General features: G+C 35.4%; 17 protein-coding genes across 20 annotated transcripts in view; 7 read left to right on the top strand and 10 right to left on the bottom strand.

Moving 5' to 3' along the window:
- The first annotated feature begins 28,941 nt into the window (after positions 1-28,941).
- LOC144343166 (uncharacterized) lies at positions 28,942-31,723 on the top strand. The gene is made up of 2 exons (XM_078005879.2): positions 28,942-29,920; positions 31,114-31,723. Exons 1-2 carry the CDS (start codon positions 29,081-29,083, stop codon positions 31,435-31,437), a joined length of 1,164 nt encoding a protein of 387 aa, XP_077862005.2. The 5' UTR covers positions 28,942-29,080; the 3' UTR covers positions 31,438-31,723.
- Positions 31,724-32,901: 1,178 nt separating this feature from the next.
- On the bottom strand, positions 32,902-55,269 carry LOC100366994 (uncharacterized). Its single transcript, XM_078005881.2, has 30 exons — positions 55,203-55,269; positions 54,717-54,890; positions 53,500-53,760; positions 53,173-53,295; positions 52,626-52,763; positions 50,823-50,939; positions 49,634-49,753; positions 48,751-48,879; positions 48,487-48,609; positions 47,754-47,882; positions 46,376-46,503; positions 45,785-45,828; positions 44,787-45,262; positions 44,310-44,429; positions 43,954-44,094; positions 42,982-43,125; positions 42,480-42,596; positions 42,243-42,365; positions 41,244-41,363; positions 40,840-40,983; positions 40,050-40,353; positions 38,976-39,076; positions 38,716-38,879; positions 38,348-38,434; positions 38,089-38,191; positions 37,519-37,594; positions 36,985-37,042; positions 36,811-36,881; positions 36,465-36,540; positions 32,902-33,193 (listed from the first exon to the last, which is right to left on the bottom strand). Exons 1-30 carry the CDS (start codon positions 55,267-55,269, stop codon positions 33,020-33,022), a joined length of 4,152 nt encoding a protein of 1,383 aa, XP_077862007.2. The 3' UTR covers positions 32,902-33,019.
- A 6,461-nt stretch (positions 55,270-61,730) lies between these two features.
- Positions 61,731-64,249, top strand: LOC102805075 (uncharacterized). The gene is made up of 2 exons (XM_006825087.3): positions 61,731-62,299; positions 63,028-64,249. Exons 1-2 carry the CDS (start codon positions 61,850-61,852, stop codon positions 63,289-63,291), a joined length of 714 nt encoding a protein of 237 aa, XP_006825150.2. The 5' UTR covers positions 61,731-61,849; the 3' UTR covers positions 63,292-64,249.
- An 11,023-nt stretch (positions 64,250-75,272) lies between these two features.
- On the bottom strand, positions 75,273-81,614 carry LOC146739158 (galactosylceramide sulfotransferase-like). Its single transcript, XM_085503824.1, has 2 exons — positions 81,525-81,614; positions 75,273-76,498 (listed from the first exon to the last, which is right to left on the bottom strand). Exon 2 carries the CDS (start codon positions 76,198-76,200, stop codon positions 75,397-75,399), a length of 804 nt encoding a protein of 267 aa, XP_085359950.1. The 5' UTR covers positions 76,201-76,498; positions 81,525-81,614; the 3' UTR covers positions 75,273-75,396.
- Positions 81,615-90,131: 8,517 nt separating this feature from the next.
- LOC102805997 (uncharacterized) lies at positions 90,132-90,746 on the bottom strand. The gene has a single exon (XM_006825092.1). The coding sequence runs from the start codon at positions 90,744-90,746 to the stop codon at positions 90,132-90,134; it is 615 nt and encodes a 204-aa protein (XP_006825155.1).
- Positions 90,747-94,403: 3,657 nt separating this feature from the next.
- On the bottom strand, positions 94,404-131,792 carry LOC144343172 (ATP-binding cassette sub-family C member 9-like). 2 transcript variants are annotated; one of them, XM_085503414.1, is made up of 31 exons: positions 131,642-131,792; positions 130,171-130,401; positions 129,688-129,876; positions 119,983-120,135; positions 118,149-118,298; positions 117,604-117,738; positions 117,279-117,441; positions 117,005-117,045; positions 116,673-116,897; positions 116,394-116,549; positions 116,070-116,145; positions 115,483-115,588; positions 115,203-115,301; positions 114,340-114,505; positions 113,975-114,112; positions 112,954-113,173; positions 112,430-112,632; positions 111,251-111,490; positions 110,975-111,132; positions 109,972-110,064; positions 109,645-109,747; positions 109,432-109,545; positions 109,142-109,253; positions 106,924-107,054; positions 106,587-106,665; positions 105,914-106,022; positions 105,687-105,790; positions 104,041-104,174; positions 103,205-103,267; positions 102,981-103,119; positions 94,404-96,276 (listed from the first exon to the last, which is right to left on the bottom strand). In XM_085503414.1, the coding sequence occupies exons 1-30, from the start codon at positions 131,789-131,791 to the stop codon at positions 102,982-102,984; spliced, it is 4,179 nt and encodes a 1,392-aa protein (XP_085359540.1). In that variant the 5' UTR covers position 131,792; the 3' UTR covers positions 94,404-96,276; position 102,981. The 2 variants fall into 2 exon arrangements, with proteins under 2 accessions (XP_085359540.1, XP_085359539.1); XM_085503413.1 differs by lacking the exon at positions 94,404-96,276 and having other exon boundaries at positions 97,409-103,119.
- A 9,648-nt stretch (positions 131,793-141,440) lies between these two features.
- LOC144343174 (ATP-binding cassette sub-family C member 8-like) lies at positions 141,441-162,394 on the bottom strand. 2 transcript variants are annotated; one of them, XM_085503411.1, is made up of 31 exons: positions 162,333-162,394; positions 161,182-161,848; positions 160,643-160,876; positions 160,301-160,489; positions 159,856-160,008; positions 159,355-159,510; positions 158,917-159,051; positions 158,044-158,206; positions 157,804-157,844; positions 149,761-150,012; positions 149,523-149,672; positions 149,141-149,216; positions 148,918-149,023; positions 148,723-148,821; positions 148,319-148,484; positions 147,895-148,032; positions 147,329-147,560; positions 147,029-147,228; positions 146,310-146,549; positions 146,055-146,212; positions 145,753-145,845; positions 145,561-145,663; positions 145,345-145,458; positions 145,124-145,235; positions 144,834-144,964; positions 144,609-144,687; positions 143,854-143,962; positions 143,642-143,745; positions 143,018-143,151; positions 142,844-142,906; positions 141,441-142,230 (listed from the first exon to the last, which is right to left on the bottom strand). In XM_085503411.1, the coding sequence occupies exons 2-31, from the start codon at positions 161,737-161,739 to the stop codon at positions 142,093-142,095; spliced, it is 4,626 nt and encodes a 1,541-aa protein (XP_085359537.1). In that variant the 5' UTR covers positions 161,740-161,848; positions 162,333-162,394; the 3' UTR covers positions 141,441-142,092. The 2 variants fall into 2 exon arrangements, with proteins under 2 accessions (XP_085359537.1, XP_085359538.1); XM_085503412.1 differs by lacking the exons at positions 141,441-142,230; positions 142,844-142,906; positions 143,854-143,962 and having other exon boundaries at positions 143,019-143,151.
- A 2,753-nt stretch (positions 162,395-165,147) lies between these two features.
- On the top strand, positions 165,148-166,359 carry LOC102806120 (heparan sulfate glucosamine 3-O-sulfotransferase 3B1-like). Its single transcript, XM_006825093.1, has one exon. It carries the CDS (start codon positions 165,148-165,150, stop codon positions 166,357-166,359), a length of 1,212 nt encoding a protein of 403 aa, XP_006825156.1.
- Positions 166,360-168,036: 1,677 nt separating this feature from the next.
- On the top strand, positions 168,037-173,820 carry LOC100367293 (acetylcholinesterase-like). Its single transcript, XM_085503823.1, has 8 exons — positions 168,037-168,433; positions 169,163-169,322; positions 169,461-169,538; positions 170,006-170,124; positions 171,000-171,176; positions 171,585-172,219; positions 172,345-172,544; positions 173,459-173,820. The coding sequence occupies exons 1-8, from the start codon at positions 168,080-168,082 to the stop codon at positions 173,527-173,529; spliced, it is 1,794 nt and encodes a 597-aa protein (XP_085359949.1). The 5' UTR covers positions 168,037-168,079; the 3' UTR covers positions 173,530-173,820.
- Positions 173,821-175,423: 1,603 nt separating this feature from the next.
- LOC100367446 (rapamycin-insensitive companion of mTOR-like) lies at positions 175,424-215,171 on the bottom strand. Its single transcript, XM_002741609.3, has 30 exons — positions 215,125-215,171; positions 214,980-215,027; positions 212,308-212,405; positions 211,852-211,913; positions 210,308-210,503; positions 208,486-208,612; positions 207,308-207,477; positions 195,723-195,790; positions 195,112-195,179; positions 193,929-194,011; positions 193,135-193,222; positions 191,976-192,133; positions 191,799-191,879; positions 191,452-191,552; positions 190,846-191,020; positions 189,971-190,072; positions 189,309-189,355; positions 188,575-188,710; positions 188,263-188,471; positions 187,314-187,440; positions 186,590-186,831; positions 186,032-186,311; positions 185,549-185,638; positions 183,686-183,792; positions 181,762-183,015; positions 180,810-180,951; positions 179,361-179,664; positions 178,249-178,561; positions 177,761-177,899; positions 175,424-177,287 (listed from the first exon to the last, which is right to left on the bottom strand). Exons 1-30 carry the CDS (start codon positions 215,168-215,170, stop codon positions 177,210-177,212), a joined length of 5,139 nt encoding a protein of 1,712 aa, XP_002741655.1. The 5' UTR covers position 215,171; the 3' UTR covers positions 175,424-177,209.
- Positions 215,172-221,305: 6,134 nt separating this feature from the next.
- On the top strand, positions 221,306-229,393 carry LOC102806474 (monocarboxylate transporter 12-like). The gene is made up of 6 exons (XM_078005886.2): positions 221,306-221,775; positions 223,766-223,951; positions 225,102-225,772; positions 226,081-226,285; positions 226,667-226,831; positions 227,059-229,393. The coding sequence occupies exons 1-6, from the start codon at positions 221,517-221,519 to the stop codon at positions 227,283-227,285; spliced, it is 1,713 nt and encodes a 570-aa protein (XP_077862012.2). The 5' UTR covers positions 221,306-221,516; the 3' UTR covers positions 227,286-229,393.
- A 1,226-nt stretch (positions 229,394-230,619) lies between these two features.
- LOC102806582 (RING finger and CHY zinc finger domain-containing protein 1-like) lies at positions 230,620-239,541 on the bottom strand. The gene is made up of 10 exons (XM_006825096.3): positions 239,471-239,541; positions 238,653-238,772; positions 237,702-237,820; positions 237,471-237,549; positions 237,053-237,097; positions 236,602-236,660; positions 234,838-234,867; positions 233,445-233,565; positions 232,849-232,987; positions 230,620-231,913 (listed from the first exon to the last, which is right to left on the bottom strand). The coding sequence occupies exons 1-10, from the start codon at positions 239,537-239,539 to the stop codon at positions 231,813-231,815; spliced, it is 882 nt and encodes a 293-aa protein (XP_006825159.1). The 5' UTR covers positions 239,540-239,541; the 3' UTR covers positions 230,620-231,812.
- A 215-nt stretch (positions 239,542-239,756) lies between these two features.
- LOC100379040 (aldo-keto reductase family 1 member A1-like) lies at positions 239,757-252,065 on the top strand. The gene is made up of 7 exons (XM_002741602.3): positions 239,757-240,037; positions 247,130-247,281; positions 248,082-248,277; positions 248,761-248,960; positions 250,186-250,258; positions 251,238-251,330; positions 251,586-252,065. The coding sequence occupies exons 1-7, from the start codon at positions 239,843-239,845 to the stop codon at positions 251,649-251,651; spliced, it is 975 nt and encodes a 324-aa protein (XP_002741648.1). The 5' UTR covers positions 239,757-239,842; the 3' UTR covers positions 251,652-252,065.
- Positions 252,066-255,343: 3,278 nt separating this feature from the next.
- Positions 255,344-260,346, bottom strand: LOC100378147 (uncharacterized). Of its 2 annotated transcripts, XM_006825097.3 has the most exons (3): positions 259,700-260,346; positions 258,072-258,335; positions 255,344-257,957 (listed from the first exon to the last, which is right to left on the bottom strand). In XM_006825097.3, the coding sequence occupies exons 1-3, from the start codon at positions 260,210-260,212 to the stop codon at positions 255,861-255,863; spliced, it is 2,874 nt and encodes a 957-aa protein (XP_006825160.1). In that variant the 5' UTR covers positions 260,213-260,346; the 3' UTR covers positions 255,344-255,860. The 2 variants fall into 2 exon arrangements, with proteins under 2 accessions (XP_006825160.1, XP_085359536.1); XM_085503410.1 differs by having other exon boundaries at positions 255,344-258,335.
- A 3,936-nt stretch (positions 260,347-264,282) lies between these two features.
- Positions 264,283-273,835, bottom strand: LOC146739157 (uncharacterized). Its single transcript, XM_085504076.1, has 19 exons — positions 273,026-273,835; positions 272,758-272,914; positions 271,782-272,669; positions 271,491-271,672; positions 271,180-271,336; positions 271,025-271,095; positions 270,825-270,887; positions 270,469-270,555; positions 270,226-270,366; positions 269,911-270,105; positions 269,670-269,779; positions 269,372-269,528; positions 269,005-269,150; positions 268,562-268,847; positions 267,844-268,455; positions 267,526-267,654; positions 267,237-267,407; positions 266,190-266,367; positions 264,283-265,362 (listed from the first exon to the last, which is right to left on the bottom strand). The coding sequence occupies exons 1-19, from the start codon at positions 273,833-273,835 to the stop codon at positions 265,331-265,333; spliced, it is 4,572 nt and encodes a 1,523-aa protein (XP_085360202.1). The 3' UTR covers positions 264,283-265,330.
- Positions 273,836-273,869: 34 nt separating this feature from the next.
- Positions 273,870-278,919, bottom strand: LOC102806814 (uncharacterized). The gene is made up of 4 exons (XM_006825098.2): positions 278,721-278,919; positions 275,338-275,410; positions 274,273-274,740; positions 273,870-274,105 (listed from the first exon to the last, which is right to left on the bottom strand). The coding sequence occupies exons 2-4, from the start codon at positions 275,381-275,383 to the stop codon at positions 273,870-273,872; spliced, it is 750 nt and encodes a 249-aa protein (XP_006825161.2). The 5' UTR covers positions 275,384-275,410; positions 278,721-278,919.
- Positions 278,920-284,977: 6,058 nt separating this feature from the next.
- The window catches only part of LOC102806943 (uncharacterized), a 16,495-nt gene continuing 13,114 nt past the window's right edge, over positions 284,978-288,358 (top strand). The window contains exons 1-4 of the mRNA XM_085503409.1: positions 284,978-285,049; positions 286,605-286,708; positions 286,805-287,269; positions 287,533-287,739. Of these exons, the coding sequence (XP_085359535.1) occupies positions 286,642-286,708; positions 286,805-287,269; positions 287,533-287,739 (739 nt within the window). The 5' untranslated portion in view covers positions 284,978-285,049; positions 286,605-286,641. The remainder of the gene's footprint in view (positions 285,050-286,604; positions 286,709-286,804; positions 287,270-287,532; positions 287,740-288,358) is intronic.

The following is a 288,358-nucleotide window of genomic DNA, read 5'->3' as shown; positions in this document are numbered from 1 at the left end:
ACTGTTAACAAATCATCGTAACTCCCTTGATTTCCTGTCTACAATGTAAAGCATAAAGCCGTATACACATATACTAGTAGACTGGTGACAGTTTTTACAAACTTGTTCATGATATACATCAAATTAAAACGGCGAAAGCGTTTTTTTTAATGCTGAAAGCAAGTGTCGTTTGACGTTTTTATGTAAGATATCAGAAATTAGGCCCGAGAATCGCCGGCAGTCTGAGATACTAGCAACACGATTGTTTATTTACCTGTATGCCTGTTTTTGTTGACGGAAAGTTCGACCACGGACGAGTTTTGGACACACACGTTTTATATCTTGTCTATTATATTTATTTACCAATAATATGTAATACTAATAATTTCTAATAAGTTGCAAGTACGGCGTATTTATAATTATTTAGCTTTAATTCGTAGGTTTACTAGTAGTTGCAAGTACGGCGTTTATATGTTTATTTGTCACAGTATGCATGTATAATTTCTTAACAAATCGATGTTTAATTTGTATATGCATTTTACATTTTGTTATCGTATCAGTTGTCATTGTCATAATAAATAAAAATAAGTTTTCTGTATTTGAATCGTACGAGTCATAAGTAAATAAACATAAATACGTCGTGTTTGCAACGTGTGAGTTTTTAGTAAATAAATGTAAATACGTTAAAAGTAAAAATATATAAATACTCAAATAAATTTACAAACACTTTCTCGTGATCATTTCATAGGGGTATGGTCCTAATTGTGTATTGTTTTTTTCTTTCAATACTGTTATCCAAGCACACATGTGACACCACAAACACTGTATATTGGAGACTAATTGAATTGCCGGCATTGTATTGTCATTCCCCATCAACAGATCATTCTTATTTCCACCATCTGTTGACTCTGATGACCACTCAGATGCCAGCCTATCAACAACAACACAACTCGGGGAAACGGATATACACGGAAGTCAATATATGCAGCAATAAAGACAAACTCAAAAAAAAGTCCCCCATCACTGTACGTCCATATGCCCGGGTGCATTTCGTGCCACCCGTCGGTCTGACGCTACTAAAAATGACGAACATACAGTGTTTGGGAAATCATAGCAACATAAAAATTCACGCTTGGATTAAAAACACAGAAGAAACACAAATATACTGTTATAGTTACACGCCTTTGAAACAGTCCTTAGCCTTAAAATTAAGTGGACGAGTGGTACTAATTCGCCAGTTATGAAAGGCGCGTTGCCCTAACAATCATCTTTTTACGTAACACCCACAATCTTATACATTACATGTAACAGAGCCAATCGGAAGACAGCAATTGCAATACCGCATTTTGAATAATGGCTCAATCAAAATTAATGTTGTTTATGAGCATTTGTGATTATTGGCCCAAAATTTGGCATTATCGTTCGACTCTGTGATGTAACTCGATTACCGTTATCTCGATAAAAGTGACATATTTGGAGCTATCAGTCATCAACGGATAGCTATTATATGTGCTTAGTCACATTACTACAAGTAACGTGGGGAAACCAAATAATATAATACTACCTCCATGCTGTAACTTACGGCGTTACGGTGACAGATGCATAATAATAACTAATATATCGAACGCATTATGTCAGTTTTCACATACAGCTGTCTGAGCAGTACGTATTGAATCCCAGTTTACCTTGTTATTCGAACTCGCTATATTATTACTCGAACGCAAAATGACAGCCGTATTGCCCCTACCAGCTTGACAGTATCGCTTGCAGACATCGAGTCAATAGTCAGTTGTAACTCGATCTATACAGTAATACGCCCGGGGAAATAAAGGCAACAGAACAGTGCAAACAACCGCTTCATAATTCAATGTATGTCTTGTATTTTATGTTACGTCACACGCCCTCCAGCATGAGGTGTTCCACGCCTAATGCCTCTGAAAAATCTCGAGCTATGAGTATTTACTTGCGGCATTCAATACCACATGTGTGTATGTCACAATAGTGTAATGATCAGTAAAATCGTTCCCAAATATCTCACACCACTGGCAAGTATACATGTATATTCACTTTGTTTGTAGTTACGAGAGAATGGTCGTGAACTAACTAACTAACTCCGAACGTGTCGAACATTAGCTGACGCAATTGGACAGAGACATGCACACCTGCCAAGCACATGACCTAATGATGCAGACGGGTTTCACGGTCTCAGTGTCGAATAAGTTCGAATAAGTTCGGTTATGTGTTAGTTAAATCATGACTACGTGATGGAACTGCAAACAATATAAACCACGAGTAGTTTATGAGCCGTAACCAGCTAGTGATTCGACTTAATTTTCTGTTGCGAAATGGAGAGTCCATCCAATCGCCTTGTCGCTGTAAATACGCAGTGCTTAATTCTTGTGCACAATTTGTCGCATATTCAGAAGGCATATAACTACGGAAATTCTAGAACGCCCATTGGCCGGTTCAAGTCAGCCTTGAATGAATTCCATGTGGCCACAGTCAGTAGAGTGACTGTGATGTGGCCGGGTGAAAGACAGGAGAGTTGGTGGCATTCGTATGTGTTGGTTCGAGCACCTGTTTACATTAATTAGCTTAAGTACATCATCTGGCGTTCATTTAGTAAACTTAACACCTAAGGGAACACCAGATAATAATGACTTTGTATTCATAATTATATCCTGCCCAGTTCATTGGTGGAGCACTGCAACAGACATACGACCATCATTTCTTCAAACCTGTTTAATACTTCCCAACACCGTGCTGGCACAAACTAAATCATAACCAGTCGTAAATACTAAGAGCATGTCCCAGAATAGAAATATGCTTCACTATTCGTTTGAGAAGCTAATTATCATATAGAAATCGATGTATGTATTCAACACATTCAGTTATCGCGCAGTATTATGTGCGTTCTTTGATGAAATAATCAAATTGCCATCTACAATTTCTATTAACTTTTCGTTATGGCATTTCATACATTGTTTACACGCACGGACACACAGCGGATTCGCTACTGTCACAATACAACAAGCGCACATGTTACAATTATTAATTAAGTCTATTGTACGGGGCATACACTGGATACAAATTATATTATACCACTTCAGGGACAGCATTTTAGTCTACGGTGAACGTTTTTTAATATATGGTGCCGAAGTGTCCGGGTTAGTTTTATCTTTTTTTTACCGAATGACCCGGACCAACTTATTCAAACACACTCCTCCCGAAATGTATGCAGTTAATTGGTAACAAATGCGCAGTACATACACAGTTATTTGTTTCGTTTTATTTACATATTTTGAACGAAATAAAAATCGACATTATTATTATACGAAATTATCCCTCACAAATAGTATGCATTCATGCAAGTCCGACGACGTAGATTTGATTAAAATTTAATGTAATTCAGTGGAAACGAAACGTAATATATTATGACATGTACATTCCCATGTCAATATTTAATGTCAGTTAATTACGTACGGTCTAATGAATGCACGATAAAGGCGAGTGTATTTATTTGTAAGGAGGCGGCACACGTTTACAAAATTGAAATAAAACGTTGGCGATATAAACTTGCATTTGCTACCTGATAAAATGGTGTATGGCCATTGAAGTCACTACATTATTTTTAAATGTGAAAAATACTAGTATTCTCACATTTCTGTTCATTGGGCGTGTGGGATCAAATGTCCACACTATGCTTACGTGCGCGTTCGTTAAACATAATCTGTTTTGATAATATTGTTACACCAGAAGTCGCGCATAAAACGATCAAATCCAATTGCGTGTTTCGTAACATTTGAGCCTGGACTACAAAGCGAATAGCAGCTGTTGGCAGAAGACATCTCATGATTGTTATTGAACGCTGCAATGACGTCATACGGTCAATGGCATAATAGATTAGCAACAGACGTACAAAGGTTTCCGATTGACATTGGACGGACAATTGGAATGTATCGCCCGTTTTTTGTTGTCAGTGGATATGACATACCAGAAGAATCGAAAACGTAAAAAGTGAATTGTGTCGACAGCATCGCCACGCCCGTGCCATGCACTGCAGAACTGGTAGTAATTTTGCATAATGTGCATTGTACATAATATCATGTTTCCTTTTGTGGTTATGTGGAATTGTTCACACTTGTTGGGGATCCCCATGTCGCCATATTTATAGACAATCACGTGCATGTTGGCTATTCCACCGTGATTGTTATGGCATGTATAGTCAACAGCAAGCATGTCGTGGGCGTATACCCTACCGAATGGTATACACATAATATACTAACTATGTATATATATATATTTATACATATCTACATTTCTAATCGCGAAATCTAACTTGTAAAATAAATCTTACTCCAGGCCCATTGGGATTAGGGATTTTATTATTCCCACACATTTAATAATAGGGTAAATAATAAGCTGAGCTATATCATGCACAGTACAGCGCCTTTTTATTCTAAAGCTACAGGTTGTCGCGACGTGTCATTTTCAAATTGATTCCACGAGGAAATAAGAACGCTGTCCACACAACAAATGTGACGCAACAAAAGCAATGAAAATATAAATATATTCACCAGCCTAGTCGTTAACGGACAAACTACAGAATTGTATTATATATTTTTATGAATTTTACACGGATAACCATATCAATAGCTACACTACACTACACATCTGTTGTAATATTATTATATTGGGTAGAGGGCCGGTACATATACGATTTTTTCAGTATCGCAGTAGGGTGATGGACTCACAAATTGTAAATATGAATATCTTATAATTCCATAAATCATTATAATTATGCTATGGTGAAATCTACGCATTGTTTACTATTATCCATATGTGCATATGATTGATTCACTCGTGACATTTCTGATTATTGATTATAGATCTCCATGAACATGACAAACAATATTCTATCATTGGTCGTACAATTTAATTACACTCTTGAAATACCGCATCTATTATCGTGGCTGTGGAAATACGTACATCAAACACATGGGATCATATCTCATGTCTTGGCAATTAGTGACGATGTGACAACGTTTATCGGGAATATCAGATTGCGAGAATGTATCACGCTAAAGCTTGTGCTATTTTAGAACAAAATCGTATCAAGCAGAATGATTTACTGTTACTATTATCTCTAAATTTGTTAATATTACAATTACAATCAGACTGAATATAATGTCTTCGTACTTCGCCATTCACGTCGTGTTCGTTGGGTTAAGGTGTATTTCTAATATGATTTGATAGTAGAGAGAAACGTTATGTTTATGTTGCCAATAACGGTAGTCGGTTTATTGCATTTTGTGAAATAATCTTGATATTTTCAATTTATTTATTTATAAATCATTTTCTCATAATATGCACGCTGTGTGTTTTAGATCCCCCCACACCAGTGTTGAACTTGGTTCTCACGCACATATCGCCGACTGGGATTCAAGTTGAGTGGAATATACAGAACTACGAACATCTACCTAGCGTATATATTGTGTCTATAGTGCCAGACGATCATGGTAGATACCCTAAAAATATGACATCAGAGAGCAGGAATGTGGAATACTTGTTCGAAGATTTGGTACCATCTACGTATTACACCATTACGATTGATGCCTTGGACGAGGATGGGAATATTGTTATAACAAATTCCGTGACAAGAAAAACAGGTAATATCAGCCAATGGTTCATTATTACAAGTGTCTTTTTAGGTAACGATGATAAAGAAATTTAACATGTGCCGTTCATTTGTACGATATTATGTATAATAAACCGTACAGGTCGACCACTGCTGCTTTGAATGGACCTTAGACGCAAATGGCCGCCAAGAGCTATGGGATTTGTTTTGCCCCTCAAACCATGTTCCATTATCCCCGTCGTTGAGTCCAATGTTCCAAATGTCAACGTTTCATAGGCCAGGAGAACAGTGAATTCGATAATGGGGGAGAATGGAACAGTATTTGAGGGGTAAGACAAATCCAATTGGCTCTCGCTCTCAACGACATCTCACGGCCATTTGCATTTACGGTATTGGGATAGTATTAGACCAAATTAACTCACACGATGGGCTGCGTAAAAGTTTGAAAATATAAACAAATGAACTTGAACAATATTAGGTTTTAATTCTACGTGAGCTGGAATATGTTGCATCTGAATAACTGTGACTGTTTTATAATTCTTGGCGAAATACCAACGTAAATCGGGTAAATGAACAACGATCGATTAATAAGACCAATTGGCCAGATCTGTCAAGTTGTATGTAATGTTTCTAAGCTCTGCATCTGAATTAAATAATAGCCAAGACAAAAAAAAAGACTTTAATGCCCAATTCTCACTGCTGATGGTATCATGGCGGTTATACTAAACACTAAAAGCTACCGTAGACCGCGTGGGTCTCAATGAGATTGAATCCATATTATCTTTTTTTTTTCGCATTATAGTGGATAGCCCTTGTCTGGTTAACCCCTGTCATAATGGAGGAATTTGTCAAATTGTCATAAGTTTATACACGTCGTATACATGCAACTGTCCACCGTGTTATACAGGAGGACATTGCCACATAAGTAAGTTAATCTGTTATTAAATTCTTCACAATTTGTGTAAAATATTGTATGTTGATTGACTGACAGATTGAATTATGATTGGACCAGACGCATACGAATTATTTCCTTTACGAACTTCGCACGTGCAATGGGTTACTTCAAGTTGCGCGTATCATTGAATAAACTACGCGCGCAGCTATCGATTCGCTTGTTTATATCTAGACAAGTGCGCTTTCTCTTATATCATAAGCCCGTACATCGTGATTTGTTTTCTATTCATCACACGCTTTCCTTATTTCCCAATTTCCTCAGCGCTGAATGCATGTGACGAGAATCCTTGTCACAACAATGGTAAATGTATAGTGGCGTCTACGTGCTCTGATTACGTCTGTGAATGCGAAGGCTGCTACGGTGGTGCGACCTGTCAAATCGGTGAGTAGTAATAGCGTGTATGATTGGTTTGATGATAAACAACAACACTATTGATTTGGACTTGGTGACACATAATTGTCCTGGATAGATACCGTTAGGTTCATTAATCTGGGTTCATAAATAATGATCAAAACTGATGTGCAACGATTTGTTATGGGATCAAGAACGGAGTAGAGGGGGTCATCCGGATTCACATTAATCAGACCGCTTCGTGTTTGTTTCAGAAAACACTAAATGTGCTGCGCAATTCTAAAGACATTCGTTCATTATTGTCCCAAATATGAATTCGTAAACTTTAACATTGGTGTGAATATTTTATTCATAATCTCGATGACTAACGCGTCAATGGTGACAGTCGTCATGCAGAACACGTCTAACTTTACAATACACACAAGATAAAAACACTGCATGTCAATTTGCATCACAATGAATATATGCTTGGAAAAGTGATCCGGGTACTGTAACAATAGATGTCAAGAGACGACGCCTTCAGGCTTCCCTAATTACAGTAATAGAATAAAATACCACACCGTATAAAATGCCTGAGTGTCAATCTCTATTAAATAGTTTAGTTACTATAAAAATATCTTCATTATAGTAGAGTTGTAAATGTTGTTTAAAAAGTCAAAGTACAATGAAACTCCTCCATAAATTTGTACGATAGCAAGGTAATTTAAAAGAATACTAGGTGACTTCAGAAATAATGTAAGAGGGATAAAATATGATTTTTATATTATTAAGACATTTATGAATATAAACGACACCAGGAAGCTTTCTCCGGGACTCAGGTCACTGTTGTTTGCTTAAAATGATTGTATTAGGTCGAGTAAACAGTTGATGACATGAAGTGGAAATATAATGGTAGCATAGATATTTGACAAATTTCATTTTTACCCATTCGAACGTCTTGATTAGATGTGGCGACCACTGGCAGATTTAGGAATAATATTCCAGTTGCCCTCTATCGAGCGACTGAAACAAAGTAAATGTCTGTGTAAATATGCCGGCATTAGGAACAAAGGATATAGTAGTGAAGCATAAAACAATGTAGTATATGTAAATTACCGGTTCAACTTTGAGATCTAGCAGTGGGTTATGATTTTCGAAGATTGAAGTATAACACAAATTAATCAAAATGGGTTATAAGTACTACCGATGAATATCTACAATTTTACATTCTTTTATTCATTTATTTGTTCATTTCTCTTCAATAAAATAAAATCCGGGAGTATATAAATGGCGAAAACCAGGTTAAGAGACTGTATGCAAGTCTAATGGATATCTTTTAACAACAACTAACAATGCAACTTAACCCTAATTACACACGTAATGGTGTTGTAAAAAATTCACTGTGACACTGATTAGAACCTTTTTTTCCACGATTATGCTAGATATGGACCCATGTGACCCTGACCCTTGTAGCAATACAGGGTGGTCTGAACACCAATGTGTACGTCTGGATAACTCGTGCACGGAGTACACATGTCTTTGCCGTGATCCTATACGAGGATGCTACACAGGGCCGCAGTGTAACCGACGTAAGTGATGTTTGCATATATATTTTGCGATACGAGCCTGTTGATAGTAACATATACCTGTTACAGATATGTTCAGTTAAATATGATCCGAGGTGTTTTCAATCGACAGTTAAATTATTATGCTTGGTGTGGAAATAAATATTATGATTTATATTAATTATTTTTTTCTGAATTTCTAGGACATGATCCGTGTCTTCCCAATCCATGTGGTAGAGGTGTTTGCGTGCCAGACGCCCTCTCGTGTAATTATACATGTACATGTCTTGGGTGTTATACTGGCGATGACTGCGACATACGTGAGTGGAGTTTTTAATTATATTAACAAGGATGCATGCATTTAGCTCGATGGTATCATATGTTTGTAAATGTTTTACTAGACACAATAACCATTGACATTTCGTGATATTCGACTATATAGAAAACGATGATTTGAAATATTCGTCACTATGTTCAGCTGATTGATTTGACCGTCACTCGTGTACACGTGAAACACACATGACATTTAAGTTGAATCAAGTATTAAGTATCACCCATTTCTGGGATCGTATTAAAATGATTCAGCAACAGCAAGTGAGTGAAATCATGATCACGACAGACGGTGGCGAAAAAAAAATAGTTAAAATTCGCTCACTGCGGATTATTGCTCAAACATCGCCATTTCATCACATTTTAACACAGTAGTGCACATCCAAATTGCAATAAACCGTGAAACCACTGTAATTAAATACATCATACATCTTTTTTGTAATATTAACATTTGCAGTACAAAATCCATGCTCACCCAATCCATGCGAACACGGGGTGTGTTATCGTGATGAACGGTCTTGTTTTCATTACACATGTGTGTGCGAGGACTGCTATGCTGGAAGGGTATGCTCCACATGTAAGTTGCACAGTTTTACGTTTTCGAGTTGATATTGAGTCCCGAAGATATATATATATATATATGAATCAATCTATGCTAACGTGTAACAATACCCCGTCTCATTTCCTGACATTATATTATCGCTGTTCTATTATATTTTTACAGATTTTAACGACCCATGTTCGCAGTTCTCGCCTTGCCGAAATGGTGGAACGTGTATTGCCAGTAGCGATACATGTATGGACTACTCCTGTCATTGCCCGGATTGCTTTGAGGGCGAATTCTGTCAATTCGGTGAGTATGGATGAATTTAGAACAATTAATTGGTATATATTAAACATATATATGCAAATATTACATTATAACCAAATTATATTCTTTAAGGTTGTGCAGTTTTGTAGATCGAAACAAAAAAAAAGATACAAATCTGAAAGAAAGTTCAAATATGCCCCTATTACTCATTTTAGTAATACTATTTCAAACATACCTCACTTTCCCGCTCGGCATGTTACAACCGTCTAGCAAAACAGGATGTCCTGAAGTTGGGCACCGTCTTTGAAATACGTTCACCATTTTAACCATGTTTCCGTCTTTCAAGACTGCGTAATATCTCTACTTTCTTTCACTACATTCTTAAATTATTTTTCAGAGTTGGACCCATGTCAGCTTAAACCATGTCAGAACCGAGGAACGTGTATTCCTGTGACAAACTCGTGCACAGAACGCACGTGTAGTTGCAAGGACTGTTACATAGGAGAAAGCTGCACCATTCGTGAGTACATATCCGAATTTCACAACATATTTGTTGTCTTTATTTTTTACTAAATGGGTCACATAAATGATTGTTTTCGTGGAATATTATTTCTTTTATACACAAAAATCAATTTACTAATATATTACCATCGCACATAGGTGTGGGTGGTTGTACTGACAATCCCTGCCTGCATGACGGAATATGTACGGAGTCTGGTGACAACTGTAGCGACTACACGTGTCAGTGTCCCTGGACGTGGCTCGGAACAAATTGCTCCTGGCATATTGGTGAGTATAGAATGCTAACACAGAGATGATCAACATACATAATGGCCTTTTTTATAAGATACATGTACACGTGAATACTTTACTTAGTGGCATCAGTTGCCGAACAATAATAATATCTTAGAGTCAAATGGTCGCCAAGATCTCGCCGAGAGTGAGAGAACACGAGACCTGTGTTGCCCCTCATTCTCCCCATAATTGGGCACACTGTTCCACGCGTTTACCTACACCAGTGTATGTCATGGTGTCTAGTTCGTGAAAGACGTGCATGTGTGTTGAAACAAATGAAGCCAACAAGCTCAGTTAATTTTCAGTCAACCCTACTGTAAATGTGTTTTAATATTGTTCGTTGCAGCTCTGGTTATAGTACTATCTCAGGTTTGTGTGATACTGATTATGTGGGTCATTATCATGACTATCCTTTTATTTAGACATCGGCGATACGATAAGCAGATAAAGAAGTCTAAACAGGTAAATCAACGTCATTATTCTGTAATCCAATATATGAATATATGTATACACATGCCATTGTTAGCATTACATACACCCCCGGCATACTCAAGTAAATAAAAACTGTACCTATAATATTGTTTCTCGCCATTACAGAGACGGCTACCGCCGCCCGACGTTGTCCGTAGTGATATGGGAATCTCTATTGTTGAAGTGGTCAATGGCAGCACCACCATAAGGTACTTTTTTAATTTTTTGTATTTATGCTTATCCTAATATTTATTACACGTACACTGTGGAATTACTTCAGTCTAGACAAAATCTCAAATATTTTTGCGAATACAAATACGCGTAACTGAAAATTTGCTAAACTACGTTCAAGTGCTGTCTAGTAAAACGATATATATGCGAGCTATGCTTGCTGGCGTACATAAATCAGGGCCCGATCATATCTATAACACCTATTTTCTTTTTGAGTGCAGAAATGGAGAGAGGGATGTACGATCAGAAGAAGACGTTGGCGATGAACGATCTGCTGTGGTTGATGATGGGGACGATGGCTGCGTGTCTGATAGTATGGAGTTCTCTCATGTATCCGTCGCGAGCCATGATAAAAAACACGGAAGTCTATCCGCTGTAACTCATGAATTTTGTAGAGCTACAACGTGGCATGGTTTAGCGAGAGTCAGTCGCTCAACGAATCCACTGAATCGGCTCTTATGGACAGTCGTGGTTCTCGTGGCGTGTGGTTTCTTCATATCACAGGGAACGACTATGGTTCTACGCTATATGAGTTCCCCTGTAGCTGTCCGCATGGGAGAACATTCTAGATCTGAACTCACCTTTCCAGCAGTCACTATATGCAATACAAATACCGTAAGAGCATCGGCTCTAGCTGCGAGTAAATACTTCCCCTTTGTCGCCATAATGACGAATGCCAAATACAATCCATACTATGGTAAGTGTCATCACCGCGCGTCATACATATAACATACTAACAAGGTGACCATGCTGATGTCGTACATTGTCATGCCCTAATTACTAAATATGATCTTTCAAATTACAGTTCCTTGTTTGACGGGAGATTTTGTATGTAACAACGGCATACATTGTATCAAACCTTTTCTGGTTTGTGATGGTTCATGGCATTGTCCTGATACAAGCGATGAATTCGGATGCGATTATGGTGAGTCGTCTGAGGTACACTACACTACGCTACACTACACTACACTACACTACACTACACTACACTACACTACACTACACTACACTGCACTGCACTGCACTGCACTGCACTGCGGCGCACCGCACCACACCACACCACACCACACCACACCACACTACACTACACTACACTACACTACACTACACTACACTACACTACACTACACTACACTACACTACACTACACTACACTACACTACACTAAACTGCACCGCACTGCACTGCACTGCACTGCACTATACTACACTACACTACACCACACCACACCACACCACACCACACCACACCACACTACACTACACTACACTACAATTATGTTTTAAATTATTGTTTTTGGTACAAAATACAAAAAATGTGTTATCTAGTACATGATTTGTTCAACCCACTTCTGTGAAATAAAATGACCTCTTGAAATTTTCGCGACCTTATCATTGGTCGGACAATTTTTTATTGTGCGAAGCAACACCACTGAGATATAATACTTTCATTTTAATATAGATGGAGCGCTCATCAACATTACTGATATTATAGTGCAAACAAATAACATTCATCCATAATATGTGTTTAAAGTGGTAAACAACGATTGAAACTGCGCAACAAAGAATGGTCGATACGATAGTATCCTGCCATTGTCGACGAGTCGCGCCTTCATTTGCCTTGTGTAATCAGTATCGTCGTCTACAATCTATTCGCGTTGCCTCGTCAGTTACTCGATGTATTGCTTCATGAATTGCCTCGTGGAAATACAGCTCAAAATCTTTGTTAAATATAACGATAGCATTCACAAATTCAGCAAGGCTGTTAAAAATAAAACTATCACTAGAACTTGTCAATGGTAGCTTTTTAAAATGAGTCTTGTTTTTTGTAATCTCGGAATGCTCTTATGATAAAGTGAAATTGTATCGTTAAAACAGAGAACGTACACCTGACATTACTTGATGGTTACATTCTAGTAATGCACGTACTACTTTACCAATAGCCCTGTTATTACACTGAATACTAGTATTACTTTCTTGCATCTGAGGGTATATATAAGTATTCAATATCCTCAACTATGTGATGTTGATTTCATGAATGATATTTTTGACGAGTTCTAAATATGACTTAATTATGAATTAAATTTATTTATATGTGAGTATTTTATTATTCACAGTGTTTAGAATGGTAGCCATATATCATCAACATGTAATTTCATTTTTATTACTACAGTCATATGGGGATAACTTCCAAGCTCTGCTCTGGTGGCAATGTTGTATAATAAATTATAATACAGTACAATTTCAAAATAAATCTTGTTTTTGTTTTCATTTGTAGGTCATTACCAATGTAGTAGTGAACAATTCAGATGCGCATCGGGTAGCGGCAGTGGAATCTGCATCGATGGCAAACGTCAATGTGACGTAGTGGAAGACTGTTACGCTGGAGAGGACGAGCAAAACTGCGGTATGTACCTGAAACCGCAATGGTCTTCAATTTTCGGGCAAAATTTATGTCAAATCGATATCCTTCAATATGAATTTGCGTAACTCGAATTGTCATAACACTTTTTTGTTAGTAACAAACATGTACGTTAATGATGATATTATTGATAATTTATAACATTCGCCAATGGTCACACATATTGTAAACTACATTAATGAACAATAATTGTACTTTACTATCTCTGCAGATTACGAGTATGAACATAGCGCTGTCTGTACTGGTTTTTACTGTGACGATGGCATATGTCACCCGTTATCTAACAAGTGCAATTATATAACTGAATGTATGGATGGCAGTGATGAAGAGGATTGTAAATATCGTACGTATAGTCGTTATAAACTGTCACCGTAACACACCAATACACTTGCCTACGAGGACAATTTCAGTTCTACAATTAATTAGTATTAGTATGTTAATTTATTATAAATGAACCGATTGTTAAATGAAATTCAAACCAATAACGAAATGCGGAACAAATTGTAAGTGTTCTTATATATACCTACGATTTAACTTTAATTTTGCAGGCCACTGCCAACATTGGGAGTTCCATTGTGGGAATCAAAGATGTATAACTTCGGACAAATTATGTGACTGGAAAGACGATTGCGGCGACCAAAGTGACGAACAGGACTGCGAATATCGTAAGTCATTGTGCGCGACACATTGCCCCTTTTCTATGTAGTATTAGTACACACATTTACTTTGACGGCAACATTCATAGTCATCGTGCAGCGCGTGTTCGTGTAAACAATGTTTAAAACACGCGTCGTACAAGTCTCGTGAGACCAATATTAACCAGGAAGCGGCGAGACGACTGTGGCGCTATAATTATTACAGAAATGGTGTTGTTTCCCTCTATTAGGAGATTGCAACGAGGACGAGTTCAAATGTTCTAATGGGCAATGTATATATGCATGGCAGCGCTGTAATAGCTATATTGATTGCATCGATTTAAGTGACGAGGATCAGTGTCCAGGATTGGAATTATGTAAGTAATGATATAATTACTATATGGTGTACTTGCATGTATATCATTAGGTAACACAGTACGTGTGTGTGTGTGTGTGAGGGGGGGGGGCAGCATCTTGGTTGGATGTATTAACGTTGCATTCACACTGTAAATATGTGAACCTGCTATAGAACACGCTAAAAACGTTAAATGTGTAAATGATGTTTTTCAAAACAATATATGACCTAATTTAGAAGGGTCGCTTAAATTAATATTTTTTCATTTAATTTATTATTACCAATCCACAATCTCAGCATTGTATATCGAATCTCGTGATTTTTTTCTAATAATAACATGAAACCTCGTAATACGAAATGTCATGAAAATATCACATATCTAATAACACGTGGTCATGTGATATTGATATTGGTAAATTGATGATTTATTTATTTCAGACTGTTTAGACCGGAACGAAGAATGCAGGTACTGGGCCAGCAACGGAGAATGTCAACAGAATGAAGTTTTTATGAAAATTTCGTGTCCACTAAGTTGCGGCTGGTGTGTTGGAGAGCAAGGTGATTAATCGTTTTCCGTCGGTTCATTAAAGTCATCCTATTATAACTTCGTTAGACGGAATAAACATAAACAAAGAAATCGAAACAGAATCAATATCAGCATTTATGAATGTACTTTTTGTTTCAGCAACGGTTGATGAAACAGGACAGTGTCCCAAAGGATACTTCACGTGTAACAGTGGTTTTTGTATTGATGAGATCCATGCATGTAATGCTGTACCGGACTGTCATGATGCTGAAGACGAATTTTGGCCAAACTGTGTGTATCAATGTACGTAACATTTATTATTATACATCTGTCATCGTAACGCCATAAGTTACAGCGTGCTGTAATTTTGCGGGGTATTTTCATCCTACCATATAAGGAAATGCGAATTCCAAATACGGAATGATTACGCGCGTAAGCATGCTCTAATAATAAAAAAACAAACATGGCTGCCATCAGGGTTTGACCGGACTCCACACAAACAAGTTTTTGGTTTCGACATTCCCATGATATATTCTTGGAAGGAAAAGATGTATAATAATAAGGTTATTACGAGAATACCTCAACGTATGCACTCAGACAGTACGCCGCGCATTGACCTCCGCTGCGCGTCGGTCGATACTCCTGCCGTACTGTCTTCGTGCATACTTTGAGGAATTCTCGTAATAACCTCATATTATTTTCTACATAAATAATTCACAGCTTTACGTATTTCTACTTCGTGGTCAATCAATCAATTAATTAATTAGAATCGCAGTATCAATCCTCACATTTACTGAGAGTTTTCTTTTTAATTGATCAAAATAGCTAGCCGCCCAGAAGCTCTAGATGTATTCCATGGTAACTGGAGTGACATTTTCAGAGAAATCAGTACAGACGCCGATGTTTTTGACGAGTTCGAGTACACGGTTTACAAAGATCCAATGTTTGATCGCGTCAGGAGGGAGGAACCGCCGGATTGGAACGGATTTGTCACGTTCAGCTCCACGCCGGATTTCAGTGATCTTAGGTCTATCTTGAAACTGAAAAGAAACGAATTGAAGGAATACGGACATAAGCCAGAGGATTTCATATTACAATGTTCGTATGCCGGGGTTAAATGCTCTTACAGGTATGCTCTACAGACTATTTGGTGGCGTGGGGAATTGCTGCTTAGGGGAACTTGTTCTTATTTCACTCATGACGATAAATTCCATTATTTGGAACTCGCAGTCAACACTCACTAATTAGTTTGTATCAGTTTGCAAATCAAAAAATCTCTATACTGTTTATTCAAATGAGTGTAAACTAGCACACTTGATGTACTTTTGGGATTAGAGAGATTGGAAGGGTTGGTAACGATAAAGATCGAAACTATGATAGAAAAACTCGCAACACGTAACACGCAACGTTGACACTGTATGTATTATTGTCATTGCAGTGATTTTCAATGGCTGCCTAACAGGGAGTTTGGGAATTGCTATACATTCAATGTGGCGTCCAATGGTTCGGAACCCAGGAGTGCATTTAACGCTGGCGCCGAATTCGGTAAGTGTGAATACATGCCCACAAGTTTACCGTAATGTATAGAATTTGAATCTAGTTCTGTAAAAGAATATCAAGAAAAAAATACCGACGCAATTAGTTGGACGGTTTGAAGTACTGCGAGTACTGTTGCAAATTGTTCAAAACAAAACGTCAAATAATGGATATCATATCGGCACAGGGTAGTATTAAGGCATACACTATAATAATAATAATAATAATAATAATAATAATAATAATAATAATAATAATAATAATAATAATAATAATAATAATAATAATAATAATAATAATAATACAGTTTTATTACACCGTAATGAAATTACAAATTCATTTTTGCCTGAAAGTAATAAAAGGTAAAGTAAAAAGGTAAGTAAAAAAACAAAACGTTAAAATAACAAAAATTATATGTATGGAGTTGTATTGTTTGGTTTGTGATACTGTACATATTGCTACTACTACGCCCAAGTTCCGGGAAACACCTTATACTGGAAGCGATGGCTACAAAAAGTTGTGAAAACTGGGTAATACTGTGAATTTTAGAAAGACTACTAGTATAATTACGAGGTGCTGAATCTTATATTTTGGAGCACGTACAATAGATTACAGGTAGCACTATATGCGAGGGAGTGAACTTATATTTTGAAAAAAACTTGAATATAGTCTAGTCATAAATTCTCTGACAAATTTAGGCCATTTTTATTAGGTTTACCTCTCAGTACTTGTCCCACTTAAAGTGCCTGTGAAATGGCTGCTATTTTCACGCCTAAAATTATCAATTGGTACATAAATATTATTAATTTTTATGTTTCTAAGCATGAATTATTTTTTTTAAGTGAAAAAATGTGTTTTAAACTCAGTCTATGACAACTTTATTTTTGTGTATTTTGAAACGAGACTCCTCATTAACTTCTCATTTGCATACATAAATTCCCCTTGTGACGTCAGAAGGGGAAGTTGCATGGCAGCTTGCATTGCCGATACGTGTAAATAAGGCAAATTTCTTGTGCAGTTTTCTCGTCTTTGACTATATTGTCACTTATGTACTTGTTCGTCGAGGAAGAATGGACCATAATGAACACATAGTATCAATTGTTGTTGCATGAGGTTGAGTTAGATGCGAAATATGTCCGTTCTGGTGTAGCTGGTCACCGTGATCGTCACCGACACCGACACCGGTGCACATTTGTACACTGTTGCTGGACAAAATAGAATTTGACGTCGGAATTATCTCGTTATTTAGCAGGTTACTAGGCACGTCACTACACTGTTTTATTTCAACGATCGTCTGAGTAAAACTTTCAAAATTAAAATAAAAGAGAACATATTTTGACATTCTAAACATTAGACTATAGTGATTACTATAAAATAATTAAAAAAACGACAAATCACAGTTACTAAATAAATGACAGCCGCGTGGAAATATATTGACATTTTGTTGAAATAGGTGAACGCGTCGGGTCACGGCGAGGGCAAATGCGTTAAAAGCGGCGTTTAATTGGATAACAAAAATAATCGAGATCGACACACAGATAAATTCAGAGTGGATTCGAGTTAGCGTGATCCATGGCGTGATTATCATAATTATAACATAGTATTAAAACTTTATTTGGTGAAATACATTGACCATGCCCGGATTCTTATTTCATAAATTATTACGCAGTTCAAGCTGCAAGCATGGAGGTAAAAAAGAACAGAGGTGTGAATTCGACATTCAACACCAATCACCAAACAATTCAGAAACTTTTAGCCTTCGAAAATGAAAACAGTTAGCAGTGTGTAAGGGCTGTGTAATTTCCTGTTTGTCCGACGCTTCGTTTTCGTGTCACTGTCAAAATTATTGCTACCTTTTACTTAACAGGGACTAAATGGTCTCTATAAAACGATAACCAGGATCTAACTGCAGCTAACCAGGATCGCAAAAAAGTCAACTGATTTGAAATCCGCCTCGGTGATCATGGGCTGGTCCGGAATCTATTTCTTTCAAAAGTGTTGCGCCAGGTTTACGTTGTCGGCGTTTCTCTTTAAACCTACCCCGGTAGTCGTTTTTTTTATGGACGAGGACAGTTTTTCTCCAAAAAATGAATCTAAGGTTAAGTGATGTCGCACCTTCGGATCGATTAGAAACGTGTGAATACTTATACTACGACTATACGTTTCACTGCAACTGCCCACAACACAACATCTAAAAATAAAATAGACAAAAAAAAAGAAAAAACGCCGACCGAAAAATGTATATCGTTTAAAAGTATACTGAACGACCAGTGTTATTACGGCTAAGGGGTATGACTTCCTCTCACATTTTGTCATTTGGTGGCGCACTTTCGGCGAGAGTCGGAAATCCGGAAACAGTCGACCGTTTCACGATAGGTGGGCGTGGCTACAACATGAGAAATATCCCAATTTTACTTGGATAGGAGTAATCATTTTCAGCAAAAAAATCAATAACTACCCTTTTCAGTGGGACACAGATCTAAAATGGGAAATGTGAGGGTGGGCATTGCACAGGCACTTTAAACTGTTGTATTTGTTAACTCGCTATCTTTATTTTGTATAACTGGTTTTCGTTGTGGGTTCTCATGTCAATTACGTTAATAAATCTCATTATTCACCATATAATAATAACACTGTTATTGCATTTTTACTAAATAACATATAATTGACTTTGGTAACGTTCATGAGGAAAATTGCCGTAATTTTACAGATAATTTGATTACAAAACATGGCATACATGACATTATCTTAGTCATCCTGTTATAAGAAGTGAATCATGTTCGCTCAGTTCATGATTCAATAAACTTCATTGTTCCCAGACCTTTGTGGGGCCAATTAGGGGCGTGTTATCGGGCGAATATTGCCTATGTCAGTCTAGTAAATTATCAGGGGTAAATTCTTCTCTGAGGGGTTCTCCACACTGTCAGGGGGGAATATCGTCTCGTCTCTTTATCGCGTCCCCTTGAGGTACGGGATCGGGAAAGTCACTTAAACTTTACAGTCAAATGAGACACACACAACAAAATACGTTTCAACTCTTGTCTTAGTCGGTCAGTCGAGCACTCTATAAGACACACGCCCTGGAGAAAAAGTACTGAATACGTCATATCTTTTGATTAATCGTTCACTACATTAATAAATACGAATACTAAACTGTCAGAAATAGTAGTCCGAATAGCGACGGTTATCTCGTAATTAGTTCCAAATCACTGAGTCGAGTTCCGTCCAGAACCTCGCCTAAACGATGACAGACATAACACAACCATTCACTCTTAATCAACTAATTATGTCGATCAACAGATACGCGTAAACAATTTCATCTTACATCCCTTTACTCAAACTGAGTCATGCCTCCCGGTATTGCACGTTCATAAATCAAAGATACCGTCATATACTCATCGTCATAGGGTTAAATACAATACTAAGAAAAGGTACAAATCAAAAAAGTAAAACACACTCATTAATAAACTGATTAGTATAATTCGAAATACAATGGTTATAAAGTCACACAAAAAAAAACAAGAGAAAGGCTACCAATCAACTCGCTTTTCTCAAAACGGTTCGCTGAGGTAACCCTTCGCTGCACTGTCTCCGTTACTAATGTTACAAACTCTATATCAAAAGGTCAAAAAAAACTAAGGCGTAGCGGTGTAACCAAGCGATCGGCCAATCGCGGCCGTCGACAGCACGATCACGTGATTACCAGGGATGCGTCTCTCGGTTAAAGCATTGCAAGCGGTAACTAATAAACAACGAATAAACAAGCTATTAATCAAACTCCTGTCATGTACGCTTATAAACTTCAACTGAACTCACAGGTCATTAATCTAAACAAAAGTCATACGGCGTGGAAACGGAATGCAAAGACAATGTCGCTTTCATAACACATTACTCCTCTGGCAAAAAAGACGGGAAAAGACTAAAACGATAGACACTACTAAGTCACATACAATCCTGTCAATCATGAACAAAAGCTTGCGTTATCAAACAATACGTATATAAGCGCACCACTTCTCATTCCAAAAAGACATTAAAAAACGTTACAAAGGTGCTCTCAACTCGTATCAACTCAAAAAGCATCAGAAGTATTCCGAAAAAACACGTAAACAAAAAACACTCTTAAAACGTCGATATCTCTGTACATCGACAAATCTCAAAACTCTTAAAAACACGTGGGGGCATCATTCCTCCCATCATATTCCATACTCATAAACTCATTAAAACACCATAAAACTTCACAAAACTCAAAACACTGTGTTGCAATACTTGTCCACTGAAACGCGCTTAAATCGTTATAAAGGACCTTGAACGTTACTAAATATCACTTCAAAACAAAGATCTGGGCGCTCACATAACATACAATTCAACATCACAAAAAAACACGGTAAAAACGATAGGAAAAGCAAGCAAGAAATACGTTACATACTAAACAATAGTGTTGAGATTCTGGAAAAAAGTTCAACGTCTTGAGTTACAGTGTTCGTTACAGTGTCCAACGAGCGGTTCTCTAAGCAATACACAGATAGCTAAAGTTCTAATCAAAGTCTCTACAGCGTCTTCTCTCTTGTCGTCGCGTTAGTCCGGGTCGTTCTTTATCTTCATCTTGTCTCTGATGTCTTCCGCTACACAAGTCCTATTCGATACTCGTCCTTCCGAACGGGCTCCGGAGTCTTCATGTCTTCAGCGTTGTACATCGGTGTGATTCGGGTAAAGCCGTTAGTCGTCAAGCGCAGTTTTGTCTCTGCCATCGAGTTGCTAATTCGGTTCACAAGAAAGACACACCTTCGCCATTTTACTTTTCTTTACAGGATGTCAATGTGTGTTAAACACCTGCCCGGGATCTCCTCTAGGGTTCTCCACACGTGTCAGGGGGAATCTCGTCTCGTCTCTCTATCGCGTCCCCTTGAGGTACGGGATCGGGAAAGTCGTTTTAACTTTACAGTCAAATATGACACACAACAAAATACGTTTCAACTTTCGTCTTAGTCGATCAGTCGAGCGCTCTATAAGACACAGCGCCCTGGGGAAAAATCCCCAAGACTATCGCAAGGCTGACCCAAGACTCTGTCCAAGACTGCATCTCAAGACTCGCCCCAAGACTCTCCAAGACTGGACTGCCTCTGTCCTTGTGTACTCGCCAAGACCAACTAAAACTCTTTATTCATTTTCAAAACCTTAACCAATTACAAAACAGTATTAAAACTCTAAGGCGTAACCTTCAATCATAAAGCCAATCACACTAAGTACTGAATATGTCATATCTTTTGATCAATCGTTCACTACATTAATAACTACGAATACTAAACTGTCAGAAATAGCAGTCCGAATAGCGACGGTTATCTCTAATTAGTTCCAAATCACTGAGTTGAGTTCCGTCCAGAACCTCGCCTAAACAATGACAGACATAACACAACCATTCACTCTTAATCAACTCATTAAGTCGATCAACATATACGCGTAAACAATTTCATCATGAAATACTCTTGTTTCTCTTGGAATACCGTCCATGTATCTTTGTATTATGTATCGATCGCGTCGACTGGCTATTTGTGAATCGCTGGCAGGTTCTCATGATTAGTATTTAATGTCCCTATTATTAATTGGCTAGAATAAATGTGTATTCATTGATACTTTTTCCCAAGACACATATTGGCCAGCGTAAAATCCATGGTTCGAGAACTTATTATTTGGAAAGAGAACAAGCCGGCTTGAAACATCTGGGCGTTTTTGCCCAATCTATACTTGATGGAGTCGTTCCATTGACACGCCCACAACGCAAATCAATTCAATTTCCATGGGCGTTCATTTAGAATACATAAACAAGTTAATATTTTCTACAAGTGACTTAGGGGAGAATATTGAGCAGTTACCAACGTAACACGGGAAGTAATAAAATAAAACGTATTATTTTTTATTTTTAAGGTCTGAAACTGACTTTATTTATGGAACAGGATGAATATCTTGGCATATATGGACAGTCAGCAGGTGTCAGAGTCACTGTACACGGCAATAATGAAATGCCGTGGCCAGAGGATAGAGGTCTGACAGCCAAGACTGGTGCTGCAACATCTTTCGCCGTGCAGCAGGTAAATAATAGTGCAGTTTCGTTTAATATTAACATTTTGATCTTCAAAAACTTATGATAGAAGACTATTTCAGTCCAATGTGCCGAATGCCGAACATAAGGCAATAAAATATGCGTACTAATATATCATGTTGCATTTCAGAAAGTATTCAGTAGAATGCCTCACCCGTACGGAAACTGTGTGTCAAATGATACATATCTATTCAACGGGAAAATATACTCCAGTCTGGTAAGCTTGTTATGCATTTTATTCAAAATTTAAAATTATGTTAATATGAACTTTGAATTCAGATATAAAATGACATCAATATTCCATCACCCCGACATTAGCGTGATGCACCACTGGTACCTCCAACAAATGTGATGACGCCACATAATATATTGTAGCGATTTCTCTAGCGGTGTCGGCGCGTGCAATTAAGTGGGTTAGTTATATTTCACCGTGGCACGAAACTGGACGTATGTGACAGAAGTGGGAGTAAGCGCACATTCACATCCGCCGTTTTGATATGTAGCTCAATGTTCGTCAAAAATAAGCTGTCTTTAAAGTGGGGGAGTCGTTAACTACGCATGCGTCAGGTGGCCATAGCGTGTCATTGTTTACAAACCCATGAGCCTTTGCGTTTCAGCGTGTGTTGTTATCATCGCTTGGGACTCAATTCCGCCGCATACGCAGGTGACACCCCTTTACTGACATATAATATAGCAGCTATCACACATTATTATTTGCAGTCATGTAGAAAGATGTGCGTACAGGAAGCAATGATGAACTACTGTGGTTGTACAGACACCTATTATAAAGACCAGGTCAGATGCAATATACTAGACACTATGCAAGAGGCATGTCGACAGATAATCCATTATTTTTATCGGAAAGGTTTATTGGAATGCGAATGTCCACCGCAATGCTTGTAAGTATATTAAAACATAAATAAAAGAAGCGATGTTACACTTGGCATTAGATGAACTAAAATGGGGATGGGGGCTTCATGTTCCGTCGTATTCTACCAGGCAGTTTCTATTGATGGGATACCAAAAAAAAAGTCACAGAGTTGCCTGGTCGGTAGAGGGCGGTATTTATTAAAAAGATATATTGACACATTCTGATTTAATTTTCCAGTGAGGAATCGTATGACAACACGGTATCAATGTCAACTTGGCCGTCAGAGAGCTCACTAGTAAGTCTGCTTACATTATTTTCTGACTTTTAAATATATACATCTATTATGTTTTTATTAGTGCGGGGGTGCCGTGTTTTACTTTACTGAATATATCGAAAACGAGCTCGGTTTCCAAGGAAAATAGTTATGTATATGAATAACAATTATTGCTTATTGCGTTTCTGTACTCATAAAAACGGTCACTGTTTCTGATATGAAGAATAGTTTTAGAAAATGGTCAGTATAAGATAATGCACGAGTGGAGTAGATTCTTTTGCATAGTATTTCACCGACACGAGGGCGCACTTCTGGTATCGATTTCCTGGTAAATTGAATGACATTTGAGCTTGGAGCCCGGCGGAGCACTTGCATTGTTTATATAACAGTATGCGAGTCACAAACGTTTGGTAAAAATGGCGGTCCGGGAGACCAGATCAGTCAAAAACCCACGCCTTGAAACAATTTTTAGAGAAAAACCCACCCCTTGAATCAAATTTATAAGAAAACATATCCGTTATTAATATACACTAGTTCAAAATCATGGTAAAAATGAATCTATCATTGCTTTATTTGACATGTTCTGTCAACACAGCATAAATACGACCCCTTTAATTCCCAAAAATGTCGAAAAACGGAACCCTTGCCACTTGCAAATGTCAAAAAGGGGCCCCTTGGCCAGTGCAAATGTTAAAAGAAACCCTTTGACAACAATGCAAATGTCAAAAGGGACCTCTCACAATGTAATTTATACACTGACTCCTCTGGCATCGTTGGTAAGTGTCCACTATTGACCCCCCGAGTTGCGAGTTTGTACCCGAGCAGGGACTTTGCTTCAACTTAAAAATTTTGACTGTTGACTTTATATTCAAAATTATTGTGGAATCAGAATTGTAATTGCACATTACAGAGTATCATGGTGGGAGTGTGTACAAATCGTTAGTTTGTGTATATCTGGTAGCGTCGCATATGTGTGGGCTTCGAACACGACGAACACAACGTTCAGTACCACCAATGACGGTTGGTTGACAAACCTCATTGACGATGCTGAAAGTCACTTACATAAAACGTACATTGCAATTGACCTCACTGTAATGAAGTATTCGTTGTGGAAAATGGAAAAAAAGGAACATTTAACGAGGATATGACGGAGACACATCTAATGAATATTATTTGAAAGTGCAATTATAGTAGAAAACATTTATTATGAAACGCGGGAATCACGTATATTCGGTCTTGACCCACACTCTGTCTATTGTGGTAATTTGAAGACTACACGTTTTCTATCATACTAAACGTGTCACCAAATTAAAGTGTTTCTGGCCTTTACACTGCATAAAGTCTGAATGAGCGTAGGCAGGCCTAAATAGGTTTCAATTGTATACAGCGCCACCAGTGGCTATTCCCGGCTCCATGCGTATAGAAGACGGGCGGAATGTCTCACGAGAACGAAGAGTTAGATAGATCACGTGTTTAACTTAACATAATCATTTTCAGGTACACTTTAGTTTACTCGTCGTTTTGCTGGATCGATTTGGCATACTTCATATTATTTCATTTTTTTCGCACACAGGGACAATTGCTGAAAAGTCTGCACGCTATTAACCCAAAAGCAAAGAAAATTACAGACATGAACTCTGCTCAGTAAGTATGACGTGTCCACCCATAATGTGGTCAAATTATCTGTTTTTCATCGAGAAAGAAATAGCATTATACATGACTTCGATATGACTAAAATAACAAGCTCTATTTGCAGGAAGAATCTGGCAGCGATCTCAGTGTATTTTGAAAGTTTGAGTGTTGACATGGTGAAGGAATCAGAAGCGTACACGGTAAGTGGGTCACTATCTCTGGTTGACTGGCATGGACATACAGTAACTGACTTGAATACCATGTCTATCTAAATTCGATTTTAGAACTGTACAAAATCCAAAAAACTTACATAGCTTGAATAAAACAGTGAGATGATGCAGACACTAAAAGTGGGAATGCAAATTTCGAATAAATTATTCGATTTGCCCTATAAACTAAATACACGCAAGTGTGTAAACATCAGTTTTTATTTTGTTTCTATTTCAAACAGAAAGATGACTTGATGAGTGACGTTGGCGGATTACTTGGACTTTACATCGGGGTATCGGTCATCACAATCGTAGAATTCATTGTGTATTTGAAAAGCCTTCTAAGATTGATGTTTACCGGGTCTCCGGGCGACAACACGGTCACTGATGGCACCGATAGAGAAGCGGTTGGTGATGATGACGACATAGCGACATCAGCGCTCTGAGACATTTGTCGTAGAAAATTGATAGCGGCATTGCCAAAATTATGATCATTTGATTTCTACATGCTATCATTTGATATCTACATGTTATCATTTGATATTTGCATGTTATCATTTGATTTCTTCATGCTATCATTTGATATCTGCATGCTATCATTTGATATTTGCATGTTATCATTTGATTTCGACATGCTATCATTTGATATCTGCATGCTATCATTTGATATTTGCATGCTATCATTTGATACAAGCTACGAGTCCCCAGTGAAATAAAATGATTATATGCAGGACTCAAAATGATCGCTTGTTAAAACTGTTTTCAAGTGAATAAAATGCTGGCATGTAAAGAATCCCATGTTGAAATATTGAAATCAAATTATCGCATTTAGGAATTTAAATCATGAAATGTAATAATATATGGGAGGTTAATTTTGTATTGAATAGTGCGAAATACATGTACAGTATTATAATGTTTGTTTAAACGGAATTCGAACGCTGCGCGATAATTGTCCCGATTGTCTGTCCAGCGAACACAGTCAATGCGAAATGTCAATATTTGTTACACGATTGAATTGTGTATTCCTTTTTTATTTTATTTTATTTTGTTTGTGTTAACTATGAAAATAAAAGTTGTTTGCTATATATCCATGTTTACATCATGTTAATGTTCCTCACTTCAATTGAACGTGTTGTTCACTGATCATTCTGTAGTTATCTAATCTGGAAAATGTAAACGAACACATTGAATTAATCGGTATCGTATGTTTCGGTGTCAAAACCCCACCAACCCACTCGCTATTATGAAATAAAATCGATGATAATAATAATATGTGATCTTAGAAAGGATGAACGTTCGATCACGGCATTGTTAGTCGGCGCCGTGATTACAATGCGAATACGTTTTAGTTGTTCCGGTATTCCGGTACTATATATATGATATCATGAACTTATTCTTAAAGGGGGAGGGGTCGTCACCTGCGCACGCGCAGGAATTGAGTCCCAAGCGACGATAACAACGCACGCTAAAAACGCAAAGGCTCATGGGTAGACGTTTGTTTGAAACAACGACACGGTATGACCGTTTGCCGCAAGGCAGGTGACGACTTCAAGAAGTGGGTTTAGCTTCGCGTGTTATCATTGAAACTCGATCGGTACCAGATAATCCATATTTATGGTAATTTTTCATGGTGTGGGTGACGTAACAAAAACGCGATTTTTTATCTGAACAAGATGACAACAATGTTTTTTAACATTCTGTTTGTTTTTTTTAATTTGAAGTATGATAGCAACGAAACTATCTTATTAACATTCTTCGTAACACGCGGGAATATACATGCTTTTCATAATACTGGACCCCAGACCTAAATGACCGCCGAAATCTCGTTAAGATCTAGAGAGAATGGGTAAAATAAAGTGACTTGTTTTATTCTCTCCCTTCATCGCATCTACTGTTCCACATGTATCCATAATGATTATTTTGATCAGTGGACGGCGACTTGAGAGAATGAAACACTGTGATTGTTTTATGGCCAAAAACAAGTCTCGTGATTCAGCCTCTCGCTATCAACGAGATCTCAGCGGTCATTATTGTCTAAAGTTCATTTAGTAACTATGGTGCATAATATTCTATGTTTTGATTGAACAAAACCATCATCAGCCGATAATCTAACTATAGAAGGCCCCATGAAAGCGCAAACTTCCAATTACTCAAATTTCTCCATATTATTCCAAGCGGTCATTTGAAAATTGATAGTTCTGTGTCTGTGTGCCCCCAAAAAACATCAAGTCGCCTTGCTGCACATCCACCCAGCATTCACCAAAATGTATGCTTAATAATCGAAATTTGTCCACGCTCACGTTGTGCACCCAGACAAGGGCAATACAATACAAAAAACATTCCTACGTGGATATACGAGAAATATGTTTCATTATAAAAAGTTTGCTCATTATCGTGAGCATTATTGAATCTACACAGTGCAGTAGACTACAGCTTACACAAGCTGGATCACAAACTCCCACAAACTCCAGTGACAGTGTTTGTTTGTATTTTTTGTCTAAACCATTAAAGCGCGGTGGTCGTCGCGCAGCGCGTGTTCGAATTCATGTAAATAAACAATATATTTTACACGCGTTGTATACGTCGCCATGAGTCCCATATCGAACAGGACGCGGCACGACGACTGTCGCCCTTTAAGAATTAGATTACTTACAAGCTTTGGCTGAAAAGTATAGAAATCTTTAATTTTGTTTTGAAATGAACTTAAAAAAACACAATATTATACCAAAAAAATGTTGTCAACTATCATCAATTGTACAGCTTCAATGATTTGTCTGTCAAAGAAATAGTTTCATGATAAAGTGACTGATTTGTATATTCTGTGAATCACTACATGTGTTTATAGCCTGCACTCAGTGTTAAAGGAACCACGCTTTCCTCACGTATAAACTTTTATTTAGTTTACATTCAGAGTCAACGTGATTTTCAAAATTGTCATTCGGGTTAACATACCTCCAGTGACTCTCTTTGTTTCACATTTCTTAAACTACCATTTCAGTTATCTTTCCATTTATTAATTATGGAATTTGTTAGATGGTTCAATTAACTGGAATTATTCATCTGTTAAAAAAACTAATAAATATTATTCACTGCTGCTTACCATTGCAAGTTGCCCCATATTTTTCCAAGGCCAGGTTCCCGGATGTACTGAAATCAGCACGGTAAAATTTCCCCATATCCAGCTTTTAACACGTGTTCGTGCGTTGTTTTCCTGTTAGCCAATCACAGGTTTGGAATCAACGACACACCGAAATAAAATCCCAGGTGCAACGGTTACACGTCATCCAGATAATACCATTGCATTCGTTTTTCAACGTCATTTGAAACGTCTTCACTTCACTTAAAGCGAGCGTCTCAGTGTTTCCACAAAACCCTTTTAGAATTGCGATCAGGAGGTATTATTTTCTGATAAAATCACAATGTCACAGGCTAACTCTAGTGGCAGTGTATTTAATGTACCAGCAATCTTCATACCAATGGGCGATTTCAACGAGGGCAATGACAACACAGACGACGAACCAAAAGATGACCAGGGTACAGCTTCATTGGATTCAAGCCTAATGTTTCCTTTGATATTTGTCGCGATATTTCTAGTTCTGCTGCTGATTTTTCACTGTGTCGTAGTCTACAAATTCCGATTACGTGCTCGACGAGACAAAGCTATTATTGACCGTGTGCATGGGCAGCGGTTCATCAGCCGTGGTGTCGATGCACGAAGCTCTACTTGTTCTAATATATTATTGAGTGAGAAGACGGTCAAAAGCTCAACTAACAGTATTGACCGTCCCGTTAAATTATCCAATTTGTCTACATTTCCAGAAATTCCACGCTCGTTATTCATTGGCGGTGACGCATGCGTAGTTACCCACTCCGATCCAAATATCCATTCACGTACAAACCTACGGGACTTTACGTTCAAACCCCGCGTCGTGGAACGACTACGAAGCGCCTCTTTACACACAGGACGCCCATCGTACTCTGACCCGTCGATGACCAAGCACTCTGATCTACATACAAATAACAAGCCTTTCTGTGGACAGGAACTTTACAATCCCCACTCTCGTGCCCGTGCAAAATCATTGGAACTATTCGAAAATAGCCGGACACTATCGCCGAACACTACCAGTCGTTTTGGAACAAATAACACTAGCAGCGTGCCGACTATTTATTATATCGAAGACAGCTACAGTCAGAGTGGTAGTCTGACGAGTATTCCCAATATTCCATACCTACAGAATATCACATGGAAAAATAATGAGGTATGTACGCCTTGTATAAATTATCACGTGTTTAAGGAACTGATAAACCACAATCCTATGCGATTTGTACTTGAATATATTGATTTGTAAAGGTTTGGTTTGGATTCGCTTCATGCATCCCGAGAACATGCATTTTTTCCAAAAGTTTTTCTATTTGCTTGAACAGAGGCGGCGGCACGAAACTTTCTAGTTCAAGATGGGGGGGGGGATTTGCTCACCATCCCTTACCGCGACCTTACTAGGGGGTCTGGGGCATGCTCCCCCTTTAAACTTTTGAAATCTAGACCCTCTGTAACTCTATTTCCTGCATTTGAGGGGCAAATTTTGCTGACACAAATGGTTTCAGTTTGATTTTAAAAGGGGCCGCGATGCCTCCAACATTTTTTTCGAGGGGGCGACCGCCTCTCTGTCCCCCCATGTGCCACAGTCACTGATGAATCGTTTAATTTGATAAGAGAAAGTAGCAATTTTTGTCAAGAGTAAGCCAAACGTACACTTTTCAACCGTACAGAGCAATTCGTGGATAACTGAGCGAGTACCCATCACCTGGTTGTGTCTTCAACTCATGATTTCAAATACCTAGAATTTATTCATTTCCCAGTAAACTGTACTTCCGGAAAATATAAGGTTAGTGACTTAAAAAAAAAGGGGGGGTCACCAGCTTAATTTTTCGAGAAAATAATGGATGTATTTTAGTGGATATTGCATCAGTAGCAATGCAGTTCTTTTACTAGAGGTTTCTGTGGCAGAGACTATATATCTTAAATTAGGCATAGACATGATGTGTTTTGTTCTCGATTATTTAAAAAATCTGGGTTTTAAAAAGGAGCAAAAAATGCAATTTTTCTCTAACCTTGTGTTTTATATAGCGATAGCAATTTTTTGAAAAATATTAAGACAAGTTTCCTAAAATAATATACAAAACAGTGCTATTTTATAGTGCCATAATACAAAAGCTTTATTTTTAGATTTTTAGTCAATAAACCAATGAACATTGTCATTATGAGTAGGCTTCTACCTTAATCGACTTTTTTGCGCATTAGTTAGCTTGAACGACCATTGCTGTGAAATGACATTGTTACAATGTTTTATTTATTTATTTATTTTTATTTTTTGTTGCTTCCCAGAGTTCATATGTATGTGCTTCAAAATGAACCACTTATTATTAATCTGACCAATTTCTTCTTTTCTAGCTATATTCCCCCGCTGAGTTGACATCGGGAGTCAGGGCGCCTCACAACAGTCTAATGATATCGAGCGTGAATACCTCTACATCACTGGGACCTGGGCTCGATTCTGACTTCGGTGCCAGTGCTGGGTGCTCCCAACGAATCGTGTCCTCCAACAACAGCATTACGACATCGGAGGATAGCCGTCATAGAAAACCACAGAGCGACGTCGCTACTCTTACGCCCACTGATTGGCATAACGCGACACCTTATTACACAGACCACCAATATGGCTACGTTGACGGGCACTCTATCCCAGTACTCGAAAGAGCACAGCACTGGGTATGAATTCGGGTGCAATTTATTTATTCTTAAACGTCCATATTTTATAAAAATATAGTACACAGGATACAAGGTTTACTTTATAACCCATCCTGCAGTGTAGGGAAGCAATAGTATTTCAGAAGATTCGTCAAATTACTGTTTCTGCTACATGACCGTTCAATATAAAAATGTATTTATGTGTGTAAGCTTATGTATTCTGAGTGTCTTTGTATATAAATATATAATTTTATTTTTGTTGTAAATTTAAAAAAAAATGTGACGTGTGCGATGTAATAAAGAAAATACTTAACATTCTTTGTGTTTATATCTGTATACTTTCCGTAACAGTTGAGATGCGTTGATCTGTAGTGTGGCAATTGCACTTGGATAAGTTTGTTGTACATGCACTAGTTTTCAGTATCAATATCTCCCAATCCCCGCCATCAATCGGACGCATAAGAATTGTCATCTTCGGCGGCCATCTTGTATATATCGCGAGGCCACATACCTCGTCTATCATTCGCGCCCTCTAGTGACGTGAACATTACGTAGATATGCGTGAGCAACATATTTCAAAACTACAAATCTGTTGTAGTACATTAATTAGTCATTTTGCATATAGTACATCTTCCAAGGTAGAATAAGTGCCAGTGCGCATATTGCAGTGTCAACATTTGTATATAATCGTATTATTCAACAGATTTCTTTTTGACTTTTTCCGATTCACAGTCAACCCGTTTTTTTGAAAGTGTCAATGAATAAAGACGTATAGCAATTTAGAAGCATAAATCACAGTAAAAACTTCATTTTGTCATTGAAATATCACTGAAAATTATGTAAATGTCGGTAATACTTCTAGACATGAACAAAATATTTCAAGACACTATACCTTATTTTTTCAAAAATGACCTCAATTTTGAAATTGTGTGATATATTCTCTCCATAGAATACAATGGTTGCGAAATGCCCTCCAAAAACAGACAAATGTTAATCGTTTAATCTAATTGTTTACATTGATTTTCTCCGACAGTGACCCTAATTTTTATTTCATTTTTTACATCCTTGTAACATAAAATATCGTAAGTAAAAACAAAACAAAAATAAAACATGACACAATGTTTTAGTAATTATCTACAAATAAATTTGCTCTTTTTCTTGGTCTTACTCGTTGCAGTGGCTGGTAGATAGTCCCAGGTTGGTGCACGTTAGATGTTGCCCATGTCTATCTAATCATCCAGCATTAGATGAATCGCTAAACAACGGCACATATGACGAAATCAACGGCGAATTTGTGACGTGTGAACGCAAAGGTATTTTAAAACAGAACTAATCGAACAAATAGAATAACACAACAAATAACGGCCTATTTTTTACAGTGTGAACACAGCTTGCTATTCCAGTATTCTGCATTAGAAGATTAGATTGCTCCTTATGAATACCATGCATAATAAATTACAGGAATATTTAAATAAGGTCATTCCACATGCGTTATATATACACGTTTTTTTATGCCATGAATCAAACAAATGAGTTGGCAACTTTAATGAACACAAATAACTGTAAGATACATGTACGGATAAATACACACGTGAATACATTTATCTATCTAGTCTGAATGTGCAACTGGAGGCGGTCGACTTGCTCGCTTCCTGTATATTGTTTTATGCAGACACAATCTTATTACGTCGAAAAGAAAGTCGAACGATTCAAATATAGTTATCGTTGATATTCCGATGTACAGACCTAGAAGACCGCCGATGTCACTGGCCAGGTCTTCCTCCTAATAACCAGAATGCAAACAAGTATTGTAAATAAAAAAAAGAGGTTTCAGAAAGATTATGTAGTTGAATAAGGATTAATACGACGTGATTAGCTGAATCAAAACTAGAAATGGCGCATGTGATGCAGTCTGATCTGATTGTGTTTGTCAAGGGAAAGGCGTGCTTTCGTTAAACCACCACGGCAAATTACAGAGTTCCCTCAAACGTTCTATTCCGTTATATGATGGCGCTGTGTAAACGTCATTCACTGAGCGTTAGGCAAAAATGTCACCAGCAAGGATGAGTAATGATTTTTAAATTAAGATGATTTCTTGGCATAATAGTAATACTATACAGTTACTTTAATAAATATATATGGAGTGTACCTGTTATTACTCGATGGTGGCACTGGTTTTCACGGGCGACTAGATAAAATATTAATAATATCTATGTTGTAATTTGCATACACAATTCTGACTGTAGTATATATTTATTTTTTCTTCAACTTGAAAAGTATAATTACAGAAAGTTTTAAGTTATAAATTTGCGGCGTCAGAAGTATTGAACATCTTTGTCTCATTTTGGTGTTTTCATTCTCTTTCACGCTCGCGCACACATTTTTCATTTCTTTAGTTCACGCTATATAGGAGACATATTTAGCAAGCTATTTATATTGAAAAAGGAAGGACTTCTTTCCATATGCCTTGGCGCGTATAAAATAACTTTAGTACACTGCGCGTAGTGATTTAAAAGTAATAGCACCACGATGGCATGTAACCAATGGAAACTGGAGTTAATCATACATCTAGTAACGCTACGGAAGTGCGCCCTCACACAAGGACAGAAATTTCCCATATCGTGTCAGGTTCAGCGCGCCTAGCTTTCATCAATCAAATCAAGACGCGTCATTTTAAATTACGTCGTGAATTTGAGTTCACGTCATGGTAAAATTGTAATTACACCTAAACTGTATGATAAAACCTTTATGGACTAGATACAGTCCATAAAGAATAATGTTGCTATGGAGTTAATAAAAGGCACACTTTTCATATACAGTTATTTAAAGTGAAGTGTTCGGAAATTGAATATACTTTCTTCCTTTCAACTGTGCTGGTAGTTATGCTAATTAGTCCATGAGCCAAAGACGGAAACAATTGCTTATCGGTAACATCTCAGGGATGGGTGCTACTAAAGATTTTCTTGGAGCATTGTTGTGTACATTACGAATTTGTATGATTGGAAGCACAACATTTAGCTTCATCAACTCGTCCCTCAAAGTCCATACTTTGAATTGAAGGTTGTTTCAGATAATATGATGACACTAAACAAAACAGATGAATTCGAAAAAATGTGGAGAAAATTGGTAATTAGCATATATCGCTGCCAATGTACTACTGATCATACTATCAGTTCGCACTAATTGAATTATTAATTGCATGCTCAAAATTACTACTATATAATGTTTTTGAACGCTAGAAATCTTTCTGTTATGATTAGATAACTAATTCATTTGCAATTTTAATATGGTCTCCAAGTTGCACACAACTATTACAGTTCACTGTGATGATAGAGGTAAATAATATTGGGCCCACTTTTATTGAACCTTAATATTTTAAAATAACATGAGGGTGTAACCTATAACACATGGGACAGTATCTTTTCCGAACAGTTTTGCTTTAGTCATTGCATACGTACGGAGATAATTTATTGTTTTTTACCATATGATGTGCCCACTTCACACCCTGACTCGCATCCTAGGTAACAGTGTTTCATGGAATTGATATACTAGGGTGTTTTACCTGGTCATCTTATACTCTATGAGAGTTTGTCAATTAATTCTAGAAAGTGTTCCTCCAACCCACAGTATACCGTAATCCCTCACTGGCACCACAAGTTGCGTATTCATTTACAGGTAAATCCGTATAGCTCATCACAACACTCAGTGAAATTGACGTGTCAATATATCTATGCGATATTCTAATAAGGTGAAATTCGGTGGTCTCATTGAAATTATGCAAATTATAGTTATTTAATAACAAAAGCTATAGCTGCGTTTCAGAGCATACTATTCTTTAATATAGTATTTGAAATTGGCGTATGTTCAATAGTGCAGTAGTGCAGTGATGGCTTTCTTGGATTCCCTACACTTATGGAAAATGTTCAACACCCTCATAATACATAAGCATAACCCTCCAACCTTGATAGAAAATACACTCATGATATGATAGATAAGTTGATCACCTCATTTTGTATATTATATTATTTCAACAACTTGGTCACAATATAGTAACCCCAAAAATCGCAATGATAAATTATATATATGATAATATGATATAATATATTAAATTGAGTAGCCAAATTGAAATTATGCAAATGACTTAATTGTCTAATCATAATATGAGTTGTGTATGAAGCAATATGGTGTCATCAATTATTTAGGTAGTCCTAAACAATATTTGTGTGGAATTGTTGGCATATGCGCTATCATTAGATCTAAACTTTAAGTTGAGCCTATGAGTCTATGATTGGCTAGTGTTTATCATTAGCATGTAATTGTTTATTGTAACTTTTGAAGGTGCGGTTTATGCTAGAGACCTCCAAATGTATCATATCATATGCTTTTGCTTAGTGTTGTCAGTGACACGCGTAACGGGGACTTTGGCTCCCAACTCTGCCTACAGTAGAAATAAGACTGAATTTATTAGGTTGTGTGTAGTTGTTGTTATCTCAGAACTCAGCCCCAAAGTTTGACAATAGCGAATCAAATGATAAAATATTTTCGTCACAGTTCGAGTATTTTAGAACACGTTATTATGTAACATTCTAGTAGGAAATAACCAGAGCATGATTAGGAGCGTATTGGCGGCCATATTAGATGTATGTAAATTACCCATTTTTCTCACATTTTTGTTAAATTCACCTGGCTCATTTTATTTAATTATGCACAATTTTGTCAAATTATGCACACGAGTGTTGTCATTATTCTAGCGTTTAAATACTCTATAGCATTAATGTTGAGCATGCATATAATATGGAAATTACCAGAATAGGTAAGCCCAGTAGCGCATTGGCGACCATCTTGGATTTAAGCTAATTACCGATTTTCTCTAAAACGACCTTCAATCTGTGACCCCAGAAAAGAAAAGAAATACCCTACACAAATGAATTGACCAATGGGCGTTCTAGAATGTTCGTGGTGTTCGTAACTTAGTTATGGCGTGGTCTATGGTATAAAAGTTCACCAATTTACAACTAACGCCACACCACGTTAGCTATAATTAAAGTTCCTACCTGATAGGCCGGTACCTCCGATACACGTTGAACAGATAGACTTTCAAAATAAACAGCAATACTCGCAAGATTTTGTCTGTAATTGAAGATTTATTGAATTACCGCGTATCCAAGCAAAGGTGACGATCAAAAGGACCCCTTGTTGTGGAGTGAAAATAACGTAAAATAAGTAAGCGTTCGCTTGTGTAATTTCCGTTTGGAACGGGAGGAGGTGTTTTGACAACACATGTTGTGGATTCATCAGATAGTAATTAAAGCACAAAGTAATTAATTATCGTATTATACTTAATACGATGAAATTTGAATTGCATGTATTTGTATCACTGGAGTGCGTCGTTATACTTACGTAGCACTCTGGAGATTTGTTATACTTTTTGTTTTGGGGTTGATGGAATGAATATTTTTTAGTAGTTGGGCCTATGAAAGAAACAAAAAAAAATCATTCACAACACGTCGTGTGGCAACAAAGGTATAAATACGCATGCGTACATCTGCAAATAGACGAAATAGTCGTACATACCAGGTACATTTCAGACGGCCATGTTGAATGCGATATTGTTTTTGCGTAGGTAATTTCACTGTAATATCAAAACAAAGCAATAAATGCTCCTGTTAGTAATCGAACAGCTTTTCTTTTTATTTCTTTTCTTTTTTTTTAATTATATATTTCAATTTTCTGACTGTGAAAGACCAAAGGTCTAAACAAACTACATAGAGAATTCAAATAATAAGACTAGTCAACCAATCATTGAATGCCTTGCATACAGTAATTATTCCGATTGGTTATTGAAGTTTGGGCAAAACCAATAGAATTTAAACAGCAGAACGTTAATAAGGTGCTGACAACTACACTTCTGATAAACATGGATCTTACATGGATTAATATAGGGGTAAATGAAATTCAAATAGTGGCGAGAAAACGTATGCTTGAAGTTCATAAGACGTGGTTTTAGTTTCCAATGGCGCTCACGAAAGCTGAGAGTTTCATTAACATATTTGTTCTATGCATGACGGAAAGCATTACTCAAAACAAGTTGAATTTGCATGCACTTACTTGCACGATAGTTTGCATTCATCACATGGTAGTTGAGATGACTCGTGGAGGAAATGGATCAGTTGGCGACACATTTCTGTTGAGAAAATCACAACATATAAACAAGCGCGGGTCTTACTTTGCCAGGATTGGAGAAATGTAAACACTAGATGTGCTTTTTTTTTCTATCAATACAGTATAATATTTCATTATTACATATATATGTACCGCAGTTTACTTTGCAAACAAGCAAAGAAAAACAACAATAATAACAAAACTTAATCCAGTTTATTTGGTGTTTGTGTAGTTTTCCACGAGATAACTTCATACATACGTTGAAAATTCTTCATAATTAATATTATAGAACACCGGAAACAACAAAAATGGTTATATATAATATGAACGTTTGTGATAGCTATGACATGTCTGACGACCCATACTATCAATGGCGATATACAAAATAGTATGTTATTCAATGACAGATATGCAAATCACACGAGCCAAAAGCGCTCGTGAATTGTTTATATGCACATACTCAGATTCAATCAACGTGGTTTCCATTTCAAAGGGATTTGTAAACAGTTTACCTACCCTGAGTCTTATTCAACATAAGACAACGAGGCGATCCGGCGAATGTATCAAGACATCCACAGTAGATGTACATATATTTATGCAGACAATTTACTTGGCATTCCTGCAAAAAACCCCGCAATTTGATAATTCACAAGTTACACAAATGCACTTCAGCCGATCTGCGATTACTCTAACGTTAATAACGAAATGCCACATTGAATGTACGACCACCATTTGGTATCAGGTGTTTCACAACCCATTGTGATTGACCACTCACCTTTCTAGAATAAAGAAACCCTTCATCGTCAGGAACATTGGGTTTGCAGTCTTGGCCATATGGTGTTTGCAAACGGTGTGCTACGGACTAAAACGTGTTATAAAATGTATAGTAATTGTATTATATCGTGTCGGTTCATTGCAAGTATTACGTCGTAATCCCAATGTTCTAACTATTTTCAACAACCACTTGAAGCGAATGGGGCATCGCCCGCGCACGCGCGAGAATTGAGTCTCGAGCCACGATAACAACGCACGCTAAAAACGCAAAGGCTCATCGGTAGTTTGTTTGTAAACAACGAAACGCTATGGCAGACTGCCACATTTGCAGGTGACGACTCTCCCGCTTAAATATTTAACTGTACCCACTTTTTTAATGGCAAATGATGTCACCGAACCCGTCTTTGCCGTCATGCCCTCCTCTTCAGGTGATGGAACTTCCATGGGCTGGTGGATAACGATACGCACACCAGACTCTTGTCCATACATGCCCAGGTATTCTTCTTGTTCCGTGAACACTGTTAATAACAGTCCTGCGTAGAAATATTGCAAACATTTGATTCTGGATGTTAATAAACAATCTTCAATAATTGTAATAAGAACAATATACATTGACGAGTTGAACTCACCAGAACCGCCACCAGATCGAGTTGATTTTTTCTGCTCGTGTAGATCAGCGTTGAAAATAAAGCAGTTACCGTAATGTTCATTCGGTATTGTAACAAAGTCTCTGCAAGAATTAAAGGAAATTAAATATATCTAAACGTAGAATATGTGGGAAATGTTAACGACCTGGGTCAATTTGTATCTTTAGCTAGAAATATACGCTAAAATTGGATCTATATCGAGCCTTGCACATTTGTATGCTCCTACACATGTTAAAACAGACCTTGAAGGGAGAAAAATCGATTGTGTCGATAAACAAGCTTGAAAATCTTTGCTGTGACTTCATGGACAGTTTCTAGGAGTTAATTGTTTTCAAAATACAAGGTCTTTAACAAAAAATAACGTATACTTATTGTCGTAGGATTAACACAAAATTAACACAACTTTAAGGTGACAATGAGAGGAACTTGAATGTGTCCAGACATACTATTTCGTGGATTATTTACCAACGTGTTGTAGTTTGAGTTGGGGGCAATGTGACTAAAACGGAAATTAAAATTCAACACACTACTTTTTAAAACGCATTGCTTGAATAAAACTGACCAGACACATTCAATTTACCAGACTATTGAACAAACTAGGAAAAGTGAAAAACTAATTTCTTATCACCAGCATAAATGCGTAATTATTTTTTTTACAGAAAAAGTAATTTTTTACCTTTGATTGAGTAACGCGTCGTAGAATGCAGATACGGGCATGAAAAAATATACATTTGAAAAGCTTGAAGTCTGGCGATTCCAAAAATATATACTTTCCTGGATCTGTTTGTAGTCATTTAGTCATAATTAGAAGATGAAAACAAGTATGCAAATAATAGTCTCGCTACCTCAAATGTTTAGCACCAAAAGAGAAGAGCCAGCCAATGCCCAGTAAGCCAGTTTCATAATCATATTTCAAAATTAGATTACACTTTAACTTTAAAATCAGGTATACTATGTACATAAGTTTTAGTCGAAATAAAAACTACAATAAACATTAGTTTAGGTAAATAGTACTGTAGTTCTCTTAACTCGGAATATAATAAACCTATCGATTACCCCGGGTCACACGGTGCACCATTGAAAGTACATTGCAGAATGAAATCTTCAAATTGGTGCCCGTATTCGCGAATTTCTTCTGCTGTCAGTTTTAACACATTTCTAAGATCACTGTAGTCTGGAGTCGAGCTGAATGTTACGAAGTCCTTCCAATCTGCTGGATCTTCTCGCCCCACTCTATCGAAACCGGGATTTGTGTAGTAATATTCCTGGAACTCATCAAATAGCTGTTCAGAGTCTTCAGTAATATCCAAGTACTCATCCTGCCAACCTTCATGAAATGGACTAGCAATCTCTGCCGATTCTATAAAATGAGCATGTGAAATAACTGATGCTATTTTTATTTAATTAAACATCGCTATCATTTTGTCAAACGAGTCTCGTCTCCCATTACTAACAGAACGTATTCAAATACAATAATCTCTGACAATTTGAAGAAAACAAACATAATCAGTTTGTCAACGGCCCAAAAAAGAGAAAACAGCTGGTGAACAGATATTTTTAACAAACATGTATTGACAATTACTATTGTTTTACCTAAACATGTTAATTTAGAGGAAACAAATATCAACAACATTGTTTCCATTTTGTGTGTTCTAAATAAATATTAGATTGTTTTTTTGACAACAGAAAGCGATCGATATATATTATTATATGTATATTTTGAACTAAAATTTGAGAACTTATTTCTCAAAAAATATATTTAAAACGTTACAGACTTCGCCGTCAACAAAATCGCATCTCAGAAGTTGGTTCAGTCCTATTGTATATGTATTTAAAAGTTACCTACCAGTATGTACACATAATGGCCAATACTCATCTTCGCCTTGGTTACACTCTTGTTCATTGTTACAGTATCGAATACTTTCAATGCAATATCCACTGCGACATTTAAAAAAGCCACTGGGACATTCGCCATCACTGCCAACAACCACTAGAATCAAACCAGATATTTCACGGTTATTTGTAGTTTTCTTACAAAAAAACATCAGGCCAATGTGACAGAATCTATTAGAAGATATTTACAATTTTATCTAGGAAAATCGTTGTTGGCTGTATATTCGGGACGGGGAATTATGTATATTCATGAGCAAGAATGGCATATTATGGTTCAATACTTTTTTATATAATTGATTTCAATCAATTTGATCACAAGAATGTTATGGTCATAAACACGTGAGCATCGTCTCCTACCTTGTTTTCCAACACAGATCCCACAGCTTAATTGGCACCTTGATTTCATAAACAAAGAATTCTGGGAACATTCACCTTGTGCTGCCCAATAGGGACATGCCTCATAATTATCGACACAATCTAGAAAATATAAAATGTATGATGATAAAATGTATTATGATATGTATTGGCATTATCAGTCTGAACGCCGACCGCCATTTGTATATGCGTCATTCGAACGTTTAACACATGGTGGCGTTGTCCTTGGCAACCGTTAATGACGTTTATCGAATTATTATTTTGCAGAATTGCACCGTGTTGACAGTTTTATAAGTTCCCACCAGACATAAACACGAAGCAGTCACAAATTCTACAACATTATTTGTACCATTTTTTGTCTTTTGTTTTGTTATAATTATATTTCGTTGTGACAGAGTAAAAGAAAACACGTGTTTTCAACTAGGCCGCAATAATGTTGTTATTAACCACTTAGGTCATTATAATGTTTATGTAGTGGAGCAGCATTCTGATATTGTGTACCCTGTACGGGATGAATTGTATTTCGCGTAATAAAAGAAGAGGTGTTCAGTCGCCGCAGATCTATACAACATCGCCCAAAAATAGGACCACCGTGAAAAAAAAGATTTTCTAAACCATGAAAACGAAATATTTTCTTACGTGAGAATTCCTTAAGTCTGTTCAAATCATACTTCAGTGTTTCTCAATATATTTTTTGTTAAAAACTATTTAAGTTAAAAAAAATACAAATATCGTTTAAGAGGTAGCAGTTTAGTTAGTACATATTCCTATTTACATGTCTTTCGGCATTTCATTTTACTATCAGTTAAAAATATAGAAACGGTAATTTCCTGGAAAACACCTGCCATTATTTAAATATAAAAATGCAACCATCATCACACCAAAAAATCCAACACCAGAAAACATATGATAAGCACAGATACACAATGCAGTTTTTTTTTAACACACACTTTTCTGCATCTAGTTTAAAATTTTACTTACGGACATCGGTGCAGTTTGCTTCCTCGTCGCTTTTATCTATACAGTCAGTGTATCCATTGCACACCTTCCAATTGTCAATACATTGACCATTATTACACGAAAATTCCGCATTTTTACAGTGATCTGGAGAAAACAACACATCAGTGATATTGTCTGTAGAGACGATCATTCAACTTAACATGTAAATAAACTTCAATTTATATCGTTTTCGAGCAGACACAGAACAACAACGCTTACTATGGATACACTGTACTTCGTCACTTCCGTCACCACAGTCATCTACCCAATCACAGACCTTCTTTTTGATGATGCATTTTTTGTTATCACACGCATATTCCCATTCCTGGCATTTCCCTGAATACACCGATTGAAATATAAAAGCACGAACATGAGACGAAATAACGTAATGCAATAAATCAATTACTGTCAATAATTGGCGCAATAACTACAGAGTGGAAACCGATATTGTTTTAATTGACTAATCTCTAGGCACTCTAGTAGCTTGTTGAACTCCTTGTTTTTGTTACTTCTTGATTGGTGAATCGCTTGCCATATAACAGGTTAACAAATAAAGAACAAGGCTAATTGAAATTTAGAATTCGGAAACTACTATTAATAGTTATTTATGGCATTTCGTGAAGGTGTGTAATGGGTATCATTACGATATGAGAGTTATAATAACGAGATTTCCATGACAGAAGTGAGGTGGTAATAAATGCTGCACAAAATATTATCTCACGATATCGACAGCCGACTTCATCCATCTTGTCCTTGCAGTCTGTCTTGTAATCACACCTGTGGATATTAGGATGACAGATTCCCATGTCACATCGAAATCCTTGTTGACAAGCATCATCATTGATATCACGTCGCTGTGTATTCCCTGTAGTAAAAAAAACCCATACATTTACGTCACTGATAGTGTTTGCTGCGTGAAATCACACTGGTGAATATTAATATGGTCAACTGTAACAGTAGCCATATGCTCTTTTTCTGTGAGGTATTTAATTTTCCATTACAATTAACGTACATTTGCTAAAATGTGTCTAGTCAGCAAGTAGTTATGAATAGAACAGACTGACAATCAAACTGAAGGATAGAGAAAGAATAGTCAAGGCCTCAGCTTGGATTTATTTTTTACACAGTTTAGTGAGTTTTTTGTTAACAGTAGGGAACACGTGTTTTCTGACATTAATATTTATTATTATACATCTGTCACTGTAACGCTATAGGTTACAGCATGCCGTAATGCCGTAATTCTGCGGTATTTCACGAGGTATTATCATCCTACCATATAAAGAAATGCGAATTCCAAATATTGAATGATTACGCGCGTAAGCGTTCTCTAATAATAAACAAAAAACATGGCTGCCACCTGGGTTTGATCGGACTCCGCACAAAGAAGTTCGCTTATTCTGTTCCAAACTTTTTTAGATTTCGGCATTACCATGATGTATCCTTGGTAGGAAAAGATGTATAATAATAAGGTTAATACGAAGATACCTCAAAGTATGAACTCAGATAGTACGCTGTTGCATCCGACCTCCGCTGCGCGTCAGTCGATATTTCTGTTGTACTGTCTACAATGCATACTTTGAGGTGTTCTCGTAATAACTTCATATTATAGAAACAGTTCACAAGGTAACAGATACTATTTTACCCAGGCCAATTTAACATTACTGAAAACTAAATGTGAATATTCAAAACATACCGCACATTTCAGGATTTTCATCTTCCCTCTGTGCGTCAATGCAGTCGTCAATACCATCGCATACCTTGCTAGCATCTACACATATTCCATAGAATCCCCCTTTGCTGCACTTAAACTCTCCTTCGCTGCATATAAAGAGACCTACGCGAACAATAGACAGAAATGATTTACAGAGTCGTATTGCCCAGACTTCAGAACACAAAGAGCGTTTGCTTGTGATACTGTACCATACTAAATTAAACTCCGATCTTAAAAGACGCAACTAATGTGTAACATCGCTGATATGTTTTGAAGTCGCAATTCCACCTTGGTTAATATGTTTTTGAAAAAATGGATATATAACCATCCACACTTACTGTAGTCACAGCCGAACTCGTCACTAGCATCCGGGCAACTGATTTCGCCGTCACACACACCATAGGATTTGATACAGTTGATCTGATCGTTGCACAGAAAGTCACCATGTAAACACGGAACTGAAACATACAACGCCATCACACTCACTGAAATTAAATTGATTATCTCCTACCTTTTGTACTTTTTACTTATTACATTCTGTGTTAGATAATTTATGAAACCGCAGTACACAATCATCAACAAGTCTTGAAATATGAATACATGTTGTAGCGTATCAGACGATTAAATATATTAAAAAGTTACAGTCGTCGCACAGCTCGTTCTGATTTTGTGTAAGCAAACAATGTATTTCCCAAGCATTGGGTCGAAATCTAACACGACAGGGAACAAGAACTGCAGGGTTTTAAGCAGTTTCAAAAATAATTTGTCTGCCACTAATATAGTTCTTTGAATCGAGAATATATAACCAAACTTACCATAATATGGAAAGACCTGAGCTTCTTTCATTATCGCCACCAACGGTGAATATTTGCTTCGTGCCAATGCCGATGACCGCACTTTGTTCGTATTGCACACTGTAACTGCTGGAAAAAGCAATACTGACTCGGACAACTCTTCTACTTTGATGAGTATTGGATAATTAAAGAAACGCTTTATAACCAGCGACAGCTGTGCAGTTACGAGGATAATCGCGATGACAAGGAGCACTGTCCAGAATATTTGGGAACATGCTTGATTGGCACGGGCTATCTGAGGCAGTCCGTGCCAAGATGTTTGAGTGAAGAAATTGCGAGTAATATCCGAGCATGTCGGGGAGTCATCGGTGTTTTCTAGAGTACGTGCTTCTAAGTTAGGATCGTTATCATATCCGATTGGCAATACGCTGCCGTCATTCCCGAAACGTTCAATGGACCAGTCAATGGATGACACGACATCATGACCTGTCATCTCCCTGTTGGATAGATGACAAAACAGTAAATGAAATATTTAGTTTTGTCTTAAGATGCAATTGCCAAAATAAACTGTGAGTATGAATAACTGAGCCGTATGTTAACAACAGAGAAACGTGATCACAAATAATAGTACCTAGACGAGAATCATTGATACAAGTTCTTTGCGAAATTCCGAGAACACAAATCGAGTGTCAACAAACAAATTACATTTTAACCTCAATATAACACCGTTATAATGAACTTCCTGATATAATGAACACATAACGTGTCTCCCGCTCACAACAAACCCAATGTATTATGTGCTTCATTATAGTGAACATTTCACTATAACAAACTAATTGTATGTCCCCCAAAGAGTTTGTTATAACGAGGCTACAGTGTACTAACAATCTTATCACAACAATCAGTCAAATCAGAGAGAAAAAAGATACATGGACCTTAACACAACGCATTTGTAAAAACTATTGTTTAAATGAGACTATGGCGGAAAGAAAGATATTTTAATATTGCGCTGTACTCACCGCATACACAAATCATCACTATCCCCGCTTTTAACGGTAGTACACTGTAGAATAAATAAATAAATAAATAAATAAATAAATAAATAAATAAATAAATATGATGATGACAATGATGATGGAAAAATTTGATTTTAGGTCAACACTTGATTTTGTAAATATGTTATAATCGTCAAATTATCTTAATTTCAATTCTGGTTATGTATATGCCCAAAAACATATGGGACTTGCTGTCGTTTTGATATATAATTCGAATTTTGTATTGACGATTAATGAAATAATACGAAAGTTCCTGGACCATGATGTTATAAGCTCATTTTCATTTTGTACTGCACAATATTTCAGCACCAATTAGTTGTAACATCAGAGGATACATATCATTGCAATTGGATAGTGAATATGATGAAATTAGCATATCATGCATGACTAGCAACGTGGAATTGAGTTTAACAACATGCATTTTAAACAGTGTTTTTTTAATTTATTGTTATCTTTGGATCTTTTTTTTATATAAGTATGAACAGGAATATCAGAGTTGGCAACTTTGAGCATGTTCGGGAAAGAACGGTTAATTATACGAACATCGATTATTACCGTTCGGATTTTCTCGGGTTTCCACAGTGTACAAAGCCTCTGTCGGACAAACTGTCTTCTTTTGTACACGACAATTACAAAACAAACAAAAACAAAAATAAAAACCTCCCCCGCAATTATGGCTGATCCTGAAAAAAATAAACAAAACTGTTAAAAGTTCCAAGACGACATTAGCCTGATTACGTATGACAACAACATCAACAGATATTGTGTAGTCCTAACTCCTATGTGATTTAGTTTCACCTATTGTATTATCAATAATCTATGCACAAAAATGTATCCCGGATGTCGACCAATTTATGATTATGATTACTGTTCGAAATGAATATCCAACTTATTGGGAGTGCATTTTAGTTATAGCTGTATTTTCGCAATTTGTGCAAAATATGATATATAATTAAATACATTATGTATTAATACACATGTTATTTACCATATGTATAACTGTGGATTTATAATAACCACTATCATAAACAAAATACAAATACAGAATACAAACGATCGGTATTATTGTTTGGTCTAGTGATATATATATATAAGCCGTATTTAAAGTAAAATGTATTACTTATGTGCAATATTGCCTAAATATTACATGAAAATTATTACAAGCGTGGAATAAATATTAATGAAGGAAATTGTATGTTGTGTCAGAATTCCCACAACAGTTTATTGTTTTTAATTGGTTTCGTTCGCATATAGATATGTTCGCGCAATCATTTTGTCGATGAGAGAGAGAGAATAATCCCCTATTATTTCCCTAAATATTACCACGGTATTCGTTCGTATTATTGAATCAATATTGTTCAATTGTGATTCAGTGCTTTCTTGAATTTCACATATTGTTATTGTGTTTACTCAATTATTTGTCTTTATTACATGTTCAACTTTTCTCTTATTAACCAATCATGGTTCATAGCAAATGAACCAATCAGCACCAAGCCAGCTAAAATTGTTTGCGGTTGCTGATCTTACCAAGGCTATAAAAGGCCTGAATACTAGTTTTAGCGCGCGAGTACTTGTAGTGACGAGTTAATAAAAGAAGTTATTTGATATCGTTTATTTGTTTACTATTTCCTTGATTAACAGTCCCTTGTCCCACGCACCATAAAGTTTACGCTCGTTATGGTTGAGATAAGTGTGAAACGCCTATTTCCAGGTTCTCCTTACACATTTAAACATGGTAATATATGCCATACATTTCAGCCATTATGTGTTATATTCGCTTGACTTGACCAAAACAATAACATTTCCAACGATCATCTCTTAAGCCACTTATTCGTGTTCGATATCCATTGGAACATCATGAAACACAATTAAGTTATTATTATTATTCATTGTATGTTTAGAAAATCTACTGACTTAACAAAAAATAATTTACCGATATTCCATGCACAGTTTGTCCAAAACCAAAGACCTTGACAATTGCAAATATAAGCTGTACAGTCCGTATCATCAGGAATACATGTTCCACCATTTAAACAGGGCGCAAAGTCACATAGAGAGGTATCTGTCGATCAAAATGAGAATATAGATAAACCATATTGTACCACATATTCCATCAAACGAAAATATTTAAAAAAATTTTCGGGTACGGAATAAAACACACAATATGAATACATGGATATGGTGTTGTGAACGTTTGGTCAAGCTCTATGTGTTTTTTGCGGATTCTTCTAGACTATACATTGTCCAATAGTATATATCAGCCTATCACAATTGGTTTTCAATTAGCGATATGTAACATGTGTCTTTCCTGCTAATTTAGAGGATATTTATATGGTATTGGTTATGTATGTTCGCTTTCGTATTACGAATATACATCGTCTTGATTCGAGTTGCTGTTCCGCCTTGTCGTTGCTGTCCCCTGTCTTTACAAGAACCAGTACCTCACATATAAGTAAGAACTTGAGATCGTTATTCTACACACTATTATATGTTCATTGCCAAAGCAATGCTGGCACGAATATGTAACCAGTTATATGGAATATATGAAAAGAAACATTAGAACCTGATCTGTTTTTGTATTTGTAATCGAAGTGTTTTTAAGATTGCCTAAGCTATTATGGTATGTGTATTAGTATATATACACATCAAGATGATCGTAAACTTACAATTGCCGCAGTGTTCTCCAGCATAACATTGCCCACACTGACATGTGTAATCAACACAGGAGTCGTTCATTGCAACACACTTCCCATCGTTAAGACATGGGTTTGGGCTGCAAGGGTTAACCTCTGTAAAAAAATATAATTGTGTAATTATATATGTCTATATCAAATGTCACAAAGTTTATATTTTATGAAACATTACTTTAAATTATGTATTTATAGTATTATGTAGAAGTTTGACCTGAAAGATCGAATAAAAAGACCTACCTTGGTGGCACACATCTCCTGTAATACACTCTGGACATTCACACGTGTATTCTGAACATGAGTTATTGGTTGGATGACACGTTCCGTTATTGCGACAAGGATTGTCTAATTGGCATACGTCTTCAATGTCTGATAAAACAAAAGGAAAAAAACGATCAAAGTCGGCTTTATTCGTTTTAAAGACTAACAACTATGCAATTAAATAAAAAAAATATGTGTTATAATTGAAATGTATACTTTAATGTTTGTATATATTTATTTGTATGTGAATGTTTTAAATACTAGTGGCAGCAGCTGTCCACGACTTTTATAGCTTTATACGTCATAATCAATGTTGCACCTAATATATTATACGTGTTTATCTGTTTATGTGTTAAAACAGGTTGAACGTAATTTATAACTGAATCTCATTCATTGTACGTGATTTCAGTGTTATGTGTTATATCTTTCACTCACATATTATTCTGCAAACAGTATTAGTAGCAATTGCTTTAAACTACCATCGACAAGATATTTCTTATTTGTAATTTGTTATATTGTATATAATGGTCTTGTTGTAAGCTCGTGAATAAAAAACACACACACTATACTACAATTTAGATTATAATGTGTTTGATATTCGATCTTCCATGAAATCGTCATTATATTTAAGCATTGGTATGGTCACTGCAAGACTATGTAGTACATAAGTAGAACCGACTTAGTCTGACAAACTAATTGTTCTGAATCAGAATTTGTTTGATGTGGCAAGCTTAGTTGGATTTGTGTTTATTTGTGTTTGTTAGTTGGTTTTTCATTCATGTCAAATGATTTCATCACATGTTTCAAACCTAAACATTGTGGTTGAATTTTGTTGTCAGTATTGTACAGGAAGTAAACTTACAAGTTTCACAGTTTCTGCCATTGTAACATTCGGGACATATGCATGTATACTGGAAACAGGAGCGTCCTTGTTGTGCGCATATTCCACCATTGCACGGATTTGGGTCACATGGTTTCAACACTACAATTGAAACAATATTATTTCTCATAACACGACCATGGTGCATATCATTGACAGTTGTGACGTTTAGCGTGACATATCACTGCTAATACAATAAACGTACGTCACGATGTTCACATTACGTCATCATTTTATGAGTGTTCGGACAATAGGCGGAAAAAACGTGCGACGTTACCGTATTTATCGCTGCGATATAAAACGCTTCAGAACTGGATAACAACTCACATGGTGCAATAAAAGTGAATCATTAATAATAATGGCGACTGACAATTTTATTTTGATAAACAATATTGCTGCCGATTTAAAAAAAAACAAACGTCGACGACCTTACTTGCCAATGCATAATTATTATAAGTAAGAATATGATTCATTTTTGTCGTTCCGTAATACTACGATTTCTCTGTCTTTTTGACACTCGCAGTTGTTCATGTGGTAAAAGATTAGCATCTGCTATCTCTTAATCGTAAAACTGGTTGATACTCGTATCGCAATCGACTGTATTATCTACCCCATCAGGGGAGTGGATAAGACTAGCCCTTGATTTCACTCGATTAACAAGTGACATCAGGTGAAACTCTTATAATGTTACACGAAATGTCATGTACTGAAATATAATGTATATACAAGTTATTGAGTAGATTTGTCTGTTCTATTATATAAACAGGACTTCAGACAGACAGCTTGCATTGTTATCATTAATATTATTCATAAAGTAATAAACTTGATCATTTTGTCTGTGTATCATCGGTATCAGTTAGAACTATCTATTTAGGGCGCAGTTCGGAAGCAGTCCAATGTGAACACAGTGTAACTTGTCAATATTTAATGAAAGCCATGATTAAACCTTGACTACTTATGGCATTATATACCAATAGACTACTGTTATTGCTATATGTCACAACCTGCGATTTAAAATATACAATCAACTTAATTAAATTCTTTAATTTAATTGTCATACAATGCGCGTTCGCATTTAGTGTAAATAACAATGTACTTACACGGATTCCATACACACATCGAACACGACACAGTGAGACGATTGTGGCGGGTTTAATGTGCCTCAACTTACATTGCTCACAGTAGCGGCCAGTATAACAGTCCGGACAGATGCACGTCTCACTGCAAAACAGGTCATCTCTCTCGCACGTACCAGGCCAGCAAGGGTTAGGATTGCAGGGATCATAACCTGTTCGAATGTTAAAATATGAGCCATTTAAATCTGTTTAGCGTTTCAACCAAACCTTACAAACTAATGCTAATATGAACAGAATATAATCTACAAATCACCCTACCAGTCTTCATATCATATTTGGTCAAGACAAACACATATTCAGCAGTTTCGTCAACTTCAAACATTTTAACGAAAAAGTTATCTATTCAAAGGGAATTATCATTAACGACTACATTTGCCTATTATATATCATGTTACCAGTTGAAAACAGCACCAATCTCTTATGCTTTATTGTAAAGTCTTTCTCTGGCGACCATATTTTTATATTACTTAAATTTGTCAAATGAAAGTCATTAGAACCGTTGATATTCTTTCCATATTTTTGAGAGATTTGAGTGATGAGCGAATACAAAATAACTCTACAGGTGTCGATTACAGCAATATCTCTTCCATTTATTTACCGGTATGTCATGTTGACGTCATAGAAGCTCTTCCTTGCTAGAGGGCGCGACTTGTCGTGTTTTGTCACGCATGTTAATAGGTTGGTTATTATATGAGTATTGACGACTGTTTTGTGTCTTTGACTGGGTATGTACCTCCAAGGAATATGAATTAATATTCTAATTGGCGCGGTGTTATTTTTATTTCACTTCACATTAAGTTGATTGCATGTTTAAACCTATAGAGTGTGTGTATGTACTGTGTAATAAGTTAATGATCAATTAGTTGATTACTGCATGACAGTCATGCACAGAAACACATGTACGATCTGATCGTTTGTCATGCTTGAAACGTTAGCCACAGGTAGTGAGTGACCTTGTTTACAGGCACTTAGAGTGTAAAAAATGTCGTATCTTCGAAAGTTCTGCGCAATTATCAAAAATGTGATTAACGGGACAACCATATACCGGCAAATTAATCGGTTATATAAGCGAATATAACATTTACACTTGGTACATTACTTATCCTACTTTTGTTTTACAGTTGATAAGGAATATCAAACTTCCATAGTTCGTATTGTAGTATTGGTTCGTTGCTTGTGAATATTTCATACTATATTGGCTCACCGTTTACCTGCAGAAAAACATCTGGCGCGTTTCAAAGTACGCTTTATTATTCTAGATTGTCATACGCCAAACAGGTATTTAACACTTATTCAACAAGTATTGTTCAAATAAACACGCCACTTACATCGTTTGATCATTTCAAATCAAACAGCGGAAGAACCGAAACGCAGATAAAAACTTTTTAAATCGCTTAAAATGTTCCACCTGGATTATAACCAAAATTTCAGGAGCGTGAAGCCAGCAGCACTGTCTAAACAATGAAATGAGACGAACACATAATGCTAAGGTACGAGTGATCACGGACATGTATCTACATCTTTATCTTAGCATGTGTGTGTGCAATTGATGTAGTTGAAGTAGGAACGAAAGGAAACACGAAATATGTTCTCGTTTGAGGTTATTTCACTTCATCCACGCGCAGCAGTTTCAACACAAGCTCTATTGAGCTTCCTATCTCATCGTTTTCAAATAAATAATTATATTATTTTACAGAAAGTTGAGTACACACTTTAATATCAAAGGCCTAAATAATCTGCGACATGTTAAACTCAACATATGGAATGGTCAAATAATCATGAATGAAAGTGTAGCAAAAACATTGCAATCACGCTATATAAAATTATGCAATACTCACGTCTGTCACAATCTTCTCCTACAAAGCAACCATTCACTGGATCTTCACAGAAACACTCGTAAAGAAAACAGGATTCGGACGCTGCAGTACACGTAGCCGTTGCATTCTTACATGGGTTAGAAAAACATGGATCACGATCTTAATGAAGAAAATAACAGAACATCAATTACTTCAGAAACTCAGTCACTTTAAAGGTCCCTCTTTCCCCAAGATAATGTGTTCTTACAACTGACGGAATTTTCGAATATCAATTCATCAATAATGACAGGTGTATGTATGACAAAATACAAGTACCAATTTTCCTATCACGCGGAAGCAGGGCTTGTAGTACCCGAGTTGTATCATATACTGAAACAACATACATCGGTAGCTGTTAAAACGTGAGACATAAACAAAAACAACTCAGGCTTAGATTGTCATTTGTTTTTTGTAACTACTGAGAAATCACTACTATTTGTAACGGCATTATGCGTATCTTATGAACAATATTGGTGAACAATATCGGTTTTCAAGGCACTAAAGAGTTTTAAAAGAACAATTTAGGTACCAAGTTCACAGTGCGGTCCCTCATAGCATGGTTGACATTGACATGTGAAAGCATTGATCTGTCCAACCACAGTAAAACAAGTTCCACCATTTAAGCAGGGGTTCTCAGCACACGGGTCAGCGTCTATAGTTAACGAATGTTACACGTTAAGTATGGTATGGTATGTCACAATAATGTAAATATGCACCGTTATATCAACAGTGTGATTTAAATAACAGTCATTTAAATATCGAACAGTTTTATAAGGCGGAAACTAATATATATATATATATATAATAATATATTTTTTACGGAAAAAAATACACTAATAAAAAAAAACTAATGTACCTGTCTTTTGCAATACAGCAGCAATGCGCGGTGGGTTCGTTGGTACATGTATAGTAATATTGTATTCTGTATTTGGTACTAAGTTTTCATAAACAAATTCTGTGATGTTTGCTTGAATAGTCAAAGGAAATTCCATGCTGCCATCAAGAGGCTCAATATCTAAGGTGATGTTATACAATGGATCAATCAGTTCTTGTGGCGATATCCAAGCTATTGCGATGACTGTTGGCGTTACCATGGTTACCGTAATTCGATCTAAGCCTACATATTGAAATAAAAGTTAGATGAACGATATAAATAAAATATATTTGACCAAAAATTGAACATATTTTCATTTTCATCATTGTATCGTACAGTGAACCATCGGCTTAGTTTAGTAGTCAAATCTAAGATACCATTACTAATTAAGAAGACTTTTATCATAAATAGTAAACTAATCCACATCCCTAGCACAACTCTAAATGATTTAACACACAAATTTGATTAAAATAATTATTACTGTGACATTGAATTTTCATAAAAAATTGTAAACATTTGCAGGCAGTACTGGATCGCACCGACCTTCGCTACGAGTCGATCGATAAAATCGCCGTTACGTACTGCATTCGTGAATACTTTGCGATGTACTCGTGATAACTCATAGTAACAAGTAACATCTAATCCAGGTTAATGAAGCATACATGTATATATTATACAGCTTGTAGACGATTTTCGTAAAAAAAATACATTGCAACTAGTATTGAAGCTACTTGATTTAGCAAATTCGACATATTCTATGGACATATCTGTCACACAATTACTAACGAGAAAGATTATTCGACCTTATTCGAAAATGGTCGCCAAGATCTCGTTGTGAGCGAGAGAGCCGCGAGAACCTGTCTCTCCATTGTTTACCCCCATTGCGTCCACTCTTCCAAATACTAGTGTTTCCATGGCCAGGAAAACAATAAATGCGATGACGTTAGCAAATTAAAAACTATATACGAGACGAAACCAAGTCTTGTGGGTCTCTCGCTCTCAGTGAGATCTCAGCGGCTATTTGCGAAAAAAAGAATATTACACTATGTAGTATATGGGGCAATTATGATAGTATGCAAGGTGTGCTTCTTCGTACAGAACACCTGGTGACGTCAGCGACTCATGATGTCCCCTCTTTATTAGGCGAAACTATCTTGTTTTAGAGATCTAGACATGTGCTGCTAGTATTATTGACTTACGTTTTCTATAATCGTTGCACATTGCACAATGACAATGTGATTGTGTTGAGCCGCACCACCCATACGGAGAACAGCATGGAGTATTGCTGTATGGATCACATTCACTGGTGGTGTTCAACTCAGTGATTTGGAACTCAGGACCACATCTAAGATCGTCTCTCCATCGTGCTACCACTGCAAAAGTATTACCCACGTTAACATACATGTATTTAATGATCTATTGTTGAAACAAAATTGAAAGCAGGCCATAATGTTTAAAATAGTTGAACGAATTTTGTTGTTTTATATGGTAATCTAACCCCTGCCACAAACAAATATACAAAACTGTTAAAAGTTGTTTCTGGGAACCGCCGCGGCTGTTGTGTTATGTGACATCTTGCATTGGCATTTTCTTTAACTTTATATGAAATAGGATTTTGCAAAAGTCAGAAGGACCATTGTAAGCGTGAGAATAAACGCACAGGAAAACATGCAATAACATCTTACCTGGCATATCACCGTACACGGAATATATAACGGAGATCACCACAACATAGCGTATACCATATGTCATTATTACAAAAACACCGTGACAGCATAAGCGCGAAACTGCTACAACCGTAGACACTCTCTGTAACGTTACCTGTTATGTCAGCATTCGGGAAAATCATCAAATCGAAGTATAGATTTGTGAAATATACACTATACACCGATCGCGACTCACATTATATACATTCATTAGACATATTATTATATTACTGCGTCTAACCTGTACAATACAATTGTCAACACAGCAAGAGTTAACCTTTCACCCGAGTCATGACATCATTCATCAGCGAATGGCAATGTCTCGTGATCCATAACATTAATATGTAGTCGTCTGTCCCAGGAGATTCAATTAAAGCGGGGGAGTCGTCACCTGCGCATGCGTCAGATGGGTATAGCGTGTCATTGTTTACAAACAAGCGACTACCCAAAAGCCTTTGCGTTTTTAGCGTGTGTTGTTATCGTCGCTTGGGACTCAATTCCCGCGCGTGCGCAGGTGACGACCCTCCGCTTTAACAACATCAGCTATCAAAAAAAAAACAATGATTCAATTATAGTTGCTTAGTGGTATAATTATAATGAGATAGTTATGAATTATTACAAAATACGAAGTGACAGGTTACTATTTTGTCGCTAAATAACTAAATAACTTTTTAGTTAGTTAATTTATTGCTATTCTGGGCATTCTTGTCGTCACATGTATCCAACATGATGGTGCATTGTATGTCATGTGACCTAATCAGTCTATTTATGTGTTTATATTTATACTTTTAATGGTACCATTCTATATGCGTATTCGTTCAAGGGCAGCAACTATCGAGCCAGAGATTTTAATTACACATATTATTGAAATAATGAATAAACATAAATATATAAATAAATATTTAGAGCCGCGAATTTACGCTAATTCTTGTAATTTTTAGCCCATCCAACAGGGAAGTATAAATAACAATAGATCGTACGCACCATTAATTACAGCCAATGTAATTATCATGTATAGTTTAGTGAACACAGTCAATGCGGTGTGAATCGTGATCGCGCTCTGCCTATTGTGGAACCTTCGCAAACTCGGCGAGCGTTTTCACAACACCCTATGGTATACACAGCTCGTCCCAATTTTGTTCTAACAGCGCAACCCCTAAGTTGTACGCGAATTTTATTTATAGCAGTCGTAAAGGAGGTCGAACACTAATTAAATTGTCCTTCATCGTTCAGCAGAACAAGATTACATGGTTATTTTTTCCACAGACATAAATCAATATTTCCATCGACATGTTGAAAACATTGCTTGATCGAGCCTGTTGCCTAAACTTGTAAACTATTCTCTGGGCGTTGGATGTTCGAAGCATAAGTCCGGCGTATAAGTTGAGTGGACTAAATTTAACACTGCAACGACGAGAAACGGTGCTTTGAATACATAGAGTGATTACACAGCAGAAAGTTAAGATGAACAAATAAACAAAAACGTTAATTAATGCCGGTGTTTTAATTTTATTTTGTATTTTGCTTGCAACCCATAACACACTCTCATTCCAAATAAATCGTATATATATATATATATAGCAAACCAGCATCAAGTCGATGACATTGGTGGTCGTCGATGTACAGAGAAATCACTTCATACGTGTCCCACCCCAGAAAATGGTTAATATTTGCGCTAATATTTGATTTGATCGTGGTTGTGGTTTTAATGTGTCGACAATATACTTTAACCAGCTTGTGCGTGTTTTGTTAATCTGCATATAACTGCCTAAGAGGCGCGACGAAGCGAGACGAGGCGAGACGAGACAAGGCTTATCGTGATCGTGAGTTCCAGGGTTGTACATTATTTATGCATATTTATGCTATAATTACACAGTGATCGTCACTGTTGGTTGAAAAAAAAATCCCCAGGGGCGATATTAACTGTGTTCGTATTCATTAAACCATTGAAGCAACTAGTGTCTATCGAGCCCGATATTAATGAACACGTGCGACAGAACAGTACGCGTACGAAATTAATTCTCTAAATTAATCCATCTCTCTGTAGCTAACAAGCCAACCGTTTATTTATGGTGATGTATGGTCATACAGTGTTTAAATCCCCAGTAGTGCATGCAGTTCTGATGACAGTTTTTCTTACAATTATGCGAACCATTGATCTTCTCGTGAAGAACTGTAAAGTGTGCATAGTTAAGTTTTCGTGGAATTGTTTGTCAGGTCAGGGAGACAGAATTTACTCGCCGAATAAGTGTTTTGTTTGGTAGTACTACTTTTGTCTCGTCGCTATTGTTCGGCGAAGTGTACTCGTTCTCAGTTCCAGTTTTGTTGTTGTCAACAAATCCCGTTTACAAGGAAAGTACTAAAAATAGGTTTCTCTCACATGACTTACGTAAGACGAAGATCTGCTGTGTCGGAGATTGGGAATATCCGGAATTTCTGTATAACATAACTTGTATTTGATATGACCAAAATATGTAGTTTCGCGCGAGACCACTTCATTGCTTGGTAACACAGCTATATTCTGTAAGTTTAGTTTTAAACGAGCGCTTTGTTTATTATATATGCTTTTGATTTCTCGGTTACAATACCCTGGAATCAAAACAAATATTTGCAGATCGCCAACTTTTCGGTTCTAAAAACCGAGTAAAATAAATGTTCTAGAGAAGAAGATTTGTGAATGTTTTATTACATTTTCCCCATATATTGCAATGCATCATGGGAAATGAGGCAGTTTATTCTGAACGGGCAATACCTAATACACTAAGATAAATGGTTGCAAATCGAATTTTTGTTTTTAATTGGATAAATAGTAGCCGACATTAATTGTGGTGATATGAGTGTGTGTCATGTGATATTATTATTAGACATATTTGTAATATATCAAGCATTGTTGCAGATATGAACACGTAACTAGTTCCATAATGATTGCATTGTACAAGAGGTATGACTAATATATCAGAAGACCATATATGATTATGTGACCTCTTAATATGCAAATCTGTAATATCTCAGGCGCTGTATGAACATGCAACCATTGTCATAATGATTGAAAAGGTGAGATGACGAGTATGTCAGAAGACCATATAGGGTTATGTGACCTCATAACTATGTGTAACAAGTTTCTCATAGTGTGTCAGCAACAGCAGGTCCAGTTGCCAATAAATACTTAGGGCAGCGTCAGCGACTATGGTGGCTAATAATCAATACACTAAGTGCCATCTGATGTAATGATTTTAATGGCTAATGAGGTAATCAATACACTTACTGGTAACTTATGTAGTGACTATAATGGTTAATGACGTAATCAATTCACTTACTGCAAACTAATGCAGTCACTACAATTACTAATAGCGTAGTCAATACACTTACTGCTAACTGATGTAATCACAGTAATGGCAAATAACGTCATCGATACACTAACTGCCATCTGGTGTAATGATTATAATGGCTAATGACGTAATTAATACACTTACTGATAACCGATGTAGTCACTATGAGGGAAAATGACGCAATCAATAACCGAATGGCGTAACCAATACACTGTCTGTTGACATATTCACTCTAATGGCTAAAGACGTAATCAATACTCTAAAGATTTGATCACTACAATAGTTTATGGTGAAATCTATATTTTGCCAACGTTTACAATCAAAGCTTTGAATCGGTAAGACTGAATTACTAAATACAACCTAATAATCTATATACCATATATTGTGTTAATCCAACATGATCTCACAGTGAATGGATCCTTGCGTAAACCACCATTAATAACAGAAGGTTGGTATAAGTGTTAATTACCACAAACATAACACTCCCTGCCACGAATTCTTAATTAGTTTGACGAATGTATTGACCAGCTGTCGGTCAAGGGCAAATCTTGTATTCTCCTCGTCGATTTTAACATTGACACATCTAATAACATTTTTGAATTTATATAACTTTACATAGTTAATTAACAGCTCCATCAGAGTGACGGACACACCTAATACTACCAATGATCTCCGACTCTTTTATTGAGTGTAGGTGATTGAAAGCGACATTACTGATCACTATCCAATATTTGGCACCATGAGGAACCTACATCACGTATTCAATTTGAAATCAAAAATCTGACATAAGATTTTCACAATTACAGCTCGCAAGCATTTTTGAGCGATTTAGTCAAAGTCTCTTGGCAGCGCACACATAACTGTAAGTTTGGACCTATAATATTTTCTACAATATTTTCTCTGAGCACCTGAAAGAAAAAACGGCTCACATTAACACGTTAATAAGCCATGGCTATCGAAGGGTTTGCTAAAATCGAACAAAACCTAATATACGCTTTAGACTTCAAAACATCTGTTGGTTACGAACACATTCATCTTTCATTATCTCAGCTGTTCACATATTAACTGCTCATTTATTAAATGTATTTCCCCGATAAGCTGAAATATCCAGAATTTTCAGTATTTAAAAAAAGACTAAGTACATATATGGGAAATTGCAAACCTATTTCGATTCTTCCTGTCATTACCATAGTTTTTGAGTCAATTGTCGGCAAACGAAAAACTAATTATATAGAAAAAAATGTGAAATACTCCAAAAAATAGTTTTCGGAAAAAAACAACAACACAATACTAAACTGTCCCTTGCTGACCTAGTCAAAGATTTAACTACAAATCTGGACAGTGGACAAATCAATTTTTGTATATTTATTGATTTGCAAAATAAAATAAAATGATATCATTGGTTTTATCCAGTAAAGTCGAAAATTGTGGATTTAGGGGTACAGTATTATAGTGGTTTAAAACTGCCCCTCCAATCAAAAGCAGTATGTTGTAATTGACAAGAGCCATTCGTCTATCAGGGGGAAATTCTGAGGGTCTCCACACGTGTCAGGGGGGAATATCGTCCAGTCTCTCTATCGCGTCCCCTTGAGGTACGGGATCGGGAAAGTCACTTAAGCTTTACAGTCAAATAGACGCACACAACAAAATACGTTTCAACTCTCGTCTTTAGTCAGTCAGTCGAGTACTCTATAAGACACAGCGCCCTGGGGAAAAGTCCCCGAGACTATCGCATGGCTGACCCAAAACTAGCCCAAGACTGCGTCTCAAGACTGCCCCAATACTGCGTCTGTCGTGGTGTTCTCGACAAGACCAACTAAAACAGCTTTATTCACTTTCAAAACCTTAACCAATTACAAAGAAGTATAAAGACTCTAGGGCGTAACCTTAAATCATACAGCCAATCACACTAAGTACTGAACACGTCATATCTTTTGATTAATCGTTCACTACATTAGTAACTGCGAATACCAACTGTCAGAAATAGTAGTTCGAATAGCGACGGTTATATCGTAATTAGTTCCAAATCACTGAGTCGAGTTCCGTCCAGGACCTCGCATGGGCCTAAACGATGACAGACATAACACAGCCATTCGCTAGTAATCAACTAAATAAGTCGATCAACAGATACGTGCAAAAAATTTCATCATACGTCCCCCAAAATATTCATTGTGGTGTTCCACAGGAATCGATTCTCGGTGAAATTTTGTTGTACGTCGATGATATTGCTAACTCTACCAGCCTTTTTGATTTCATGATTTTTTACGGACGAAACCAATCTTTTTCAAAGTACTTAGTAATATCGCTATTGAACTCAGCACCATCAACATCGAATTACAGAAGGTTTGCAACTGTAGAAATGCAACTAAATTAAATACCAACAGAGACAACTGTAATTACATATTAATTAAAACACCTCAGAGAGCAATCAATAATTGTTGTAACGTTACTGTCCAAAATAAAACTGTAAAGTATAAAGTACTTGGGTGTGACACTTGAGAATATATTTAATAAGAAAGAACACATTTTAAAACTATTTCCCCTAAAATTAATATTTTGTCTAAAATATGCATTACACCAGAACGATAAATGGCCTTCCGTAACCTTAATTTTTGCTATTGAAAATTTGCAGTCCTTTCAATTCAATTATAATGGTACAAACGAAAGTATATATTTCCAATGCCGTGGTGGCGCAAACATGCAAACTACCGATTTGACCGGACTAATGCAACTGGGCATGCATTCAATAAGAGTCCGTTGAATACTATGAATAATTTATTTTCGGTAGCCAATTATAACCTTCCTACCATGGGCATATTCCTTGACACTCACGCGTAATCAATAATGAACACTGATTTCTATCAGCTGTCCATTGGAGGAAAGAAAAATTCGTACCTTTCAATTTTATCAACCAGGCAAGGCTTCTCTTGTATTGCAAAAATACTGGAGAAGCCCGTGCGCTGCTGCACTTTATGCTTGAAAAGGTGTTTTGCAACGATGTCACCACACTTCAACGGAAGCTTCATATTCCGTACTTCATACGGCAACAACAGCAATTTCATCGATGACGAGCAAGCTACGGAACAGGCATCTTCATCGTCCGATTCCACATTCACATTGCCTCTCATAGTTGTGGGGATATTTGTCACGGCAGTTCTCATTGTTCACTTCATTGTGAGTTACATATACCGGTCACGTCTCCGACTAGACGAAGACAATGTTCTTCGGTTGAAACACCAGCAATCCGGTGACATCCCTCGCGGCGTCGAATCCAGAAACACCACTTGCTCGAATACTATGTTGACTAATGTAATAACGCACGTGGAAATACGAGATCAAATAATTGGCGAGGACGTTAATCTATCAAACGGGCATTTGTGGTCAAAATGTGCCCAACCAGCTGTTTTGCCTAGAGATGTTATCGATTCCGATCCGACCATTCGTTGTCACGGAGATTTTATCATCGGATCACCTGCTGTGCAATCACTACGAAGTACGTGTTTACACTTGAGGCGTCCAACCCCACCCGACTCAACGAAAATAAAAGCAAAACCTAATTTATTTTGTGAAAAACAACCTTACAAGAAAAACAATTCTTTTGAATTTAGTCGGACCTCGTTAGCAAACGTATCAAGTCCCCCAGGTAATAACACGCGCAGTACGCCAACTATGTATTACATTGAAGGCAGCGGCAGTCCTCCGACATTTCCTTACATATGTAATGACAGTAGACAGAACGATAAAGAGGTACGTGTAGATATTTCTCTCGAACTTTTGATAAAAATGACATAAAAGTTGGAACCTAGATTAAAAATATTTTTGACAGTTTTTATGGTAAAATAATTTAACGTAAATTATTAGAACAATTGACAAAAAAAAATTACGCTAACCTGAGAACGTCTCAAGATTTGATTCAAGTTTGCATAATACCAATTTAATCGCTTGCAATGTGATGTTACATGACCTAGAACAATAACATTTTCCCCATATGTAAACAAGTTCAAAGTTTCAATAGTTGCAAGTCGACAATAGTTTGCTCACCAACTTAGGTTTTCCCTGTGTTAAACAGTGAACAAAAGTTTCTCCAGAAACAGATTATAGCTTCACCTTTTAAAATGAAGAAGAACCGTTTCACGTACACCTAACCGTTTCACGTACACCTGTATCTAAAACTGTTTGTTTACTTTTTTATAATAGTGGTAGATGCATTTTAATACCACGTTTTAAAAAACACACCGAATTTTATATATACATATTGAATAGTAGGTGACTTGTTTGTCCACTTACCAACGGCAGTTAAAACTATGTGACCTTGTATGTTTTAAAGTTGTACATATGTTACGATACAACGCATATATAAATAAGTAACACACACTCGTTGTACATGTTCAACGACACAGGACAAGTAGATATGCTATGATATGCCATGGACGATGATTTTTAACATATATATTTTGCTCTAACATTCATTGCAGCTCTATTCTTCATCTGTGCTGACGTCATTGGTTCAGTCACCTCACAACAGTCGAATGATATCTAGAGACGGTGCATGTTCATTTCTGGGCTCTGGGCTCGATTTCGATTTCGGTGCCAGTGTCGGCTTCTCTGGACAAATCGCCTCTTCTGATCACTGCACCTCGTTTCAAGAAGAATGCGTGGAAGACGATACTGAATCTGACGATTTTGGCGCTTCTCAATTATCCTTTTCGTGGGATTGGGATAGCATTACAGCAGATTAGCTGTCACATAACTTTGAATATGTTGACAAAAACCTTATTCCCACACTTGCAACAAAGAAGACTAGATGCAGTCTATGAGTCCAATATTTTGAAGTATCTACAAATAAGACTCGTACTCGGAATGTCTGGATTCCAGGCTAGCCACAAAAAACAGAGTATAGAGCTCTGTGGCAATACACTGAGGTACATTTTTATTGATTTTTAATATAATTAAATAAGCATGTATTAGTTTACTCTTCCTTATACAAATAAAAAATGACACATCACTGTTTTATTCAGTCCACAAATATGCATTTCGAAAATTGAATTGCGTACGCTTAAGTAGACATACATGTCTCAACGTACCCAGATTTTTATATTTGTTTTGTAATATTAAGGTATGATTGCATAGGGTATCATTTTTTAAAAGCATTTCTATTTATTGAAACAGTTCTTAGACTTTTCAAAATAAGAGAACGATTATCTTTTCTCTCACAGGTATACTTGCAGGCTCTTTGACAGTACACTCAGGTGTATTGCGCTTTTACATGTAATAAAGTAATCCCCGCGCTGTTCAATACGGCATACGAATTGTAACAATTGAATCGATAAATCTGAGCTAAATTTGGCAAACTCTGTTTTATACAATTTATATCAACAAACTGAAATTGAATTTATACAAATACAAAGCGGTCTATTGTATGTCCGTTCATGTGCTCGTCAATAATTAATTGTATACTATGTAGAATGCATCCATCAACATCTACAGTAGCTCTGAGAAGGTAGATGGAGGTTGTGTATGTTCTAATCACATCTTACGTCTTACTGTAGGTACATACGTGGAGAAAATTGCCGGCGATACATACTATTTCAAGCATTTACTAAAATAAACAAACCAACGGCCAGAACAATAGTTCACATGACAAAGAGTGGTATTAGTAGAAAATAATGTACATGGAACTATTATTGGTAACAACAATACGTATAGAAGGTTTGCTTTGTACATCCTGGTCAATTTCTGCTCCGACATAGAACGGCTGTCTACATAACAGTAATTTCCTCGGATATTGGCTGGGAAATGGGAGGTTTTATTATTAGATGGCACAGTCTTAATACACGTGGGTTAACTCTTAGTAATCTTTTACAAAAACATCAATAGTTATCTATATGCTAATTTATCTGTTTTTATGTTTAACTCCATATACACATGAATTGATACACATGTCATTGCACATACACATGGTGATTTAACAAACCGCGTGCACTACGTATAGCTTAAACATGGAGGTAACTTGTGACCGTGTTGTAATTGTCTGAACATTGGTGTCATATCATCATCGAATCCATCTGTAACATGGTTGCATAAGCTTATTATTCATGGGTCAGCCACTAATACCAGTGATATATAATACCTTTAATTAGTGAATGCATTTTATATATTTTTTTCTTTTACAAATCATCGTGTTGTCTAACCTTGAATACATCCTACCAGTCCAGTGCTGCTTTCTCTTAACCCGACACACATAATCATCGCATTTACGTCGACCAAGTGTTGCATCAACGTCTTCCTATTGTTTAATAAAGATATGGTATATACTATATGCTACCACCTGTTAAGAGATATTAAAAAAATATAACTGTGAAACAGAACTTACTTGCAACTGAAATTACAACGCAATTTGTCATGAGCAAACATTTGGCACTTCATTACACACTTATGAAATACTATGAACTATATAATAGTCACGCACTCACAAATGCGCAACAAGATGCTTTATTATTAGACCAAAACAAATTTCAGATAATCAGCGACTACAGCATAGCCCTTTTGTATTGCGTCAATATGACCAAACCATTTGAGCATAGGGGTGTCATGTACTGTCACTTGAATGAGTTTCAAAACAATTCCTTTGCTATAAGCAAAACATTTTTAATTCTGAATAAAAAAAAACTCAAACAAAAATTACAAAACAGATACTTTACAGGACATGCCTATCTATATGTTACTCTAACTTTATTTTATTCAATCATGCGCAGCTTTTCAAAAAAAAATATCCCATTACACTTGCCACAAATTGTCGACAGAGGGCGCATATCACGGAAAAACGAATACAGGGCCTGTTTTTTTCAATAATCGTACATATAAAGAGGTTTATAAAATGAAAACATACCACAAGGCTGACAAAAAATTAAGATTTTGAGCAACACAAGTCTGTTTAATAACTATAAATTGCATAAAACTTCACCTGAAATTGACTCACAAAACTGGATCACTTAGTACAGACGTCATAAGACAAATGAAAATGTAAGCATATGAGCAGATTAAGGAAATGATAAACAAAGTCAGTGACTTGAGCTTTAAAATTAGTCAACTACATGAAAGATATTCTGTCAAGTCGGCCAGCTCAAACTATGGTAAAACCGAGGTAAACAAGAGACGTCTGCTGTATTTGAACTGTACCCAAAAATATCACTGAAAATGACAAGATTAGAACAAACACGGTGTGTAGAAGGATGATTTCTGAACAAAAGTTTCGTTTTTGACCCAAGTGATGCACGCCCTCAAATGCCACTCAACAGAGAAAAATGATATAACATAAAAACATTTCACTGCCTTTGCTCATTCCAGCCACACAAGTCATGATTTGCCCGGGCAGTTAATAAATACAGATAAACAAAAGCAACTCAACAGGTGCAATAGAGGTCGCTTTGCCATCCACCTGATGGATGATATAAACAGGTAGAAATTTGGCGTTAAGCCAGGCCTGGCACCAGAAATTGTCTACATAATATTTCTCTGTTCTAAAAAATCACAGAATTTTTGAAAAAAAGAAATCATGTATACATGTATAATTTTAAAGAAGTTTCCCACAGAAATTCTTATTTATACCGATGACCACCTAAGTAAGTAACTAATTATCGATGTAAGACAACACAATGTTCAGCCTATAAAAGTAGGCATCTCGAATACAATTATATTTATATTCAAACAATTGTTGCAAATATTATTCATGCCCATATGATATTAAGTCATCCTATATAAATTTAGAAGTGATTACACACGAAAAAAATTGAGCTATTATATAAATGTTTTCTAGTAAATTATTTACAGTCTATCTAACTATTTTATGTAGAATTGCCTTAATAGTTCATAACAGCTACGGCGACCACCGTGACGATGTTGATTATGTTAAACTGGAATCAAATTCTACGAAACTTCCAATCTGTTAGATATATCTGCAGAAATCAAAACTAAATTGTATTGTTTACTGCTTTTGAACGCATTCAGCGTGTCGATGCTAAATCGCTCCGCCGAAGATATAGAGGTTTAGATTTAAACGTGTGTGGATGCGATATACATGTTTTGTCATATATATATATATTTTTTTTTTCAAATATTATAATGCCATTTTATTTCTATTTTATCACTGGTAGTTTAGTGTCAATAGACGGTAGAACCGATCTGAGTCATTGTCTGGCATCAAGTCCATCGAAACCATGATCTTTCCCTTTAGAGCAATATCCGGGAGCCTTGTGTTTTAAAAAAATGTGGTATTCCTACGACCACTATTATAGTCAATCACATATTTTCTTCATCTAAACATTCGACTTTCATCTTGTCTAACATACCCCGAAATTTCGCCAAGTCTTTATTAAACTTATCGCCGTAGTCCTCCACTTTACGCCAAAATGTTTTGTTGAAATGTAGATAAAGTTTGTCATCAGCACTGTTGATTCCTAATATTTGCTGTCGTTTCCATTCATCAATGCCAAATCGAAGACGATTATTTCTTTTATTCTGTTGCATGTACAGGATATCTTCAAATCCCAGCATAATAGTTTTTCAAAAGAAGAGTGATTCGTCAAAGTATTAAGAAATCATAATCAACACCAAATCAAATTGCTTAGATGCTTTTGGTATCGCAACAACTACAAGAGTTTCAATGTTATTGGCGATCCGCTCCGCTAGGATTGCCCTTATAATCACTTTTGTCGTTTTGTGTGTGTGTGTGTCTGTGTGTGTACATTTCCAGTGTTCACTATTATTTCTTCTGTGATTTTTTTGGCTTGGCCGATTTCGTTCAAACTTGGCAGGTAGGTCACACCTTAACCCTAGTTATAAGGAAAAATCTGAAAAATTTTTTTGGCCCACCGTTGCCATAGCAACAGCAAAATTTTTGGATAGCTTCACGCCAAATGTATCTCCTCCTACAAATTTGGGATAAAACACTTCAGACATAGCTCATTCTACTCAGCTTGAGTGTGGGCACAAAGTTACCATTTGAATTTTTGATATCTGTTTTCATTACCGAGAAATTTGACCCTAAAGTTGGGGTAACTTTTCACCAGCAACTCTGTGATTGTTTCGGCTCGGCCGGTTTTGTTCATACTTCACAGGTAGGTCGTGCCGTCACTAATTGGAAAACAATCCTGCCCCACCATTGCCATTGCAACATCCAAAAACTAATTTTTGAATACTTTCGCCCCAAATGTATTACCTCCTACCAGTTTTATCGGTGTCGCTGGGTGTATATGATAAAGGGAAGTTGTGCAACCAAATTTGCCGAGTTCGCAGTTTTTCGCCAATAAAAAAATAACTAAGGCAACAACTCACGGTTTTTCAGCATTTTTGTAATAAAGACATTATTCTCCATCAATAATCCGCCCAAAACAGGAACATTTCTACTAATTCTTGTGTTTTTTCGACGTTTTTCGAAAAACCTGAGATTAGGCTGTGAAAGTAGAACATTCCGGAGGGGGCGAAATGGAAGAGCCATATTTAACGCGTAAAAATAGAACGCGTATTTTGATCTCTATGCGGTCGTCGCCAAAGAGCCCCGCGTCCATCGCCTGGCAATGCTCTTCCGTTTCACCAGTTGCGTTTTTTTGGCTAAAATTTGGGCAGTACTGTCAGTCACGAAAATTGATGAATAAATTAATACACATAAAATATGAATCACGGGCTAATTCAATGGTCACCGAACACTCCACTGTGGCAAGATAGTAGCGTACTGTATATTTGACCCAGATTTGACAAGCGTGGTACAGTTTTTTGCGCGTGTCGGTAATAACGCGCACAAAGGATTGTGGGACAGAGTCCTTTATTTGCTGGCATTCTTGACTTTTGACTGCAGTTCTTTTTTATATTTTAGAGTAAATGCTTTTGATATGCTCTTAGGTTTCTTAATATCCGTCTGAAATTCTGGACTGTGGTCATATTTTTCGATTAGGAGTCGTATATTTAAATAACTCACCGTGACTAATGTTTTGCATTATGAAGTATATTTTTATGAAGGTCAACACACTGTACTTTAGGTAAATATTTACCATCTCGTTATTTCATTATTTCGCTTTCCAGCATTTACAGGAAACGCTTCATTCTAGAAAATGCTATCGCAAAACTGTTGGAAATAATAAATGTAACAGCAGAATACCTCCTGGCACAGTCACTCGACTAGGAGAGTGATTGTGGTCCTAGTAATAAACTAAGTGACTTCCAAAAACTGAATGGTGTTTGCGAACTTCGTATTAGTTATAAACCGACGTTAGCTTCACGTTTATGTCACACCATGGAAACAGCCAAAAACATGGTGCTTGTTTTTGAGCGGAGCGGATCGCCAACCAGCCTACCGGCTTGTCATTTTTAATATTAAGTCCAAAATCAAACATTTGCCTATTTCTCAGCAATGACTTAAGGTATCTTTACCTTTTAATTCGTTTGAAATATTTGTCAGTGTCGAAAAGAAATTAGTAGGTAAGGTGGTAAGGTATATGACGTGTTAAGTACATAGTGTGATTGGCTACTTGCAAGTGGAATATGTTGAGGCAACGCCTCGAACTCTTGAACTTCCATGTGATAGGTTAGAGTTTTGAAAGTGAATAAAGCGAATCTTAGTTTGTCTTAGCGAGATCTCCACGAAGCAGGCGGAGAGTCTTGTGGAGTTGTCAGAGAGACAAGCCAGCCTTGGTGAGCTCCCCACAGGGCGACTGAGATTAGAAGTTGACACGATTCCATTCTCTGTGTGTCTTTGTTCAGTCGAAGGTTGCAAACGTAACGATTCCCCTGGTACCTGAGATAAGGTTTAAGAACACGATAATTAAGCCGTCATACATTAACAAAAATAAATCTCAAAATGGTATAGTCTGTATTCTGATCATTATTGGATATATCTACACTGTAAATCTCGGAAGCACTTTCATGTTTTTCATTAAAACACACCGTTTTAATTGAAAACACACTGTTGTAATTAAAACATGTGTATTATATAATAAAACAATTGTATTTTCTACCAAAACACCAGTGTTTTAGTTATTAAAGCACTTTTTGATGAAAATTAAGCACATTGTAAACACACAAAAATACACTTTTTCGATATAAAACATTAGTTGTTTTACGGTGACATAAATGTGTAATTAAAAAGTTTATTTGTAGAACATTTAAGGAATAATGCATCCACCTTTTATACAAAATTGAGTGAAAAGTCTGGGGACTCGTGAGCAAACATTATGGTATATATGCCAACTAGACAATCACCGAAAGTGACGTAATTCAACGCATGATGAGATGGGTCATGATATTACCTCCAGAAAATAATTTTATGTCACGCACCAACCTATATGGTCTTACCAACCTAAGTACAACTAGAAATCGAGACACGTGGTGAATTAAGTATCTCTTATTAATTCTCATTTGGTGAACGGTAGTTGTAGTTCCAATCACATCTGAGCATTCTCACATGTGATTTTTCTCGAAGAATGCTCAATTTGAACCACTTCAGAAAGCAAAATGATGTTTCAACCCGAAACACCAAACTATAAATGTTCTGCACAGTGTTAATGTATAATATACATTTGTGTTCATGTGAGTAAAACACTAAAACACTTTTCTTTCAAATTGTTAAATTGTTTTCTCATGAAACACTTTCTAAAATAAACACACATGTAATGTTTAAAGGTAAAACACTCGACTATGCATGTTTTATAAGTGTTTATGTACACGACATATACACAATTTCATCGGTGTAACTAAAACACTTTTCTTACAAATTGTTTTGTCTTGAAGCATTTTCTACAACAAACACACATGTAATGTTTCAAGGTAAAACACTTGACTATGCATGTTTTATAAGTGTTTATGTATATGACATATAGACAATTTCATCGGTGTAACTAAAACACTTTTCTTACAAATTGTTTTGTCTTGAAGCATTTTCTAAAATAAACACACATGTAATGTTTCAAGGTAAAAAACCAGACTATGCGTGTTTTATGAGTGTTTACGTATATGACATGTACAAACAGTCATAAGGGTAACTAAAGCATTTTTCTTTGAAACTGTTATATTTTGAGGCACTCAAACACACATGCAATGTTTCGAACTAAAACACCCGATTATATACAGAACACTTGTGTATGCCGTCTACGGTATGCATCTATAATAGACACAATACTTATTATCGACTGTATGCAGCATATTTATTTTGGAAGAAATGCTCACACACGTCAAATTTGGCAGTAAGTCATACGGTGCATGTAGCGATAAATTTACCGATTTTAGTATTTTGCGAGCGTGCATACCGTGTATCTGTCACAAGTTTAATAATCGATGGAATTAAACATGCACGGTGTTGTTATCAATGTTCGAGTTAGTAAGCTGGACGACGCTGCGCTAAACATGCATTAATTCTCTGTGATCTAATCATTAGAATCAATTTCTTTACATTTCTTATTCTATTGGCGGAGCCTCGGTGTTAAAACTCCAATATGGTGATTACCACGCATCTGTGCAAATTTACGCCTAATTTAAACGAGCTCCTCTAAGCCTCTAATAATACATAACCATTCAATTGTTTCAATTGTTATTTAGAAATTTAATTAATACAATAAATACAATATGAAAACAAATATTGAACACTAAATTAGTTTGCTACTTCTTTGCAAATATTTTGAGATACATTTCGTTAACGACCGTCACGGCTGACATTAGTGTATGTTGTGTGTTCAAGTAACTGGTAACTTGTGTCGTGCGCACGCTCATTCATGACTGAATTATACTATCGGGAGTGCGCAGACAGGTGGCATATTCGTTGAAGAAGCAATAACATCTTGAACCGAATGAAGCCTTTCCTTATTTTCTGATGGAAGAAGGGAGCCAGACGTTATCCTAAACAAACCTGAAGGTATGATGATATTGTTACTCCGTTACAAAGCGTGTGGAACGTGTAATTGATAAAGCCTGCGTCGGCAGTTGTGTACTACTGTGATAGGTATTTTTGATGTTTAAAAACCTTTCACTTAGGTAACCGGGATTTGATTGTTCTCCACGCTAGACTCACAAGAAACACACACAAGCTCCGTTCATGTTCAAAACGATTCTCTGCTATGTCCCTGGTTTCCACCCGAGACAGCATTAAATCACTATTTATTTCTTGTCACTCCTTAACCAATTACAATCAGTATAAGAGACACCAAGGCCTTGCCTTCAAACAAACAACCAATCACATGAAAGTTTTACACATCATAATCAATTGATTAATCGTCAAGCTATTAAGAAAACCACTATCATATTGTCAACGCCAACTAATATTTATGGGTCTAATAGTTTTGCAATAACATTCCACAAAGATACCACATGAGTTGGAATCGCAAACAAGATTGGTTTTGAATTACTATCCCCGTACCTCGTAATCTTTTAGAAAGTTGCCAACACATGAGATTTCTCAGCTGATTTTGACTAGCTCGCCATCTGGCCTTATCATTAACCTTTATCAGTAGATGTCATGGCAACCACTGTCAAGCTGACTGACCTCGTCATTTAACCCCTATCAGTAGACGCCATGGCAACCACCGTTAGGCTGAAATATAAATCATGACACTACATTGATATTCGCAGCGGCCTCCATTCATTTTTTAATGTGCGGGATAACTGATTAAACTCAAGTTCATGAATTTACAGGACCAGAGAATTCCATACCACATTACGTCCATGCCGACATCACCAAGATCAAGATCTGAGTTACCAAATAAAATCATAGAAATGTTACAGAATTTAACAGGAAATTGCAGTTCAATTCGCCTGTGGTCATATTTTCGTCTTCTCATTACATGTGCGTTAGTTTAAAACAACAATAATAATTTACATCGTATATCTGATTCAAATATCGCATTTTTTGAAACAATAATGATAATTATTTGAACATTACTCACTGCATTTTGATAATATTATACTTTTCAGATTTTAAGAAAAGCGATCGGAGCGAACAAGATGAAACTGCTAATGTTGGGAATTAATTTTGTCCTGAATGGGTTCAAAGATGTTATTGTTCGTTTTAGTTAATTACTCATCTGTTTTGAAGTGTCAATTTTCGCAAATATTGGGTATTGTATCCACAGTTTCACGAAAGGTTTGAATTTCAGTACTAGTAAACACACTTATTCGCGCGATTGATAATATTCTTTACAGCTATACATGTCTGTTTTTTTTCAATGTTACACTCGAACTTACCCCATTAATGTTTATATTTAGGAATACATTCTTACTTGATTATGTGATTTGTTTATCGTGTGTTATGATTACTTTACAATAGTGCAAAGTGTCTCATCCTGAAACGCATCATTTGATATATTTTGTTTTCAAAAATGATAATGTTAATGATTTTTTAACATGTTATCAGTGTAAATACATTTTAAAATGTGTCTCTGTTACGAGCACTTGTCAATATTCAGTTTGTGTTTTACTTTTCAAAGTGTTGCGATGATAAACACTTTTTCAATACATATTTCTGGTGGAAACTCTTTTCAATGTGTGGCGAGTGAAATCACTTTATTAAAACATGTCTTCGGTTGAGACATTTTTCTACGTGTCGTGATTATAAACACTTTACAAAATGTGTGTCTAATTAAAGCACTTTTAAAAGTGTTGTGACAATAAGCACTTGTTATACATGTTCCTGAAGGAAACACATTACAAATGTGTGCCTATTAAGAGCACTTTTAAAAAACACTTTAAAATAGTGTTTTGATAATAAACACGTTTTATACATGTTCCTGGTGGAAACGCTTTAGAAATGTGTGACCAGTAAAAACAATTTTAAAAGTGTTGTGATAATAAGCACATTTCATACATGTTCCTGGTAGAAACATTTTACAAAATGTGTGTCTAGAAAAACACTTTAAAAAGTGTTGTGATAATAAACACGTTTTATACATGTTCCTGGTGGAAACGCTTTAGAAATGTGTGACCAGTAAAAACAATTTTAAAAGTGTTGTGATAATAAGCACATTTCATACATGTTCCTGGTAGAAACATTTTACAAAATGTGTGTCTAGTAAAACACTTTAAAAAGTGTTGTGATAATAAACTCGTTTTATACATGTTCCTGGTTGAAACCTTTTTAAAAACGTGTTTCTAATGTGTTATGGGCAAAAACATTCCTAAAATGTTCCACCAAAAGTGTTTTCATAATATACATTTCTCGCAATTATGCAGATTATAAACACTTTAAGCGTTTTTAAAGTGGAGACAAGCTTGTAAACACTTTAAATGTTTTATCACAAAACAGTAAAATGTTTTATTTTAAAACAGTAATGTTGTAAAATAATAAAATAACGATTTTAAGAAAAACACTTTAATGTGTTTAATTATAAATCACTTAAAGTGATTTTAAATTGGGGACAAAAATATGTCATACTTCAAAACACCTAGATTTACAGTGTATTAACTGTCCTATTACCTCATCAGTAGAACAAAACTAACCTGTTCCGTGATGTAATATCATAATTAGTGCTATGAAATACTGTTACTGCTGGCCAATCATAGTAATACTGATTTAGTCATGGTTTTTAAATGCGAACCTATGCATGGTAGTGAAATTTTTCCTAAAACAATTACTGAGTGCAGGGTACGACAAGACTTTCCAAAGGCCTTATCTAGTATAATTTGAGTTTAGAGTTTGTGTGTGATATTACTTTACATTACGAATAGTCATGTAATTCAAGTGATCTTCAACGTTAACAACGTATATTTAGATGAATTTATGTACATGTATAGCATGAAAGGTTCATAAAACATATTATTATACCCCATAGCCCTTTTAACCAACCAGATTATGTTAGTCAGCCTATGTTAGTTGACAATACATAAGTTTGAATATTTTATTTTCTCGTAAGTAGAGAACAAAACATGTTTATGTTTTCAGTGACGTCTTCCAATTTTCAGACCATAAAGTCAACTTATTGATATATTTTTGTATAGCCAATAAATATGGATCAGTACATAACCAATAAATCATTCTCATATTACTCAACCAATGTGCAAGATGTATGTACAACTGTGTACTGGTACACATATACCGTGTGCGACTGGATAATTAAAACAAATATTTCCTGTAATCATTTCACTACTAGACAGTATAAATGATAGACCGTGAATAGAATAATAATAAGTCCATTGGAAGGACACAAATAAACTTGTCTCTATATGATGTAATGTCTATTTGTCATTGTCGTCAATGTCTATTTCAGATTCAGAGCTAACTGCAGCTATTGCCTGGCCGATCCCAGTAGTTTATTTCTGTTTTTTCTGACTCAATGTGAGATTTCATATTTAATAAATGTAAACACTTTATATATGTCATTAATTATATATGCCCAGTATTACTCGGTCTAAAAATGCACGGGAAAACATTACGATGTAGCATGGAAACAGTCTTTTGACTAATCTAAACTTCCATTGAAGATTCGTGCTGCTGTGGTGGAAATACTGAATCAAGCTCTGTGGCATCAACAATTAAGTGACCATCATTTAAAGACTGTCACTACATTGCTCAGAGAATCTCATTAGTATTTGACAACGAATTAATCATACGCATCAATGACATTGCAACAGCCTAACACGTTTGACGTATTGAAATTCACGGCTGCTCATGTTCAGGATATACCGACTGTCTAATTGGCATAATTTACAGTCGTGGTTACCGTGGATAAAGGAAACAACAGTAGTATACAGGGAGAATAGTGCTTTATTTGTTAAAAATCATTCTTATATAACTGGAATGACAATATATTATTTATTTCACCATTGTGTGGTGACGCAATTTTATATTATACGCAATTATCTTTTCTGGTTTATCGTAGCTTTTTTGATGTCTTTGCAGGAAGTATTGGCCTGGATTTCTGCCATGCATCGAGGAGTTCAAAACCTTCGTATTTCATCTTTTTACAATACACAGGGGCGGTTTTTTTCAAAAACGTGTTATTCCTGCGGTCTTGATAGTCAATCACAAATTTACTTTCATCTAAACATTCGGCTTTCATCTTGTTTAACATACCTCGAAATGTTGTCAAATCTGCAGTAAAGTTATCGCCGTATTCCTGCACCTTACGCCAGAGCGTTTTATTGAAATGTTGATAAAGTTTGTTATCAGCACTGTTGATTGTCAATATTCGCTGTCGTTTCCATTCATCAATGTCAAAGCGAAGATGGTCATTTCTTTTATTCTGTTGCATGTACAGGATATCTTTAAAATCCCAGCATAATAGTTTTTTCAGAAGAATGAGCGATTCGTCAAAGTATTCATTAATCATCACCAAATCAAACTCCTTAGTTGCTTGTTGTATCACACTATCTATGTAGGTTTCATTGTCAGAGTTTTCAATAGCAAGTCCAATATCAAACATTTGTCTATTTCTTAACAATGTCTTGTGGTAAGGATCCATAAGTCGTTTCAAATAATAATTTGCTTGCGAAAGAAACTTTTCAAATGCGTCTTGACTTTCATTGTATTTGATGCCAATGTAATTGGTAAATTTAAAAAATCCAAAGATTGACTCATATGTAGCCACAGGATGACGCAGTATTGTTACATAAGTGCCATTTGCAATCACTTTGTCAATGGCCGTTTTGTTGAAGGGCACATGGCTAACTAACATGTTCTATCTTGAGCCTGGCAGTGGTAGTCTCAATTGCTTTGCCATGTTATCATTAAAACGTTCAGTTCTTGAGAACCAGCCAGTATTATGATTTAATGGCAATACAAATGATAAATTGTGACTAATGCCATAACGTATTAACAAGGAAGAAATCGTCGTACTACCTGTCTTGTATGTCTTCACAAATGCCACATTTGTTTTTGGAACGTCACACATAGGTTCTTGCAACTTTTGTTTCTTTGTGATGCTGTTGTTATAGTAAAATAATTTCTTTATAGAAACGTTCCACGGGAGTCCACTGAAAAATATAAAAAGACTAAATATAGCTACAAGCAGCAATGATCAGCTTGGGCATATATGTTGTTATTAATATGTCAGTGGTTGCCAGGCTCATAGACCCACCAACAAACTGCTGTCCAAACAAAGAATGTGTAATCGTTTGTATTGAACTTATAGTTATATATCACTTTGAACTGATTTCTAAGAGTTGCTAGTATAGTGACACTTATTTTATATGATGTTTATTGATGCATACTTGTTGGTTGCTATGAGCGTTGGCTTTCGATGCTGGGAAAACGCAAGCTGCACTCATGTGAAAATTGTTGATTCTATCTATTTTGTAGCATACCTGCATCTACGTTTGATTATTTCTAATAACCTGTATGTCTATTAATGCCCATTAATGTGTTCACATGCCAATCATATCATTCCCAACGTATGTACACGACTTATTGAATAGGACATGTAATAAACATATGATATGCTATTCCTAATTTTGTTGTGGGAAGGTACCTTTGAAACATGGTTGCCACCAACTGGCCATAGTTGCTTAGTTGACATAAAAAGATTCCATTAATTAATGAGCAATGGGTTGGTGGTTCTTATATCAAAAATATCATTTTTTACTAACAATGTCAAACAATGTACCACCATGTCAATTATCAGAACATTCGGGCCGATAATTCTGAAAAAATACAAAACATTTCATAACTACATATAATATACATAATCACCAGACCATCAACTCCACCAAAATGCAACTAAACAGGTGATACACATGACATTTGTCAATAGTAACAAGCTTTTATAATTAGCACTGTTTTCGTGATTGCGTCGGGATTAGGACATTTGTTTCTGATTGGTTGATGTGATTGTGTACAGGGGATTTTTTTATTTAACCACAATCGTTGGGCTACCCACGACAGTAGATGTACAGCGACACCGGGAAGACTATTAAAATATCCGCTGTGTTTATGTCACTGTCGTTCAGCATGTTCTTATATGAGGGCGTAACCACTAAGTAACCGCTACAAGACCATTTCGGGTTTGTTCGGAAAACATCGGAGTAAAAAAAAAATGGAGACGCGTGGGTGAACGTAACTTTCTACCGGACGGTGAATTTCCTGCCATATATTGCTGGTAGACGGGCTGAACTTGTAGATACTTGAGCACTGGTGCGGAACTGAGTGAGTCCCACAAGGAAATCTCAGACCAAGAGGAGGCGAGAGAACGGGACGAAGGCAGCGGTTCGAAGGGACAAACAAACTTGCACGCTGTACAGGACGATTCCATCTCGATATTTCGAAGGTTTGGTATCGTTTCTCCAGATTTTGTGGTCAATATTTTTGTGAGGAAAATCATTTTTACATGCAAATTAAATTATTTGGTGTAAACACCAGATTCAACAGTAGCGCCGGATGTTTTTCTACTATCCATCCATCCATTAAAGAGAAACGGTTGTCATGTGCGGAAACATTCTAAATGTGTTTCACCCTACCATTATTTGCAATTGAAATGATTAGGTACGAGCAGTGTCAGTCTATGGACCAAAGTCGGTACGTGTTTAACTATGTATTATTTCTACATCGTTACAGTTATTTCGTGAATTTTGTGTCAGCGCCCTTTAGTGACATGTATTTGTACATTCTGTTGCATATTTGCAATCGGCATTGGAGTCGAATATGATGGAATACATTCGTAGAAAAAAAGCTTTCTGTAATGCAGGAAATGTTTTGATATATTGAATGTAAATTCTACGACGTCAGGGAGACTGAACGTCCTGCGTCTGGGGCTTCATACTTTGCTAGAGACTCAAAGCTGCCTGATATATTTCATTTTTTATAAATATTAAATACTTAAAATGCAATTTTCTTTGGAATATCGAACCTTTGAAATATCGAAACTTCGGAATATTGAACCTTTGGAATATCGAACATTCATTATCAAGCTGTCACTGTACAGTTCAAGGTCGTTAAGCGAAGGCCGGGATCCAAAGTAATTACTGCCAGCTTGCATGGAGTTCATAGACGAAATAAACGTTATTCGCTGAACGCAACCTTTAGTGTTATATACATGTATACTCCTTTGATGTCTAGATTCTATTTTGTATGTTTTCTATTTGACTTTCTATTCACACAAGTGGTTTCAGCGAGTTAATAGATGACATTTGACCCATATAAGGGCGTATTTACAGTTCATGCAGTTGTGAGTTATGGACGAGTGTACTATCAGGGGGAATTTCTTCTCCTCTGAGGTTCTTCACACGTGTAGGGGGGGATCTCGTATCGTCTCTCTATCGCGTCCCCTTGAGATACGGGATCGGGAAAGTCACTTAAAATTTACAGTCAAATAGACGCACACAAAAAAATACGTTTCAATTCTCGTCTTAGTCGGTCAGTCGAGCACTCTATAAGACACAGCGCCCTGGGGAAAAGTCCCAAAGACTATCGCAAGGCTGACCCAAGACTGCCTCTAGACTGCGTCAAGACTCGCCCCAAGACAGCCTCAAGACTGCTTTAGACTGTGTCTGTTGTGGTGTACAACTAAAAAACAACTTGCTATTCACTTTCAAAACCTTAACCAATTACAAAGAAGTATAAAGACTATAGGGCGTAACCTTCAATCATACAGCCAATCACACTAAGTACTGGACACGTCATATATTTTGATTAATCGTTCACTACATTAGTAACTGCGAATACCAACTGTCAGAAATAGTAGTCCAAATAGCGACGGTTATATCGTAATTAGTTCCAAATCACCGAGTCGAGTTCCGTCCAGGACCTCGCATGGGCCTAAACGATGACAGACATAACACAGCCATTCGATAGTAATCAGCTAATTAAGTCGATCAACAAATACGTGCAAACAATTGCATCATAGTACAGTGATATTTTTATTGTATCAGCACAGCTGGACATTTTTTTGGCTGTACTAAGGACTATTTAAAGCCAGTACTGTTTGGTCAACGGCTTTAGTTTTTCATTGTGAATTTGTCAATGTATGGATTACATGTTGTTTGATCCGCCTGGCATTTCCGTTGATTATAACGGTGTGGTTGTTTGAATAAATAATTCATTGCATTTGAATATTCTGACAAGTATCTTATTCACTGTGTTGGATGTGTGTATTATTTGATGTTATACGTTTACCCAACTTGTAGGGTAAACTGCTTTGATTCGACTGGTAACTTTACATGTAGTCTTGTATTTCAGAACGATTGCCCTGACAAGCTGCATCAATCCAGCCCACCCTGTGGAGCCCTGGAAAAAGAGCTCCTGTATTAGAGTCGCTGCCGGAAGGAGGGCTATTGTTTTTTTTGTTATTATTTAACCATTATTTATTTTTTCCCTTTTATGTTGCAAATCGCAGGTGTGACGAAGGCTTGAAAATTGGAATATTGGAGTCAAATGTAAATTATTCCAAACAGAAAACCCAACTTGCGAGATTTGATACAAGGTATCAACCGGACAGATACCCAAGACAGCTGAAAACTTAAAAAGTGTAATTGGTTAAACGATTGATTTGGAGTCACCTACATTGGGCGAAGAGTTAGTAGAATGTTGAAGAATCTATTGAAGGTCATAATAAGATCAAACTGAAAAGAAAAATTATGTAAACACAGTACTGATGTATTCAGGAGAATACTCCGCATTACGTCCACGAAATAAATTTGGAGGTGAAGAGTTTACTAGCAATAAACTGACAAGGTGACACGCCCTCTACCCCAATACCCATTTTGAAATGTTGTTGGTTGATCCCTAGCCCCTCAATATTTTGACTTTCACCGGATATGTCGTCCCTTTGCGTATGCGTCGAAACTAGGTCGATTTCAATATATTAATTCTCAATTGGCCGCCAGGTGGCACGGATTGTTGATAATTCTAATGACGTTGTTTTACTTTGTTGCCATTTTTATTTCCTATAAGCATATCACAACTGTTTGATTTTGATTTGACTTTGACATGATTTTGGGTTTTATCACACACCACTGCAATCATTTTAATAACTATTATTATTCTATGTTTATTGTATGCGAGTATTGTATGCAATATGGACAAGTTCACAAATTAATAAACTTGAACGACAACAGTGCACATTTATTACGTTTATGTATTATTTTGTCTAACTAGATGGTAGTATGTGTCGTTTTCTAGTTTATTTTCAAGTGATGTGTTTTTATTTAATATTTTTAATGGTTTTTGTAACTACTGTAGTTACTTGAGCAAGTTTTTATGTCAGTCATGTGGCAATTAAACACAAGCAGTCGCTTTGAAATTAGTTAATGATCTATAAATGTAAGACAATTTTCACGAAAGTTTAGATGTATGGCAGGTTATGATGACGTAGTGCATCTGGTAGTAAATGCAGGATGAAGGCCCAATTGTTAATTATAATTGTTAGCTTTGTTGCTATTATGTGTTTATGTTTATAATCAGATATTTTCTCCCGAATCAATCTGTTTCTTTGGCTGCCCTATTTACTTGTAATTCAGACAGTGACAAAAATGCAGATCTTATACGGAAGTTACGGTTAGAGCTCAAGTTGTCATATTGTATTGTAAGTGATAAGTACCCTCGGCCGCTCGAAAAAATGCTGAAGATGAAACCCTTTGTTTCAGAAACATTTGTATTGCTTTCATTTTGTCCTCAGCAATTGTTTGTATGAATGATTGTAGCGTAAATTATCGAATGTTTTCAATTTTATCAGTCAGTGATTTTGTGTTCCTTGTTTTTGCAAATGTTGTTATATTTTCATTATATGTTGTAAGTCTAAATTTGCAAACTTATTAGCTAAATACCAGCAATGTAAAATGATAGAACCGAAGTTGTTTGGACATTCATTGTTTTCATGATGATGCATTTGAAATATTAGTAATAATACAAGTGTATATCATAAGCATTTCACCTATATCTGATTTATGCACTGCGAGTTAGATTTACATTAATTTGCCTTAACAAACGGTTATGAATAATCGCTTATTGACAGTATGTGCCGTTGTTACCTAAAAATCAGAATATCATTAAATTGTGTTGTCGTCTTACCTGTATGCCTTGCGTGAACACCATATCTGGAGGATGGAGAACACCGTACATACGCTGAAAATAAGAACCAGTGTTGTTCGTGATATGGTCATTATCACGATGTAACGTTATATAGTGTAAGCTTGCATGGTACATTATGTGCATCAGCTGTTTAAGTATTGACTAGTATAAATTTCACAATGGTACAGTCTGTATTCAGTTCAATATTGGTTAAATCATGAAAGTATGGATGATAGACTGTCGCAAGTAAAGTAAATCTACCCCATTACCTTATCCGTAGAGCAAAACTAATCTGTCATGATAATTTAACGCAATTATAATTCGTATTAATGAAAGTTTGATAATACATTTTCCACATAATATCCAGGCCGTGTTTATTTAGGCCATTAACGCAGAATGCTATTCTAACGGCCCAGCTTTGTATATATGTACAGCTGCTACAAAGATTATCGAACAAACATCCGTATTAATAGATGCGATTAGTTAAATTAGTGTATAGCACCATGAAAACATTGATTTGACATATTTAATATTTTTTTTACATTCGATGTTACCAATTATAATTTTTAATACATCGTTTTGTTCGACCCCGTAACAATATGAGAAACCCGGTAGGCGATTTATAGATTTAGACTGATATATAGATTAAGAGCGTTGGACATTCCGAACAGGTTTTAAACAGATACCTGCACTTCGCTTTGCCGGAGTTGTTATTGATAACTCGTTTGTATTGATATAGTGCAGATATTTGCCGTTGTATTGTGGAACTTGCCTTGTTATAGGCAGATATTTATGACCAAAATCTGACCAAAGTATAATAGTCCAGTAGAAATTGACGAGAACCGATACATTTTCTATAACAAACATATTTTTTGTTTATTCTCTATATGTTGATGCTCTATAACCGTAAAAAAAATCAACCCGAATCAACCTTGGGGAAAGTTGTTTTTTAAGCACGTAAAAATCCAATTTTTGGTCAAAGGTGTAAAAAACACAATTTTGAGACTCAAAACTACAAATCTCATTGGTATCCATTATTATGATATATCAAATTAAAGGTTACATACATACTAAATGTTATCACACTGTTACCATGGAAACAAATAGTGATTTTACTTATTATTTATATATTTATTAAAAAACACAATTTTCACATTGTTTCAAGCACGACAACATTTGTTTTGTTTCTATTGATAATCTAAAGAGTAACAACAGTTAGTTTGGTATATATATATATATTGATGTCACAGAAATGTACACAACAATCAATCAAGGTAACTTTGGGAAACTGATGCTTTCTCGTGTATAAACAATGCACAAAATGTAGTATAGTGCACGTTTAGGTTTTTATTCATCTAATAATGTGCATGTGACATGTCATTCGAAAGATAATGAACTCAACAACATATGTGTTCACTTGAGTACTTTAGTCGCACATTTTGTAAAAGAAAATAACCTAATTTAATGACTACACAATTCCGAACATTTTCTGTACTGCAAAACAATGGAAAAATACAAACGCGATATCGGCTGTGCGTCGTCGTCGTCGTCGTCGTTATCATCATCATCATCATCATCATCATCATCATCATCATCATCATCATCATCATCATCATCTTCAAAGGGACATTTATTCGTAAAATGTACTAAATTACAAGTAAATATTTACAAAGTATAAAGTGATAAATGTACAAATATAAACAAACGAGTAAAACTGAAAATCATTATGTACAAGCAGTGATTACGTGTACGGGCGGGGAGGGCAAAGAGTAACGAGTAAAAAAAACAATAAAGTCGAAATGTATAGGAACGATGGCGTGTTCGCGTGGGGGGGGGGGTTAAAATCGAAAAAAAGGTGACTTGTATTTGTATTTATATATTTACATATTATATGTACAAACATAGAATTAGAAATTAACTTCAAGTTCATTGTTTGTTACTGTGCATAGTGAATTGTTGATGTCCCATATATCACAGAAAGTTTGTATATCTTGTTCAAGTTTGTAGTATTCATATTCCAGCTGTATTCTTGATCGCAGTCTGGTTTTAAATATTTCGAGTGGGTCTACAATTGTCTGGTGCTGCATTTTGTTTCTTCTGCTCAGGTGTATTGCCATCTTAACTGTACTGGTGATGTAAACGAATTGGTGAAGAGCATGTTTGTTAACAAATGTCCTGCACTGGTGGGTTAATAAAGTACCAGGATACTGGAATGATTTTGTCTGGCTTAATGAGGTGTGCCGTCAGTTGTGTCAGGAAAGTGAGTAAGGGTTGGATTGCCTGACATACAAAATAGATATGTAATAGGGAGTCGTCGTCCCCGCAAAGGGGGCAAGTGTCCATAGGGTGGAAGCCGGCGTTGTAGAGAAAAGTAGCTGTTGTATACGCACCGTGGATAATCCGCCACTGGAGGTCGCCTCTCGCTTAGTATTTGGGGGGTAGTAGCATGCTCTAAAATTGGGTGTTGTACAGTCCGGCAAGCTGAGCAAGTCTCTCCATACGGTGTCTAATCTTTCGGGTAGGCGATTTGCGTAGTTTACAAGGGTTATGTAACTATATATGGCTCCCTTTTCCAGTTTGTATAAGGGGAGGTTCAAGTCCGTTGAATGGTGTAGTTCGAATGTATACCGTGCACTTGGTGTATCGATTGGTTGTTCGCGTCTAAAGTGGTTATTAATAATTGCTTTTAAGCCCATGGGTATTGCATTGTGGGTGGTTTTGAGCGTAAGGTCGAGAATACGTAGGGATTTAATTCTTATTTTTTCTACGAAGTCCGCAGTGCCTAGCCATCTTTTTTCCTCCAGGTCTCCGATTTTGGTAATACCGGCGTCGGCTAGATGTGTTAGAGTAAAAGGGCAGCCACGTATTGGGTTTTGGAAGAGCGGTTCATTAAGGGCAGCTACGAGGTTAGTGGGTTTGTCTTTACGTATTTTTTCTAACGCGTTCCAGCATTGTAGTAATTCAAAATAATAGTCAGGTATTTTATTTTTGCAGTAGTCTATTCCTGTTGTAAGCAAGAGTTCTTTCTTGTAGTGTAAGTCTCGGACCAGGCTGAAGTAGTAGTCCGTGAAGTGAAAAATGGGATGATCAGAGTCCAGGTACAGGTATCGTTGAATAAAGCCTAAACGGAGTGACGTAATGCGTGATTGCAGGTGAACTAGTCCTTGGCCCCATTTGTCTAGCGGTAGGTAGAGTGTTTCTGCAGGCGTCCAGTGTCGGCCATGCCAGACAAAATTGTTAAACAGTGACTGTAGGTGCAGGATGATTGGCTTGGGTGGGGAGAAACATGCAAGACGGTGATGGAGTTTCGGGGCAATCAGTTGATTTATCACAAGAACACGCCCTCTATAGGATATGGATGGAGCAAACACGAACCAACTTTTTACTTTTTCCTCAATGTTTTGTGATAGTTGTGACCAGTTTTGTTGAGCAAAGGTGTCGTTGTTACCTAGGAAAACCCCTGGAACTTTGAGTCCTTCTGTACTCCAAGATATTCCCAGTGGGTTGTCTGTGCGTCTGCGCCAGCTACCAGACCACAAACCTTCTGATTTTTCGAGATTGACTTTCGCGTTTGATGCTTTTTCGTATACTTTGAGGCAGTCTTTTAACTTGTCAAAGTGGTCATTTTTGTCAGTAGAACTTCAACGTCGTCTGCGTACGCGGCTAAACTTGAGTTGGCTTTAGGCGAAGAGGGTATTGTTGGTGCGGAGATTTGTTTTCTTATATTGTTTAGAAGTGGTTCCAATGCGATGACGTATAGTTGGCCCGAGAGAGAGCATCCCTGGCGTATTCCTCGATGAATGCTAAGCGGCGATGTAAGTGAGCAATTAATGTGGATGAGCGATTCTATATCTGTATATAGTATCTTGATGAAATTAATAAAATTATGTCTGAAGCCAAAAGCTGCCAGGGTATTGAACAGGTAATGGTGGCACACGCGATCGAAAGCCTTTCTCTGATCCAAAGCTAGAATTGCGAGGGGTGTATTGTTGGTATTGGCGAAGTATATGTTGTCCCGTATGTAATGAATATTGTCGGTGATCTGTCGTCCTGGTATGCTGCATGTTTGACTTTCATGAATGATTGTTGCCAATACTGAACGGAGGCGTAGTGAAAGGGCTTTTGCAAGTAACTTGTAGTCGCTGCATAATAGACTAATTGGTCGCCAGTTTTTGACTAAAGTGTTGTCTCCTATCTTTGGGTGTAAGCAAATGACTGCTCGTCTGCTAGACAGTGGAAGTTTTCCGTTTTTAATTGACTGGATGAGAACTTTATGTAAGTCCGTGCCTATGATAGGCCAGAAGGTTCGGTAAAATTCACACGGTAAGCCGTCGATGCCGGGGGTGCGGTCTGTTGAGAGTTGGCTAAGGGCTTTGGTAAGTTCGTCATACGTAATTTCGCTTTCAAGATTTTCGCGGTCGGTTTGATCGAGTTGTGGTAATTGGTTCAAGAGTTGTGTCTGGCATGTGTCGTCAACGATATCTGGGGTGTACAAGGATTGATAAAAGTTGTATATTATATTGCGTATTTCATGTGGGTCTTCTGTTAGAGTGCCGTCGGATTTTTTTAGGTGAATGATAAGTTTTGATTTTGCTCTTATACGTTCGAGGTTGAAGAAAAATTTGTTGGAAATATCACTGTTCTCAAGTAGTTGATGGCGGGCCCGTACGGCCGCTCCTTTGCTTTCTGTTTGGATTATTTGTGTAAGAGTTTTTTTTTTCGTTGTATTCGTTAAGTATCTCATTATTCAGGTGAATGTTTTTTTCAAGCTCTTGGTTCTCTTCTTCGAGTTCGGTTTCTCCTTTAAGTCGGTGTGCTTAGATGTGCAGTATTGCTGGGTAAGCAGTTTAATTTTCCACTTTCCGATTTCCCACCACGTAATTAAATTATCATGGTTGCCCTCCACCTTGCGCCATTGTGCCCAGAAATGTTTAATAATATCTCTGTATTCTTTGTGTTTCAAGATATGTATATTCATGTACCAGATTGGGCTGCGGGTTTTTATTTGCTTTTGTGACAGTACTAGTTTAACAAGTGAGTGATCGGAGAATGCGAGTGACGAGTTTTTAATTGCCACTGTCTTAATGCGTGTTTTCATCCAGGTGTTTATGTAGATTCTGTCGAGGCGTGCTTTGCTATTGTCCCTATGCCAGGTATAGTTTCTGTTGTTGCCATGGTGATAGCGCCAGCTGTCCGTGAGTTTATGTTTACTTATGAGGTTGGATAAATATCGTGCTGTGCGAGGTGAGGGTTCGGTGCTGTGAATTCTGTCTTGGTCTGGTTTAATAGTGCAGTTGAAATCTCCGCCGATAATTATTGGATCTTCGTTCAAGCCAGAGAGGAGTGTAGGAAGTTTAGTGAAGCAAGCAATGCGTTCACCAGGGTCCGTCGGTGCGTATATGTTGATGATGTTAGTTTGGATATCGTTGATCCTTACATTAGCGTGTATTAAGTGTTCGGGGATTGGTTCAGATTTGCTGGTTATTTCTATGTTGGAATTGGGAGCGTATAAAATAGCTGCCCCCGCACTGTACGTAGTGGCGTGCGATAGAATGCATTTTCCCCTCCATATCAACAGCCAAGTTGCCTCATCTCTAGGATTCGTGTGAGTTTCTTGTAATAGGTAGACGTCTGCAGTGTTGTTATGTTTTAAAAACTCAAAGATTTGGAAACGTTTGAGTGAGTCCCTACATCAACGCACGTTTAGGGTTAAACACGACAGAGCCATGGACGTGACTAAAAAATATGATGTAAACTTTGTGTATTAACATGTTGGTTGTAAAGGTGGCGTGTTGTCCTTGACTGCGGTGGCTCTTCCGGTTGATTTCAGGTAGCTTCTTATTTTAGTGATCATTTTGTAGATTCGAGCTTGTTGTGATTTTATAAGTGGCTGTGATGATCGGTATTTCATTAGTTGTTTTGACAGTTCTCTGAGGTTTGGGTTGTATTCCATACACTTTTCTATGAACTTTTTTGAATGTTTGACGTCTTCCAGAAATTCCTTAATCAATGTGATAGATGCTTCGCAAGATTGTGATATTTCTGACAAATCGGACATTACTGATTCGTTGTCGTCTGTTTCCTGGGTTGTGTTCTCAGATAGAGTTGCAATGTTCTGTGTCGTAAGCGGCGAGTATGGAGTACTGCCGATACTGTCCGGTACAAACCCAGGCTCTACCAGTGGTGGCGTGGCAGGGGGTGGTGGTGATGGAGGCAATGGCGAATCGAAAAGGAACGGTGTAGAGGGGGTGTTGGAGTAGGGATTAGTACCCTATCTCTTTCGTCATCATCATCATCACGGTGGTTATTTTGGGTATCAGTATCGTTGCTAGTGGGTTGTTGTTTGTAGTCAGTGTTGTCGTTGTTGTTGGTTGCTCTTTCGGTGTCAATACTAGTATCCATTGGTTGTTGATCAGTTTCAGGTTGGTCGTTTTCGGTGTGTACGTCCGGGGTGTTGTTGTGTTCATTTGGCTCGTGTGTTATAATAGCCTGATCGGTTATGTCATTTGGTGTGCTTTCGTTGTTGTTGATTGGCTCAGTGTTTACTTTGTTGGTTATCTCATTGTTGCTCATAGGTTTCGAAGTTGGTACACAGTTGGTTGGCTGTTGATCTACGTGGGCAGATGTTTTGTTGTTCGGGTGCTCAGTGGCGTCAATGGTAGTATTGTTGTCAGGTATTTCAATTGACTGTCGTGAGTCTGGACAGTTTCGTTGTATGTGACCTGTTTGCTGGCATTTAAAACATCTCATTTGGTCTGCTGACAAATAAACTTTGTAGCATTTTTCTTTGAATTGTATATCCGTTTGTCCATATAGTTCACCCCGTAAGTCAGAAATCAGTAGTACAAATGGAAAGATTTTACATGTTTTAGGGCCTCGTTCTTACATCCCAGTGGTATAGATTGAATAGTGCTTATAACTTTACCAAATCGTGACAATTCATTATGAATAAGCGCGTCAGGTATAAACGGTGGTACACCGGAGACAACGATCTTTGTTGCAGGTTTAATTAGTGGTTCTACGTGTATTGAATATCCACTCACCTCCAAACCTCTAGTGCAGATGTCATTCACCCAGGTGACTGAGCTAAGAAAAACAATTATGGAACCGTTTACTCTTGATGCCGCTACAATATTTTTAGGTCCAGTAATAGCTTCTAAGTAAATTTCAATCCTAGTCCCATCAATTGATTCGCACTTAATGGCGTGTTTTCTTGTTAGGCCAGCAAGCGACTGGGTTGGTCTATCTTCGGCATCGGGTTGGGATGCCATCTTGCTTTTTTCCAGCACTGAGTTGGCACTCGGTAGCCAAAAAAGTTGATTTTTTTCTTTTGGAAATCAATAAAAATGTCAATGTAGCTCACCTATGCAGAGTAGTTGTATTCACAAGTATACTATCGCTGTGTTTTAGCGTGTACGAGTTCTACAAACTTCGGAAAGGCTTGTAAAGTGAGAGCAATGTGACGCCACTTCCTACTCGGGTGACATCATCATCATCATCATCATCATCATCATTCATCATCATCATCATCATCGTCATCATCATCATCATCATCATCATCATCATCATCATCATCATCATCATCATCATCATCATCATCATCATCACTTAAACCCATAATCTTCTTTATTTAACAAAGTTTCAAGATGCTTCCATGTAGTAACCTGGTTGTGCACACGTAGGCTGTGAAAGTAGCAGGCTCTGCTTGTAGGAGGCAAACGCTCAACAGGAGTATACTTTGAAGATATAACATGAAGATATCATCTATACCATTTATTGCTTTCATATTTCCACTGTATAATATTTTGACAATTGTCTCTCCAACATTACACAGCTCTTGGATTGGTGTTGATGTATCCCCAAATACCAGTACATCAGATCGTAGTTGTTGTGATGACTGGAGGAGTTTTATTATTTTTACCTTGCTATGACCATAGATAGATGATGTTGTGTCACAACCAGACATGGCGTGGGCAAACAAAAGACACATACAAAGTTCCAGTCCTATAACTTCTTTTGTAATCTTGATAGATATGGTATGTTGTTTCGTCTGCATGAAGATGTCAGCAGACATACTTGAATGATAAAGTAGCAGGATCAACACATCTATGTCATCAGCGATCACAACAACGTGATTGTTTGTTCTCGTAAGTTCAACAACATTGCGAACAATAACAACATCAGCATCCCCTTCATCACCTGCATGCTTTACAACAACTTCAGCATCTGTCAGATATAAAGAAAGTAGCTTTATAAGCTTTTGCTTGTTGAATTTATTAGAGAGAAAAGCTGTCTTATTCTGTGGAACAGGTGTCTTAACATTGACTGCAACATCTGGATATTATATGTGCTGAAGAGGATGACGCTTCTGCTCAGGATCCTTTGTTGTAGTGATTTCGTAACTATCAAAAATTATGTAGAGTGGAACCCCAACTGATCGTCTGCAGAAACAAAAGCTTCACATACTGAATCCAGTGCATCAACCTTTGGCCAGGGTATACAGTGTAGAAGAGCACATCCATCAAACACCTTCACAGTAGGTTCATCATTTCTTTGAACAAGGATATCATCATCCATCCGGAGTAGATAATTAGCCAGTTGTGACTTCTATGACTTCCTCATGCTACCATCATCTTGGAAAAAAGCTGGAGAAACAGTGGCAAGCTCGTGTGCAAATACACTTGGCTGCGGAAGTCCATTCAGATATGCAACTGACAACAGACGTTGGTAGAGTTCTGCTGATGACATGGCAATATCTTCCTTTTCAACCTTAATCAGCTTTCTCAATACCGCAAAAGTTTTAGCTTGGTCAACCTTCTTCATGATGACTTCTGCAACTGTTTTGCCTGTTAGCTTGGCATGGATATTCTGCCCTATTTGTAGTGAATCATCAACATTCACTCGGTAATCAGCAATCAAGCCTGTTGCAACATTTCTTAACTCATCTTCATCTTCAACAGTAAATGGATTGTGCTCAAGAAGGAAGGCCTCGAATTTTGCGAGATCTGCAGCATCACGTTGGATGTTTCCTGGATGAAATTCACGATGCTGCTCCGACCAAGTTCCAGTAAAAGTACCAGTCAGTGATCGAAGTGCTTCAGTGTACTGTGCCATTATATGTGCAGAAAGAAGCCATTTTGTTCTGGCTGATTCTTGGTGCGTAATGTTTATGAGTTCTCCTTGTGTCTTCCCAGACCTCATTAGGCTCTGTTCAATGGTCATGTCTGACCATGTGTCACTCCAGAAAAGCTACTTATTTCTACGCACAGTAAATAGGCCATCTTCCATTGGTTTCAACAGGCAAGGACATATATAATTCTTGACAATCTTGTAAATATAAACGAGAACTCTTTGTGTAGTTATTGTGTCCTGCTGCAGCAAAATAAGGAAGCATATCATGTGTAGATTTAAGGTGACGCTTTCAATGTCCAGTCCTTTCAGCCCTTATGAACATTCTAACAACAGATACAATATTCATGAACATAACCCATAACTTTCCTGTTCGAGACTTTTCCTTGTCCTTCTTCATATCACACACTTGTTTGTGAAGGTCCCATAACATATCAGAAGAAGCTATTTCACCAACTGGCAAGTCATGTGTTACATACATAGCTTTGTATAAATCTTACAGTGTTGACCATATGTTGTTATCAGTTATCATCCTACATCATTATTCATTGGTGCATTACCTTCAGTAACACCATTAGCAGTATCATCATTCACCACTTGCTCTTCAGGAAGTGAGACATTTGTTGTGTTGGCGCCAATCTCATTCTGTTCAAGAGAGCCTGATTTTTCTTCCAGTGGCATCAATAATATCAAGTGTAGAGCAGCATCTGTTAATAGATAAGCCCGCAATGTCTTAGCATAGACCTTTCCATCCATCATCTTTGGCAACGAATTTCTTGCATACACAGTTGCCCATAAATCATACCTTCCATCAATTTGCATCCAGCTCCTAGAAAGGACATCAGTTGGTGAAAACCACCAAGACGCAAATTGATATGACTGAACTCAGGTTTATTTTCCTGTTTGGTCTTGTAAGCCTTCAGGTATAGTGGCTGGTCAAATGTCAATGTTGCACAACACATGCCTGCTTTCATAGCTTGGGACTGTACAAATACCATTGTGCTATAAACAGCTTCATTTGATTGTGGCTTTAGAGGAATCATTGGGTTGTATAACACAGCTGAGCACTGGCAGTTACCATCTATCACTGGTGACATAAAGCCCTGCCAATTTGGTGGTTGTTGGTGTAGACGACTAGAAAACAGCCATAATGTGTCCACAAGTTCATATTCGATGACATTTACCTCTATAGGCTGGATAGGCCTGAACTTTACATCTGACATGTTAGATTTTGGTGGTGTTTTATATGGTCGTATTATTTCGTCAAAATTACCCGCCTTAACAATTTCATCTGCTGAAACATGTCTTCATTGAATTACATCTGAGTACTTGTTTACTACTGCATGGTGTTTTGCATGTAATGATACCCACGACATGTGTGGAGTTATGGCCAGTTACTGTGTCTTCATTATAATCGAAGTTATCTGCCACCCACTGGCAAAAGCCGCCACCCCTTTTTTGTTCAACAAGGCCTACAGGAAGCTTGTCAATGGAGTGACTGACGACTGCAGATTTTTCAAATGTCATTACTTGATCATATTATGCACTTAATCCAAGAGAAGAAAGCACATCAAGAAGAACTCGAGACCTTGTTGACTGGTGTATAAAAAGACCAACTGATAGAAGCAAGGGTGATAAGTATGTCTGTTTCCCAGCTACATGCATCATTATGTGACATAGTGATATTTGCAAGAGCTTCTTTTTACGTTTAGCTTGTTCTGTACGTGAATCAGTAAACATGCCTGTTATTAGGTGTTGGAGGGAATCAGGGATATCGCCTTCAAGCTTTCCAACATCTATCTCTATGGGCATGGGGTACACATCTGTTGGCTGATCAATGCTTTGCAAATCTTGATTTATGTTGGATGCAATCAATTTTGCAAGTCTAATGTGTTCTTCCTCTACACATTCAGGGATTTCTGAATCAGTATATGACTCGTGGAGAATTGATACAGCTCGTTCCGTGAGTGTAACGACATTTATTCTGCCTTCAACTTCAGCTATCGTTATATTCTGTCCAAACTGTTCATTAAGGCGTCGTTTGATGTGAGTAGTGCTGTATGCAGGAACATCTTGTGGCAGATACATTGCCAATTGTTCCCGAAGATCACCTAGTGTAAACTGGTGTACTTGTTGTTCAGAAGAAATCACACAAATCTCTAAACGCTTTATCAATCAATGCATCAAGATTGCGAACATTTGATTCAACCACTGTGTGACTGCTGGCAGTGTTTTTTTCTGACATTAAAGATTGCATACATGTCCGATGATACTTGGCATCCACTGCTCGAATATCTCCTGCAAATTGTATTCGTGCTTTTACATTCACAGCTATCATGTCATTTCTTCTTTCACTGGCCTTGAGAAGACTCTGCTGAATAATACTAGATTTCTTCTCTTTGCTCACCATTTTTACATTACTTATGTAAGAGTGACGTGTGGGATGGCGTGAAAGAGCCTGGAAGTCAAGTTCATCAGCACATATGAGGCAGTGTGTTGAATAGTCATAAGGTTTATTCACAGATCGCAAAGTCGGAATCGGGGATACTCTTCCCCTACACTCAAAGTTTGCTTTCTTGCTTGCTTTGATAATATTCTTAGGTGCAGTATACGATTTGTAGCACTTAGAATGTACGAAATATTCACTTTGGTGTGATAAATGTTCATGTAAGTTATCCCGTCGTCTTTTAGATAATTCAGTCAGTTTGGATAGACCTTGTTCACGCATGATTCTACCATCGCTGACATCCTCACTCTCCACAAACAACACAACTATTATAGGAGGAGGTTGCCATGTTTTGTACTTCAATATACTGTTTTATCTGCAATAGGAAGAGAAACATTGAGGATATAACATGCTTGGTATATTTCAATGCATATCTTGAAACACTAAATAGTACAAATCGTAAACATCGGATTTGAATTATGTGATAAAAGTATAATATTATACAAACCTGTATTCACACGTATCATTTATGAATAAGAGTTTCAACCTTGGTTGAAACTGATAATATTTCCCAACAGCATCGTCACATTTACGCTAGAAAAAAATAAAGAGACTTTCATTAGGTGATTATTGGCCTCCATGAAATGATCGACAAATTGTGTATGGACAGACTGTTGGTTATGTGAAATACTGCTTGTCGCAACCAAACAAGACATGGATGGACATGCAACTGCGGGTATCACATGCAAACGTAGTTTAATCCCATACATAATTCACATTGTAAATACTATTATTATATCCTATCCTGTTACATCAACTAAACGACAAATAACTTACAAAAATGCAGATAATTAAGGCAAGTCTGCACATGAAAATAAGAACACAAAACAAACAACTGACAACAACAAAACAAATCAACTGACAAGTATTGTCGTCAGAGGGTAAACTCACTAGTTCTCTGCGGTAATTTGGATTCATTGTACTGATACTGGCGATTATAATCAACGTCACACTCAGAATATTATCAGTTGTATTTCAAAAGCAGAAATAACATACCCAGCCGCAGATCATTAAGTAAACATTGCATAAGAAAATTCACAAGTCAAAGAACACAAAACAAACTCACTCACCAGTTCTATGCGGTAATTCGATTCACTGTACTGGATATTATAGCCCAAGTCACACTGAGGAAACGTTCTGTCGTCGTCAGAAGTTACGTATCGCCATATAATTTGTCTGCATGGGATTGTGGGTTTTACCTTTTTAACCAAAATTATTTTTATAGACAACACACACAGGTAATATACAAGTTTCAAAATAAACATTTATCAATACTGAATTACTTTTACTTATTATACTTAATTACACAATTCTTAAAACCTGAGTTCAGTGAAATGCTTGAAGCTAACAAAATATGCTTAAAAACAAGTATTTCGAAATTTTATGTCTAAAATTTTACCAGTTACCATGGTAACATAACTATTTTTATATATTTAAATGTTTGGTAAATCACTACATATATTTTGAAGACAAACATAAATATATACCAATGATTTTAACAAAAACATGGTTTTAATGAATTTTAACCAAAACCGCCAATTACGTCATTTTTTTGGTTGAAATATCATATTTCCTCAAGATTGATTTTGGTTGAATTTTTTTTACAGCTTTGAGAGACCTGTATAAAGAGTTTAAAACAAAAAAATGTTCGTTACACAAAATGTCTGGGTTTGACTATTTTCATGTCAATTTCTACAGGACTATAAGGAATTACGCGTTCTGGTCAGGATCCTAGCAGCGGTTCTAGTTCGAAAGAGTTGCAAGCGTGATCGAATTGTTAGAACGTTCGCGCGTCATATTGATAATGATATGGCGGCACAGAAATAACAATCTACACTGTGAACATTTGAAATTATATTTCCCCAGCAAGATAAGGGGTGCGCTCTGTAACACGGCTAAACATTAGACCCACTGTTTATAAAATACATTCAAATAAAATCCACAGTATGACAGGCTACTTTTCTGCAAAAACAGTTACAACACATAACATATTCTGGTATTTTTATTTTAAAGTTTTGGTAGTATTTCACAAGTTACCAGCAATTGTGAATTTAATTGGGTTGGGGCATAGAAATTCTGCCGATATGTCACTCATCACAAAACCATTGCTCGCACAAGATCTTAAATGGGCTAAACGTCACCATCGCCATTTGAAGACCAAAGACCAAGTTGCAGTGCTGTGAAATTATAGTTACCTAACGTCATACACTTGACCATTACTAAATATTTTGATGATTGGTATTGTTTTCCATAACTCTCAATCTCTAATGACGTTTTCAATTTCAGTGCTCTAAAATATAGTCAATGCTGCTAGTTCTTGAGATATTTTGCAAATATGTCTTCAAAAACACAATGTGATAATAGTAACACCTTATATCTGTCACAATGATAAGTATCTACTTTTACTCGGTCTACTCATGCACAAACTTTTGATACGTCTAATCTGAACCTCCGGAAAAGGTGAATCACTGTGTGCTTGTGCTTTTGTAGATAATATATCTGGTTGGTGTAGTCACTACCACTACATTGCTAGTGGGAATCTCATTAGTATTTGACAACAAACTAAATGTGCATATCAGTGACATTACAAGGGCATGACGCATTTGATGTATGCTGTCAATTTGCAGGATATCGTTAAATGTGATATTTAATGTGCCTTGCTTACATGTGATAAACGAGAGAAAACGAAAAGACAGTTTAATATAGAGAACAGTGCACATGTTATATAATGGAACTGACAAAATACTACTAAATTCATTCAAAACCATTGCAGGATGGTGTTTATATTATTTTATCAACGTTTTATCATTTGTTGTGTTTGTTTTACCAAAATCTTAGAAAAAAATAATATTCTGAACTATTTATTGGCAACCCAATTTCCATCCATGTCCGTCTAATGCAATTAGATAAGTAGGATGTGATGTACATTAAATTTACATTCTCCGCCACTTTGTCTTAACATTTGTATCATAGGCCCGTGGCCACCGTACTTAATAAACAGAATATATAAGTTGTGTTAGTGATGTGAATCCAGTTACCATGGACTTTCGGAATAACGTTTATTGACATCTCATCTCATAGTAATGAATGGTTTCTAAATTGTCAGGCGGCGTTTCCCTGGACATAGAGATAAATAGATAAGATTTATTAGATTTTGGTAGAAATACAGATATAGTTTCCTAGGAAACAGGGAATGGGAATGACTTTTTATTTATTCAGATTTCCCTTGGCACAGGGTCCGACCAGTTATCTGTTAGTAAATATGTGTGTCCGGTTTTCAAGAAAACATCAATTTGGGCAAATGAAATTTGTGTATGACATGAAATTGTCAGCAGGAATTGACACATCTACATCCAGTTGCGATTATTCACCTTCATCATTGCCATAGTTCATTATCATAAACTATTCAAAACTGAAAATTGTTTCTTTTCAGAAAGATATCAGAAGCATATGTAGACATGATAAAGGTAATTTCTCATAACAAGGGCACAACCAATAGATTAGAGGTTTTAGTGATGATAATTAACTTGTGAACTTTGATTGATGTGTGTGCTTTTGGATTGCCTTGTATATGTAATTAAACTGATAATACTTATCAAGTTGTATTCTTATTTTGTTTGCATCAAATTGATTGAATACATGGATGTTGATAATTTAGAACTGTTTCATATAATTTATTCTTTATCATAGCGATGGGTGGATGGAAACAATGCCCATGTATATTACTTTAGCGGTTACATATCTAAAAAATAGTCTATAATTATTACATATTAATTAGCTAATTTGCATACTAATTTGGTGTATTCACAATATCATTGTAATATTATAAGAATTAATTAAATAATTATAATATTGTTAATTAGTTAATTAACATATATGTCACCAGCTCGTGTTTTCAAGATGTGCTAGCATACAGTACAGTACCAGTGATTAATCATAATCATATATTATATATATATATATATATGATATAATATATATATTATATATTATATATATATTATAGCATATATTGTCTAGTTAAAATTTGGTAAATGTCACAACTACACGGCCATCTGTGGACATGCTTCTAGCATTCTGAAAGGTTCATTTTTTCAAAATAGATTACTTTTTTTAATGCTTAGATAACTAAGGAAGTCCCGATCACCTAATTGTGGCTTTGAAAGAATAAAACAAAGTAATATGCACATTAGTTGCCAGGTGATGAAGGTAGTATTTATGTTGATGAAGAAACTCCTGACAAAAGACAGAATCCTATAATTCTTTATATTTTGTCTTTTAAGATAAATGGTACATTCTGATCACACGATACAGAGAGTAAGTTCGACAAACAGATTTATCATATTTATGGAGTGGTTCAGAATGGTAAGCCACCAGTGACAGGTTTTAAAGAAATCAATATCAAATGGTACGATTTATAACACAAAACCTGTATCTCAAATGTATATAATGAATTGGAATACCAGCCACAAATTAAATAACTCTCTACCACAAACGTAATAAAATGTGATAGCAACAGAATAACCTACAACCACAAATGTAATATCTCCAAAGCACAAATGTAATAACCTACAACAACAAATGTAATAACCCCAAAGCACAAATGTAATAACCTACAACCACACATGTAATAACCTACAACCACAAATGTAATAACCCCAAAGCTCAAATGTAATAACCTACAACCACAAATGTAATAACCTACAACCACAAATGTAATAACCTACAACCACAAATGTAATAACCTACAACCACAAATGTAATAACCTACAACCACAAATGTAATAACATACAACCACAAATGTAATAACCCCAAAGCTCAAATGTAATAACCTACAACCACAAATGTAATAACCTACAACCACAAATGTAATAACCTACAACCACAAATGTAATAACCTACAGCCACACATGTAATAACCTACAACCACACATGTAATAATCTACAGCCACACATGTAATAACCTACAACCACAAATGTAATAACATACAACCACAAACGTAATAACCCCAAAGCACAAATGTAATAACCTACAACCACAAATGTAATAACCTACAACCACAAATGTAATAACCCCAAAGCACAAAAGTAATATACTACAACCACGCATGTAATATTCCCAAAGCACAAATGTAATAACCTACAACCACAAATGTAATAACGTACAACCATAAATGTAATAACCCTAAAGCACAAATGTAATAACCTACAACCACTTATGTAATATTCCCAAAGCACAAATGTAATAACCTACAACCACAAATGTAATAACCTACAACCACAAATGTAATAACCTACAACCATAAATGTAATAACCCCAAAGCACAAATGTAATAACCTACAACCACAAATGTAATAACCCCAAAGCGCAAATGTAATAACCTACAACCACAAATGTAATAACCCCAAAGCACAAATGTAATAACCTACAACCATAAATGTAATAACCCTGAAGTACAAATGTAATAATCTACAACCACACATGTAATATCCCCAAAACACAGATGTAATAACCCAAAGCACAAATGTAATAACCTACAACCATAAATGTAATAACCCTGAAGTACAAATGTAATAATCTACAACCACACATGTAATATCCCCAAAACACAAATGTAATAACCCCAAAGCACAAATGTAATAACCTACAACCATAAATGTAATAACCCACAACCACAAATGTAATAACCTACAACCACAAATGTAATATCCCCAAAGCACAAAAGTAATAATCTACAACCACACATGTAATATCCCCAAAACACAAATGTAATAACCCCCAAAGCACAAATGTAATAACCTACAACCATAAATGTAATAACCCACAACCACAACTGTAATAACCTACAACCACACATGTAATAACCCCAAAGCATAAATGTAATAACCTACAACCACAAATGTAATAACCCAAAAGCACAAAAGTAATAACCTACAACAACAAATGTAATAACACCGAAGTACAAATATAACGACCTACAATCACAGTTGTAATAACCCAAAAGCACAACTGTAATAACCTACAACCACAAATGTAATAACCCCAAAGCACAAATGTACTAACCCTGAAGTACAAATGTAATAACCTACAACCACAAATGTAATAAGCCTGAAATACAACGTAACAACCTACAACAAATGTAATAACCCAAAAAAACAAATGTAATAAACTACAACCACAAATGTACTAACCCTGAAGTACAAATGTAATAACCTACAACCACAAATGTAATAACCCTGAAGCACAAATGTAATAACCTACAACTACAAATGTAATATGCCCGAAGCACAAATGTAATAACCTACAACCACAAATGTAATATGCCCGAAGCACAAATGTAATAATCTACAACCACACATGTAATATGCCCGAAGCACAAATGTAATAACCTACAACCACAAATGTAATAACCTACAACCACAAATGTAATAACCCATAAGCACAAAAGTAATAACCTACAACAACAAATGTAATAACACCGAAGTACAAATATAACGACCTACAATCACAGATGTAATAACCCAAAAGCACAACTGTAATAACCTACAACCACAAATGTAATAACCCCAAAGCACAAATGTACTAACCCTGAAGTACAAATGTAATAACCTACAACCACAAATGTAATAAGCCTGAAGTACAACGTAACAACCTACAACAAATGTAATAACCCCAAAAAACAAATGTAATAAACTACAACCACAAATGTACTAACCCTGAAATACAAATGTAATAATCTACAACCACAAAGGTAATAAGCCTGAAGTACAACGTAACAACCTACAACAACAAATGTAATAACCCGGAACCACAAATGTAATAAACTACAACAACACATGTAATAACCCCAAAGCACAAATGTATTAACCTACAACCACAAATGTATTAACCTACAACCACAAATGTAATAACCTACAACCACAAATGTAATAACCCCGAAGCAAAAATGTAATAACCTACAACAACAAATGTAATATCCCCAAATCACAAATGTAATAATCTACAACCACACATGTAATATGCCCAAAGCACAAATGTAATAACCCCAAAAAAAACAAATGTAATAAACTACAACCACAAATGTACTAACCCTGAAGTACAAATGTAATAACCTACAACCACAAATGTAATAACCCTGAAGCACAAATGTAATAACCTACAACCACAAATGTAATAACCCCAAAGCACAAATGTATTAACCTACAACCACAAATGTAATAACCTACAACCACAAATGTAATAACCTACAACAACAAATGTAATATCCCCAAATCACAATGTAATAACCTACAACAACAAATGTAATATGCCCAAAGCACAAATGTAATAACCTACAACCACACATGTAATATCCCCAAATCACAAATGTATTAACCTACAACCACAAATGTATTAACCTACAACCACAAATGTAATAACCTACAGCAACAAATGTAATAACCTACAACCACAAATGTAATAACCTACAACCACACATGTAATATCCCCAAATCACAAATGTATTAACCTACAACCACAAATGTAATAACCTACCACACATGTAATATCCCCAAATCACAAATGTATTAACCTACAACCACAAATGTATTAACCTACAACCACAAATGTAATAACCTACAACCACAAATGTAATAACCTACAACCACAAATGTAATATCCCCAAATCACAAATGTATTAACCTACAACCACAAATGTATTAACCTACAACCACAAATGTAATAACCTACAACCACAAATGTAATAACCTACAACCACAAATGTAATAACCTACAACCACACATGTAATATCCCCAAATCACAAATGTATTAACCTACAACCACAAATGTATTAACCTACAACCACAAATGTAATGACCTACAACCACAAATGTAATAACCTACAACCACAAATGTAATAACCCACAACAACAAATGTAATATCCCCAAATCACAAATGTAATAACCTACAACAACAAATGTAATATGCCCAAAGCACAAATGTAATAACCTACAATCACAAATGTAATAACCTACAACCACACATGTAATATGCCCAAAGCACAAATGTAATAACCTACAACCACAAATGCAATAACCCCAAAGCACAAATGTAATAACTTACAACCATAAATGTAATAACCCCGAAGTATAAATGTAATAACCCACAACCACAAATGTAATATCCCCAAAGCACAATTATTGTAATAAAACGCGTTAACATATATCTGTCACCGTAATGCTATAAGTTACAGCGTGCCGTATTTTTGCAGTATTTTACAGGGTGTTTTCATTAGGAAATGAATATGTAATATATATGTAATGATTACGCGCGTCCTCTAATAATACAAAACAAACATGGCTGCCAAAGTGGGTTTGACCGGACTCCACACAAATAAGTTCGCTAATTCTGTTCTAAACGTTTTGGATTTCGGCATTCCCATGATATATCCTTGGAAGGAAAAGATGTATAATAAAAAGGTTGTTACGAGGATACCTCAAAGTATGCACTCAGTAGACCGTCGCATCGACTTCCGCTGTCCGTCGGTCGTTACTTCAGTTGTACTGTCTTCGTGCATATCCTCGTAATAACCTCATATTATCAACCACGAATGTAACAACATAAAATAACAACAGCAAAAGTAATACACCTTAACTATAAATGCAATGACCTGCAACCAAAAATATAATAAAATGTAATAACAAACACAAATGTAATGTTATTTAAATAAACTGAAAATGTAATGACCCCTAACTACAACTGTAATAAAATGGAATATAAACCAGAAATGTAATACAATGTAATATCATATAAATCGTCAACCACAAATGTAATAACCCTCAACCACAACTGTAATACAATGTAATAAAAACAACAAATGTAATACGCTTTGATGTACCCCATGTGTTCTATACACACTATTCACAGGCAGACACTTGATTGCCACATCAAGCCTTTCTCTGAGAAGACTTCGTGTGAAATAATTACCCTCATTATCCCTTATAGCTAAAACCGCCTATTGGTCGAAGTGTAGTTACGTAATATTCGTAAACAGTACAAACAACCAGTACAAACAATTCACACACATTGTTGCCACCTTCTTCGGGTATACACGTTATGTACAACGACGTTCAAGTAAATATTTGTATAATATTGACGTGATGCGGAGTTAGTTGTACTTGTGAATTAAATTCACTGCTAGCATTTTGAATGATCACAATGATCACAAATTTTGAACCAGTGCGACAGAATTTATTCTTACAGAACTATTTGACTGGCCAACCATTAGCACAAAGGACAGTCCTAATACATTACCATGAAACATTGAATAACGCTCAACAACACTGAATTAATGAGAAACCAACAAGCCAAATAAATAACGTGTTACCAACTCACATACCATGAACTGATTCACTAATCAACCGTCAAGGCAAGACTAGCATGACTATCAATACATGACTGAAAATAACTATTAGACCCGACAGGACAGCTTATGAAATATCAGTCCAACATTTTTGCTACAATATATTCAAATTCTATATAACAGAAACACAATTATTACTGGCGCCACGTCTAATCAAATTAAATGTTCACATCCGATATTGACGCGTACAGTGGCTTTCTGGAGATAAATTGTAACATATAAGTTCAAGTTTACTCTGATAAAACAAATTTTAAACTATCCAAAATAAAAATGCGATGTTTTGATTCCATTGTAATTAATATCCATTATTCATACAGCGCGTTCCAATTCAAACAAATAATGAATAATAGTTAACAAAATGAACATATTCCATGCTGTACTGTCGAATTAACAAAATTGAACCCATCATGATAAAACCTCAATTGCTGCCGTTCACCAATGATGAAAACATACTCCCATCTTTCTTCAGTAGATTTTGCGGTGTGTCATATTCCATAACTCTACCGTTGCTCAATACCAGCACAAGGTCGGAGTCCAGAATTGTAGATATACGATGCTAAAATACAAACAAGTAATTTGTAATCAACTTCATTTTGGTGAATAGTAAACGTATATACTAAGATAATATATCGAATACTTACGGCTATAGTAATTACAGTTTTGTCTGAAAATGCCACGGCAACAACTTCTTGCAAACGAGCATCCTTGAGTGTAGAGAGAAAACAAATTAGTGAAGCTTTGTTACACACCAATTCAACATTTAATGAACTGGCAGCGCTGTAGAAATAAACAATTCAAAACTTTTGTATATGTCATATTATTCTACCTCAGCCATTCAGAATTGCGCATTTGGCATATTGATCTTTCAGTGGTAACCATGTCATATTAGTTCCGGTGTTGTGTAAAGTTTGTTGACTCGATATGTTCTGATTTATTGTTAAATGTGACGCAGGTCTGTGGATATATCTAACAAATGTAACGTTTATCATTGTGCAAGACATCGGAGATTACTTTGACCGAGCTTTGATTGACTTTTGAACTAATTGGCGGTATGCCGCTGACCTCGTGAATTCTCAGACATGTTTCGAAATCTTCTGACGTTATTTCCACATTTTAGTTTGCACCTTAATGTAATCATCATCAATAAGCTTTAATTTCATGTGAAATGCTAACTCGCTACCAACTTGGAATAAACGGGATACTCCAGGACAGCAAATATACACACCCAATTATCAAGTCTTTACTCGATTACAGTAATTGTGGGCACCAATTTGACAGTTCCTGTATATGTACTGATGACACAAACCTTATATATTATTTACCCGATCCAGAACAACTGGCCGAATGGTACTTTATGAGAAGAAAACACATCTTCGACATGTGTGATACGGCTAAAATGAAATTCGTGACGATATGATAGGCGGCGATATTGCACGGTGTCCTTACTTTATTGAAGGAAAAATAATGAAGCACTTACAGTCTGTAAGTCAATTGATGCAGTTGCCTCATCCATAATCAGTATTTTGGTTTTACGCAGGAATGCTCTAGCAAGACAAAAAAGTTGTCTCTGTCCAGCACTGAAGTTATCACCACCTTCCTTCACATCGGCATCTGCGGGCAAATAGTATGATAAAATAGCAATAATAAAATTGAAAATCCCTTTGTCGCAGTGTAATATTTGATGTGATATTTTAGTTTAGTATCCGGTGCCTATATTTTTTAGGGAATTCAGAGTTTCTGGCCTATTACTTTTTACGGTACTATTTTGGTTCCTAGTCCTAGTACATTTTATTTGAAGATGTTCCTCGTGGGAGTGTTTCGGGGGCCATTGGTCATCTTTTTAATCATTCAAGTATACCAGGATCAGTTCCACTGGCCTACCAATTGTAATTCAAATTATATGATTAGAGTAACTAAACTGCTTCACATTTTCCAAATTCAAAATAACTGTGACACAATGTAACTTTGAAATAACATTATTTATGGTTTTGATTACGACTTTCAGATTGAAACACAAATTGCATGTTACAGTTTATTTTATTGAACCAGTCATAATTTGAATCAGTTGATGGTAATACATGTGTGTTATTAACAGATTAGTACAGTCTATAACCCGAGTGACAACTCTGTAATCACCCAGACTGAGTAGTCGCTTTTACTGCTTGTACAAATGGCAACTTCTCTTTCCTGATCACAGTCAGAATCAATGTAACTTGTACTACTATCTGAAGTCTCAGAGCTTACAGTAGGTTTTCTTCAACTGAAACGTGCAGAAAATCGTCTTTAGTTAAATTTAAAAAAATATGCAATAATAATAATCGTCAATAACTGTGTGAGTTATGAAAAAGAATGTTTGATATTAGTTCGTCTTGTAATTTTTGCCTCACACAAAAGAAATAAATCATATTCAGCGATTTTGAAGGGCACAGGATTTGCCTGGGACGACAAATACACTAATTTTAAGACACTATGTGTTGCACATGTACAACCATTTTACTATGCCTTCCTGCATGACACCACTCTTTAAACATAAGAAATAGTCAACGGTTCGTCTTAGATATTCCAGCTAAAGCTTACACGAGTTAAAATTGATAAATGTACAAGCCTTCTATATCGAATAAATATCCTTCATACTTACAGTACTAGAAATATTTAAAACAAATTTAAGATTACCCACAAAGTATAACACGTTTATTTTTTATATAAATGCACTAAAAATGGGAAAATGTACTACACCAACTAAATATGGTTACCCATATAGATTAATATTTGCAATATTTTAGGATAAAAAAGTGATAAATATTCATAGTGACCTGTATTTGCATGGTTCAATGAGTGTTTTATTATCATTTATCTATTTGTTTATGATACTGATAACTTAAAAAGGATTATGTTAACAAAACATATTAACAAATTAAAAGCTCAATGAACATGCAAGTAAATAACTTTAGCAAGTGAAAGAATTTGCATATTAGTGTATATCTAAATTGTGTGTGTCGTTACATTATTACTGTGAGCTGCTGAATTTGAAAAAAAACAGGGGAAAAAAGCTAAGTATCTGATACTAATTGGGTATCATCTCCTCCCATCGTTATTGGCAACTTTCTTTATTGTCAAGTTTACCTAGCTGTCCGTTCATCTGTTTAACATCGTCATTTAACTGTGCAATCTCCAAAGCATGCCATATTTCTTCGTTGCTATATCTTGCTTCTGGGTCCATGTTAAACCTGCATTGCACATATAATAACTTTTTATGAGTAAAAGTGGTATTGCTAGCGAGGGCATGCGTTCGCATTATATATAACAAACAACTGTACAGTACATTCACAAAATGAGTAGCCTTCCATTACCTGATTGTACCGCTAAACAGGACAGGGTCTTGGGGAATGATTGATATTCTGTTTCGAAGTGTTAATAAGGGCACCTTCGTGATGTCAATACCATCTACGAAAATACTGCCTATATAAAAAGAAATAATTTGATGATAATAATAATGCAGTTGTCATTCGCCAGTTGTAGTTTACTAACATGGGAAGTATTAAATGAAATATTTCGTTTTTTTTGGAACATTTGGTGAAAAAAGACGTGGAAAGAATACCGTATTGTATGCATGGGAATGTCTTTCCAACTTAGACTGTGCGTCATATTGTGGAGTAAACAATTAACTTACTAAATATCACCTATGGTATTGTGAGATTTATAGGTCGGTTTTCAGCCAGAAATAGTGATCGTAGCAATATCAAGCAAAATTCATTTACCCCGGGAATATATATATATTAGTACTACCAAACCCACAAAAAATATTAAATAATTAACATAACATATTAGGGAAATATTTTAGGACATGGAACTTCGTATAGACTCTGAAGTCGTCACAAAATAACAGAAAAGTTTGCATTCAGGTAGTACGGAGACACATCGACACCATTATGCGTCGGCGGAGGCAATCACGTACAAGTTTTGTGCGTACTTTGCGGTATACTAGGAATAACCTATTATCAAATACTATCAATGCAATGTTACCTTCAATGATATCGATAATGCGAAGTAACGCCAATGTGAGCGATGATTTCCCACTGCCAGTTCGACCACAAATTCCAACCTTAAAATAGAATTTAAATTTTATTGTCATTAAAACTATATTTTGATAGTATTAATTTTCATTCAACAGCACTTACCGAAACGTACAAGTAGACTCCATGGGCTGAAATGCATGCACATACTAGTTAAACAATTATTGCGCTTCCAGTTTTTCAACATTTTTATATTCTCTATCTATCATGAACGTCACTGTGAACGGTATATTTTACAATCACTACTCGACCATGTGCAATGATCGACACTGTTTCGTTGAGATTACCTTATGTCCAGGTTTGAAGTGTATGTTTATATTGTGTAGAACTGGATCTAAGTGTTCTGCATATCTCGCTGATAAATTATTTATGCGAATAGATCCCTTATTTGGCCAATCGACAGGCGGATCAATGTCCCCTGTGAAATAAAATAAAATATAAGTTATAATAGGTAGCGGGATGAATATATTCTAAGCATGTAACCATAATTGTGTAACCATAATTTTTGAGATAGTTGGTTACAAATCATTAGTGTATTGTATAAAATCATGGATGGAACTTTTGTCCACTATTGAAAATGTAATGTTTTTCAAACATTTCTGATTTTGGAAAAAATCAACACAAAAAAGTACCCGATCATTCAAAATATACATATCACCAGCCTAAAATTTGAGATAATAATAATAGTTTCCTAGAAACATATGGTGAAAGCGAGTAATAATCTGACAAGATGGCCACTATCCACTATTTTGCAAAATGAATAAATTCTGGGTATTTGTATTTATGAGTCCGCTTTAATCTCAATAATATGAATATCTTAAAAACTTCACAAGGAAATGTTCCATCGTGAAGGAGAACAAATATTTCATATCATCAAATGTGTTCCATACATACAGCAGTAAGTAGCAATGAGGGTTATGAACCACTTTACTATGTTAGCAGTTACTAGGGACACCATTAATCCAAAATTAATGTATTGGAATTCCAAGCTTTAGTAAACGGACTTTTTCAACTGCATGCTAGAAATTAGGTAAGCAAATAATTAATGCCACCTAATATTTCATCAAAGTCTTCATTCATGTGAAAGAATGAACCTTTTTCAACATTTATGGGGTACAATAAAGATATATTATTATTCATGTGCACAATAACCAGTTTGTAACTTGACAGATTAATTAAGAATATATAAGAGCTATTGTTATATGAAAGATAGTTGCTTCATCAGAAATGCTTCTATTATAGTATGCAGGTAACAAAGAATGCATTTCGTTTATTATTTATTTTGGTGCGAGGCACACTTCTGTTATTTACTAAACATAATACGCTGCTGATTATCAATCTTACTTAAAATACAATTACATGATAATTGTTAATAATCACAATCAGACTTAAATGTTTTCCATTGAACATACAATATAGATCCTCATTGAAATTCATGTCTATTAATTTTTGATAAAATTATTCTATGTCCAAATAACAGTCAAGTTTATATTAACGCATATGGAATTCCTGATTTATTTGTGGACACACAGATACATGATATCATCATACATGAGACGTGTGACCAATTTGATCTCACAGTAAAATATCGTTTATATATTTATTTTTTCATCAATACACACCTTAAGGGGCAATTTTGTTCTTATTGTTTGCAACAGTGATGCACATTCTGTATTATTGGCATGTTATAACTGGCGTTTCGCAGTCAACTGAAAACTATCAATCAAACAGTAACTAGCCGTTTATGACCAATTCAGCTTTGCGTGCCAACGAGTGGTCATTCACATAGGATTAAATTCGTTCTCGTTAGTTTCAGAATCAGATCAGAATCCAGGAGTTGACCATTGGAATATGATAGAACAAAAATTCTTTCCGTTACCCTTTTAAAGCTTTATATAATTTTTAATATTGCTTTATAGTTTTGTTTTCCCATACTCTGGTTAACAAGAATATTATTTTCTTATGGAAGTTGAAAACGATGATTAGTGCATATATGAACGAAAATAAGTTTATGAATTAATCGTTGCATTTTTCATTGTAAATGTTGTTTTTGTTTAATTACTCCTTGAGTAGGAGGTTAATCCATAGGGAAAAAATCAGTAAATAAAGGAATGGGGGTTATATATAGATGAAAACAATAGTTAGAGTAGAAGAGAGTGGCGAGATAAGAAGTAAATGCGGAGAAGAAAATGCCAAAATTCTCTAGTGTCTTCGTCAACAACTTCACCAAGTAGATTGGACATTGGGAAATAACTGTTATGCTGACGAGATAGTTTGATATAACATTCACCTTAATGCTTTGAAAACTCTGATAAAATGGAGTAACGAAACGATTGCGATAAAATGGATTACGCAAGTTAAATTTGAACCAAACTTGAAAAAATATGCAAGATAATTTTACATAATTAGATTAATGTAGTTCTGCTCGTTTTCCCGCATATACCTTAATGGATCAAAATACACAAATGAATAAAACTGTCAGTTTGAATATCAAAGTCATTTTACCTTTATATTCCTCAATCGTTAACTGGGTATATTCGATAACACGTTCAACACCATTCATATATGTTATTATTTCAATTACTTGCATAAACATAAAGCTTAGAACAATGCATACCTATAGAGAAAATATAGACTTTAATGAGATGCATGGTTTTATCTTACAAATATTACAGCATGTGTCGTGGTAGTATAGCAACTATTTTCACGGGACACACATGCAAATCATAATGAATGTTCTGAATCAAAATTCACATATTTTTATGTTAACAACATTATATAACATTCCAAATTACCATTAATGATGTTGTTACAGCAACTCCCACGAGGCTCGGCTCAATACCACCATAAACAGACATTATCAAAGTGCCAATTCCAGAAAGAAGAATTAAAATTACACCAAACATGGTCTGAGAAATAAATAAACATTTCAATGAGAATTAATTAATTATATGCATGTAGCTAGAAATTACAGAACTGATAAATTGACAAAGTAAATAAATAATTACCAAAATAATTAACACGAGCTGAAATGCAACAAACAAATATAGCTGGCTTAGATTATTCTGCTCCAATAATTCCTCCATACGTTGTCGGAATCTGTTTTGGGCTCTGAAAATATAATAACATTATGTTTATTCAAAAAAATACGTGAAGCGATTTTATTGAGCTTGAATGTATATGTCTTATGTCTATGCCCCAGAATTAAATACGCTTTCATAAAGACTTAACATAAACAAATCGGCGGCTACTTATTAAATTATAGTTTTTCGGAGTATTATATTTCCGAGCGATTCTACAGTTGTATATTATGTAACTCATTCTAAACGACTCACCGGTAAGCTCTTATCGTTGTTAGACCTCCTAGTGTTTCACTAAGTTGAGCTAAAACTGGTGACTTGGTTATGTTGTCCAGACGCCTCAATTCTCTGTGTAATAAATAGCGATATATTATTAGAATATTATACTAAGCTAGGCTTAGTTATAAAATATTATAAGCATAATTAAACGTAGGATCTGAGTTACCAAACAAGATGACAGAGACATTAAACATACCTCACCAGAAATGATTTTTTTTCACATGAAGGTATTTTGTGTCATTCTTTACTTTATAACACTTTTTAAAACTGTTAATTAATAATATTGTACGTCACATATGTCTAAGTGGAATGATAATTGATTTTAATAGTATTGTTCAATAATTCACGAATTCCGGTCATGCGATGAGTGAGATGCATTATTTGTAAAAGAATTTGATAAGTCGGTAGCTGTAGTAAATTCATAATATACTTTGTTTTTCTCCTATTGCTAAATTCGATAGGCATGAAGTGAGCATACAAGTTATTTCTGACGTAAGCAAAAAAACCTTTAAAACGCTATACACAATTTAAAAAAACGAATCAATTGTACTGTATTCGAGAAAACAATACAATTTTTTTTACAATTAAAAATATTATGAAAAGTTTTTGATCGCGAAACAAAGAATTTTATATATGCATTTTGAAAAATGGTTTGAATAATGTTTCTAGTTTATTGTTTATTTTTTAATACGTTGTCAGTGGAGTATTTTGATTGTCTCTGACATTTATCAATAATACTATTGTGTCTGCGTGGAAGCCTTATTTTACATGTATCTATTTTAAATGAAAAGGTGAGTAGAAAGTAATTTATTTTCAAAGGACATTATGCAATTTGAATGTTTTTTTCACAAACATTTAAATTCAGTCTTATGTACAGATATTACACATTTACAAGGCAATGTTTTGTTTTGTCATAGCTTACACGGGTTTTGTCAGGAAACAAAACAATTAAACAGTAAAATACTGGATGAATAATTACCTCGGGGCAGTTAACGTGTACTTTCCCATCATATAGAAAAAGATAATTCCAACTGTTATAACAATAAGGAAATATAGATTGGCAATACTGTTGACCACTGCTAGCGTCAGCAACGTAAGGAGTGCACTCAAAGTTACATTAAAGGTCATCCAGATTCTCTACAATTGACAAAACATTAATTCTTACGTGGTTAGGAACATGTACGATGCCCAGCGATGTGAGTAGTGTGTATTTGGTAAATTGTATTAATTATTTGTTTCTGCATGATATACCTACCAGATCAACAGCCATGGTGTCGTGTGCAAAGCGATTGAGAATTCTACCAACAGGTGTCGTTTCAAAAAATCTCATAGGCGCATATATGATACGATGTAACATCTTCTGGAACAACCTTTTCGATGCTGATATACAAAACATGGTTTGACATCCGTTTAATACCAAGGTCACAACTATAAATGCGCAGCATATTTCGGCGTATACGCCAAGGTACCATGACACATTATCAGTAGTTTGTGTCTGTAAATCAATCAATGAATTAATGAATTAGTCTATCATTGGAGTTATTGAAACAGGATGACCATTGTTTGCCTGTATCATTTATCATATATTTAGGTCACATAGACATCTGACTCAAGCAAGCAAAATATAATATACTTGCAATATGTGTTATTCCCAAAGCCCGCCCCGAAGAACATCAATAAATCAATATATTCCAATTGGGCCAAAATTTCACGGGACACAATTATCTCAGAATTGACACTGTGGAAAGAGAGCCAAAAAGCACCCTTTGTCACAAATAATGTGAATTCTAACTAAATGCATTTGACTGCATGGATCGGAACACTAATTCTTCCAGTGACAAATTATTTGGAAAAATGCATACATTTCCACAAAAATAAAGTATCTGTCCGCGCAGAACCCTGAGAAAGTAAATAATAGCAACAAAATTTAGATTGCAATGCAGTCAACACACACATTATATCCAGGCATTATACGGTAAACCATTAGCCTCTGTCAGTGGCGGATTCAGAGGGGGGGGGGCATGGCCCCTCCCAAACGCATGACGATTCATATCATCTGGATTACCCATAGCCTCTCTGCAATTTACGCTCCGTATATCTTAAGCGAAGCTTGGATCCCCCCAATACATTTTGCTGGATCCGCCACTGGCCTCTGTTACACATATATCTTATTGAAAGCGTTTTTTTTAATTCAAGAAGGTTTTTATTGGGAGGGGGGATATGGCTCACGCAGTGTCTATAAACCACTGAATGACAAGGATTAGACACTGACACAGATAGAGAGCGACATACACGCAAATTGGTCATTATTATCATACAGTTCACTGATATATACATATATATATATATATATATATATATATATATATATATATATATATATATATATATATATATATATATATATGTTCATTAGTAATACAACACCACGTACTGTGCTCTTGTTATACACAGCATCTTGTTCAGCTTGAGACCACGCAGCCAGCCACATATTACTTGCCACGCTAAGACCAACTTGTATCAAGAATATGCTTAGTAATAATACAGCCAAAGGCAACTTCATGGCTTTGGCGTAAGATAAGTAGACAAAGTTTGAAATAGCTCCAGACTGGCGTTCTTCTTCCATAATCAAAGTTGCTAAGAAGAACAAATAATAAACAAACATGTGCATTAGGATACCATATGTTCCGACGCATATGTTAATTTGTACAGCAATAACACAATTTAATATTTAATCATCGTATTACTCATATCGGATATTTAAAAATGATAAATTAACAAACTGTTTTATTTGTAACACGGCTCCTATGTTGACATTATTGTTTTCAATTTGTATGTTCCTATGACGGATTACTTGACAATATATGTTTCCAGTACAGCTGGTACATAACACGTTACTACTCCCATTTAATATTTTGACATTATAGAAATACTCGTGATACCCCCTGCATATATTACCTTGTTCCTCAATTTCTTTGCTATTGGCCATTGTTAATTGATTTTTATCACTACGAGATTTCTTTTTTGGTTCGTCTACGCGTTCATCGGTACTTTCGCTTTCGGATTCGGAAACTGAAGTTAGCAAACGCTTCCATTGACTATACAACTCGGGATCGTTTCGTCGTATGTCGACCAGGTTGCCTTGATGTAAAATATTACCACTTTCCATAACCACAACCTGATGTTTTTAAAATGATGTACATTTATTGAAATACATGTTGATGTTTGTCATACATGAAAAAAAACACCCGTGCGCCAGAAGAAATTAAATATTGGATATGCCATTTCTGCTGCGCTCTCAAGCTACGAAGCACTGCGATATGGCAACGATACTGCCATGTTCTATAATCTAAATTCAAACAATATTTTTTACTAATCGACTTATGTATTAGTTTAGCTGTTTTCTGAATTATACTTATTTATAGTTTAGTTTCAATATTTGAAGCGTAACCGAATTAAGTGAAAAATAACATTTTGAAATATTTGTATATATCAAGTACTGTTATAATATTTGTCATATCGCGCGATGCAATTTCTATATAATTCCTAATTCCAATTCCTAGATATAGATCATTGACACATGATTGTTATTAGCAATTGTCTATTATCTTGTAAAAAGTTGTATTCAGTTATTTTATTATCTGGTGTAATTTTGTATACAATGAAGTGCATATTCAGAATATTGCTGCATTTTGTTTTATATTGCCTTCGTAATATATGTGATATTGCCTAATCAATATGTGCACAGTTTAGTGAGATGTATTAAACCCGACCAGCAATAAGCCCGCCTAAAATTATTTAAGAGTTCATGCCTGCGTAACACATTCATCATACCGTAACACACTCGAGCATGATCGTAACACTTTTGCTGAATTACATTCATTTGCTGCCAGATTCGCGATAATGAAAAAATAGACACACTATTGTTAGTTTATATATATACAATTATATAAACTCGCCGTCAGTGTACTATAATCACCTTTTTCGCATACTCAGCATATTGTACATGATGTGTTACTAAAATAACAGTACGTTTCTCGACAAGTAGAAAGTCTAAGATTGCCTTTTCCATTACATGAGCACCTACATGTGCATCTAAAGCGGACAACGGGTCATCCTGTAAATAAATAACAAATAAATATTATCGCACATAGAACCCTACAAATTTCTTCTCTCTATACGAGTTGCAGTAGTGAATCGAACACTCATACAAAGACATATGTCTGTGTGTCTGTTTGTTTCTGCGCTTATCTCGCCGAATATTCACATGTATGTTATGTTGATAATTTAATTTATATGCACCTAAGATACTAATTATATATTGGACAACATGTGTATACAAACCATTACGACTATATCCGTTCTACTGTAAACAGCTCTCGCTAAGCTTATTCGTTGTTTCTGTCCTCCACTCAGATTTATGCCTTTTTCACCAATTTCTGTCAAATCGCCTCCGGGAAAGATGTCTAAATCTTGGTTCAATGCGCACACGTCAAGTACAGTCTGATATCTATGTGGAAAGATTTCATTAAACTAGAAGAATAATGTCTGTGCTTTAGGTGTACTGTAATTTGAGAAGTATTTGGTTAAACAAATAAGAAGCAACTGAAAAGAATGTACTCTCAAAATGTTGTGCTTGGGGATCTCAAATTAAACACTAACGTAAATTAACAACGATTATAATACAAGTTATATAATTGTTATAGTAGTTGAAGTATTCACGCGTTACTGTGGCATTCAAATTGAAAATACTAGTCACATGATATGTGTTCTTTTATATTTTCCCACTGAGCTCGGCACTGCTTTTAAGATTTAATGACATATTTACAAAGTCACGATCGCATTATATATCAATATTTCATGCCAAGAGTCATTTGAGGCAGGCCTTAGTTTACTTTTATCGCTTCATATGAGGTGTATATACGGCGTTATATCACTCGTTGTTATGCCGCAAGCGACCAGTGAGAATATCTAACATAAAAACGTCGCGTCATTTTCTTGTTGGTGGCGAATAACCACAGGAAACACGTTGATTATGTTAGTTTTAATTATTTCAATATATTTTTGAATTGTCCTGTTCTAATGCATCACTGTGAGACTTGCCTGATTAATATGTGGGATTAAAATCCATAGTCAATTCTAGTTGTAATAATCTACACTTACAACTTAAATCATTGCTACAAACAAATTTAACATAATTGTCTTACCTAGCATGGTCGAATTTTTCACCAAATATAATGTTTTCTCGCACTGTAGCATTTTGTAGCCAAGCTTTCTGTGCTACATACGATATGTTATTTTTCTTACTGTAGATATTACAAAGTATAAAGTATAGTTTATATATGGACATACACATTGCATCTGGTTAGCAAGACAAGATTGTAATTAAAATTATATAAACAATAATCTTGTTTGTATATGCATGAACTTCATGGATGTAGATTGGAATTCTTGTTATTTAAATAATAATTTGTTATTTGAACTTACCAATTGATATTAACCTCACCGGATATAGTCAATACCTCGCCTATAAGTGCTGAGATCAAAGTAGTCTTACCAGACCCAACCTTTCCTATCACAATGGTTAGCACACCTTAGAGGAGATGAGTACAAGGAATTAATAACACAGTAGGAATGTGCTGAGACATGTATATTTCGTCAGAATCTTTATACAATAGAATGTAATTTTTTTTTCTGAAATTCTTATTATTCAAACATGTTACGAGCACTTCAAATCAGTATACTGGTTGTTCAGACATTTGGATATTAAATATAATGACCACAACACGATAGACCACTCCTGTATTGCCAGATGCAGTTTGAGCCTAAATATTACGTAAAACAAATATGCGGTCTACCTGACATAGAATTATACAAATAATGTATGTGGGTTACACATATTTAATGAAGTTCAGAAATGCGTGATGTGATGGACAAAACTTCATATACATAATGTATTTCCAGCACAACACTTCCTGATATTCCTGATACAATAGTAAATTGAACATTGTTAAACAAGACAATTGATAAAAGGGACGTAGCTGAGTGCATTCATACATTTTGGCTCTACTTACCACTTGGAATCTGAATATGGATATTTGTTAAAACTGGGAGCTGTGACTTGTTCCATGAAAACTCACCGCTAATAATCTGGGGGATTGAAAACAAGTACATTTTGTAGTACACAATGACGTGCAAAATGATACTAATCGGAATTTATAAATAATATTTTAGTTGACTTGGAAATTATTATTAATGACAATAAGCTAATCATTCTTTGTTTAATGATGTTTAATGTGATGTCTTCATCGTCGAACATTTTTAGATGTTTATTCAAGGGGTCTATGTATATGAACATACATGGCACTTTCAATATTGAAATGTTTATTTAAACATACCTCAATCGCGATATCAGGGCCAATTGTTTGTGCTGCGCTTTCGACCACACCTATTTTAGATGTGTTACTCATCTGTATTGCCTGATAGTTCATTGTTTCGCCATTTTGCAATAGGCGTTTTGCGTCCTCATCCTGATCCAAAAATTGTCCAAGGTTCTGCGAAAAAATAAATAATAAAAAATAAAAAAAATATTAAATATAAATAAATAAATAAATAAATAAATAAATAAATAAATAAATAAATAAATAAATAAATAAATAAATAAATAAATAACTTACTTTGCATGTTACATCAATATCATCACTTTCGATAGATGATCCATCTGTGTCTGGAGATATAAATCTTTCGATTCTTTTGTTACTGGCCAGTGCTTCAACAAACATACCGATCATAGTGGCCGTTCTCAATAACATACCGACAGTTAAATTTGACAAGGCCAGCGTCGTGAATGCTATATCCGGTGTTAGAGGAGTTGAGCTGATTGCAGAATACACAGCAAATATCTGTGTTCAATGTAGATACATCATAGTTGTTAAACTGGATTTAGTCATCAATATAAATAAAATAAAAAAATATATGTTCGTCATTCTGACAAACTATGCATACTTACAATAAATGGAACTACGATTGGCAAAATTTGAGATACGAAAGCTGTAATAAATGAAAGAAGGTTAGTAAAGCATAATCTATTCGGCGTTATATTTCCAATATTCTAGTTCAAAAGCCAGTACATATATACAAGTAATTCTGAGAAAATAAATATGCTTCTGATATTGAAACATGAATGGCAATATGTACTGATTGCAAATGCGCTAAAATTGTAATCCTTGAACCAATCAAAGCTACATATTCCAATCTACATTTATAACATCTATAACGGTTACCTGAAACAGTGTAGAGTAATCCAATACGCCGCACTTGAGCGATCTCTTGGTTGCGTATTTCTGTAATGTGAGATGAAAATAATTCCTCCCATCCACACATCTTTATCAATTTAATACCATGGAACAACTCGTTACATTTCTTCAATCGTGCGTCAGCAAATCCCTAGTTTGCCATGCAAAAAAAAAAACATCACATGACCATCTTTTAAAAATTCATAATATAGACTTGACAAGCGTTTTGAGACAAATTAAATTATATGTAATGCATTTATTACCTGCAAGGATAAACACACACTCATAAATGTAGTTTTGCTGTAGCACTTACTAAGTTTTTTCGCTGAACACTTCTTTGTATTTTCATAATGGTTGACAATATCGGGATACACACAACAAAAGCGCAGAGGCCAATGACTCCGGCCATTCCAACTTTCCAAATTATCAGAACTGCTGTAGTTATGACCTGAAATGCAGTTAAAATTATCAAAATACTCTGACAACACGTCATTATATAGAGATACACATGTTGTAATCGCGGAGTTAAAAGAAGCTGATTGAATGGATATGAATATTGTGTTGTTTCTTTAATCAACTGTGCCGACGGCGAGTCAATGGTTGCTCGTCTCCTGGTATAGAAAATCGACTTTAATGTTATCGTCAGTTATCCTATCTCTATCCTAAACTCTTTGCCATGGTTCAATCATACCTATTGTGATTATCTACTGAAAATGCTTAATCAATATTGGTGGTCATTATGCACAATGAATTGCGCGGTCTACACATAAACGTCTACGGCAAGGCGGATTCTTCGCGTGCACGTACACATAACACGTGTAGCCGAACCCCTCTATTATTGCTGAGCAAAGTACTTACGGAAAAGGGCACGCTAATAGATATAGCTATGGTTTGCAAGAACCATTGTACGGCAATCGCATCAACTGATGAATTATTAATAATCATTCCCGCGGATGTCTCGTCATATGATGACGACCTTAATTGCAATGATTTCTCATAAATTAGCATCTGTTGATAAAACAATAGAATAGTATACTTTACATCTTGTTGAACATTAACTTGAAAATTTAAATGCAGATATGCAATTTCTGCTAAATGTATGTCAATAAATCAATGACGCTCTTTGGTTACGTGCATTACATGTTAAAGTATTAGAAATACACATTTTATCAAAACTTGGCAGTGTGAGTATGCCTTCACGAAGTAACAGTCCAAAAGCTCATAATGGATCCAATCAATTGACACTATATACAAGTCTTGTAAGGTGACACCCACATTTGAATTGTAGTATCGGTATTGATTTACAGAGAGTATTACATCTACAAACAGATGACAAATATAGGGGCCTATTCAAAGACTACTTGGGTGTACTTGGCATGTTAAAAAAGTATCGAAAGAACCACTTTCCAATAACATGTAAACGTCGTACGGAGACGGGCTCCCAATAACATAATAATCATATATTTGGTAAAACGTTTTAAATTGTTTTGAAACACCGATAATAATACTACACAGAAAAGCACAGTCATCTTAGAAATGACATTGAAAAAAATCAACGGAAATAAGCAGTCACCTGTATACAATCACAAAAAAAAACAAATTTATATCTCATTGAACTCGGGCAAAAACAAAATACAAAACTGAGTTGAACTAAACATTATAGAATGGGACCTGACTGAAATGTACTTGCAAACATACATAAAAATGTACATGGCTTATAAATATTGTTTACGCTAGCACTCTCCAAGGGAAAACTAATTATTGGGAACGAACAACAATACAAATTTTACACAGAAGGCCGCCATGTTTTAATGCTCGCTTTATCTGCTGAAATGTATTAATCTGACAAGATTCATAAAAAAATTGAAAAGCAATAAAGAACAGCTAGCTCTTGCTAAATATTGCAGTTATGTCAACCCTCACACTATATCCAGCCTGTATACAGCAAGCCAATGCCATCTGTCTGTGCAAATAGCAGTTTTATAATTACTATTTGAAATACAGACTGGATAGCGAGGTTTTGATGAAAAAAATGTGGCCAGTTTGAGTCACCACCCTACGAAAATAAATTATAAGATTAGTATGGCACTTCCTAATACCAGGTTTTACGTCTAGTATAAGATTGTTATAATACTTATAGCTATTCTAATACTATAACTATACTTATTTGAAGGTATTTTATAGAAATCGTATAGAATCGTAATCATATTTCAGAAAATTTATTTGTACACATATCAGGTTTTTTTAAATGGCCCATATACGATATAGATATATTATGGTTTATATAAACCGCGATAAACAATATACAAAATATCTTATATTCCATAAAATATATATCTTAGAAATTCTATTAAAGTTTTATGACACACTGTATAATGAAACCCTACTAACGATATTACGATATTTATCAAATATATTAAAACAAACTGTAAAATGTAATCAGGAATTTGTAAAATGTAAAAAAATATTGTTTACTGTAAGTGTAACTTTCATGTTATTTCCTGTAAAAACATAAAATGCCTTTTTTATTTTCTGTAACCCCCCCTCTGTATACCCACTTACATTTTTAGTGTGAAACATTAAACTTCACTAATAATGATATGCATCATGGTTATGTAATAAAGTACGTACAAAACAATATTATATATTAAGCAAATAAAGACATCGGGCATTGTAGTATAAAATAGCTTACCTGAATCGCTGTTTTTACTTTGACACTAACCGTCAATCCAACACGATAGGATGTCACGATGATTATACATGATACGATAAAGCACATAGCCATTAAAATAACAAGTACGAATCCATTAGCGAATATTTCTTGAACCGTAGCAAACGGTGTGGTCTGCATAAACAATAACAACAAAACCGATAACACACGTATATAACTGTTATCAATATGCACAATATTTGAATTATAACATTAATAATTGACATGTTACATGACATGTTACAGTTGAAATAAAAGTCAAAAGGATACGGCTATTAGTAGGAAGCCTACTGAACAAATGATTGCCATGAAATGTTTGAGATATTCATATTTAAATGATGTTGATGTGATGTGATGTTTTCATTTGTGTGTCCTGCAAACTCAAATTTTTTTGTCTATGGTAAATCATCACCGGATTAGACTTGCAGTATTGAGTATCAACAACAAAATTACAAAATACATGTTTTCATTGCATATTTGAATATAGTTACTATACATTCGATTCCCAGATAAACTCTAAAAGAGAACACAATGGGCCTCATTGTTATATGGTAGTTCAGGTAAATGATATAGTGTGATTCAAGTAAAGAAATATCATTGTTAATTAACAAACAGTGCTTTCATAGCCATAAAATTATATATACCCAAACGTAGATTCCATTAGAAAGTTTAAGTCCAAAATCACAAAAAAACGACTAAACAACGACAGAAAAAAACAATCCACAAGAACAAAACAAATATATATCAGATGTCAACTCCCCAAAGGTGCATTGCATCTTTTTTTTTAAATTATAGATTGTGAAATTACATGTTCTGTAAAAAGTTATAAAATATACAGTACAGAAATCAAACAAAACCTGAAAGTACATTCATGTAGTTACTATGTTAAATACACACGTTTATCTCACATATATTATTATAGAAACCCATTTTTTAAAGTGCAACCCCGATTCGTTATTATTTTCCGCTGATAAATTCGCCTAATAAAGTACAAGAAACCTATTAAATTTGGCTTTCCGCCATTCATCTTTGAGAAGTATACATGTTTCCTGATCAAAACGAATTAAGTTCACCATCAGTGATTTGTCTGGATCAGAAATAACCAGATAAAGCTTGCTGGGGATGCCCCAGTTATAAGGATTCTCCCAACAAAATAAAATAAGTCTTTCTAAAATGATATTGTATACAGACATTCACTGAGATGCTCATAGCTCTCTTGTTCACTTTGACAAAAAGTACACAGTGGATTTTATGCAGTTTTTTGTTGGTGTATGAAATATTGTGAAGAATTTTAAATTGGAATTCCATTGTTTAAGTGTACGTTGACATTTTTATCATAGGGCTATACATTTGTTTCAATCCATGTCATGTATTCTACCACAGTTCAACGATAAAGCTAACATAAACACAGTGATAGATGATATAAACAGTACAACTAGACTTAAATGCAATAACACTATGAACTGTTTATTTGTGGAACATAGAAAGCTAAGCAGTGCTAAGGATATGTATTCCAGTGATGGAATCCATATTAACATTAAAGGCACCAGTCTACTAGTAGCTGACATCAAACGCACAGCTGCTCATGTCCAGAGAAATACTCACCCTCAATACCAGAAAACGAGAAATTCTGGTAGTCATGATCAACAACAGTATCACAAATATGACAAACACAACCTTATCAACCAAGATCAGATTGCAATAATAATTCCAGAAACCAAAACCATGATCAGTATCAGTATACCCAGGCTTACATACAACACCATGATGAACAATACAATCGTCCCATTCAGTACCATAGCAGACACAACAATCGTGAAAACTACTATGACCATAATAGCCATTACGACAGTGCATATTACTATGATCATTCCAAGAAACATCATTCACATCGACGATATGATAATGATCATCAAGATTCTCACTACAGTCCTGCAGCTACTGACCAATTTTACTATCACAGTGGAGGTTATGAAGATGACCATGTAAACAAGAGCTATCAACATACAGACAACAAATACATTCAACGATCAGAGAGGCAGACAAACAATAGAATTATAAACCATGACTACTACAACTACTAATATTTAACTTCAATATTCCAGCAAATCATCATCATAACATTAAGTAATTATCAATGTCATTATATTTTACTTTAAATTTTTTTATTACTTTTCATTTAAAAAACAAAAATTTGTGGCCTGCAACCCCGTATCGTGGAGAATAGAATAATGATGAAAACAACAACTGTCAACAGTATTAGGCAGACTAATCTTAATGTAGGTAGTTGGAACATTCACGGCCTTGGTGCTAAGTGTGTAGAATCTGATTTTACTTCTATTTTAAAGAAATTTGATATTTTGTGCTTACAAGAGACGTGGTTAGGTAGTCTAGGTAGTAATAGTAGTTCATTAGATGTATTAGACAGTTATAGTTATTTTAAAACAGACAGAAAATGCAAATCAGCTAGAAGTAGGAGGAACTCTGGGGGAGTGGCAATTTTGTTTAAATCAGGGTTGAGGGGAGGGCTGAGGGAAATAAAGTCTGAAATTAACGACTTCCTTTGGTGTAAATTGGACAAGGAATTTTTCTCATTAGAAAATGATATTTATTTGGGTTGTATATACATTCCACCCGAAAATTCGGTTTATCACTTAGATGTTGACTACTTTGGCATTTTAGAAAAAGAAATAACAGTTTTCTCCAATCAGGGCCAGGTAATTATAACAGGTGATTTCAATAGTCGCACTGGAATGGAAATCTAATTGATTACATTGCATTTGGAGATAACATTCATGTACCCACTCCAAATAATTACACTTTAGAAAATTTTGAAAAAAGGCACACCCAAGATAAAACTAACAATAAGTTTGGCAAACAATTAGTCGATCTTTGTACTATAAATAATCTTTTAATAGCCAATGGTAGGAAGATAGGTGATTTAAATGGAAACTTTACCTGTCATAATCCGGTCGGTTCAAGTACAGTTGATTACTGCATTAGCACAAAGGATTTACACAGACATATTGATTATCTTAAAATTCATGATATTAATTACTTGTCAGATCATTGTCCTATTGGTTTCTCACTAACTGTAAATTACAATCACACCACGAACACAAAGCTTGTGAATAAATTGAAACCGCACTGTAAAAAATTCATTTGGGACGTTGAGGCAAAGCAAAAGTACAAAATCATGTTACAAAATTCAAATTTTGAAACAATGTTCAAAAACTACCTTGCCAATGATTTCAAAGACAGTGATGTCAATGAACCAACAGATCAATTCAACAAAATATTAATTAATGCAGCAGATAATTGCCTTAAAAAAGTAACCAATAAAAGAACAATAAATAATAAAAACTATAAACATCCAAAACAACAACAATGGTTTGATAAGTCGTGTTCTACACTAAAAAGGGAATTAATTAGTACCTCTAAGTTGCTAACAAAACAACCAACCAACCCGTATATCAAACACCAATATTATACTCTTAAAAAGCATTATACAAAACTTATAAAATATAAAAAAAGAGAATATAAAAACATGTTGGTGTCCAAACTTGAACATATGGACAGTGCCAACCAAAATGAGTACTGGTCTGTGCTGAAAAGCCTACGTAATCAAAAGACCAAAAATCAAGACACAACAATATCCGGAAAAAAATGGATTGATCATTTTTCAAAACTCTATAATAAAACAAACATTAAAAATCATGAGTTACAAAATAATCTTATAGAAAAAGAAATGCGACAAATTCCCAACCAATATCTAAACTCAACTATCACATACAAAGAAATTCTTAGCGCTGTTTGCAAACTAAAAAACAATAAATCAGCTGCTGATGACAGCATTGCCAATGAAATGTTGAAAACCAAAAATAAGTTAATGATAAGATGTTTACAGAAACTTTTCAACTGTATTCTAGATAGTGGAAAATTTCCTGCAACCTGGAAATCTACGATTCTTGTTCCACTACACAAATCAGGCGACAAATTAAATCTTGGTAATTATAGAGCTATTGCATTAACAAGTTGTCTCTCAAAACTATTTACTGGCATAATGAATCAAAGATTGACCACATACTTGGAAGAAAATAATTTATTTACCGACATGCAGTTTGGCTTTAGGAAAGACAGGAGAACGACAGACGCAATTTTCCTGTTAAAAACAGCAGTTGAAAAAACAATTTATAATAAAAATAAAAGCAGCAGTTCTGGAAGACGGTTATACACATGTTTTGTTGACTTTAGAAAGGCTTTCGACAGCATCTGGAGGGATGCACTCTTTCTGAAGTTACAAAACAGTGGTATCACAGGGAACTTTTATGAAATAATAAAATCTATGTATAAGGATATTAAATATAAAATTAAATTGTCATAGGGTATAACTGATGGATTTCAGTCTACCTGTGGAGTTAAGCAAGGCTGCAATTTATCACCAACTTTATTTAACATTTTTCTGAACGATCTGCCAGAATTATTTGGGGATCAAATTGATAAACCAGTTCTAATGGGCGAGAAACCTATAAATTGCATCCAATATGCAGATGACCTTGCACTTATTTCAGAAACGGAAGACGGCCTACAAAGCTGTCTGAACAAATTAAATGACTATTGTATAAATTGGAATTTAGAAGTAAACGTAAAGAAAACTAAAGTCATGGTATTTAATTGCAGCAACAGACTGATTAAAAACATGAATTTTAAAATCAACAACCAAGACATAACAGCTGTTAGCGAGTTTTGCTATTTAGGGGCAATATTTACTCCAAATGGGAAATTTAAAACAAACTTATCTATGTTAAAAAATAAATCAATGAAGGCTCTTTTCAGCATCAGACAAACAGTCTTAAACCACAAAATAATCTCACCAGCACTTAGTTTGAAAATTTTCGACCAATTAATTTCACCTATACTCATGTATGGTGCAGAAATCTGGGCCAATGAAATCACAACTGACAGTAACAGTTTAGAGCAAGTTTGCAGTCATTTTTACAGGTTTATCCTAGGAGTGAGTAAAATGACGCCAATTAGTGGTTTGAAAGCAGAACTTGGTAGGTTACCAGTAAAATTAAAAATTAATTTGGCTCAAATTAAATACTGCCATAGACTATATAGTCTGCCAGATAATCACATTTTAAAATTAGCCTTGGATGAAATGATAAAAATTAATTCAAACTGGGTAAGGACTATTAATGCTACACTGGGACATGATCTAATTAAAATAAAAAATGATCACAATATGGAAAATTGGAATCAAATACTAAAAAAAGTAAAACTCAGACTATCTGAGTTTTATATTCAAAGATGGAGAGAAAAACTAAATTTCAGTGAAACCAATGAAAATAGGGGAACAAAACTGAGAACATACAAACTATTCAAAGTAAGCTATAATATGGAAAATTATTTGCAAAACATTTCAAATTTCAGCCTCAGGAAAATGCTTTCAAAATTCCGTCTGAGTGACCACAACTTAGAAATAGAATTAGGTAGAAGAACAAAGCCCAAAATAGAATTAGAAAATAGACACTGTAATAAATGTAACACTAAAGCATTAGGAGATGAAAAACATTTCCTGCTATTTTGTACTGGCTATATAGAACAAAGAAAAAAACTGTTTGATGAGTGTTCAATAAATATTTACACAATGGATGTGAATTCCATATTTAAAAAGATTATGGAGAATAATATAGCTTTAGCAAAATACTTAAAGAGCACAATTTTTAAAACCACAGAAAGTAATTAATTTATTTTTTTATTTTATTTTACTAACATTTTATTTTTTATCTCTTATGTATTGTATGTATTTATGTTCCTTACCATACAAAAACCCTCTGAAGGTTTTTTAGTAGTGTATTAAAGTTATTATTATTCATTTTTAATTCACGTACCGGTGCGAAAAAAAGGGTGGGGGTAATTCTGTCTAGTTGAGTTCAATTCATTTTGAATGACTGACACCAGTCCTAGCCACTTAAGTTTTTGAAGCAAAGAGAGATTGTCTTGGCTTATAGTTTGCCAGGGAATCAGATTATATTCATCAAAAAGATCTGACACTCTCAATATATCTTTTTTCCTGAAGTCTTCAAAATATATCATCTTATTGCCCATCAACATTTTTTCGTTGTTCTATATTATTATATATTATTTTTGTATTCTTTCGGAGAGATTTTGTTTCCGCCTCCCAAGTATCAAAACACTCATTGACAGAGTCACTCAATCGTACCGGCAGCATACTTGTTTTACAATTACAGCTGAAGATGAGATTCTCAGCAACAGGTTTAAGTTGTTTATCTAGAAGCATTTTAGATTGGTGTTCAATATTAAGGCTTAAATAGCGTTTTATCCGGTTTTATCTTTTTCAGGATATACAAGTTTGGCACATTTAGGCATCCCTGCCCCCTCATTGAATTTCTTGCATTTTTGTCTATCCCATTCCAAAAAAAATTAAATTATTTTGTGAAATTCCTGGACTGTCTGCTTTTCAATCATCATTTGTATTACTTGTACTTTACTAAATAAATACCTCAAGCAATACCCATGTAGATTCTGTAAATGCAGCCACTTTGATTTCTGTCCTCAATGCGGTAATGCCAGAAATGATTTGTTTGTCCTGATTGCTATTTATAATAGCAATTTTAAGATTAACATAGCATTGGTGATAGGGGGGGGGTCACCTTGTCGCACTCCTTTTTGTAGTTTAAAATATCCAGTGCTAAAACCATTGTTCATTACACAGCCCTCGATATTGTTATAAAGTGTTTTAATCCAAGTTTGAAAATTATGCTCAAATTTAAATTTATTTAAAACCTTGAATAACTGATCATATCGAAAGCCTTCTCAAAATCAATGGCCAATAGCAAAACTTTTAGATTCGCTTTCTTGGTGAATTGGAAGATTTCGACTATTAGTCTAATATATATAATCATGAATACTACGGTTTTTTAAAAAGGCGGCCTGTATAAGGTCTATCAGTTTGGAGAGAACCTTTATCCGGACATTTTGAAGCAGGTTTACGTCTACATTCATTATAGGTTGTAACGTCCCGGTTTCTCAATTGCGGTAATCCTGATCTGTGATGTAGACAATTCGCCGCTCTCAAATGCACAGTTAAAAGAATCAACTACCATTTTCCCCACTATCGCCCAATATTTTTCATGGTTAATCCATCATTTCCCGGGCTTTTGTTTGCTTTCATACTTTTAAATACTTCTCATATAGACAATTTCCCTTCACACAAATTTTGGGATTGCTCTGACAGTTGTTGGGTATCCAAGTTTACCTAAAACACATCTTCTTTTGTTTCATTTAAATATTCTTGCATGTACAGATTAGAATATTGGTTGATTGTGAATTTGTTTATTCGTTTTTTCTGAATTGTTTAAAACATGATTGTTTCTTATTGGCCTTCTCCCATCGTCCGAAACGCACGGTTTCGCACAAGCCGGCCATTCATAACTGGCCAACGAACCCGTGCGTGATCGTGTTAGGAAAAGCTATGTATTTCGCTGCAGTTAAATTGAGTGGGCGCGCCAAGAACCTGGCGCTACCAATCAGCGTTGCTGTATCATAGGTTTGAAGATCCAGGGGTCATCACAGATTAAAACAATGGCGGCGTTTAGGCTCTGCGCTGATTCACAGGGAGTCAAGGCACGTTTCCAATTGAATAAAGACTATTGAATGTTCAAGTATTTGTGCAAACCGTGTTTTAGCAAACTGACAAAACTGTCGAAACAGATAACATAACCAATAATATGTCGTTTCTATCGTGAGTTCTAATTGGGTAAATCAAATGAGCCCAAGTGAATATTATAATCGTTTGAGGGCGTGCGACATACAATAAATCGTGGTGAAATCTTCCAAGGGTTAATGTTGAGGCTTCGACCGAATAAATGGTCTTTGGCTGGCGAAGATGATCCTTTTATCACGGGTTAATATCAATTTGCTTGTCCATTTGACCATTTTTTCTTTAGTGAGCCATTGTATTTTTCATCTCGCACCAAAGATGCATTAAACCTCCGATAAGCAGGACCAGAAACATAAGCAGATAAGCAGAAACGTTTTATGTTCTTCCTTATTAGGCGCATAAGTATTCATTAGTATGAGTGGAGAATCCTCAAACTCCATTTTGAGTACTATTAATTGGCCGTCATAGTCATGAAATATATTTTGAACATCGAGTGCTGTGTTCCTAACAACATCATTCCCTTTTTTCGTAAAACGCCATAAAAAAACACAAATAACAAACATGAACAAAGTCAATACAAAATCTGATGTTGAAGCAGGCTGCAAAATCGGACGGCATCTATATTGTACAATTCAACATTTTTCTGCCAAGCTCTACAAATAATTTTCCCTGAAGTTTCATGTTTAGCAAAATATTACTCACATATTCTTGTTATTTTTTTAAACTGTTATTAAGCTGCGTTCAAGTTTCGAAGAGTTCCTATAGAAATACTGGTTTCATACGTACAGTCTCATCTTCATTCATGCATGTTTCGGGTATTTGTCAAGCAATGTAGCTTTCCCTACTTGGATTGTCTTTTTTGTATTGCCTCACTTTGACCACTCGTTTGCTGACACAGTCCGTTACGAAGATTTCGTTTCCTGTGCACTTATTTTTCATGAGTGACTTAGGAGCGGCAAATAGTACCACTCGTGCTATGCTTACATCTACAAACGCAACTCTTATTGACCTTGCCTTTCCCGAACACAGCGGAAGTGACTGTACACGATGCGCTCTCTGTATAGCGAGGTACTTTTTGACCTTCCCATTGCTGTACGCCTTTTCTATTTCTTCAACTCTTTCGTAGATCTGATTCAAGGATGTTTCTATTTCCAATACCTTGCGATTTGTTTTGACAAGGAACTCTCTTATAGGCTCTAATTTGTCTACTAGTGCCTTAATTTGGAATAACAATTTAACAATCTTCTTTTCTTGGCAGCTTCATAACTTTCTGTAGGTCGCCATTTTGAATCGCTTGGTCCTGCAGCACCATTTTCATTGCTCGCTTCAATCATTTCATCGACTTTTCTCTCTTGTTTGTCGTCTCCCGTTGATCCCTCGGTTCCTTGGGCTACCATTACCACGAGGTTATCTAATTCGACACATGCGCAGTCCTCGTGTACATTGCATCTTTGTAAACTGATACAAATAACGCAAACATGGGCGCATTCATGGTCAACAGTCGCGACCCATTTGATGACCAAAGCTATGTCACTTGATTATAATTATCACCTAGTGTATTAATTATAAAAACTTTTATTCTAGCTCAAGTTACAGTGGAGATGCAACCATATGTTTATATTCATCATGAGCGACAATTATGCGAAACCTTTTTTTTAACAAACAATCACCTAATATGAAATATCTTTAACACTTATGGTATTCAATATTCATGTCTCGAACGTTTTATTGAATCCGAACTGTTGTATACTTTTGATGTAAATTTGCCTGATTGATTGCTGAAACAATTATAAAGAGTGTATTATACAATAGTTATTTGATACCTAGGTGAGTAGTGTTTTAAAATACGGGAAATATTACCAAAATCCAAACATTCATGCCAAAAGAAATTGTATAAACTTTTAAAATAAACTTTGATGTAACAATGGAAGTGCTGCTCAATATATATAATATAATTACGTATAGAAATAGACACAATGTGCTAGTTGAGTCATACTTACATACTGGACCACAGAGTCATAGTAATATTGGGATGCATATGTTACCACGCCCGAGACTGCGAGTGAAGGTAAAATCGTGAATATTGTGGTTCCTAAGCGTAAAACAACGGAGTAGGTCATTTGGAGACCATACACTCTGAAATATGTCCACCATAGGGAAACATCCCTGTTTTGTTCTCTGGCTTTTTTCTGTAGAAAGAAAGTTTAATTATTGACTGCAAACAGATCTCGACCAAAATTAAGATGACGACTTAAATAGTCATTATTTCTTACTAAGTCTGACTAACAGTACAGGAAATCTTAGCTGTGTCTAGATACTGTTGTTTATATAAACAAAATATATGACAAGTACATCGTCAAGAAATTATATTTGTTTTTGTTTTCTCGCGGGACGCATATAATTTATCCAAACAGTGTACTACATCAGGCAGTATAATTTGTCAATGTCTCTAACTAAAACTCTTATTAAATTGTCGTTCTTACCTTTTCAAAGGAGTATGCTTTATAAAATTCTGTCATTACATTTTTACATTCATATTCATCAGGTAAGCTCCCCAAATTATTTATTTCCAACGCACGTCTTTTGTCTAATAATATCCACCTTGCCCACCACAGAATAGAACTGGATAATAGATGGGTATATGTATCTGTGTAATACATATCTGTTTTTTTCAAGTCATTGGGAGGTTTTGTCTTTGGATGTCCATACGATATCTGTAATGAACGTGACATGACAGAAATAGTTGTTGTTTTTCTTTTGAAATTCGCAATTACAGAGGTAGTGAGTGATATATTCAACAATTGCACGTAGCCCGGGTTTCTGGATTGATGCTATTCTGTGTAACGTGTTTACTTTGTTGTGGCATCCCTGCTATAATTTACTGCAACTAATCTGTAAACAAGTGACATGATTTAAGTACATACAAATGCGTGTGACGCTCGACCATGTTATAGAGTACGATTGTTGGTCATAGCATAATCTGGAATTATCTTTGAAGCAGAGGATTATTATTAACTGTTAATGAAAAAGCTTGGAATATGAATCTCAGCAGGTCACAGTCATTTTATGAATGCTAGCGCTTGTTTTACAAAATCAAGGGTTGATAGCTAGGATCGTCAGCAAATCTATGATTTTCGAGTCAAATGTCAAAGTCATATTTAGTAGTTATATGTTCCCGTCATATAACTATAACCTCCAGTCCATTCAAACTTAACGCGTATGTTCTTCATGTAAATTCGAATACCTAGTTTCATGTTAAGGACGAAGACCTTAGTCACATTATATGTGTATGTGTATATAGCATTTGACCTACAAGACCTAATTAAATCTTAAGGGCAGAAGATCAAATTGTCATAGTTTACGTGTATGTATTTGACTTTAACTTGACACATGTGTTTTTTGTTATCCCAATATGTATGTGTTTTTTTGAAGGTCTTTAAGAACATATATACCACATTTACACTCGTTCCCCAGGCTACTAGTTAGATCTTCTTAAATTTTAACATACACAATTTGCGTATGAAATAATGATGGCTGTAGAGGGCGCAAAACAACTCGATACTGTAAGCCAATTCGTCGATAAAATGGCATGTTTATGTAATGTATATTTACACTGGCTAGACAAGAACTCCGCCAGCATCAAATCAATTCGCATTAGTTCCATATACGATACCATTGCATGTATATGCACCCAATGAAAAATATAAATTCACTTCACCTTGAAGTTTCAAATGTCACCGAAATATTCACTGTTGATACAGAGGTGATACCATTTGGCAAGATGTGCGTGTTTTTAGTCAGATAACTGTCACCCCACCCAATTCGTCACTTTACTGTTTCTATACTGGTTGTAGAGGTGACAAGTGCATGGTAAACAAGACACACGACTTGCGAACTGTTCAATAACATCACTCTATGAACATAATTATACACGACATTAGCAAGTGTACCTACCTTATTGACTATGATGTTAGTTTCAGCAGCAGTGCATAGTAGATATAACAAGATATTGATTATCCCGATATCAAAACGTAAAATATTCCAATCAAAACCAATGTACCGTGAAAGAGTGAATGCGGTTATAATCTCTCCAAAAATAGCCATAATCCAGTAAAGCAGCAACCACCATACAAGATGAGGTCGATTCCAACATTCCATATGGTGGTAATATACTAAACCTGTTATCACACCCAACAATGCCATTAGTTGGGGGATATACAAGTAAGGGTTAGATTCAATATTTCGTGATGTGTCAGTCACAACGCCTTCCATTAAACTTATTAACAGCACAGCGAACAACACCATGCATATTGTCCACTTGAAGTTATGCCATGGGTATTTGAGTAACAGTCTGTGACGACGATAACCTAGATTTGTACAATATCGCAAAATAACCAGTATGATTGAAGCGACGACCATAAATGTTGTATGAATCGCTATTTGTACTTGATAGACCGACTGGAGGTTGCATTCCGCGGAGGTACAGTCAAACATTTTCTATTTTATTTAAAAATCAAACGGTTTCTGAAAATATAGAATACAGTAGTCTATTTTTATCGTTATCGCTATATTTAAGTATTTTATATATCAGTGAACAACGATAAAAATCACACATGTCAATATGATAGTTGTTTGTTTGTGCAATCCGATATAATTTATATCATATGTTGATACACATCACATTTTTACTTTTATTTAGAATAAATTCGTTTATATTAGCTTAAATAAGCGCCATTTTGCTGTGCGTTTCTTTATACCAATGACACGCCGTTACTATCAAAACATCGCAATACAGAGTTAATGTGGAATGTATTTTTAAGAAAGTGAAAAAAACTGACTTACCAACTGAATAAAAAGAACGCAGCTGTAATTACAGTGTTGTTGATGATATTCTCTACGCTTACTAGGTAACGTCAGAGCGTTTTCTGCACACACGCGTAGCAGTGTATATTTTAAAATACTCAAACTACCAGTACATGTTTTCCACTGCGTAATAGCAATAGAGTTTTCACTGCTGCGTAAATCTATGAGACATAAATAGATTCCATATCGCAGTGTTACCTGTTTCGTAAAACTCGGTTCCAGTGTACGCATATGAATGTAACCTTGGGTGAAAGTTTTTGGACTACTTAGTCAAGAAAATTATGCTATGCTTACGGCACAGTTGGAGGCGAAGAACCAATCACAAGACTGGTTACGAACCAGTTGAGCAAAGCTAACCGAGTTGTAACCTAGATGTGGTTCATAACCAGTCTTATGATTGGTTGTTGACAAATTATGAATACGCCCCTAACTGTGCCGTGCGTTCGGGCCAACCGTTAATTGTTCATAAATGGAGTCAATTTGTGTAGTTTTCTTGATTTATTCTGCAGATATAGGTAAAATATAGGTAAGGTTTTGGCGAAATTTGAAAGATCGACTAATATTCTTCAACCTGGTATTTTCTATAGATTTTATCTTTCACTCTGTTCATCTGTTTTTCCCAGTTTAAAAAATGTGAGCTGGCTGGAGCCTTCGTCCCTTGTGTATTTCTTACACTAGATACCAACCGATACGCTCATAGGGAGTACGTACAGTTCATTATAGTTCCTGGGCTCCCTGTAGTTTTAAATAAACAGAAACATTGTCCGACTGTAAATATCACGCGGTGCTTATCGGGAAAACAATCATAATATTATTATTTTACACTCACTGTCAGCGTCTTTGTTGACTGCACCGTGTGGTTGTTTGGCTCCGCTCGGGTGTTACCGGTAGTATTTGGTTAAAGTGAAAAAATTGCTTGAATAAATGACAAAGTTATTAAACAATCTTTAATACGGTGTAACTTATGCAGTTATTTGAATAAAAAATAAATTTTGCCTGCAATATCTAACTACTCTAATTTGTTGAACAAATGTTCAAGTTAACGTCACTGTGTTTGGACCCAAAACATAGATGGGAGGGAGGGGGAAATGAGTATTATTCTAACAATTTACCACACTAAGAAAAATCACTTACATTCCAATGGTATATGTCCTGAAGAGGAGTGACGTCACATCAGGTGCATCGATGAGTGAACTCAGCACCGTTGATGGCGCACTATCACTTGTTCACGTCGATGTAGCAGCATCGCTGGCGAGGGTTTGCATTCACTTCATTTCTATTTTATTTTTTTTAAATCCATTTTCATTTTATTTTTTCAAATCCATTATGTTTTTTTCATCAAATTTCGTTTTAATTTCCAAAGTATTAGTTATTAGTATGTTGTTCTTAAATCGAATTTCATTTCCATTTTCAAATCTTTTTTGTTTTCGAATAAAATTTCATTTTTGTTTTTAAATTCATTTCAATTTCCATTTTTATTTAGAAGACCATTTTCATTCTCAAAATCATCTTCATTTTGAAGTTCATTTATATTTTGAAAAATCATTTTCGTTTTTATGACTCGATTTACGTTTTCAGCATCCTTTATTTTATGTTTTGTCATATTACCTCAAACCCTGCAAATAGAAGTTTGCATGGAATCATGGGAAGAAACAGTTTGCATTGCCATGTGACAACTGTCATAAAGGGGATTGACGAGTCACACTTGTTTACACCCTGGAAAGACAATTGAAATCTACTAGATGTGCTTGTGATTTACATAACAAAGAATGTTTACAACTCTGGAAGGTCAATTAGAATCTACCAGATGTGCTTGTGATTTACATAACAGAGGATTTTTACAACTCTGCAAGGACAATTGGAATCTACCAGATGTGCTTGTGATTTACATAACAAAGGATGTTTACAACTCTGGAAGGACAATTGGAATCTACCAGATGTGCTTGTGATTTACATAACAAAGGATGTTTACAACTCTGGAAGGACAATTGGAATCTACCAGATGTGCTTGTGATTTACATAACAAAGGATGTTTACGAATACTGACTTGCCTACGTCAGACAGCTGCTAGTCCGCATTCTTGCTAGTCTTGCTGCTAGTCCACATTCACATGATTGGCTCATGTGAAAACCCAGGTGGTGTACCGGAATCTTGGCTATTTATGTCTATGAATGGGCTAGACTGAGGACAGTAGTGGTCCACCATTTCAACTGAGTATCCTATGTGTTGCTGCTGCGATATTGTGAGACAAGCTTTAACACAGGATTCACTTATCATACTGTGAGACTTGTATGAGCTGCTCTGTCATCCCCTGCTATCAGCGGTGCCCTCCTGAATAACAGCGTTTCTCTGCAAGCAAGAATCCTGTATTTCATTGTTGGTGTGCAGCAGAAGCCATTGACTGTCATCAATTTCCACTACTTTGAACTGTGAGTTATCACCAATGCACACTTCTCTAGGCAATCTTCTTTATTAGTGTGTTTATTTATCGTATATTATTCTGCACTTTGTTTCTTTTGAGAGGTAATAAAGCTAAGAGCTTCAACTTGATATTTTGGTGTATGTGTATTTCATTTTCAGTAATATTGCATTGTCACCTTATTTTAGCAGTGAAAAGCCCCCCTGTCCAGTGTCAGTTTTGTGGGTCGCTCTCTCAATATCAATAAGCAGGCCTTACACTGTAATAATTTAGTGTCAGAAATGGAATTGTGATTTTCAGACCTGCTTGTACTTCTAGGTAGACATTAAATTGCTTTATTTAATACTACTGAAACTTGAGATAAACCTTTTCAGCATGGATATTGTTATGGGACTTAAACAGTTAGGTGTAGAATTGGGGTATGAGGGGGTTGGTCTGACCAATTTTGTGAGGCCAGAGCGTGAGAAGAGAGAAGAGAGAGAGAGCAGCCAAAAGTGAGGGTGAAAGATTGAAACGTGAAGAAAGAGACAGAGAACGTGAGGCAATAGAGAAAGAGAAAATAAGTAGCATTTTTTTTCTTCAAATTTTGCTAAGATATATTTCTATACTATTACTTAGTAGCTTATATAAGATTAATGTAATACATTATTCTATAAGGATCATTGGGTAGATGAATATTACCTAACTATATGGCTGATAACATAATTGTGAATATATTTAGTACCAGTAATTTGACAACTTTGATTAAATTCAATCACTGACGGATCACATTGACATTATATTCGGTGATTACAAGGTTATGAAATGTATTTCTTTCTCTAATACATTTTAATAATAGATAACTATCTATGGGGTTACCTTATTTTCTTGGTGACCTATTTTATGACAGTTTTTATACGTAGTTACCAATCAATTAGATTTGGATAGGAATGCAGATTTAGTTGCCATGAAAACAGTCAGCTGGGAATGACTTTATAACTAACAGTGCTAATAATTTTAAGTGACCGACATACTTTTGTTAGAGATTTTGGATATGTTTTAAAAACCAACAAAAAAGTTAAAATGTAATTTTATGAAATTCTCAAAATGAATTGTCCCATGACATAAAAACCAACCAATTTTACATTTTAGGATACATTTACATTCACTTGTAATTCTTGAACAATGCCAGAAAGTGTCGTAGCCATAAACTATTCAAGACTCAATTTGGTCTGTGTTTTTTTAAAAAGAGATCAGAGGCCTATGTAGGTATGCCGTAATTAAGGAACTTGAAACTGTGGTCGATGTTTGCGCGCTTGACTTGTACTTGTAATTGTCTGATTCCCCCTTCACAATCCTAAACTATGCAAACTTGACATAAATTCGATCAAGTATTAACATAAACGCAGACAATTATGGAAAAGGAAATTACAAATAGAGAATTCATAATATTGGTTCTACGCTTTTTCACATCACGGCCAAAATCACGAATTTGAATGAGAGTGCCACAGTAGTAGCATTCGCGCTTTAATTAAATAGTCGTGTACCTAAATGGAAAGGGGATTTTGAATGCGTCTCCCACCTATTCCTACAGAGCTATGATCGAAAACAATATTGAATTATGGAGGGACACCAAATTAACACAGATCAGCACGGCGATATTTGAGAAGGACGTCGCTGGAAAAATGAATGTCATAAATCCTAATGCGGACAATGCTGACGCTAGCAATTGACTCAAACTTCGATATGTGTCACGCAGTTAGACGGTCGACATGATCTGGCGAATACACTTTCAATCCAATTATTTACTGAACTACATGCAAATTAGACTGAAATTAGACCAATCAGTTCTGCTTGTTGAGTTCACCGGAAATCCGTACAACTGGGCTGGTATGATGTTGTTGAACGAAGATGTGATGTTCCTCGGTCAGTTGCCCAAAAGGGCCATTCTGGTTTACATTGCGTTTTCAATGGATCCTACAAAACCAATCCATTCCACTTCCAGAATTACAGTATCACATCACTAGTCCTCAACATTAGAGGTGATAGGTTTCCACAAAGTTGGACTTCACAGCGAATGGTAATATAAGTTGCATCATGGGCTATTATACTCTGTTTACCAGTGAAACTAAAAATGGTCAAGACCGAGTCAACGACCGAAGGGTACACAATCTTCGCATCTGACCCTATTCCTGACGAGTCGACCAGTGATTATCACCTCAATTTGATCGACAGAACAGTATTGACCAATTTCTAGCTGTGATGGACACAAATAGTATTCTAGATCGTATTCTGTCGACTAATTCATACACGATAAATGTGTTTTTACGCTAGAGACCAACTACCCAAGGCGAAAGTGTCGGAGTATCCCGTAGCATTCGTATAAAACACAGATGACCGTAATTGACTCTTTCACGCATGATAGACATCCTACGTTTTATCTGAACAGATATATCGAGAATTTCAGTGTACTCAATCTACCTCTTAATATTTTCCCCACAGTTTTACTAGGTAATTTATACTTCAAAATTTCAAACAAGAACAAACATATAACTTATATACACACTGTTCATATAACTATCAAATTTATATTATTTCTCTATTTTTTTCTTTTACGACAGGTAGGAAATTATGATTTTGATTCTGGAGAAGTGTGACGCAATAAAAAAGTGTACAGACTTATTTACTCATTGGAAGAAAGAAATATACAAAAAACAATTAACAAAATATTTGTATGCAAACATTATTTTTATATTTACCACTTTTCTATTTTCTATGTTATATTTAATCGATCATTTTTTACTTACTCATATTGTATATTTCGTCGTGTTAAAAAACACTCAATCACGCTATACATGTATACTTCATGTTACTTCTTTTATGTAATAACCTCCGACAGTGTGCAATTTTTTGTTTTTAAAAAATCGTATTTTTTAACTCAGTGTGAATGTATTCACAATGTGCGACTTCAACCGTTAATTTATAAAATTAATGTCGGGTGTGAAGTCGTAATTAATTCGCGACATCGTCGTTACTCGCTCGATTTAAAATTATTTATTTTATGACAATTTATTCACGCAAACCTATTGTGACGTCATCATTATTAATTTTTTTCATTTGTGCTGTTATGTTGATGTATGCTAATTTATTCACAAAAAAATATTGTATCGTTAGTTTTCAAACTCCCCTTTATGTTCATTATGATAATTTATGCAAGTTTTTCACAGGAACCTATTGTGACGCCATCATTATTCAAACTTCCCTTTATAATCATTATGATATTTTATGCTAATTTATTCACAAGAACCTATTGTGACTATAAACTACTATTTTATATATATATATATATATATATATATATATATATATATATATATATATATATATATATATATATATATATATATATATTAGCTTATTAGTTTGGTAAAACCTCTAGAATTTCACGATTTCACCTCTATTTTGTATGCAAGCATTTTGTATGAAATCAGTCATTAATTAATTAATTAATTAACTAAACTTAACTTAATTCTGGATTTTCTCTTCATGTACTGTATGGTGATAATTACTATACCATACCATCAAAATGTTGTATTTTACTTTAATAGTGACTGAGGTGTGTTCGTACGTCGTGTTATATAGTGTACATACGTAACTAGTTACTTTGTTTAGAGATAACGCACTAGAGCCATATAATTGGTTTTAATAGTGTTAAAAGCAACGTTGAAGGCTCAGTATTAAGGGTTAATGAGTGTTGAGCGTTAATAAAGTTCTCTGTGTGTATTTTTCATGCAGACTGATTTGGTAGACCACAACTAAGCCATGGCAGATTACTATGAATTAATTTACAAATGCAAATGCAATGTGCTGAATATAATATTTCTATTTTCAGGTAGATAACTGATTGTGGTGAGACAAATTTCCTGTAAGAACTGCCAGGACATGTGTTTTACGTTTGGACAGAAAAACATTTGCTGAAAAAATAAAATTGTTTGATGAATCTACTTGGAGGAAAGTTAAATATAGCAAGGAGATGATTGGAAACTGTGAAACTACAGATGCAGCTAAGGCCATATACGATGCAGCACTCGTGTTGAATGATGATTTTGAAAGAGGTGAAATATCACCACAGTTGCAACATTGTATATGCTCTTGAACAGCTAATTCTAGTAGCGTCCCAATGTTGATGATACGCTATAATCTGAATCTTTTGAATGCAGAACATATTCATTCTGGTATCATAGAAATATTAGAAGATAGGGCATTCTCAGTGAGAAGAACAAACAAATCTTTCTCCCGTACAGCAGTTGATACGACACTTGAACAGACGGTGAATGCTGATGCTGCATCACGGCATACAGACATGGGGTTTGAATATTCCTGAAGATATCACCAACGATTTGAAGAAACACAGAATATTGAGAGATCAAGAAGATCTTGAGAAAATAGTTAGTGGGATCCAGTCTACTATGAATCCCTTCTCTCCGGAACCAGAATCTACTGCCTCACCTCTGGTCAGAAGATACCTTCCTTGCGAATTTTGCAAAGTCAGCAGAGTCACTGTTCCAGCTCTATAGTTCTTCCACAAAGAAGCTGGCACCGGAATGGTGTTTCACCTTGACTTCATAGCTCAAGTGCAAAATGCAGTAAATATATCAATTATAAGTAATGATACAGATGTATTGATCATACTGCTAAACTACATTGCCAATATTGACACTGACATCAATGTGTTGTTAGATGCAGGACTCAATACTAACAACAACAGAAGATTCATCAGTGTCGTCAACAATCTTGTGGATAATCTTACAAAGAAAATTACATGTGCCTTTCCTGTATTACATGCACTGGCAAGGTGTGATATACCATCCTTTCTCGGCAAAGGTGAGGGGAAACCCTTTGAATTGATGAAGAAACATGTATATTATATAACATGTGTGGCTGCACTAGATTCCATCATAGGTGTTAACCCAACTTCAATGCCACCATGTTCCCAATTTCTGCTGAAGCAGTTGGGGAGGAGAAACTATATTACAGTAATGTGGAAAAAGACTGTATTCAAGAAATCCTGTGATCATTCACCTGATAGGCATGGTTGGCCCTGGCTGATGGTGTGTATCCAATCCAATGATATGATGGAGATCAGCTGCAAACTGATATCTACAGAGCTCTCAATATGTCAAATGAAACATCAATCATAGATGCACAGGAAGATGAAGATATCACTTATGGTGAAAACCTTTATCGAGCTGTTGACATGGACATGGAGGAAGATGTTGTTTAACAAGAATTGTCTAACATTCTTGCTATAAATGGTACAACTTGACAAACAGTGAATTGTATTCAGTTTTGTGATAACAAATTTTTCATACTGATCTACAGAAAGTATGGTATGGACTAAATACCATGTTGATATAATTCATAGATATGCAGAATATAATTTATAGATATGCAGAATATAATTCATATATATGCAGAATATAATTCATAGATATGCAGAATATAATTCATAGATATGCAGAATATAATTCATAGATATGCAGAATATAATTCATAGATATGCAGAATATAATTTATAGATATGCAGAATATAATTTATAGATATGCAGAATATAATTCATAGATATGCAGAATATAATTCATAGATATGCAGAATATAATTCATAGATATGCAGAATATAATTTATAGATATGCAGAATATAATTCATAGATATGCAGAATATAATTTATAGATATGCAGAATATAATTCATAGATATGCAGAATATAATTTATAGATATGCAGAATATAATTCATAGATATGCAGAATATAATTTATAGATATGCAGAATATAATTCATAGATATGCAGAATATAATTTATAGATATGCAGAATATAATTCATAGATATGCAGAATATAATTTATAGATATGCAGAATATAATTTATAGATATGCGGTATAATGACAGAAATTATTATGTATGATATGATAATGAATCTGGATGGAAATTAAATTATTTAGTTTTCCATACATAATGTGTCTAATTGTTTCATGGCGGTCATTGAAGAACAAATCATATCAACTACTAGTGTATATTTGCATAGGACAAACACTTAATTGTGTCACTACGCCCATTTAACCAGAATGTACAATGTTTGTAAAGAATGTTTTGATTGCATATATGATATGCAAATGTCTGTCAATATGGCAGCCATTTTGGATTGTAAACATCTGCACGAGAAACATCAAACATTGAAAATACATGTATCTTCATAATGCAGGTTCGTGGGCACTTGGGAGTGAATTTTTTTTTTGGCTTTTTATTATCCAAGCAGTCTTGGCTATAGACTGTAAAACTTTTGTAGAATTAAGAATAGTGGAACATACTCAAAAAACGATTTTAAAATATAGGTGCAAACATTCTCTCTTTTGAATGCTTAGCAAGATTTAGCAAGGCTGTACATAAATAATAAAAAAGAAACATGGTGAAAAAAAAGAAATGACTGGATGTCCATATTATGCACTATATTTAACTTTTTACAAAACGAAAATACATTTAAATTTGAAACTGTTACAGCCATTTTAATTATGAGCATTAGCAAACTTCTTACTGAGTGAATTGTTGCAAATTAGCAATTATCTCAGCTTCTTTTTAGTGCACATCCCAGAACTTAAAAAAAAATAGCTCCTAGACGCTTTGACCTTTTGTTTTGAAATTTGTACAAATGATTGACAATGTGTTCATCTTCAAAACGCCGTCGGGGCTTTGTTTTTGGTTGAACAGTGTTACAACAATCGTACAGACAAATGGCCTGGGTGTTAATTTATACATAAACTTGAAGTAGTGACATTTTATCTGCTGCCCTGCAAAATTGACAACTGGTAGACAGTTTTCAAGACGGCACTTTCTTCATAGTAAACAGATGTACCCATAAACCAATTTTGACAGGAAACAGAAGTATGGTTTAAAAGCTAATTTGTTTTAAATCACTTTTGTTTTAAATCACTCATCAGGGGGCTATTAGCTCCTAGCCTCTCTCATAATTTTGGTCAGATATATCGAAATACTTATTTTGCACCATTCTAAACGATTGCCTTGTTATAAATGTGTGTAATCATGTTATAAAGTGTAAAATATGTTCTATAAGTTTTAGAATATCATTCAATCATTGTGCCTCATTAAAAATGAGAATATAGTATCGTCCTTCTTCAGTAGATTTGTCGGCGTGTCATATTCAGCAACACTACCATTTCTCAATACCAATACAATGTCAGAATTAAGAATTGTTGATATACTACGCTGTGAATAAAAACAGAAATACAATACATTCATAAACAAAACAATATTGTATTATTCTGGGCCTTAGATTAATGTTCTTTCATTGAAATGTTAACATTTGTTTCCAATAATATCAGATGATATAACACATTATATGTGTTTTGCTTGTGGGTTCATTGTCATTATATTGCAACATAAAAAGATTTTAAAAAATAACTAATTGTAATGTTCTGCTGCTGCTGTTTTACAAAAATACTGATAATGACACTTCCAATAATGATTCTAGTAATAAATCAAAACTTTGGCAATACTTATTTACAAAATTAGTGGAAAGACTTAATCAATGAAAACAATATAGATAGATTATGAATTTGGAATCATAAAAATGAAACAATCTTGTTTCAATTGTTGTGAATATGATATTTTTTGAAATATCAACAAAACAGCATAATTGATTTATTCAAGTTTATTGCTTCAATGAACGTAGAAGATGTGTCTATTTCAATTGCATCGTCTAGTTTCACGAAAATCACAATGAAGAAAACATATTGTCTGTGTAATATGAACATCACTGGAAACTCAGAATGTGCCATTTGATTTATTACCATAGCTTGCATAATGTACTTAAACCTACCGCTATAGTGAGAACTGTTTTCCCTGCAAACACACTGGAAATGATTTTCTGTAGACACCCATCCTGGAAAGAATACAATAAACAAAATTATTTTTTGATTTGGCGTAAAATTTCACACTGGATGTAGTTACAAAAGCCCATGCGAACAAATGATTTTGAAAAAAAATATCTTACAGTCTGAATATCACTTGATGCAGCTGCTTCATCTATGACTAGTATATTTGATTTACGTAGGAATGTTCTTGCCAGATGAAACAATTTTCTCTGCCCAGCACCGAAGTTAAGACCGCCTTCAGTAACAATAGCATCTACAGACAAAACAGTATATATGATGTGACTATATCTATATCTGTAGCCATATGTTAATAACATATTGTCTAGTTACTTGATGTAATATACACACATCTACTGTGAGATTATACATACAGTGTGTGAGTAAAACTTGCATAATCACATTGCACTGTACCTGTACAAAACAACACACCCACATAGGCAATGCTAAACAAGCTGTAAATAGTTTAAGACAAGAATGAAGCTTGATGCGACCATACTGGTGATAACATGGTTTTAAGACAAATAGTTATTTACTTTTACTCCTGAATTCTATAAACACATCTGAATTAATCCTCAAATTCAAGGTACATGCTATTAAAGTCCAAAACAACAAATTTAGACTAAAATTGTACATGGGGATTATTAAGCACACATACAATTAAAGACAGTCGACTGAGCATGCGCAATGAGCACGATATATTGAGAAACGCAATTATTTTGAAAACGATCTTCACTACAAATTACCTAACTGTCCATCGATGTTCCTCACCATATCTTCCAATTCTACAATTTCCAAGGATCGCCACAACTCCTGATTAGTATGTCTACCCTCCGGATCCAAGTTGAATCTAAAATACACAAATATATTCATATATTCGTTGGAATGACAATACAAAAATGTTTTCTTTAATTCGATTGGTCCAACGGTGTTGAATAATGACAAGTGGTGAGGTTACCTGATAGTACCGGTAAATAGGACAGGGTATTGTGGAATGATTGATATTCTGTTACGAAGTGTCCATATAGAAACTTTCGAGATATCAATACCATCAATGATAACACTACCTATGTTAAATTGAGCGAAATGAGAAAATGTCATTATATGCCTTTCAACAGCAGTGTGGTTACAAACACGCACTACTCAATGTTTGTGAAAGATGCAAAGATATTATTATCACATTTTGTGTTTTCTATTATATATGGACAATTAGTACAGTACACATTTTCACTGGCAATAACTACAGATTAGTTTCAGGTATACGCCTCTATATATAAAGACAATAACACTTCGTCGTCGATAAATATGATCATAAGATCGGGTGGTTGTTATTGGCTCTCGGAGAACACAACGACTATTTGTTAATTTGAATCTAAGTTGTTTATATATGGCTGGTACAGGTTACGTAACTGTCGCGTCGCTAATAGTTTGAAAACCCTTAGTATACTGTTGCAAACTATGTCATTGTCTCTATTCTGAATGATAGCTAACGTGTTGGACTTTGGCGTATTCGCCAGTTGCTACAGAAAGCACTGATACATCATTGCTTTGCCATTTAAAGGTGATATTCCTACTACGTCGACGTATTTATCTAGGATTTGGAGATCAAAATTTGTAATTCTGAATATGTGTCTGAATATTGCCTCAAAGTTACAGATGTGAGCCTCATTGAATGTATTAACTAACTGGTCTTGCCATACAATCTGTATTTACCTTCAATGATGTCAATAATACGAAGTAATGTCAAAATAAGTGATGATTTTCCACTGCCAGTAAGTCCACACACTGCAATCTGAAAAAGAAATAATAATTGTGTGGATACTCATTAAACTGCCTTATGTATCCGATAACATGTATGCAATAACGACATGTTGGAATTGTCCTATATATGTGGTCCTTTAAACACAATAATAATATGATATACATTGATAGACTAACCTTTTGACCGGATTTGAGATGTATATTGATATTTCGTAGAACAGGGTCTACATTATCTGCATATCGAGATGATACGTTATTCATGTAGATAGATCCCTTATTTGGCCAATCAGATGGAGGGACAATATCACCTGTGAAATTGATAAATATATATTACGAACGGAGCCAGATGGACGACCGGACGGGCGGTAATGAGTGGATGTACGGGCGGCAATGCAGGCAGACATGTATGTAAGCAGACAGGCAGGCATTGACGGACAGACCTACCAATGAATAAATATTAATAATACCTGGATATATTTCTTTCTCATTCTTGGTGTAACTCATAACTCGGTCTACTGAATTCATATAACTTTTACTATCAATTGCTTGAAACATCACAAAACTAAGAAGACCACACACCTAACAAATGAAGCGGATAAAGGACTGTTCACTTTTTGTTGTGATTACATTTTCGAATAAAAGTGCTGTATTTGGCGAATTGGATGGACCACGATAACTGGCGACTTACTGATAATGATGTCGATACACTCACACCAACAAGGCTTGGTTCAAGGCTGCCATAAACTGATGCTACTAAAGTTCCAAAACCAGAAAAAAGTACCACTAAAATGGCTATCAAATTCTGAATCATTAAATAAATAAATAAATAAATAAATAAATAAATAAATAAATAAATAAATAAATAAATAAATAAATAAATAAACAGGCAAATAATAATTATTACCACACCACACATTAACCATTGAAATGAAACAAACATATACAACTGGCAAAGGCTATTTTGGTCTACATGGTGTTCCATACGTTTTCGAAATCTATTTTGAGCTCTGCAATAAAACAAAAATAAGTTTTTTACTAACTTTTAATGTTTCTGACGTTATATGCCAACATATACAATTATGAGATAAAAACTCACCTGTAAGCTCTAATTGTTGTTAAACCTCCAATTGTTTCAGTCAGTTGAAGATACACTGAAGACTTTGTTATAGTATCTAGATGTCGTAATTGTCTGTAAGCAAATATCAAAAAAATTGCTCTTACTTAGCATTCCCTTAATCAGTATTTGTCAACGGGATAAACATACCACTCACGGACAAAGTACGCTCCTTTTCGTGCGTTTTCACTCATTGTAAATTATATAAATTGTAGAGTGAAAGTACGTTATACAAGGGACACAGTCCATTAATACAATTCACATGTGAATTATTTCTTTCTTACCTTGGTATAGTTAGCCCAAAATGGCGCATTGCATACAGCAGGAGGAGACCAACAGGGACAACGATTAAGAAATATAGATTGGCAACACTATTGACAATAATCAGTGACACCAATGGCATGATTAAGCTCAGTGTAACATTAACGGTAATCCATAACTTCTGTGAATGCAGAACAATAGACAATTCCTTTACAGAGTGTTTTTTCTGAATACTGGAATAACACCAACAACGACACGATAATGTAAAGTGCACCTACCAAATCAACAGCTACTGTATCATGTGCAAAGCGATTAAGTATCCTACCAACAGGTGTTGTTTCATAAAATCTCATAGGTGCATATATGGTACGATGTAACATCTTCCGGAACAATCTTTTTGCCACTGATATTGAGCCTATAACTTGACATCCATTCATCATCATGGTGAATATCACAAAGACACCAACAATTGAACCATATATCATTAGGTATAACATCCTTATGTCTTCGTCTTTCGTCTATTGAGAAAATTGTTTAGTGTCTTTTTATCTGTCATTATGAAACGTGTGTATCGAATTATAAAACACGGCGTATGGGCAAAAATACACAAGGAACAAAGACTTGAATAGTTACCATGTCTGGATGTCAATTGTCTTGCACGAGGATGACCCAAAAATTCACGATTGTGACTCAGATAGATATATGGCGGGTGCCAAATGTGGAGCAGGATGTGCTCACCTTTTTCGAAACACTTGATATCACCTCTTGGTTTGTGCCTTGAGGTCCATGTATCTCTCTCACTGATTTGACAGTGTGTTGTTTGTTTTGTTTGTGTGTCCCCTATGTGTTCTCGGATTTGTAAATATTGCCTTTTGACATTGATTGTTTGGATTATAGTTGGGTATTGTTGCTTGGATTTGTTCCGAATATGTGTTATTGTAACAACATTTACCCGCCTCGCTTTGTGTTTATTTATTTTTATTCATAGTAGATTTACCACAATGTTGTGAGCACCATTCTGCTCATATTGAGCCCATTCGGATAGCCACAGATTACTTGACACGTTGGCTGCAATTTGCAGCAAAAATATAAGCATCAGTACCATGACCAATGGTATCTTCATAGCTTTGGCATAGGAAACGATAGAGTGATTGGACACGTGTACCAAATGATGTTCTTCTTCTGGAATTAAGGTGGCTACGGAATTACAAATCCAAAGTCATATTAGTCAAAGTGACTGCTACATTTTTTACCATCACAACTATGTCAATTGCTGTAACAATTATAAATAATGCACCTTCAAATTGTGTAATCATTTCTATGTGTGCTTCCATCAGGTCATTCTCTGTAGTTGAGAGTGAGGAATGAGTGTAACCTTTGTCGGCCGCTCGTTCACTAGAACTCTCATTTTCGGATTTTGATATCGCAGTTATCGAAGCCTGCCACTGTTTGTAAAGTTCGGTGTCGTTTCGCCGAATTTTTGACAAATTGCCTTGGTGTGTAATTCGTCGGTCCTCCATAATCACGACCTATTTAGAACAAAATCGAAAACATTCTAAATATATTGTTTCGAGAAAATCAAAATAACAAATGTGTTGTTTTAATGCGATCTACATAAATTAAACAATATGTATACGATGTATGTTCTAATTTATACGACTCTTTGGTCTACATATGCATCTCCATAAAGCTTTTATTCTACGTAGGAGAGAGACGAGCGTATGCCTCCAATGTATATTACGATTAGTTAGTTTTTAGTAGTACAACCATCGGCACGTTACGCAGTTGAATATATATTTTGTTAGATCATGCACAAAGCACATACAAGACAATATAACTACACATTGTGTTATCCATCATTACCTTCTTTGCATATTCCAGATGTTGTACGTCATGGGTCGCATAAATAATAGTACGATCTTCGTCAAGTGAAAAATCTATGATTGCCTTGACCATTACATTGGTATCAGCCTGGGGTTGCAAAGCCGAAAACGGCTCATTCTGAGAGAATTATGATCAAACATACTATTAAATATAGTTATTCAATCAGGTATGGTAAGAGAAATAGACAAGCGTAATGTAATCGTACGCGATTCGTACGTGAATCGAACGCGAATCGAACCGTACGCTGTCTTCACACTCGTAAAAAATCGTATTTCTGTATGCATGTATGTTTGTTCGTTTCTGTGCCTAACTCGCCGAGTATTCCCATGTATGTTATGTGAATATTTTAATTTATATGCACATAAGACACTAATTATATATTGGACAACATTTGTATACCAACCATGACAATTATGTCTGTTTTACTATAAACAGCTCTCGCTAAACTTATTCGTTGTTTTTGTCCTTGGCTTAAATGCGTTTCTTTTTCGCCTATTTCTGTCAAATCACCTTCGGTCATTATGTCTAGATCTTGGTTCAATGCACATAGACCCAAAACAGCATAGTATCTGAAACAAACGGCATTATGACATATACATTTTAATATACAATAGAATAACAAGAAATCTATGCGAATGGTAATTTAGGTGTCATTTATGCTTCAAAATTGTGCTGTTATCGATTGTTATCGATTAATGCAACTGTACGTATTGGTTGTTCCGCACCAAACACTAAAGTACAGATCATAACAATGTAAAATATAATTAATTTGCCGCATTTTGAATAGTCATTCTCGGTTTGACTTACCTTGCGGGGTCAAAAGCTTCACCAAATATGATGTTTTCACGAACTGTAGCATTTTGAATCCAAGCCTTCCGAGCAACATATGACATGCGACGTGTTTTTCTACAATGAGTGAAACAAACAATGATAGGCTTCATTCAATAAACAAATACACAAGTAAACTGTAGGATAAACACGCTATTTATTTTCTCAACTTACCCATTGAACACAACCAATCCGGTAAGTGTTGACAGCTCTCCCAAAACTGCAAATATCAAGGTTTCTTTGCCGGAACCGTCTTTACCAATAATTACAGTTAGGTCTCCTAGTAAATAAAATAACTCTTTCCATAACATTATTCTATTTCAAATTGAGTTTCGTTTATCATACTCAATAGTCTCTTTAGATTACAGATTACTGAAATTTAAAATGTGTATCTTACCTCTAGGAAACTCGAGATTTACATTTTTCAATACAGGTAACTGCGACTTGTTCCAAGTAAAATCGGCATTCACAATCTACATAAATTGATATTGATCATGAATTACATAAAAGATAAACGTACATTTTCGGGACATGTTGATCTAAATTTTCGGAAGATCCTTTAATTTGTCATGATAAAATGGAATGAATCTCATACAGTAATCGGATATATGTAGTAGTACATTATATGTAAGTTTATGTACATGAAAGTGTAATCTCCATAACAACAATATCACGTGAATACTGATCCCGCAAATATTATCAAACTCCGAAATAACGCGAATGTGGCATGTCTTAATGTCAAGACTAATTTTTTTGTCAGATTTTGTGTGTGCACTCACTTGAATTGCAACATTGGAATTCACATCTTCCGCTGAACTGCTGAACAAACTCGTTTTCATTGAGTCTGTCGTCTTGTAATTAAACGGTTTATTTTTATTTTTGAATGGACTCCGTTCACCCATATTCATGCCACCGGGTAATTCAATATTCTGTCAAATATATGTACACACCATTACACATTAAAGTTAAAAAACAGAAAAATTCAAACTAAATAAGACAGATTAAAGAATACCTTACCTCATAAGTGTCATCAATATCGCTGCTTTTCTCCACACTGCTGTCTGAAAATGACTGGTCATAACATTCGAGTTCATTCAATGATAAAAATAACGCCAGTCGCTTATTACTCGCCAATCCCTCCACGAATGTCCCAGCAGTGTACGTTATTACCAATAACGAGTAGACAATCAGATTTGACAAGGCAAGTGTTGAAAAAACTACATCGGGAGTTAGAGGTGTCAGGTAGAGTTTGGAATACACGGCAAATATCTGTTAGTTGTACAACAAGTATTCATTAGTTAAACTATAGTAATTTAAAGTATTTAAGGAGAATCATTCTGGCATTTGTATATGTTCAGGTACCACACCAGTATAGACCAATGACACGATTATTACATTGAACATCAACCATTAATATCATAAACCGACGGTTGTTTTGATCCAAGCAACAGCTGACTGTTTAAAATAGATTACAAACTACTATGGCGACGACAGAGATGTGATAGCGTTTAGCATGAAATATCACAACATACATACATACATACATACATACATACATACATACATACATTTCTAATTTTTATTCGCAGGTATAAAAAAGATATTTACATTTCTGTTATTACATAACTAAAAAAGATAAAAATATAGGTTTACATGAAAACCAAGATATCAAATTCGAATAAATACGACGAGTAAGTATTGTTCAGGTAGGTAGTAAAGATACTATTTAAGTATTAATCGTTATAAATAATACAGCTCTCATTGTTATTAACAAATACGATGATGATAATGTTCATAAGGGTGTTATTTCAAATAATCCGCGTAGACGAGTATATCTTCTGCAATGGATGCCAGCGCATTGTTGTTACACCACCGATACTTGAACTGGTCAACGGTATGGTTGAGATAGTGGTAGTTGTACTCGGTGTTAATTCTCCATTTTAGTCTCGCCTTAAAGGCTTGAGTGACGTCCGTTTTCGGTAGTCCTTTCATTTTCTTTACCCGTGTCACGTGGATAGCTGCTTTCAATGAGACGAGTATGTAGCATAGTAATCTATGGTTCTGTGTTATGCTCTTGCCTCTAGTGGCGCCTAGTAGATACTGTGATAGTGGTATTCTTTCTCCGTCAAATAGATTTTGTATGATGCTGTTGAACAATTTGAAGAGTGGTTCAAGTCTTGTACACTCTACAAAAATATGGACGAGATCGTCTTTATCCTGGCAAAATGGACAGTTATCTGTTTGTTGTAAACCAGACTTAACCAGAAAACCTCCAGTAGGGTATGCCCCATGAAGAAGTCGCCACTGTAAATCTCCATCTTTTTTCGTTAGCGGTGCAATGTAGCAATCTTGAAATATTGGTTTGTCGGGATCAAGAGATAACAGATCACACCAAAGTGTGCCTGGGTGGGTGGGATCTTTTATCAGTTTTCGGGTATAGATTAGAAATTTATAAATTGTGCCCTTTTCTAATTTATACAGTGGACAGTTTATTAATATGTCATTATCGTCATCTCTATAGATTAATTCAAGAGAATATGTGGTAGTCGTGACATTCGTATTTGGCGCATTGTTAGTTTTTTGTAATATTTCTTTAAATTGAGCTGGGATTGCTTTGTGTATTACATTCAATGCGATATTAAGAACACGTTTGGAGTACATATTAATATGAGGATGGAGCAGTTCAGCTGAGCGCCATTCATTACCATCGATGAGATCACCAATTTTTGTGAAGCCGGCCTCGATAAAGTGTGTGAGATTCAATGGCGTTTTATGTAGATGGTGTAGGATTAGTTTATTGTGAAACAACGGTTCTTGACATAGATTATGCATATTAGATGGCGTATCTTTACGAATATATGTGACTGACCGCCAGGTTTTTAGTAAGTTACGATAGAAATCAGGCATATTATACGAATGTTGTGGGAATTCAGTAATAAACAATTGTTTGTCATATTTCAGGTGTTGGAACTTTCTAAGAAAGAAGTCAGTAAACATGAAACAAGGGTGACCTGGACTGAAGTAAAGATATCGCTGTATAAATTGCAGACGGTATGAAGTAATGCGCGTTGGTAGATGCGTCAGTCCTTGTCCACCCTCATTTATTGGTAAGTAGACAACTTCTGCATTTACCCAGTGTTTACCTTGCCAAAAAAAGTCAAGGAGCTTTCGTTGGACAGACTCAACAATATGTGTGGGCGGGCACAGACATATCAACCCATGAAGCAATTTGGATACTACAAGGTTATTAATTACAATAGCACGCCCTCTATAGGACATGACAGGTGCATATTTGCTCCACTGACCTAGCTTTACCTCAACTTTTTCTAAGATACCGGACCAGTTTTTATCCACGAACGTGGGATTATTTCCGATATAGATACCAAGGATTTTCAACCCGTTATTGTTCCAACCTATATTAAGTGGTTTGTCAGTTCTAGTTTTCCACGCACCAACCCATAAGCCCTGCGATTTACCATAGTTGATGCGCGAGTTGCTAGCTTTCTCGTAAATTGAAAGCCACTCCTGCAGTTTGGCAAAATCGGAGTTTTCGGTGATGAAAAAACTGATATCATCAGCATATGCAGTTTGGTTTACTTTTTGTTCAGGCATGTTATCAATTATGATACCGCGAATGCCGCTTTGGGTACGAATTTTGTGCAGGAGCGGCTCGATAGCAATACTGTACAATTGTCCTGACAGTGAACATCCCTGTCGGATACCACGCATAAACTGCACGGGACTGGTCAAAGAGTCATTTATGCGAACAAGACTTTGTGTGTCGGTGTATAAAAGTCGTATATACTTAATCAGCTCTGGGCCAAACCCAAATGCTTTTAAGGTTTCTAAAAGGTATCCGTGGTGCACCCGATCAAAAGCTTTTTCTTGATCGAGGGATACAATACCCAATGTTATATTTAGTTCATTACCATATGTAACGACGTCTCTGACGAGGTGTATATTGTCGTATATCTGTCGACCAGGAATGGAATAACTTTGGTCAGAATGAATAATATCACCTAAGACGGTTTTTAAACGGAGGGATAGTGCCTTTGTTAAGATCTTATAATCAGCGCACATCAAGCTCACTGGTCGCCAATTTTTTAAAAGATTGGTGTTCCCTTTCTTTGGTAGAAGCGTTATGACCGCTCGCCTACAAGAAATAGGGAGCTGATTAACCTCGATCGAAGCTTCAAATACCTGGTGAAGATCAGTGCCCAAAATGGGCCAAAAGTGTTTGTAATATTCAACGGGCAGACCATCTATTCCCGGAGTTTTGTTGCTAGAGATTAATTTCATTGCATTTGTCAGTTCCTCGTGAGTGATAGGTGCGTCACAATTTTCACGCTTGATACTGTTCAGTTGGGGTAGATCCGCCAAGATTACATTTTGGCACTCTGGTGAGACATTGTCTGGAGAAAAAAGATCGCTGTAGAAGTCCCATGCTAGTTTTCGCATTCCACTTTGTAGTTCAGTAACTTCGCCGTTCGGTTGTTTTAGCTGCGACATCATTTTCCTATTTCCTTTGTATTTCTCAAGATCAAAGAAAAACGATGTTGGGGCGTCGTTTTCATTTAACATTTTATAGCGTGATCTAATAGCGGCTCCTTTAGATTCTGTCATCATTAATTTTTCAAGAAGTGACTTTGTTTCGTCCAGCTTGTTGCTAAGTGCAGGATTGTTAGCTATTTCCTGTTCAATAGATTTAATTTCATCATTTAATTTGATTTTATTCTGTTTGTATGTATTTGCAAGTCTAGCAGAGTATTGTTTAGTCAGCTGTTGAATTTTAAGTTTACCAATGTCCCACCATACAGATAGAGACTCAAAGCGAGCTTTTTCTCGACGCCATTTTAACCAGTACTCATTTATTATATTACAGTATTCTTGATCCTGGAGGAGGCTGAGATTGAGATGCCATACAGGATTCCGAGTACTCGTGTGATTAAAAGATACAAGTATTTTAACAGGACAGTGATCAGACATATTACAGTGTGGTTGAATTGATGATGATTTGACTCTTGATACAATAGATTTCGAGATATAAAATGTATCAATCCGCGATTTACTCTCATGCCTTGACCACGTGAATTGTTTAGCGGTAGCATGAAGAGTACGCCATGCGTCTGCGAGCTTGAAACGACGGATAATGTGTTGCAAAGATGTTGAAGAGTGAGCATGTGGTTCAGAGCTGTCAGCTCTGTCTACATTAGCATTGAGAGTACAGTTAAAGTCCCCTCCCATTATAATGGGGTCATTATTCAATCTATTAATGAGACTTTTTACGTGTTGAAAAAATTCTACACGTTCTGGGCCATTGGTGGGTGCATAAACATTTATTAAATGAACCGGGAGACCGTTGATATCAACATGAACATGCAATAGTCGTCCTGTGATCACATTGTCAACATTTAAAATAGTGAAATTTCTGTTTGGGTTTAATAATATTGCCACCCCAACTGAGTGTGTGTTTTCGTGACTAAAAATAATCGGTCCTCTCCAGACAACTTGCCAAGTAGATTCATCGGATTGGATGGTGTGTGTTTCTTGTAGAAAATGAAAATGAACTAGGATGATTAATTTTGAGAAACTCGAAAAGTTGGTATCGTTTAAATGCGTCACGACATCCATGGACGTTCCATGTCAGCGCAGATACATCAGCCATGTACGAAACAGAGAACAAGACCAGGAAAAACCAATTCAATATCTTGTACACTTGTTACACACTCAGGCATAACATAGAATAGTTGAAACCCAACTATGAGAACCAGTTTCAAGTTTGATTTTAAAATATTAAACAATGCCTGATATAGGAAAAACACAGATAACGACGTTGTTGTCATGGTGACAATAGCTTGTACACTTGTTACACATTCAGGTGTAACATGGAATGGTTGAAACCCAACTATGAGAACCAGTTTCAAGTTTGATTTTAAAATATTAAAAGATACGTTATATAGACATAGCCCAGATAACGACGTTGTTGCCATGGTGAACATGGTTTGTACACTTGTTACACATTCAGGTGTAACATGGAATAGTTGAAACCCAACTATGAGAACCAGTTTCAAGTTTGATTTTAAAATATTAAACAGTGCCTGATATAGGAAAAACACAGATAACGACGTTGTTGTCATGGTGACAATAGCTTGTACACTTGTTACACATTCAGGTGTAACATGGAATAGTTGAAACCCAACTATGAGAACCAGTTTCAAGTTTGATTTTAAAATATTAAAAGATGCGTGAGATAGACACAGCCCAGATAACGACGTTGTTGCCATGGTGAACATGGTTTGTACACTTGTTACACACTCGGGTGTAACATAGGATAGTTGAAATTCAACTATGAGAACCAGTTTCAATTTTGATTTTAAAATATTAAAAGATGCGTGAGATAGACACAGCCCAGATAACGACGTTGTTGCCATGGTGAACATGGTTTGTACACTTGTTACACACTCGGGTGTAACATAGGAGAGTTGAAATTCAACTATGAGAACCAGTTTCAATTTTGATTTTAAAATATTAAACGATGCGTGATATAGACACAGCCCAGATAACGACGTTGCTGTCATGGTGACAATAGCTTGTACACTCGTTACACACTCAGGTGTAACATAGAATAGTTGAAAGTCAGCTGTGAAACCAAAAACTGTGTATATAGTATTAAGCAATGAGCAATGTAAAAAATTGCCACAGAGTACAAACATTGCTGCTACGGTGATAGCTGACACACCAGTTACAATCTTTGATGTAACATAAAAGAGTTGAACATCAACTCCGGAATTAATTTCCAGGCATGGTTTTACATTATTAAACCATGAACAGAGTAGACAATACCCAAAGAGCTCGGACGTTATTGCTATGGTGAACATAGCTGGCAAAATTATCATACAAATAACGGAGGATAGTTGAATATCGACTGCAAGAGCAATCTGCATGTTTGATTTTATAATATCAACGACTGAGCAGTACAAATTATACCCAAGAAGCATTGTTGCCATAGTGACCATACCTGAAAGACTAGTAGCAGAGCAGAGTTTCATTTCAACTGTGAAAACACTCCCCAAAATCGATTTGATGATTGTGACAAATAAGGATATTAAATAGCACAATGTAGGCAAGAAGACAGATGTTAAAATCTGACAAGCAATGACTATGAAGAACATATATCCAGTTATTGGAACAATAAATAATATAATAAAACTAAGACTCATATATGGATGAATATGAGAACAACAAATAGACCATTGATACGTCACAAGTGGAGAATCCATTATTATAGTTGATACAATTACTGTTTATCTCGTTTTGACCTTCTACTACAGGTAGTAGAAATACCACGCTTTTTATCGAGGATTTCATTGCTCCGTTTGTTTTCAACTGGTGTTCTTGTGATCCCAATATTTTTAGCGATTCTGCAGGATAGTCGTTGGATGCGGACCTTTTCCTTGGAAGGCAGGTCATTGTTTTTGCGGAAATCAGTTAGCGATCTTATTAGTAAGCGGAGGTCAGGACAAAACTGGCTTGCTTGTTCCATAAGATGTTTTGAGTTGTAGGACTCGTCTAGAAATTTCTGCAAAGAGTCATGTGGAAGTAGAGAAACTTCTAAATCAGCTGCACTCTCCTCCTGGAGAAATTGGGACACATCTGACACGTCAGAAGCGACAGACTCCACATCATCCATGTCGTGAAAGGGAAAGGATGATGAGGTCTGCTTCCTGTCAAAGACATCAATGGGCGTTGCAGTGACAGCAGCGTAAGAGAGAGGAGAAGCGGAGAGGGTTTGTACCTCTGCCGCACCAGTGGTAGTTGTTGAGCCGTTTGGTTCAGATTCAGTTGAGCGAGTGGTTGTGTCAATTGTTTCAGTGGAATGCGGGTCTGTTTGAATGAGTGACGGTGTGGGTGTATTGTCATTGACACACTCATTTTGAGAGGCATCATTTGCATTAGAAAGGACTGAACGCGTGGCAGATTGTTTGTTTTGAGCTGGTTCAGATGACGTTGTGTCGATCGCTTCGTTCATATTTGTGTCTTTACTTATATTAACGTTTTGTATGGTATCGATTGTGTTGTTTTCACTATCTGTAACATTATCGATTTGCATATCATTTGGGGGAGTGCTATCGTCATGGTTTGGGTTTTGATTTACGTTATTATCGTTTTGAATACCAGTTTGTGGGTTTGTATTGTTAGTGACTGCGGGTGTAGGTACAGGTGTTATAGTCTGAATACAGTTACGTTGAGTGTGGCCTTTTTTGTGGCATTTATAACAAATAATTTCGTCCGTTGACAAATAAATACGATAAGTACGCTCCTCAAAAACGATATTAAGAACACCTTCTAGTTTATCCTGATCGCACAGCATGTATACTTGTCTGCGAAAACTTTTAACATGTCTCAAATTGGGACTTTTGCAGCCTAGTGGGATTGTATTTATTTTGCTCACTACTTTACCATACCGTAAAAGTTGTTCTTGTAGTAGGTAATCGGGTATAAACGGGGGTACACCAGATAGCACGACTTTCGTTGCGGGTTTCACGAGTGGTTGTACAGTAATAAATGTGTGCTCAATTCCACACCCAGATGCACACACAGATTCGGCAGACTCAAGTGAATTAAAGAAAACAATTACGCTGCCATTAGCACGAGAAGCTGCAACAATTTTTTCCGGACCACAAAGCTGTGAGAAAGCCTCAACATATTTTTCAATTTTAACGCCATTCAGTGACATGCATTTGACTCCATGTTTTCGTGTCAACCCGGCAAAGGGGTTGACACGTGTACTCGTCATAGAGGCGGCCATCTTGGCAGGCCTCTTGACGAGTAACACAAACAGAGAAAAGTAAAACAACTGAGAACAAGGCAGATTTTTGCCAAAACAACCAAGAGAAGCACCAACCAAAAACGGGAAGGTTACAAAAAAGGTGCAGTGAAATAAAGTGTAATAACTGACCTATAAAAGGATGAAAAATCGATTTACCAGGAAAGCGACGTGAAGGCGTGTGTATGCTCATTTACATACATACATACATACATACATACATACATACTTACAACAAAGGAAACTATTACTGGTAAACTTTGGGCGATGCAGGCTGTAATAAAAAAAAATGTGTCGAAGATTAAAGAAATCGCGCTAATCACATTAACATGACAATCGAACACGACAATAACGATCTAATAAAATAATTGAATACCGATTGTTTATCTATACAACGGTTTACACAACTACACTACAATCCAATAATTTAAATTCAACACATTATGTAATTGCATATAAGCATTCATATTTACCTGATACTATGTAAAGTAAACCAATCAACCATAGTTCTTCCATTTCTTGATTACGTATAGCCTCGATATCAGAGGAAATGAATATCTCCCACCCACACATCTTTATCAATTTAATATCTAAAAACAGTTCGTTTATTTTCTTCAACCTTGTATTGGCTAGTGTCTGATAGGAATGAGCAATGCCTTCATTAAACATGTTAATATCAATAGTAATGTAATTCAATTGTCCATGTAATTCAATGTTACTAAATTATAAAGTGCATTGTGTATTAAAATACAGACCAAATTTGTACAATTTTCAAGTTTTTCTTCAACTTCTAAGAAAGCATTTTAATAATTCATCTGCAAATAATAGCTTTATGTTCTTTTGTTTTAGATTAACAGGCACAAGTAGTCGTTTTGTATGCATATATGTGTCAAAGGCAAGGATTAATGCTAATCTGTCAATCTATTATGGTATTATATATTTATCATATGCAAATGTCCACAAACCCCAAAAGCGAAACGGCGGAGTATTGAAAGTGAAACTGCTGAATAAAAATATTGCGTGTACCTCGTGTGCTAATGACGACGTGGTGTTATATATCATGTGAACGCATTACATCACGTCTATATGTGGCATTTCTGCTATTCGTTAGATTTACTCGAATGCCCTGAGATTTGTTTTAATTTCAAGCGATTTTTAGATGGAACTAAAGAATAAAACTATGTGGCGTACATTTTCGGTATCTCCTGTACTACGTCACACTGTGGTGCTATGCAAGTTATGCTCATAATAATATTTCATATATATCAAATTTGGTCGCACAAACATTGTATATACATACTGTGACCGAGAAGTATATATGCAGAGTAAATTGAGTTTTGACATACCCAAATGTTCCGATGTTTTTCCCGTTGCTTTTTCATTATAGCAAACAATAATGGAGTGCTAATTATTAGAACGCAGATGCCAATCACTCCAGCTACCCCAACCTTCCATATAACCAGTCCACTGGCAACAATCGTCTGTAATAACAATTAAAATATCGGGTGTGTGACGGTCACCTACAGTATAGGTAATACATAAATTGATTCCGGACTCGTGTTTGAACACGGTAACATTTTGTATCGCTGCTGCTCTGATTATATGGAAACAGTCGCAGTTCTTTAATATGCGAGTTGCAATTAATTTCTATGAAATAACATTTTTAAGACATTATATTACATTTACAGGATATGTAATCAATTCTTTCTTAATATTCGTGTACTTCCGAATATACCATGCTTTAGTGTGTATCATTATTTGAGGGATTTTGGTATCTTACTTACTGTGATTGGCATGCAGATAATCATAGCAAATCTCTGCAGAAACAGTTGTACAGCAATTGTGCCCACTGATACGTGGTTAATAATTGCCTCGAATGTCGTATCATTACTTGATATGGAAGAGTGTGTTAATTGGAGAGATTTCTCATAAATAACCATCTGTTGAAAAGTTGCAGGTGATAGAGAATTGAAATCTACAATCCTTCAAAATCAAATGGTTAGTAAACAAGATAAATGTACAAAAGTATACGTCTATAATGCCTGTTTTAATGACTGGTTATTCTCATATTGTTAAATATGGGAGTGATACAAAAATAATCACCTTGATTATTAAAATAGTAAAAGAAAACACTACACTACACTACACTACATTACACTACACTACACTACACTACACTACACTACACTACACTACACTACATTACATTACATTACATTACACTACGGTACGGTACACTACACTACACTACACTACACTACACTACACTACACTACACTACATACCTGAATTGCACTTCTTGCCTTGACACTAGTATTCAGGCCTAAACGCCAGCTTTCCAAAAACAATAGGAAAGCAGCGAAATAGCACAGACCAATGGTGATTACAAGAATAAATCCGTTGCCAAAGAATTCATCTACAGTTACAAGCGTTGTGTTCTATATGTAAATAACAATAGTACTCTAGTAATGTAAAAAACATATGATTTCATCAGAAAAAAACATTATTTATATCCAAACTACACCAAAAGCAATTACATTACCCTTAATGATAGTTTTTCGCTGGGAAGTTTTACTAGGGTTGTATAATCCATATTAGCTCCCAAAATACACATAACACTAAACCCAGGTAAAACTAAACTGCTTTGAACTTTACTAAACAAATGTAAATTGCAATGATGAACAGCTGACCCTGTGCATAACAAAAAAATATTACACTTAGTTTACTTACATACTCAATCTTCATTTGATAGTAATATCGCGTAGCATAGATGACCACACCAGAGACTGCAAGTGGAGGTATCAAGGATATTGCCGAACTTAGTAGAAGTAAGACAATGCTGTATGCAATATGTCGACCAAACACTAAAAAAAGTGTTTTCCAAAGGGAAACTATGCGGTTGAATGCTTGAGCTCTTTCCTGTCAATACAATAATACGAATACACAACACGTCAATGCGTTTATATGCATCGAAAACAAAACTTATAATCGAAAAAAAGTACATGGCCTAGCATTTGAAGTATATCCTAAATACACCAGTTTGGTGTCAAAAAATAGTCAAATCGCGCTTACCTGTTCAACTGTATATATTTTATTAAATTGTTGGGTTACAGTCTCGCATTCATATTCATCCGGCAAACTCCCTAAATCGTTTACTTCTAATTGCCGTTTGTTACCTAGAAGTATTAACCAATTTGCCCACCATGCTGTAAGGTATGATGGCAGGTTCGTGTATGACTCTCTCAAATACATGTCAGGTTTCCGGAGGTCTGGAACAGGCGTTTTTATTGGATGGCGGTGAAATACCTGGGAAGCAAGGCGACATAAGTTAAAATAGAAAATAGTACTTCCAGATACCGAATCACCAGGGAACTATATTAATGTACCATTCAAAGCCGGGTATATTGTTATATACTATGAGTTATTCTTATTGAAGTGATACAACACAACACATGAAAGAATGATTATTGCAATGTTTTTTTTTCAAATGAACCAATCTTGTATTTACATTTTTTTTTTCATTTTTTTTAAATGTCTCAAACCATGAGACTAATTTTATAACCCCAATAGAGCATACAATCACACCATACACGTCATAATAATCAACTTACCTTGTTTCTCAAAATGTTAATTTCTGTAGCCACACAACTGAGATGTACAACCATAATAATGACAGCGATGTTATGACGTACAATATTTGAATTGAATGCATCATACTGTGATAACCGGACTTCAACGATAAGCTCCCCAATAAATGCCATAATCCAGTAAAGCAACAACCACCATACAAGATGAGGTCGATTCCAACATTCCATATGGTGGTAATATACTAAACTTGTTATCACACCCAACAATGCCATCACTTGGGGGATATACAAGTAAGGGTTAGATTCAATATTTCGTGACGTGTCAGTCACAACGCCTTCCATTAAACTGAATAATATCACGACAAACAGCGTCATGCATATTGTCCACTTGAAGTTATGCCATGGGTATTTGAATAAAAGCTTGTGATCACTGTAACGTAATTTCGTACAGAATCGTAAAATAATAAGTATAACCAAAGCCACCAGGATGAATGAAGCATGGATCGCTATTTTTAGATGAATGGCTGATGATAAATTCTCTAGTGACGTCACACCACAACTGGTGATATTACAGTCCTCCATTTTCTAGTTGACGTGTGGTCAAGACTGTTAACGTAACCGTTGGTTGACATAAATGTGCTATATAATGATTGCAATACGTAAATCGATGTCTATGACAACACGTCCATCACTGCGTATGGAAATAAATTATGATTAGCGAAACGGAAACATATATCAGTGTCCAGACGTAGTAGTACAGAACAATTTAATAAACAATTGAGTGTAGCTCTTTCGATAATAAAGATAATGTAATCACACACACACACACTATATATATATATATATATAGTTGTTTTACAGAAATGTAATATGGCAGCCGTTGGAGGACATACCTTGCCACATACAGAGAATGTCTATTTTGGGCTCATTGTTACCATGTTAAAATACATTATTTGGACTGCTTGTATCGTTGTCATTAGATATAAGAGCAATGTGATATTATTCTATATACATTCATATGTCTATCAAATTCATAAAACAGTATCAACCAGTCTAGGGATGATTCATAGAGCGAATAATATTTGAGTATGTTAATCACGGTGATTGAACAAATTTAAATTTGTCCTTCAGGTACTAGAATTCGTAATAGATATCTCAAGTAGAAATTAACTCACCATTTCAACCAGTCCATCGCTATTCGGGCTTGTCGGGTGTGCCGTATTGTGACTAATAATATCCACCAAATATTGTGCGTCATTTTCATACGCCTACACACCTTAGTTATTAAGGATTTGAATGATAAAAATTGTTCCACCTACCCGGATTTTTATCACCATATCTAGCAATTTCATGCGAAACAACTGTCAACAGAACACTAGGGGATGATGATCTATGACGTACAAATAGAAGTATTTGTATCTTCCAAAGCTTAAAGATTTAAGGATGTTAGCATTTTTTGCAAATATTGAAAAACAGATGAATGAAGCATAAAATGGCACATTCGGTGTATGTAATACCTGTATGATTGTTCTAGTCTTTTAAATTTATGACCAGAATAGAACCCTCGATTATTTCACCATCCATCCAACTGAGGGCGCGCTGCATATAGGTCTGAAGGTTTACTACATTATGTGGACTGGCAGTCATGAAATTATGCATAGTATATAAATGTATGGCTGTTTCCGATCATGAGGAATCACTGCTGGTGAATTTTATCTGTTTGTTGGTCAGGAAACGTGTACGTCTCAAAGATGAATTATGGAAAGCCAAATTTACCAAGGTTTTCACCCTTTATTAGGCGAATTTAGCAGTGTAAACATATCAGTGCTGTAAAGAATTGGGATTGTACTTCAAAATAATTGGGCTACTACAATAGCATATGTGCGATAAATCTTTGTATTAAAACCAAAAAAGAGTACTTAATATCACTTGACGCTTGATTGTCACGAATTACCTGTTTGTAAGAGTAGAGAAGTTTTATGCATTATACTGCATTGTGTATTGAAGATACAGATTCACTACTACCTGGATATTATGCACATAGACGTACGTAATAATTTGAATAAATCATTATTTATTTAGATACGATATTTATTAATATATGTTATCTGCAGATACGACTGATGTATGTTGTAATTATACACTTATTAATGTTTACTAAAATATGTCAATTAACATTAATCACATTTATACAGTGGGTGTATCCATAGTAACGGGTTGGTTTAACAACAACAACAAATGCAAGTTACGCAAGGATAGCATAAGCAAGTCACTATTTTTTGCTCAACTCAATGAACAGGCATATTTACAAACATATATGAGATTGAAAGCCGCGTCTCTTTAAAAGCTCCTTGCCACTCTAAGACGCGCTTCATGTTTGTTCACATCGCACCGTCCACAAAACAGCTTGGATTAGCGTGTACTGAATGCGCTCTTACAACTAAATGACTAGATGAACATGCACAATTAGAATATATGACGTCATAAATGTAATTCTCCGGACAAATAAAGCCAAGTATAATCGTATAACCTACCCGTTTACGGACTTCTTTTGGGACTATATTCCCACTGGCACTAGCAGTGAAGAACACCTGAGTGGAAGTGTCACAATTGCAGTCACATTTACGAACATAAATATTAAACGCGTGATTCAAACACGCAAGATATGTAGAACATTCAGAACCATTTCTACGCAATATAAACTGTAACACAAAGTCCAAAAATTTAGTACCCTACAATAAATATACTTATTCATCAATTGATGGGAAAAAAGGTCATAACGATGATATACAGCGCAATTTTAAAAATGGAAATACTGATTTGCAGTGGATAAGTCGTATGTTATAAGTAGTAATTCACTCTTAGGACGACAAGAGGATCTTACATTTGGCAAAATACACAAAACTCTTGTAACACAAAAAGTGTATTGTACCTGAAGTTTTCAAAGAGTCCAAAAAAAAACTCATTTGGAATTACATCAAGCGAAACTAAATTAGACTCAGTTGAAAAAGTTGTTGGTTCATTGTCCAGTTAGAAAGACTTTGAAGAGTAGACCTGAAGCTGATATCACGCAGTAAATTCACCGACGACGGTCACCGTACGCCAATCACTCGGGGCTTTACCCCTCGTCTTAATAATCTACTCGTATACAAAACTTTACCGTACTTGCATTATCATAAATACAATTGTTTTTTAGTAAAATGTTAAAGTGGCATAGCAACAGTACAGGTCTAAACTAAACGTTTTATTCCATAGTTCAAAGGATGCTCGTTTGCAAGGCGTTTTTGCATTGACCTTTTCAGACAGACCTGTAATTACAATAGCTGTAAGTATTCGATATACCAATTATCGTAGTATAATGGCTACCATCCACTAATATGGTGTTGATTGCGTATTACTTGTGAAACTTTGTAGTATTGTATTTCTACAATTCAGGACTCCGATCCTGTACTGGTATAAGGCAACTGTATTAATGAATACAACTAAATAAATCTATACACGTGGGATATTTTATGTAGAATATACTGCATTATGTTCAATACAGTGCATTTTTATTTATTGAAACAATTTGTTTCCAATCACATCGATATTATTCAAATGTTTACAGCGTTGTACATTTGATTTAATTGTACAAGAGGTGGTGGTCGTGATCATAATATTGATATTGAAAATATCAATCAGTTCATTTTGGTTATCATTGGGGCATCAATTCTTAACGACTTAATACTAATATTGTGAAAATATATTACTATGACAAAATAATTACGATGATCAGTTGGACGTCACATGACTTTCTATTTTTAAATAAAATAATCGATATTTATACTTATTGATTATATATTAAGCACACAGTCTAACTGTAACATCTGCGTAAAATCCCAACTAAATACACAAATGAAATCAATGTTACCATGTTTGAATTTGCAGTTTATATACGTTGACACGTGTAAAGGCATTTGACCACATTCCTCGGCACCTAATAGTCGTAACATGCATGATCGACTTATTCAGGAAGGTTCACATTTGAAAACAATTGGACAAGGTGATTCTCACGTGGGTTCTACACGGTGTCGGTTATACGTCTTGATATCGGAAACATATGAGAAGATGTATCGCTATTACAGAGATATTCGATGGCAGGCTATCCTGGACAACATCAAGATTTTCGTGAGTGTGAATGACAAATCTACTGATCGATTGAAAGGACGTAATACTAATATTCGTCCTGTGTACATAATGATGGTACTAGTTTTAGGCATTGTGTTATTTATGATATTAACTCGCTCGCACCTCGCCAGTTCGGAAATATCTTCAATGTCCACAGGAACCCTGGGAAAATTGGTTAAGTTCCCTCACTGCCAATTCACAGCAGGTGCAAAACGATGCATTCCGGACGTTATCATCATCGGTGCCATCAAATGCGGGGCACAGGCTCTCTTGGAGTTTCTAGACGTCCACCCGCAGATCGCTGCTGTGAGACTGGAAACGCATTTCTTTGATAAAGGTTTCGACAAAGGCTATAACTGGTACTTGAACTTGATGCCAATATCTTCCTCAAAAGATAAACGAACGATTGAGAAGACGTCCACCTATTATTTGTCGGAAGAAAACCCAATAAGAATACATGCATCTCTGTCTGAACACTGCAAGCTGATATTTGTAGTTTGTGACCCCATACAACGCGCACTGTCTCACTATGCTTATATGTTTAATTTCTATCGCAAGTCTGGTACCCTTGCTAAGATCATTGAAGACAACAGATATGATGGAATATTGAAAACATTTGGCAGCACGGTTTTAAATTTAGACCAACAATCAGTGAATGAGACTAGGCTGATAGTGAAAGCTGGAATGTATGCCCCAGTATTACACAAATGGTTAGACCAGTTTGATAAAAAACAAATTCTAATTGTTGATGGAAACACATTGGCCTCCAGTCCTGCCAAAGAATTGCAGTTGGTGGAGAATTTTATAGCTCTCAAACCGTTTTTCCGAGATGACAATTTCCAACTCAACCAGGCGAATAATTTATCGTGTATGGTGAAACCAGTTGAGCATTGCGTGACATTGCCATCGATTGCACCAACTGATATGCATGTCCCGGATGTAGAATATGAGGTTATACAAATGTTAAAATCATTTTATATGCCATTTAACAAAGAACTCCAAGAATTTTGCGGACGTCTGTTCTCATGGGCTTAGCTTTTACGAATTATTTATTTATTTCATCAACGTTCATGTCTTTGGCATTTATCTGTATTTTGTTCTATTATATGGTATGACTGCTGAACAAGTCGAAAACGGAGTTATGTTCAATATGAATCGGGAGATAATCATCGAAGAACGCAACTCTGTGTCAAATGTGGTGAAGTGTTTTATATTACACAGGCGTACATTTTGGATTCGTGTGATTGTTTGAATGGAGAGTTATGCCAGAGTGCAAAAAATGTACAGCGGTAAATGTTGTCAACTTAGATGGGAATTGGTTGATATTTTACATTACTGCTATTTTCTTAATTCTGCTAAAGAATGTATTGAAATATATATAACGTTGTCATATAGGAGCTATGGGAGACGTTTTTCATTTGTTTTGTTGTACGAAATAAAACACTTTATCCCTTAACAAAGTCGGAATAATTTGTGTAACAGATCTAAAACAAAACGGGTGATTTCTTGAGTCTTGAATAAAACGTTGGTTTGTCACGGTGAAAGTAGTGGGATTTTTATTTTGGTTTATTCACTAAATTATTACACTTAACTCATTTATCTAATCCGACCACATGATAATAATTTAGTCGTGTCATATATAGTTACAGATTAAAGGCTTGGTAAAATCTTTTGTTTTCAACTTCAGCAATTTGTGTTAATCAAATAAAGAGTAAACTGCATTTTACATTCTAAATAAAACATTAACTGTGCGCGATTGTTCGCCTACAATTACCACGTGACTACCCGATATATATCATTCCTCCACATAAACTCTTGTAATTATTAAAGGTTGTTCGTTTCTTGTATCAGAGATAACGCGCGGTGTACCAAGAAGCAGTGACGCAATATTATAAAATAATAATAGTTTTGTTTCAGGTAATACATACATGCATTATCTCTGTTATTAGCCGCGCATGTTTATCACATGTGTAACTGCTTCAGCAAGAAATCGCCGAGTAGACTACGATGGGCTTGAAAGGTAGCAGTCGAAACCAGTGTGAGCGGCGGAAAGCCCAGTGTGGGCACGAGAAGCGTTGTTGTGGAATACGCAGATATTTGGTATGGGGTATGCTGTGAAACTATTTGTTTTGCCTACCTCAAGATTATATATTCTGATCATTTGCTAATTATTGAGCTTGGGCTCTGTAACCTTAGATTTGAGTAAAGCTGTGAAGTGAACATTTGAGAATAATGTAAACAAAGTGGTAATATCATCGACTATGACTGAAAACTAGTAAAATATCACATAATCGGCATAGTTTCGTTCATTGTCAATGTGGATAATGATAGTCGATAGTGACCAAAACTTAATAACGGATTTATTTCTAGATTCAGGGGCTTGTGCTCGGTTTGCTTTTGTTATTTGTTGTTCCCGGGATATCACACTTTACGTCGCAGCTATTATAATTATATTGCCCATCATACATTTGCAATGGAAGTAAAATAACCCCATTTACATCAAGTTTGAAAGGGGGGTCAAGTGAAGACATCAACCTAGAATGGAATCGTCGTTGTTCTACCCAACGCATACCAGATATCAATGTATTTGGTCATCCGGAAACACAGTCCGACTACGTTATCAGTTCAGTATCGGGTCATCAGCTGTCCTTGATTTGAGTGTGTTTGTCTATATGTGTACTATTTGAAACGACATCTCTGTTGATCTCTCTGGGTTGCAGTGACGTGAGTCACACACTCTGCCTACTCGCACATCATGACTCGCGTAGTTGTAAGTCTGATATTATTATCCTCTATTTCTACATTGGTCAACTCTGACACGGTCACAGTCGAGAGCAAATCAGGCCGAATCGTGGGTGACGAAGTCCATTTTAGTCATAAAGATGTAGATATCAAAAATACGGTCAACGTATTTAAGGGGATCCCTTACGCCGTGCCGCCCGTTGGTAAGCTGAGATTCAAACCACCCCTACCGGTGATACCGTGGACTGGTGATTACAATGCCACGTACCTACGACCCGCATGTATACAAGCGGAGAGCACCATGATACCACTGAATGAGCCAACAGATGAAGACTGTTTACATCTCAATATATACGCACCCAAATCAGTAAGTCAATGTGAAGTATTTAAGTATGTATTTATGCCCTCAACTTTTGAATAATTTGAATAACATTAATGTAGCTGGTTGATAAATGTGAAATCTTGGGTTATGCCATGTCTCCTATGAATGTATATCGCTGGTCTTTGCTTGTCGTTAGTGTTTTTATCAGTTCAGAGGTCAGAACTGATAGTTCTGTGCCCCCTGTCTGACGACCTGTCTATACTATATACTATATACTATTCAGATGTAAAACCAGTAAACATAAGAGTATGATAAGGCTTATGTATATTGTTATCAATTGTCCTTACAATGTTAGGTGATTAGCTGAGATCGCTTGTGTGTAATGTAACTAACACTCCCCATTCCCGAAGCTGGCGGAACTGAAATGATGGATCATGTATTGCGTTTCAGAAATAAAGAAACTATGGTGCAAATGAACCCATTTGGTGCTATAAACTATTTAACTCAGTCAGGTAGTGGTATGAGACCACAACTACTTCTGATTATTATTGTTTCAACGTCTCTTTATGAAAGCACCATTTTCTTCTATCTCACGATATACTCCAATCCTTTCGATATGTTTTGTGATTTCAAGCAACTTCAAAGTGTCTTTGTTTACAAATGTAACATAGTGTCAATTCATAATTTACATTACTTATGTATCTGTGTTACAACACCTTGAAATGAGCTAATATACAGACAATTACATCATAGCCAATGTCTGTGTGTCTCCAGGCAAATAAGGCAGCCGTTATGGTATGGATTCATGGTGGTGGGTTCGTTCTTGGTTCCGGATCAAATGTCTACTACGACGGCTTTCCATTGGCTGCCATTAATGACGTAATTGTGGTGGGTATTAACTACCGATTAGGTGTACTGGGTTTTCTCAGCACTGGTGAGTAACGTGAGCGCATAGTAGTATATAGTATATTTATATTATACACTGTATACATCATATGCATCTGATTTTACACTGTGTTCAATAATAAGGAAAGCTAATACAGTTACATTCATCTGACTAATATTTATTTAGGTGATGACGTAATTTCTGGTAATTATGGTTTAATGGATCAATTAGAGGCTTTGAAGTGGATTAAAGCTAATATAGAATGTGAGTTGTATGCTATTATTTTGCAATTACATTTTAAAGTAAATTTTCAATTTCTCAAAACATTGGCTATGATGTCACACTTTACCTACAATTCACTGCTGGAGAAAAAAGCTGGTGGACTATTTAATGCTGATGTAAATTGCATTCCTCAAAGTTAAAGATTCAAACTCGTTTAGTACTTTAAAACAGATCAAAGAAAAAACGACATGTTCGACAGTAATCCGTTTTTCAAAGTTTCGGTTAGTTTCGTGATTTTCATTACTGATGCAGTTGCACATTTGATAAAGCGATCATACGCAGATAATAACAGAGATAACTTTGGGTATTTCTCGGAGAAATATTGATAATTTTATATTGCATGCGTCAAGAATCACCTACAACTATTATGACTGATGTATTTTTTTTCAAACAATGTAATGCTTCAATCGAATTAGTATAGCAAGACATCGTTCTTTTTTATATTGTAGACTTTGGAGGGGATCCTGACAGAATAACCATATTTGGAGAGAGTGCAGGGTCTATTAGTGTTAATTTGCATATATTTTCACCTATGAGCAAAGGTTTATTTAAAAGAGCAATAATGCAGGTGAGCAACACTGAACTACACTGTACTGCAGTACACTACACTATACGACACAACACTACAATGCACTGCAGTGCACTACACGACACAAAACTACACTACACTGCAATACACTACACGACACAACACTACACTACACTGCAATACACTACACTGCAATACACTACACGACACAACACGACAGTATAATAGAATAGAATAGAATAGAATAGAATAGAATAGAATAGAATAGAATACCATGGTACACGTGTCTTTTTAAAAATGGCTATTTTTAATTTCAAAACTCCGCCTCTGTCCACTATGTAAACTAATGCGCATATTTCCAGTCTCATTAATTTCCTAAAACAACAACAGCTGATGTAAACGTCGTTTGAAAGTATTACAATTACAAAGATGCATAAAGTGCTAGCGATAAACAAAACTTAAGTAATGATTGCAAACCTAAAGCTTTTTGTAATTACGGAGTTCACTTGGCATATAAACATCGTTAGGCAAAGCTTACACTAAATAAAACTAATTAGAGATATTGTCAATGTATAAGCTGCCATTTTAAAAACCTGTTTTAATGTGTCATTGTTCGTTTCGACCAAAAACTAAAGACAAGTGGAATGGTTGGCGCACATATTAATAGTTCATTCAAAACATCCTAACTGGCACGCCATAGTGCTACAGTCCTGGGTTGGATTAGCATGCTATTTTCGGCAGCTAGCTGCTGCCATTATGCACTGATCTGTAGTTAATGACATGGGTCGGACTAACATACTAATTGGGGATGCCATCCGACATCCATTTATACCCAACAACCTCATTTGACTTAAATCATTGTTTTCATTACATGTTATATATCAGTAAACTTATCGTCTTTCATATCCGTTCAGAGTGGTGTCTCAGCGGCAGCCTTCACATACAATAATGATAAAGAAATGATTACTAAGCTAGCACATGGTGTAGGAGAACTTGTTGGTTGCAAGAGCGACACGTCAGATGCCCTACTACAGTGCCTCCGTGACGTCACACCAGCTGATCGATTTCTTGATGTCCAGGACCTGACTACGGTAATTATTCAGATAATTGTCGTGTCATTTTTTGCATCAAGTTCCGAATAGCATACTAACCTTGTGCAACAGTTCGGATATTGAACCAAACGAGGTCGCTAGACCAAGTGGGGGGGGGGGTCAACTCTTTCAACGATTACCATATAGAGTTGGTACTGATAATCACGTTCCACTAGATTTGTCGGTGTCAGACAACCATTGACATATTCCACGCTCAATGTGAAGATAGTGTACCTTGCAATAAGTTGTTCATTAAAATTAAACAAATACACACTACTTTTAATTTTGATTGTAAATGCAACAGCCAAACTATATGTTTTACAAGCGAGGTGGGATCGTGTTGATTTCGCTACTATTCTCAGACTGCTTACAATACCTCATAACAAACTATGTTCATTATTTAATCAGGGTCGACTGGAAAAGGTTACTGGTTTAAAAGGTCTATATTTTCCATTTCTACCGTGCATAGATGGGCATTTCGTCACTGATGACCCAGTCGAAATGATAAACGATGAAAGAATCATTGCAATAGATGCCATGATGGGATCGATGGCTAATGAAAACATCGTGTCTCTTTTAGCCGTCTATCCCGAAGCGTCGAATTGGAGCTCAGTAACTATGAATCGACATGAATTTGAGAAACACCTTCCTACATTCTCTCCAGTTTCACTGTTGGCGAAAGGACCTTTGGTCGTTGAAGCAGTCAAACTTCTCTACACAGACTGGTACACCATCGACACACCGAAAGAAAATTACACCAGCGCATTTGTTAGCATATTCTCAGACGAGGCAATCGTTTGTCCAACTAATACACTGGCCCACGCAATGTCTAAATCTGGATCGAACGTATACCTTTACCAAATGTCTTATAGTGCTTCAAGGTCGATGTGGGGGTTTGACTGGACTAAGGCAGCACATGGGGACGATTTACAATTTGTATTTGGGTGGCACTTCCGCTCTCAAAATGATTGGCAGATGAGCCCAGAAGATGTCGACGTGTCATTACAGATGATGAAGTACTGGACAAATTTTGCGAAGACCGGGTAGGACACCAACTTTTTACCCCCTCTAGTGAATGATTACACAAGTAATGGATAATTCAGTACGTTTTTTTATTATCGTACTGTGTTATCTAAGTATTTTATCATGGCACTATTTTGCTTTTCAGTGATCCAAACCAGGCGAACGAATATGTGACATTGATGTATTCACCTGAAGATTTTCGTTCACACTGGCCTACATTTAATACAAACGACGCCGAGTACAAAGACATCACTCTTGAGATGAATATTAACAGAAGCGCCCTCAAAGCCCAGGAATGCGCTTTCTGGACTAAGTATGTGCCTAAACTTGTCGAGTATATCAGAGGTAAGCATAACTGCATTAATTTGCAATCCCGTCAGGTGTCGGATACGGTAATTTTGTTTCCTACTGTGGGAAAAAAAATCTTGTTCTGGAGGTTAATTGAAATGGGTGAATCATAATATCAAAAAGAATAAAATGAACTAATCTAATTAAAGTTGAAATAAAACACACAACCGTAGATTATTGAACAAAAGTGTTATAAGGAAACATAAAATGCAATCCATAAATACAAAACAAAACTTAGAAGTATACCATACATAATATGTTTAGTAAGAAAAATATGTATGGTAATACTAGATTACCATAGAAATGTTTCTCTGGCGTCTTGTATAACACAATGCAAGCAGATAATCTGATCTATTAATAATATTAACATATATGCTAATAACTGAAATATCAACTGAAATGTGTATCTTCCTTTCATTTCATTCGACTTATTTCTTAAAACACGCCATAACCTTACCAAAAGTACATTTTTCTAGCAAAAACACTGTTTTACTACCTCAGCTGGATATATCACTGGAATATATCCACTAAATTTAGGATGGATTTTTAATTTTTATTTAGAAATTCAGCATCATACAAATATATATAAATACCCCAGCCAGCAATTGAGCACACATTTCAGATACGTGTATGCTTCAGACTCGACAAATATATTGACAATGACAGACCTTATTTTTATGTTATCTAAATCCAAGGAACTATATATAAGTCTAAAATATAATGTTTCCCTCGTATCTTAATTTATATCAACAGCACTCATTCATTTTACACTGCATAGTATGCTGGTAGGAAAGTATGGAGTAACATTATCCACTTACTTACTTTGACACTAAACTGAACGAAGACATGCCTTATGTAGTTCAGTAAGAAAATGTCCTCAAATCGATGTAATATATATTTATCCTTTTCAGAAAATCCCGATTGCAAAGATGCCGAAGTCGACGCAAAAACGAAGTATACAAAGATGGAAAATATACCTTAACAAAGGGCTTAATTGGTGGATCTTTAATTTTTTGAAAAAAAAATACAATGACGCTACAAATATGTGTAAATCAAACGTTCGTCTATTAAACTTCCTTTAAAAATAATAACTGCTTACCACGTACAGTTACATGGTTTATATCAATTGCAATGGAGTACTGTCAGCACACTACCATTTAACATACGAACCACTAAGGTTACTCGGATACAATATGATGGTTTCATGAATTATGTGTGAACAGTTTTTCAATTTGAAGTATGTTGATTAAATAAGGTGATATTCATGTAATAATCGATTAATACTAATTCAGGCCTGTCAATTGTTTGCCGGTAAGAAGCAAGCGTCGACACAAGAGCCATTCACCGAAGCAGGGTCGTGTTCTGATCCTAACTGAGGTCAAAACTTACAAATAATTGGGCCTAGCTTATGTGAGTTTGCGTAACGCCGGCTAAAGGGGAGGCAATAGTCAAATTAATTCACCTAATATAAATGCGACTTTAGGAAACATTGTGTAAGGTTCGATTCTGTTGGTGCGATTCTGGTTGAAACCAGAATAGCGAATTAAATTACCATGTGATAGAGCAACTATCGCATTCATTCCCAAACATGAATAAGGTTTCTGTGTTCACATTTTTAGCAATAAAACAAGAGTCGGGAAAGATAAGTGACACATTGTCAACTAGGTCAATGTATGTATAAGGCTTCCAGTTACTTTTGTTTGTTATTTTGGGTACTTGCCTTAAAATTTGAATAATGGCTTTATATATCTACATCGGATTGTAATCCGATTGAACAACACTGGTCTGCAACATACACATTGCTGTAATGAACGGTGGCATCTAACATCTTGTTCCCATGAATGAGTTTCAAGATAGTTTGTCTAATTTTCTCAAGACTTTCAAGTTGTTCTTTGCAACCTCGACAACGGCGTGACAAGTTCTCCATTGCAATAGTGGTTGAAACGGGACACATTTGAATCAATTAGGTAACGTTGAAAAGTTTCATTTCTATAACATATTGACAACAAATTTCATTTCTGGTACCCAAAGAGATCTCATAGCATATTTGCAAAAGTATTTATCCCCCAAAACGGAAATATAATGTGCAAAATATGCTACAAAGGTGGTTGAAAACAAACCCTATTGAATAGATTAGATAACATAACATTTACTAACTAACTGACAGAGGATTTTTATTCAAAGACAGCATTTCCACTACACTACTGGAAAACACCACTACACAACTGGAAAATATTCTTGTCCAGATTTAACCAAAATCTCGCCACAAATGCCTAAAATTCGGCGAGGGTAACAGTTCATGGTTGTCAATCATTCGAATGTGCATTTGACTTGCACAACAATACAACTGATGCATTTCACTGAGGAAGCTATCACATGACCACAAAACATTCACTATCTCCAAGATTCTTCTATTGGCTAATCAAGCCTACTTCTCAAATCTGTATTAAAAAGACAAAGATAGTAGTATTTGATCAAAAATGCTGTGAACATATCTCTTGAACCACATTAAGTAAAATAAATTGTCAACCATTTTGAATCTGATCTGTTGAACAAAATGACATGTACAAAGAAAGGCCAAATGTTCATTTCTTCGATAGCCAATCATTCATGACTGAGAATTGTAGGAAAGGTTGATGTACTAAAATGACCAACAGTCATCTAACTAGAATTAGATCATCAAGAAATGATATATAAAATGAATATATGTGACGTTAAGGCACGTCTGAGCCCGAGTCTTCATAATCACACAAACTTTGGTTGAACACTCAAATTTACTGCATCAACTATAGGATAAGGTATTCCCAAAGTGACCCAAATATGACCATACACCCATCACATGCACCACAACACAAAATAAATGATTACAATAACGGTTAGCTTGTTTAGAGACAATATATTTATTTAAATTTCATTTCGGACAAATTGGTCCATGATTTTTTTTACATGTTTGACATTACATGCTTTTTTTACTTATTTGAATATATCGATCTTGTTGATGTCAGACTTTGAAAAAAATCAACAGCGGTAGAAAGTTTCTGCACGGATGTCATGTTGAATTAAAAACATATCCTGTTGTTGGTTTAATTAGCAAATAGATATTGTGTCATGATAAATCAGTCTTCATGAACTATTTACAACAGAAAGTTATAATACATAATAATAATAATTTTGTACAAGTAGTTATTCAAATACAATTCTTTTTACTCTCATTGTTTGTACCTAGGTACAATTTTTTTAATTAAATCATATGCCACAAAAATGCAATCTGAAATGACATGCATTTCTTGCCTCATCAGATTTTATAAATAACTTCCAGAATACACTAACCTAGAGATCACAAGATAAAGTAATTGGTGGTGGCGGCCTTCTTGACATCAGAAAGAGGCTAGTATGTTCTTTAGAGGCCATTTTGATTTCACAATGAAGCTCTAAGCTTGGTAGCCATTTCGATATCAGAATGAGGCTACCTGGTCATGGCAATCATTTTAATATGCGAAAAAGACGTTGTATTGGTGGATTTCATAGCAGAGTGAGGGGACAATCACAGGTCATTTTGATATCATAATCATGATCAATTGAGCTTGTGGGCCCCAATACCCATTTTCATAACAGAATAAAGCTTAAAAGCATTTTGATGAATCAAGTTATGAAAAGAATATAAACTAAAAATGCAGAAAGGGAGATCTGCCGAGCAATTATCAGTTTCAGACAGATTGACATTACTCAAGTACCTTAGCTACAGTATGATGCAGAATATTCATTAATTAAAAATTAAACATACTAATATGGGTGAAAATTATCAGAAGGTAAGCACACATACAAAATAATTTAAAATGTTAGAAATGACAATGTAGTTCTCCTTCAATTTTCTCAGTATAAATTAAAAATATAATAAATGTGCAGCCATACTTACATATCAGGAAACCATTCAATTGCAGAAAGTGACAGCAATCTCGAGATTTGTTGCAGTAATAAGAATTCTGGATTGTTCAAAATGAATTTAATTCAGTGATTGGCTTTGTTAATGTAAAAAAATGAGCCGATGATAAAGAGATTCACTCACCATGTATAGTTGTATTGAATTAACTTTCACAAGGAAAGAAACACGATGAGTCTACTAAAACATGCTGTTATTACATGTTGAACAAAGTGGATTATTTTTTCATTATTTCATTGAATACTTGTATTAATAATCAATTCAACAATTATGGTGTTATCTTTAAGCTGTAGACCAAAAGTTCATGCATTGCTACACTACACAGTTACGAAGTTGTTGTTGGTTCCCACAAATAAAAATGGATGATCTGGAGAGTTGTACATTACATCTCCATCCAGTTTTAACAGTGAGAAATGCTTCAAGCATTTCGATCAAGGTAGGAAATGTCTGACCTAAATATTTTGTGAATGGTGTGGATTTTACATTTGGTTTCAGTCACATTTTTGATGTCAAGATGCACCAGCTTTGGTCACAATTATTCCATATAAATGTAATTGTTCTACCAGTACATACTGCTTGATGTTGTCAAGCAAAAAATGATCATGGCTGCAGATCCATCTAATGAAAACATGCACACTGCATTCATAAAAAGCACCAGGCTCCAAAATACATTAACAGTGTATTTTGGGAATTTCATAATTGTCACAATATTGTCCATGTGTTCAAAGAATTGTTTCATTTTCCATTTTGGCCATCTCAGCTTCCGTTATTTGCAATATTGCTCTGGCGTCAGCATACATCTGTAAAAACAATTGTTTCCTGAGTGTCAAGATCAATAAACATTCTGATGAATTATTTGAATTAACAAAAGTTCGAATGACCAAATTGAAATGGCTATAATTTCTATGCACACATATAACTATAATTAGTCAGCTGAAAAATAAGGTATTTTTAAAGCTTTATAAATTACAGATATTCTAGAAAATTAGTTTTGCGCAATAATACACAGATTATTAATAATAATATAATGGATAGTTTTCAAGGGACATCATTCAAATCTTTTTTCAGCAAAACAACTTTAAAAAGTTCATTAGCGATTCTGAAATTTGTTTTAGAATATGTTAACTGTGGAAGATACTGTCCCTGTGTATCCTAATAAGACATAACAAAAAATGTCACATGCGACTGAGATGACATATCTTCGTAAAATGACAGGTATGATGCAACAAGAGGAATAGCTTGGAATTTATTTATCAGATACATTGTACATTACCTCACTAAATACCATATCTTGAAAAAGTTCTTGTACGAATCTCCGAGCACCTAGTCTAAACGAGTAGTTGCCCAGTATATCAGCAATGTCTGAATACAAACATACATCCTGAAAGGCATTTGGAAAACGCTCCTTCAAACTGAAATCAAACATGATAATGATATTAATAAGACATATAGAGTAAAGCATAGTCAAGTTAATTTATAGTTTTAAAATTAGGTAACATTTGCTATAAAATGGAATTAAGTGGTAACATGTGCTATAAAATGGCATAACGGGTCATTCTGTACTATAAAATGGCAGAAAGCAGCGTAATACTGGTAGAAGACAGAAAATTAATCAGAAGGTGTGCAATATATGGAGATCAAACATCATCACAGAAATAGTACAATAAGACTTTTTACAAGTCAGGATCTGTAGTACTAGAAAAGACATGGGCAAATAAAAAGGGAGGGATGGCTGTTAATAAATTGATAAAAGTAACAAACCTGAGAAGTCCTTGCTCCTGGGCTTTCATTGCCACTGAACTACTCAGATTAACAACTAGTCTCACAATCTCCTTCTTTATTAAAGATCTTCCGAGTGGACTGTCTTCTGTCAGCTTCTTGAACGCTGGTGTTGAATCATCACTACTTGCACTAGACGGGGTCATGTCGCTACTGCAAGGTGATTTCGTGAGAGACAACGATTTGACTAACGAGGACTGTGGTGTCGTTCCTGAGCTAGGTTCTGCATAATGTTCTGCTGAAGATGGTAAAACGCTATCATCAGCCTCACTTAATGCTCGCAGACGTCCAATATCTGAACAAGAAAAATAATTATTAAAAATAAGAAAAAGATAAAAAATTACATTTTGGTGTACTGAATAATGATAAAAGGTTGAAAAAATTTAATAAATTAATTAAATAATTTATTCAATATTTCATTAAATACTGTAAAATACTTTATTTTTGCTTGGAATTAATTTTTGCTATTTTCACTGAAGGAATGATTCAGTGAAAATAAAATCAAGCGAATATACTTCTCAAAAATCAGTGAAAATAAATTCCACACAAAACACACAGGAATTATTTCCAGCTAAAATGAAGTGTTCTATAGTAATACATAGCACACATAATGGATGAGGTATGTATTAAGGCCAATTAATATCTTGTATGCATTTTCGTAAGATATTCTAAGCAAAGTGCATATCAAATTGTATGAATATTTAATAAAACACAAACTGATCATTTTCACGACTTCTATGAAGTGTGCAATTTTTGATAAGGAATTAACTATTGGCTAAGTATACAGGTAGCAAATAACTAAAAGTCCAAAGAAACAATTTTTTTTGCATATCTAAACTAGTTTGCTGAATTATGTGTAACTGTTTTTTGTATTACGTATTTTGACAAATGTTCCATTCAAATGGGCACTAGAGTTGAGCTCAACAATATGGGAAAATCAATCTAGCCATAAAAATAAGTTTGTGCATCCATTCTTTTCTTTTCATTTTTACCACTTACTTAATGGAACATTGCAATCAGTAAAATTTTGAAAATTAGTGGTAGTATACATGTATCAGCATAGATAAATTGCAAAATGAATTGTCAGTTAGTACCTGCTGTGTATTCTTCTATCGTCACGGCAAAGCTCTTGATCCTGACCTTTGTACACAGTAAGCATTTGTCAATGGCATGAGCTTCAAAACCGCTTTCCATCCGTGAGATTTTTCGCTCTCTGACCTGTTGACGTAAAGTTTCTGCTGCTTGTGTGAGACTAAATTGTGGTGCCATTGATGTAGTTGTGGAAACTTGAGCATCAACAGATGTCAGGCATTTTTCTGATACAGGGGATAATACAGAGAGTGGTCCTCCATGTCGATGGATTCCTGATGAAGTGATTTTGCTTGGTGGATCATCAACCTATAACACATAAAGTTGAACTGAAGTCTTCAATTTAAAAATCAATGTCATCAAAAAAACTCATATACAGCTTATAATGGATCCTAAAAAAAAGTTCTTTGAAGTCAAGCTGTAGAAAAACAGCTCTCATTTTATGTTAGCTGTGAGTTCAGAGCTATTGTTGTGTTGGTTTTTAGTTTTTATGATAGTATTTTAGTCATTTCTGGTCCTTAAAGTTATTATTTTCAGTTATTGTGATTTTATCCACACAGAAGATCTATGGTTCTTCACATAGATGGTTACCGCAGGATTTATGTTCGAGGGGAGAAAAAACATCAAACCAATCATTTTTTTGTCAGTTTTTGCTCTGGTGACATTATCAATTAGTGACAGTATTGATGGTGTGATGTGATAAAAATGGTGTTACGATACTTTTTTCAAATTTAATTTGCGATACCACACATGTTTGCATTACGCAAATCAATATGAAAAACTATTATTATAGCAATTTTGTGCTAATAAATTTCTAACACAACAACTTTAAGTAACCAAATGTATCAGAAATTACTAAAATACCATAACACAGACTAAAGACCAACACAAGTAGAGCTATGGATCTACATCTAATTATGTTCAAGTTAATTCTTTTTTCATGGACTTCTAGGTGACTATGATTACAATGTATAAAATTATATTACTAGGCATGCTACAGCAAGAAATTGTAAATTGTGTTTGTGGGAAACTAACTAACTAACAACCCATGACTTGACATGGGGCTTTAAATTCAGTAAAAGGGATTTTTATGATTGTAATGGTTAGATGCTATAGGTTTTACACTAAAAAATAACTAGTCTCCAGGGAGGTTTAGATATCCTCAATGTTATCAACTCAATGTTTTTGCCACTGAGTTAATAAGAATCTAATCATCTGAACGTAATCCATAGCTCAATTGGTTAGACTCCTCATGGTATTACATTCATTGATAATATCAAGCCTCCTGACTAGAAACACGTCAGCTGGTCAACTTTTGTTGAGTGACACAGTTCTAGTAACTTCTCATTACTGTGGCAAGAAATTAATACCATACACATAACTGTAAGAAAACACTGTGACAATTAAAGCTCAAACCTCCAAAGACTGCATAACCCGCCCTGCTAGACACATACCTGAAATATCATATTGACATCTACTGGTAGACATAACCCTACATAATCACCCCCACCACCACTGGTTGAGTGAGGTTTCTGAGTCAATGACCGGGACTTCTTAGTACTGTCTACGCTTTCCAAAGATGTTGTGCTACCTTCCCTGATAAAAGAAACAAACATAACTTGGTTACATGCAATACCCCACATATTTATATTACCCAAAAACTTTCATTACATGTATTCACTGACTTATTTGTCATACTGTATTGGTAGCCATAGAAACAGACATACAAGCCATACAATATAACATGGCTACCCCTTCATTTATTCAAGTTTAACACATCAGGATTTCTATACTGTCCACCATCTGAGTATTTCTGTCGTATTCTTTGAGCTTCATATTGATCTTTTTGCCATTGTACTATAATACAATTATTACAATTTTAGCATCCAATCAATACTCTAAACAGAGAACAAAAATTGCATATCATAACCATATTATTTGCATATACAATGAGTCTCCTAAACAATTTGGCAATGGTGAGTTTCAGTATTTATTTATCTTATCACTTTTTACCAAAAATGACAAAAATTAGATAAGTGAAGATATCATCACAATATGAACAAATCTGAGAGAGGTCTACCTGAGGTACCTATATGTATAGTATCAAAGCAATCAGACTTGCGGTTTTTAACAAAAAGTCAAAAATATCACTTTTCACCAAAAATAACAAAAAATATTCACCAAAATTAGAGAATTAAAGGAAACATCATGAAATGAACAAATCTAAGAGAACCCAGGGTACATATACACCAAGTATCAAAGCATTCAGGCTTGTAGTTTTCAAGTTGAAAAAGTAACAAGTTGACTTAAAGGATGACAGAAAATCACTCATACGATAAGCTCCGCTCGACAATAAAAACAAAAGAGCTAAAAAGCTACATGTACCAGTAGTCAATTCAAACTTACCCCAATGAAGCTAATCTTCCGGTGTATGTATTGCTTCTACCAAATCCCGCTTTCGGTGGACTGCACAGAGGAAAACCAGACCAGGATATGACGTCAACATTATCACTCATTGACTCAGCTCGAATTTTTTTCAAATTCTTAAGAGCCGCATATCCTTGCGCATCCCGCGTTGTTGTATACACTGCGTTAGCTTCAACAATGGTACTTTTATTAGTATTAAGGTGAACGCCTGGTGGGAGAGTGAATGATTTCCCACCAGGGGGACTCAAACTTGTAATGGGGCTTGAAAAACGTCTCGTAAAACTGGGCGTTCGTTTCAAGTTCACCTGCTTCCTTGCAAAGTCTGAGGAATGAACAGTTTTAAAAGTTTGCAAACTACTTATTGTACTAACACTAGAGTTGCTTTCGGTTGTTAGTTCAAATGATGGGTTTGACTGAATAGAGTTTAACGAACTAATGCCACTCGTCACTGTCTCAGTGAAACTTTCACTACGACTCTTCGTATCGGTGCTGCCTCGTCCACTGCTTTCGTTGCTATTGCTACGATATTTGAAGCTTTGACTTCGCTGTTTAGGCAGAGTATTGCACTTGAAGTCAACACTACTACTACTACGCAATTTTCCAGACATTTCCTCTGATACCATTTGAGTCCTACTGTCACTATTGCTGCGCAATTTGACTTCCCGAGTCGGGCTTCCATGCATACTAGTACTTCGAAGAATCGGAGATGTTACATTGCGTTTCAATTTCCCTGCAGATTTAGATAGTTCTGAATCTCGCGGGATATCACGTTCCTTTGACATGGCTATGTACTTTCGTAACGCAGCATTATTTGTGCTTCTATTACGGTTATCTACATCAACTTGATAGAACGGGAAACCTAATTTATCCCTTATTGGTGATGTAGTACTCCCACCTGGAGATTTATCTGCTCCTTTCACTAAGTGATGCTCCCCATGTTCATTGATGTCAAGAAAGAATGTACTACTAGGACTGCCATCTGAAGTCCTATCACCACTCCCCAAAAAAGGCACAGCATCCGAGTAATGAGGGCTTTCAATGTTGCTATGGATACTAGACATAGAAGGATAATCAGGGAGGAAACTTCCTCCTTTATCCAATAAATCATCGTCTTCTTCCACAACTGGCCAGATATCTTTACGACTATGCCGGACACTTTCCCATCCCAAAGATCGTAACAGATCGGCTCCATTCTTTGTCTTGGCTATCATACCAAGCACATAGAAACATGTCCTAAAATGAAAAAAAATGAAAAAAGTCAGTTTTAAACATACTGGTACTTGACATTTACAATGAATATTATCATGGCAATCAATGCAAAAATTAATGGCAAATTATGGATTCTGAAACAAGAAATAAATGTATGGCCACTTTTTTTACAAATGGCATAATTACAAAAAAACATCATGTCATCATCTAAAAAAAGTAAATTATACATCAAAAAACATTATGTTATAGCATAGACATATTTCAATTTGCTACCAAATATTATTTTTCATTTTCATGTTATTTTCATGTTCTGAATGTGCAGACCTCAAAAATTGCACATCCTTGGGCTCATCTTCATGAATACATACATTTGCCTCTCAATCTGGGTGAATTCTTATGGAATTTTAGGGAAAAATGTCTTGCTGACATTATAACTCATATAGAGATGCAGCAAACTCATGAATACTTTTTTCATGCAGTTTTAAGAGGCCAAATAAAAATATTTCTGACTTTAGGTTTAGTATTTCAAACACCATACTGGTGACTTTTGAACTGTTTTCTAAACCTTTAACATGCAGAAAATCAAAAGGTGGATCACTAATGACAGCATATGCAGGGTACGTATGTTGTATCAGTCAATCAGACCAATCACATTGCTGAATTGGATATCACAGTAATAATATTATAACATTACCCTCTGATTGAGTATATTTCACATTCTTCTGCTAATCTGATAATATCAGCTATTATCTCTTCTTGCAACAGTAGCTTAAGTCCCCAAATGGAACTTCCTATATGACCCTATTCAGCAAGAGAAATATATTTCATTTTGGTCAATAATTCTCAATGGCCATTTACATCTCATTGAGAGTGTAGGAGACAGATGACAGTGTTCCATTTACTATCATTGTGTTTACTGTACGTTACACCAACCAATGTAACCATGGAAACAGTGAATGTGATGACAGCAGAGAATGAAACATTTCAAATAAATATTATTATTATAACTATGTTTGGGGATAAATACAAGTCACATGGCTCTCTTGCCCTCAATGAGGTATCGGCAGCCATTCACGAATAAGTTTTATCACTATCAATGATCACTTCAAATTTCTGTACTACAATGTTCACATTGTCTGGGGTTACCAAGACTCACAACATGATATATTTTGTTAATGATGCCAAAGTAGATGACCACAATAATCTTTAACAACATACATTTGTAATGTAAATGCACATGAAGGCTTGGTAACATAATGTCAATTCACATGAACCCTTGTTAATATGTCAATGCATATCAACGCTTGGTAACATAATGTCAATGCACATGAACTTTTGGTAACATAATGTCAATGCACATGAACTTTTGGTAACATAATATCAATGAACATAAACCCTTGGTAACATAATGTCAATGCACATGAACCCTTGGAAACAACATGTCAATGCACATGAACCATTGATAACATAATGTCAATGCACATGAACCCTTGGAAACAAAATGTCAATGCACATGAACCCTTGCAAACATAATGTCAATGCACATGAACCCTTGAAAACATAATGTCAATGCACATGAACCATTGGAAACATAATGTCAATGCACATGAACCATTGGAAACAAAATGTAAATGCACATGAACCCTTAGAAACATAATGTCAATGCACATGAACCCTTGGAAACATGTCAATGCACATGAACCATTGATAACATAATGTCAATGCACATGGACCCTTGGAAACAAAATGTCAATGCACATGAACCCTTGGAAACATAATGTCAATGCACATGAACCCATGGAAACATAATGTCAATGCACATGAACCATTGATAACATAATGTCAATGCACATGAACCCTTGGAAACAAAATGTCAATGACATGAACCCTTGTTAATTCAATGTCAATGCACATAAACCCTTGGAAACATAATGTCAATGCACATGAACCCTTGGAAACATAATGTCAATGCACATGAACCCTTGGAAACAAAATGTCAATGCACATGAACCCTTGGAAACATAATGTCAATGCACATGAACCCTTGGAAACATAATCTCAATGCACATGAACCCTTGGAAACATAATGTCAATGCACATGAACCCTTGGAAACATAATGTCAATGCACATGAACCCTTGGAAACAAAATGTCAATGCACATGAACCCTTGGAAACATAATGTCAATGTACATGAACCCTTGGAAACATAATGTCAATGCACATGAACCCTTGTTAATTTAATGTCAATGCACATGAACCCTTGGAAACATAATGTCAATGCACATGAACCCTTGGTAACATAATGTCAATGCACATGAACCCTTGGAAACATAATGTCAATGCACATGAACCCTTGTTAATTTAATGTCAATGCACATGAACCCTTGGTAACATAATGTCAATGCACATGAACCCTTGTTAATATAATGTCAATGCACAGAGATTGGAGCCAAACAATTACTGTCTCTACTTGTAATATTGTTTGTGGTTGAGAAAAGTCAACACCACTGTGCTAGTGTGGTAATCAAAAAATGCAGCTTTGTATCTCCTACTTACCAATCCCCATATAGCTGCCTTGAGATTCAAGATGCCTTCTTGATCTAGCTCAGGGTACCTCACAGATCGACTTAATTCAGGTACAGCATCCTGTTGTTTTAAATTGAAAATATTCACATTGTTCACTCATCCATGATAGAAGAAGACAAATGACTTATGAAATGGAGTTATGAAGAATTATAAATCCAATTGCAATGCTGAAAAATTAGTGGAAACCAAACAAAAACATGGTTGAGAAATGTTTTGGGTATTTGCATTTATATAGTTCATGATGAAGACATTGGAAAATGTAGCTATTCCTAAAATGAACTCATATGTATTACTTTATTTTTGGCTTCACAAACTTCAAAATTCAAAAACATGAATGATTTGAGAATTATCAAGTCAGAAAGTTTCAGAACCTAGTCCACAAACATTATTAATGCACACAAAATTATCAGTATTTTTTTATTAAAGTAATAAAACACCAGTAGTTTTCATTACCTGCTTGTCCAATAGATCAGAACCTGCTTTGTGTTGCACCAATTGACCATACAAATGTACAGGTACAAAGACATCCCGTTGCCTCTGTTTGGGTTCTGATGAACGCCTCATCACCTGACCATCACTCGGTGGTCTCTGATATGATGTAAATGATTCGTTGAGCTCAGCTTCGACTATAATTACATACTTTTTGTTGAATGTCTTCTTCCACTTCTCAAGTTCATGAGTGACAAAGTTTACATCAGAAAGGCACTTAAAACCCTTTGGAATGGAGAGGAACCTACAGAGGAAGTACAGATATCATGAAAACAAGACTGAAAACAGAGAACTTGTTGGGCCAAATATTTTTTATTTAAGGAATATGACATTATATTGATAGACGTTAATATTCATCATTTGCTTTTTTTCGATCTCAAGTATGATTTGAAATAACAATTTGAATATCGCATACAATTCAGGCAATTCACGATTTAAGTTCTATTTGATTCAGAAAAATAACTTTATTTGGTCACATCTTAAATATCACTATAAAAACTACATTTAAGAGGTGATTTGTACCTTATAAGAAGCAAAACTCCTTTGTCCCCCATATGAAGTAACGACGGTCGCATCTGAACTAAAGCATGTAAATTAGCCTCCACCTCACAGGCCTCATCTAAGATGTCAATGGCTTCTATAGCAATGGCACGGTTCTTATCATACAGTTGTGTCACAAGCAATTCCATTCCCCAGTTAGTGAAGAAGGGAGCCTGGGCTCGTAGTAACACTCTAAGATGACTGGTGGCATACTGTCTTACATTCTGAAAAAAATTAATGTATATCCCTCAGCCTACAGATGATTTTTACTCTGTTGCCACTGTGTTTGAGCAAACATCGAAAACTGAATACATGGTCATTTCAAACCATTTCAAATTATTATCAAAAAGCGATGGATATTTTCTGAATATCTCTACATATACTGCCATTTCACACATATGCAGAATTAACAAATACATGTAGAGATATAATGTAAGGTTTAATTTTAGTTGAACAAATATTGTCCCATCCATGGTCTCTATGGGGAAAACAGTAGTTGGGGATAATATAATCATACAAATCATGAACACGTGATGAGTCAACATTCAGAAAACTTAGGAATCACACTGACATACTTTACTTATTAGACAATCAAACAGTAACTGTACTTTGAAATTTGGTATACAATATTCTCAAAGACAATGTAAACTTAGGCGAGATAGATGGCAAATGATAATCATTAATTTAAACATTGTAAGTTTCTCACCTCTGGTGCTGATGACAGCACTTTGGATAGTATGATTCTTGACAGACTGTCCCTAGTATAGTCTAAACTGGTGATAACTAATTTGATGAGGTATTCATGAGACTGCGACGAACAGAGATCAAGTAAACTGCAAATAAAGACAAGAAGCGTCAATGCCAAATTCGGCATAACAAAATCCATCAAAATTTGACAAGGGTTGTCAATGTCACTTTATTCACATTGAATATTATTGTTTTAACTGTGAATAAAAAACAATTATGAGATGTTACTGTTTGTATTGCAGCATTATAGGAATTTTAGACTAGGTAACAATAATTTCATAGTGACGCGTGATGCTATTACTTCAATTCAAATCAATCAAATCATATGTGTGATCATTGACACATGTGTAATTAGCACAAATAAGCATAAGCTTCATAAATACTGCTCCAGAAAATTATAGTGTTTTGGGACATGATTACGTGATAAAAATGTCATCACCTGATAGCACTAATTTGTAGAATCTTATGGGGTCATGGTCTATTATCTACACATATTTCGGGAATAATACATCCCATAATATCACTCATACATGGATTATGGTAATTAATTAATAAATCAATAAAAAAGCGTCAAATAAATCAAGATGATTACCACAAATATGGCAATGACTATTCCTAATAATAAGAAAATTAATAATAATACAACACATAAGCAGAGTTTAATATACATCAACAGTTTGAATGACACTGGTAAATAAATATTCTTTTAACAATGAACCTCAAACTTAACACCAACGTCATTTTATTATATGGAACCCTAAACTACCCTGAATCACTATATAATCTTAAAATAAAATGGTCTTCCTAAGGTAAGGTTATTATAAAGACCTATTTCAAACCAATGACTGATTAATATTTATAAAAATTAATTGTTATTATTTTATGAATTACACCTCATATTAACTTACTGTTGAAATAATCCAGTCTTCTCCAAAATCTTTTCTCCTGATAAAGTAGTAGTTAATTTACCAATAAATAAAAAATAATGTTGACTCAGATTATGTGTAACTTTGTGAGAGCCAAAAATGGCGTCTGCTGATTGTGGTGTCCTCTTCAATGTGTCGGCTAAACAATCTACTATCTCTTGCATCAGCTCACTCAAGATTTTCTCTCCTTCCTGGTAATTTAAAACAGACGTAATGAGATAAAATATACTTGTCATACATGTATACCGCTCAGTGTAATTATAAGTTCACACAATGAATGCTTGCCATGCTTACCTCTTCACATGTCAGTAGGAAATCTACGAGTTGTATACCAGCCACTGAGTACTTGTCAGAATCCAACACAGACAACTCAATGTTGTCATACAGACAACTGCTGGGTTTGAAGAATTGGATTAATCTCCTGATAAATCTGCCCAAACAAAGAAAATAAAGATGAAGATTATTGATAATAATATACAAATATGAACAAAGGGAATCAAATTTTGTTGTTAATAGAAGATTTATAACTGTGCTCTCCATACAGAAGTTTAACACTGACAACACACACAAGTAAGCCAATACACTACAAGAAAATGCTCATATTCTGTACAGGTAAGTATAACAACAAACACCCTATTGGTCGGTATACCATACTCGTTCAACATAGAGCCCCCCCCCCTATTTTGGGGGAATTTCAGTTTCAGGGCCATGTTTAACTAAGTGTTCACCCCTTCAGATAAATAAAATATACTCACATCATATATGCTCTATTAGAAGCACATGTAAACCCAAAGTCACATTTGTTGTATACTGAATCAATAAAATATTACTTATTTTGACCATAGAAATACTTCTGTAATTTACATATTAGTGCATGCGCCGCTAATTGAGCTAATATGGTACAAGGTATACACATAGGGTAAAATAAAACATTATTTTCATACTTTTTGATCAATTTCGATCAAGACCTGAATCAATTAGGAAATTATATCCATTTATTGGGAAGAAACATCATGGAAATAAATTACCTGAGATTCACAGTATCATCTAGTCTTCTTAGTGAGGTACTTGGCCACTGTGAACAAAGGCAAAGACCAACAGATTGAGAATGTGAACTCAACAACAATTACAGAAGCTAGATCAACCAATCCCACACAAAAAGTTAATTTAAAATAGTTTCTCTCATCACCTGTGAAATGTTCCATAAACCTGTGACGAGAAACACTTGTTCAGTGACAACAAATTTGGTTTTGTGACCTTTGAAAAATATAGATACTATTTCTATATATACTATTCCTATAATATGCCATTTCCATTATTTTTTCATTAGTATGCCATCAAGATATACATATCAAAAAAAAAATATTTTTCAAAAGTTCAAAATGTCATGGAAAATTATCAAAAATTTCAAAAAATTAACAGTATGATAATAATTTTCCATTATACAACAGGAAGTTCTCTGCCATATTTAGAACTTGATTCCAACTAAATAATGAGAAATGGGCATCTTCTGAACTCAAGTCGTGGTTAGAAATGGAAGATGCAATTATAGTGAATTAGGTACTTCAACACATTACTTCACAGCTCATCAAAATACTAAGATCACTTGTACATGACAATAGGATGAAATAACCCAGAATGTGTGTATAAAACATCTCAACTATTATGCAGGGATATTTGTATATGATACCTTGAGTAAAGCTGTAATAATATTCCAGTTCCAAGCCTGATGTTGTGAAGTTGAAATCACCATAGAGTCTCTAATTGCCTGCCCAACTGGATCATCATAGTCCTGTGTGAAAAAAGGTTTACGTATACTTGATCAAAGAAGCTGAAGCTGAGTAGTATTTTAGACTGTATCTCTCACATGTACATGTGCATCCTCTGCTATTCTGTGATGTCCTTCATCAAATTACATTTGCTTTAAGTGTACACAGAACTTGTGGGATCATGAGATTTGTTGCAAATCAAATCATCCTACACAGATATCAAAGTTGCATACCCTGATCTTGGTATCAATCATAATGAACAGTACTCTGCAATAGTAGTAGCAATCATGCGTACACATTCATATAGTTTAGATTTATCAACTATCAGTGCAGGCCATGAATAAACCCAGTCTTACTAAAACCTGATATAGATAGAGGTTCTGGTTGCTTTCAATCTCACAACGCTGGTCACCTATTATGCAAACCACATTTCGCAGCTTTGCTCGACAAAATTTGACAACCAACTAGAGCCCACAGGCAATGGTAATACATTTTTTGATTTGTTGCTGTTCCTACAAGACATAATTTGTATAAGTAGGTACATGTAGTCACATGTAGGCCAGATTATAACCAGCCTATATGAGTTTGAAATCAGATTAGGATTGACCCAATGAGACATTATTGATCTATGATACATAATATTTGGTAATCTATGTCCTAAGTAAATTTGCTTAAGACAACAAAATTTTAAATATTACTTAAAAGAAAGATCACCAAATATTTTCTACTATATATTGGTCTGCACAGCATTTATTTATTTACTATTTATTATGGCATCAATGTTGGCGACACTCACCTTGTAAATAGCTTTAATTAGTTTTTCATGACTGAGTCTTTCAGTTAATTGCGTGTCAATTTTATGCTCCCTTGTATATTTCATGATCTGATCTAAAAATAAACTTGACGGCACTGGACCCCTCTTCTTCATTTCATGGAATCGGTTTAATCGATTGACAGCTATACTGGCTCGACTGAAAATAAATGAATTTAGGAATGTTAGAATTGTTAAACGCAGCACCTAAAACAATCTGTGACTAGATGAGGCTCGATTCTAAGCACTCTTAAATTCTGCTGTTTCAGATTATCATATTTTTTTCTCTTCTAGCATTTGAAACATGAGTAGATGATGTCATCAGTGTTCTCACTGACACTCATGTCAAATTGTCAATTTCAGTTTTACTTTATTTTTTTACATGTTTTGTGCATAACAACAACTTTTGTCAACTTTCAGAAAATAAACTTGTATAATATTTTCCATATATAATATTTTCCATATATCAAATTTTGTTTATTCAATTCAAAATTAAATCATTGAATAATACGTATATTGATTTATATATACATTTTTTCGTGGTTCAATTCATAACAGGAAACTACTGTAATGAACATCAAATAAACTTACACTCGTTCTATAGGTGGGACGTCAAATGAAGCTGCTATTGTCATCAGAGTTGGTAAACAATGAGAATGGTGACCACATTCATATGGTAATAGTGTATTCGCCTAGAAATCAGAACAGCAACATTAGAGGTAATAGGACAAGCTATTTAAACAAGCTAATGATGTATTACAGCTGTAGTTTTGAGAGTAAACACAAATGAAATATTGTACTTATAGCTGCATTAGTTGCAATGAAATAGAGTATATAACTTCAGAATGAATATATAAAGAACATAAAGCATTATACAGAACTGGTTGAGTTTGTCGTCAAATGATTGTGAATGACATGTTTAACATGATGCCCCTTACCATGTGTAATAACTCTCCTAATAATATTGTTGCTCTTATTGATAAGTGCTGCTCTCCTGTTGTGATGACTTCTACTAGACTCTGTCGAGACAATCAAAACAATCAATGTTTGCTTACAAAGATATTATAATAAGCAAATTAAAGATACTCACATACAAATACAATATAAACTAATACCTCTAATAATCCAGCACCGATGAAAGCTTGTAATATCAATGCTATGTGATTCTCCACTAGATTACTTCGCGTCATTGCCCGATGTGGCAACACCCGCTTTGCTTCCTCGACCACAAACCCAGCTGACAACTTCCATGATACATGCTCTTGAGAAGGATCTACCAATCAAAAAATTATCTAGATGAGATACTTGATTTCAAACTCTCCTTTACCAAACAATATATTATTAGTAAGTCTAATCACTTATCAAACATTATTTTCAGTAAAGTGTCTGTACTTATTTGTCTGTTACTGTAAAATCTGTATTAGAAGCCGCGGCTTCTATTGAAATGGTACAATGCTACAGAGGGGATTCGGCTTCTATTAGAGCATCTACACATATGAGAAATGATGAATTTTTGGTTCTCAATTATTCAAAAAGAATGGGTGGGACTTCTATTAGGGATGCGGCTTCTAATACAGATGTTAGGGTAGTGAGACTGGTGCATCCCATCTTGGAGTACAAAACAATCCCATTTCTTTAATGCAAGCATTACAAAAACTGTTTCTACAATTCATTCATGTTAAACACAGTTTTCATAAAAAGCAAGGCTCTTGGTGTGATTGGATTTGTACCGCCCTCTGTCAACTATACTGATTAAAAGACCTTGTATTCACGAAGACAGATATTTGATATGTTATTCTTGAAAAAACTGTGCTGTATGTATGTCATTATTTAACCTGAAAGTTAATAGGCTTAATACCAGGAGGAAGGATATCTCCCATGTTCCTTTACGTAGAGTGGAGGATTCAAAGGAGGGCTTCATGAATCATTTAGCTAGACTTTTTAATGATTTAATGTTTAATCAGTGTAGAAATTTAGGAAAATTTTAGTAACTCTATTCAATAGTTTATGAACTTCTGTGCCTGGTTTATTTTACTTAATCTAGTTATATTTATCATGTTATTATTTCTATTGTTTGTTTGTTTTTACCTCATCTGTAAGTGGCTGCTTAGTGCACTGTTGGTGGGTGAATAAATAAGCAAGTGCAACACAGAAAATAAGGCACGCTTAAGTTCAAGTTGGAAATACTTATTTATGTTAGATCACTGTGAGACATGTCACCTACGATGGTGCATACTGGACACAGTGATAGTGATAATAAATTATTATAATTACCTGAACTCAGTAAGGCTATATTAAAATTATCCGTCCATTCAGGAATTGGAAGACTAAATATTTCATAAAGGACGTCCATGACACCTTTCTGTAAAGTGAATGAGATTGAGTTAGAAACAGAAGGTGAACAGTGATGTGATACATGTTAACAAACCAAATTAATTTGGGTGATGTGAAACATAAGAATTCATGCACATGCTACAAGATACAAAATTACCTATGTGTAAGCAATTTGATAATAGTTGATAAGAGATTATTAAATGCTTTTACAATATCATCTCAGAGTGCAACTTGAAATAGATGAAGTTTTTTTAGCACTTAATATATTTACTGGACCATGAATTACTCGTTTCAGGTCATTCAAGATCATTCACATGGCCATATTTTCACAAAAGTCACTATGACCTCATGTTTTAATGACCCTAGTGAAATGTTTACTGCTGCATTATCTTGTGATTTACACAGACTTGCAAAATTCATGAAAATTTGGCACGAAATTGAAGCTGTTTTTCAGTTTCTTAAAGAGCCAAAATTACTGTGCGGTGTGTGATAAACATCTAACATGACATGAAAACTGTAATATATTGAACTAAAAACTATTTATATGATACTTGGACACACAACTGATTTAATAAACTATGGTACCGGTATATAAATTACCCAGTAAATCAAAGTGCATATGGGCAAACAATGCATAATCATGTATGGGTAATTTATTATAGTTGCTTTTCAATTTCACACATAGATGAGTAATATACTACAAATAATATGCAGCACAGTCAAGTAATTCTTACCCTCAAATCCTCATTAGGAACTGATAAAACACCAAGAAATGAACACAAACCACTGGCATCAGGTCTACAAAGACGTATCATTCCTGTAATATAAATTGTAAGATTATGCAACACCAACAGCAGTTTCAGAGAAGACACTTATAACCTTACTGCTAGAAGGCAGTATCTAACAAGAAATTGGTTTTCTAGACTACTGCTAGAGGGCAGTATACAACTAGAAATTAATTGACTAGACTAGTGCTAGAGGGCAGTATACAATTAGAAATTAGTTTACTATACTACTAGTAGAGGGCAGTATACAACTAGAAATTAGTTTACAAGACTACTGCTAGAGGGCAGTATACAAGTAGAAATTAGTTTACTAGACTATTGCTAGAGGGCAGTATACAACTATAAATTAGTTTACTAGACTATTGCTAGAGGGCAGTATACAACTAGAAATTAGTTTACTATACTACTAGTAGAGGGCAGTATACAACTAGAAATTAGTTTACTAGACTACTGCTAGAGGGCAGTATACAACTAGAAATTAGTTTACTAGACTACTGCTAGAGGGCAGTATATAAGTTATTTACTAGATTACAGTATACAACTACAAACACATTTATTTTATTACTTTCAAAGGGAGGCATAACTAAACTGTTTATTTGATTGCAACTAGAGGGTGGTGAAACGAGGTAAATTAAATTGTTCCCACTAGAAGGCAAATTAATTAGAAACACATTTATTCATTCACTGCTCACATTTCAGTCAATCTGGTGACTCAGTCACTGCATTAGAAAACAATTAATATATACATGTATGCTCTATTAAAAGCATATTTCCAATAGAAATGCACATATACCAACAATTGCACTGATTTTATGGTGGATTATTATTAAAATATAACTTATTTTGAAGATACCCCTAATCATGAGATAAGTGACCTTTTAAAGGGCAGTGGTCGTCACTCTGTGTTCTGTTCGATATAGGACTCATAGTGATAAACACAGTGCATGTGATAAGTGACCTTTTAAAGGGCAGTGGTCGTCACTCTGTGTTCTGTTCGATATAGGACTCATAGTGATAAACACAGTGCATGTGAAATACAATGTTTGATATCATGAAATTCCAACACATGCTGCGCTATGGCCGCAGCCTTTAAACCTTTTCAGTAAGTTACTGCGTCAAATTATATACATACCTGGCCATGATCTAAACATCGTTACTATCGCCATACGACTTGCTAAACAGCGTGCATGTCTATCATCACTATCCAAGGAAACAAATGAAAATGTGTGATTTTTTCTTAAATACAGCATCAATGTCATACAAAAATTATTATGCTAGTTGGCAAGAAAATTACTCAATAAATAAATATTGGCCTTAAATTTATCAAATTGATTTGGACATAACTTTTACAGAATTTTGGCAGTACAGAATATTTTTTGAGAAAAGCTGTCTGAAAATATGCAAAAATACATATTTTTGGAACAATTTTCATAAGAATCTTTTTTAAAAGTATAACATCTTTACCAATAATTTGTGGCAAATACACATCTTATAACTACTTATGATGGGTTACCCCCAAAAAAAGAGATTTTTTTAAAAAAAGAGATTTAATCTGTGTAAAAAGAGATTTTTTTACTAAAGAAAACAATGATATATTTGGCATACAAAAAATTCTGTTCAACACTATAATTCATACACCATATATCTTGGTTTAAGGCATAAAACCACATTATAAATGTCAAAAAAATGTAATGAAATATTTTTACAACAGGCAGCCACGATATAAACAGAAACCAATCTTACCTTATATGGGCATCCGGAATTTGGAAAGTATGATGATAGTGAATATCTGTGTAAGGAGCTAAAATTTTCTGAAAAAATAAAAATAAAAAGATATTTGCAAGAATCTCTATAGCAACTAAACAATAATACTGTATACTGCTTTAATTTTGTGAAACAAATTCAATGAGTCAGAGATTTTTACAAAATGTTATTCTCATGAATGCCACCCATTAAATTGAGAAATTTCCTTAAGCGAAAATTAAACAGTTTACAGTAACATATTTTCACTGTTACAAAGTACACTACTTGTAATAGTTTGTCTATATCAAAATTACAGTGATTTATAGTACATCAATCAGGCCTGAACAATTCTAACAACCACCGATATGCCTAACATTTATTTACATCATGGAAACATTTTTTACCTCATTGTCAATTTACAATATAGACAGTAGCAGGCAAAACCAATATATTCTTCATCAAGACAAACAATATTAATATTAATCAATTTAATTTTGTTAGAGGCTACAATTTCACAACATTTGTGTAATATAAAAAATGTCAAAATTCCACAGCAGTAAAAGGATTAGTGCAACAGGAAGTCACGTGACATTCTGTGAAATTTAGCCACCTAGTATACAACAAATTATCAAGTATTCAGTCATTTGTATTATTTCTACACTTGTATTCAGTAATAAAACATTTGACTCAACCTTTACCTGTACACAGGTATCATAAAACCTTGCCCGTTACAAATAAAGGTCTCTAAACCTATTTATCAAGCAATCTGCAGCTAATTTTAATATTGAACAGAAGCTACATCACATAATGAAACAAGCAGCTTCTCAGCTGAGATAGCTCCGCTGTTAGCAATGCACATTTCAATTAAAGAACTGAAGACATCATTGAAAATGAACAATATGAATAGTATCAAAGCAATCGGACTTACAGTTTTTAACAAGAAGTCGAAAATATCACTTTTTACCAAAAATTACAAAAATATTCACCAAAATAAATTAATTAGAGAATTGAAGATATCATCACAAAATGAACAAATCTGAGAGAGTTCCACATGTAGTACCTATATATGTAATATCAAAGCAATCGGACTTACAGTTTTCAACAAGAAGTCGAAAATATCACTTTTTACCAAAAATGGCAAAAATATTCACCAAAATTAGAGAACTGAAGATATCATCACAAAATGAACAAATCTGAGAAAGGTCTACATGTAGTATCTATATATGTAATATCAAAGCAATTGAACTATTGATTTTTAACAAGAAGTCGAAAATATCACTTTTTACCAAAAATTACAAAAATATTCACCAAAATTAGAGAATTGAAGATATCATCACGAAATGAACAAATCTGAGAGAGGTCCACATGTAGTACCTATATATGTAGTATCAAAGCAATTGCACTTGCGGTTTTTAACAAGAAGTCGAAAATATCACTTTTTACCAAAAATGATAAAAATATTCACCAAAATTAGAGAATTGAAGATATCAACATGAAATGAACAAACCTAGGAGAGGTCTACCCAAGGTACATATACACCAAGTATCAAAGCATTTAGGCTTGTAGTTTTCAAGAAGAAGTCGAACAAGTAAAACATTGACACGGACGACGACGACGGACAATCACTCATATGATAAGCTCCGCTCGACAAAGTCGACAGCGGAGCTAAAAACAGACATTCTCTTTAGTACAGATGACCCTGGGTCATATCATTGAGATATAATAAATTGGCACATCGTACTATATACATGTATATATAAAAGTCACCGTGACCGATTATATTCACAAGGGTCAAAGGTCAGTCCTACAAATCTATATTTAGGTATTTCTGATAAGACCTCTAGTGTCAGGTTGATAAAAACACAATTTTCCATATGAATGGACAACACTGACTGTCAGTTCAACAAATTGCATGATAACATGGCAAATATAAAATAACAGGAATTTCTTTGGACTAATTAACAAAAGCAGCCTATCGGCTGAGATAGCTCCGCTGTTAGCAATGCACATTTCAATTAAAGAACTGAAGACATCATTAGAAAATGAACAATATGAATAGTATCAAAGCAATCGGACTTACAGTTTTTAACAAGAAGTCGAAAATATCACTTTTTACCAAAAATTACAAAAATATTCACCAAAATAAATTAATTAGAGAATTGAAGACATCATCACAAAATGAACAAATCTGAGAGAGTTCCACATGTAGTACCTATATATGTAATACCAAAGCAATCGGACTTACAGTTTTCAACAAGAAGTCGAAAATATCACTTTTTACCAAAAATGGCAAAAATATTCACCAAAATTAGAGAACTGAAGATATCATCACAAAATGAACAAATCTGAGAAAGGTCTACATGTAGTATCTATATATGTAATATCAAAGCAATTGAACTATTGATTTTTAACAAGAAGTCGAAAATATCACTTTTTACCAAAAATTACAAAAATATTCACCAAAATTAGAGAATTGAAGATATCATCACAAAATGAACAAATCTGAGAAAGGTCCACGTGTAGTACCTATATATGTAATATCAAAGCAATCGGACTTGCGGTTTTTAACAAGAAGTCGAAAATATCACTTTTTACCAAAAATGACAAAAATATTCACCAAAATTAGAGAATTGAAGATATCATCACGAAATGAACAAATCTGAGAGAGGTCCACATGTAGTACCTATATATGTAGTATCAAAGCAATTGCACTTGCGGTTTTTAACAAGAAGTCGAAAATATCACTTTTTACCAAAAATGATAAAAATATTCACCAAAATTAGAGAATTGAAGATATCAACATGAAATGAACAAACCTAGGAGAGGTCTACCCAAGGTACATATACACCAAGTATCAAAGCATTCAGGCTTGTAGTTTTCAAGAAGAAGTCGAACAAGTAAAACATTGACACGGACGACGACGACGGACAATCACTCATATGATAAGCTCCGCTCGACAAAGTCGACAGCGGAGCTAAAAACGGACATTCTCTTTAGTACAGATGACCCTGGGTCATATCATTGAGATATAATAAATTGGCACATCGTACTATATACATGTATATATAAAAGTCACCGTGACCGATTATATTCACAAGGGTCAAAGGTCAATCCTACAAATCTATATTTAGGTATTTCTGATAAGACCTCTAGTGACAGGTTGATAAAAACACAATTTTCCATATGAATGGACAACACTGACTGTCAGTTCAACAAATTGCATGATAACATGGCAAATATAAAATAACAGGAATTTCTTTGGACTAATTAACAAGCAGCCTATCGGCTGAGATAGCTCCGCTGTTAGCAATGCACATTTCAATTAAAGAACTGAAGACATCATTAGAAAATGAACAATATGAATAGTATCAAAGCAATCAGACTTACAGTTTTTAACAAGAAGTCGAAAATATCACTTTTTACCAAAAATATTCACCAAAATTAGAGAACTGAAGATATCATCACAAAATGAACAAATCTGAGAAAGGTCTACATGTAGTATCTATATATGTAATATCAAAGCAATTGAACTATTGATTTTTAACAAGAAGTCGAAAATATTACATTTTACCAAAAATTACAAAAATATTCACCAAAATTAGAGAATTGAAGATATCATTACAAAATGAACAAATCTGAGAGAGGTCCACATGTAGTACCTATATATGTAATATCAAAGCAATCGGACTTGCGGTTTTTAACAAGAAGTCGAAAATATCACTTTTTACCAAAAATTACAAAAATATTCACCAAAATTAGAGAATTGAAGATATCATCACAAAATGAACAAATCTGAGAGAGGTCCACATGTAGTACCTATATATGTAATATCAAAGCAATCGGACTTGCGGTTTTTAACAAGAAGTCGAAAATATCACTTTTTACCAAAAATTACAAAAATATTCACCAAAATTAGAGAATTGAAGATATCATCACAAAATGAACAAATCTGAGAGAGGTCCACATGTAGTACCTATATATGTAATATCAAAGCAATCGGACTTGCGGTTTTTAACAAGAAGTCGAAAATATCACTTTTTACCAAAAATGACAAAAATATTCACCAAAATTAGAGAATTAAAGATATCATTACAAAATGAACAAATCTGAGAGAGGTCCACATGTAGTACCTATATATGTAATATCAAAGCAATCGGACTTGCGGTTTTTAACAAGAAGTCGAAAATATCACTTTTTACCAAAAATTACAAAAATATTCACCAAAATTAGAGAATTGAAGATATCATCACAAAATGAACAAATCTGAGAGAGGTCCACATGTAGTACCTATATATGTAATATCAAAGCAATCGGACTTGCGGTTTTTAACAAGAAGTCGAAAATATCACTTTTTACCAAAAATGACAAAAATATTCACCAAAATTAGAGAATTAAAGATATCATTACAAAATGAACAAATCTGAGAGAGGTCCACATGTAGTACCTATATATGTAATATCAAAGCAATCGGACTTGCGGTTTTTAACAAGAAGTCGAAAATATCACTTTTTACAAAAAATATTCACCAAAATTAGAGAACTGAAGATATCATCACAAAATGAACAAATCTGAGAAAGGTCTACATGTAGTATCTATATATGTAATATCAAAGCAATTGAACTATTGATTTTTAACAAGAAGTCGAAAATATCACATTTTACCAAAAATTACAAAAATATTCACCAAAATTAGAGAATTGAAGATATCATCACAAAATGAACAAATCTGAGAGAGGTCCACATGTAGTACCTATATATGTAATATCAAAGCAATCGGACTTGCGGTTTTTAACAAGAAGTCGAAAATATCACTTTTTACCAAAAATTACAAAAATATTCACCAAAATTAGAGAATTGAAGATATCATCACAAAATGAACAAATCTGAGAGAGGTCCACATGTAGTACCTATATATGTAATATCAAAGCAATCGGACTTGCGGTTTTTAACAAGAAGTCGAAAATATCACTTTTTACCAAAAATGACAAAAATATTCACCAAAATTAGAGAATTAAAGATATCATTACAAAATGAACAAATCTGAGAGAGGTCCACATGTAGTACCTATATATGTAATATCAAAGCAATCGGACTTGCGGTTTTTAACAAGAAGTCGAAAATATCACTTTTTACCAAAAATTACAAAAATATTCACCAAAATTAGAGAATTGAAGATATCATCACAAAATGAACAAATCTGAGAGAGGTCCACATGTAGTACCTATATATGTAATATCAAAGCAATCGGACTTGCGGTTTTTAACAAGAAGTCGAAAATATCACTTTTTACCAAAAATGACAAAATTATTCACCAAAATTAGAGAATTGAAGATATCATTACAAAATGAACAAATCTGAGAGAGGTCCACATGTAGTACCTATATATGTAATATCAAAGCAATTACACTTGCGGTTTTTAACAAGAAGTCGAAAATATCACTTTTTACAAAAAATATTCACCAAAATTAGAGAACTGAAGATATCATCACAAAATGAACAAATCTGAGAAAGGTCTACATGTAGTATCTATATATGTAATATCAAAGCAATTGAACTATTGATTTTTAACAAGAAGTCGAAAATATCACATTTTACCAAAAATTACAAAAATATTCACCAAAATTAGAGAATTGAAGATATCATCACAAAATGAACAAATCTGAGAGAGGTCCACATGTAGTACCTTATATATGTAATATCAAAGCAATCGGACTTGCGGTTTTTAACAAGAAGTCGAAAATATCACTTTTTACCAAAAATGACAAAAATATTCACCAAAATTAGAGAATTAAAGATATCATTACAAAATGAACAAATCTGAGAGAGGTCCACATGTAGTACCTATATATGTAATATCAAAGCAATCGGACTTGCAGTTTTTAACAAGAAGTCGAAAATATCACTTTTTACCAAAAATTACAAAAATATTCACCAAAATTAGAGAATTGAAGATATCATCACAAAATGAACAAATCTGAGAGAGGTCCACATGTAGTACCTATATATGTAATATCAAAACAATCGGACTTGCGGTTTTTAACAAGAAGTCGAAAATATCACTTTTTACCAAAAATGACAAAATTATTCACCAAAATTAGAGAATTGAAGATGTCATTACAAAATGAACAAATCTGAGAGAGGTCCACATGTAGTACCTATATATGTAATATCAAAGCAATTACACTTGCGGTTTTTAACAAGAAGTCGAAAATATCACTTTTTACCAAAAATGATAAAAATATTCACCAAAATTAGAGAATTAAAGATATCATTACAAAATGAACAAATCTGAGAGAGGTCCACATGTAGTACCTATATATGTAATATCAAAGCAATCGGACTTGCGGTTTTTAACAAGAAGTCGAAAATATCACTTTTTACCAAAAATTACAAAAATATTCACCAAAATTAGAGAATTGAAGATATCATCACAAAATGAACAAATCTGAGAGAGGTCCACATGTAGTACCTATATATGTAATATCAAAGCAATCGGACTTGCGGTTTTTAACAAGAAGTCGAAAATATCACTTTTTACCAAAAATGACAAAAATATTCACCAAAATTAGAGAATTAAAGATATCATTACAAAATGAACAAATCTGAGAGAGGTCCACATGTAGTACCTATATATGTAATATCAAAGCAATCGGACTTGCGGTTTTTAACAAGAAGTCGAAAATATCACTTTTTACAAAAAATATTCACCAAAATTAGAGAACTGAAGATATCATCACAAAATGAACAAATCTGAGAAAGGTCTACATGTAGTATCTATATATGTAATATCAAAGCAATTGAACTATTGATTTTTAACAAGAAGTCGAAAATATCACATTTTACCAAAAATTACAAAAATATTCACCAAAATTAGAGAATTGAAGATATCATCACAAAATGAACAAATCTGAGAGAGGTCCACATGTAGTACCTATATATGTAATATCAAAGCAATCGGACTTGCGGTTTTTAACAAGAAGTCGAAAATATCACTTTTTACCAAAAATTACAAAAATATTCACCAAAATTAGAGAATTGAAGATATCATCACAAAATGAACAAATCTGAGAGAGGTCCACATGTAGTACCTATATATGTAATATCAAAGCAATCGGACTTGCGGTTTTTAACAAGAAGTCGAAAATATCACTTTTTACCAAAAATGACAAAAATATTCACCAAAATTAGAGAATTAAAGATATCATTACAAAATGAACAAATCTGAGAGAGGTCCACATGTAGTACCTATATATGTAATATCAAAGCAATCGGACTTGCGGTTTTTAACAAGAAGTCGAAAATATCACTTTTTACCAAAAATTACAAAAATATTCACCAAAATTAGAGAATTGAAGATATCATCACAAAATGAACAAATCTGAGAGAGGTCCACATGTAGTACCTATATATGTAATATCAAAGCAATCGGACTTGCGGTTTTTAACAAGAAGTCGAAAATATCACTTTTTACAAAAAATATTCACCAAAATTAGAGAACTGAAGATATCATCACAAAATGAACAAATCTGAGAAAGGTCTACATGTAGTATCTATATATGTAATATCAAAGCAATTGAACTATTGATTTTTAACAAGAAGTCGAAAATATCACATTTTACCAAAAATTACAAAAATATTCACCAAAATTAGAGAATTGAAGATATCATCACAAAATGAACAAATCTGAGAGAGGTCCACATGTAGTACCTATATATGTAATATCAAAGCAATCGGACTTGCGGTTTTTAACAAGAAGTCGAAAATATCACTTTTTACCAAAAATTACAAAAATATTCACCAAAATTAGAGAATTGAAGATATCATCACAAAATGAACAAATCTGAGAGAGGTCCACATGTAGTACCTATATATGTAATATCAAAGCAATCGGACTTGCGGTTTTTAACAAGAAGTCGAAAATATCACTTTTTACCAAAAATGACAAAAATATTCACCAAAATTAGAGAATTAAAGATATCATTACAAAATGAACAAATCTGAGAGAGGTCCACATGTAGTACCTATATATGTAATATCAAAGCAATCGGACTTGCGGTTTTTAACAAGAAGTCGAAAATATCACTTTTTACCAAAAATTACAAAAATATTCACCAAAATTAGAGAATTGAAGATATCATCACAAAATGAACAAATCTGAGAGAGGTCCACATGTAGTACCTATATATGTAATATCAAAGCAATCGGACTTGCGGTTTTTAACAAGAAGTCGAAAATATCACTTTTTACCAAAAATGACAAAATTATTCACCAAAATTAGAGAATTGAAGATATCATTACAAAATGAACAAATCTGAGAGAGGTCCACATGTAGTACCTATATATGTAATATCAAAGCAATTACACTTGCGGTTTTTAACAAGAAGTCGAAAATATCACTTTTTACAAAAAATATTCACCAAAATTAGAGAACTGAAGATATCATCACAAAATGAACAAATCTGAGAAAGGTCTACATGTAGTATCTATATATGTAATATCAAAGCAATTGAACTATTGATTTTTAACAAGAAGTCGAAAATATCACATTTTACCAAAAATTACAAAAATATTCACCAAAATTAGAGAATTGAAGATATCATCACAAAATGAACAAATCTGAGAGAGGTCCACATGTAGTACCTTATATATGTAATATCAAAGCAATCGGACTTGCGGTTTTTAACAAGAAGTCGAAAATATCACTTTTTACCAAAAATGACAAAAATATTCACCAAAATTAGAGAATTAAAGATATCATTACAAAATGAACAAATCTGAGAGAGGTCCACATGTAGTACCTATATATGTAATATCAAAGCAATCGGACTTGCAGTTTTTAACAAGAAGTCGAAAATATCACTTTTTACCAAAAATTACAAAAATATTCACCAAAATTAGAGAATTGAAGATATCATCACAAAATGAACAAATCTGAGAGAGGTCCACATGTAGTACCTATATATGTAATATCAAAGCAATCGGACTTGCAGTTTTTAACAAGAAGTCGAAAATATCACTTTTTACCAAAAATTACAAAAATATTCACCAAAATTAGAGAATTGAAGATATCAACATGAAATGAACAAACCTAAGAGAGGTCTACCCAAGGTACATATACACCAAGTATCAAAGCATTCAGGCTTGTAGTTTTCAAGAAGAAGTCGAAAAAGTAAAACATTGACATGGACGACGACGGACGACGACGACGGACAATCACTCATATGATAAGCTCCGCTCGACAAAGTCGACAGCGGAGCTAAAAATTTGAAACATTCAGTTGTAAAATCAAATAATACTGTAAAACTCTTAATTTTTCACTACTTGGAATTTTAGGAACTTGAATTTGATTTTATGGCATTTGTAAAACAAAACTTTCACTTGTATAAAATCTGATTTTCACCGACTTAGTTAGATGTTACATAACTATTATCATTTTGTGTATTTTTAACAACTGTCACCAATATTTGCCATTTTTATTTATTTTATTTTTTTAAATTTTGTTTTGTGTCAGGCGACAGTTCCAGACATTGAGTGTCACTGATGTTTCTCCTGAATTTAATTAATTTAAGTAATTCAAGTAATTTGCATCAGTACAACACAGCATTCTGATTAGTCAATAACATACTTGACCTGTCAGGTCAGAGGGCAATGTTGCAGGTCAGAGGGCAATGTTGCAGGTCAAATCGTGCAGAAAAACATCATGGCGGAAATTGCTTTGCATCGAGAGTTTGCATACAATCAAAAAACAATCAACGAAGATCATGATGAATCTCTGGACTTTGAGCATTTCCCCTCAGACTTAATAATTTTACATCAGAAATTCTGATGGTGCGAACTTAATATTGTAATGCGCATATTTTTTTGTGATCATTTCTGTTTCGTTATTGTAAAATGTTATGCAAATCAATTGACTTTTGAGTAATTTTACGAGTTGGCTGCTCGACTAAAAAACATGATTTTGTGAGCTGAGTATCCTGGATGCTAAGTCAGACAAGTACGGGCCCATCAATCCCTCCCAATGCTTACTAATTTATACTAATTTATAACAAGCAGCCTGTCGGCTGAGATAGCTCCGCTGTTAGCAATGCACATGGCAATTAAAGAACAGAAGATATCATTAGAAAATGAACAAATTTGAGAGAGGTCCACATGTAGTACCTATATGTATAATATATCAAAGCAATTGGACTTGCGGTTTTTAACAAGAAGTCGAAAATATCACTTTTTACCAAAAATTACAAAAATATTCATCAAAATTAGAGAATTAAAGATATCATCATGAAATGAACAAATCTGAGAGAGGTCCACATGTAGTACCTATATATGTAATATCAAAGCAATTGGACTTGCGGTTTTCAACAAGAAGTCGAAAATATCACTTTTTACCAAAAATTACAAAAATATTCACCGAAATTAGAGAATTAAAGATATCATTACAAAATGAACAAATCTGAGAGAGGTCCACATGTAGTACCTATATATGTAATATCAAAGCAATTGGACTTGCGGTTTTCAACAAGAAGTCGAAAATATCACTTTTTACCAAAAATTACAAAAATATTCACCAAAATTAGAGAATTAAAGATATCATTACAAAATTAACAAATCTGAGAGAGGTCCACATGTAGTACCTATATATGTAATATCAAAGCAATTGGACTTGCGGTTTTCAACAAGAGGTCGAAAATATCACTTTTTACCAAAAATTACAAAAATATTCACCAAAATTAGAGAATTGAAGATATCATTACAAAATGAACAAATCTGAGAGAGGTCGACATGTAGTACCTATATATGTAAATATCAAAGCAATTGGACTTGCGGTTTTCAACAAGAAGTCGCAAATATCACTTTTTACCAAAAATGACAAAAATATTCACCAAAATTAGAGAATTAAAGATATCATTACAAAATGAACAAATCTGAGAGAGGTCCAAATGTAGTACCTATATATGTAATATCAAAGCAATTGCACTTGCGGTTTTCAACAAGAAGTCGAAAATGTCACTTTTTACTAAAAATGACAAAAATATTCACCAAAATTAGAGAATTGAAGATATCATTACAAAATGAACAAATCTGAGAGAGGTCGACATGTAGTACCTATATATGTAAATATCAAAGCAATTGGACTTGCGGTTTTCAACAAGAAGTCGAAAATATCACTTTTTACCAAAAATGACAAAAATATTCACCAAAATTAGAGAATTAAAGATATCATTACAAAATGAACAAATCTGAGAGAGGTCCAAATGTAGTACCTATATATGTAATATCAAAGCAATTGCACTTGCGGTTTTCAACAAGAAGTCGAAAATGTCACTTTTTACTAAAAATGACAAAAATATTCACCAAAATTAGAGAATTGAAGATATCATCATGAAATGAACAAATCTGAGAGAGGTCTACCCAAGGTACATATACACCAAGTATCAAAGCATTCAGGCTTGTAGTTTTCAAGAAGAAGTCGAAAAAGTAAAACATTGACACGGACGACGACGACGACGACGACGGACAATCACTCATATGATAAGCTCCGCTCGACAAAGTCGACAGCGGAGCTAATGAAAACTGATCAATACTCACCTCTAAGTCGACATCTGATTTGATATATTTTCTTGTTTGTGGTTGATTTAATAAATATAATATTGTAAATACCAACGATTCATTCACCCGAGATAACTGACTGTCTAATATGTTGTGTAGTATTGTATTAATTCCACCACACTCTGAAATAATTTCTATATTTTTTAAAGCTGCAAGAAGAAAGCATAACACAACATCATTGGCAATCAGTCAGTTCGTATATAACTATTTTATTTTACACTTCATTCATTTACATTACTGTAAACTACTTTCAAAATCGCAGTCAAAATCGCCAAATTTTATAGCTGTAAAAATGTTTGTGGGGTCACATGACACAAATTGTCAGGGAGTTTTATACAATTTTTCCAAAATTACACGGTTTACAGTATACGTAAGGAACACACTGCACATATTTATGTGTCGTAACAGCATTTTATCACATATTACGATTTATCTAATTTGTACCACGGCAAATTAAAGACATTTTAACCAATCAAAATATGTTGAGGAGCAGACACACAAGTTTTTGGAATTTTGATCTAAAAATACTATGCCAGAACATATTACCATGGTAATTGTGATTCATATCTCTTGGCACTATAACCCTTTGAAGCCCAAAATCAATCATTGTTCACACATTCACAAAAAAATTACTCATAGCCAGTGAAAAATTATGTCAATTTGGTTCAAAATTAAACAGGAAATTATAGAAAAATACGTAAAAATTTGTAAAATGTTGCATAAAAATGTAGACGGAAATCATTTACAGCATTTAAAGGGTCAACAAACTCATCATTTTTTAAACTATTCAATATTAACTGTTTATTTTTATTCCTATTGCATTACCCAAATTCTACTTCCCACAAAAAAGTGTTCAATTTGTGATAACAATTTAGATACACAGAACAAATGTTCAATTCCTCTGCAGTTTTTTTTTAGATCATTTATACTTAGTTAGCTAGTTAGCTGTAGGAACAGAAAAAAATATATATGTAATTTCTATTCATAGCATGCATCAATTAAAAATAGGTGCACCACAGCATTTCTGTGATTTTTTTGTCAGAATTTTAGAAGAGATTGTATGACAATTTTAAAATAAAACAAATTGACTAGATACCTCAAATTTAACTATAAAAGATAATATTAGGCTACTGCACAGTACATATGACACTACTTACCTAATTCACATATTGTGGCTACAGAGGATCTCAGTAACCTGTCCCTCTCATGTCCACCATCGTTACCAATGGCAACTATTGTATTGGCAAGAGATCTGGGAAACAATTCTGGGCACACTGTAATAATCTGAAAACAAGACATATCAATTTTACTTACTACTCCTGACAACAAACTGAGAGGATGGTGCTTGTCACGTCATGTTGGATATAAGTCAAACACCTCTATACAACAGTCAGGTAGACTAGATGCAGTTTATTATTTCAAGACTTTGACAAATCTATGAACAATAGACTAAAAAATTGGTCTTGAGGACTGTTGGTCTGCACATGCAAGTTCCCATGGTAATGTACTGACTCCATGGAGACAGCCAATCAGTGATGAAACAGAATTCTGTGCCATCCAAATATTTAAGTAGCGATTCACCAAGCCATTTTGAGTGCACTTAGACGGGCACACTGAATGAATGGATTCCAGGCTAACAGTCAGAAGAAATAAGTGACAATAATAATCTCAATAGACCAGTGGTTTGAATAGTTTGACATTACAAAGACTCATTCTATGGAGAATCATTTTCAGTTTAACTGATGCAACATTTCTCTGTATATTTTTGTACCAGTAATGTCTTTGTTAATTTTGGACCAAATGAGTGTAATTTTCCAATTGCTCCTGGAATCAATTTTGTTTTTAAATACATAGAAATATAAACAGGTTTAATTTGTGAAAAAGTGACAATTTGACTTTTGGCAATGAAAGTTCTAAAAGTGGAACTGATAATTTGTTATTTAGTTATTACTAGTCTGTGGATCCACAGGCAATGTGTCTGTCCATTTCACAAATTTTTTTTGAGAGGGTTGATATGAGGAAAAAGAACCTGATTTCACATGCACTGCAGTCAGACTGGAATGAGCAGTTTATATCATTTCCATCCAATAGAATGAACCTACTATCAACTATTCATACTCCTGTGGCTGATCACTGGCAGCATAGTGGTTGTTGATTTGATTCATAACAGGTAGACCCAAGTTCAAATCTCGAACTGAACAAAAAAAATGGGTGGACTCTAGTCTGGGCGAATGAACCACAATATTAAAGTGGAAGCCAAAATTACTTTGGGAAAACCTTCAAGATACTATATGAACGAAAACGGGTATATTTTAATATTGTTGTTTCATACTCCAAACTGAAGACCAAATTGGATTATCATTCATCATAAACTGAAAATGGAATGGGAAATCAAATCTACTAAACAACTAGTGCATATGCATATTAGAAATTTTCATTGTCTTATCAAACAAATACTCCAATGTGTGCTACAATAATAGCGTTTTCTTGTCATGATCAATCATAGTACAATGTATGTATCAAAATGCAGTATCAAACAATACCAAGAATTACACATTCTCTATTCTCATCCACATTGTGTCTTTGAGGAACTTGAGTGTAGGTGCCTTGTCACAAAAACATGGAATTCTGTGGGAAAATGCACTTTACCCCCACAGAGTTTTAGTTGTCCCAAAGTTAGCTTAGCACATTTTGTCCATATTGGCAAACAGCGTCATAGGACATTTCTAATTATTTTCCATATTTTGGGTGTAAATCTAAAAACAGTGAATTTAACAGAAAAAACACACTCGTTGTCTGAAATGACTGAACAAAATTAGGAAATTTTGAAAAAAGTACCAGCAAATTGCTGATGTCTGGGGAATATCTGAATCACGGCCCTCATCAAATGCACTTGCAAGCCTGGAGAGTTTACAGTGTTATTTAATTTCAACAATTGGCACAAAAATTTATCAAAAAAAAATGTAATATACAACAAACCTTTCTCATAAACCGAAGCGCTTGTGCCCGTTCCACTTCATTATTCTGGTTTATGTCAATGCATCTTGCAACAAGAATATCAATGTGATATTTCAATAACACTTGTAGCGTTTCTACATTTGTTATCAAATATCGTAGTGCTCGCAATCCACCAGCCCGTACTTCTTTCGCCTCATGTAGAAGAGAAAGTCTCAAACTGTCCATAAACAAAATGAAATTAGTGTAGCTAATGATGTGCGTGTTAGTGGATTGAATTCCTGAATTTCATGTTAGACGCTGTGTTTGCTGTACTAAAAAAGCACATGTCTGATGGAAGTGTCTATAAACCTAAAATTGCATCTACTGTATGCAGGATCATAGAAATATGTCTTTACTTGTCCATAGATATATGTTTGGTATTTATATAAGTGCATGTGCTACTAAAAAACTTTGTATAATATTCAAGTTACTTAACCTTACTTAAGGTAGAGATGCAGTTTACCTGACAGGTATTTTAATTAGTTAATTAGGAAACCAAGATTACCTCCCTTGTCCACAAAACTATATATTTTTGGAAAGCTAATATTGTATGAATTTTAAAATTTTGTAAGTATTTTTTTTTTATGGACACTAGTTTGAAATATGCATAAAAATGTGTTTTTTTGGTCAAAAGTGATTTAAAAAAAAATAGCTTCTAAACCATGCCTCTGTTTCCTGTCAAAATTGGTTTAAGGGTACATCTGTTTACTATGAAGAAAGTGCCGTCTTGAAAACTGTTAATTGCTAAATCTTGCTAAGCATTCAAAAGAGAGAATGTTTGCACCTATTATCTATATTTTAAAATCGTTTTTGAGTATGTTCCACTATTCACAATTCTACAAAATTTTAACAGTCTATAGCGAAGAAAGCACAAAAAAAAATTTACTCCCAAGTGCCCACAAACCTGCCATTCTACCTTAACCCTATTTAGTAAACAGTAACAAATGTTGACCTTGACAATGAATGGGTTATTAGCCACAAAGAAACAAAATCTGTCAGGATCTGACAAAACCTCACAAATAATGTTACTGTTTAATTTTTTTTCAGATTCATGTCATTATGTTTCCTGGACTTTCGATAAAATGTTGCAAACAATACAAATGTAAAAACATTCTATATGAAAAACACTGACTTGTTTTTAAGGACACCAGTCAGTAAATTTTTTTCAACTTTTCAACAAATTTGTCTTGTTTCCAGTAGTACCTGAAGTCATGTCAATCATGCAGAGATTATGAGGTGTACATTTTTGTAAAAGCAAAACATTGCATTATTGATTTCAAAAGGGTTTAAATTTCGCTGATTTACATTTCAGGCATATTCAGTGGGTTATAAATTCACGGTTTTATAATTTAGATAATGTGTTCTATGCTAAATTTTACATATTCACTGGGTTTTAATTTAGCTCATTTTTCAGTCAGCAAAATAAGAAAAATTAAAACCCAGTGAATAATTAAACTTTTTACAGTACAAGGTGCATCTTATTTTTAATAGTATTTAAGAAGAAGTAATAATACAATAACACTTACCAACATATAAGTTCAGGTAACTTAATTCCCAAATCTGTTTCTGAAGAAACATTTTTTAAAATCTGCAGAAAGTGCAAATAACATCACAAAAACAATTACAATTACAAAGGAATAAAACTACAGTAAACATTTGATCACTAGAAAGTTGTATGACAATGATGATATGTGACATGAACAAATCAGAACCCCCCACAAATTCCTAGTGATAAATTTTTCAAAAATTATGTAGTGATCAATTATTTGTTTTCATTGAGGTGATAAATACAAACACTTGGCATGATATTTCTGATTTAACAGAAATTCATGGATGCAGGGATGGAATAAGAAAACCAATAACAAGTTTGATGTGCTGCAAGTTTCTCCCATGAATGGAACTCATAATCACACATCATCCAATAATGTTATAATTCATATACCGCTAGGTATCAAGTTTGAAAAAATTATGAAAATACTCACTTTAACAAAATTATTGAGATGGCCAAGCTTTCTCCCTCTTGAACTACCAGACGTCTTAACTATATTGACTAATATATCACGTACATTCTCCTCAGGAGCTGTAGGTCCAAACAAAGAATAAAACAATTTGGGAAATATCTGGAACTCGTTTTACCCATAATAAATTCTGGCTTTTAGAAAAATATTTTAACACAACACCCGTTGAATATCATGCGTGATCTATCCTCCAAATTACTGTAAACCAATTGCAATTTGAATGGCATTCATGAGAACAAAATTTGGGGACCTCAAATAAATTGTCACAGTGACAAAATTTTGCAACTTTTTGATACTCACAAAATTTACGAACATTGAAGCAGTTTACAGTAAACCAACTGACCTCCTTTTATGCCAATACAATACAAAGGTACACCAACCCTTTGAGTATATACTGTTCTCCTAGTTGTAGTTCATTGCCAATTTAATATACACATGTTCGTGCATATTTGCACAGTATGTACTGAGATTTTCTGCATTCCTTAATAGAATTTCAAGTCTGATAAACTCACTCAACACAACTGAACCTTCCCAAGCCATTTCCAGACATTTTTTTGTCTTTGCTGCTAGTTACAAGTGCACATGCAAAAGATTTTGCCAAACCTAATACCACATGATTGTGGGCAGACTGTAGTCCGATTTATACTACTGGGTAAACAGTATATCAACTCCTGGTACCAAACCTACAACTGATGCAAATGAACATGCTAATTATCGGTACTTTACCATTGTTTGTTGGTAAACTTTCAACTGTTTACCAACAAGCATCCATTCTGTGACGCTATTGGACAGAACAAGTTTAATTGACAGGCTTGTTGAAATATAAATCCAACACCCTCATGAAGTACTGTAAAATACTTTATTTTAGCTGGAATTAAGTTTCGCTGAAAATACTTTTTTGGTGTTTTGTATGGAATTTATTGTCACTGATTTTTGATGAGTTGAACGTAAAATATAGGAAAAAAAGTATATTCGCTGGATTTTATTTTCACTGAATCATTCCTTCAGTGAAAATAGCGAAAATTATTTCCAAGCAAAAATAAAGTATTTTACAGTATGTGATTCCCTTAATGAGCAATTTCAGTGAAACCTTCCCTGTATATATAAACCAATCATAGCCATGAAAGACGGAAAACATTTTATCTAACTTTGGTTGCGTTTATGTTATCTAGAGATGAAAACAACGATTTTGTATTCACTACTACTTTATGAATTTGATACGATCATCACTCATGCTATAATAGATAATTTATTTTGTTATTAATTTGTTTATTGAGAAGGTGAGGTAATGAACAACAGAAACCTGGTGTCGATATAATTGTTTCATAAATATAATTTTTATAAACCAAAATGGCTGTCAGAATTTAAATTAACCTATCGAGAAATAGTATTGTGATATGACTATTAGTTTTAATTAATATTATTGAGTTAGTTCGACATCATACAATCATCAAATGCTTTATTTTTAATATGTGAACAGTCCCATAGGTGGTCGCAATTAAAAAAAAAAAACTTATGTTGCCCTCAAGTCGAAAAATTGGGTCGGTCGGTCGGTTTTCTAAATTAGTGAAAACTAAGAGTATCGTAAATAGCCAAGGTATATGGACTTCATAGTATTCGGAACATGTCAGACAAATACAGATCAACCCAAGGTTCAAAGTCGCCACTTACGGAGACTCTGGGGATCAAACAACGGTCTGGGATCCTTAATTTTTAGAGGAAACACTTTTTTACTGCTTAAAATGGTGAGTTTTTAATATTTGGGTCTATTAAATGAAAAACGCGACCCGATATTTCATATTTTTGGGTCGGTCGCTGAGGGCAACAAAACAATTTTTTTTTTTTTTTGGCCTTATGTTACGAGAAGGCATTATGTGCGTTAAGGGCATAGACATTTGTTGAGCTCTTGAGCTAATCACCATTAAATATTTAAACTTTAATGAAAACTGATGATTTTTATAAATAAGTTAATAAACTAATGTACTGCTGTCTTACTTTCCCTCCACTTCTTATAATAAATATACAATCATATGGATACAGCATGCCTACTAGAAAGCCATGTGTACGCTGCACAATAATATAGTACAATATGTTGAACTATGCTACCTGACCGCTGTATGTGACTTATGTAAATATATAACTTACAAATTTGATTCGGAAATTGTAAGAAGGTCACAGCACACGCTTCAATTCAATTTAATTGTCAAACAAAAAATGAAAATAAATGTAGTCACTGTGTGACTGCGATAGGGGAAATTGTGTGGGATTTAACCGCCAAATAAGCAGACTATATACTTGAACCAGTTAATTGGATCGCATACTTGAACCAGTTAATTTCCCGAATTCAGCCGCGCATACGTAACACAGATGAACGCGATGCATGAAATACGTACACCCACCCAATGTCCAAACACGGATACCGTAGTATCTCGACAATGTAGACAGTTGTCAGACATGTTTTACAAAACCACAAGTAGACGACGAGTACGATATATTCCCCCATGAAAAACACACTAATGACCATAATCAATGATTTCAGTAGCATATTTCACGTGATCGCTACGCGAATACAAATGGACAATCACTTTGAAATCAGGCGACTCGACGAGCGATCGAGCCTCAGTCTCGGAGCTTACCTCGGCCGAGATCCAACGGGACATCCGTATCTCCACTATCATGACGTCCTATAAAATAAAAACATTATGATGGTCATACTAGTCACTTCAACAGTAATCGAAAATTCACAGATCCGCAAGTGGCGAGACAAAAGAAAAACATTACCTCTTGTCCGTCTGGAGCTATGACGGGGCCGGAACATGGCAGCCATTTTGGGCCGGCCCTCTTGCATTCTCGTCGTTTCTCGCGAGAATTCAACTCTCTTGTGTTCTGAACTTGATTCACCCCATTAACAAGGACGGCGGTAAAAATAATAGGATTAGATTTTCAGGTAGTTGGCTTTCATTAAAACTAGCGTTTCCTTAACATTAACTATATGGCTTTATGCTGTTGTTACCGATAGAATTATTGTCAACGAACCATTTACTATTGCTTCTTAGTCAAAATGATTCGCCATAAATTTCGTTGGGGTACTACTTACCCGGGGGATGTACAATACATAAAACTTGCCTGATGGGGACGTGCCCATGAAATGGGTCTCGTTTTTTTGGATTTTAGGTATAAGTATCGGTCTCATTTCTGGTCAAGATAGGTATAAATATCCGTAATTAATTTGCTCTTATGTAAGTGACAGCGATGTTTTTATGGTCAAAATACATATTTTAATAAATTAATATACAATACAACTGATGGCTTACATGTGCTTCTATTGTAGATGCTCTTCTAGTAGAGCAAATACGGTAACTGTTTTATTTGAATAAAAAGTGATGACAGAAATGGTACTTTGGTATCAATATGGGTATAGATTTTGCCACTATCCAGGTATACAAATGGTCACACTTTCATTTGAGTACTCAGGGGCACCTCCCTACCCAGCTATGTATTCACTGCCCCCACGGGACTACATAATGGTAGTCGCATGTAGTCATGAGACGGGTACGTATATACTTGTCCCAGATTATCGGCATATTCTGAAGGGTACTATTTACTTTGTTATAAAAATCATGCTTTAACACGAACTCCGATGGTGATAGTTCCAAAAAGGCCAATTTTTGCATGTTTTCAAATATATTTTTTTCAGAAAAAACAGGGAATATATATAAATATTTTCAATGTGCATACCAATATTTGACCTTCACTAAAGAAAATTACATAAACATTATATACAAAAAGTTTATGCAATTATGCAGAAAGAAAATATCTCAATTTCAGCTCACCCAAGTCACTACCAAATTATATTCACAAAATTATTGCTGCGCTGAATCTAAGGCTTAGTCACAGCCCTTTAAAGGATGACAGAACCGTGCCGGCTGTAAATCTGCGCAAAATGTACATGTCTGACTGTTGAATACTAGACCAATCGTACATAAATCATGAAAAACGCCGGGGGATCTGTGAATTCAACGTAATATACTAGTACTAACGTAACTGTTATTAATTGCCACACGTGATACCGCCTCCCCATATGCATTACTCACGTATTGTGTTTCAATTTCTGAATAACTGACCTGAAGCACTTAGATTGTTATATACAGAGAAAGAGTACAGAGAACGCTTTATTTTCTGAGGTTGCGAACCCACGATGTAGCGCCCTCACATCCAGATACGGGCACATTTAATTTTCCTTACGCGTTGTTCATATGACAGTTACATAACAGCTATTCCGTCTGTTAAATAATCCTTTGTCTCACAATTTAAAACAACTCTCGTGCATATGTTTTGCATTTTTTTAACATTTTCCTGTGTACTGTTAGTCCAAACACAAGTGTCACCGTAGAATTAGTGAAGGTTTGCAACATATTTTGAGATAAATAAGCCAAAGCCTGTATGCCTAACACAGCAATTCCACTAGCTATTTTTCATCACCGTGACGTTTTATTTTACACGGATATCACATTTGAATTCTTCAAACCATACGGGCAGTTAAAATATAAATTATCAAATATAAAGTGTGGTGTGTTACAGTTTTTTCTCAAATATATATACGGAATAAATGATAGACAACGACTATGCAGACACGTGAGGGGGCTTTGCAAGTGAACGCCAATTTGATTGGCTTAACAATGTTAACATTTTAAATTTCAAGTCAATGTAAACAAATAAGTAGAATTATTGTAAGGGCGTGGGTTCATATACAACACATTCTTATTCCATTCCGTTTATATTAAGTTAAATTCCAATTTAATTTAACTAGTCATATTTAACCACAGTACTGTGATTTAATTTAAGAGTGACTCAATATAATTTCATCAAAGTCTTTGGATTGTTGATTGTTGTGTCTATATATATATATATATATATATATATAGGTCACTGTGCAAAGATGGAGGTACGGACCTAATTGTTTAGATGAGCGTGATATTCGTACTGCGTGTGTATTTCGGGTGTCACATGTGACACTATGGAAAGAAATGTGAAACACGACCCGTTCAATTAAAAAAAAAAATTGTTGCGATTTTGCAATTTCCCTATGTTAACACATGGGCGATAGAAGGTGTTCTCACGATAAAACGTTTGCCTGCATGCGTGTCCACGAACCCTACACTGTAGTGAGCAACTTGCATTGATATTTTTGTGACGACCTATTTCAATTTTAATTTATTTGCTTATTTGTTTTTTTTCAAATTGTTAAATAAGCTTCCCTTTTTTAAATCATCGATATTAGCTTGTGTGCATAATTGTGACATGAATCAAACTCAAATTGCTTGCCTGACTCAATGTGTTAGAAAGCTCCCTCGTCCCCATGGAGATATAAACCATTTTTCAGGTTAAGTGAACAATCTTTCAATAGATAAAGAGATTACCTTTCACCATGTCACCCACTGTCATGTAACCTACATTCGGGGTCAATTCGTGACAGTGTATGAGGGCACTCGATGGTTGTCGTACAAATCTGGTCAGTGTCAACGTTTTTATTTGTAGAATACAAAATGTTTATTTAATGATTAAAATTGATGCGGCAACTTGAGGGATATGAAGCAGAGGATGTTGCTTACACATTTATGTTTAGCAACAGTCGTACTCCATTAGTTGAACTTTTAATAAATGCTCTTGTGACATTTTCCGTCCATGTGAGCGCCTGTCACACACTGTGACGCAATTGTTTTTAATGGTGCACCCGATGTGTTGAACTCAAACATTCATTGTCTTTTCCTGTTTGTGATTGGTCCTGGCAACGTTTGGGGGACCGTGACGTAGCTCCGACTGTGAGAATAGTAGCATACAAGGGACACAGCGTGATACACAACGTACTGAGATAAAATATTTCTAAATATGGTGAAGACAATCGTCGAAGTCACGTGCGTTCAGAAGAATGTCGTTCCCATGTGGGTCCCATACTACGCCTGACAATATTATGTGCTAATGTATGCATGCGGATCAAATTTGTTGTTTATCTACAGAACATTCGCCGGGATCCGGAACGCACGTACGCATGCACACAGTCGCGACCATCACCGGCCCAAATGACAAACTACGACGAAAAGACAAAAACAAATGGTTAATAATTGTAATGTAAATCAAATATAATTACAGTGGTGTCAATTTCATTAGGGACTGTGATTTGTCATAAACTGGCTCTTGTTGTTTTGAACTACTTGAAGTGGGTCAGTTGTATTTTGTAGTTGAAACATTTTGAATAGTTGTACGACTATTGAATATCATGTTATCAGGGGCGGTATGTCAAAGCTCAATATAACCATCCATGGCGATCAATCCATCTGCGATGATTGTTGTCATTGTTATCTGAGCTAAAGGCAAGAACGATCAACAAGTTCGCTTCATTAAACACACATCTAACACGTGACGTTTACGTACCATGGATGCGGTCAAGTGAACATTTTGTCATGTGACGGTGTTTACACGCACGTCACGTGCATTTGAATACGCCAGCACCGTGTGAACATTGCGCACAGTCAAGCGCGGAGGGTCTATTGGTGTTATCAGAGTGACCGGCTGTGACCCCGTGAACATATTAAAGGGTATTGTGGGAATGGTTTGGGTATGAAATTTGTTTGGTTGTATAATAGTTCAGACTAAGATAACAGTATGGGAAACGTCCTGGAACAAATCTGAAGAATGTGTTTTATTTCTGTGAATATGATACTTCAGATTGTTGAAAATCATGTGTTAATGAATGATACAATCCCAAGACAAATACGACTGGAAAAGGTATATAAATACACGGTTACTTCTTCTAGTAACCGTGATTAATGTGATTAAAGGAAACATGAGTACGAATGGAATTCCATTTCCTTTGAAGGCTAAGACGTCGTCATATTTTCTGTTCTTGATTGTCGACTCTACGTTAGAATTATTTTGCCGAGTTTGACAACATTATCAACATAATGAATGCATACAGGCTATATGATATTGTTTTCGCTATACAGGTTTCTGAAACTGAAATAATAAACTAATTTTCACGATTACGTATTACGTGAGTGCTGCCCTCTGTCGACAGCTCCAACCCATGCTTCAACTTCAAAGGTTCATGCGTCTTGAAAACTTATTCACCTTAATGAAGGGCCATTGCCCGGAATGTCTGGTTATATTGACTAATTAACAAGAACTACGATTAACAAATACCCCTTTAGCATACGAGCGTCCGAATAGTAAGTATATGAGACAAATTAGCAAACGAACCCAGCATCTCCCATTAGAGACAATGGCCCAATCTAAGTAACGAATGCAAAGTGTCGTGTACAGTTATGATGACCATTAACTAAAAGTTCATTGATGACTACGTGTCTGCTCCCATGTGACTAGGTTTAGTACGATTTGATATATATAATATATGATTTCAATAAATGACACTCGTGGCAACTTAGTACTTAAATATTCCATAAAAAATGCACGTACAATCGCGACGAGGGGCTTTGTTACCTAGGAAACTCTACAAATAATAACATTTTTTTCTAGTGGGATTAATCCAACCAGGAGATCCTGGTTTTCAACAATTATGTTGATACATGTTGCATATTTCACTAACTTAGTATCATATGACATTTGAGTGAGCAGTATTACATGTACTGCGCAAATTTGTTTTGAATAATCCGAATATGGACATATTGAGTAACTTCCTGAACTAAAAACGACTGGGCGTCAGAAACATTCGATGACGTACGACATGTTGAATCATACATTTATTATTATACAGTTAATATAGATCATAATTGAAAACAAATATTATAATGCATATATCAGTATTTAAGCCCACATGGCAACAGTACGTTATCATCTGATCCATTGTGAAACTCAGATCACAGCCTTGAATGTACTACCATTTATCAATATTATTTATCAGAACACAAAACAACACATCGACGCTGATAAAAGTTGTAAAATAATGGCTTATGATATGATGTTATTTACTAACAATAGTAATGTATGGTTGTCAATGTGCCACTTGCTGATTGGTTCAGTCACATTGACGTCACATACGCGTAGGCACGTGGGATTTGCTTATTTCATTCATATTTTACTGCGCATGACTAAATTCATCACCGGAATAGCTTCGTGTACGACATGCGTTTTCCTCTAACACGCCGCATTACTCTTCTCTGTGTGTTTCTTTTGAATTTATCGGGTTGGCTAGAATACAATCTTGCTCATATATTAATCAACATTAATTGAACCGTTCGGCAGTTGGCGAACACAAAACATTAACTCCTGAACCAACTGTGCGTGGTGTAAAACGATCTAACAGTGCGAATGAATATTAATAATTTAATTTGTCGCATATTATATTACGATATATTTAATTACATCTAGCACCATGTATGTACAGAATTAATAGTCCTAAGCTAAACGTCGTACATTGCGAACATCATGTTTTCAAGTGAAGATATGGTATATTTGTTTCGATCATAGTACCATGCAGTGATGAAACCACGTCGACCTCTGCTGGGTGTTACCGGTGTGGCCAGAGTGCGTGCTTGTATACACGTTTTAACGACCGAAAGCGGGTCAAGAACGAGACACGGGGAACACGTGCGCGTTTATTGTTTTGAGTGTACGCATCACACATTCTCCTTCCCAGAGTTCCTTGCGAAGATCACCGAAAGTATAAGATCGCGTGGTGGCAGAGATGTATTCGTAATAGAACTCTGCCTGGGGAGATTGCGCATCACATTGAGAAGTGACGTACAATAGACGGAGATATCGCTACCGTTATCATTACTGCTTCTTGAGTCGGGTTGAATTGATCTATTGTATCTCGCTAGCTTAGGGTGACCTCCTTTGGTGACCGCCGAATCTAGCCGGAAATTGCGAAACCGATTCAAACTAGTCTGTATTAAGCGAGGGGTCACCACACTCGGGGAATGTCTCACGCATGACGTGGGCGATCGAGTATGCTGCCGGCAAACACATGCATGTACTGTAAATCCGTAATACACAATCCAGTCAATACGTGTACGGTTCACACGAACATATGTCGATACTTCTACTCTATAAAAGTAGTAGTCAGTTTGGAATTGTTCTGATTGACGCGATAGTAATTCAAGTTATTTGCTACAACTACCGAAGGAATTTGTCTGGCGGAGAATATTATATATAATATGCCGGACGACGTGGTAATATCAAACCATTCTGATATTGAAAGTACGGTACATTGCGAAGTCATGCCGGCAAGTACGCAACAAAACGTGTCATCTGCTCTACGACTACCACCCATCGACCCTCCAGACGGAGGGTATGGATGGGTTATTGTATTGGCCAGCTTCCTCCTCTTCACAGTTGTTGGCGGGGGATTTTTTTCATTTGGTGTGCTGTATGTTGCATTTTTAAAGGCCTTCAACGCATCCAAAGCAGATACAGGTAGGTATAGGTCGGCTGCCGACAATACGCGTCCGACAAACGTATTTTTTGTTCTCGTAGAACACGTCACGTTGGAACAGTATAGTAAATTTATAGTTACGGCTATCCAGATTCACGGTCATTTACGCAACATGACGTCACGAATTAAACTAGCTGGGAACTAAACCTGGGTTGAGTGTAGCGAAGATTACAAAGAAACGGTTTCGTGTATTTGTTTCTTGATGTACGCTGACGGAAACACATTCATACTCGCACCCGTGGATCGTGAATGGTTTCTGTGGAATTGACCGTAATAGAAAGCAGGCACCTCGAAAACGGTCACCAGGCGCGTGAATACAAATATTTATTGGTATAAAATTAATATATTGGATTCGTATTTAACCGTGTAATGAATATAATTATTATGAAATCCCGATAACCGAAAAACATGCAAGATCGTTACAGACTACTAGATTACGACACGCTTAGTTTACGGGTCACTAAAATCGTAAAATAAATCGTAAACAATTCTAGTTGAATACAGTTAAGTGAAAGATATATGCAATATAGGAGAAGCTTAGAAGTTGACGTGGTGCACATGGTGGCGCTTACAGTATAAATAGCTTGAGTGGCCGACGCCCTGTCCGATACATATTTCATCACGACCACACGTACGAAACGTAGCTTCACTGTATATGATGTAAATTGTCCATCAATCTGCCAGAATTCAGGATAAAGGGTCGACCATTTGAATTCATGTGGGTGACCGGAGGATTTGCTGTAAAACACCGAGAGAAAAATTGTACTGGTCACATTTTTCTAGGCACCCTTATAATTACGAATTGTTGCCCCCTAAATTTAAATATTTAGTAAATCTACCCATTATCGTAATTTTATTGGGTGTAGTTTTATTAATAGTTTCACGTAAAATTGGTGTAAGTAGGATCCATATTACGACGGCATCGGTCACCCGGCGTCATGGATATAAGCGAAGTTAACGTCGCTATAGTTTAGTGCCCACTATATAATTTATTACATAGCCCATAGCCTGAATTCATTCATTGTCATTTTGGGCGTCACGTTGTTAAGTACTTATTTTCAGACGTGCCACTTAAGTCGATGATGATGGCCGCGTCGCCGCACGCGTGACGTAGGTGTGACTTTCACAAATTAAGTGCCTACGTGCTTACTGGGGTTCAAATTCAGAGCCAACGGACTGTGCAGAACTTAGTACGTGCTTGACGGGGCAGATAAGTCACGACAACTTGAGCGTGACTTCCTTGCAGGACGGGCTAGGACGTGTTACGGTCCATTTCCCTCGCACGTCACAAGTGGCATACCTGATAACGGAGTTGCTCACATTGGCATAAATATGATTAACACTAATTTTATGTTTTTCATTGATTTTTATCGATAACATAATTGTTGTCATTGTATTCTATTATTTGTTGTGCGACGGCACTATACTTAGAGCAATCGCGTTCGAGTGCGACCTTTCTGCGAACTTCACGTTGTGGCGACGGTTGTCACTGATATTATAATATTACAAGAATTCATGTTCGTCTAATACAGTGCCAAGATTGAGTGTCAGTGGCGAAAAAGAGAACAGAATGATAGAATGGCCATAAAAGGCGGTAATTTAAAATGTTAACTTTGACGAGGAATTCTAGTTCGAAGGAGAAACAGAAACCAGCGGCTGTAGATCGAAAAAATACTAAATTAAAATCGAAACATGAAAAAAGTGATGAAAAGCTCGCAATAAAAGAAGCACAATGACGAGAATAATCACACTAGAGCTAAGAGTGAATTCACAGTTGAACGTAAATCATAATTTGATTTTTTCAGAAAAACGCGAGCAAGGCGTCCCCTCCCACGTCACGATCACTACCTGCCATGTGATTTTCACCAGTCGTGTGAATGCATGCAACTAAATACTAGTACTCTGTCTCATAATACATAGCGGAATAATTATTTTGTATTTATTCACATTTGACCATTAATCATATTACAGCATGGATTGGATCTTTGTTTTTTGGTGTTGGAATCATCAGCAACGCAATATCCCTAGCGCTGAGTAACAAGTTTGGACACCGACCAGTGGTCATCACGGGTGGCGTACTATCAGCATGTGGGCTGGTGCTTTCTGCCTTTACTACCACCATACACCAACTATATTTTACATATGGAGTTTTTACAAGTAAGTATCAGTAGAAGTATCAGTACAACCATTATCGTCGCTCGTGTTAGTTACTACCAGCTGTCTACGTTTACATTGAATTTATTAGGAGGATAAGTGATATATTACAGAGCGCGTGACAACCGACTCATACGTACAGTATTAATGGAACAATGAAATATAAATACATCTACTCACTGCGCATGATTAATGGCGCACGTCATACCTGCCGTTCCGGAATGTTCCGAGTTACTATGCACCAGTACTGGCATTTTGAACTACAGACTTGCGTCACAAGAATGTGTTTCTACTGGCTTTATACAAATACTTCAAGCACTGAGACTTGCTATTTATATTGATCAGTTTCGAGATTTTTTTTCCTCCGGGAAATATAAAATAAATTAATACTATTTTTATGCAGGTGGTTCAAATAATACATGCGTCGAATGCGAAATTGCTATAAATAAATCAATCCACACGCGATACCCAGAAATCTTAAACAATCGTATAGACAACGTCGTTTTACTTTACCTCGATAGGTCTATCAAAATAAAGACTTTTTTAGGAAAATAGTTTCACTGATAATTTAAAATATTTATTTTGAGCACGCGAGTTCAAGTTAAAGCCGGGATGTATTACCTAGCTATTTGTGATCACCTATCACCCGTCATGATCGACGTGACGGGTGTCTGCAGGTTGTTGAATTGTCGCAACCCAGACCTTCATTTCATTTCTCGGCTCAGACATTGTCAAATGACGGTAAACATTGTGTATGCACATTTAGACACGTTATAAAACACCGATACAAATACCAATGGATTCATATACAAATACCAATGTATTCATCAGATATTCCACAGATAACTGAACAAATTTTGTAAAGAATCAGCCTTGTCTTAGCTATATATAACTGTAAGATATTTTGTAAATCGCTATAATAATTGTAAATCAGACTTTGGTCTAACCGACCAAAAGTGTGGCGTTATATCCAATAATCCACGCTTCATCGTGGCATTTCATTAAACTTGAATAACTAAATAATAGACGGGGGACAACCACATGCGATTCATTTCCAGTTTCTTGCCGCTGCGCTGCAATCGCTTGTTTCATTTCATATACATATTTCTCACCATACGAAATACTTATGAAACTATAATTATTTTATTTGTAGGTTTAGCTTTTTGGCTTCTTCCCGTGCCCTCTCTGGCATTAGTTGGAAAATACTTCAAAAAGAGGTTATCTATGGCAGTTGGACTTGCACTGGCTGGTACGGGTGCGGGACAGTTCTTGTTTTCCCTTGTAATCCAGATATTATTAGACACTTACGGATGGCGGGGGACTATGATCGTTCTCGGTGGGTTATCGCTAAATATCTGCGTGGCGGGTGCACTGTTCAGACCGCTGGAAGGATACCAGACGAAAGTAACCCTGGAAGACAGAGGGTACAAAGAAATAAACAGGCCGCGCGTACGTATTAATTCATCGGATAGCCACTCGAGAAAAAATATCGCCGCTCGGTACGCAGTGATACAAGAGGTTTCGGAGGAAAGCGACGCCGACAGTGTGGATGGCATTGTGTTTACGACCAAAGGGTGTTCCAGTGACTCTGTGCCCCATAATTTAAACGTGGAACACGAAATTTCCTATAGAGACGTAGAACTCGATGAACATACCAAGACAAAGAAATCGTGTTGTTGTCGTTGTAAGTTCCTTTGGAACAAATTTGGTGCTATTTTCCGATCCATGTATGACGTCACATTGTTTAAGAGCCCAGTATTTCTGTTGGTGATGCTGACTGTATTTGGATATTCTTCTTCACAGTACGCCATCATCGCACACGTGGTGGGTGCCTTTTGTTTTTATTTGACCACCACTGTTTAAGCATCGCATGTGAAACGCGTAGACTGCCTCTGTAAACGCATGACTGTTTGCACGAGCAATCCTTCTGTCTACAGCATGCATCGTGCTTTTTCTGCAAGAACCTAATATAGAATTGAATAACAACGTGTTATATTTCAGTTGAAAATTACCGATGCCTGCATACAATTGTCGTAGTGTAGTTTACATGTATTAAGATTGTTATTCAATTTACCCTGCAGTATCAGTGTTATCCTGACCTGGAAGTAATGCATATGCAATGTCATCAACAGGTTAAACGTGGCCGAGATTTTGGTATTCCCAGCCTGAAGAGTTCAAGTTTGCCCGCTATGATGGGACTGACACAGTGCTTTGGTAGAATATTTTGGGGAGTAGGAGGAGCCTTGTTGAAAGTCAAACCGTATATACTTTACGGGGCTGGTATGGGTATCGGCGGTCTTGCTGCAATTGTCAGTGTCTACATAAGAAATTACGAAGGTAAGTGAGCAATACAATCTTAATTACCTGATTATCTTAAAGCTCATCTCAATTTTGTGTTCACGAATATTTGTCCAAAATCAACGGGTTACGTTTAAGCAACTTTTCTCTCAATAATAGACTGTCAACAGTCGGCCGTACCTAATTTAATCTATTTTTATTAAAAAATATTGTGTATAAACGTAATATACCTTCGGCGTTTGAATGACTAGAATACACAATTACAATAGGCCTAAGATCTCAATAACGGATATATTGTTGCTTTTGAACTTTTGTATGGAGTATGTTTAATTGTTTTAAAAGTTATATATTATATTTTGATTGGACCATTTTTTATTGAATACGCTTTCTTCGGTGTAATGCGATTCATTCATTTGACAGGACAGCTAGCGTTCGTTCTTATATTTGGTCTTTGTATGGCGTGCTACATCCCAATGCTTCCAGTGGTGTTACATTACTTCCTCGGCGCCGACAAACTCGACCACTCGTTGTCTATGACGATGCAGATGCAAGGATTGGCTGCTATGCTAGGATCCCCGTTTGCAGGTGAGTACGTGCCTAGGTTAACGACGAGTGTAAATATAGTGACTTCTGAATCGTGTAAAACTACGCATTTGCCGCGAAGGGGATAATTGACAGGATGCGACACCCAGTGGATCCTCTTAAAATTGGATTGAATAAAATCCAATATATCATGTATAATTTATTCAAGCAATAGGATTGTGAGATTTTATGAAAAAACATCTAACCATTTGTCACTTCTTTCCACGCAGGGTGGATGCGAGATATACAGGGTGATTATGACGGGGCGTTTTATTCTGTTGGTTCGCTTCTCATTGTCTCGTCAATACTGGCTTTCATTACACCATACGTTAACAAACATCTTGTCTCCGAGCAAAAGAAGAGTACGGTTGCCGTGATTACCGTGGAAGAGGAACGTACAAGGACTCTCTCTATGTCTGAATCGCTTGCAACTCTAGATCACCTAACGGCGATGTAGCATTTTGATTGTTGGCCACAGTTGGCTGGTTTGTGTGTCCGGGTCAGGACTACGTGCAATTGAATCAAAGTGAAATATTGCCCAGGCGATATCACCAGGAGTACCAGTGGCTCAAAATAAGTTCATTTATTGACGCAATAGGACTGTGTGTATATATACAATTGCTCGACAAACTATGCCGTCTGCATCATCAATGGACGTAAGAAAACATAGAGTCGTTACATGTTGTATCTTCTTTTCGCTGTTTGGAGGCTCGACCAAACGCCAGCACTATCAACATTACCGGTTTGATTTTTCATCTACAATTATGGGGGCGCACTCTGACTCAGAGACCGCGTCACACGATCGAGCTGAATGGATAACTTGACATGATTCTCCATCTACGTAGGTGTTCTAAACATACATGTCAACTTTACTGTACGTATGTGTTCTAAACATACAGGTTAACTTTACTGTACGTATGTGTTCTAAACATACAGGTCAACTTTACTGTACGTATGTGTTCAAAACATACAGGTCAACTTTACTGTACGTATGTGTTCAAATCATACAGGTCAACTTTACTGTACGTATGTGTTCTAAACATACAGGTAAACTTTACTGTACGTATGTGTTCAAAACATACAGGTCAACTTTACTGTACGTATGTGTTCAAATCATACAGGTCAACTTTACTGTACGTATGTGTTCTAAACATACAGGTCAACTTTACTGTACGTATGTGTTCAAATCGTACAGGTCAACTTTACTGTACGTATGTGTTCAAAACGTACAGGTCAACTTTACTGTACGTATGTGTTCAAAACGTACAGGTCAACTTTACTGTACGTATGTGTTCAAAATGTACAGGTCAACTTTACTGTACGTATGTGTTCAAAACGTACAGGTCAACTTTACTGTACGTATGTGTTCAAAACGTACAGGTGAACTTTACTGTACGTATGTGTTCAAATCATACACGTCAACCATGTGTTCAAAACGTACAGGTGAACTTTACTGTACGTATGTGTTCAAATCATTTCGTAAGAAAACAGAGTCGTTACATGTTGTATCTTCTTTTCGCGGTTTGGAGGCTTGACCAAACGCCAGCACTATCAACATTACCGGTTTGATTTTTCATCTACACTTATGGGGGCGCACTCTGACTCAGAGACCGCGTCACACGATCGAGCTAAATGGATAACTTGACATGATTCTCCATCTACGTATGTGTTCTAAACATACATGTCAACTTTACTGTACGTATGTGTTCTAAACATACAGGTTAACTTTACTGTACGTATGTGTTCTAAACATACAGGTCAACTTTACTGTACGTATGTGTTCAAAACGTACAGGTCAACTTTACTGTACGTATGTGTTCAAAACGTACAGGTCAACTTTACTGTACGTATGTGTTCAAAACGTACAGGTCAACTTTACTGTACGTATGTGTTCAAATCATACACGTCAACCATGTGTTCAAAACGTACAGGTGAACTTTACTGTACGTATGTGTTCAAAACGTACAGGTGAACTTTACTGTACGTATGTGTTCAAATCATACACGTCAACCATGTGTTCAAAACGTACAGGTGAACTTTACTCTACGTATGTGTTCAAATCATTTCGTAAGAAAACATAGAGTCGTTACATGTTGTATCTTCTTTTCGCGGTTTGGAGGCTTGACCAAACGCCAGCACTATCAACATTACCGGTTTGATTTTTCATCTACACTTATGAGGGCGCACTCTGACTCAGAGACCGCGTCACACGAGCTGAATGGATAACTTGACAGTAACTTAAACGTGTACATAATTCTCCATCTTGAACACTGTTTTAAGTTTACTGCAACTGGAATATGTTTCTCACGTATTCGAAATTGTCGTGTGAATTTTCATTTTTTATTTATTTAGAACTTTAAGACTACATGTTGTTAGAATAATAGTACAAATAGGTATTATTATATTATGTATATATCACTATCAAGTAAATATTTATCACATAGCTAACAATGAATTGTTCTCAGTATTATTTATATATAATAAATTATTTCAATAAGCTTTAAACGATGTATTGAACAAGAGTTTTGGAAAATAAAATGGAACTCATGTTCTGTTGTGTTAACAGTTGGTTGTCTTTTTTATCGTCAACGTACTAGATGAAGGCGATGAGTTTTTATTTTATTGGTGAAGACGTTTGACTTCTAGTATTCTAAGTATTTTTTAAAACGTAAACGAAAGGAAATCATAAAGCACCATAGTGGTCGTACAGCACGAGTTGTAGTTTTGTGTAAACAAAAATACATTTGTATTTGACACGTGTTGTATGTCACGTGGCACCCATATCCGAACACAGCACATCGCGACAACTGTTGTGCTTTTAATACATATTCAGTCTTAGTTTTATAAGCATACCACATTTTTTTTGGAGGGCCAGCAAGTGACAAAAAAAGGACTAGTGATAGTACACTCGTACGTACCACGCCTTCTTAACATTCTCTGACACTGAACCAGTAAAATATGACAAATGGTTGCGTAGTGAATTATTCGTTTAGTATACAACATGGTGATGTCAGTGAAGTATGCCACCAATGCATGAAACAAAAATAAACTTGTTCCAACTAATGAGTTATAGGTTATCATGATAGAGGGACTGTGGTTGACTGAACTCCTGAGCTTGTAGACCAGAAATTAACACCTAATTTTATGACCAATACATGAGGGGGGGGGGGCATTGAGAGAAAAACAACATCTGAAATATTTCCTAATCTGTTAATTTTTGGACAACAAAAATGTCAAAACAAAAATGTTGCAATTCATTTCATTTCAATTCAAAACAAACAAAATTAAATTTCACTGAAGGAGTTTTTTTATATATATATATTGTTTTTTTACATTTATTTATGCTTACACTTATGCAGATGGTACTTTAGCGTGTCATTATAGGCTTTGGTAACTCGCCAATACATAATTTCATCTTTTATTTTGGCAGTCAAAAATAGTTGTCAGATCTTTCTCATGTTTGTAAAACAGAACAAAACATTACAAACACTTGCATTACATTTCAATAAATTAGTTTCAAGAAAAAATCTAGTGTTGCAAAAAACAAATGTTTCAATTATTGAAAAATCACACAAGATATTGCAGATATCTCAATAAGTAGATGAATGTAGTAGTTTCCAACTATTTTACAGAAAAAATACTAATGATATTAAAAAAAAAAACTAAACAGACACGCATGATCACCAGAAACAAATATTTTTTTTTTGCTTTCAGATTACTCAAATGCTCAATTTGTGCAGATATTCAAATCTCAATGGGCTACATATCAGGCACAACAGAACAAATAAATATTGATTGATTTACATATTTTTATTTATTCTTGGTAGTATACACAAATATATTTCATTGAATGTTGTTGCACAAAGATATAGTACAATGAACATATGGGTAGCAAGACACACTTAAATTAACTTTTGCTTTAATAGTGTGTATAAATAAAATAATACATTTCTCAGTTTTTATGAACAAATTGTAAACTTTTAAAAGTAACCTGGATGCCTGCAAAACAAAATCTACATGAACAAAACTGTAACTGGTATAGTAAAATATCAGAATAAAACTACAATGGGCCCTCACCAAGTCGCATGTGTTGGGTTCCAAGCAAAAACCGCGGGGGTCACAACTTGCTGAGGGGTCTTGTGAAACAGGGGTTTGTGCATTGAAAATAGATAAAAAGCACATATTCACACATGGATTTATTCAGAGCATGTTTTCTTCATTGAACAACATCACAGTGTCCATATCCGCATGGATTCAACGCATTGTAGGTAGTTTTATAAAGTCATACCAGCCATGAAGTATGTAAAATTATGACTTGATACCCCGTTGACACCTCGAGTCAGGCCGTCACCCTTCGTATCACGGCTAATTAACTAACTTCAAAACTGCTAGCAAAACTCAACAGGCTTTTTTGGAGCCATCCAACTACCCACGACTTAGCCAAAACCGCAACGTACTGAAGCGTGACTTAGCAAGGGGTCACTGTATATATTCCAAATGAACTAAAGTGTGACATTGCATGACACTGTCACATGCATGGAATGGCAGTCTTGCAGACTATTGTTTCATCTCACACTTACAACTGACAGCAGGGTGGGTGCTTTATTGTAAGCCTGACTGTCGATTTTAGCTGGAGTTAAAACATGGAGCTGGAGCTATATTAATCAACACACCATTAACGTGAAATAAACATCAACAAAATTAGAATAAACATTGCACCTGGCAAGCGCTGTAATTTTTGGTCAAGTCAGCAAGTTCATGACATGTGTAAAAGATAGAACACCATGGCCTTGCCTGGCACCATGGCCTGATGTTTGTTGGGTATGGAAGTTATTTTCACAGGTAATGAATTAGGAATGACCTTGTAGTTGAAAATGAAGTTACTACCCATACATGAGCTCTATAATAAAGGATCTATAATTCAAAGTAAATGTTTCATTCACCAATCACATTTTATCATCTACAGTGTTGTGGTGATCAGAAACTACTTAGTATTAGAATCAGCTGTATCAGTATTGCTGTCTACCTGTTCACCATCACGCATGTTACCGTTACTCGCTTCCATCTCATCTGGATTTGCAGCATCTAGAATAAAACAGACTTGCAGTTTTATTCATCACAACCCTGATTACTGGTTCTAGCTAATCATTCAATCAATGGAAAATCAAGCCTATAGTTGAATTGAAACAAATTTGTCCAGTAACACCAAGAAAAGCCATCTATTTTTAACTATGATAGCATATACCATTTGTGCTCTTTTAATAAAGTTTATATTATTCTGTAAATCACCTTGGTGTATGCGTCTATTAGAGATGTGCTTTTAATGAGAGCAAAACCAAGGTATATGCATTAGTGTGGGTTTACAGATATAAACCCACTGTTTTGGCCAGAGTCAAGTTAATTGCGTGAGGGTGCCAGAAATCAGTTGCACAACCAGTGCACAATTTAACACTCAACTTATTTTAACTGACATAAATAATAAATACAAAAGATGCATCTTATGTTTTGTTATTTGCTCATGACCTTTTTAATACTCATTTTGTCCCAGAAACCCAAAATGCAATAGCTCAGTCATTAGAGGCTCTACCTGCTGTGGTTGATGTTGTGGGTTTGAACCCCTTATTTGGCCAACAATCTCAATGTCATCTCCAGATATTTACCCTGACTGAAGTGTCTCAGTCATAAACAAGTTACAAGGTACAAGGTACATGTGTTGAATTACAAGCCTGAAGAATGGGTCACATAACCAAAAGTGGTACAAGTAATTTTTGGTTCAAGTGCGAATCTACTGGAAATGTGCTTCTAATGGAAGAAATAAAGTTGACCTTTCGCATGACACCAACATTTTATACACCTTGGCTCGCTAAGGCGATTACAATCATTCATTACCATTTTGAGTTTTCATACTACGAGGGCATATAGCGAGAATATATGCTGTTTTCCTATCCTTTATGAAATCTCAAATTTCAATCAGAAATTGGTTGAATGATGGACAGACCGATGATGGCCAATGCACCTACCTGTAGATGGCTCCACAGCATGCAGAGTATGATCATCGTTCGCTGTTCTACATGTATTATAAGAACCACAGTGTTTACATTTCATTCCAATTACATGAAACAACACGCGACATTCTTTGTGACAGTCACGGCAAAGAATCTGATAATAAATAAACTTGGGCATAAGAAACAGTTGCTTACGTGAAGCCATGGACAAAACAGGTTAAACCCATTCAACGTTTGCTTTGCAGCTGTTGATTTGTTGCACGAAATCAAAACAAGATTTTTCTTTTAATTTACTAAAAATGAAGAGAAAATTAGTATATGGGGAAACTGGTTGCCATTTCTCGTTTTCTGTTCTCAATTATTATTTACTATAACAAAAATCTTGTTTAATATGGTTTATGATTCTACTCAATAACTAATGCTTTCTGATAGCCAACAAAGAAGTTCCAGAGAAACCATTGTTAAATATTGAAAAACAAATAATGTTCTTTTTTTCATCATGCAGGCACACCAATGCATACAAAGTGAGATCAAGTGCAAGGCAGAAGGAGAAAACTAATGATGATGTATCCTTACAATTGGTTGTATACCATCACTTGATCAACACTCACCTGTACATTGTAATTTGCATATTCATGAGGCATTGGAGTGTTTCGAATCTCATTATCAAGCAACTCCCAAACACTCTTCATAGAAAGCATGGACTGATTGCACATGGGACAACTGTAACCTCTGAAATCAAGAGACAATCATTTGTAGTCACAGCATATATTCTTAAAATATACTGCTACATACAATGTATAGCTTATACACAGCCAGTGTGTACATGTATTCCCAAAATAAACTACTAATGAGATGTTGAATTGTTCGAGTTATGGACATTGAGTTACAAAAACATCAAGTTACAGAAATGACCATGCCCATATTTTTTAAACCACGCCCACTTTTGTGAAACCATGCCCAAATTGTAACTCAATTAACAGAACTTAGAGTTACAGGCAACATATATTTTGGTTTTTGTTGAACGTCAACATTCTGTAACTCAAAGTTTAAATAACTGTTAACCAAACTTCAAGTTATGGCCTACATATATTTTTGTTTTGATTTTTCTTAGTTTTCAAACATCCATATATCGTCTTTCCTTTTTGACCACACAATAAGCTTGTTTGGGCTTAGTCACCTGTACATCTTCACTTCTTGTCGACGCCTTGCTGGAGCCTGAAAATCACCACAGACCACATACAGAGGCCGGAGTCGTGATACTTCCTCGTTGGCGTTGTTCCATCTTTTCATCATCTCCAACACGCTCTTTTATCATATATCAATTCATTGTAAATTGAACAATGCACGACTTTCGTCTATGTCACTGGTTCAATGCGAGATTCAGGCAAACAGATTCTCAAATCTTTACATTAGTCAATTCTGGCACGGCTTTGTGTTGCAATAATAACTGTAACATTGTTGCAACATTACAAACACACACGAATAAGTCCAAAAGTTGAAACAAGCAACCTTATTGCATGGTCAAAAATGAAAGGCGATATGTGAATGTTTGAACAATAACAATCTACATTGGGTCTGTGGCTAATGACAGCAAAGTAAATTTCTAATATTTTCTAGAATCTAACATTTTGGTTTTTGATGTGATTCAAATTCATGAATTTGTAGTATATAATCACAATTTAGATTTTAGCTGCGAAAATCCTATTTTTAATTTGGGATGTTTCATTTTTCATTTCTTTTATTTGTACATAAATGATAATTTAATTGACAAAAATATCGGTGAATATTGTTTCATTTCAATTATACAATGTATATTATATTACCAATTGAAAAAACCTAATATCTAATTCAGGAAGAAAAAGGTAAATTTAAAATGATTATCAGTGTGTAATGTAACAATTTTGACAAAAGTGGGGACCTTTCTGAAATGCACCAAATTTCCCAAATTCAATCTGGACTAAATTTTTTGTTGTGATGAGTACTAGCATGCATCAGACTTACCCGGATTTTATAAGCTCCTTAAAACAAGTCCTGCAATAAATGACAACATTATGTTAAAGTAACTACTTCGGTATATATAAACCAGGAATTAAAAACAGTTAAGTCCATAATGAATAAACAGCAGTTATTTTTAAAAGCCAAACAAACTGTATATATTAAATAAATTAATATAATTGATATTTATAATTACCATAATCACTCCATGAAAGTACAATTATTTTGGGGAATGAATTGTTAAAAATTTTAATTTTTGAATTGCAGAATCATTATAGGCAGGTATTATCTGATCTCAAAAAACACATAAAGTGTGATATATGAAAACAAAACACAGCAAACACAAAGATGTAACATTTTGTATTCCTTCTCAATATTATTAAAGAAACGTAACATTAGACTACTAACATGTGCAATGTTGTCATTCTTTGTAGAGGTTATATATTGTTTCAACTCCATCAAAAAAACAAACAAACATGATGATAACAATCTCATCATATAGTATTTGCTTCTTGTTTTATGTTAACTAATTTCTCTGAAAAAGCATGGAAATATTTATAATTTTAATAGCACCAGTGCAGCTTGTTGATTCATTAATGAAATGATATATTCAAAACCAAGCCATCATGTCTCATTATTAATATCATAATAGTGATAATTAACTTGCATTCACAGATGATTAAAATCATTTTGTGATTTTGTGACTGAATATGAAGTTTATTTTAAGACTGCGCTCAACTTGTTCATCTACTTGAAAAATTCAAAGAATAGAATGATGTATGTTTGTAGTTCATATATTGCACCCTGCTTCAGAATAGCATGAATAACCCACCAAGTTATGCCTGCTGCAATCTAATCAATTGCATATCAATTTTTTAAATGTTTTTTTTAAAATATTAACATTTTGATTGAGTAATAATGCAACTTTTCTTATCTCATATCACCAAATACAATTTCAAAATATGGAAAAAATTGTTTCATTGCTGAAAATAATTATTAAGACATTTTGGCAGTTTTGGGGTATTGTATTCGTAATAGGACTAAATGCATTATAATGAAAGCATGAAGAGGATGACATACACTAGATTTTTGTGACTATCTGTAGAGGCTTTCAGCAGCCAATACGTTAAGTAGAGCAGCAAGCGTTCAAATCGCCTCGTATAGCAGTAAGGCTCTATATTTTATGCTTCCTCTAGATACCGTACTTCCCCTACCATAAGCTCAGGTTCCCGAACATGTAAAATCAAGAAAAGTAAGGAGTAGGGTTGCACTCAAAGACCATAGTCTCAATGGACATGATTATTCGGAAAAGAAAAATGTTCTATGACTTGACGATCCCATTTTTGGCGTTTCGAAAACTACTACTCAAAAGAAATATTAATTACTTCAGTATTGCAACATTGGGGTTCATCCTGAGTAAATAACAGAATAGAATAGGTGCAAACCATGTTGTGTACATTTGCCATGCAAGTTTTCTCATTAAAGCAGGAACCAAACTACCAAACCAATCATGATTTTTATGCAATGAAACACGCTTTTTACATGCATATTTTAATAAATGTCATGGACGCCCAGTAAAAACACCCTGGGCTTATACCCGGGGATGCCCTCAACTTATTACATGTCTAAAAATAAAAATAAAATTATACTCAGGGAGGGGCTGATGATCGGGGAAGTACAGTAATAGTTTTCACTTATAAACTTCTCACATAATACATTGCATATATATATACACAGCACAACAAAAACCAACATTGTATGTATATTTACTCATGTATGAGATGTCCACAGCGCGGTACATGAGATGCCGTCCTAGAGGTATGAAGATCCTGTGATACAAAGCAAACAACCAATGTTACCTCAATGATAGTTAGAATAAAGATAGAAATAGAGGTCAGTGTCAGGACTTATTTTGGAAAATCATTTGATATTCAGAATATTTCATTTATTTTTTCATTTATTAAATCAACAAGAGAAAAATATTCTGCAGCTCACTGCTAAAATACTTCGGTCAAACATTCGGCCCCCAAAAAGGTTTATTTACTTTTTTAGAATTTATTTCCCAGTTAAATTAATATAAACACTTATGTTCATATGAATAACATAATGAATGCCATAAAATGCTGAACAATGAGGAACCCAGACAGTTTAGACTTTTCACACACATGAAAATATTGTGCAATGAATAATAAGCTTGTATGTATATACAATGCTACTATACCTCCAAACAAACTGGACAGTTTGCTCTTGATACCTTCTCAACACACTGAAAAAAATTATATCAGTATTAATATATTCAAAAATAGCATGACATCCATGTGATGAACTCTTGTACACAACATTTAATTCACTGCAACGAATCAGTGAAAGTCAGAGCATATGTGAGTGAATAAGTGTGAGATGTTGATTGATTGAAGGTTAAATGATTGACTGATGAATGAATGAATGGATGAATGATTGACTGGAGAATGAATGAATGAATGAATGAATGAATGAATGAATGTAATGTATGTTTAGTAACCGTCTCATATACATGTATAACTACACACTTGATGGTTTGAAAACTAAGTATTTTTAAACATACAATAAATAAATATGAATGAACACACATCACTGACAAGTATGAATGCAATACAAACCTTGTGTTTCTCTTTAAGGCTTTTATTTAGGCACATATCACACTTAGTGCAATGAAAAAAATTTTCTTTACCACCAACCCTGTAATCCAGAAAATAACGTATCTTATTGATCCACCATCCAACAAAGCTAGTTTTAGACCACAGGTTGTAATATTATAAAGATGACATTGTTACATGTACCTGCAACAATATATATTGGCATAAAATTAATTGCTAAAGCAAGGCACCCACCTGCAGATTCCACAGTCATCACAATGATATTGTCCTTTGTCAGCGTTGTCATAGAGTCGGCATACAGAGCAAAAATAATTTGCAAAATCTACGCCACAATTACAGCATTTTTTGAGCACCTGTAAGAAAACAATAATTTTGTTCAGCACTGTATCCATCTAATTTAAATCTAATGTAGAAAAAGGCTTTCACAGAACAGCATGTTCAGTCTTCCTTGCACCAATCAGAAATAGTACAAAAATGTAGTAAAGTTGCTTCATTGTAAACCACTCTCTAATTGGTTGGCAAATTTCATCAGAGTGGAACTACCTGAACAAGGAGGTATGTACGATACCCTCTAGAAGGCATTTGAGACCAGTTTTGAGACTCTCCCACAGAACAAGATATGCATACATAGTCATTTGATCAGATATACTGTAAACCATTTAATTTACTGCTGCTATAAATTTTCACGATTGCCAATGCACGAACAAAAAATGAATGACTGTCTCTCATTTCTGCTCGGTATGAAAAAAGGCCACGCATAAGTGAAAAAAATACTAAAATTGATTTTTGTTTCCACAACTCTTTTTGAAACTCTCCATTTGTCAACATTGCTAATTGGTGTATTATTTAATGGATCTGCTTAATACATACTCCCTGACCACATGTCATATCTCATTAAACTTATTGGCAGAGTAGTACATAAGCAGGTATTATTCATTTGCATCTTCAGAACTATAGCACAACTTAATTATATATAAATAATCTAAATATGTCTTATATTATTAATATAGGTAAATGCTATAAAGCATAAGTTGAAATTAGAGATGAGAATGATACTGAATTTAAAAGTTTTTATGAAAAGGCAAAGTTAGGAGATAGCAAGCTTGGAGGGTAAGTTACCCAGGACTGTACTGTATATATATCAGCGAATAATAAATATTGTGAAGCAATTAAAATAAACAATACCTCCTGTACATGTTGACACTTCAAGCACTTAATCTTCTGTACATTAGTACGACATAGAGTATGTTCTTCTACTTCATCATGGCAAATTCGACAGGTGTAAAATTTGTTGCAGCATGGTGCCTACAGCCAAATGACAATGGTAGAATGAATATGCTACTCAGTGCAGTGTTTTCCAAACCTTGTGAGTAAGCGACCGGTTTACACAGATAGGACAGGTTACTAAGCATGCTGCATATGAAAGCTTAGATACAAGAAAATATAACAAGTGTAGCACAAAACATCCCTAAACTGGGGATGTTACAAGCATTTTATAAATATAATTTTTTATGAAATGACATGAAATGGAATTCAAATTAACCAATTAAAAAACGATATGCTGACATCATGGCAGTTATTATTATTCATATTAATAAAAGCTAGTTCAACATAATCCATATAGTGATATAAATGAATTAATTGTTAAAATTAAGGTAGTCTATTGGGGAAAGAAAATTAAAATATCCAGCCTGTTACGAGAAACGCAGATTTGTTTTTTTTCTTCGCGCTTATTATATACTAAACTAGCAACGCCTTTCACAGTCAGCTGACATGTGTATCGCTGCATGTACACATGCCATTTGACTGTGGCTACAGTGTGTAGGTGTCTGACAACTTGAAAAAAACAGTATTTCAGTCAAAAAGTCAACATGTTCAACTTTTGTACGTTAACGGTTTTCATGTACACCAATCATGATTACGTAAATTAAGTTACAGCGTTACTTCAATAACTGGACAACTGTGAATGTTACACGCCACTTCGACAGTTACAACAACCTTACCAGGAGACAGCAACTTCTTTTATAATGTTGGCAACCCAACTGCTTTTCTGCCACAGAATCGCCGGCCATGATCAAAATGATTTGACCCTTTTACGGCAACAATGCGTCGTCTGCAATATTTAAATTAGACAATTAGACTTAGAATTAGTATTTGTTCTAATAATCTATTAAATTACAGTCGAGACTTGCTTGTGAAAAAAATACGCAACTTTTAGAAAAGTAAAGTAACATCTTAGTATTAATATTACTTCAAAGGTCAAAGTTCAATGTTTTACGACTTGCCGTTAAAGTTCATATGGTTAGGTCAGGTGGTAATTCATAAATTGTCATTTGTTCTACAAATTCTTTTCTACCATCATCCTGACTTCCACCATGGCAAAATGTGTAAAACTGTTTTCAGGCGTTGAATTACCATTGGTTGGACTCGGCACGTGGAAAAGTAAGCCGGGGGAGGTTCAAAATGCGGTCAAATCGGCATTCAGCTGCGGTTACCGTCATATAGACTGTGCGGCATGTTATGGAAATGAAAAAGAAGTTGGAGATGCTTTCAAGGAGACGATTGGTTCCGTAAGTTGTCGCTATATCTTGTCTTATTTTGTTATTCGATTGGTTGGCACCGATAACTGGGAAGTCCCTTCCTGTAAACATTTCCCGTTATATATTCAGGCCAATCAAAGGAAAAGAAATCCAAGCGTGCAACATTTTGTTTTGTTTGGCGATTTACTAGGAGTTCCTTGAGGACCCCGTCCCTCAACGCCCCCACCCGCCCCCACCCGCCCCCACCCTCAATCCTGAAATTTAATGAAACATTAATTGGCAGCTTATCAATGGAAAAGTTATACAAATGCAGACGGACTGTGACGAATGTAATAAACTGCACGCCTAGTCTGTATGGGAGAGGGTCATGGTATGGAGGTAAATTGGACTGTCGACAGTCCTCGGGCCTAATATAATTGTGTATTCTAGAGATGGGAAATGCGACTTTAGTCCCGAGAGGCCGTCCCCCTCTGCAAGTTTCTAGTTGATATGAATAATCATAATTGATGCTTATGTCATGAAATAAATTATATTAACACGAGTAGCTTTGCGGTGAGTGGCTTTCGCGGTAATTGGGTTTGTATCTGTAGGGTTTCGCGTGGAGAGGGCTTTGTTTCAGTAACTGGTCCTTTCATTCTTGCTGAGAATTAAAGTTATATGTTTCTTTAACAACTGGCACTATTCTGGGAATACCATCCTAGCAGGAGTTCCAAAATAAGACACATGCTCTGATATTGCCTCTAGTTTCAAAGACCAATAAACATTACCATTATGATCTTATTGGTGTTGCAAAGGATAGTTGAATATTGTTTATTGATATTAATAATCCCCATAACCGCTTTCCAATATAGATAAATTGTAGTACGTAACAAACTATATAAAGTCTCAACAATGAAATAAAGGAATGTATATATTTACATTATTTATACTTATTTATTACCGGTATACTGTTATTGCTACTGTACTGTATTTTATAAACTTGCTTGGCATTACCAACCCCAATTTTTCCTTGCTACAATGATGTGTAACTTCATACGGGAATCCTGATAAAGTTCACAACTTAGCAGTATTAGGGATTGTCAACTTGAATCTGCAAGTTGCAGAGCACGTACCTAAGCGCCCCACCCCCCCCAGCAAGCCAAGGCGGTTTTGATATCGAAATCAAGAAACTCTCCGGTTTGACACAATCTGGGAAGTTCGAATTACTAAACGAAGTACAGGACGACGAAGCTGAAATATCCAAGAACCAACACATACCAAAAATCTCAAAAGTGAATATTCGTGGTGTATTTTAATTCTAATCAGACCGAAAGTGGGAATTTGTTAGTACTAATAACATATTGGCAATCCACCATGATTTCCTTTATAATCACTTTTTGGCGATCCGCTCCGCTAGGATTGCCCTTATAATCATTTTTGTAGGTTTATATATGTGTGTGTGTGTAATTTCCAGTGTTTTCACATATTATTTCTTCAGTGATTTTTTTGGCTTGGCCGATTTCACTCAAAATTGGCAGGTAGGTCACACTTTCACCCTAGTTATTGGAAACAATTTGTCCCACCGTTGCCATAGAAACAGCCAAAGAAATGCATTTCCTGCAAATTTGGGATAAAACACCCCTGACATAGCTCATTCTACTCAGCTTGAGTGTGGGCACAAAGTTACTATTTGAATTTTTTTTCATTATGGTACCGTGAAATTTGACTCCAAAGTTGGGGTAACTGTTCACCAGGAATGGCTTTTAACTCTTCTGTGATTTTTTGGGGTTAGCCGAATCAGTTCAAAATTGCAGGCAAATCACACCTTCACTGTAGTTACCGGTAGGTTGTAAAATCTGAACACAAATTCTGGCCCACCGTATGTTTGGCAACAGCCAAAAAACTGATTTTGTTAATACATTCGCGCCAAATGTATCTCACCCTACATTTCTACAATTAAAAAGCATGGAGCTCATTATACTTCGCTTGGGTTTAGGCAAAAATATGCTGTTTGTTTTTCTTATGTCTATTTTCATTACCGAGAAAATTTACCTCATCAATTTTTCATCAGCAACAACTTTTAACTCCTCTGTGATTTTTTTGGCTTGGCTGATTTTGTTCAAACTTAACAGGTAGGTCGTACCGTCACTAATTGAAAAAAAAAACCTGGCCCATCACTGTTATTGCAACAGTCAAAAAGTGAATACTTTCGCCTCAAATTTATTATCTCCTACCAGTTTTGTAATCATAGCCGTGTTCAAATGATCATGCTTTTTATTTTGGCTACTATTTTGCCTTCAATCTAGAAAATACTATCGCAAAACAGTTGGAAATAATAAATTTAACAGCAGAATACGCCCTAGCAATAAAATATATTGACTTCTAAAGACTGAGTGTTTTTTTGACGAACTTCGTATATGGTGCCCGGTGCCTACCGTGGCACCGTGAGTGGAGCCGATCGCCAACCAGCCTACCGGCTTGTTTAAGTTAGTAAAAACTTGTTAATAATTATGGAATGATTTGTAGGCATAAGATTGTTATGTGAACTTCGTTCAGTAATGGAATACTGTGCGATGACGCTATTTTCAGGGCCAAACTGATTCAGACTCCTATATTGGCTATGTCCAGGGCCGTTTACTAGTACCAACCTACTTACTTGTCAGTGTCTGACTGTTATATACAGCCCAGAACACGTCAGAATAGTAAAAAAAAGTCAGCTAATGTCAGTTGCCCGTGCCATGAGGGCCGGCCACAGAACCAAAATAATCTGTCAGCCTTCGCCGCCCACAGCTTCAATATGATTTTATATTGCATAGAAATGAACACTAAATGCAGCTATCCCGGTCAGCAATCGAATCATCAATCTTAGTGTTTTTTAATGTACAGCGACGTTATTGCTACAATTTTGGGCTTGAACATGTTCTATATTCACCCAAAACAACAACGAACCTGAAACAAAAGTAACCGTCCGATCCAAATGACCTGCGTCTATGAAAATCAAGTCTTATCTCCCTTGTGTTTATGATCGACAGAAAGTCGGGCCAATCTACCATGATTGTTTGCTTATCAATTCACAAAGGTCAAACACGTTTTTAAACACAAATTTAACGACGAACATTTTTGAAACGAATCAATGTTCTGGTTATCTCTGGTGCAACTGCAGTCTTTGGAAGAAACTTGTAGCCTGTAAAATGCAATTTATGGTACGCGACTTAAAAACGCAATTTACAAATGAATTTCCCAACAAAAGTTTAAATGTTTTAGTTGTATGTGCTGTGGCACTGGTGTGGAAAGCTGTCGAACAAAATGGCAACAACCTTCGAACGCGTTGTTATGCTAATTTTATTTCCGGCATGTTAGTTGACAAAGAAATGAAAGATTTCTTGAATTTTCGGCGATAGCTACATGGATTTGAACCAAAATGTTATCGGCAAAACTCAGAATGCGACAGTGACAGCCACTGAAACGTAATTGAAGGCAAATTAACACGTCAAGCAAAAAGACTTTTTCTAGTCGTAGCGTAAAATGGAGGCACATACCATTTTGAGGGGAATGGAAATCAATTGATTTGAGGGTGTTACAATAAGCGAGGGAGTAAATTGTTTTTATGCTACGAAAAAAATGAAGACCTTGAACATACTCCTTGGACTTTAGTACAACGTAATTTTTTTGATTACCTAACGATTTTTGGTTCATGTGCTGTAATTACAGATCACATAACTAAGCGGCCGTCCCTCAGCAAATAATGAAGCAAAGGTATTTTCAATGTCAAAATCGTGAAACTCTCCCTTTTTACGCAAACTGGGAAGTTCGAATTACTAAACGAAGTACAGGACGACGAAGCTTAGATATCCAAGAACCAACACATACCAAAATGATCTCTCAAAAGTGAATATTCGTGGTGTATTTTAAGTCTAACCGGGCCATAAGTTGGAATTCGTTAGTACTCTAAATATCCAAATATATTTTAGTATAAGGTAGTAATAATGTATTTATTCTGTATCAAGTTTGTTATCCCCGATATAAACAGCAGCCAGTTCCTTCTCCATGAGGTTATTTACTTATTTATTCATAAGAACAAATAATGGCAATTATCGACTTGGGGGTGCAGTCCAATCTCTCCAAAAAGTTGAAAATCTAGACAAAAAGGTTTGACTTCATAGGTCAATGACTTGCCGCTCCTGGTAGGTTTGCTCAAGAACACATCTCTCCCCTCTATATAGTTTGCAATAGTGTCTCACTGGTATTCTTTGCAAAAAATATCATGGTAGTCTAAATGTTCCAGCACTTTTATAATGCATTTGTCAAGATTTTTTGTGTCATATGATATCAAAAACTACTATTATAATTGAATAGTTCATCTATTGTCGAAAGTTTTGTGATTGTGCATTAAACAGTCAAACAAACTTTGTGTAAGTCATGTGCAACCCCACTATAGCAACATCTGACCCTTTTCACTATTGGTCACGATAAAATGATAGACATCTCTGCATCTATTTCATTTGCATATGAAAGTACCCAGACCTGGTAAGAAATCTTACCAGTGAATTGCAGCCCAGACAGTCAGCTGCGCCTAACAGTACTCCAAACTTGCTAGATTATTAATACTGTCTGTTGACAGTCTATATGTAACCGATTGAAATAATTAGCAGTTAATGATTTCATACGATTAAGAGTAGGTTCTAATTGAGCATGTGATGTAAGTCAATTGTGTACGATAGCTAGTACATATTCATGTCAATGTACGATAGCTAGTACATATTCATGTCAATGTACGTATACCAGCTGTTACTTTTGTTTGATACCTGAGAACTCACTATCAGTGAGAGTAACTGGTACTTAGTGGCTATTGTGTGTGAACTTCAGTTAAAACTGCAGGGAAAGTAAGAAGTAGGTCAAAGCCAACTACATGTATGTGTTAATGAGTACAATTAGAAAAGATTTATTAGCATTGCTAATTCAGAATTACAGTGTTTGAAGTGAATTTCCTATACAGAGCTTTCTTGGTAGCTATAGGGGTAACCATGGAGACCAACTTGAAGATGAAATCACCTATAAATGTACAAGCAAGTTAATGGCTACATAGTGCTAATTAGGGCAGAAACTAAATAGAATAGCTTAATAAAGAATTGAGGTGATTAATATTAATTAGTTAAGTTAAATAATTAGACATGTAATTATAGTGTTTTGGATGCAGGCTCCTTTCAGATTTTAATTTTACACTATTGATAATCATGCACAGTTATACCTTGTTATCCAGATTTCAAAAGCTGTAAGCACATTCCAGGCAATTCCCCACTTTTTCAGAATCAATTGGCAGAGCTGTGTTTCACTCCATATAGGGATCAGAGAATTTTAAAATCATTTAAATAATGCCTGTCAAAATGAACACCACCATCTTTGTCCGATGATGGAATCCTTGACCCATGGCTGGCTGGAATAACCCCCCAGTAAAGATATAAGTTTAAAGCTTGCACATTTGAATTAGTTAGCAGATAGTTCCCGGATGTTCCACAGTGTTTTGGGACAACTCTGTGGAAAGCAGTTGTATTCGTGCTTAAAACAAGATTTAGTTGGGATGTAGTGCTCGTATTCAGCTTGTTTATGAGAAGAGGAACCAGAATCAACATTTCCAGCTGTATTTCAAGATTTCCTATACAACAGGAGTGGGTGAATCTCACCCTGAACTTTCGGTGACTCTGTGGTGACATCAATTCATCACAAGAAAAGCTGACTGGTGACATCTGATGGCGGCTGTAACTATGCTGGGTATAGTAATTCTTCTTCTCAACTTTTCTACATTCCAACTGTCCGCTGAATAAGGCTTGTACTGTGAGTTGGGATCTGTAGTCAATGTGTGTCTCACTGTACAGAGAACAGTACAACTATTTCTGAATTACTACGATTGATTATGGCTATTGTTCTGAATTTCTACAAATTAACTTTTGATAACACTGTATTGCACAGTGCCCTCAGCACTGTACCTGGGTAGTCCGTGGACATGCACACCCTGGCCATGCCCAAGTTGTTGAACAGCGCCCTTAATGCTCTACCTGAGTAATCTGTGGACACACCCAAGCCACGTCCAATTTTGCTGAGCAACGTCCTCAACAGCGGATTGTATAAAATCTCGGGATCCGTGCACAGAAGCTGACTGTGAGTGAACTGTGACCTGATGTGAACATTGATGCTGAACTGTTGAAATATTCATGTGTTCGTTCCATGTTCACATCTGTGTTTTTTGATTGATTGATGGTTATTTTTTCATTTATTGTTGATAACATTGGCTCTGTTAGGGACAAATTAGCTGATTTTATTATTCATTGAGGGACTGATTAGCACATTTATACTCAATCTCTAATTAGTTAAGATTAGGTTTTCTTTCTTTGATATATTTTAGGGATATATTACCTCACATATTTATACGCATATGCTAATCTTTGTACCTTTGATTATGTTACTGAAGTAGATTGCATTAAAGATTGTGAAGTTGAAGTGTCTGTGTGTGCCGCCTGGTTTTGTCACCCCTGCTTCCAGTCTTAGTGACTATATCGATGAACTACATGTATTTTTCCTGTGCCAAGCCCCAACATTTATCTTTCCTCTACACATTTGTCCCACTGTATCAATGATCTGTGAGGCTTAGTGAACAATGACTATGTGTTACATATAGAAATAAAAGACAATTGATGAAGGCCCCAGTAATCCAACATGTTTTAAACTGGAAAAATAAAAAGAAAAGTAAAATTTAATTTAAATTGTAAAAAATACTAGTTAGGAAAATATCGGTTGCTTTTTCAAATTTCACCAAAGCAAGGTTTAATGCTCACATCATTTGCCTGTGTTGTAGTTTACTAGCGTCATTAGGATTGATGATTTTAGGCTCATGAATATGCATGAGTATTTGTTGGAGCAGGTAATGAGTGTGGGGAGGGAAGGTGAATAAACATGTCTAGATTCTATTCTGTTTGTAGTAGGTTTAATCCAGTACCATGTCCTATAATAATATATTGTGTGCAGATACTGCATGAACGCGTGTCATCAAAATAGGCTCAACCTTTAATAATTAATCAAAGTGAACTTGACACAAAACCAAAACGATTCAATAATTTCTAGTGACAATAATTTCTATTTATTTTTTAGGTGGTTGAACGGAAAGATGTGTTCATTACGTCTAAACTCTGGAATACTAAACATGCTGCTGTTGATGTGAAACCAGCATGCATAGAGAGTTTGAAAGATTTACAACTGGATTACTTGGACTTGTATTTAATACACTGGCCATATGGATTTGTGTAAGTTTAAATAACTGTAATAATTTCCAATTGTAGAAACAACTTAAAATGTCTGTGTTTGTTTTTAATAACACATTTGGTTCACAGTAGGTACAATGACAAGTCATACATGTAGTATAGGAATGCATCGTGCTGAAAAAGAAAAGGCCAGCTTATATAACACTGTAACTGTACTGTAACTAATTTGACACTAGCTTTTTACTTGACTCACTGCACTTCAGTTGTACTTTGGGCTCAGTTGGTGTTTACCACAATTTAAAAACTTCATTAGAAATCCCAGCCCACTTACTATTCTTATTTTAAAAATCTACAATATACATTATTCATGAAACATGATATTTTGTATCAGAATAGTTATATGTACATACATATTAGCCAGTAACAAACCAATTAATCTTTTCTCTCATTCTTCTAAATCATATCTTGGGTAAATTCAAGCTCACTGACTGACGCATATGTCTATAAAATCGTCGCCAGTTAATAGACAAGTTTTGAGTACCGACGTTTCTCTAAATCTTGCACGATCTGGTGTACAAATTTCACCAATTTCACCACGCCATGCTAGATAGCTCATCAGAACACCGGAAACCAGAGAAACCCGCAATACATTCCATGAACTAGAAATGAAACTCCCATACTTGCACAGAAACCGACTGATGGCACTAAAACCTGAAACTCATCCATCGATACGTATTGATGACCTACATGTACTTTCCATTATTTTATAATTCACTCAGTCACTAAAAACCGGACAGGGACTATGCCATTCATTGAAAATAACTTGTTTACTTCATCATTAGAAATATTGGTGAAAATTTCCCCAAGAATCCAGATGGAACTATCCAGTATAGCGATGTGTCATTGATGGAGACTTGGGGTGCAATGGAAAAACTGGTTGATGAAGGACTATGTAAACATATTGGATTGTCCAATTGTAATAGTAAACAAGTGGCTGAAGTATTGGAAAAAGGACGAATAAAACCAGCAGTTTTACAGGTATAATAAATATTGCTGTGGTGGACTGTTATTTTGTGTTCCATTTGCATTTGTGTATTTCTAGAGCAATATTTTGTACATTTCATTCACCAATTTCTGTCAAACCTGGTAAAAACTACAAACGTACGTCATATCATACATATTTGCTCTTTAATTTTATTTCAATCAAATATGGTGGACTAACTAGTGCACATTTTGGGCATGAATAAATTCTAATACTTGGTATGATGTCTAATCATATAAGGTTGCATGGATACCACTGATTGGTGTTTTTTCATAACTTTAAAATTAATGCATAGATAATTTCTCTACATATAAATAATATTATGAATGACTTTTCCCGTACGTCAATAGATATCACCATTTTCTGAACTACACTTCAAACCATGCATGCAATATTGCATAATACAATTTCAGTCATCTATTCACATCATGGCTGTTTATCACATCCCCTTCTTTTTATTAACTTATCATTCATTACAGGTTGAATGCCACCCATACTTCAACCAAGAAAGATTGATTAACTTCTGTAAGGAGAAGGATATCGTAGTAACTGCATCTAGTCCATTGGGATCTCCTGATAGACCCTGGGCTAAATCATCTGATATCATCTTAGTGGAAGAACCCACACTGAAGGCTATCGGTGACAAGTATAAGAAGAGTCCTGCGCAGGTAGCTCTCAGGTATATATTCTCTATTAATGCATAGTTAGTGTTCTATTGTATGAGAGATCATAGTCACTATATTCTTTCCTGGTGTTCCGGTATGGTCTTGGATGTGCAATATATTCAGGCACAAAATGGGAGCTTATCATATGTTTGTGTTGTTGGTTCAATAGGTAGCTCAAGAATCCATCTGTCATATCAGATGGGACAAGTGCAAGATATCATACATTATCTTATATTTATGTGGGTGTAGTCTGAAAACAAAAACTTATAATTTCACCTCAGTTACTGGTAGCCATTTTATTTAAATTGATAATTACAGCTTTATTTTTTTCCAATCTCCCTGTATTTCCAAATGTTAATGAGTAGCATAGAAGTAAATAACATACATTATTAATGTTTTCACTCACACATATGTAATGAATAAAGGATACTATTGTAATGCAACGTCTATCAGACAAAAATTGTACAGTGCTACTAACAATAATATAAGTACATTTTGCCACTAGAACAAGTGCCATTTCACTTCTAGACCTACCGGGTAGTATTATTTCACTATTAAATCTTGTGTCATTATCCCACTTGATCTAGCGCCATTTGCACAGAAGCTCTTTCCATGTCCATTTCATAACCTACATACTTCCCAACCTGGGTGAAACATCTCTTCACAGGCTCATACGGGGTATGGAATTGTATTACTCTCTCACTCAGTTGGTCATATTTTCCACTGTAAACAAGTTGGTTATAACAGTCACAAAATGTGGGGGTGTACAACAAAAATCTATCTATATTATTGATACAGGGGTTTTGTTAAGAGCCGGCCGCCATCCATATGGCCTGCTATTAGCCCAAATTGGCCGTCTACTCTCTGCCCGCCTACGCCGGTCTCGCTGCAGCACTTCGCACTGCTGAGAGACTTTATTTTTTTTTGGCCTGTTGTTACATGATGATGGCCTGCTATTAAGTGCATTTGGGAAATCCCTGTGATGTATTTACAAAGCTGAGAATTTGCAATATACTACCCCAGCATCCACCATTCAAATTATTGTTTGTAAAACTCTCCTTGGATTTCACCAAGAGAAATAATAGGGGTCACTTTTAAATATTGGGGGTATGGGAAGCAGAATATGAAGTTAACAAAATCTGTGTTCATAACTACATTACTCATCCTCAACCCTACCAAAGTCTTATTCTTATGTAAAAATGACTAGGGTTTATTTATTATTTAATTTGTTTATTTCAGATTCAATGTTCAACGAGGTGTTGTAGTTATTCCAAAAAGCATCACTCCTGCAAGAATTGCCCAGAATTTGGAGGTAAGAACACCATGTGTAGTTAGGTTTGTTAATTTTTTTTAGTTATAATTGATTGCTATATAGACATGAAGGCCGATATTATTCAAAATTAGTACAACCTTCACACATAGTGGGTTATCAATGTTCATTGTTTCCAATTGAATATTCTAGCTGATTTGTTTGATCTTGTATTATAATTTGAATAGAGATTGAAACAAAATTGATGAAAAACATCTTCATTAAATAAAAATCTCCAAATATACTACTGAGAAACAGTACATGCATTCTGCTCACAGGACAGAAATTATCCTACTTCTATTTTGCATGGTGACCTGTGTAAACCATTACTTTTCAGATTTCATTGACTTTTACAATATGGCTGTATTTTATGTTGTTGGTTGTTTTTTTGACTTTATTTATTTAATTCTGAATTTGTCCATTTTTGCATTAATTAAAACAGTTCTGCCAAATGTGCTTCAATTGTCATGTCAGAAAAAAAATCATGTGTTAAATTAATTGTACTGAAGAAAATCATCGGAAGCTGATCAATAATCATGTAATAATTTAGAAACTAAAAATTTGATAAAATGTTTGTCATCTCTGGGGGAACTTTGCATGGTTTAGGGTTTTCAGGTGCTTCTGCTAGGTCTGCTGAACACAAGTATAGTGCATTGTGAACATTCTATAATGACATTACATAATATAAGAAGATGAGTCATGTAGTCCTGTCATGTTTAGTAGTCTTGATCAAAGAATCAGGTTTTTCTGACAAAATATTCAATATGTAACTTCAGCAATATGCACACGACAATAACTGTGACATAGGAATTCAAGAACTTTCACCTACCGGGAAAAATATTTTGAAACAAGAAGATATAAACACCCCCCAGGGCGTTGTTATTTTATGTGCATGTCGCATGTCATTAATTATTAATAATGAATCTTTCTATAAAATTGAAGTGTCTGCGATTATAGTGAGTTTGAAATAATGTTATTGCAGGTGTGTGACTTTGAATTGAGTGCAGAAGATATGAAAAAAATTGAATCACTCCACAATGAGGCTACTGGGCGTGTGTGTGTTCCTGCAATTGAGGTATTGTTACAATCCAACTGTATGATATTTCATGATTTTTTATGGATATTATTCTATGAACAAAATGGCCAACTATTATGTTTTCAAAAATATTCATGTGTAAAATATTTTATTATGTTGACATGCAGAAAAACCTGTCATGGTGTATGAGGCATGAACAATGAATAATAATAATTTCACCAGTTACAAACAATCAATCTATCCCACTCACTCATAGTATTTGATAATATAATACTATGTCTGATTTTTCCTCAGGTTGATGGGAAAAGAGTTCCAAGGGATGCCAAACACCCACTTTATCCATTCAATGAACCTTTTTAGTAATACCTCCTTTCATAGATGGTAACAGCTGGGTTGCATTTAAATACACTTAAGTACAATTCGTATTGTGGTCTGTTACATTATATCTCATGGCTTGAATAATCTTTATATGCATTAACATCAAAACATTTTCTGATGTGATATAACAACGGTAATGCTCTGATTATTCCTTAAGTATTGAACATCTATTGCCAATCTTGGTATGTGAATGCTTTTCATGCATTGTATTACTGTTTTGATCATAACGTATGCTTGTTTCCAGATTTATATTCCTTCGGCGCAGGATGGTAATGCTCGAATAAAAAAAAAAATAAAAAAAAATGTACATTTGCCACATGTGATCATGCATCTAATACATGTGTATTACACTACTGTCGTAATATGAAGCTATTAAAACTTATAATCTGTACCCCATCTTTGATTTTATGTGTCACTTATTGGTTGTGTTTTCGCAATCTGTGTACAATTAATGCCCTGAAAAAAAAAACACATCATACAATAAATGGCTTGACCTGTTTCGTTGCAGGCCAGTGAGTCTGTTGATTTCAATTGCTATACAATTATGTGTGCCACATGTTGCACAGTTTATTGCTCTCTATTAGCAAGTGTGTTTACAAATACTCCATAGTACAATTAGTTGAATATCAAAATACTGAAACAACGTGCCAGTTGTTTCCAGCATCAAACCATGGAGGTCATGTACCTTACTTACATGTAAAACAGTTCTACACTTCCACCACTCTCTGCGACTTGTTGCATATGGACTAATGGTTTTCCTGTCAGTGTAATTTGATAATATCGACCTTGGTTATTTAGCCATTAGTCACCTTTATTGATATACATGGTATGGATTGCTGTATATCATCATTTATACCACTCAAAGTTGTGTTATAGGAATATCAAAGTAACATTCATATGCAAACAATACCGTTTTTTGCTTCAGTGTGCTGAGTGTAAAGGGTTGGCTAATGTCATACCATTGTCTGTCTGGATTTCTGGATGTGTCTATTCTTGTGTGCCAATATCTCAAGAACCAATGAGTTGATTGGAATGAAAAATGTATTTAGTAATGGACTCCAGACCAGTTAAGGTTTTGGTACAAATATATAAACAATAATTAGCTAATTTAATTATTACAACTGTTTGCTTAAATCGATTAAATTGTTGGGATACATTATACATGTTAGAATACATTATACATGTTGGGATACATGTCTATGACATATGATGTAGGCAGCCATTTCCTTTTTTGGCAATACTACTATATCATTTTCACCTATGTACCGTTTTTTATTGATATTTGGCACATGTTTCATAAAGATGTCTGTTTTGCAGGGAAGTGCATAATGTTTTATTTTATGATTGGATTAAAGATCGTTTACTGCCGGTAATATTTTTGACCATACAACTATATCCATGTTACCAATTTAAAGTCTCTTATTTTTGTCATACTAATCATAAATTCACAAATGGCAAAAATTTCTCCTGTGATTGACAAATAGCTTCTACAACAGATTACGACGAAGTTCAGGATTAAACTTTAACTGACGCTTCAAGTTGTATATTCTCAAAAATACAATTTGTGCTAGTCACTTTGTACACGTTCATGTTTGATTTGTACTTCGATCTCATTAAAATGTGAAGTGCCTTTAATTTCCCGTCATGAAAACATTGTTAGAAAGAGTATCATTGGGTAACACCATAATAATTAATCTAGCACATACTTACGATAATTGAGACGTGCACTTTCCTTCCATAAATAGGAGAAATGGAAATGTGTGACCATATATTAGATTGCAAATTTAGAAGTCGTGTAATAATTGGACTTCTGTTTATACTCGATTAGTCCATTATTCACCCTCAATAACTGACTATACACTACAAATTCATTCAAAAGCAAATTACCTAGCCACATGAGACTACCTGGTCACATGACCAGTGATTTACATAATATTTGATTGCATATTTTATGCATGTAGCACTACATGTACATAACGATTCAAGTTGTGATTAGATAAAGGACAACAGATTGTAGCCATCTTGCTTTTTGCCATATTTATCTTAGGTAAGAATAACATTTCTCCTAGTCGCAACGGGATCTGTCATTAACGATGATTTTTTTTCTGGCATAATCTTGACTAGTACTTCCATGGAGAGTGGTTGGGAATGAAAAATTCTTTATATTGAAACTTGAAGTATGACATAGATAAATTGACAATGACGAAATGCTGAAATGTTTGTCACATGTCTCAGAAGGTCATGATGATTCAATATCAATGGCAACATTTATGTCTCCATGAAAGTAATCCCATTCACTCAACACTCATTAAAACGCGGACATAATAATCTCGATATTAAACATCGTCTTTTAGGTTTATGATAATTGTTTCAAACAGTCCAATAAATAATTCTTCAAACGCTACAATAATTATTAATCAACAAGTTCGAACCTTTAATACCCCGTCTTGCACATGACTAGAAATAATTGATTATAACTATCGACACAAGTCTTTTTATATTGACTTTTGGTTGTAGTGCACAATTTATCAGGTATTTGAAGAAGAAATCAATTGACTACACCAGTAAAAGTGTTAGTTGCCTGGCTTTCTTATGATGGCTGGCAGTATTACATTTTAAATCAATATGAACTTTAAAATCTGGACTGGTTAAAAATGAATCTTGCTAAATTACACTTTCTATGTATAGATACTATTGAGACTGGTGAACTTTTGAGTTTGAAATATATTTTGTTCCATCCAATCAATGTATTGTTTGTCTATCCGCTCAAAAGAACGAGACTATGTTACAGCTGCCCAATCCTTTGCATATATATATTGGAAAGTAGTATTATGTAATCAGTTATTATTAACGTATCGGACATTGTTCATCAATTAGTAGCATCTGAACAAGGATCGTCAAACCTTTCTTGACAATGTAACTGTCCGAAATTGTACACTATTCACCTCGAATCTTGAGAATTGAAATATATATGACAAAATACATACTGGCCCATTTATGCACCAGTATCTGAGTATACATACCTGAGTAAGTCTACCCTATGTACCTCCAGAACACTGTCAATGTCAATACAATCGTGATCGAGCACCCAAAATAGGCTTGTGGCATATTTTATGCAAAAAGCGTTTTGAATTATCAGACATCGCCACCACTCACACAACGTTACCATATATATTGTAGTTTAAATTGTGTATTTACATTACCAGATTTCAAGACGTGCAATTTGGATATTCAAGTACTATAGCTAATAAGCACAAATATCGCTCCTTTATACGACGTCATTGTTTAATAACGCGGATAATTTTGTTAATGCATTGTATTTCGAAAATTTTAAAATATCACTCTAGTCCGAATGATTCATAGTCTCTATTTGTTAATGTTTAACTTCACATGATGTCACTGATTTGGCCATGCTTTGTAATGTATCTCATATTTATTTAAGTTGTAGTTTTTTCCGGTGTTTTCTTGTTCAACTTTTGCTTAATAGTCTATGGTTGGCTGGCTGTGAACAAATTATAATTTGTAAATATCATCACGTGACACTGAAATCAGCGAAGTGGTATATATGGATGGGATTGTTAATATGTGAACCAATAAACCGATTGTTTTAATACGTACGTCACAGTGAACACAAATATCACTGTCCATGGAAGATATGCAATACAACGCACATGTATATGCACCCTGTCCATTTATTACTTTATAACACTATGCAAAGGACATTTGAAACCAACTCAAATATTTTTACATCACCACAATTGTGTTTATATATAAAATGTTAAAAGCGCAAATCAGTTGAATGGCATGGTTTTAATCTATTGCGACTAGAATCCCATTAAATCCTCTGTGTGTTGTTTAGCGGGATTATTTGACAGCTGGTGGTGTCTCGCTGTCTTACTGGTATTGATGCTGTACTGGTTTATCCGATATGCAAATACTTGACATTACACGCTTGTCACATGTTAATTATTCGTAACACTGTCTTTGACACATTCATTACAAAGGGTACACACGTTTAAGAAGTAATAAGATACCCTGGTATGACAATATTTAATTTACGTACTACTGTAAACATTAGAAATAATAATTCGACAGTATCAGAGTACTATGGAAAAAAAATATACGCATCAATCATTTAATGATCTTGCATATACTAAAAAAACACGAGTGATATGATTCATCAAACAATCCTCACTGATCATTCTTTTGGGCCTCTCTAATTTCGTTCATGAGTGTGTTTAGGGCTCTTGCCTTTGTAGTAAATTTTTCCTCCGAGTCGACAGCTCCGTAATGTGACGATGCTAATAACTCTTTGCATGGGACTAAACTTTGTATCATTTGCACTAATTCATAGTTTAACTTCAATTCCCATCGCTTGGTGTTTGGGGGTATGTACTTGGGCAAATTTTCTTGAATATCTCCACCAGCAGAATATATGTCCATGGAGATGGAAACATTAATGAACTTAGAAAGTTTCGTGATGTAATGTTGATGATCTGCCTCGATATCCTCATAACGAACTATTTTGTATCTATCCTTGTAGGATGAAGGCATTGCTCGAATTGTTTCTACATTTTGTGTCCATGTATGACAGAATTCGCTTACTGCATTTTGTATTTTACTGTCCCAATCCAAAGCATCGTATTGCGATTTTACTCCACGTTGAGTTTCAAGAAATGACACTGCAATGGTCCGGGGATCCTGCATGAAGTGGATGACTTTCAGAGTAGGGTCTCTCATAAGTAAAATTACGTATTTAATATCGTGCATATAATGTGTTCTGACTGCTATGTTCTTATAAGCATAACAAACGTTTGACATCATACTTCCATCAAGTTCTTTGCAGCCTACGTAAAATGCACCCGACTTCCAACAAACCTGCTCATTCACCAAAGCATGCAGTTGTATCATCTTCTGACTAATTGTCATTGTCTTGAAACTTGATACAAAGCACTGCAAATTGGGTGAATCAAACTTACACCGGAGAATATCATGGAGCATTTCAGCCAGTCGTGGAGTGAACATGCTTTCAGCTGGGTATAGTAATTCAAGACATTCTCGTAATGATATCCCAGGTTCAACAGCATAAAAAAATTCTTTGTTATTTCTAAAAATCTGATCAATGAATGCTGAGGCGTACTGAGCAGATGAAAGAATCAATAAGCGGTTTTTACCGTCTTTGTCATACTCATGGGCTGCAATTGCTGCATTCAGTTGCGGAGTTTCTTCTGTAAAAATCTCTATTCCAGCACCAGCTGTATCTGGCTGTGTGTCAACCTTTGATGGAGCAGGTATCTGCTTAAATATATCTCCCGTATTGCCGGTAGAAGGTTGTTGTTCAATTGATGCGACCTCTGAGAGCAAAAGCGGATCTCCCCCAATCTCAGACAAAGATCCTTCTTGTGCCTCATTTGATGTCTCCAAATGTAATAATGGTTCTGGTAGCATGTTCTCTGTACCTGCATATTGTTGTTGCCCATCTGTGTCTAATGTAGCAGATTGTAAGTATTGTGGTTGTGGTTGTTGTTGTATATGTTGCTGTTGTTGTAATTGAAGCTGTTTTCCATCAACTAAATCCGGAATATACTCTGGATTGCTAATTGGCTGCAACTGCAACTCGTTCATGTTGTTCCCAGAGTTAATGACATCAGTGTCGGTTTGTGTTGCTTCGATTGATTGATCAGTTAAAACATGATTAACCTCAACATCTTCTGACTCCAACTGCAGAGAGCTATCACTCACACCATGATATAAATTTGGGTCTAACTGTTGTTGCTGTTGTTGTTGTGCTTGCTGTGGTGTGAGAGAACCACTTGATATAACACTATCAGTTGTGTCTTCAACATTTCCCAATTGCTTCTCATCTGGTTGTAGCTGTGGTTCTTCTAGTATGAGAGTACCACCTTGTGTAATACCATCAGTTGTGTTTTCAATGTTTCCTAATTGCTTCTCATCTGGCTGTAGCTGTGGCTCCTCTAGTATGAGAGCACCACCTAGTGTAACACCATCAGTTGTGTCTTCAACGTTTCCTAATTGTTCCTCATCTGGCTGTAGCTGTGCCTCGTCTACTATGAGAGCACCCCCTGATGTAACACTTTCAAATGTGTCTTCAGCTATTCCCAATTGTTCTTTATGTGCTGGTAACTGTGAAGGATGTGGCACACCTTCAGGTTTCCCAGCAATATATTTCTCAGTGTTAACACCTTCATCAACCGATGCCTCGCTATCACTTTCTTCGTTATCATCATTATCTTCAGATGATGACTCAGATTCTGAACCAATCCATTCCTGCAAATTATGAAAGAAAGACGTTTCAGAGGATTCTTCTGGCATACTCTCCTCTGACTCGTGCTCCTTATTAGAACCAACGACCTTTTCTGAACTACTCTCTTTATTGATTACCTTTTTCGTAGCAGTTAATGTATCTTGATCAACAGTCTTAAATTCATCTTTGACAGCCGGTTTTTGTTTATCACTCATTGTATTTTCTATTTCCACTGTCTCCGAGATTTGTGTATTCGTGGCGTCTTCTTTACTAGCTGACATGTCAACTAGACCGTCAACCTTGTCAGTTTTAGCTGTTTGTTTTGTGTTATCTACAGGAATACTGTTCAACTTTTCTTTTGTGGTTCCAGTTTGGGTATGCTTTCCCTTCTTTCCCTTCTCCTGTGAATAAAACATATTTTGGTTTTCATTACAGTGAGTGAAGATTAGTGGTGATCATTTTTCTAATTTATTGTACGTGTATGGTGTTTTACCTATTCATACAATAGCAACATATTACAACCAGATTACGTTTATGATTCTTTGAAGAATAATTTCCGTACAATAATCTAATTACAGTGTAGAGGCATTTAATAACTGTATTGCAACTCAAAAAATATGAAACCACCCGTTGTTCATGACTGTATGCCCGTCTGGCTTGATGCTACTATATGCAGTACACTCTGTCGACATTTAAGCCAGACAACAAACACACTATATTTGAATAATCCCACTGCACTAAGCAACGTCGAGTACTGCGCACATATGCGACTGATAGGGCTTACTGTGGAATTAATAAATTTTTAGCAACAGGGGTTGAAATCCGCCCCGGGTAGCATTTCTGTACTTATTCGATCGTAGCTAGAAAACAGAGGCCGATAGAGAATAACCGAGATTCGCTGGTATATACAACGTTACCAACATTTCCGTGCAATTCACATGTCATTTGCGTGACTGAAAGTTTAAAAAACACGGTGTTTTATATAGTCGGAATATTAATTAAAATACAATAGCGAAATCGACTGACAGGTAGTTCCTTACAAACATTGGTATAACATATGTACTACCGTATTCACCTACATCTAAGCTTTCAGGTGATAGAGGTTGTTATAGTAGAATGCTAACCAACAATTACAGAATGTGTGATTCAACGTTCAATTTTTGCCACGTTTTGCACATGTCTCCCCCTTAATTGAATTAACATCACATTTTGATGCCACATTTTGAATATTTGTTTATAATTTATTTGCTAAATTGAACCAGGTAAACATAATTTTTCATTCACTGCACGTGTTAGGCAAAACATAAAATTCAACAAAATAAATAAAGTAGATTAATTTGTAAAGTTTGCAACTTCAATTTGGTGTTCAGTCGTTAATGAAGCACCTCTCTAAACACGGTGAGCATTCACAACAATCAATGTAAAAGAGTTCATCTAGCTTGCAATAATATTTGTTTCTTGTGTTGCTAACCATATTCAGTGTCATATTAAATATTGCAACCTGTACACATGTTTATCATATTTTAAAATGCAATCACATTCGAGCATAATTTAACTAAATCAATTTAAGCGTATACATCCTCCAACTCCAGGGTTTATGCCGTTATTGTATAAAAATGTAATATCGCATTTTGTACTACAAAACTTCAATTGATAAAGAGATTATATAACTTAAGAAAAACACATTCAAGCAACATAACATACTATTACAATTACCCAATAATGTGCAATTGTGTGAGTTGAATTCTAAATAATGTAAAAGTACCTCTTTTGAAAAGTAACTATCCTCATCGATGCTCTCTTCATCTTCACTACTGTCCTCAGATTCAGAAACAGCTACTGAATCCTCATCTTTAACACTCTCACTCTCAGTTTCGCTATCACCCTCGCTATCGGACTCACTATCTGACTCAGTGTCACTACCGGATACCATGTCACTCTCGTCTACTTCGCCTTCTCCAGAACGCGAACTCGTGCCCGTTTCCTGTTGTGGCTTCAGTCTCTGTTCTTTGAATAAATCAGAGTTTTCAAATAAAAAATGTTTCACCTCATTGTATTTTGTGTTCACGGTTTCTGGTATTTCGGGTAATCGTTCCTGTATTGCTTCTAATTTGCTGCCGACAACAGGCACCTTGTGTCGCGTTCCATGGTAGTTGTAGTAGTATGTGACGCATATAAAAGTGAGTAACACTGCCACTATAAGTACGTATCCACACTTGCATTTTCCCCGACGTGCCATACTCTGCGTCACCACAGTATCCTTATCCACACCTGGCATGAATAGGAATGGACGTTCCGTATTTACTGCGCTATTTGACTTTTTCCAATCGATTCGATTGTCATACAATGGTTTGGTTAGTACCCAATTGCCACGTCGTTGTCATGAATATATACACGGTCAGCAAGGGTACAGCTGGCGCATCAGTATAAAACATTTTCAATTGAAAGCGATTCATGGGATTTATATGAGAAGCACTGTGTGGAATGGAAAAAGCAATGCAAATTTGTTTGTGTTTTATGGTCATTGTAGTGTAGACGCGCATAATTTGCACAATAAATTATTATGGAGGGCGGTTTATTTTGTCTGGTGTCGTTGGGAATTTGTTCTTCAAATATGTAATATAGCGGGCGACGCACAGCTTCGAGCACGTATTGCCACTCTGTATTTCAGATGGCGTTTAATTTTAAGTGATGGTATTATTAGTTTCACATCACCACAACGACGATCGACGTATGACGTTTCCCATGTTCAGAAAAACAATCCACTTATTCTATAAGTTGCGTTCTCTAGCTATGATGCGCCTCTTTGGCATAACTGGGTGAAAGCGTCAACTTGGTTTGTTCTATTTTCCATCAATGGACAATTGTACTAAAATCCAAATGAGAAATAACCACACAGTAGTTGGCGAATTGAACAACGTTGCTTTCACTTATGTACATAATCTTCACATCACATTAGAGATTCGTCGCTTGAGGGCGTAACGCTTAGGAAAAGACTATTGCAACTCCCTGCAAGTAGAGACATTACACAATTATAAACATTTATAAATGAATCACGACTCGTGATTGACAATATGTATTTTAATTCAAATTATGAATCACGACTCGTGATTGGCAATATGTATTTTAATTCAAATTTTGGAGAAGTTCAACATTTCTTCGAACCAATATTATGCGTTGCTAGCAACAAAACAACCCTATTGTATAAAAGGCGGTGGTCGTTGCGTCTAGTATGCGCAAAATATGGGTCTCATATAAATTGAGATGGCGACTTTGACTGTTTGGCAGACGAACGGGACAAACTGAAATATTAACAAGCTTTAACTAGGTGATTTCTTTGGTGATTGGAAAGCATCGAAGAAGTCACTAGTGGTAATTAGTGCATGTCGCGCCCAAGCCAAAGTTTGTTGGATTGTGGGAAAACCAATTCGGGCCGACCACCGCCCTTTAACCATGAAAAAACAACGGGTATACGGATACAGAAGTAGAATATATATAATTTACCTTGAAATGCACGTTCGTTTAAACTATTGTTAACTGTCATAGACAATATTGAATACAAATTGATGTGATAATGGCATTTCCTTTATTGTCTCAAACATACTCTAATATTATATGAAATGTAAGACTATTCAATCGGCACTTATGGCGTCCAGTGCCGCTTATGGACTACATCGACTGAAATAATGAGGGCGTACAACGTATGAAAACTCTCAAAAGAAACAATTAGAGGGAAGTGTTCTATTATTACCATGGTTATCCCGTTATCACAATGTGACAACGCCCTCAGCGGTGAATGACACTGCTCTCTTTGTTTATGCGCGCGATGATGTGTACGGGAAGAGGTCCCACGGAACACAAACCCCAATAAATATACTGGTTGATCCCTTTTCACAAAAGTTAAGTGCAAATTGTATCGGCATTTGGGTAAAACAAAACACAATGTATTTTTTAAAGGAAGTAAGTACTATCAAGAATTTCAAGGGCGGTTGTCGTCGCGCCACGCATGCGCGATATATATGTGTCTCATATAAACAAAGATGGCGGCTTTGACTGTCGCAGATCAACGAGTACAAACTGAGACGTTTCCTAGCTTTAATTAGGTAATTGTTAGATGACTGGAAGGTATCGAAAAAGTCACCGGCGGCCTTTAGTGCAAGTCGCGCCCAGGTCAACCCTCATACTTGTAATTTTTATTAGAAGAGCGCATTGGCTGTGGAAAAATCAATGTTTATCAAGACAAATGTCGCACATGCGCAGCGCGACGACCCCTGCCGTTTAAGCTTGGGGTATGCAACTTTAACCATGTACGGTGATATGCAATGAAGATCTCTTGAGAGACAAATTAACGCGCTTTGCGATCGTTCGAAAGCGTCAATCAAACGTAGTTCTAACTGATTGCGTCACCGAACGCATGCGCAGTGGATGCTTTACTATGAGATTAAATGATTATCACATTTTACTGTTGGCCTAAATCCTCTATATGAACAATAACAATTGACGGTGACGTCACTCCACTTTGACGTAATCCATAAGTAACTTACCTCGCGATCAAGACCACTGTTCCCTAGAACAAGAAGAACACTATTTTTAAAAGGTGGTCGTCGCTCCGCGGTCTGTTCGATATGGGACTAATTGCGACGTATACAACGTGTGTAAAATACATTATTTGCTTACATGAAATTCGAGCATGCGCTGCGTGACGAACTAAAGAAAGCCTACTCATGATTATACATACAACCAACATTTTCTCAAAAATTAGACCGGTGACCCCCAAACTTTTTAAAGTCAACATCCTTATAATACCCGGAAGGACAATTTATTGGAAAATCAATAAATTTTGGGTTTTTGCATCCATGAGTAGGCTTCCATCTTAATACCAATTAACTGAAAGTCCAATGATATACGCTGAATTTTATGTGATAAAGTTTTATTTACTTTATCAAAACCCTGTGGATGAGCTGCACCCAAACATATTACCAGAAGTGTATTGTAATGCCAAATATTTCGTTGAGAATCATAATACACAGATCAGTGGAGTGATTTTTTTAAACTTCAAGTTGATTTTAACAAAACGTTCCGAAGAAATTAAACGTGTTTTGCAATAACATGCACATATACTTTTCTCGTTGTTATTTTAATTATCATTTTTTTCCCAGAAGTTGAATAACTTTAAAGTGGTAGAAATATCGATATTATTTTGTACTTATAAATTTATGTAGAATTATCACCGCTGGAGGTAGTGGGGTTCATGTGGTTTTGAAATTGAGTGCCTTCAACCCCGGTTTATTTCTACTATACGATGTTAGATCAACACAGATATTCGTGTCTGTAGTAGATAGAATTCTTCTGAGGGCAATTTTAACTGCGTAGGGTTTAAAATGTTGGTTATGAAACCATACCGGGCTTTAGACGAGTGCAGAGGAGCAATGTTAACTGCGTAAGTCATAAATTCTGGTCATGAAAGCATACTGGGCTTTAGACAAGTGCATACCTATTTTCTGCCCGTTGTTTATGATGTCCAAAATTCGAATTAGGCATGCCCATCTAGGCACTGTGAGTTCCTGTCACTATATGCGGAATGTTATGTACGTTTAGCTTGTTGGTGTGTATATCTGCTTACAGTGGTGGCGAAGTGCTTTTGATGTGATTGTTACTTCGAATCCCATGTTCCCAGGACCATTCCCCATTTTTATTTGAAATGTATAGCAAGCTTGTTATTGACACATGGTTTGGGCTCAATATTGAGTAAACGAAAAATAGCTTACCAAAAAACTGTTCTACATGTGCAATAATGTTTGCTAAGAAGTTTAGTGACGTAATTTAGAATGACGGGTTTTGTTTTGATTGATGAAAACCGAGCGCGCTTGGCCGGGAAATTATTGCCCTGATGTGAGGGCGCTCTTTCCATAGCGTAACGAGGCCGGGAACTACGATATATATGCTCACAACCACAAAGTGTATCGTCCTGTATTACATAGCACCTATATTACACGACAATCGCTCTTATTGGTTTGTGAAATAACACCAGTACCGGTTATATCCCATAAATATATACCAATTCAACATACGTATTGTGAAGAGACAAGCTTTCATTTATAACGCTACCTACAGCTTTAATGTCCAGTTAGGTCTCCTGGAGACGGCTTTCAGATATTGTTCATACTTTAGAGAAGTCAGCAAGTTTCGAAATGGATGCCATAAATATTCCGTGACCAACCACCGTGACGTTTTCAGTACATAGGGTTATAGGATTGTTCTAGTCCACACCAGTTCGATGACTTCTATTCATACACTAAGCATATCAACATACATGTTCTCTAATACGCAACAACATTATCAACACAATTTTATTTGATTAAATCTTTAATATATAAAAAAATCAAATGCATTTTTATCAACAAACAAGCTTTTTTTCTGATTTTGCCTGACTGTTAGGTGTTATTTTGAATCTTGTAACATCAAATTAATACAAGGCATCAGGAACATATACATGAAAAACATATGGAAATTGTGGGCGAAATCCAATCGAGCACTATACCGTTTCTCGTATGCATTTTGCAATCACGCGTGACTAGGCTAATTATCGTAAATCAAAATTATGTACATTTAGCACATATCTGCACGCAGAACAATATAGAAAGTATATTAGAATACACTTCTATCGGGAAATTCTTGATTCGAATTGACGGGCACCATTGCATGAAAAATATCATAGTAATTGTGGTGATTACAACACGCGATAATACAAAACTTAATTCGCCTTGTGTAAATATAAAATATATGTAATATATAAATGGAAATATCAGTACATGACAGTTCAACTGAGTGATCTAGTAAACAAAATGGAAAAAAAAATATTAATATCACTCAAATATATAATCTACGTTCCCAATTAAAGTATGTTTATGTTCAAAGTGCTACTACAATTTCATTGGCAATATTGAAAAGTTGAGTATCTGAAACTCTCTTATAAATGTATGATTTTCCTATTCTGGTATCATATTAAATACAAGTTTCAAATTCATTTAAATACATCTGCATTGTGATAAAATTTGTACATACCTGTAGTAAATTAATACATTTATTTTTGGCTGCAGAGCTCGTTCAACAAAAATGAACTCGGTGACCATGCTAAACTAACACGAACATAAAAAGACTAATAAGAGCTAGTAGGCTAATTCCGGATTTCAAGTGTTTAATATTTTAACTTTTATTAATAATTGTTGTGTTGTATAACGCGAATATTTTGTAGAAAAAACTGTAAAAAATATCACATGCTTTGGTTTGGGTTGCAGAATGATCCAGTCATGTGGCCTTATTGGTTACTGTTACCATGACAATTTCATGTAATTCATGGTGAGATCGATTGATAATTAGTATTCTGTATTCTGTGTCATTGTTTATAACCCTTTACCATCACAGGGCCTACAGATACAACAAGAAATGACGATGTATTAAATACATACTATTAGCGTAAAGAAACTAATACCTGATGGCATATTTTGAAATTTGTCGCCGAATTAATTATACAGTGATAATGACTTGTCATCTTCATATCTGATTAGTAACTTAACAGATTGAATGTTAAAATTAATTGATGCACTTATTATGGGACGTATAATTATTACAATAAGGCAATAACTGATTCCAAATGTGCTATATACACTTTAATAGTTTATACTATAATTGTTTTTCATAATTATTCAATTATATTGTATCACGTACATTACTGTTAGAAATATAATTAATATAGAATTCCAAAAAAATATTGTAAACAGTGAGGCTTATTTCAAGACTAATATCTAACCTAAATATGCACACGAACGCGGAAGCGAGTAAAGTTACAGATGTTATTATTTTGAGGAAAGTAATAAAATTTTAAGCCAGGCTCAATATAATGATATGCTTTCAAATTTATTTGACAGTTTATTATTAGCGCTAGTGCTATTTCACTGACATCTGGGTGTTGTTTTTGAGTACAACATGTATATCAACATTATATCCAATTTATACGGATTCCGTCCCAACAGTTTATTTCTTCACTCCCGGTGTCTTGGCTATGTATTCTTTGACATCATCTCTTGCTTCGTGGTTTTTCATTTCATCAAACATCGTCACGAGCTCTTCTAATGCATGTAGTATTGGTTTCTGCATATGAAGCATTTTACTGAAGTATATGCCAAGTAAACGGCCTGTTGGGCTACTCTTGGTCCCCAATATATGGACGTGTCTGGCTTTAAGACACAACTTACCAGCAAGACCTCTCCAATCTGACTGGAAGTCCCGTTGGACATCAAGATTTTCGCAGAGCTTTCTCCACAAGTCACTGCTGATCTGATTATCTTGAGGTGTCCAGTCTTCATTGGTTGCCCTAAACCATTCGGCATAAGTCATATCATCAACGTTGCAACTATAATCAGTACAACCAGGCTGTAATAAAAGAACAAGTGATAGAATATGGCATAGTTCCTGTCAAGAATTCAAATGCTCTGTGATTATGAAATTATATGCAATTACTGAGAATAAGTTTAAAGGAATGTTGATCTAGCAACAAAGGAAAAACCAAATCTTGGCTCGAATCTCCGAAAAAGTATAACGTGGGCCTGTAAACCACTAGTTTTGTCATTCCAAAATTGACTGCACATGTATTATATGTGTCACATATTCAAGTATTATGATGTAACGTTTGTATTAAAAAAATCGAGTAAATTTGATCAGATAAAAAAAACTAAATTATATGCATAAGTATTGTACGACATAGTGAGGGCTTACTAGGTTTGACAAAACAACAACGTGCATCTGCCACCCACAATACCAATTTCATTGAAATCAATCCAGTCATGTCCGAGAAACAATTGCAGACACGTTCAAGGGTTGGGATTTATCAAAATAAATCAAAATGACTACCAGCTCGCGATCATACCATTAAAGAAAAATAGGGGCTTGTTTATCTTTTTAAACGATGTCTATGAATTAATTTTGAACATAATTGCATGCCAGGATAACAGAGAAATAAGTAACAAAACGTGCATCTGCAACCCAACAAGTATTGCCGTCAAACCAAGTGTGCTTGAAATCAAATATAAGGTATTACGTAAGTATTTACTTCTAAAATAGATTTATTTGGTCGAATCAAAAACAAAATTCATTTGCATATTTCCGACATCATACTTTTTTTGTACAAAGTCTAAAACTAATCACTTAATACATATGCGCACACATCTCCTCAGAGTAGTGACATCAGAAAAAAATAATATATTACTGATTTATAGTTCCTGTAAATAAATCATATGTCTCACCTGTCTAATACGAGGGACACATAGCTCTACTTCTTTCTCAAAATCCGAATCTGGTAAGAATACACATAATATACAATAAAAATCGTCTGGAAGGTCATCTTGTCTAACGCACTTGAACGTGAACGTTTCCTGTGTATCTTGGTCAGATGTGAGGTCTGATAAACGTATGAACTTTAAAAAAAATAACATAAATTAAATGTTAAATTGAACTGTCACTTTGCGATGTAAGCGCGTGGAATACGAAATTAAGAACCGTAAGTAAGTGAGTCATTTGACATTGATAATGAACCTTTTCCAAAGATCCTCCTCTCTGTTTCCATTGCTCATCAACATGCTTTATGTGCACTTTCATCTTGATATCACTCACACTTATAGCCAAGGATCGACACTGTGTCCATGGTTTTGTTTCTGACTGATGCTGAAAATAGGACAAAAGTTTGTTATGCCAAACATATGAGGCTGGTTAAGTATATGCAGGAAATCGTTTTACTATGTATGTGAATTTATTTTTAGTGTATTAGACATTTATATTTTTGATAGTATTTTCCGATTGTTTATGCAAACATATGCAGCCTGATGTCTACGATAGAAATGAACAGTGCATTACCTGTAACGAATGATCGGGGTCTAATGAAGTATCACACCAAACCCCAATGCTGATTTGAATACAAGTATCGGTGATGGGCTCACTTCGCATGCCCACTTTGATGCGTCGCTGGGCATTGCTTTCTTCTTTGGCTTCACCAACTATTTGATAGTCTGTGAAATGCTCAAGGAAAATGAAGACGCGTCCGTCGTTTACCAAAAACGTATCTTCTGACTGAGTGACCCAAGGATCACCTGACTTTTTTGTGACCGCACTGAATTTCCAAGAGTTCTCATTAACTGCTGAATGAGGACAAGACAATATAACATCTTTAAGAAAAGTCGTTCCATCAGGTCCGCAGCTGATTACTGGGGTAAGAACGCATTTGCCAGAATGAAATTCATCCTGATAAGACTTCTTTATATACAAGTAAACGCGTTTAGAATCGCCATACTCGATGGCACCAGGTGGGATGTAAAGGCTCACTTCTTGGGTTGGTATTTTCAAATAGCCGCCACTTGCGTCAAATAGACTTCCAACCAAGTTATTTGTGTGATAAATCTGTCCTACGTGCAATGCGCATGTCACGAATTCTGCAACAGTATGCGCAAATGAGTGGTTTTCCTCCATCTCCTGTAGAATATAATCAGCACTAGAATGTATCACATTTATTTAGCACGAGTTTCTAAATTTCAATGGAAAGAATTACAATTTCAAAATAAATATCATTATGTATTACCTCATGATCTGTTACCCGAACTACTAATGATTCTGTTTCATTTTGTGTAGCTGTTGGCACTGATGACTCATTGATGAGTGAGCCTATCCCATAATTGTTGTCTGTATTGGCCAGTAGTTTATCTTGAACAACACGACGAGTGTAGTATATTTGATCAGTATCTTCCTGGTCTTTGACAGTCCCCATTATATAATAATTATACAGATCTTCATCCTCCTTTTCAAGTTTTGTATAAACCGTGGAGGAGGCACAAACATGCCCGGGAGTGCCTAATGGTGTCAAGTTCCTGTAATAACCGAACAATATTACATTTGTGAGCTATATAAATAAACTATACTATTATTTCTTATATAGTTTAGATACGCATTGCTACATGAATTGTATAATCGTAGATATTTCCCCCGTTTCGTTGTCGAGATTGTCTAATTATTACCCATATTCACATTTTCGTCAAACACTTTTCAATAACTTTAAAGCTAGGTCTTCTTTCTCGTTCATCCAACCAACAATTCTTCATCAACCTAAATAACCAGTTTGGACAACATGGCGGTTGTAGTTGGTGTTTTCGCTGAGCAAGTAAACTTCTGATCTGTGAGTTAAAATTGATATTAGTAAGAATCATGGAATTCGAGTTCTTTCTAACTGTTGAAATACTATTATCTTTAAAGTGCAGAAATTGGTTTATGTAAATTGAAAACGGTGAAAACATGTGTTTTCCACTGCTTTAAACAACTCAAACAACAAGACCACATCAATTATAAAGTATTGGATTATTATCTTGGATATTTGATAAGGTCTGCAATTACTTACTTCATTGTCCGCTGAATGAGGATATGGTACAAGCATATTGGGTTGGAAACTTGTGTCCGCATCATACGCATTGAATACCTCCCAGCACAATTGCCCAAACATAAAAATGTCACTAGCTTGAGAGTATATGTTTCCACAAACAACTTCAATTGGCGACCTACATTGACAACAGAATTACACAAAGTAATAACTTGAGCTGATGTATTGGTCTGTGATGTTTAAAATAATTAAACGAGAAAGAATATCTTTGACTGACTGACACAAGTGAAAGCTTGTATTGAAGTTATCAGAAACATACCAACGTATCTGATCTGGTTGCATTTGCCTCGTCTTAACACAGTCATATAGTCCTCTGTCATATAATCCCAATTCTAACAGGCATGCTCTACCCAGTCTGCCAATCTTTGCCTGAAGAAAAGAACGAGGTGTACTATGCTAAGGTGTTAGTGATTTGTTAGTGAATTGCACGGAGGGGGATATGGGTCAATCAAGTGAGAACAAAAACAGAAACAATGTCATAGTTAGAGTATTGTAGCTACCTGTCCCGACTGTGTAACATATACATGTGCTGCCCTTAGATCGCAGTGCAAAATACCAATGTCCTCAGAATGAAGATAGGCCATCCCAGATGCTACTTGGGTTAGGTACTCAATCAACTTGTCACGGTCAATCTGTTGCTCCTTTTGCAGGGCTATATATAGAATATTTCGTTTCACGTTATGATACTCCGACATCTGTCAGAAGAAACAATGACCATGTAAATATTTACCAATGCTTGGAGGTATACCGAATTACAGAATAATTTTCCACTATCTTAACAATTTTTCTAATATGTAAAATAATTATGTTCATACTTGAATGGTTATATTGTCCTGTATATGGAATGAAAGGACACGTCCAATATTTGGATGTGATAATTGCAGCAATACTTTGATTTCCTCTCTTGGTCTTCCATGTGCAAATAATCCCTTGTGAAGTTTTTCTTCTAGTCGAATCTGTAACAATCATATTTATAAAAAAAGGTTGCACTTTAAGAGTGTCTAGTCAAATTGAACAACAATGTTTCAAACTGTGTGTGAGATGTGTCCTGTACAAACCATTGAAGTTTTATCGGCAGTGACATGGCCGCGAGTACACTGTACATCAGGTGCAGTGATATCTTCTAGATTGCACGGGAACTTATTCTGTGAATAAGGAAGATATTACAGACTATGAATATGGTTAAATACTGTAAGGGCTCCTCATTTAAATTCTAAATTCAATCAATAATAACATGATTCTGTTTTTTTCCAACGAATCTAGCCCTCTTAGCAAGCCTGGGAAATGTTGTAGGATGTAACCACGGTAAGATAAACCAATGGACCATAAAATTGAATTTTCGCATTGGTTTAGTACCCACTAATTTATGCCTAGGTCTATTGTAAATCATGTACTGTAACTTCCTGATACTCACATTCATAGAACACAGTGGTGGTATTCGTGATGTCTTTTGGTCGCTTATACTCGGTGGAATACCCTACAGAATGTAAAGATGAGAGGTTTTTACTAAGACAGTTCTAATATTATGAAAAAAATATAATAACAATTGCCGTAAGACACTTAACTAAGATGCACGTCAAGTAGTTGTATGGGAACTAAAATAACAATGAATACCCTGTCTGGCTCTGAACCCTGATTGTGGTCTCTTGGTGGAGGTTTATGTAATTCTTGTCTGGATGCTGGATCTGCAGATAAAAATCACATTTGTTACAGTTCGTACAAATGAATTGTATGATTATAGTACTGACAGTAGTAAGTATTCGCATTACCTGGTCTAGCCATAGTCCTGGAGTATTTCAACAAACTGTCATGAAGGGTATCAACACTTTGTCTTTTACTTGGTGTTTTAATGAGGCTATGAAGCAGAATACTAAAGATTGGCGTTGGTATACATGCTGGTTGTTTCAATCGGCACCCTCCAATAACCTATGTGAAACATAACACATTATTGAGAATATTTAAATACATCACACCATAACTGATCACTAGAAATCGAACTGTTTTTAGGTTTAGATCTTGATGTTTTGGATTATATATTCATATAATTCTACATTTATGGTTTGCAAGTGCTTGAGCTTACCTGGAGAACGATTTCATCAGATGACATTCCGTATAACTCTGTGTAAGGTTGACATCCATGTGTTAAGATTTCATACAACGTACATGCCAACATCCATGAATCAGATTTTCGTGAAAAATAGTAAGGAGCTTGGAATGATTCTGGTGCACTCCAGCGCCTGGCAATATTATCATGTGCATTACCTAAGATGTATAAATAAAGTATCATATATCAGGTCGATATCAAGATATGATTGATTACATAATGGTGTTTTTTCTAGCGATTTGACCAAATAACGAGAACACAACATACCTAAAAAAGATGTCATGTCCGACTCTATATTGGATGTGATATTCTTAGTATATTCCCCACTATTTCTTGTAAGTTCTCTTGCCAACTTGAACTCACAATATTTCACTTTTACTCTCTTGCTGGCTTCAATCTTCACTCTGTAATTTTTGGCGATCACATCCCGTAGCACGATATCTTTGGTATGGCAGTACTGTATGGCTGATACTACAGGGATGCAGATATCATGTACCATATTATACATCGATAAGAAGTTGTCACGTGCGGTATGTTCTGTTAGGTAATCAAGAAGATTATCCTCAAAATATCCAGTTATTGTGAACATTGGTAGTTGGTGACGACAAAACCCATACAGGTCGAGTATGTTGTTATGTTTCTGTAGCTTACGTAACATCGATAATTCGGATAGAAACATTTCTGATGATGAGTGGCTATGAGTTTGGCTTATTTCTTCTGAAACACGAATTTCCTCCAAGGTGCTCGGAACTTTGACGCAAACAATTGACCCAAAAAGTAGACCACTCCACTTCCATTGTCCACATGTATTATCATTCGGCTCCACTGGTGTAACATGGCTGGTGCTGATCATCCCTATCTTTTGGCACTTCTTGAGAATAAATTGTTGATTGACTTCTTGAAGTTGTTGATTTGAAACCATTGTTGTAGAATCTTCATCTTGTAGTAAAGCAGCTGATGTGCTCTTTTTCAGTACTGTCCTTCTGTGAGCCAGTTTATTTACACAGCGAAGGGGATGGTATATTAAACTTCCAAGAGAGTTGCTATGAAACTGCCTGAGCCAGTGATTCGAGGTGGACAGGATATCGTTTGACACACTGGTCACACTAATGTATTTCTTGTCAGAGATACCTTCAATAACTTTCACACAAAAGTCTACAACAAATAAAAGCAAATTTTACAAAAAAATTATGAAAAACCATGTTGTAAATAAACATAATTTTACATAATATCCAATAGTTACCTTCATCCCTAGAAGATTCCAGTAGTTTCACCAGTGTAGTTAACAAAAATGCAAGGATACTTTCCCTGCATATGGGTTGTTGGTTTAGCTTGTACATTAAAAATCCAAGATATTCTAGACTTTGAAGTTTGTCATCAGGATCAGTTGAGACAATTATCTGAAATAAAATACTTGCCTAATTTAACATTGCATACATATAGTTTTCTTGATACATAATATCGGCAAATGAGAATGTACAGTAGTACATTAGAATGGTAACAAGCCTTACCTTTTGAACAAGACAACTAATCGTAGCCAGTATTGCAAACTTGTCAGTATTCGATATTTCCTCTGCCACTATCATACCTCTATCTCCCTTGTCTATTTCTGTTACTTTTTGTGACAGTGATTCCAAGTATGTGGCAGGAGATACGAAAGTCTCAGTACATCTAGTTTCTTTCGTTTCTAATAAATTATCACTGTCTTCTTGTATTCGTTGTAGTGCGTGAATACAAAAATATAAGTCACACTCCACTTCAAGCCCAGTCTGACTTTCCCACGGAGAATCGTTGGGAGATACAGGATGAAGATATAAATTGAGCAGAGCTTTAATATCAGAAAAGTCACCAATTGGAAGATATTTTTTTGACAGAACCCCCATTAAACGAGCATTTATTAATGTGGAAATTACGACCTTGTATGTTAGTATTTTCTCACGGATGACAGGATACTCCTCGGTTCTTTTGAAAGACTCGCGTAGTGTCTTTTCAACACTAACAACTGAAGATATAACTTCATGCGTAGTTTTACAACTGAATATGATAGGCATTATACACAGATCAATACGTTCCCTAATGGCTTCTAGAACAGCAATCTGAACTCGTGATGTACTGAGGCATACAAGTTCAGCCAACTTCTCAACTGATGCCCTGGGTAAAACTTTGTACAATACATAATCCTCCACGTCTGCCTTTGATTTCAGATCTTGCAACCCTACATAGAACTTACAAAATGCAGTGATACCAAGCGCATACTTGCGTGGAAGATTGTGGCGACTGAATCGCTTCTCTATAGGTAAAAATAATAAAACAATTGACATTGTTAATTTCCTTCTTTTTTCATCTATCCACCAATCAATCCCTCCATCCATCCAATAAACCACTTACGATGTGGTTAGTATATATGTTGTTGTTGTCTTGCGAATAGAAGATATTTAACTTACCTGATTCTTTTATTTTGTCATTCCTAGCAAGTAATCCTTCTTTCATTCCACTATCAAAATAATCAATTGCAACATACTCAACTGGAACTTCAATATTTGTTGTAACATCCAAATCGTCCTTTATATTTACATCCCCTACATCTCCCTCTGAGATGATGATTAAAATAAAACAGAATCGGCTTAAAATACCCAATATGTCATATATATTATGCCCGAACTTACCGATTGAATAAAAATAAGAAATAAAATCACAATTAATTAATTGCCTGACACATTTACACATTTTATTTTGATATAAAGACAAATTGTTTTACCTGATGGCAGTTTCTTTTTTCTCTTTCGTTTCTCAATTTTGTACTTAATAGCTCTAGTCATCCTTTTTTCCACCTTAATATTGTCTTCTTCACTCTGACCTTTACTGAAATCCAACATTGTTAACTGTTCAAATACGGTAGGTACCCTGCAACCTGTCTCCAGGATGATGCATATCACCAAATGGTTTAAATGGTAGTCTACTGGAAATATTTTTTCAATGAAGGCATCACTGAACTCTTCATTGAACTTTTTGGTTATTGGAAGAATGGTTACTGAGTGACGTTGTATATATTTTCGGTATATTCTATCCTTGGTATAACCAAGAGGAAACTGACTGCGGTCATAAAAGCATGGAATCCCATCTTTTGTCAGAGGTGAAATGATACGATCTGGTATCAAGCTTTCATTCGACTCATTGGCGCAGAGAATAAACACTCTTTGTCTTTCATCTTTAAATCCAGATAAAGCTAAATACATGAGAAATACAGAATGTGGTTATTATATTGCACATAACAAATTGTCGCATCAGACACATGGCCGGTTCAAATCCTTCCTTAGGCTGAACATCAAAAGGGTCGACCCCCTACCCTGTGTGAGTGTGCCACAGACTTAATGCAAAGGCCTATTCCACTGGCCAAGATTCATTCACTAACGAAAGTTACTTTGGGAGAACCTTTGGTTAAGGTCCGCAGGTGCTTGTGTTCGACCGAGTCTTGTTGACGCCAGGATAACGAAATAAAATTGTCATTTGATAGAGAGATGCCCAAACAGCCCTGTCATGTAGTCCCAAACATGAAAATGTGTCAGCACTAGCACTTGCAATTTGCACATACAAAAAAAGTCAGGAGAGACATTCAATGCCCGGAACTGTCGCCTGGCACAAAAAACATTTAATAATAAAAAAAAATGGGGACTAAAAAGTGCTATACGAATTTTTGAACTTGATATGTGTTCTTTTGAAATCACGTTATCATGGTGAGTTTCCTGGGTTGAAGTTTTGTGGAAAATAGATAATAAAAGGAATACATCAAATAAAACGTTTATGTAGTATAAAATTTACTTACCAAACTCAGTATCATCAACATACGATTCCAAATCAGTGTAGGACATTATGAACAAACTTTTACAAACGTTTATCTGAAAAAGATAATCATTTTATTTGGACTGGTACACGAATAACTATTGAATAGTCGTGACATTTCAATTTCACTACTCCGAAACAATTTTAGAAAACCTCAGACATGTACAGACGACTCTTTCACTCCCCGGATGCGGAACTCGACAGCTAAAGTAGAAGGAATGGGTTCCCGGGAGCATAATGTTCGATACTCTAGGGTTATTTTGGTATCGATCTTAGACCACGACAGTGGGAGGTTTATGTGACGCACAACATTAAAAATAAAAGACGTGCACCATACCGCACATACCAATATGTCTGATATCACAGTCTTATATACATTATAATCTCCTGTGAGTCATCTATATTTAGCAAAAACCACCACTTTTTCATTCTACATAACCTCTCTGTCGATCGCCAATCACACTGAACATGTTTATTCCTGTCAACAATTCATTTAAATAACTGGTTAAATTCTACAACACGTTGAATATTGACCACGGGATTGCAACATCGCACCATGATTTTTACTGACAGCCTAAGGTAGACTGACTCGAATATTTCTGAAAATTTTTCAATTTTTATGACTTTTGGTTAGCAAAGGGCAAGTCTTTCTGTTCTATAAAAGTGATTTTAACCTATTTCACACCTTTCCCACGACTTGAGATTCCTGCTAGCAATCAACTCCCTGGCAACGACTGGATGTTGTGGTAAACGTAAACAGAAGCTGTTTATATTAAACAATCGTGTATAGTAGCATGACTAAAACATAACTTATTGGTCAAAAATCTAAGAGCGATTTCGCCACAACATAATGAGAACCTCACAGGTTGTACACAGTTAAATATTGTATTATTTATATCATTAAGACTTTACTCGTACAGCTGATAGCATACATTTTATTTGAGTGTGGGTTCACGTGCATTGTACATTGGTGTTACTCAGTGTAAACTGATTTCGCGCGTCACATGTTTTTAAAAGTGATACTGTCCTTGGATGTACTTGTGTATCTTTATTCCTCAAACTATTCACAAAATTACACAATTACCACATATAGAAGGCGTTACTGTTCACCAGAATTCGCTTTTACAATGTCTTCGCATCAGATCATGACCAGTATATTAAGCCATGCAACTTCCACAACTTGCAGAGTTCCCGTGAAAATAATATCAAGGAATATAACATGAATAGTCGAAAAGTCCACCGAGTCTAATTGATTGGAAAATACAGGTCACATTTGAAACATAAGGTTTGAACATTCGATCAAGTTTAGGTAATTTAGACTTTTTCTCAGCCATAATTATTTCACTATTTTTTGCTTAATATTGCTTATAGTGAGACGTTTTATAACTGAAGTTTAAAAGAGGCAGGAAAATAAAAAGCGAAATGGTAAGCACCAGTGTAGTGTACGTATTTATGCATGTTTCGCATGTGAAAGAGAGGTATTTTACAGGAGCGCCATTAGTCTCGAGGTAAACACCTTTGAGGCTGACGTAATTTGCAATGGTCCACAGAAGGGCATTCATTCTGTTCAACTCACGATGAATAAAAAACACAGGTCAACAGAAAGCTCGACCTCTGCTTTCATGTTTTGGCTCGACTTAAATTACAGGACCTCTTGATATATTGAGGCATGTATCCTTTGGCAAACAATGACACTGTCAGACTATAAATAGTAATGAAATATGGCATTATTTCACTTTATTTGTGTTAAGTAATTTAAATTTGACTGACAAAACCAATCACCAATCCATAATGGTAAGATAAATGTTTGATTTCAGTGGTTTTCTTGGTCGTCCAAATTCTGAGTTATATGGGTTTTCTGTGTTAAACAGTTACCTGCATTCAAGATGGTCGAGCTAGTACTTATATTATAGCACTATTAGCGATCCGCTTCGCTAGGATTGCCTTAAAATCACTTTTGGCGACGTATTATTTTGTTTGGGCTAGGCCGATTTCGCTCAGGCAGGTCATACCTTTAATCTAGTTAGATGGTGCAATCTTATTCTCTCAGCTTGAGTGTTGGCACGAAGTTACTATTTGTTTTTCTGATATTTTGTTTTTTCATTACACAGAAATTTGACTTTAAAGTCACCAGTAACGGCATTTGAACTCTTCAGTAATTACTCTGGCTGGGTCGATTTTGGTCATACTTGGCAGGTAAAACTGATTTTTGAATACTTTCGCCCCAAATATATAACCTCCTACAAGGCTTGTAATAGCAGTGTTCAAATAATCATGCTTTTAATTTTGGATAAGTTGAATGAACCGTAAATGCCCATCGTTGTCATAGCAACAGCCAAAACACTGATTTTTGAGTAGCTTAGCGCCAAAGGTTTCTCTTCCTACAAATGTAGAATTAAACGCCTCGAACATAGCTCATTCTACTCAGCTTGAGTGTGGGCACAATGTTACTGCTTGATTTATTGATATATTTTTTCTTTTCCCGAAAAATTTAACCCCAAAGATGGGTAACTGTCACCAGGAACGGCTTTTTAACTCTTCCGTGATTTTTGTGTTGGCAAAGCATATCACACCTTTATTATAGTTAGGTGGTAAATTCTGAAAAACATGTCATTGTCAATGGCATAGTCCCCGTCATGTGTTTAGTGACTTTGTCAAACATCGAAAAGCATAATCAGATTATGTTTAAATATTGAGATAGCATTTAGCATATTAACTACAAATATGTATAAAGACTAAGTTTTAATGAAATTGGTCAAGGCAAGGTTAATGACATGTCCAAATGTTGATTTTTCGAACAATTAATGGCTGTCAGTGGAAGGTCAACAAAATAAAACAAAGCGATATTCACATGTATCATGACTTGTGATGTATTAACTTTGAAAAAAAGAAAATCGCCCCAGGCATGCACAAGCAATGCCGGACAGAAGGATGCACGTGACAGACAAAAGTCGGCACTTTTTTTATCAACTTGTTAAACTGATTTGCAGCAGTCGCGCATCAGATGTGATCATATCAAGGCATGTCTGGTTTTGAAATGGCGGACTGATACATTTAGAGTGAGTAGTGAGGTGGGTCAACATTCCCAATACTTCCAGTACCATAATTAAGTTGTACCGGTTTCTTTTTTTTTTTGGACTTTATTTATGATAATGTAAGTTAGTATTTGATTTCAAAAATTATACAAACTATTTATTTTAATTTCAGCATCGTGCAAACTAAAACGACAACCCGTCAAATGGCGCACCAAGCACACGATGTTAATTAGGGTGTGTCGTGTGATCATTCAAAATAAAACCATTCGCCCACTGACGTGGTTCATACATGCACAGTATCGGGACTACTTCTAGTCGTGTTGCCACTTACCTCAAAATCTGCATCAAAAAGTCCCCTTTCATGAACACGAGGCTAATGTTTGTAACAAGGCTTATACAAATGTATGTGATACAGACAAGGCGCCCAAAACAACAATAAAATCAGCTGAACTTCCCACCACTAGCTCACGCGAAAGTCAATGTTTGTTAGCTCCCAGACGCTGTTTTGTTTCCTCCACTATTTACCACTCAAGCGGAGTATTTAAGACGTATGATTTGCAGGGATAGCACGAAATCGTCATAATGACCCACTATCAGCTATAGAGACAAATGACTATTCCACAAATTGTTCATAATATTGTTATGTTGTTAATTTGTTATGCTAATTGACCATCCATGCAAAAACCTCATTATTCAATTTTGAGACCAAAATTGTCCAAGTATTAGGCCGGCACTGCTTGTATCTTGAGAATGTATGACGATTTCGGAATTGGTTCCTTGCTATTGTGTGAACTTGAAGCCAAGCAATGGTATAAAACTAAAAAAATGCTGGCGACACACTGAGATTTCCTTATTGTCTGTTTGACATATTGCATGACATGGTTCAAAGAAATTCAGTGCGTTATTCAACCGGGTAGTATGAATATGTATGTTAGAATTAACAAGCCCCTACACGTAAAATGCATATTTCTGTTGGCCTATGCGCATAGTTAGGTCGACCTTTACTCTTGTCTTGGTTGTGTATGCGTATGTGTGTATGTTTGTTCATTGGGTCTCTTCTCTCCTTAACATTAGTCCCGGGCATTGACCAATTTCTTCGATGAAACTTGACCAAGCCCCTACAGGAATAAAAACAAAACGAAAACATATTTATGTTGGCTTAATTGCAAAGATTAGCCTTTAATCTTACTTTGAGTGGGTGTGTTTCTGTATGTGTGAGTGTTTGTTTGCTTGCTTGTCTGGGCCTCTCATTTACCATTGAGCCCAAGTATTGGCCGATTTCTTGAATGAAACTTAGTTACAATGCCCATATAGTGGCCGCGTGGAATTATTACGTCTAAGTCGAACTAAATCAGCTATAATTTTAGAAAAATTTCTAATTATTTTGACATTGATTAAAGTTTGCGGTAATAATGCCTGCTAATAAGTTGTAGTGTCGATGATTCACGATAACATATTTCCTATCTGAAGTACTGTGTAGAGTCAGTGACACAAATCCAGTATGAAATGAGCGTTGAAGTTTTATTGTAGCAATTTCAACTTAATTATTATCATAAAATGTTCTACTCTCACTTCAGACATAAAGCAATATTAATCTGATGTATTCCATCTTCTTTTTTGGGAGTACTTCACATCCTAGATCACTTCTGATATCAAAATTTAGTGACGTCATTGTTAGAATAGCCAGCATATGTATATAATTACAATGACAACACTTCGATCATGCTTGCTCCCTTCATCCATGCGACGATTACGTGACTTTCAAAGTTCATACAGGGTCGCATAACTAATATATGAACATTTTGTGAAAGCCAAAGTCATATAGTAGCCCTGCTAAAATGCGTTCTCCGAAGACGCGACAGTGGAGGAAAGAAACAACCTCCATCTTGACAAATACTTCGTTTTTTTCAGGCTCACGTGTGGTTATATACATCGTAGTACAAAAGTAGATATACCATTTTCTGATGAATTTATTTCACTATTGTGCATGACAAAACAGATTTTTGTGGTAAGTTGAAAGGTTCCTGACGTTTTACACGTATGTATTGTATATGTATTTGTATGTATTGAACAGTGACGCTGCTAACAATCGTTTCGTTGTTCTTCGCATGACTTTTATTTATTGTACGGGTATTTGTCTATATCTTGGTGAAGCTGGTGGTTGAGTCATATCATACTACGTCACCTGTTGAATTTTCTAATCTCTCCCGGTTTTTATGCTGGCCATATGAGTGATTGTTGTGATGATTTCCATGCGACATATTTTATGAACGTAATCCGATATTTTGCAAATCTCGAATTTGCCTTTGAGTTTTATTTGAACTTGGCACGTTCTGATTCTAGCTTATGGTCAGTGCCATTATAGGATCATCAAATTGCTTTGTACTAGGACTGCCAACATATACGCAATGTGTTCATTTTGCCTCAGACTTCCCCCAACTATTCGAGATAGTTTTAAAGGGAAATCAATGTCGGGAAGAACAATTGTCAATCTCATTTCGGTAAAAAATATATACTGTGCATCCAGTGACGACGAGGGGATTGATTTTTGTAGCATAGTTCCCTATTTCAGGACATCAATAGCACTAGCGCGTTGTTTTAATCAGATTGTGTATTATTCGAACAACGCCAAGACGATAACAATTGCAACCTTGTTTCAGAACGCTATTATTGTTGAAGTGTGACGTGTAGTCAATAAATACATGCTTGGTTGTCTCGACAGCACGGTGATTTATGTCGAGTGCGAGAAGGAACCTACAGATAAATCACTTTCTGTTGACCCATTCCTTGAACTTTGAAAAGGTCAGTCGCAAAGGTTGTCTACCTGAAGAAAAATGATTAACAGTTTTTACCACCCCTTTTCTACTTTTTGGATTGTAATATTTTTCTTTATTTATAGACCCGATTTTGTATTTTGACGTTATCGCAATGCCGTAAGCAACCAAACATTTTGCTTGATACATCCCAGACCATAAAAATACGTTGTCTTTAAAATGTCCTGGGGGTTTCACTTGTACCAGCTGACGATATACATTTTTCACTATACAATTTGAATCTGTACACACGTATTGGGTCAGAACATTTGATCACATTAAAAGCAAATCTTTGGAAGGGATGGTATAGCTGAAATGTTTTATTGAATAAAAAACAACTGGCTTTGAAATGGCGGACTGATACATTTAGAGAGAGTAGTCAGGTGGGTCAACATTTCCGATACTTCCAGTACCATATTTAAATTCTATCGGCTTCATTTCGGGACTTTATTTATGATAATGTAAGTTAGTATTTGATTTCAAAAATCATACAAACTATTCATTTTAATTTTAGCATAGTGCGAACTACAACGACAACCCGTCAAATGGCGCAGCAAGCACACGTTGTTAAGTAGGGTGTGTCGTGTGATCATTCAAAATAAAAACATTCGACTGACCAACTTTAATGTTACCTCAAAATCTGCACCAAAACGTTCATGAATACGAGGCTGATGTTTGTAACATGGCGTATACAAGTGTGTGTGATACAGACAAGGCGCCCAAAAGAACAATAAAATCAGCTGGACTTTCTACAACTTGCTCTTCCGAAAAACAATGTTTTTTAGCTCCCAGACACTGTTTTGTGTCCTCCACAATTTACCACTCAAGCGGAGTATTTAAGACTTATTATTTTGCAGGGACTGCACGAAATCGTCATAATGATCAATTATCAGCTATAAACAAGCAACAATATTTATATATGATTATTCCTCAAACTGTTCAAAATGTTGTTATGTTGTTAATTTTTTATGCTAAGTGACCGTCCATGCAAACACCACATTATCCATGTTTGAGACCAACATTGTTGTAAAAGTATGAGGCCGGCACTTCTCGAGTGTTGAGAATGTATGACGATTTTGGCTTCGGTTTCTTGCTATTGTGTGAACTTGAAGCCAGTCAAGGTAATATAAATACAACGTGGACGTAGAGAAATTGGCCGATCTATGTTTTAAAACTAAAAAAAATGCTGGCGACACACTGAGATTGCCTTATCGTCTATTTGACATATTGCATGACATGGTTCAAAGAAGTTCAGTATGTTACTCAACCGGGTAGTCTGAATATGAGTGCTAGGAATCAAGCTCCTACACGTAAAAGGCATATTTCTGTTGGCCTAAGCGCATAGATAGTTTGACCCTTACTCTTGTGTTGGGTGTGTTTGCGTTTGTGTGTGTGTTTGTTCATTGGGTCTCTTCTCTCCTTATCCAATTTTGAAGCCAATGTATGTGGCTGTGTATAATAATAAAAAATAGTGTTTCTTTGTTATGAGACAGCTGGAAATCCTTTTTTAAACTGTCTTTTCTCATAGTAAAACACGGTAAATAAATTTACTTAACTCTTTTAATATTTGTTTTTCTTTTAATAAGTTTATCAAATTGTCATAGTCGAATTGTCCTAGAGTATGTTGTGTTTTTTGAAGAGGTCATCTCTCTCTTTTTTGTAATATTTGCACTGTAGAAGGAAGTGTGTCTCATCTTCGATTTGACCATTGTTGCAGATTAAAGCGGGTGGAAGCGGGTGGGTTGTCACCTGCTGCGCACGCCCGAGAATTGAGTCCCAAGCGATTATAACAACACACGCTAAGAACGCAAAGGCCCATGGGTGGAGGCTTGTTTGTAAACAATAGCACGCTATGGCCACCTGACGCATGCGTAGTTGACAAATACCCCGCTTCAAGCATTTTTTTTTGAATGAGATCAATATTTGTGTTTCTTCGTTCTATTTGCAGTGTATGTGCACTGATTCTTAGTTTGGTCATCGCCGACCAGTGTTTTGAATTAATAGTGTCTAGATTTTCAAAGGTGAAATCTTGTTTTATTTCTCTATATGTTCGTAGTTTATTTTTGTGGTTTCCGCCTTTGTTGTCGTAATACAGTGATTCCTCGACATTTTTTTGTTAGAGCAGTTGCAATTTTTCTTTAAATCTAGAGATTATATTGTCATGGTTATCACTGCTTTTATTCCATATGTCACTTATGTTTAATAATTTGAGTGGACGTTTAATACTTGATAACCAGTTGTCAGTGCCTGTTTCATCAGTTTTTACTCATAATCTGTAACATTCATTGACCAGTGTACTAGTATTTTCCGGCTTATTAGAAACTGTCGGCCAATATTTATTTGGGTCAAACTTGTTAAGAGCAGTGAGTAGCGACCAAGTTACATTAGGCAACCGATGTTTGTGGCTTTACAGCCAACTTTTAGAAAGAATTTACAGAATTTCAGGTGGAGTTTTTCTGCTGGTGTTGTGCAGTTTGATAGGTTTGACGATTGTTTCATGTTATCACATGACCAAACCGCAAAGCAATAAAGCAAAATTTATTTGACCACTGCATCAAACATCTTTAGATATACTTTTACAGGCATATTTGTTTCTGAATATAATTGCTGTTATAGAATGAATAGAGCTTTCATTCCTCTGTTTGTGAAGTTTTTCTGTGGAATTAATTTTAATATCCAGATATGTATGAGAAGAAACATTTCAAATTCTTTCTTATTTAAACATACGATTTAAACTTGTTTAGACTTTTCCCCGATTTATTGAAAATGCCTGGTTTTGAATTTGAGATGACTTTAGCATTGATCCCGGGCATTGACCGATTCCTTTGATGAAACTTGACCAAACCCCTACAGGAATAAAATAGATTAGCCTTTAATGTGTGTTAGTGTATGTGTGGGTGTTTGTTTGCTTGTTTGTTTTTACCTCTTATTTAGGATTGACCCATAGCATTGGCCTATTTTTTGGATGGAATTTGGTTACAATGCCCATGTAGTGACCGAGTTGTGCCGCACAAAAACGTGGTTACCAAGCGACACTTGTTACCTTGCAACGGCATATTTGGATCCACGTACTATATATATTCGTCTACCGGCAAGTCGATTTGTTAATCTACATACAGATTTGTAATTGTAAGTACCATGTGACATGTACAATCAGCGCACGCAATCTTGTGATGGAATTATTACGTCTAAGTCGAACTAAAGAAGCCGTACTTTCAGAAGATTTTCCAATTATTTTGATATTGATTAAGGTTTGTGGTAATAATACCTGCTAAAGTTGTAGTGTCGATGATTTAAGATAACATATTTAACCACAATATAACCAGTAACTAGTATGAAATGAGGGTTGAAGTGTCATTGTAGCAATTTCTATCTAATTATTATCACTATGAAATGTTCTACTCTCACTTAAGACATAAAGCAATATTAATCTTATGTATTCCATCTTCTTTTAGGGGTGCATCACATCCTAGATCATTTCTGAATTTGAAATTTAGTGACGTAATTGTTGTCAGCATATCCAGCATATGTATATAATTATAATGACATGATAACACTTCGATCATGTTCCCTCCATTCATGTGACGATAACGTGGCTTTCAAAGTTCATACAAGGTCGCATAACTAATATATGAACATTTTGTGAAAGCCAAAGTCAAATAATAGCCCTGCTAAAATGACTTTTCCGAAGACGCGACAGTGGAGGAAAGAAACAACCTCCATTTTGACAAATACTTCGTTATTTTATGAGACTCACGTGTGGTTATATAGGTCGAAGTACAAAGGTAGATACACGATTTTCTGTTAGCTTAATTTCTGTTGTGCATGATAAATACAGATTTTTTTGGTAAGTTGAAAGATTATTGGAAAGCTTCCTGACGTTTTATTTGTATGTATTGAACAGTGACGCTGCTGACAATCGTTTCGTTGTTCTCTACATGACTTTTCTTCTTTGTGCGGGTAAAGGTATATAACTTGGTGAAAGCGGATGGTTGCATCATATCAGACTATGCACCTGTTAAATTTTCCAGTCTTTTCCCGGTTTTTATGCTGGCCATATGAGTGATTGTTGTGGCGATTCCTGTGAGACATTATTTTTATAAACGTAATCCGATATGTTGCGATTCTCGAATTTGTCTTTTATTTTTATTTGAACTTGGCACGTTCTGATTCTAGCTTATGGGCAGTGCCATTATAGGATCATCAAATTGCTTTGTACTGAGACTGCCAACATATACGCAATCTGTTCATTTTGCCTCAGACTCACCCATCTAATCGCAACGGCTTGAAAGTAAATCAATGTCGGGAATGTCATGCATTTGTTTTTGCGTATCTGTTGACCGACTTAATTAGTTGATTATTAGCGAATTGCTGTGTTATGTCTGTCATCGTTTAGGCCTATTTGAAGTTTTGGACGGAACTTGGCTCAGTGATTTGGAACTAATTACGAGATATCCGTCGCGATTCTGACAGTTGGTATCCATAGTTATTAATGTAGTGAACGATTAATCAAAAGATATGACGTATTCAGTGCTTAGTGTGATTGGCTTTATGATTGAAGGTTACGCCCTAGAGTCTGTTTACTGCTTTGTAATTGGTTAGAGTTGTGAAAATGAATGAAGAGAGTTTGAGTTGGTCTTGGGGAGCACAGCACGATAGACGCAGTAGAGAGAGTGCAGTCCTGGAGAGTCGAGTCGAGTCCTGGAGAGCCTTGGGGCGAGTGTTGACGCAGTCTAAGAGAGTCTTGGGTCAGCCTCGCGTTAGTCTTGGGGACTTTTCCCCAGGGCGCTGTGTCTTATAGAGTGCTCGATTGACCGACTAAGACGAGAGCTGAAACGTATTTCGTTGTGTGTGTCTTATTTGACTGTAAAGTATAAGTGACTTCCCCGATCCCGTACCTCAAGGGGACGAGATAGAGAGACGAGACGAGATTCCCCTCCTGACAAGTGTGGAGAACCCCCGGAGAGAAGATTTTCCCCCTGATAGGAAGAACAATTTTTAATCTCATTTCAGTAAATATATATATATATTGTGCAGTTCAGTGACGACGGAGAGATTGACTTTTGTACGTAGAACTTGCTTTTGCACCAAACAAATATTTTTCTGTTTCAAAAAAACTTATGGCAATGCTGGCTCAAAATAATAAATACCCCAGCTTGTATCAGGGAGAAATTCAACATAACAGTATATTTACATATAACTATCACAGTAATCATAGAAACATCTTGTGGCTCCATTTCACATTTCACGAATGATGACATGTGACAACATATAATCTAATATATTAGTCAAATCTCTTGTCAGATACCATTATTATGACACTGGTTGTCTTAAGTTTTTTATATGTGATCATGTCAACAATATCGATTTATTGTTAACTGTAACTCATTTACTTAATACAGGTTCAAAACATCAAATTCAGCAAACAAATTGTTCGAAATGTCCTGGTGTGAATCGGAGTTGCCCGATGATGACGTCGAGTCAGTTATGTCAGTAACATCTTCAGGTATCTATATGTTCTATAAATACTTGGCTACAAATCAGATAAACACCTTAACTTCCTTGTTTGCATAGTATACGTTTGCATTCGATTATGTTTTAGTTTTGTCGGGAATCGGAAGAGATGCAACACGAAGAGTATTTGTTCTCTCTGCCAATGAGACGAATTCAAGCCTGATACAAGATCGTATAATTTCCCCATTGAAAAAAGCTGGAATTCCCTGTTTATATGACCGCAATAGTTTTCCTCTCGGGTTTACTTTGGAAAAAATTCACACAAGCTGCATCACACGACACCCAGTTACTATTCTTCCAATAACGAAAAGGTTTAATGAAGAGTTCAGCGACAATTACATTGAAAAGGTGTTTCCTATCGACTATCATATCCGTCATCTGGTAGTATGCATACTCCTTGAATCAGGATGCAAAATACCGACCAGATTTGAGTCATTGACGCAGTTGGACTTCAGTGGAGCACAGAGTGACAAAGATGCCAATAAACAGGAACATAGAATGGTTAAAGCGGTGAAGAGAAAACTTGAGCGAACGAAAAGAAAAGACAAAAAAGGTGAGTGGCTGTGAAGGTTCAATTCAGCCTGTAGGGCTACTCCCATAGTTAATTTTTGAAAATCCAGGCCAATTTTATTGTCCAATAACGCCCTCAACGTCAATTGTTTTGGGTCAAGTTTTCAACTGGCCGTGGAGCACTCCCACCCACGACTAAAGTACCCCGGGTTATATAACACTTTCATTTTTTGAATTAAAATATTTTTTGTTGAATTAAAACATATCTTATCTCATTATATTTAATTTGCTTCTTTGTATCAATAGATCCAAATGAAGATCTGTGTAGCCGTTCAGAAACGTTATCTCTAATGTCAGACAATACATTAGTGGAGAATCAGGTTGACACTGGTTTGCGTATCGAACAGGAAGGCAGTGAAAGTTCAGTCGAATTTGTTGCAATAAATGATTTAAACAATCCACGGCAACAATCGACAGGGGTACATGTCAGATATGACAAGATTCAAGAGTCAGGTTAGTTACTACATCGTTTTTATATATATTTAATATCTAACGTTATATTTTAGGATGCGAAGAAAGAGTGGTTAAAGTGATATTGACAAATTTGTCCAACCGGAGGGAGCATTTTTTTTGTAAAAGGCTGCACTGAAACAAATATTTTGTCCCAGTCTCTAATGACAACATTTACAATGTTCTTCATTCTCCATCAGTTATTTCATCACACTTAGGCATTGTAGGTATTTTATTCCACTTTTAGTCACATTTATGGTGTTTTTAAGTATAAACCAGCTTCAAGCGAATAACCGACATTTCAGAAGCAGTCGTATCAACAGATGACCCTCGCGCGCAAACAAAACAAAAACAACACGCTACACTACCGCCACTGACCTAATTAAAAAGTAATACAACACACGTCATTTCCGGGTGAATAAACAATGTATTATAACCCATATTAATGTGTAATACATAAGGAGTCGTAAAATTAGTTTGAGGAAATAAAGAGACGTACCAAACGTCGTTACACGACGTCAACACATCCTGGAGTGCCGCCAGAAATTCAAATTAGTCAGTGCTAGCCAATTACACAGTGTGGCAGGGCTACGAAATGACCGGCCGATACATTTGTGTTTAT

The sequence above is a fragment of the Saccoglossus kowalevskii genome, chromosome 9 (genome assembly GCF_978046115.1).
Source record: "Saccoglossus kowalevskii chromosome 9, keSacKowa6.1, whole genome shotgun sequence".
Lineage (NCBI taxonomy): Eukaryota > Metazoa > Hemichordata > Enteropneusta > Harrimaniidae > Saccoglossus > Saccoglossus kowalevskii.
The sequence above is the reverse complement of the archived record's forward strand: the minus strand, read 5'-3'. Positions and strand labels throughout refer to the sequence as shown.

Bases quoted from the DNA above. Each gene is read 5' to 3' on its own strand.
- LOC144343166 (XM_078005879.2), top strand. From the start codon at position 29,081: ATGTCACAGGCTAACTCTAGTGGCAGTGTATTTAATGTACCAGCAATC. The intron at 29,921-31,113 runs GTATGTACGCCT...CTTCTTTTCTAG, and splicing joins TCACATGGAAAAATAATGAG to CTATATTCCCCCGCTGAGTT.
- LOC100366994 (XM_078005881.2), bottom strand. From the start codon at position 55,269: ATGACATATGGTATACGCTATGTTGTGGTGATCTCCGTTATATATTCC. The intron at 50,940-52,625 runs GTGAGTATTGCA...ACATTCGAACAG, and splicing joins AGGAGAAGATTGTGACAGAC to GTTATGATCCCTGCAATCCT. The intron at 48,610-48,750 runs GTAGGTCTTTTT...ATTTTTTTACAG, and splicing joins AGGAGATGTGTGCCACCAAG to AGGTTAACCCTTGCAGCCCA.
- LOC102805075 (XM_006825087.3), top strand. From the start codon at position 61,850: ATGTTGACTAATGTAATAACGCACGTGGAAATACGAGATCAAATAATT. The intron at 62,300-63,027 runs GTACGTGTAGAT...CATTCATTGCAG, and splicing joins GTAGACAGAACGATAAAGAG to CTCTATTCTTCATCTGTGCT.
- LOC146739158 (XM_085503824.1), bottom strand. From the start codon at position 76,200: ATGTTAGTTAGCCATGTGCCCTTCAACAAAACGGCCATTGACAAAGTG.
- LOC102805997 (XM_006825092.1), bottom strand. From the start codon at position 90,746: ATGACCATTGAACAGAGCCTAATGAGGTCTGGGAAGACACAAGGAGAA.
- LOC144343172 (XM_085503414.1), bottom strand. From the start codon at position 131,791: ATGGCTATTTTTGGAGAGATTATAACCGCATTCACTCTTTCACGGTAC. The intron at 111,491-112,429 runs GTACGTGGTGTT...ATTGATTTACAG, and splicing joins CTGTGTATAACAAGAGCACA to ACACAAACTACTGATAATGT. The intron at 105,791-105,913 runs GTAATGGAAGGC...TGTGCAATGCAG, and splicing joins CTGTTTAGCGGTACAATCAG to GTTTAACATGGACCCAGAAG.
- LOC144343174 (XM_085503411.1), bottom strand. From the start codon at position 161,739: ATGGAGGACTGTAATATCACCAGTTGTGGTGTGACGTCACTAGAGAAT. The intron at 159,052-159,354 runs GTAAGTAAGATA...TTGTTATTACAG, and splicing joins TTATCTGCATGCCAATCACA to ACGATTGTTGCCAGTGGACT. The intron at 150,013-157,803 runs GTAAGTATGTAT...TACAACTAACAG, and splicing joins CAGTAATAGTTTCCTTTGTT to ATATTTGCCGTGTATTCCAA.
- LOC102806120 (XM_006825093.1), top strand. From the start codon at position 165,148: ATGCATGATCGACTTATTCAGGAAGGTTCACATTTGAAAACAATTGGA.
- LOC100367293 (XM_085503823.1), top strand. From the start codon at position 168,080: ATGACTCGCGTAGTTGTAAGTCTGATATTATTATCCTCTATTTCTACA. The intron at 168,434-169,162 runs GTAAGTCAATGT...GTGTGTCTCCAG, and splicing joins ATATATACGCACCCAAATCA to GCAAATAAGGCAGCCGTTAT. The intron at 170,125-170,999 runs GTGAGCAACACT...ATATCCGTTCAG, and splicing joins TTAAAAGAGCAATAATGCAG to AGTGGTGTCTCAGCGGCAGC.
- LOC100367446 (XM_002741609.3), bottom strand. From the start codon at position 215,170: ATGGCTGCCATGTTCCGGCCCCGTCATAGCTCCAGACGGACAAGAG. The intron at 211,914-212,307 runs GTGAGTATTTTC...CACTTTCTGCAG, and splicing joins ATCTCAATAATTTTGTTAAA to ATTTTAAAAAATGTTTCTTC. The intron at 177,288-177,760 runs GTAATGTACAAT...TTGTTTTTACAG, and splicing joins AAGATATGGTATTTAGTGAG to ATGTATGCTGACGCCAGAGC.
- LOC102806474 (XM_078005886.2), top strand. From the start codon at position 221,517: ATGCCGGACGACGTGGTAATATCAAACCATTCTGATATTGAAAGTACG. The intron at 223,952-225,101 runs GTAAGTATCAGT...TTTTATTTGTAG, and splicing joins TACATATGGAGTTTTTACAA to GTTTAGCTTTTTGGCTTCTT. The intron at 226,286-226,666 runs GTAAGTGAGCAA...TTCATTTGACAG, and splicing joins CTACATAAGAAATTACGAAG to GACAGCTAGCGTTCGTTCTT.
- LOC102806582 (XM_006825096.3), bottom strand. From the start codon at position 239,539: ATGGCCGGCGATTCTGTGGCAGAAAAGCAGTTGGGTTGCCAACATTAT. The intron at 237,821-238,652 runs GTATTGTTTATT...GTTTTCTTACAG, and splicing joins AGTGTCAACATGTACAGGAG to GTGCTCAAAAAATGCTGTAA. The intron at 234,868-236,601 runs GTAAATATACAT...CATTTATTGCAG, and splicing joins TGTGGACATCTCATACATGA to GACTTGTTTTAAGGAGCTTA.
- LOC100379040 (XM_002741602.3), top strand. From the start codon at position 239,843: ATGGCAAAATGTGTAAAACTGTTTTCAGGCGTTGAATTACCATTGGTT. The intron at 240,038-247,129 runs GTAAGTTGTCGC...TTTATTTTTTAG, and splicing joins TCAAGGAGACGATTGGTTCC to GTGGTTGAACGGAAAGATGT. The intron at 248,278-248,760 runs GTATAATAAATA...CATTCATTACAG, and splicing joins TAAAACCAGCAGTTTTACAG to GTTGAATGCCACCCATACTT.
- LOC100378147 (XM_085503410.1), bottom strand. From the start codon at position 260,212: ATGCCAGGTGTGGATAAGGATACTGTGGTGACGCAGAGTATGGCACGT. The intron at 258,336-259,699 runs GTACTTTTACAT...TTTTATTCACAG, and splicing joins ATAGTTACTTTTCAAAAGAG to GAGAAGGGAAAGAAGGGAAA.
- LOC146739157 (XM_085504076.1), bottom strand. From the start codon at position 273,835: ATGTCAATTGTTTTATTATTTTTACCTATAGAGAAGCGATTCAGTCGC. The intron at 270,888-271,024 runs GTATTCATTGTT...TACATTCTGTAG, and splicing joins AGGGTTCAGAGCCAGACAGG to GGTATTCCACCGAGTATAAG. The intron at 269,529-269,669 runs GTATGTTTCTGA...TTGTCAATGTAG, and splicing joins CAACCAGATCAGATACGTTG to GTCGCCAATTGAAGTTGTTT.
- LOC102806814 (XM_006825098.2), bottom strand. From the start codon at position 275,383: ATGTCCTACACTGATTTGGAATCGTATGTTGATGATACTGAGTTTG. The intron at 274,741-275,337 runs GTAAGTAAATTT...TCATGTATTTAG, and splicing joins TGTTGATGATACTGAGTTTG to CTTTATCTGGATTTAAAGAT. The intron at 274,106-274,272 runs GTAAAACAATTT...TCATCATCTCAG, and splicing joins AAAAAAGAAACTGCCATCAG to AGGGAGATGTAGGGGATGTA.